Raw genomic sequence first — 282339 nt, 5'->3', positions numbered from 1 at the left:
GGAAATTGTACTTTTTACTCTGACAGCTGTACAAATTACAAATCTGCAAACAAATTGCTATATATTAAACTACCCAATAGAATAAAAAGTAGAAAAAATTGGCAGCACTTTGTCAAAATACACAACTAAAATGCTGCTTACATGCATCAATAACAATAACACAAAAATATAAAATAATGTAATATTCTGGTATGGTGCATTTCTGCATTATGAGCACCTTCACCTTTGATATTTTACAATTTTCCAATAATATTGCTGTATTACCCCCTGCTGTACCCCTTTGTTAACTCCATATTACAGTGTCCCATCAAAGTTTCCAAACTAATACATCATATGAGTGAAACTGAAACAAATAATTATCAGGATAGCAGCACTGCTCACTGTTTATGAAAGAGTTATTTTCAATTTTTTCCCCAAACATACTCAAATATTCCTGAGCATTAAAATTATTTAAACATAGCATAGGTACTGAACTCATTTCTCTTGATATGCTGTGTGGGTGCCAGTGTCTAGCACTGGTTTAAGAAGTATTCTGATCCTTTGCTAGAATAAAAGTAGCAATCACTGTAAAAGAAAAATAAACAAAAGTACTGCATTTAAATAAAAATGTATAAAACAAATAAAGCATGTACTTACAAATCCACCACTGATAAATACAGAACTGGATGTAGTGTACAGGCTAGAAATTCAACCGGACAACATTTCCCAGCAACTGATTTTATTCAATTTTAACCTTCACTTGCATACCTATTAGCGTGCTATATACAAAAACACCTTCAAAGAAAGCAACAGTGCATGAAAACTTGCTGTAGCAGAGTACTGACATACTGCCTTCCTGCAGACATCTAGCAGTGTCTGCAGGTAATTGGCCAGTTTAAATTATAAAAAGGGAATCTGTATTGATTGAAGCCTTACTTTCCTAGCATGTCATACTTTTTGAGATGATGAAGGTGACTAAAATGTCCTGGTCTTATTCCTGCTAAGATTAGAGCATCCCGACAACACACACGACCGCACAGTTTTACAAACACTCGTACATTTTTTACGCACATGCAGGCAAACGAACACACAAGTATTATTCCAACACTGTTAAAATTACCCAGTTCTTTAGACTATTAAATACTCCGGTGCATGCGCTTATATAAATAATAGAAAATGCTCAGATACTATACAATATAAAGGCATACTTTACATAAAAAGCGAGTTATTTGTGCAAATGTGTTTTAACAGTGAGTATATAAATGACCTTTCTTGAACGTGCACGACACAACCTGCAAATTAAGGAGGAGATATAACACACAAAGATGGCAATGACATTCTTTGGCATCAAAAGTTTTCTCTGTGTGCCATTCTGCTGGTTCATAATGTCACTTACATCTCGATAAATCAAACCAAATCATCCTTTAAGCACATGGGGAGGAAAAAACAAGGTGAGCTGACGCCTCTGTCTCACTGCTCCTGCTTGTCCCACATATAAGACCAATCCAGAAAAAAAATGTTTAGAGTTCATAAAAAAACACATTATTCAAATAAGCTTATCAGAATTACAGAGAGAAAAAAAAGGAATGTAGTTTATATGTTATACCTGACACTCAAGTACCATGACCTCTATCAAGCACTTAACCTCGGATAATAACAACAACAACTATAAGCATCCCTTTATTGTAGTGTAACAAACATACATTTAGGGCTGGTACAAGGGTTGTGTGCTCATAAGCGTAAAGAAGATCATTTCCCCTTCCAAACCAATGATGTTAAACTCTTTATTATTGCATTTAAAACAACCCAACTCCATCCGAGCAATAAATACAGCATACAATGGACGGCCAAACGAACAGGACTTCAACAACTGCAATAAGGCCAATTAAATGTTGAATGTGTTTGGTATGCTTGCATTTAATTGTATAGATTAAGAAAAGGCACTGCTCAAAAAGTCAAGACCTCAGAAAACTTCAATCAAAATTAAACAGGATTTAAGCACAAACGCAAACATTGTCCTGCTAGTGCACGTTGCATACCATCAGCTTTGGAGAAATAGTCTTTATTATTTAGAGAGTGGGGGGAAAAAAATCAAGTTCAGAGTAAAAAGGCACAAGCTACCCTACTTCCACACACAGAAAAAAAACAAACACTATATTACTATTATGGTAATGTTAGATGCAGTTAAATGGATGGCAAAAGAAGGCAGATTGGTTCTTCATTTTTTCTGCAATATTTGCCTTGTTTGCTTTATCACTAAAAAAATATGAAGTTAATGTGTTGTATTTAAAATGTCAGAAATAAGACACTGAAGTGGATTTCATGGTAAAACTCTTTTTTTTTGCCTCTGAGCACACAATCCTTTTTGCTAAGAAACAGTGACATAAAGAAAACGTAACAGCAAGAGATTTACAGTTTTATCAGTTTCTTCAATCTGACACAATAGTATGAAATCAATGAAGTAAAAAAACACCTAAAGGGATTAATACTAAATACATTTGTTGCACTGCCTTTGCATTTTCAGTGCTATTACATCAAGTTCCATGCCGTTGAAAGTATGAAGCAGCTTTTGTGTCCAGCTGTTTCCTTCCAGTAACATCTTTCAAATAATAGAAACTAGAGAAGGGAGCTTCATGTGAATGGTTCAAGTTTTGTGTGACTATAAATACAATAAAACACATTGAGTTTTGATTTGTGACATTCCACTTTGATTATCCGTTTCTTAAAAGCACTAACGAACACACAGTGTAACCCATGGCAAACCTAGGCAGCTGTTTTCTCTAATCGATCTACGGTCACAGCTAAAGACACTCTACAGTTACAGCAGTGCCTTGAAGGATCCACTGAAATACTTATCAACACTAATCACAGCTTGAGTTCCCAGAAGAGACTGGGCACAAACACCAGTAACAATTAGCCTCATCTACACTGCCGTTGTTGTAAGCATGCACGATTAAGTGTAGCCGAGACCATCGTGCCTCAGCACTGAGGCAATACAAAGATCTTAACCAAGGCCAGAGAGAAGCTGCCACATCAGCAACCGAGATTGTTTTTCCAACTGCGTTCCCAAAATGTTTGTCATCCTGCTGTTTCAGAAAGTCAGCCGAATAACTCATCGGCACCTCTCCTCATTAAACCCTGCATGTCCTTGTTACGGCACAGACACATACAAACACACGCTCGCGAGCACGCACACACGCACTGTATGCATGCAAATACACTCAAACAGCACGCAGCTCGGCGTCCTCTGCCCTCGGCCTGTGCTGATTAGTCTCCGCTGTGACTTCCATGAAGAGTTTTCTGGTTTTCATGAAGAACATGGCAACAGGCTCTGCCGCGTTCTAGTGCAGATAATGTCGTATTTACCCTTCGCTTGACATACATTGTGATTCTCCTCATGTTGTCGCATTTTCCATATGTAAGGTCAGCTTGCTGAGCTCTTCTTTGATAAAAGGCAAAATATTGTAGCAAAACATAGTCTACAAAGTAAAATTGTAACAAAAGCAAAGCGTTTTTCCAAAAAGTTTGCTTATTTACAGTTTTCCCTTTAAGTTATTCTTCCCTTACTCAAAAAAGGCTTGGTCTACACATTATTCTATTCTAAAGGCACTTAAAAGACATATGAAAGAAATAATTAAGATTAAAGGTGTACAGATAATCAAGTAAGTTAACGGGAGACGATGGGATCTGTAGCAGGTGAGAGCAGGTTCAGAGTCAGCCATCACGTTTTCCCATTTCCTGTGTGCTCCTGTCTGATGCTCACTTTGTGGTCCGGCCAGCACCCTCTACTGACAATATCGGCCAATCAGATTTAAACTACAAACACCCTGCTGCCTGGCTGATGCAGAGAAGAGGCCTGTGGGTCTTCCTCCTGGATTCTACCTGGGGTGGGACCAAATGTACAGCGATGCCACCACTGCCAACCAGCAGGAACAAGAGCTTAAAGGGTCGAGGATTCTTGTAAAAGTGCCACTTTAACAAATTCTTAAAGCCTGGTCAACTCTCCGACATTAGAGTCACAATCAGCCCCGCATTTGTCCTTCGTGATGTCTTTCTGGGACACTGCTGTGGAATTTTGGGGGGTATTTTGATGGACCGAGGATGAGATGATGAGCTGTTTGTTATTTGTAGCAGGAGGAGGTCCTTCTCGGTTGGTAACAGATGTACATGTCATGCCACTGTGAGACGCAGATCGCCTGGCATGAGAGGTCTCCGTAGAGGGGCGTCTTTCTGCCTCTTTCTCATGGCTAAGCCCTGTGGTGGTAGAGGAACCAGCGCTGGCACTGGGTACCGTAGTAGTGGTAGTGCTTGCATTTATACTGGTTGTGGGCACCATGCTGGTGATTTCATCAGTGGGCGAGCGCCCAATGCTACCATCCACCTGTGCCCGGATCTCTGGTGAGACTGAGAGTTGGTACTGAGGCACAGGGCCACTGTCGCTGCTCTTAGGGTAAAGGAAGGTCTTCATCTGACCTTTGCCTTTGACATTAACTGTGCCACGGTAATCAAACTCATAATCCATGCCGCTGAGCACACAGTAGCTTTCCTCGCTGACCTGAACACGACACTCCACGCCTGTAGTATCCATGCGACTGGCGATGTTGACTGTGTCGCCCCAGATGTCGTAGAGGAGCTTCGTGGTGCCAATCACCCCCGCTGTGAGAGGCCCGTGATTGAATCCAATGCGTAGCTTGAAGCCAAAGCCCAGCATGTTCTTGTTAAAGTCGTCCACCACACGCATCATTTCCAGGGCGAATTCGAAAAGAGCGCGGAGGTGGGCATGAGGATGTGCCGCATCTGCACACTGCTGCGCATTGAGTCCTGCTGCTGCCATGTACGTGGCACCGATGGTCTTGATCTTTTCTATGTTTGAGAAGGCAGGCTTCCGTAACAGCTCATCAAAGTCTCCAATTAGCTCGTTGAGGACCCGATAGCACTCCTTACCTCCCTCATAGCTTTCTTCATAAAACTCACTGAAGTTAACAATACTGGCAAATATTACACCCACATTGTCGTGGTTCTTGGAATAGCTCTGGGTGACCTTCAGCTGCTCGGCCACATGGATGGGGATTATATTGCGAAGCAGCCAGTCGGCCTGGTCCCTCATGTTCTGGATCTTGATGCGGTGTTGATCAGCCTCTACGTTGCCATGGTAATGCAGACGGTGACTGACCTCAAATTCGCGGTTAAGGAACCAGACCAGGAGGAGGAGCAGGAAAAAGGCCACACAGGCCTCAGGGCCCAGCAGGTCCTGTGGGTGGGGCTGTGGGTTTGGGTCTGCTGGGTTGTCAAACATGATGATGGAGCTGTTGCTGCTGCTGCTGTTATTGTCCTGGCCATCCGACCTTGAGGAGAAAGAAATGCCAGAAAATAGTAAAACAGACAGTTAAAATAAATATTTTACTCCTCAGAATAAATTTCTAGAGCTGCAAGTAATCAGCAAAACTACAGAACCTGACCAAAATCCAAATGTGCATCATGCAGGTAACACCCGCACCAGCTGATTACCAGCAACTGTCTACCAAAGAGAAGTAAGCATTTTGGTTGATGACACTCACAATAATCATTGTACTTACCAGTAAAACAGACTCTTAGCGACACTGGAAGAGATGAAACACAAGCAGCACTAATCAAAGAGCATATAGAAATCCAACACAATCCAACGTATATCACATTACCTCCATGCTATTATTGAACACACATTTTTCTAATCTTTGGACAAGCTGCGATTTCCTTTTATTGTCTATTCAGTATGCCATACCTGCAGGGGGAGCTGAAGAGCAAGGCGAGCAGTGCCAGTCCCACCAGAGTCGCGAGAGTTGAGCGCATCCAGTAGCTGAGCTGGCAGAAGTTACAGTACTGAATGATAGCTATGATGACAGCACAGCAGATGAACATGGTGAACTGGGGGAAAATATGGGGCACAGAGCCATTAGTCAAAAGAGCCCATAAGATTATCACATAAAATTACACTGACTATAAGATATATTAACATAGTGCACAACTAAAGGACATCTGCTGAATATAATTTACACAGAGAAGGAATCTTTACGAGCATGGTGGCTCTACAGAGGGGGTGCTTTACAATTTGAATGAGAGAGAATAAATCTGTTATGAAGCCAGCAACCAAATAACAACAGTAGCTTTCAGCACGCTTGCAATCTATTTCTGAGCATAGAAGAAATATGAAACTTTAAAGTCCACCTGGATGGAGAGATGCATGTCACAGGTGACATGGGAGAAGACGGCCACAGTGGGCAGGGACACCAGGACGGCTCCGATGAAGTGACGTGCGATCCAGCCTGAAATCGCTCTCATCAGCACCCGAGTGCAGTTCAGCACACTGTCCAGGTAGAAAGCCATACTGGAGAGAAAAAGCAGGAAGCTGTTATTCATATAGAGTATATTAAAATATATATAATATATGAGAGATAATATTAATGAAGTGGTTATCTGATACTTGAGTGTCCTGTTTGATCCCAGCCCAATCCCAACCTGAATAATAAATTCCAGACACCTTGGCTTGTATTCACAAAGCCTCTCAGTGCATGATCACAAACCAAGGGCCAGTAAAACAAGAGTTACTCATTTTATAGATGAATGTGGATTGAATATCAGGGCACCCAATTTACATAAGATGTGCACAGTTCGGTGCATCTTGCTAAATGTGAAGCAAAGGGACAATTCTTATGTTGTGATTTTGCCTTTAAATTAATGGAATACTCTGAAGTAAAATACCAAAAAAAGAAAACAATTAATTCTAGACACGTGTGGAGTTTTCTGACATGGTATTGCAGGCTGGATCTGTCCACTCGGCCAACCCCTACTCTGTATTCAGCATCTCACCGTATAGCAAACAGCAGAGCCAGACACTCCAAAAGAGTGGCTACAGATGCCAGAATGAGTGCCGGTGTGGACAGACTCTGCTGCGTGACAAGCGGTCGAAGGAAACAGGCCAGTGAGAGAGCCAGAAACACTAAACAGCACAGCAGCATGTCCAGGAAAGAACTGAATGTCGGACTCGCAAAAGTCTGCACGACCGCTTGGGTTTCCACCTGTGGGGGGAAAGAGAGAGGGAGGGACAAACAGACAAGAGCTTAGCAGAAATAAAAAATCAGAAACACATACAAGAACATAAATAAGCCTACCATTAAAGTGTGATTCAGAAGAATGAGGGGTTAAGCAGCAAAAGAGAGTAAAGCATTAATGAAAATTAGTCTGAGAAAATATTGTTTTCAGGAGTAGCTGCACAACTGCATAATCATAAAAGGGTCTCACCCTTTAGAATGAATCAGAAATTAATTATCCAGCAAACAATAATAATCAATAAGTGAATGGCTTAAATAAGACTCTACTGAAATCCATCCCAATTATGGAGTCAATGACTCCGACTCCAGACTTATCGATGCAGCAACAGTTGCAGCCGTGAGAGTGAAAATGCACTTCTGACGTTACACCAGCAGAGGACATCACAGCCTCACACAAAACTACTTTTGAGGTCCTGCAGTGATTTCTCTTTGCCGCAGTCTTGACCGGTCTGGTCAAAACGCAGTGCAAACGGGCTTCCCAGACAAGACGCAGACGCGTGGGGACACACAAAACAGGCAGAAAGACGCGCACAAGAAAACAGATCGATTTCACGCTCACAGGCAGCAGAGTTTGGCCGAGCGCACTGATTTTCTCTGACAGCGGAAAAACTCTGATGTCAGATCACAGACAGACTCCAGACGGCTACGTTAAGCTCATTGCATTCACGGATAAAGTTAGAAACAAAACAGACACGCACATATGCATGTGCACTCATTAAACACAAAGGCATAGAGGCACCATTATGTCATGCACAAAAACAGCTCTCTCTCTCTCACACTCACACACACACACACACACACCTCCTCCTGGTAGCTTATCCGGTAGGCAGACTCCAGGCTCTTCTCCAGGAAGGTGAGGCTCAGCTTGTTTATGGGGGGTTTGTAGAAGTAGTCTTTCATAAGGCTGTCACAGGCACAGAGGACAGAGGAAATATGTTCAGTTATGATTTTACACTAACTTAAAATTAGCAGCTGCACATTACGTTCAAACAGATATTACAGATTTGTTCACTGTGTTTATCCTCAGGCCATTCCAACCTGTCCTCCTTGATAACATCCACAAAGTGAGCGTCGCTCCTCTCCCTGAAGTTCTTGGAGCGAAGAGGGATGAGCGCCGAGTGGTCCATGCCCATGGCTCCTCCGCTCCACGTCTTCTTCTCCTTCTCCTGCAGCATCTCACACAGCGACGTCTGGCTGTTGTTCAAGGCCTCCAGCTGAGGGCTGAGCAGGCCGTTCAGAGCCTTGGTGCCGCGCCCTGCAGAAACCGCCGGGGAACACTTCAGATTTGAGGAGTCCTAAGGTGAAGAGAAGGGAGAGAGAAGACGAGAATTTACAAAGAAATAATGGAAACATGCTTTGGAAACAGGTTGGCAATAATAAATAAATATAGAGCTACAGTGTCTGCATGTGTCTGTGGCACACTTTATCTGGGACTCATGGAGTTCTATTTCTTTGAACTACTTTTGAGTCCTTCTTTTTGCTGCTGCGCCTGAGTAAATGTAACCAGAATTGGTTCATGCCCCAAAACTTAATATATACTATACAAACATGTATCATCTTAGGTAAATAAAGTTTAATCTGTTTGGTTCAGGTAACAACAGCAGGCTAACCTTTGTGCTAGTGGTCTTGTGGTCATCGTGGCAGCCATTGCGCACCGTTCCTTCCTCCAGAACCTGATCCTCCCCTGGTATCAGGACCACACTGCAGGAGAGACAGGGAGACTGCAGGGAGGTAGAGGTTGGAGGGGGTCGATACGGAGGGAGATGCAGCATATGGAGGCAGGAAAGAAGAAAGAGAATTAATAAACTGCGAGACACAGATCAAGGAAAGCAGCAGAGAGAAACATGAAAAGATGGCAGAGATCGAGATCAAGAGTCTTGGGGGATGACAAAATGAGAAAGGCGAGATGCAAAAACACATGCATCAGTGACATCACAAACTGTGGACGCTGTGACAAGTCTTACAAGTCTGTTATTGGCTTTATATCATTAATGTCAATGAGATCAACAGTATCAAGAGCAGCAGCAGTCATGGAGAAACGGAAAGGGAGATGGAGAGTAAACAAGAGGTATAGAGGAGGTCTACACAGGCTCAAGGTCTATGTTTCCATCACACTGTGTGATAGTTACATTGTGCTATGAATGGCACTGACATGTGCAGATAGTGTGTACTGAGATGCCAGAGCACACACCCTATATACAGCAATGGAAGCATGGAGAGATAGTTCACACTGCGTATTAAACATGCAAACATTTATTAGCACGCGTGCCCTACAAATCCTGTCACACATCCGAATGTCATTAAGCCTGTTTGATGATCCCTGAGTGTGATCCTTCAGCGTGAGCCATATCTGGATCTGTGTGAGAGCCACGCAGAAGATGAAAAGCTCTAAATGGAGGAATCATCAGTCGAAGGCAGAGAGACCTGAGAAGGGCTTCCCATCTCCCTGCTTGAGTTAGCTCATTACTATACCGAGGACCCCCGCTGATTCTCCTGCCTCCCACCACCCTCTCCTTACAGTTTTTTTTTCCTCCAAGTACCCCTCCCCCCTCCGACAAGCCTGGCAGAGAGCTGAAAGGTCTTCGCGGGGATCACAGGGTGCACACGTGTACAGAGAAAGAAGGATTAATTGGGGTGAACATAAAGCAGCGTGGTGCAGGATTTTGAGGGTAATTATAATAGAATAATGTGTTTGGTGAGTCCATGACCTACTGGTACAATTTGAAAGCAAATGAGAAACGTCCCTTGAAGGGAAAAGCTAAGGAGGAAATAGTGGATGGACATGGTCGAGGTTGCTGAGCAGAACATGATGACGGGTCAGTTGTTATGTAGACGGCCTGCTGGGGAGAACATGGCTTCTCACAGCCCAGTAAGACGTCACTGATTTGCTTAGATTCTTATTATTAAGGATTGAAGGAGGACTGTGGTGCTATACAAATGTAGTTATGTACAGGAGAGCATGCATGCAGGTGCACCAAAAGTCAAGAGGGAAATCAACAAACACGCTCTGTCCACATGGAAAAATTCAAATGCATGGTATTGGACAAAAGCAGTTGTTTTCTTTGCATTCCTCCACTTAAGACAAGAGGAAGCTCCTTGCATGCAAAAAAATATTTATTAAGGCTTCTAATACACCCACATGAACAAAAGCGCACCAAGAGCAAAAAAGATGAACATCAAAGAGGCCGTAGCAGAACATGCAGCTCAGTGTTCTTCCTGCGGCAATATACATGTGCAATGAAAAATGATGCCAGAAATATACTTACTTCCTCCGCAACATGGCTGATGTTTCATATAATTATCTCAGAGATAGTGGGCGCTCACCTTAGCACTGTCTGGAGGCAGGGTGCAGGCTGAAGGAGCTCCATCAGGTGTGTGCACCCTGGAGGCGGGGCCCCGGGGATCTGCATGCTCATGCCCAGCCAATCCCAACTGAGGGCAGCTGCAGTGAGAGTGAGGCTCCACCTTCCTGCCTGAGATCAGGTAGGTCTTCAGGCCTGGAGAGACAGAAACAGAGAGAGAAAGAGTGAGACAGAGAGAGGGAGAGAGAGGAGGACGTCACTGTCAGAATCAGATGAAACTAGAACAGAGTTTGGTGTAGTCGTCTCTCCGTGGATGAAGGTTTTGGTGGCTGTTTTCAGATTCAGCAGAGGCTCAGGATGCGTTCTCATCTGAATTGCATTATCAGGTTCTGGCACAAAACTAGCATCAAGAGAGTGGGAAGCAGTGAATATCAATATCTCCCAGTTGAGGAAGCCAAGGTCATACGCTTGAGTCATTCTTGTTTCCATAAACATATTCACAAATATGATGTGTGGTGCCCTTGTGCATTTTGTATGTTTTTCCTCTTTTCTAAGATCAGACAGATGAGCCAGAGTGAAAGGGGGCAGCGCTAAAGAGAAAAAACAGCATGACATGAAGGGCTGAAATCCTCCTCTTTATCGCTCTTAGACTATTTTTTCTGTATTGAGTGTGTGTGCATCTCTGTGTGGTGTTAATGCAAGTGAGGGCCCCGTGACCATGAGACCAAATATTTCAACACCTGCGTCCTCCCACTTTTAACATGTTACCATTTCCATCACTCCTGCAAGATATGTGTGTGTGTGTGTGTGTGTGTTTGTGTGTGTGTGTGTGTTTGTGCAACCTTTAGCCCAGAATTCAGCCTTCTGAACAGAAAACAATGACAAAACATGGCAATGTGGAGAAAAGTCCTGTTAATTGTTTCAGTTCCTTTATGTGCAAGCCTGCATATTTGACACTCATATTTCTTTCTTCTCTTCTGCAGCCTTAGACCAGTGGGTCACCAGGATGCTCCCACAGAGCAAACTGTATTCACCACTGCAGACATATGGCACACTTCCTGTTTGGGTTTTGGTTGCCAACTATCTCACCAAGAAAGCAAGACAGACAAAAAGTCTACACAGGTTTTTAGAGCTTGGCAGCCTAAAACACGACTACCCGGAGACCATGGAGCCCAGATGTTTATGACTGAACTCCTCCTGTCTGCCAGCGCTGTGTTGTGATAAGCCACAGTAACAGGTATTCGTGTGTGTATGTGTATGTCAGCAGCATAGGTAAGTACCTGTGACCGTGTGCTTAGCCACATAATTCAACTGTCAGGGAAGCCGCAACCTTGACTCTGAGCATTGTCTGCCCTAAGTACTTCAGACAGGCCTGCCACTGCCTCGCCTGCACTGAACCGCCCTGGGGCTGCACTCTCTGACACGCACACACACACTCACGCAGAGACCACACATACAACACAAGGACACACAGTCTCATTTGCAGTGATACGCTTCCACACAAAATTTATGGGACAGATACCGAGACAAGCAGCTCAAGACGCAGACAAAAAATAAGAAAACATGCGCACAAAGAAATAAACGCAATTTTGAGACGCTCACAAAAAACAAACAAACCACCCCCTCCAACCACCTACACACCCAGTCAAACACATATACACACAGCGAGCGGAGGTGTGGATGGACGGCTCCGCTGTAGCTGGGTCGATAGCCAGGTGGACAAGGATTCAGGGATGGGAAACGAGGGCGGTAAACAGCGGTAACAAAGCACTGATTCCCCGCACCAGTGATGCAGAATGGCACAGCGGCAAGAAGAGGCGGCAGGAAACTGAGGGGAGGTTTTGACTGCCTCTGAGAAGGCGTGAGTGTGTGTCCGAGACAGATCCAGAGACACGGGAGCACACAGTGCACAGACACTGCGTTGACTGATTTCATTAGGTTGCTAATCAAATCTTTCCCTGCCTCCCACCATGACATATAATGACTTCTGCTTTTGCTCATGGGTCAACAGGGCTACTTTTCTCCCTGCTGGCTTCACTTCTTCTGTCTCTGCATCACTGTCACTACAGAAAAAAATGGCAGAGAGTGTGTTTTCAACCTGCGGAAGTACCACAGGTACAGATATCCTGAGGTGATGAATGTGAGGCAGCAAAGAAATGTCAAACGATGTCTCATATCCGCCATGACTGTGGGAAGACATTTGTATCGGTGTGACTTGTTCTTGTCTGTTCACTGAGATTTCTACAAGTCAGATGGGGAGCATTTGAGTCAAAGAGACAGTCATGTCCGTTTTGAGCTGAAGTCACACTGTGTTATTTATTAATTTATTTAGATTCACGGCGAATGCAAATTCTGCATCTGCTATAAAAGCAATGGTGCCTGCTGAGTAATAATCAAACTGCATAAGACGGGGACTAAGCTAAATCCACCAAAACAGAAATCACTGGACCATTCAGCCTCTATTCCCCAGTGCTGCAACAGCTTATTAAAGATAATGAAGTCTTTCAAGCTAGATAATATGCGCACCAACACATTACGAGAGAGAGAGAGGGTGAAAGGCGGAGAGAGCAGTGAAAATTTGATAGTGGATGAAAGAATAATAGAGCAATATTTAAAAAAAACGCATTTATAAAAAGACAATTAAAAGCAAGATGCCAGGCATGAATGCAAAACTGGATGGAAGGTGAACACAACAGGGAAAGAAAGTGGGTCAAAACTCAAACAATGGAAAGCTGACAGTGAACGGAAGCGACAGGAGATCAGCTGTGGCCTGCCCTCTCCATCACTTCATGTTTGACTTATATCAAATTAAATGAGCTGCTGGCTTCATTTCAGACATTTCAGTGCTGTCCTTTTGTCAGACTAAAGAAGAGAAACGTGGGTCGCGCTCGGAAACGGGAATCCGTGGCCATCAATCTCACAGGTTAATGCGATTGATAGCGTCTTGTTCTCAGACAGCTTGTTTCGGGGAATCGCTTCACATGCCGGAGTCCTGACAGCCGAGAGAAGAGCAACATAAATTGACTGCAGGGACTTGCAATGGCGCACAGTATGTTATCTGTGTGTGTTTGTATGAGGGGTTACATGAGTTCAAGTGCCTGCAGATGTTCGCGCGCCTCTTCCTCGCTATTCTAGGACGATCTCTCGTCTTTTACGACCCAACCTTTTGGCAGTTGAAATTGCAGTGTTGTCAGGCAGTAAATTGCAGCTCTAATAAACTGGCCTGACCAACAGCTGGCTCCGCTCTCCACTTCAGTTGGGTCCAACATCAACAGAATACAGCTGTGCTCTGAAGACCTCGCAGCGAGGAAAAAGGTCAAGAAACTTCATGCTGTGTATTCCAGTTGATATCTCTTGTTTCTTTCCAGCTGTGCGTGTCTGACTATCCATCTGTCGGCCTGTGCACATCTGTTTGATGATCTGTGATGCAGGTACATGCATGTGTTGGCCTCTCTCCATCTCTGGTGACCCTGGGCTAATTGAAAAGCATCATCAGTGGAAGCATCTGGGCAGTACGGGACCTGAAGTGTCCTGTCCTGTGCTATCAGCTGACAGGGAGCAGTAGATAACCTTTTCCCACGAGAGCCCAGTCACATTATCTCCCTCTCCAAGCCCCTTTGTTCAGGACAGAGGAGAGCGACATGAGAAAAGCACTTTGCAAACAAATGACACCATCACCTCTACTCCTCGCCTCCTCTCGCCTTCTCATAGCACGTCCGAGCTCTTCTGGGACAATGGCCGCCCATGAACTCCTCTTTGCATGATGCTAAGAGGGGCTCGGTGCAGAGGTTGGGTGCACCAAACAAACACACACAAAAAAAGGTGGCTGCGGCACACAAGTGGTTGTTTCAGACCCTGCCAACATAAGCCTCCATCAACCCTGAGCAAAGAGAATTAATTAGCTGGATTGCAAACGACCAGGCACAAAAAGGCTGGCTGCCACACACCTTAAACCGTCCTGTATACAACAAAGCACACAAAAAGAGGGACTAAAGGATGGAAGGCCAAACTATCACTCAAAGAAAATAAAATATGATATTAATCCTGATATGCAACAGTAGAAGAGAGAGATCGATAAATTCTGAAAATAAGCACATGAATGTTACAGGTACAGTAGCCACAAATATGAAAGTTTTTAGTGTTTTATCTCAAAGCAACACCTTTCCTCTCAAATTCCATTTGCAACCCAAGTGGGACCGAGCAGCAAATGCTGCCATCCCGGGGAGGTTTACTAAAAGCTGCGGAACAAAGAAGGCAACGGGGAGGCAGGGCGAGTTGGCAGATACGCTTGGATCAGCATGCACACACAAACAAACATCTTCCGGTAATGACAGGTTTGCCTTCCTGGGCCAGGTATCGGAGCAGGAGGGCAATGGAGCAGGTGGCACAGAGAAGCTAGCACTGCTGGAGCGGGCAGCGCTCCATGCCAGTTGGCACTGCCAGCCAGCAGCCCCCTCCTTCACCCTCCAATGCGTCCCGGGATAGACTGTACATCCTGTCCCTGTCGGGGGGGCAGGAGGAACAGGAGGAGACCTGTCCAGTATGACAGGCTGTTTAGGAGGACTTCATTACTGCGGCATGCCTCACAGAGGCGAGGAGGGAGAGGTAAGAGGTAGAGATTGCAGAGATTTTGATTCAAGTAGACAAAGAGTCGACTAAGGAAGAAGAGAGGAGATTGAGTCTGTGAGCTGGCTGTCTGTGAGTGAACCCATTCAGTCAGAAAACATGAAAGACACATATGTATGCATTTTTCATAAGGAATCACAAGGGACTCACACTGTCATTTCTGACAGCGAAGGAGAGGCAGGGAGTTTGCGTGCGTCTCCCGAGCGAAGGGCGGGTGAAGGTGGGGGGGAAGCACGGACCTTCCTTTTTCTACAGATTAACACTTCTGCTGAGGCCAGGGTATTTCTGAGGCATTCAAGGGTGTGTAAGAAGGTGAGCAGAACTATTCACAACGTCAAATTAGAGCAGACTGTCTCCTCTGTCACAGAAAGTCAAGCGGAGATGCTTCGTCTTCTGAATAATATAGAGGAGAGGATGCTTCACACTTTCCTCCATTTACTACATGCATAAACAAGATGACTGCGCGATGAGCAAAATTGCTGATCAGTGTTTACATGTGCACTGGGCGAGCATCCAACAACACACTTTATCAATGTTTCATTGAAGTAAGCCTCTGATGTTTTAAAGCAGATGAGGCCTGGGAGATAAAATGATACCATAAAACAGCAGAGATTTGCCAAACTGAACAGATTTTGACATACTGTTTCTACTAAGGTTGCTACTCCTTGAATATCCTCCAGTTGCATCACGCTATAGGTGGTCTGGATAATGGTTTCACAATTGAATTTCCAGAAAAAGTACTACATCATAACCAACATTGATGGTGCAATATAAAACTACTACAATTCAGATTCAGACAGTCATTAATAGGACTCAGAATTCATATTATTTTATTTCCTTGGTGACTTGGTGACCTTATTAATTTTTGTTTAAGAAAGAAAAATCTTAACAAACGGGGGAAAAGCAGTAGACAACCTCCTAATAATGCTAATAAAGGGACACAACTGTACTACTCCCTTATGAGAGGCCCTAATCTACTGTATCAAAGAAATTGCAACCTTTCCTTGCATTAGATGGATGAAAGTATAATGACATAGGAGCACTTCTGCTCTACACTGATGGATATGTAGCCTGTTTATTCCCCGAGTCTTCTCAAGAGCTTCTCCTGCTCTTTGAAGTAGACACACTGTTGCAGGTTTTCATATCATTAAGTGTTCCTGCTTCTTTTTCCAAGTTGCTTGTTCATTAGTTCCATTAGTGCAGCAGTTCCCCAGCCCCAGTTCCCAAGACTTATTTCGTAAGGATTAAAAAAAAAAAAGTCTTTGGCTGAACTGGTCAGAACTGGTGGACACGTAACTGATGGGAAATGGGACGCCAACCTGCACGCTGAGACACAAATGTCATGCTTCACAATTTTGAAACACTTGTTGATCTGTTATATGCTGTTGAAGTGGGTGAGGCTACAACCCAGGTGCTCACTTTCGAAATAATTCTAGTAGCGCAAGCCTGGATCCAATAAAGTCGTGCCTTCTATGTACACGTCAAGCCCACTGAGGCGCAGCTAAACTAATACAGTTTTTCACAAACACTCAGAGACTCCAGATAACCCGCAGTGACCTCTTGGTTCGAGTTATACAAGCCTGAGCACATAAAAAGAAACAGCAAGTCTTGCAGACCACCTGGGCTTTCTCACATTAGCCCTCCAGGTTTGGGACATACACACGTCTCTAAACTGTGAACTACGTCAGAGCACTTCTCAGCTTGCAAACAAACACTCTGTCCCAGGACAACAAGCCACACCAAGGGCTCTCTCTCTCTCTCTCTCTCTCTCTCTTCCCGTCGCAATCAACAAAATCTATCAATATCCTTCCTCTCCTTCTGTCCCACAACGCTGTAAACAGGGGTGGCAGGAAAACAAAAGTTCCATATTTGGCTGGTGTTTTTTGTTTCCCCTCTGGCTTCAATCCGGCCCCATCGCTCAGAACGACAATAGAAACACTTGACATCGCTCCAAAGTCTTTAACTCTCGCTTGGCTGAGTCTGTCTTGTATGTACTCGGCGCTCATTCTGTATTCTGTGTCTCCATCCTTGACAGTCTCAGGCTGCCGTGGTCTGCTGGCAGAACAAGAGATACTGTTGACATCCCTCCAAAATCTTTAACCCACCCACTCACCAACCCTTTGCTCAGTGGCCTGTATTTTCTCCCTGTTTTGTCAATCACTGTAACTCACTGTCTGTCTGTGCCCAGGCTGATATCCGTTTGCCTCATCACCGCAGGGGCTTTAAGGGCTCTTCTCTGCGAAGGATTGCCATGGCTGACATCATCCCAAAAGCGCAGATACACTTTTCATTTCATCTCTTTTTACACCATCTTCCTCTCCCCTGTCAAACCTTTCACCCATGCATGCTCGTCTGAATGCTAATGCCCCTAACCTCTTTTCATCTCTCTCTTACGGGTGACCATATGGCTCCTTATTCAAATCAGCACATCTGCCCAGTTCACTTGTTTTAATAAAAGGCAGACAGGACTCACCAAACTCCAGGAAAAGAAGTACTGCCACTGTAATCTACCTCCGAAACATCAGCTTTTTATTAGCTATGCAAAATCAGCATGTTTTAGCTTTGCGACAATGTATTTTTCAGACTATACAGTGAGTTTGCAAATGGCTTATTTAGCGTTAAAAATAGGAGAACAGGAACACTTCCAGCCCAGGGCATTAAAACTATGATTAAAATCTTCTCCTAAAAATTTACTTTTACACGCAGGTCTTTGTATGATGTTCTGTTCAATTCCTTTATACATCCTCCTACTATTATTCTATACAACTTGCAATGCACTCACATTATATCCTGTCAATAGTTCTGGAATAGTAATGGTGTTCCTCTTCTCTGTGATGATATAAACCATACGTTGGTTCAGCCCTTAACCTTTTCCAGACTGCTGTCTTCATCTTAAAAAAAAAAAAAAAAAAAAATTTATACACAAAAAGGCCCGATTTCTAACTCATTTCTGGTCAGCACTTGAAACAAAAAGATTTTCCGTCACATTCTAGCCTCTAACCAAAATTCGATTTCATCAAATGCTGAATTATCTCGACCTGACACGCTATTGACCTGCCGCTATGAGCAGCGCTCCCCATATCGATTTAACAGTGACTGAGTTTGTGGCTCTGGGTAAATGATCAAAGCAAACAGCCAACACAAACATCTCCCTCCCTCTTCACACTCTTCTGCTTCAGTACCACGGGCTATGCTTACTCAACATTTTGACTAATAGCATCTTCACTGGGGGTTGATGATGAAAATGTGCCACTCCCTGAGGACTCTTTATCTAAAGCAGGCCAATGATACAGCAGGAGTAAATTAGGTTGCTAAGTATACGCTCATCTTCCACCACAGAAAGCCCTGAATCATATTCCCCCTAAGACAGAGACACAAGCTGCATGTATGCTGCTGGTTGTTTGCGCTGTTGACCCTCATCTGCTTAAAAAGCGGAATTGACAGGTTCATTAACGGTCAAGCACGGAAAGCGTGGCCGGAAACAATTAGACATGCAGCCTGGTAAGATAAGCAGTGCTGTAATGTTTGTTGATGGAGGTGTCATTTTCATAAACAGCGGAGGCAGCACTCCCACTCAACAGTTTCAGAATGAGACAGCAGCATGATGGAGGGTAGAAAAAGTGAAAAAAAAAGCAGGCAGGGAGGCAGAAAGGAGAAGTGACACAAAGGGAGACAGATTGAAAGTGATAAAAGGATGGGGAATAACCTCTGTTGGGAATATATCAGGTACTTAGCGCACACACACACACATATGTGCAGTAAGTCAGCAATGGCCTTTAGGATTGACAGCACGGGGGATTCCTGGGGCTTTAAAGCCTGTGGATGGAGGCTGAGTTGACAGCTGGAGGGGACACAGGGGGGACATTCCACACTGAAGCCAACGGAGGGAACCGAGTTGAGGAGCTCATTTCACACGAGAGAAGAACCAGCCACGCCAGTTATACACTAAAACTGATATTACCTCGCAGCAGAAATACCAGCACTGATGTCAACCGATAAGTTGCAAGAAATTCCAGTAGAGAAATGCCAGATATTGCATGATGATGATATTTTGGAGGTCAAACCAGCACTGGGATTAAAGATTAGTAGCTATAGATGCGTACACATGCAACAGAAATATGTGTACTGAGCATATAATAGCAAGGCAAATAGGAGAAGAGGATGACAGGGTGCAGAGGAAGAATAGAGGAGTCAGAAATGAGCCAAAGAAAATTATTTAATAGAAAAAGGGTCTTGCTTTACTCTATAAAGACCACAGACACTCAGCAAGAGGGTAAGAGACAAGCATTTTTAAAAGGCTTTCTCATTCTTAAAGCAGGAGAGAGCTAAAACTGGCCCCAGACACTCTAAAATTAATTTCACAGCCTGCACTTGCAAATAATAAAATACTTCCACAAGCATTTATAATAGTTACGAATATATACAAAAGAATACATGGAGGAAAACACCCTTTACATGTCCATTATACACACACACACAAGCATGCACCGTCAATCCGTGCAGGCTGAGCGCAGCAGCGGGCTTCAGGGTGGACTGGCTCCCCGTCATCTCCCCTCATTCATAATTCACACAGCCATTTATCACACACATGCACACTCCCGCTGTGCACAATAACGAGCCACTACAGCCCACAAACAGACAGGGTGCGGCTGCGTGCGCGGTGTTTGCATTTAGTGTGCTCGGAGTGCAAAAAGTGACTGCGAGTGTGTGCACGCAGGAAAGTGGGTGGGGGTTAATGTGCGTCTCACTTCAAGAGTGAGCTCCATCTGTCGCTGCCGTTAAAGGCTGGTGCGGGTCTGCTGGAAGGAGTGCTGGAATTTTCTGTACCCTTGATAACACAGGAGGAAAGCTTAGGATGCACCAGTCAGTAGTGCATCAGGATACTGATAGCAACGTATCACCCGAGCATCTGCACGGCCACGAGGAGAACAGGCCAAGCTCCATGTGCAGATCAACTCACACTGCACCTAGAGAGCCAAGTACAAAAAAACAAAAAAACACAGCGAGATAGGAACAGACACAAAGAGATGCTTTCACATTTCCTTCACTTTTTTTTTTCGAAGGTTTACAAATCTTTGAGAGTCAGAATGTGTGCAATTTGTATCTGCGTGGGCGTCCTTTAGAGCAAAGCATCTCCACATGTGTTCGATTTATCCTTGCTGGGCTCTCTCAGAAATAGGCCTTCGCTCGGCTTTTTCCACAATGCGACAGACACAACCTCAGCTGAATAAAGTCAATTTGACCCCTTTCTCGCGCTCAGAGCGCCAGTCCTTCCCTCCAAAAAAGAGCCTCCAGTTTCAAGCTGACCCTCAGCCCTTTCAATAGCCCGTTGCCATGGCAATTAGCCTTGGCGGGTTCAGGGTGCAGAGCTGGAGTAAGTGTGTAAGTGTGCGCATTGCAGACGGGAAACATCCTCTCCCATGTGTTGTGCTGAGGCTGGTGTTGTGAATGGGAAACAGGTGGAGCCCTGAACAGGGGTAACTCTCTCCATCTTTCTATCTCAATCTGTATTTGTCTCTTCTGTCTTTGTAATCCCTTTCTTGCAAATCCTTTTCTCTTCTCTGCAGTGTCTATTCAGTTCTCATTTTTTTCTGATGGGTGTTATGTTTGCAGGAAGACATACAAGCAGATCTTCTTCGCACATGTGAAACCTCCTTCAGAGTTTGACAACAGATTGGCCTGCTGCATGCAATGACATAGAGCGTAGCACCCATAACTAAGACATTACGTATACTATCCTGCAGATCAGTGCTCCCTCCCACCCGCCATCGCTCATAACCTTGGTGAGTTATGCGCTGATTATGCATATCTGTCACGTGACCGCCTGCGCACAACAGAGCCATGCATGGTTGCACTACATTAGCTCACCTGCACTGGTTTAATGGGAGCTAATGGAGCAGCTGAAATGTGAAACGTCAAAGCACATTTCTCTTCCATTTCAGCACGCCAGATGCACTGGGGACAATAAATGGACAGGTCATTTGCATGAAAATAATCGTAAATGCTGCCACAGGTCTTGAGTCAGTCTCTTTTGTAACACTTAGACCGAGGTCTACCAAATTAAATACACTCATATAATGACATAACAGCATACTGATAACTCAAACAAGGGTTTATTTTCATTCTCAAAGATATTAAACTTAACATGCTATAAAACAGAGAAAAAACATTTCTCAGTAATGCGATGATGACTGTAGGCGCTTTCAAACAATCTGGTCACAATATCATGTTATCAACTGAAGCCAGCTCTACTGCAGTGCTGGTGGCTTTGTAAAACACTGTTTTGCAAGCGGCATCAAAACGCATCGAGAATACCTCCATCCCACAACTGCTAAGAGGTCACCTGAACACTATCCTTTGTCTGCACAGTCATTGATATTGATTTGCGGTGCTTGCTTAACTTACTGAATTAAAAAGGTAAGAGGCTTCTGGGCAAAGTGAAACAGTGCTTACAAGACGGCCCGTCGTGAAGCTTGTCCCACTCCACACGCCACGTGTGCTGCGTTTGTCTTACAGGCTCGGCCGTGTCTGCCGCTCGCATGTGTGGCTCCTTATCAGACAGACGTGGTGGTGGCGCTGATATCAGGCTCTCTCATCCACCTCGCCCTGGGTCATCGCTGTCAGACTAGATAAAGGCAGGACACTCCACCGCTGAGCCAATAGGACACCTGTCCCCTATAGGGGGACCGGGAGGTCTTCCGGGTCTGCTGACACTTGTCAGGATTAAGTGGAGCACAACACGATACATCGATGTTCACGGGAAAATCTCCAACAGTATCAGTTCAATAGAAAGCTCACTGGGCCGTGCAGATAGCAGCGCTTTCGAATAATTCTGCTTTTCTGCTCTTGATCGAGAAACTCATTACACCTTTGGAGCACAAATATTTTATCGCTTGCTGGGTCGAAGCCGCAAGCAATACCCTTGCTGTACAGTCCTCCTGAACAGGTACAGCTGAGTAACAGCGTGACACAGCAGATACCCTAAATGACTGCAGCTATGAAATCCGGCTAATCGCCACATCGTAGACCTTCAATAACCTTGCCACAATGGCCCCACGTTTGCAGAGCATGACAAGGGAACTCTGCAGACTTACTCTGTGCAATAAGGCCAAAGATGATTAATGACGAGATTGCATAGCTGCAGGCTACAATGCCCTGCTGTGCTGAACCACAATACAAATACAGTGCCATACTGTACAATGCAGTGTGATGTATTATGCCATCAGTCTCTTGGCAGAGCTGTTTTCTAGCATTCAGCGCTAAGGTGTTCTCGGCAGTCACTGCAATACAGTATGGCAGCTTAGAGTCCCCCTGGCTGTGCCGTTCCCCCCACAGCCTTTGAGGAGTCATGTTAACCTCCCAGACTTATGATGAGCTGGCCGCCACACAGCGCAGCATGCTGTATGATAGTAATCCACGGGTCTGTTTACCACTTGTTTTATAAACCATCCCAACAGCCTAACCATAGTCTACCTCCATGTCTACCCTTCCTTAACCCCTCCTGGCAGTAAGCCACTCTACTCAAAGCACTACACTATCGAGCCCCCTGCCCCTCGTCTTTCCACAGTAGGACTGAATGCTGTGTGTGCATACTGATTTGGACTCAAGAGTCTAGACAAGAGTTTTGCCAGGTATTTTGATTGCTGGCAGGGAGAGAAGACAGCTGTGTATATATTAGGGTGAAGAAGCCAATCCGTTTAACTTTTCGTCAAGTGTGTAGACTGACAGCACACAAGCACACACACACACACACGCACACAGCACTTTAGGTGTGAAATCCAGACGCTTAAATGTGCACAGCTTTCCTTTCTCTGCAGGAGATTCACACCAGAGCTCAATGCTGAGGTCCAGTTACATGGTGGCTTAATGTGGTGGTGGTGGTTAGGCAACGCTGCAGCAGTTCTGTGCCCGGTTGCATAAAACCATTCAGGCTAAGGATGCCTTCGAAAAAAATGAGTTGCATAAAATCACTGTAAGGATTTCCTTAGGATGATGTAAGGGAAAAACCTTTGATCACTAAGTGTTTGCCACTAGCTTCTTAAGTATTCCCTCATGTGTTGCTAGAAGGTGATTGAAGAGGAGGAGCTGAAACAAAGAGCCATTTTTTTCAGGACAGGGAAAACCCACTGGACTCTACGTGCGCTGCCCCATTCCTATTTTATATTTTTGCTCTAACTTATCGTTTAATCTTTTGTATGTCTTTTTTCCAATGCAAGTGCATTGAGTGTAATGTTCCAGCCAGAGTCAAATTCCTTGTTTGTGCACACATACTCATTTTCTTCATCACTTCATCTACAGTTCATTAAATAGAGAGATTTCATGCATTGATTTTGTCAGTTAATGTTAGCTCTTGCCACATCAGCTTATGCGTATTTAATGCTTAAGTTTAGTTCTGTAGCTTTTATCAAAACCAGTGTTGCAAAATGCTGTACCACAAACACATAAACACAATAAAATACACAGTAATATGAGAACAAACAGGCCATATAAAGGATAAAGCTGGAAATAAATTTAAAACAATAAATAAATAAAACGTGTGAAAAAAAACTGGTGCATTAAAATAGAACAGCGCAAGAGTGAAGTGCAACATCAGAATAAAGGACAGTGTAACTGCAATTAAAAGGAATTCAAAGCAAACATTATCAAAAAGAAAAAAAGAATGAAAATAAACCTAAAAAATAAAAGGAAAAGTTATACGAAAGCCTTTCCATAAAAACACATCAAGGGGAAAAACAATCTCATCCTCTGTCGAGTCTGGTTTTCTTTTTCTTTTTGTATTTTCTTTGTTGTCCATTTTGGAGAAGCTACCGCTGCCGAGAAACTTTAAAGAGTGAGACAACCTGAGAGGCTTTATGCAACGATCCTAAATGAACCCCTTAACTTACATTTGAAACTTAAGGTAGTTTATGCTGCCGAGTCCCAGCAGTTCATCTGCTCTCCCTGTCTCATTCTCTCTCACCTTCATTTCTCCATCCCTGCTACTTTAAGTGCAACTGCAAAACGAGCCTCATCTATCACGGTCAAGGTCACAGGTAGCAGCTATTATAAATTCTCCATTGAGCCTCAGGCAAATGCTGTACACTTCGCTGACTGGCAGTACATCCCAGTGGAATAGCATTCAGTGGGGTAAGGGACGCAGTGTGTAAGTATGAATGCGTGTATCTAGCAAAGCATGAATGTCTAACTAATACCTGCATGAAGACAAGAAGCCACAATGAGGGGACACGGAACATTCATCCCAGCCAAGTTCTGCTCTGTGCTCTAATCAATTCCAATGTAGCTAATCAATTATTATGCTGAAGGCTTAAAGGTGGACAAGGAATTGGGACAAATTATTATTGAGGAGCAGAAAATGTATTATCTTCTGTTTTATAGCCAGCATGAGCCTTGGTTGATTCTCTTTGATGTCCATATGACATGAAAACCTCACATGTTGCCTCATCATAACTAACCACAGCCCTGACAGCCTCATTACAGGCAATCAATGCCATTCGCTGTGATAAAAACGGCTGGCTGGTGTGTCCAGGGTCGGGATAACACCAGGCCAGCGTGGGAAGATATGATGATGGAGAATTACGAACATTAATCACTTTAGCCAAGGAGATTACCCAGTCTTGCTTTATTAGAAATCTCCAGCAGGGCAAAGTGAGGCGAGAGCAGGTCTGGAAGGGATGTACTGAGAGCAGCTGCCCGGCACAGCTTTGCTCAGCAGTTAAGTTAGAAAAGGTCAAAGTGAATTCGAGAACCCTGTATATAATGAGCACCAGTGGGGTTGTACGGTTATATGAAAGAGCTGTCAGGTGCTCATATTAGTGAAAGTCAAAGTGGGCCCACTACTGTTCATTTGGTTAATTTCTCTTATTTCCTCATGCATTCAAACTGAGTTGCAGCAACAACCTAGAAGACTCACAGCAGGAGCGAGGAGGGATGATGCATAATAACTGATTTTTTGTCCTCTTAGGGGCAGAGGAAGCAAGTTTTGAACACCAAAGGACATATCATCACTCCTTAGGTTGACATGGTTACCCATTTACACATCCCACAGTTAGAAACATGAGCATTCATTTCGGAGTCATGTGTCTGGCCATTTGGAGAATGTCCAATATTCACTCTCTTTTAGCTTCATTTTGCTCCTGAGGGCAATAAATGGCCATTTAGCTGCTAACTGCTAAACAATGAGCAGTTGTTAATCTATAATACTATTGCTGCAATACAAATTTTAACTGGTAATGAGTCTAATAACTCCATCCTTAATGCAAAAAAAATCATTTCCCCCACAAACAAATGCTGCTTGAAAGAGAGAAGAACCATCGCATCAGTGCGGCTCTCTGCGGCCATCAGCAGAGAGATAATAGGGCCACACTGACAGTCTGGAAGGTGCCATCATTGTGCATTAAGTACAAAGGCAGGGCACAGACAGGTATTTTCCAGGGAAACGGAGCCTAATATAGCTCCCATTTCCAGTAAGGAAAACACAACGAGGTCTGGCCTCAAGTGCAGCCCCTCATAGAGACAAACAACACACAAAGAAGAAGAGAGCCTTGCGGACTGCACTGTTCAGATCATCTCAGTACATCCTGCATTGCGGATATTTTTTCCCATTATTCTGCTGGTTATCTTCTGAATGAATGAATTAATTAATCTAGAACTGAGAGAGAAACTAGAGCGGAATTAATTAATTAATCAATTAGTCAACTGACACGGCAACTATTTGGATAATTGATCAATCACTTCAGTCATTTTTTTTTAAATAGAAAAACAATATCTGGCTCCAGCATCTCCAATTGTCTTGAATATCTTATGGATAAAATATCTTGGGATTTTGGACTTTCGGATACTTGACAACATAACTTGGGACTCGCAAATTGTAATTGGCATGTTTCAGAGTTTTTTTTTGACATTTCATTGATTAATCAGTTAATCAGGAAGTCAATCAGCAGATCAATGGATTATTCCTTAGGCTGACTTGTGCTGACATATTCAATTAACTAATCTTCAGACAATTTATTAACACATTTGATATTGATTATATCTTTAAAATTACCTATGAAGCAAACATGACAAACATTCACTGTTCATAGCTTCTCCAAAAAGAGGTTTTGCTGCTTTTCCCTGTTTTTCTCTCTCCTCTTCTAGTAAATAAAATATCTCAGGGTCTTGGACTGCTGGTCAGACAAAAAATCTGAAGACGTCATCTTTGACTCTGGGAAACTGCAGTGGGCCTTTCTCACTATTTTCTGACATTAAATGGACTAAAAAAATGAATAATCATTAGTTAGAGCCTCATAGTCAACTGCAATGTGGTCAAACGGTCTTACTTAACCTCAAACACCAGCTATCACCCACTGGGATGCAAACCGAGCCACATTGCAATTTATTGCTAAAACCACAGGCCTCAGGTCGGTGCTGAGGAGCCAACAGGATGCGGCTGTAACACTAAACTGACCACACGTGGCTGCACCCCATGTGAACCTCAGTAACAATGAGCCAGAAATAGTTTATAATTGCACTGGGAAGCTCTAAGTAAGAAAGTACAAATTGCAAGCATGTGCACCTACACGATGAGACAACAAAAGTTGACTCGGCCCATAGTTGCAGTGGAATTGTAAAAACACCCATTAACCAAAAGCCATTTGTGACAAAGTGAAACATCACTTTTCACTCTGACTCAAAAATGACATCAAATTTACATAGAAGACAGCAGCACAGTGCCAAGTTCAGAGCAATTTACTTCTGAGTAAGGCAACAGAGACCAGTCCCAGCCAGGATCCATGCCTGGCTGAAATGTTACCCAAGTGGTTAACACAGACTGAGCCAGACAGTGGAGGGAATTTTACAGCACTGGAGAACGACTCTCTCCTGACAGCCAGCTCTCTCACTTGCACAGCGGATCTAGAAGGGGAGGATAAATCTCAGAAGGAGAGCTGAATGCATGATGGAGGCAAGACAGGGGTGGAGGAGAAAGAGGAGAGGGTGGAAGAGGGGGAGGTAACAATGTAGGTAACACATTTATCCTCACAGTGAAAAAAAGAGGAGAAAGAGCAAGAGGGGTAGTCACTCATTAATGTGACAGATGAGGGGAAAATGTAGGCCCATAAATCACTCCTGCAGGCTGGTAAACAAGAGGCACTTCCACTCAATCTTGTTTCTTGACTAGTCACTGCACTGATTTCCAGGCCGAAATAATGGAGACCCACAAACCATTCGATAGTTTATGTGCACAAATTATTAATGTGCAGACTTGAGTTGTGAATTTGTGCAAAACACCAGTCCACGTTTCCAACGCACTGAACAAAATCAGACGTGCAGCCACCAAGGAAGCACATTCAGCATCTCCTGAAACAAAAATAAACCTGAAATGCTAATTCAAAAGGGCAGATGAACGCCAGCTGCAATACCTTCGTCAGACGCTGTCACTTCACTTACACTGGATGATAATGGATCAGCATGCTTTAAATGATAAAAAGGCCCATTAAGCCAACCTTTATTTCCACTGAGGCATTTGCATAAATGTATCAAATAAAAGCTGCAGTCAAGCAGGAAAAGAGAGGACAAGATAGAGAGGTGAAGATAAAGCTGCAGGCAAATCGCTATTAGAGGAGGCGACAGTTGTATTAAGTTGTAAAGTAATCCGTGGGGTTCAGAGGGAGGTTAAGCGAACAGGACACATTGAGGACGTCTGGAAGGCAATGTAATTGAACAAGAGAACAAAGAGTGGGCAGGGACAGGGTGGAGGGGAGTATGGGAAAGAAGATGGCGTCTGTCTGTGATACAGTCACATAATACCAACACCACAGAGGACATGGACTCAAACCCTTGCCGCCCCATCTGTGCCAGGTAAAATAGATGATGCTAAAACCAAGCGTTGACCTTGACACGTGCAAATGCTCCCCTGCCAATTTTTGAGGCACCTGGGGGGTGAACTGACATCCTGGCATAAGTAAGTAATCCTACAGGGATGGCAGAGAGGCATTACAGGACATAAACTTATAAAACTGCCTTAAAAAGTTTGTGGGTAATTGCAGCAATATGTTGCACTGCTGCGGCCAATTTGCAAACTGCTGCTGACCTTCAAGTTAAATTATTCTTCTTAGGAGCACACAAACCTTTTTCATACTCATGAAAAAAGAAGCAATAGACAGGAAATAACTGTGGAAAAGGCAGCAATACACTTTCACAGAACACCTACCTTTAAGCTGGTCAGCCACCACACTCTGTCCTATTCTCTCAATGACTTGTCCGCCTTCATGCTGGTAGCGGTCATCCAGGAAGTTGGCAGTGGCCTGTGACAGGTGGACCTTCCCAGCCACTCCCAGCTGCTCCATTAGGTTGGCCAGGTTGACGTCATTCGACCAAACATCAAACTTGAAGCGTTTCATGCCCAGGATACCGCACAGCACAGTGCCAGTGTGGACACCCACCCTCATGTTGACCATCTCCCTCTTCTCCTGGCAGAACTGTTCAATAGCCTGAATCATGCCCAGGCCCATCTCCACGCAGCAGTAGGCATGATCTGGTCTGGGTTCAGGACAACCAGCCACACAGTAGTAACAGTCTCCCAGGGTACTGATCTTTTCGCAGCCAGTGAGCTCACAAAGTTGATCAAAACGCCCAAATAAGTCATTTAGAAGGCCGACGAGGGCATGAGCAGATTTGTTGGCAGACATTTTCGTGAAGCCCACAATGTCTGCAAAGAGGATGCTGACCGGCTCCATCCGCTTCATGTTGAAGGGTCTGAAGATGATCTGGCCTCGAGGGATGGAGGTTTTTTTGCGCTTATTGTTTTTGGGGCTGGAGATGGCGGCTGCCGCACCACTGGTGGAGTATCGTTTGACAGAATTATCACCTATCTCCTCATCGCCCTGCTTCATCAGCTCATCAGCCACGATTCTGGGCATGACGGAGTGGATCATTCGCTCCTTCAGGGCTTTCTCCACCTCCAGATCTTTGCCATGCATGATGGCTTGTCCCACCTTTAGGAAGGTGCTGCGTGACCGCACCTCGGACATGATGAATAGGTGGATGCCGATGGCGTGGGCACAGAGGTGGAGAAGAGCTTTGGCAGGACCTAGCCAACTTAATGTGTCCCAGTCTGATTGAGAGGCTAAGGTCCAACTATCACCTGCCTGTGTCAGGTGCAGCCAGCCCAGACTCTCAAAAAAGACAGAGTAGAGAAACCCGAGCAGGACCGAAGCATAAAGGCGAACATGGAGAACGCTGTACAGCAACAGAAGAACTTCAATGCACAGGGAGAAGGTGCCTACAGGAGAAAGACAGGGGGACCAGGTGGTACCTCCCACAAGCTTGTCGTAGGACAGGTTGTATGTGGGTCCCATGCCACTGAACTCTTCCACATCGAGTGCAGGTGCTGGAGGCTCCTGGTCTCTGAAGCCTGATGTCTGGATCTGCGGGGCCAGGGTCAGGGTGAAGGTTACAAGGATGAGCAGCAGGGATGCTTGGTTGTAGCAGCGAGAGTAGAGCTTAGTAAAAGTTAAGAGAAAGAGAAGGAGGCAGAAAAGGAGGAAGGACGCGGTGGGAAGGAGAAAGGCAGTCCTGTCACAGCGGGAAGGGTTGGCAGCGAAGTACAATCCCCAGAGGAAGCCAACTGCAACCAGGTAAAAGAGGACATAGCGGAAGCGCCGCTGGGTCTGGGGGAAACACCGCTCCCTACAGGCCTCCTCCAGGATCGACGAGTCAAACTTTGGGTCCCAGAAATGACCAGCGGATCTCTCAAAAAGCTGAGGCATCTTCTTCTGCGTGCGAAAGCCCTTGACCACCGGCCTCCTGACTCCGGACTCTCCGGAGCTGCAGCTGGAGGAGATGCTGTACTTGCAGTGCTTGGATCCCCCAATGAAGCCTCCTCCGATTGAACCCAGCGGCCCGCCTCCGTGCTTGTGCTTGACACTACTGCCAATCCTCACTGAGACGCCTCCATCTCCACTTGAGTCACAGCTCACTTCTGTGGTGTGTGGCAGCAGTTGTTGATGCTGGGGCGACGCCATGTTGCTTTACAATCTATTCAGAATCAAAGACTACGCAGAAGGGAAAGTTACTTAAAAGACAAAGTCAGTGAAGAAGTAAGGCAAAGTACGGAGCCCCAGGATAACAACTTGGGCGATGACTTCTTACTCTTAAAAGTGGAAAAGGGAGAGGACGAACAAAAACCTTTTCAGAGAAAACTCCACTCAGTTAGCAGTGTAGTGGCTGGAGAAACACTGGCAGACCTTCCAAAGATTTTGAATAGTTCATTATTGCCCCTCTTGACGTCAGTCCCTGCATTCCTCTACATTCCCGTCTGTTTTGACGCACTTCAGACTGCAAGGTACACTTGCTGCCTCCTCTGTTCCAGTTCAAGTCAACCCAGCTGCTTACACACTGGTTCACTCATTGGAAAGAATTACAAAACGCGTGTGCGTAATGGGACAAGTTGAAAAAGAAACACCCAAGAAGGGAAGGAGTACTTTTAAAGGTGTTCTTGAGAAGTTGTGATCACATATGCGTGAGTCAGCTTGAGAGAACAGATCCAGTTAAAATGTGTCCCTGCGTGTTTAGAGGCCGCTGCAGCCTTGCGTTAATGATGCATGTCCATTTCCGCTTATCCGCTCACGTCTCGGTTCCACTGCCATCCTACAGCAACGCCTCCTGAACTTCACCACCTTTGTTTGCAGGTCTGAGCAAAACTTCATTCACAACACATCCTCCGCCGTGTCTGCTTTGACTGGAGATCTGCTGTTCGCCTTCTGGATCGAAAAGGGCAGCTTTTAATTTGAAGGCGCTGATCAACTCCGGTTAAAGGGAGCATGAGCGCAAAAAATGCCATCAGTGCTTTTATTTACCCCAAGCCCCTCGCTGCAGGGCCTAATCTTAACTGTTTCCGTGGACAGAGCACCGTCCTTTCCTGACTTTCTCCTCCGGATTTTCCACCACGGCCGCGTCTCCAAACGCAAATGGGACCGTGTGCGCGGAGGTCTGCAGGAGACGAATGCATGAGCGCGCGGTGCGCAGAAATTACGCTTTAAAATGTTTGGGTTTTATTGTAAGAGCTTAGCTTTCAGTGACTGGCGTGTAAACACACTCCTCCAAGGCTACGCACCAGCCGGTCTTGCTTCAGTGTTGGTTTTGGTATCCGCAACACAACAAATATAGCCAATTCATCGTCACAGTGCGTCCAAGAAAGCATCCAGATTGTCCAGATATTCTGGCCATGCCGGCTCCTGGCTGCATATTCTGCTGAGAAAATGAAAACGCAGCCTTGAGCAGAGAACAAGTACTGTCGTCCAGTCCCTCCTTTTCTCTGAAGTAAAGTTTGCCCACGGCAGCTCTGTCCCCCTCCTAAATGGTAGACGACGAAAGCCCGGAGAGAGTCGGGCTAATTAAAAGGTCCCCACCTCCGCTCCACGCCCCCCACACCAACAGTCCCACAGGTCGAAGCAGAGTGCTGCCTTGATCCAGCCACTTTAATTGAATTGCGCGGGACACACGGGAGAATATCTTCACGCCGCCAAATAACTCCCTTTCAATCCAAGACAAACGTGATGGATTAAGGCTGCTGCATCGTCCAGCCTTTCCATTCCCCGCACCGTCCACGGAGAGATGAGATTGTCTTATCTCCGCTATCTGACCATTATCCGTGCGCCACAGCAGCGTCGACACCTGCGAAAAATGTTGTTTGCGCTATCCAGGCGCGGTGAGCAACGCAGTGGCCGCAGCCGCCACCATCTTCTGCGTGCTGTCAGCCGTCCAGCCGCGAGAAATGCGTGTTTTATGTGTGTCTGTGTGTGTGTGTGAGTGTGAAGCGTGCCAGACATATTAAAGGTGATTTCCGCCGTTCTCTTTCAAAATAAAAACCCGTGCGCATTTAAAGGCCAAATAAAACTGCACTTCAGTGCCACAACGTTTACTGAGAAACGTAACGCACCCTTAAAATGAAACTGAAGAAGACACGACCATCTATGTATTATTCGTCCTCTAAATTACAGGAAGTGAGTTATTCAAATCTGCAGTCTACTGTGCCAAACATGCCAAACTTAGGAAGACTACAGCACAACCATTGCCCCTATTTGCTTTTGGCGTTGTTTTGATGATTGCACACCTGAGCTTCAGGGTCTGTTTACCTTATCGTAAACCCTGTGAGTCGTTGGCCAAAACTTGCCATTTGTTTTGAAGTAATCTGCAGATTCTTTATACAAATGAAAATAAAATCTACTCCGCAGGAAGAAAAAATATCACCTGCTGCACATGAGCAGTGCTGCTAAACATCATTGTAAAAGTTAGAAAAGAAAAACAGTCCCTATTTGAGAGGCCACATTCAATTAACACCCAGCCTGTATGATGTTATATCTGTATCAGATGTGTGTGTGTGTGTGTGTGTGTGTGTGTGTGTGCGTGTGTATAATCAAGTCTTTATGAATGTGTGGCACATATGTTTCTGAAGGCTGCTGAACTGTAAGCCTCAAGTCAGCACAAAGCGTGATTTAAGACATATAAAGGTCGTTTATTTTGAAAAGACGCCCTTGTGCTTCCGTTTTGGTGGTTAGCGTAGACTTGACGCTGCTGTCTGTGTTTGGCGAGCGGAGGGGAGGGGGAGCAGGGGTGGCTGCTGTTAGGAGGGGTGCAGTCGAGGTACGTGCACGCGCTCGGTAAGGGAAATTACTGAAAGGTAACGAGCGCGTGTTTTGGGGTAGGGTGGGGACGTCTTGTTTTTTTGGACCGCATTGAGCGCATTCCATCCTTCAGTTCACCGATGAAGCCGATCCACCTTCTTGTCCTGCCCACCACTGTACCCTTTCCATTCAAAATAAACTCTACTCTTTTACATAAGGGGGGTAAAATCTGCCTTGGGATGATAGCAGAAGAAAAATAAAGAGTGCCCCTTATATTTTAGTGAAGACTACCCTGAAATGCCAGGTCACTGTTCTAACTGCTCTAATGGGCCACTCTAAATGTAATGGGTATTTTTATTGAGGCTAAAATGAGCCATGAAAATAGACAATTAATAAAGTCAGCACAAGCAGGCCAAATATTGCACGCTGCAATACTTCAACACCCTCCAGGTGATAAAAACAGCGACTTTTCAGGGATGACACATCATAAGCCTGCTGTGCTCACAGCACAGTCTCACAGAACCCGGAGAAACCTTTTATTCTCTATTCAGTAACCTGAGAGAGAAATAATAAACAGCAGCCCTCTGAAGTCAGTGGCTTCACAGTTGAACGGTATCCTATATTAAGAGGGTCCCCAGAGGCAGACCCTCCTGCAGTCCACCTTGTAGGGCAACAACAGAAGCATGTCAGTTTATGAAAGAAATGAAAAGATGTCTGCCACATTTAGATCAGCCTGTGATCTGCAGTGCTGTGTTTTTGGGGTCAGTCTCAGTCAGAACTAGAGGGCATGGAATGTTAAAAAAGGCTGAAAACACATTTGCATGGAACAAGACACACCACATGTGTTTAATGCGTGTGCATTGTACATGCATGTGTTGATGCAAACATGTCAAAAACAAATGGTTTGTGGCAAATATCTGAATCTCACAAACCCCCCAAGTTTAATAGTCTTTCAGTGACTGTTGGCTTTGTCTTTGAGTGTCTTATGAGCTTATTTCCAGTGGAAGAGAAACACATGTGTTGAAGTCAGTGTTCATAGGGGAGTATTGGTACACATATGAAAACTACAGCAGATTTCCAACGCATTCACTCACACCCAAAAATATACACAATCCATCCACCACACACACTCTCACACACACACACACACACACACACACAACACACACACACCCCTCCCCAATTCCAGTCACGACAAATTGCTGGTGCATTGCAGCTGTAGGATAAAACCATCCTGTCAAACCCAAAAGTGGGAGATTGGACCATCAGAGTGTTCAGACTTTTGCCAACAAGGTGTAACAGAGAGAAAAGACACCGGGACATGAGAGCAGGCAGAGCTGTGGTGAGTAGGTGTATATGTAAGGAGCAGAGAGAGGGACTAAGAGAAAAAAGGAAAAATTGGCTTTGTGCAAGTTTAATCTCTTTGCTTTCTTGTTCGAGTCTCCCTGATTCAGGTTGGATAATTTCATCCAAATAACCACAAAGTTTCACTACCTAGTCAATCAGAAATCTTTATTCTTGATGATCAAGCTTCCAAAACTGGGTCAAGATTAATTTAAATTTTATACCAAAACAAACAAACAAACAAAAAAGTGAGTCAAAAACTATATCGGGGCACACATCCATTCCAGATCTAACTGATAAATAAATTAAGATAACTAATGCAGAAATATACCAAAAGCACAACCACACAACATCATTAGCCCAAGCCAGAACCCCACTATAAGCTGCTGCCATGATGAGTGTTCGTTAGTGGTCTGTAGAACTTTTTTTACACTTTTACACAGCACTCTCTAGTGGGCATGTTCTGGATCTGCAGTGTACCCATACTGAACACATCCAGTGGAGCACACACTCAAAGCCAAAAACAGAAAATGAAGCAGATGTGAGATTAATTGTGTTAGCGTTCTTTTCTTTGTCGTCATGCTTCAGGTTTCAGCAGGGAAAACACTCTTTACGACGGGGTTAGTGGGGGAGGACAGACAGGGAACTGGAAGTACATTTGTCCATGAGTTTAATTGGTGCTTTCTGGAGCTGTAGTTACCACTTACCATGTGATTCAGGACTCTTTTTTCAAAGCAATAGTTTGACATTTTGGTAGATTGATTCCACTTTTATGGCTGTAAATATGTAGCTTGAGGCTGCAGCTGGTCAGCATAGCTTAGCCAAGACTGCAAACAGGGGGGAACACTCAGCCTAAGTGTCTCCAAAGGTGACAATGTCTTCTTTACTGCACTTCTAAGCTCCCTAATTATTGGCCAGGTGGAGTACTGGGCCCTTCAAGAATTTTTCCAGTGTGGAATAAGTCTATTTCTCAAAATGTCAAACTATTTGTAGCAATTTTACCATGCCATACGCCTGAGAAGTTCACTGAGGTAGGCTAACGTAAGAACTCACACCTATGACATGTATTACTGCAAAACCATTGTGGGTGTAAAGGTTAGCAGCCTATCCGGGGCTTCCTTCTTTCCACAGAGGTCAGGGATCAACTCACGAGTCCTCCACTTCATCTTTACCTGCAGCCCACTTTTTGCAAGCTAATCATAATCTTGCAGTGACAGTTTGTAAAATTGTGTTGCAGGATGATTCAGTACACATACACAGCCTATTGCAATGCCCATTTGGAAAGTGTACACAGAAAAAATCAATAAATAGCTTTCTAACCTGCAGAAGAAATGGCTGAAGACAGCTATTGTCCAAACACATCCGTCATGTGTCATTTTTTTATGGTCATTCAGCTTAGAAAAGCTGGCAAGCTTATCATTCAAGGACAAAAAAAAAATCATAACACAGTATTGAATTTCTGCCAAAGACAAATTTATAGACGCAAACAGAAACAGTAAGATCAGTTAAGAAGTGAAGCAGAATGAACAAACCCTCCCTGCTCTGAAGACTCTGACCCTTGAACCCTGACCTCTGCTTCCATCACAGTGCTCATTTCACAGGTTGTCAACAACCAGGACCGACGAGCGTATAAAACTAAGAAAAAAAGGCCTCATATGTTGCATGGCAGGGTTGGTTCAGGTTTCAGTTACTTGAGGAAATATTACTTGAACTTTATGTTTGACGGAAATCCATGCACCTGTTAATGTCTAGCATGCAATGTTAATGTTAATCTATTGCAAAAGCCAAAGGTTTGGGTGAGTACCCAAACACAATGGCTTTGTATAGCACCCACAAAAAGGCTACTGCAAAAAGCTTCTGAAGCTTATGGAATTGACTTTCTGCAATGCAATGCTCAAGGTTTTACAACACAAATTTGCAACTCCTGTTTCCACTTTTCCCATTTTATTCACATACAAGGGAGCTGGTATTTGACTGTTTTCAGTCTCAGGATTTTCAATTTTTATTATTTTTATTTCCATTCTGTGTTTCTTCACATCATTACTTCCCCAACCCCCGAATCCCAGACAGTCCACTGTGATTGTGCGAGGGAGAGAGGAGGGCGTGTGTGTCAACAAAACTCAGTGATCAGTGGCATGTTCTCGTTTCTTCAGCACTTGTGTCCTTAAGCTGCCTTATCAAACAATGACCCTTCCCTCCCTCTATCTGCCTCATTCCCACAATCCCTAAATGTACCTCCCTATACTCTCCTGAGGAAAAAAACAAACACTAATCTCTGCTCCTCTGTCTCCTCAACAATACAGGCGTTCTGACAAAAGCAGGGTTGGCCTTACACCAGACCCCTTCTCCTCTTACTTCCCCCTCTCAAGTTATTTTGTTTGCCTCAGTTCTTCCGGTAGCGATTCTTTGGCTTCTCACCACAGCCAGTAGCCTCGCAGGAGGACAGGCCAGGCTGCTTGCCAGAGTTAATGCTGCTCAGAAGGGCAGGCAGCTCATTGGTGATTGCCCTCTCAATCTTATCCAGCAGACAGCCTCCCATATAGGAGCACTGAGCCGTCAGCGGCTTGAAATTGGTGACCGGGTTGATGCCAAAGAAGTCACGGTAAGCATCGCGGTTGGGCAGGTCAAACTTGCTGACGTTGGTCTTGGCTAGGATGGATTTGAAAATGTAGAACTTGTCTGGGTCATCCACAATCTCCTTGAAAACTAGTTCGGGGTCGCTGAAGAAGCTCATCTTCTCTTTAAAGGTCTGGACGTAGCGGTCAACCAGCAGGCCATGGATGCGAACGCGGATGCCATGCTGGCGGATGAAGGCAATTTTGTTCTCCATGCGGTTTTCAATCACCTGGTTCAGATCTTCCAGGAGGGAGATCTCCTCTCGCTTGAAGAGCTCACGGCTGGTGTCGGGTGCGTAGTCATATGGCCAGAAGGAGCTGACGTAGACGCGAGGGGGCTCAGTTACATTGATGAGGGGAGCCAAGCTCCAAAAGAGCGCTCCGTAGACTCTCATTAAGTCCTGGGTGGCCAGGTTGTCAGCCTTGTTTAGGATGATGCGGATCTGGGATTCGCGACCCTTCAACTGCCGGAAGAGCATCTCCAGCTCCAGGCCAACGTCCAGCTTGGTGGGGTCGAAGACCACGAAGATCAGGTCAGCGCGGTCAATGAACCACTGGCAAACATCATTGAAAGGATAGCCTGGATGGAAGGAGAGACGCCAGTAAACACAGAGCTGCAACCAACTGCTTTGCATTTGAGCTGTGGCTTTAATCTGCAAACTAAAGGTGAAACTCGCTGTTTTACCTCTCTCCTGCTGCTTCCGGTTCTCAATGATTCCCGGCGTGTCCACAAAAGTCACACGTTCCAGCAGCTTGTGGGGCATCTCAATACCGATCAGTTTTTCCAGGAAGTTTTGGCCAAACTTCTCCAGGGGAGAGAAGGACCGAGAGCTGTCTGCAGCCATAACGATACCTTCAACAGAGCGGATCTTCTCCCCATGCATAATGACAGTGAACTCAGAGGTAGTTGGCTCAGCCCCTGAGGACAAATTGATGGAAAACAAGAGAGATTAGCAGGAATAATTTCAAGAACAGATGACAGAGATGTGTATGCACCACACATCAATAGTTAAATCTGCAAAAGGGAATGGGAATGTGGCGTCATCAGCAGCAAATCAGCCATTTTTGGAGAATACCAATCGTCACCTGTGCACCGTTACCACCCACACTGCACATCAAATAAGCTTCAAAACACTAAGTGTCGCAGTATACAACCAGACACAGAGGTGGGCTAATGTTATGAGTTTCATTTCGCTAAATATCGATAGATTAGTTATGCATGATTCATTGTTTTGTTAGCGTACCATTAGCATTACATTAGCTAACCCTAACCCTGACACTGATTAACTTAAATCTTGTTACATACTATTCCTTTGTCTCTGTTGGGACATTGTCTTTATGTGAGCATTTGTCTCTCGTGGACAGATGACAAATAATTGATGACCGTGACAGATAATGGTACAGTCCTCCAAAAATGGCGGTGCTGCTAAGCTAAGCTAACCCAGTGTAATAATAGTTTTGGGCCACTTGGGGGCAGCCATGAACAAAATATTGACAACATCACCTTTTTTGTTGAAACTTTTTAGCAAAAAGTTTCTTATGTACACATCCAGCTGTTACGGAGCAACATCTCTAATTTGGAGTCATGCTTCTTGTCACCTGATTACTGTAGGTCCAATACTGACTCTGTTTTAGCCCTGTTTTTGGTCTCCCTGTCCTCCTGAGGGAAATATCTGTCTCTTTAGCTGCTAAATGATCCACTATGTTCGCCAGCTTGTCACTGTTCTGTCTCTGTCTGCTGTGCAATGAGTTTTTAGAGCTTTTTTACCGAAAACAGCTGCATGCTGTGGCTAAAGATGACACCATGACAGCGGTGAGAGTCAATCAAAACAGTTAATTTGTGGGCTGGAAAGCTAAACAATGAACTGAAAGTCACAGTGGATCTCTGTAAAGCTGAGGGGAGCTTCAGATTCAGGAAGTAACTCTCTGTAGGTTCATCACTACAACCAGTCCTTTTCAAATCATCACATTATTCTCACGTTGCCATTTAATACATGTTCATTATAAAAATATATAGATTACAGCTGCCTCAAATAAAATGACCAGTGGTATTAAATTGCCAGAAATTACTGTTAAGCCTTCTTAAGATGTCATTGATCTAATTCAACAAAATCTCTGCGGTGCTAGCTGCCCACTTGATACCTATAATGAAATGATTGCTCTTGCACACTCAGCCGTGTAACATTTAGATAAGGCAGCCGCCTCTGTAATGGGCCCACAGATTAATGATGGTATTTTAGTGTTCCTTCATCCTTACTGGATTATAGCACAAATGATTACAACTTTAAACACGGTTTATTGCTAATTTAGAAAGGAATAACTGTGTAACATACCTGTGTAGAGCTGATAGGGGCTGTCGTGCATGCCTAGGAGGTAATTGATCATGGAGGACTTTCCTACACTCCAGGGCCCCAGGAACAGCACCATGGGCTTGGAGGTGATCTCTCCATCTGTTGGGCAAGTAAAGACAGCAGTGGTTAAAACCTCAGCTGGATTATTCAATGATGAAGCAGAACCACTCAAGTTCATCCCAAATTTTGTATGAGAAATTATGAAATAGTTTGTGCACAGTTGTGCTGAGCTTTGAACTTAACTCAATAATGGGATGAACTACTTAGAGTCTGAGAGACACCAAGAAGCACATCAGTCACTGTCACTCTCAATACAGAGCACAGAGGAATACTTTGTAAGACTGAGAAAGGAAATAAAAAGAAAGCTCTGCCAAGAAATGTGTTGAAGCTGTTAGGTTTGTTTAATAGCGTAATTGCAGATAGCTATTACAGCAGAAAAAATTCAGCCATATCTCAGTCAGTGACAAACGACAAAGCAGTACCATTACTCTGACACAGGACTGAACAGGGGGACGCTTTCAGAGCAAGCTGTGTGCAATGTGTGTTGTGAGTGGACATGGTGGTAGGGTGCAGGGAAGTTCTGTCACAGCCTACTGGACCAAACCTGAATGAATGAATAACCACCCCTGATGCTCGAAAAGTTACTTCACTCCCAGCCAAACACTGACCACCCTGTCCCACCAGTGTCCCCTCCTCAAATATGTGTGTTCTTTGCTAAAGCCAGAACTGCACATGCAACCCCCTCCATATCTTACATTTAACACCCTAACGAATCAACTTAATGGCCAGTCTCTCTGTGGATGCTGGGCACAATGTGCTGCCTAAACATTAACAAGCTAACACACCTGAGTTCAAAAAAAGTTGGTAGGCTGTGAATAACATGAATTAAACAGAACGTGATAATTTGCTAATCCTTTTGACATATACCCAGTCGAAAACAGTACAAAGACAATTTATTTCATGTTTTACCTCATCAGCTGTTTGATTTTTGGAAATACATGCTTATTGTGAATTTGATGCCACCAACACGTTTCAAACAAGTTGGGACAGGAGCAACAAAAGACTGGGAAAGTTGTGGAACGCTCCAAAAAACACCTGTTTGGAACATTCCACAGGTAAACAGGCTCATTGGTAACAGGTGATAGGTGATTGGGTGATCCAGGAAAGGCTCAGTCATTCACAGCAAGGATGGAGCGAGGTTCACCACTTTGTGAACACATTATTGTGCGAAGGATGCTACCAGTTTGTTCGCATATGATTGCGTTTTGGTATTATTCATATTTTACACAGCATCCCAACTTTTTTGGAATCAGGGTTGTATGACTTTTTTTTAAATTCACATTTCTTCCCTTTTAATTCTTTAATATTGAGTTTTGGTTGAAATTTTAAATGAGTAGAAAGAGTAAGTCCATTTTGATTCACATAGTTTATAAATTTGCTGCTGCCCTGCTCTCACTTTGACCGGGCCCCAATCCGTGATGTCACATCGGGTGTCACCCAAAGTGAAACATGCAGGACCAACAGAGAGCAGTGCGGTGTTTAAACTGATATCAGTGACTCGGACAAATGAAGGGGGGAAGGAAGGGGCTGAGCACTTCAGGCAGTGCCATGCACAGGTAAGCCCCGCCCACACCCACCTGTGGCTGAGTCCCCCAGGGTTCGTCCGGGGTAGGCTGTTAGATGAGGGGGGTGGAGGGGATGGGGATGGACAGGAGAGGGTGGAGTACAGAGACGTGAAGGGAACAGGAGGTGGAGGAGAGTGAGGAGTGAGGGTGTGAGGTTTCTAGAAGAAACAGGGAGGGGTAGAGTAACAATGTGCAGGAATGGGTGGGAGATCTAGTCCCATATTTGACCTATAATGTGTCAAACATGGCCATCCACAAATGCAGTGAATCCTTTTGTCTGTTAAGTTTTTTTGTCTTTTCTACAAAAAAAAAAAAAAAAAAAAAAAAAATCGGGAATGTTCATTTAGTGGCATGATACAAGAGGTTTTTGACAAGTTTGCATGCATGCCAAGCCTAAAAGGCCACAAGAGGGCGAGGTGTATTTCAATGTGGGAAAGTAGAGCTTGTTCTTGGCAGTTCAGTGTGCAGCTTAGAGCGTCACGCTTACTGTGAAGAATCAGTGCACAGTGCAAAAAAAACAAACATTGCAAAAAATACTGGGGGAAAAAAAGAGTAGAAGAAAAGGGGAAGAAATATTTTAAAGTAGCATGAATGAAGTCATTTGCACAAAATGATTTTATACCTTTTTCCTGGACCAACAGTGTTTAAGAAAATATGTGGGCTTAAAACTAAATATGATTGCATATATTGTCACTATTTCTGTGCCTTTGGGGCCAGAAATGGCCTTTTAAAGGTATTTATACAATTAGAAATATTACACAGCCCATACCTTCATATAACAGTGAGTCTGGGACCCCTAAAAATAACATATAATAAAATCTCCAAGGTCTGAAGAAACAAATAAAACCGTTCTGTTATGTGTTGGTTGATGGTGTGAGGATGATGTGTGTGTGTGTGTGTGTGTACAAACAAGTCAACAAATCAGTCACCAAAGCAACCCAAACAGAAAAACCCACACATCAGAACAAAGTGCAGATGTAGCTGAAGGCTGTGTGATACCTGAGATCTCGTGCTGCCTCAGCTCATTGTACTTGTAGGCCTGCTCCATCGGCTTGATGGACGTGTGGTAGATCTTCCGCAACCTCTCAAGAGCCGCTGGAGGACAACATCGAAGAGGGGAAAGGATGATAAAATGAATACTTTGTGACATGTCTGACATATTAATGAGTTGCAAGAGGTTCCAGCCTGAATTTATCTATTACTTCGCAGGAAAAAGCAACTAATTATTATATATTAAGTCAGGAGAAAAATATGTTGCAAACTGTTTTGTTATTGTTAATCATCTTAGAGGCCCCATGTTCAGCATCACTGGCCAATCACATGCAGGGACAATGATGTATGTATTGAATCATTTTTGATCCTTACCTGCATAGTCTCCCGCCTTTTCCTCAGCTGCAAGTCGCAGCGTCTCATCAATGTGAGATCTGTCTCTGAGGACGGAGGTGAAATCTTCTCCTTCTTCTGTTAAAAACAACACAAACAAACTTTAACTTTATTCAGGTCCTCAGCACGCTGTATATCTTTAACGGCCTGGTAATGGAGTGAGGGAAGTGCATTCGGGTGGCAAACAAATGCAGTGACAGTTTCATTATGAAGCTCACACTGAGGCTGATGACAGCCAGTCATACATGTTCAATGAAGCTAAGCTGCAGGGGCAGACGGTGCTGCTATTTCTGGATGCACATCAATCAATACATCCAGCACCTCAATATGTGTCACCAGTGGTGGGAATTTAAGTGTGACAGAGATGATTGATAATAAACGCCGTGGGGGCAGTTTTGCTTCAGACGCCACTATTAATTCAGACATAGCAGATATCTGAGCTGTCTCATGACCGAATGTTCCCAGCCTGAGCCTCGATTTTATCTGCAACCCCTCGTACTCCAAATGCCTCTTCTGCAGCTTTTCTGCTGTCTTCACCTCCATCGTTCTCTCTGTCTCACTGTTATCTTTGTAAACACAAAGACTGAAGAGTGCAAAGAGTCTGGCAAGAATGACATTTAGTAATGCATGAATGCCTGATACTTGTTGGTGATTACAGTGCGGCAAGCCTGCTTTAACATGTTTGATACTGTGCAGAACATGCACGTGCCCCAGGGAAATCCAGCCATCCCCTCAATTATTTTCACTCTGTTCTGAGGTCTTTATTTTTTCAAGGTGTAACTTCAATCCCCCCCAAAGTGTAGGGTTATCTATGTGAAAAATAGCTGCCTTTCCTTCAGTGTACATTCATTGTGTTTGGTGCTTTTGTATGTGACTTACATTTTTGCACCCCACAACGTACGTGTGTGGTATTTCAATGACTCACCCCCCATTGTGTGTGTGTGTGTGTGTGTGTGTGAGATTGTGTGTGTGTGCGAGAGAGAGAGAATCCGGTACAACATATCCGCTCACCAGTGTGTTATGTCCACTTTTGAACATATCGGATTGCTTAGATCACAGCTGTCCGTACAATCAGTTCCTAATTTAGAAAGCAAACACTGAAAATAAACAGACACAGACTCTTGTTTGGCATCACCATGGGCTTCATGACAATAGCAAAGAGCGACAGAGAGAACGGGACTCCCCCAGTAATGGAACCGGGATGAGACTGAGTGTTCCCATCAGTGACGTACATGATGAGACAAGGATGTACAATCCTCTGTCTTTTCTTTTCTATATTTGCCCACCTATCACAGACTTATCATGCTGTCAGGCCTGTCCTTGTGTGTCCAGACCCCCCTGTAATGCCCCCCATGCAGTCCTGCTACAGACAAACCTGCTACGGCTATGAGCTATAAATAGGAGCAGTTGGGAAGTCTTCCTGGTTCACACTTCCATGCCCTGAGGGGTTATGGGACCTCCCCTAACAGAGTAGTTTTAAAAGTATTTACAGCATGATCGTAGCTGTAGGGATGATTACATAGCAGTCAGTCAATTGTAAATCAGACTCTATAAAACACAAGGCAAAATCTGAATATTGATCTTGTTATATAAACACATCATATGCATACTTCCTGTAAATTCCAGTCACTTTACTAGTACAAAAAACATATTAACATAGTTCAAAATCAATCCTTGGCTTAATCTTAATACAAGATATAACCTCCTCAGCTTGCAAATCTCTGCACCTTCTTGCCCTCCTCCTTTGCAACATTACAGTCTTCTAACACTAATGTTCAGGTCGGATGAAGAGAGCCGCAATGGAGGATCAGAAAGCGTGAAAAGTCGGCGCAGATGCCCAGGGCACGACCCTCTGATCTCAGCTGGTGACTGGCAAGGAAGCACATCACAGTGCAACGCTCATCACAAATCAAGACCAGACTGGTGCAAAGCACTTGGTAGGAGAAGGTAAAAGATTTCTTTTTTAAAATGAGGTTACCATCGCAGATGTCACAGGATGGAAGGACATCATCATCATTATGCACACTGCTGTCAGACACTGGTTCTTACAGCATATTGATCTGGAACTTGTCCAGATGTGAGAGTTTGTAAACACATCTCTGCTGCGGTGGACAGCAGTATTCGGCACATATCACCATTAGGCTGTTGTTGCAGCGCTGGCTACCACAGGTGTGTATTTCTGTCTGGATCAGCAGCTGGTTAGAAACACTGAAGTCATATAAACACACAACCTTACTCTCCATAACCCCACTCTCAGCATCTTCACCAAATTCCTTTCAAATCATCCTTAATTTGAATTTAAAAAATCAGCAGTTTTTAGCCACTTATGATCTTTCATAGCTGTCACTGATTGTTGTCTCTAATTGTGTACTAACCATGTTTCAGGCCATTTTTTGGTGTCAGAATCCAACACTGTACATGGAAAGTAATGCAGGTTTTCCACTTTGATTGATCCTTTATTAATTCTCAGAAAGAATTTATAATTACAATTTTACAAAGGGCAATATCAAAGTGACCATTTTACCAATATTATCTTATCATATGCCACCTGTTACAGTGTGTGTATGAGACTTATAAAAGGGCTGTGCAATGACAGGGTAGCCTCATCTTTGACATTCTGCACATTTCACAGTATTCTGTGATGTTCTTGCTCCTGAGACTAGTTTTATGGCTGTTTGTCTACACAAAAATATTTATCATGAATCAAAGAGAGAAAACTCCACCTCTTGGAGGGGAAGCACAGTTAAGGCATCCTACACCCTCACCTGGAGCACAGCCACTGGCCATGTGGCCAATGACTTCTAGTGTTTCTGGCCAAGAGTCAGAATGGCACGTTGCTCTAAGCCAAAACCGATGGTGCATCAAATGACGAGTAAAATCATCTGTGGCCTGTTTGTTTACAAGCCTGAGGCAAACTTGTTTGCATTTGTACAATATGAACCAAGGGTCTCAAGTATAAATAAAGTCACATTCGATAAATTAACTGGGGGTCAATAAGGTGCCAAATAAGACAGATATAGAAAGTGTCCTTTTTCCATTCATGAAAAGTGCAGGGAGCACTTTCAAACAATCGTATGATTCTATAGCACATCTCACCACAGAAAGACGAAAGGAGCATTTCAGTGTGTGCACAGCTAAATAAGAATGTAATGGCCATAAAAGAGATATCACATGGCTCACGCTTTAATTGAGACCCCAACGTTTGCTCCTATGCAGTGTGGCAGCAGTGACCAACCCGTTGCTGGTTAAGGAACAACGCAGCACCGCTGATTCTCCCCGAGTCAACCTGCTAAAAATAAGCCTGTGTAATGTTGCTCCCAGCACGGTGCAAGAACAAGAGAAGCCAAAAGGTTAGCAGCCAGAATAAAAGAAGGGTATGAGTAATACTGCAATCCCGAAAAATACTCAGTAACTTATCTATATATGTCGCTGAGTAATTACATGTGTGAGCGGCCTAGTACAGCAGCTACTGCCAAAACAATGCAACAGAAAATGGGTTCATCCTTTAATGAACTCCACTCAACGCAGGAATGATGGAAGCAGTCGAATGAAGCAGAAGCACAACTTAAAATTTGGCAATAATCTTCAATGAAAGGCATTTAAAATCAGCAGATATTGGTCAGATGGTCCCTACATGCCCATGCAAAATTGCTTTTGCGTACATGACCTTTAGAAACAACAATAAGTGACGTCATCTTGTCGCACCATCTGTGATACATGGCAGCCATTTTTGCAACCCCCGCACAGGTTGGCCGCTTGTCAAACTGAGTCAAATGGTGGAAGGAATTTGAGTCATCTGAGCAAACACTGGGTAAAGATTTGCCACAAGTTGTGATGAATTAAAACATTTGTGTTGCCAGTGTGGCAGAAGTTTTCAGACAACACTGAGGATGGTTCAATTTGGCTTTTGTGGTACAGATCTCTTCAATGCACCAGGCCTGTCCCTGCAGCACACAAAGCTTACTCAAGCTTCTGTAACTTGACTCATCACTCAGAAGAGTCCTGTCTTTTAACACAAGCCTCTTGAGTGGGCCTTAACTGCTGTGAGCGTGTTAACACCCGCCCCAGTCTGGTCAATCCCTGATGGAAGCCCTGGGACAGAGGTCTGCAAAGATCAGAGAGGTAGTGTTGCCCGTGGAAGGCGGGCCTTGCATCAGCTCTCAAAATTAACCCTGCAGGCGCCAGGGGAGTTGAACCCTGGACATCTGCGCCCAGGACCATGTGTCCTCAGCAAGCCCGTTGCCACACAACCCTTCCTCAGTTTGGAGAAACATTCTAGCGGCATCAGCACACCCAGCAGGAATGTTGGTGATTTAAGCCTACCACAGCCTCAGGGGCTGGGTAACTCATGCCTCAACTATAGATCCTTGTGTGGAGGCTATTCAAGCATCAGAACGAAAGGCAAGAAACTACAGTAAGTGTGAGACTTCAGCGCTGTTGCTCAGGTTCAAAGATCACCATCACTTTATGCAGATATTTAAATTTCATTGTAAAGATGAATATATTTATAAACACATTTTCAGATCACTCTGCTGAGGGGAGGAGGCTTCGTCCTGCCCTGAAATTTGAGCTGTTCATGTGCATGTAACAGCATGGATGGTGACATCACAAATTGGGGAGCCAATCACTGTCCAGTGTGCAAATACATAGCTAGAAAGAGTTCAAATTAAATGGAGACAAATTAAAAGAGAATACAGATCGAGAGCTGTCAGCTAATTCAGATTTTGATAAGCAGATAGTGAACTAAACAAAATATGCTATTTAATGCTATCAAAGCATAAGGCCAGGGATTAGCCTAATGTTTATTATGTTCTTAGGTGGACATGAATGCATGTGCAAGGATATATCTGGAGTCATGTGAATTTACACTGTGTATATTAGGTATTTGTGTATATGTGTAAAAGCCCAGGATCATGTTCTGCTTGCGGCACAGTGGAGGTAAATTGAATTAAAGTGAACATGATGAGGCCGCAGGCCTGGAACCCCCCAGTCAGAGGATTTATCCTGAGCATGGGGGGATTCAGGCAACCTTAACTGAAGGCCAGGGGGTTCCACTGGAAAGATCCACGAAGAGGCATCGATTTCATTCAAATTTAAACAGAGTGGGTCATTTTTTAAATGACCACTGCTAAATAAACCTCTGATCATAAAAATTCACATGACTCCGTCTCTAGCAAGGGTTAGAGGTGTGATAGCAGTCAGCAGAGCTTGTGCAGAGCATGGTGAGAAGAGGCCACGGATGGCAACAGGTGGCACAGCTTGTGGAGCTAGTACTCCCCCATAGTCAAAAATAGACCCACAATGGGTCAGAAGACGGACAGAGGAGGGGGCAGAATGGCTGCCTCCTATTTTAAGGCTTTGACTATTAGTCAGTGTGGAGACTCAGAGACATCTGCATCCCTTGGAGCTGGTTGTATAATATACGACGTAACCAAGTGACAGCTACTGTACCAGGATGCTCATGTAAGTTTCAGATACAATCCTGATATTTGGTAAATAAAACATTGGCGTTTTTCTTGTATTCCAGACATTTTACATAAGAAATAAAGTTCCATCACATGCATATATATCTTCTAGTCTTACTCCTAAATTTCTTTTGCGCTATGTCCTGTAAATGTATGGATGTCCAACGTGAAAAGGCGGACTACTTTCTAGAGCCAAATGTTGGTGTAAAAAAAAAAAAATCATCAGTGACTTTAGGGCTGCTTGCAGGCCATCTTACATGAGCCACATCCAGATTGCAAGGCCTTTGAGGGGTCACTGATAACTTGACATGAAGTTGAGTGACAGTTTCAAAGGCAGGCCCAGCGGCAAAGGCACCTTACGCTGAGGTGTTTATCTGGTGCCTCTATCCCCGCTCTCCTGTTCCAAAGCCAGGAGATGACGTCAGGTGCCCTTGGGCCGTGGAGGCTTGTCTCAAGGAGGAGTGTGTAGTCAGGCAGTTGAGTGTGACTTGTGTCGCTTCCACTACTACCAGTGCAGGGAGTCCCAGACACGCCACATGCCATCTGATGTAATCAGACAGTTAGCCTTTAAATGTCCAAGTCTCGCCTCCAGCAAAGTGTGGAGGCCAAAGATGCTTTTACTGTATCGAGGATGGATAATATTACCACTCAAGTGTAAACAAACTGGTGTGAAAGACCTAATCAAGGTCCCAAAGAGGCTGTGTATGATAAAAGTCAGCTCTCAGGTTCTGAGTGTTGCACTAATGGCATCCTTACGTATGACATGATCCACGTCTGTTCTGTCAGCAACGTTCTCACAAGACCTGGTTAGTGTGGGGTTTCTTGTGACCTTGTGATAACGCAGCAGTTACTATGGCAACCTATGTTTACTCCTGCATGATAAGGGCAGCATCAGACCAGCCTAAAACATAATAATAAAATAACACAGGTTTTATCTGCTCCTTGCTTTGGCAGGAATGATGGAAGCTATTTTACAGCTGCAGGTAAATGACTATAAAGTAACCACAATGGCAGATTTAGATATCTGAAAAGGCCTGACGGTGCACCTCAGCCTAATGATGCCATGCACATGCATCCTTCTGTCATGTCTACAGTTTCTACAAGTTGAGACATCTATTGATGCAATCAAATGGCTTCATTCTTCAAAATTAGTTGGAAACAGAGACACGTGACAGAAATGAGGGTAAGATTTCACAACATTAAGATCACCATGTGAACTGCTGCTGCTTTCAGCTGCAAAACATACACAAAATCTGCTAAATTACAGTGGCAGGATATAATATTAATGTCTGTGCTTTTGGAGTAGAGAATCAGCAGGGTTGTTAAGCAACGGATGATGAGATGATAGCAAATCGATTTTACATTCCCCTGGAAGGAGATTACCCTTTGTGCTCCTCTCTGCAGAGTTAACAACTTCAATGGAGTACCTGACAGCGATCGAACCAATCAATAACGCGAATAATTACACACTGATCTCACACATGATTCTCATAATTGTCCATAACCTGCAGGTATTGGAATCAAAACTCCTTTGTGCTCTGCAGCAAAAGAAATATCAATATGCTAATATGCACATTCAGTAGATTTATAGACAGAGGCCACAAAAAGACACCTGCATGGGCCTGCAGAAGGGGTCTATGAAGGCATGAGCTGCAGCCAAAGCCCGGCCCCTCCTGCCTGGAGAATGCATGTCCCTATAAGGCCAACTGCTGGGAATAAATTGTGATTGTGACAGTGCAGAGTGACAGCAGCTGTGCAGCGCAGCTAAAGGGAAGCATGGGGCTGGGAGGGGTGAAGAGTCAGGAGGGAAGGGGAGTGAGGGAGGGAGGGAGGAACTGTAGTGAACAGTGTTGGGTTTCAGGAGGCCTTCCAATCTTAGACACCTGACTGCAGCCTGGAATATGGAGGCCTGGGCCCGGGCTGTGGAGCTGAACGCCACCCCAAGGACGGACAAGGGTGACAGACAAGGGTAATGCCAAGTGCTCCTGTCCAGACCCAGAGACCACTCCGCATTTTTAGCATGGGTAATCTGGGAGAAGTTGTTGTCACTATGACATTGAACTCCATGGGTGCCACGTGATCACATTTATTATGGGATTTTCCTGATCCCTGTACTTTATGATGCTGTGGATTGTCATCAAAGGAAATGCTGCCCCCCGTGGGCATTTCAAGTCCGCAGTCACTCTTCCGAACCAAGTTGTTGAAAATAAAATTCAAGAATGAAGCAAAGACGAAAGAATGCAGAAGTGTGAGTGACAAAAAGCTCAGTGTCCATTCAAGCTCCCGCGTGGCTGTTCTCTCCTTGGTTAGACTAAGACTTTCCATCAGCTGGTGCCATGCATTAGGACAGCTGACATGCTGTCAGTCCACAGGAGAGGCTGAACTCTAGTTTGAATAATCCTCAACTGCTTGCCTTCGGAAGAGCACCAAAACGCATGATAAGTCATGGGTTCATGCATCAAAAGTGTTAGGCATTAGACTGGGGTGTTTGTTTTGGATTTTAATAATTAAAAAGACAAGAAAGAGCTACTTAAATCTGTCATTCTTTACTTGGCGCCAGCGGTTTAATTATAAACAGATTTTAAATAGTCCTGCTTGGTGGCAGAGAAGTCCGGGGTAGCATTTCGGTCTCTGTCTATCCTCGGCTGGTGTTCCCATGACTGTCACTGTTCCAATGTTCAGCTAATGCCATTCCTGACCAAACTGCCCCCACAATGGACACAAAACCCTACCTATACTACCTACCTTTGACCGTATGGCAACCCATTCCTGATCATCATAACAATCTGAATCACAGCCTCTGAATCTCTGAAGAGTCACTGTACAATCAGGCTGACAGAGCCATTAACCATTCATTAAACATCCATTAAACTAGCCTCTAAACTTCACCAAGTCACGATTTTATTCACCAGCAGCACTTGTACGCAAACATATCTCGCGCCCACCATGCACCACCCGACGCAAAGCGTGACACAAACCAAAATGCTTACCAATAGCCTTACCTGCTGTGGCCTGCAAAAGCAGCAGGGAGAGGAAACAGCAGATCAAGACTGTACCCTTCATGATGGCTGCCAGGAGAACTCTGATAGTCACACAGACTCTATATATACCAAGGCAGGAAGGTTAAAGGGCATGCAGAGAGAAGAGGCGGGGCACGGAGAGGGCCAGCTGGCGGACGGGCTGAGGTCTCCGCATTGGAGGTGTTGCAGGAGTCATAGCATGCCACAGGGACTCTACGTGTACAAGCAGCTGACTCTCCTTTTTAGAGAGGTCGCAGCTTGGGCCTCTGCATCAGTGCACCGAGATCTGGCTCTGCGTTTCGGTGCTGAATCACTCAACTTCTCACCGGTGCTACTTTTACAAAATGCGTGTTTCAGAGACTGGAAATAGGTTGGAATAACACTTCTAAGCATAGGGCATTTTACTGCACTGCAAAAGAGATATCTAAGTAAGATGAATTATCTTAAATCAAGGCAATATATGCTTGTTTTTTGTCTGACAAGATGTATTTTCTTACCAGGCAGTTTTTTATGTCAGGCCATTTGACTTGTTTCAAGCTTTTCTGTCCTTAATTATACCATACATGCATAGGATGTTACAGCTTCTTACTGAGATTTTATTACTGGTTCTGAATAATGTTTGAAACTAGAAGTTCCAGAATCATATGAGCTGTTTGAAGTACAAAAATGCTTTGTTGAAGTTAGAATTTCTTTATATCTAGACTAATGCAGCTGTTTTTTTGTCTGGCTCCAATGCTTTTAAGAAAGCTGTGGGTTCTTTGAGGTTAGATATTTTTACTCATCGTAAAAATCTGGATTTGTGAACTCTTCTTGTTCTGTTGGCAGATCATTTTTATTATTTTAGATAATACTTCCCCCATTTTACAGCTGCTTTCCCCTTGTTTCACTGATTTTTTGCAGTGTGTGACGTCAAAGCCAATCTGGTTTAAGATCAGGAGTCGGCTTTGATGTGACTTTATTAAAGGCAAATTTCAACATTTTGGAAAGTAATCTTTTTTGTTTTGTTTCCAAGAGGTAGAGAGGACTGATGTCACTCAGGTGATGTGAAGTAGAAAAGCTTTAAAGAACCAATAACCCTGAGAGCACATCTTCAGCATCTGTATTATATTGTTTTTTTGTCACTTCGCAGCATTTCTTTTTCTAAACGCTGCTCGTATGCTGTCAGATTGAAGATGTTTTCTTGTCTTTTCGCTGTTTGCACCTCTTCTCTCAGGGCGCCGTGTGTGGAACAGTCGGACATTTCAGTAAATACACTTATTTGCTTTCTTGTCATAAAAGAAGATACCGCTCTGATGTCTGCCCATTAGCGTAGCTTAGCACAAAGACTGAAAACAGGGGGGAAAGCTAGCCTGGTTCTGTCCAAAAACAACAAAAATGTGTTTTCCCAGCTGATTCCCTATTTTTTAACAAGATTAAAAGAGAGAAGAGATATATAGGGCTAATTATTGAGCTTTATAGGTGCTGCTCTACCTTTGGACACAGCTAGACTAGCTGTTTCCCCCTCTTTTTCAGTCTTTGTGCTAAGCTAACCAGCTGTTAGCAGCCAATACAAAAACATGCAAATATTAAAGTATCAATCTTATCATCTAGCTCTGTGCAGTAAGGCAAGTAATAAGACTGAAAAGGAGCATTCCCCCACATTTATGATGAAATACTAAATCAATAATTGGGTCTTTCACTATGAGGTGCCACCGTTGCTTTGCCTAACAAAGAATGACGATCAAATGACTGTAAAGCTGCCGCCTTTCACTCGCCGGGGAAATGAGAGTCTGGCATTGGAGGTACTGTCAGCCTTTTATTCTAGGAAGGAAGACACAATGCTCACTTGGCAGCCATGTTGGGAGGTAATCATGAGATGGAGTGTGTGAGAGAGAGAGGGATGAGAACTGAGGAGAGGGTATGTCTGGAACATAAAGACCCCAGAGTCAACCTAAAAACCCTAACACAGCTAAACGCTAGGCGGATTACTGCTTTATCACAGTCAAGCAGACACACTGCGCCGAACGTAATCTCACAATTCCTTGGGAATCAACGTCTCCACTGTAAATTAATCCCCAAATGTGGCGGGAGTATCTTATGCGAGCACGTCCAACCCAAATGACTCGGGAAGTGTGTCCAAACAATGCGGCGTGTTCACCTCCCAGGCGTAACGCTGCCTTAATCCTGAGGAACTTCACTGACGGCGGCTGAGAGGTATGATGATTTGTTTACGAGGAAATCTGTGCTTTTGATGAGCTTTTATGAATTCCAGTGAACATGAATTTTTTGTTAATTTCAGATGACAAGCACCGGCATTAGTTGCCTCATAAAAGATTTGATGCTGCTATCACTCTGGATAGGGAGGTTTCAGCCTGGAGGCAGAATTATGGAGGCACATTTTAATAAATTTAGCAAATGTAGACCACTATGTTATCATGCAAGACGCTGCAAATGCTGACTTCAAAGCTGAGTTAAAGCTAAACTATATAATTTGTGCATTAATTGACAGGCCAGTGGTTTCCAGCCAGGATATTAGAAATACTGAGGTCATTAGTTATCTCCCCAACAGCCACATATTTCAATATTTCATATATGTTTCGTCAGTTGCCTGTTCAGTTATATTTTCTGTACATTTTATGTCTAAAGGCCAGGAAAAAAAACTTCGCTTGTTATCGATCTACTTTCTTGGCCTAAATGTAGTAACACTGCCCAGTAAATTTAACTATATTGAGTCTAAAAATACTGAAATCAGCCAGAGTTTGTAATGGTAGAATGCAAACTATCCTGTCATTAAATGCACTAATTAGCAGAAAAGAGTAGTTGTGGAGGAAAGCTGCTACGTCATTTTCATACTGTAATTAACATTCGAACTACATTAACTACGTCCCAGTGCAGCTTACTAATACGGTCAACAGTTGTGATTCAGATGCTCTTGGTCTACACTTCGTAATGATCGTTAACACTGCAGCAATATATAAAAAATTAGGAATGACTGAGCCACTGTGGACACAAAAACTCGAGGTATTTCTGAATGGGCGTGTGATGGTGTGAACAAGAGGCTTAGAATGACTGAATGCTGGCAAGAGATGCCACCCACTGTCCCGAGTGCACATTTTAACTGTCACAGAGAAGGTGGTTGGTCTTAATTTAGCAATGAGTGGCTGAGCGGGAGGAGGAACGAGGGGGGGGGGGGCTTCAAAATCCAAGCCACCAATCAGGAATAGACACTTGTGCATCAACTGTACTGCTTGAGGGACGGCCAACCAAAGCCGGAGGGGAGGCAAATTCAGCTGGTGTTATTATTAGAGTTAGAATAACTGTTAATACTACAGAACAGTTCATATTTACAGTGAAATACTTGTTTTGAAGTAACAAGCGGAGAAAAAAAGACACACGCACGAGACCCGGTGCGTAAAAAACAAAGTACAAACTTTATTATTCTGTCTTTACAAAGGCACAAGCCTCTTTATTCCCAAAACATTTCTCTTAAAAAACAAAAAACAAAAAAAAAATAGCTTCTTGACGACCATATGCACTGACAGGTCTAACAAAAAAAAAAAGATATACAGAGAACAGACAAAAGGAGAGAGAGAAGACAGCTGCGAAATGTGAAGGGAGATGAGAGATACTGACATTAGATAAACAAAGACAGCAAAAAAAGATGAAAAAAGGGGCAAACAGGACAAGATGTAGGACCGGACACGGGGGGAAAAGGGGGATACACAGCTGTGCGGTTTTTACTCATAACCTCTACAGCTTCAGCTGAGGAGATGCCCCTTCATACAAAAGAAGAGAGGCGGACTCCGGTATATTACAGTAAGTGCTTGGTAATCTTGACCCCATTTGATGATCCCCAGGCCCAACCCACTCGTCCGACAATCTGATATGTTCACGTAACGTTTCCTAACACACAGAACAGAGCGTCAAACACAGGCGGAAACAAAACAGCCCTGGGCTTCAGCAGAAAACTATCAAATGCAGATACTCGAGAGGAAAAAGCAAATCAAGCTTTTGATATCCAGGAGTCCCCGTCCTATAGTGATACATACTGGGAATGATTTGATTTGACAGACGCGTCACTCTTTTCAGTGCAGCAGACATCAATAGTTTTTTTTTTCTTTAAAGGGCAGTTCCATGACATGAATCATGATAGATGAGGTGTGTTCGATTGAACACTTTATCTGTCCAGCAGTTCAAAGCTCCATCTATGCATCGATGCAGGGGGATTCTAGCGATGAGTCTGTCACTAAAAGGTGTCGAGAGCCCTAAATGCGACTGCGATCTCTAAATATTCCAGGCTCAAATTTGGAAAAGCAACCTGATGAAAGAAAAAAAGTACAATTTTTATGGAATGTCAACATTTCATTGGGGATTTTTTCCCCCACACACATCTGGCTTTAATAGTGCACGCGAAGGGGCCAAAACGGTTAAAAAATCTACATGTAAATCTTATGGGGGGTGGGGAAAGCAGGAGTGCTTGACTGTAACAGTGCTGCATACTAGCAACCTGTTAATTTTAGAGGCCAAACATAAGAAAACATACATAAGAAACAAAATAACTGGGAATATAGATTCTAACACACCCCGGGTGTTAACAAGTCTGTAAAGGATTCCAGCGGCCAACAAACGGCCCAGATCAAGTGTTCAGGTACGTCTCTCAGACCCCAGGGCTGCGTTAAGGCTGGCTTCACAGTGCCTCCCTGCACCCACGGGTTATAGTAAGGCGAGCTGCTGCCTCTCTCAACGACATGTCTTAATGTCTGTCTGCCAACCAACGGTTCCAGGCGTAAAAAAGCAACCAAAGTAAAGAAACATGTAACTGCCGCGGCGCGCCGGACAAAAAGCGCACGAAAAGACAAATGATGCGTGTAAGGAAAATGCATAGAGCATGTGTCGACCCAGTCACCTCCATGGCACATTCGAACAATTCCACTGGGCATTTTCCTTGCAGTTAAAGTAGAATACGCTGCTTTGATAGGTGTCCCAATATTTGGACAGGAAACTACACCGTTAAGGGCTAAATAAAACCAGTCCTTAAGATTGAGCGAACAAGCGATTGTATTTCAGTCGTGTTTGTATGTGTGAGCGCTGTGTGCACATACACGTGTGCCTCAGCTGCAAGGCAAGAGTGGTGCTGCTGTGGACTGCCAGAGTCCGGGACACCACCGAGCCCTGCTGATTCAGAACGTTAAAAAGGGACACACACACACACACATATACACAGAGTGGAAACCACTCAAGAGTGCCCACAGATTAGCTTATTTAACAAGCCAGGTGCTTTTATATTCAAGAGGGGAGGGTGTCAAGAAAGCACTTATTTTCCTTTTGTTTTTTTTCTTTTGTCAGGCCGTGAGTAAAAGTAGAACATGCCAAATACATATGTGGGATTACTGGGAACCCAGCCCAGTAAAACTGGCAACAAACAAACAAACAAAAATAAAGAGAACAGGGTTGTGAACCGGTTAGCGCACTCTCTCCCCTTGAGCTTTGCTTCATTTCCTGTGAGCATCAGTCAGCCATGAAAACAGCTTTTTTTTTTTCCAGTACAATCACTTTAACTTGCTGGCTGAGAGGAGTCAAAGAAACAAAAACATGAAAAAGTCGGCCTCACAGGACTAAGACGACATATCCTTTCATACCAGATGCCCAACAGATGGAACTTGGAGGCAGTCTCACAGTGTCTATCCAAACAGCTCAGAGGAGGTTTAAAGGATGTTTGTCTTAAACGGCAAATGCTCCGGCGCTGCGATGACGCCGTGCCGCTGGGCTCTTCGCCGACTTTGCCTCCTGTTTTGTGGATCAGTCACATGGCTTCAGGGGCAAACAAAGAGAACAGTCCCGGTGATCAATGGTGACGTTTAGCAGACATTCGCAACTCTAGTATCCAGTATGACTGAGCGTTTATACATCAGTGAGGTGGCCGCTCTGATGGCCTTTTCTATCGATTTAAAGAACAGACGTGGGTTCGCATGTGCGAGCGGGGGAGAGCGCAGGGGGCTAGAGATAAGCGAAGAAAAGACGCAGAAGAGACTGCATGTACGAGTGTCTAAGTGTAAACCTATTCGGGCTGCCTACGGTACAACATGTAAGAGTGTGTACTGAAAAGAAGAGAAAACAAACCAAAAAAAAACCAAAAAAAAAACGAGTGCTTCAATCTGTCTACCAGCCCTGTTAATGTCCACTGAACATGAGTGCTGTAGGTTTGTCGCCTCCTGTCGCCCTCGTCTGCTTGGGCCTTTTGTGAGTGTGTAAGTGTGTGTGTGTGTGTGCGTGTGTGTGTGTGTGTGCGTGTGTGAGGGTGTGGCATGTGAGGCGTCACGGGGTGAACTCAGGGCAGCGAGCAGTCGTCGGGCCCGTCGCTGTTTGAGGCCGTGTCTGAGCCCGCCGCGTCGGAGAGCACGCGGCCTGAAGTGACTATGACCGCCCTCCGCTGCTCTTCCTCGCCAGCGCAGCCCTTCCCCTGGGTGCCCTCGATGTGCTGGATTGCCTGGAGAAAGAGGAGGTGGGGGGGGGAGGTGAGTGATATCAGCGGCGACAGCACCCTCTAGTGTTCAGACCTGAAATCTTTTCCAAACAGAAATGCTTCACAAGCCTGCTTCTGACTTCTGGCTCTTACTTGAACTATGGTGTCCAGGTTCTGTCGAGATGTGGACACTGTATTGATTACGGATGCCGGGCCCATGGTTACCACGGTGACATGATGGGGCAGGGGAGGCTGGACAGGTGCAGGGACGATGACTGTGGCGTGGTGTGTCGGGGCAGGGGGGGTAGCTGGGGCCAAAACCTGGTAAAAAGGAGCAATTATTATATATTATTCACATGTTACCACTGCACCGAAGAAGAATTGTGAAGTAAATTTAAAAGTACACTCAGGCAAACATGCTAAAAACAGTGCATATACACATTGACTAATACAAATATAATTGGGAATACAGCTGGGCAGCATATTGAATATTAACCAGGCCAGATGTCAGGAATATTTCATTAACCTAAATTTTCTCATGTCCTTATGTTTGGGGAAAACTTTGCTCACTGCATGTTTTGAGCTCCCTCCAAAAACCAAGCTTACAGAGGAGCTGGTTCGTCTTTTTTCCTGAAATGGCGAACACAAGGGGTGCTCACGCTGCTTGACAGTGGGCTGTCGGGCCAGCCCACTGTCCGACTCACAATTTAAACGTTCTGTAAAAGCTGCTTATTTCTATTAATTATTTACAGTTAGTAAAGGAGAAAGATTATTCTTAACGTTGAAAAAAAAAAGTAGATCCAATTATTAGCTTTTTCCAGCGATTTCAACCACAAGCCTGAGGTTAGCGATGCTCAAACTTATGACATCCCGCAACTGACTGAAAGATTTGGAAAAAGTTAGGAAGCTGACCTTTTGCAGACATTTTTTGTCAAATTTCCCTATTTTGTTTTTGATGAAGATATGATGCATATCATTTATTTAAACATATCTGCTTCCATAATTCTGCAAAGCTGAAATGTGATTAAAGCAGATCAAGCCTTTAGCTGTCATGGAGCCATGATCATTATCAGTAATTTACTGCAACCAAGTTAATTTTGTCAGTTCACAGTGATATTGATTTGAGGTCATGTTGCTCGGCTCTGCTTGGAGTCACGATGTGTCACATGACTGATCCACAGCGTGTCAGTCATCTTTCACTGTGAGCAGCGGCCGGGCGGACAGCACACGGCGATTGATTTGGCAGCATGTTCGGTTAGGGCTGGCCGGCAGAAACAGGATACTGCGGCTGTCAGGACGGGAGACGGGCAGAGCTCATTTAACACACTGTAAATGTGTCTCAGCTGTTGACAGCTCTAACTCCGGACACGGAGGGGGCCGTCATGTGCGACTGTCGGCGTGACATCTACAGCAGGACGTGAGATCAGTTCAGATGCACGTTTCATAATGCAGCAAGCTTTGACTTGATTGACTCGAAGTCCACAGCCACACACAGGAGGGAGGAGGGCGGTTTGGTGCCAGCTGGATGACGAATTTGGGCTAATGAGCCCAAAATAAACAGCGGTTTTCAAACTATTCTGAGCTGAAAATGGTTTGTCAAAAAACGGATGTTTAAAAAAAAAAAAACCTTTCGAAATGTTGGAAGGCAGATCTGCTCAGTGGCACCGGGACAGACACAGTGTTATCAGTTTCATCAGAGACCGAGTGATGTGAAGTTAACCAAAGAAAAGTCTCCATTTGTGTTTAAGCCTGATATGTGTATGCTGGATTCTGTACATCAGACTTACGGATGTGAACCAGTTAGAAAAAAGTACGAGCACGAGCGCGATCCTCAAAGGGACTCCACTGTTTATGTGTGAGTCAGACTCATATGCAAATGCTTCCAACCTGTGGGCTGTGGGCTGGAGTGAGGTCCCTCTCCAGCTGCTTGTGCTGCTGCAGATGAACAAGGCTCTGTGTTTGGGCCTGCTGATCCTGGACCTGCTGGGCGATCGCCTTCAGTTTCTCTGGGTACATCTGGGCGTCCAGCGAACGCATCTGCCGCACAGGGCACGGGATAAAGCGCGAGTTAGCGACGCAGGAGCTGCTGCTCGAAGTGGTCTGACGTTGCGCCGCGTGTCGGGGCCGATGCTTACCTGATCTTCCAGCATCATCCTGACCGAGCGCTCTTTCTCCAGCTGCTGCCTCAGCTCAATCATCTCCCTCCTCAAGTCCTCGGTCTTCTCCTCTTCCAGGATGTCTGGCGAGCCAATCCCTTCGTCTTTCTCCTCCGCACGCCTCCTCTTTGGGGAGGAGCCACTTAACTCCTGGGGAGAGCAAACAGAAATGGGTAATGTGTAGAGGAAGACTAGAAGTGACGATGCTGAAGGGCAGAAAAGCCTGTTAGCCGCGTTGTTCACGGTTTCGGGTGAGGTGGCAGTTTACTTGTATGATTCGTTTGAGCTGACTGTTCTGCTGCAATAGCCGCGTCTTCTCCTGCTCCAAAGTGAAAATGTACTCCGCTGTCTGTTGCAGGATGGCAGCCTGGAAGGGGGGGGGGAGAGAGTAACGTTACAGGTTTGCCACGGAGGCGAGTTCAGACCCTCACAGCTACATCTAACTCATCACCTTATTCAACTCTCTCTTTGTGACCCACCTTACTGAGCTTCTCTCCATCGCTGTGTGGGATGAGTGTTTTAAGTGACTGGAATCCAGCATTGATGCTCTGCATACGCCGACGCTCGTTGCTGTTGGCAATCTCTCTGCGAATTCGCCTCTCTTGGTCCCGGGCTGTTTCTGGGGTCAGAGGAATGTTGGCCAGACTACAGGGGAGGCAGAGGGGGAAAACACACTTCAGGAAAAGAAAAAACATACATCTTCAGCAACGTCTTCTTTACCACTAGAGCTAGAACCATAGAACATGTTATAAAACCGAGGTACAGGTAAATTGCAAATGATGACAAGCTACATAAATTTAGGTATCACTGCACGGGTGGAAATTGTCTTCATCTGCCTTTTCTACCACCACTTCTGCAAGTGGCAGGGCATAAAATTGTTGTTTTCCTCCAAAGCTGAGTATTTGGACGTAAATAAAGTATTCCTGCGTTCACTCTTTCAATCTGAAGGATTTTACTTGTACCTGAAGAAGAAAAGAGCAGTCAGGTCGGTGGATTATCCCTTTAAAACAACATTGCTGTTGGGTTTTCATTCACCTCCATTTTAATGAGGCTTCAGCAGAATGAAACGATCTGCATGAACGGAACAAATGCAAACACTGTTCCTGTCTTTATGCAGGTTGTGCAGAAGCGCATTTGCCTTTGAAGTCCACCAATAACCACTTTCCTGTGCGGACATAAATGAAATGTTTAAGAATCTAAAGAATCAGCGTATAGGAGAGCTTATTAGCGTACAGCAGAGGTTTCCATCAACAGCCGAGAGAAAATCGGGGTTGCAGCATTTATCAATTGTGCCACAAAGCTCTGCAACACACTACCTATAGATATCATGGAAGCTAAAGAAAGTTTTTGGAAAGAAAGCTAAAAATCTCTTCACTTCAGTTTGAACTGACTTTAACTTTCCTGATACAGGCCTGAGACTTGTCTCACACTTATGCACAGCTGCATTATGTTATTCTCTTTATTCTATTTACATTCTTGTCTCTCTCATCATTATCAAGTGGGTTTTATTCACCATTTTATTTGACATTTATTTTCTATCCTTGTTTTATGTTCATTCTATGTCTTTTTTATCCAAAGCACTTGCTGCATGTGATTTATTTGTTTATTTCTTGTATGAAGGGTGCTGTACGAATAAAGTTTATCATTATAATCATGATAAGTGCTGCGATCCAGGGTTACGTACAGCTTTAAACCCCATATTGCCCTGTAGCACCTTGCAGAAGCATCGTTGTGCAGACACAAAGTAGGGCTACGAGACTGCTCCTCTAACCCTCTGTCATTTCTTACTAGGTGTTAAGGTGTCACATTAATATGCACGCTATGTAATCCAAGTTGTGTTTTTGAAAGGTCTTACAGAGTGAGAATGTTTCCTGCCATGGAAGCAGTGCTGATACTTCACAAGACTCCTTATGAGCACCACATATGGCAAAAAGGTATCTTTTCCAATAGCTGGTAACTCAGGCTAGGCTTCTCTGAGATGTAATTAGACACTAAAGACTGAGGCTGTTGCCATTTCCACCCGAAAACTGAAGTGAAAAGACACAATATTCTGTTTGCTGTCATTCAGTTGAGGGGAAATTCTAAGCGAACTTCCTCTAACATACTCTGTATCGAGCTCAGTATCTCTGGGACCCTCTCTAGCCAAGCTCTTATCTGTACTGACTCAGCTGCCTCAGTGCAAACACTGGGAACAATTGTGCAGACACAGATGAGAAAAGGAGTGTGTGCGCGGACTCACTCGCACACACGCACCAACATTGCAGTGGCACATCCAGCAAACACACACGCTGCCAAAGCATGAGCAACTGGGCCTGGTCTTCACCATATCACACAAACACAAACCACTACTGAGGGACAGACTGGGTCCCAATTAGAGCAGATTAAAGCTTAAAACAGGAGTTTAAGTATCAGGCAACTATATAGAGCTGAACCAACTGGTCAATTAATTGATTAATGGCTAAAATAAGAAGATTATTCTGCATGTATGTTGACAACAAATACATTTTAAGCTAGTTTTTAAGCAAAGTGCAAAAAAATGCACTTGCTTGCAGCATCTGAAATGTGACAATTTGCTGCTTTCTTGGTGTTAATGATAGTAAATAGATAGATAATAAATATTTTCTGTTTTTTCAGTGTTGGTCCAAAAAAAACAGTAAATTTAAAGAAATCACCTTGGACTTTCCCACTATTTTCAAACCAAACAATAAAGCAATGTATTCATCAATAATGAAAATTAATTACTAGTTGTGGGGCAAAATACAAGCAATTAGATTCTATTTTTATTAGCCATTTCAATAGAAACTCGACTGAAAACAGTTATTTGTGTTTTAAATTGACACACATTCAAATATACTTTTAGAGTGATATAATAGTTATATGGGCTGTGTTACATTTGGGTCGATTTTCTTCGTTGTGTAGCAATTCTCTGCAGACTCACAATGAGGAATTTAAAAACAGATAAATAACAAAAGGACTACATTTCCCAGACTACCCGCGTCCCGACCAGCAGGCAGCAGCGACAGCAGCGGATCCCTCCGCCTCCCTCTTCACACAGCGCTGCGGACGTATCGAAGGGCCTTCCGCGACATACACACCCCCTTATTAATAACACCACTTTTAATTTTCCTGCCTCCCCGCGAACGTCAAATGTCCCTTTACCGGACACACTGGAGGAAATGTAGCTACACCAGTCCAAATAAACCACCTCCGTCGCAACAGAGCCCGACACCACCTCCGTGCTCCAAGCAGACTTTTCGCGTCCTCCGCCATTATAACAATGCGGCAGGCAGCATGGCAGAGGTGCGGGATGGAAAGACGCAGTGGAGGCGACTCGACAGCGCGAACGAGACGCACAGAAACAACGCTAAAACTGTCGACACGTCGAGTGGGGATGATTTTGACAGCGGCTGTACATTTTCACGTTAGAAGTAATAGAAAACAGTGCGCTATAAACAGGAAACAAACGCCAGACCCCCTCAACACTTGAAGCAGAAGCCACAAGCATGGCCGCACTACCCACAATAACTTCGAAACGCTCTGAGCGAAATCGGCAGCTCCAGCGGCAAAAATAGACCCTTTCACGCTGTGTGACACTCTCTCGTGTAACCATTCCCCTTCTTATGCAAAACGCAGCACCTATAGGCGACGCTGGGGTGGTAATTTGAGGATAAATAGGGCAGGGATGCGCTCCGGAGCGAGGTAGCAGCGTGGTGTGCACGAACCACGTGGTTTGTGTTTGCTAGCCACAAAATACATCGATTTCGCCGTGAAATGTGCGAAATAACATGACGGGGAGGATGCTAGGGTCCAAGCCGGAACCCCGACGTGCTCAGACGCAATGTAATTCCTCTGTTTGGTGGCAATTACAGCCCGCAGCTGGCCGTGAGCGGGTCGTGTACACAATAACAGATCAGATCAAGCATGTTGCCTCAGCGCCGTCGCTAAGTGCGTGTGCCCCGCACAGATGTCTGACAATAACACGCGCAGCGCGGTGGATGAGGCGCACACTTTGAGGACATACATACCTGCAAAGACCTCCGATTACTTCTTTCTCCGTTTTCCTGAAATGTTGCAAGGAGGGCACCTTCTGAGCTGGTACCATGAAATACTCCATGCTCGCCTGTCGCCAGTTTGGTCCCCCCCCCCCTTAAAACACACACACACACAAAAACAGCAAACAGTCCCCGTAGAATAAAAGAGAAATGATGACGTTGGAGAGCAGAAATCCCGTTATCCAACGCGGGTTAAACCCCCAGAGAAGATATCAACCCCTCGTCTGTGTAATGTAGTTTCAGGCTGCCGAGAGTTGTAATGTTACTCGACTTCCAGCTGATGGGGTTCCCTCGTTGTGTGTGGCGCTCTACCTCTCTCTCTCTTTCTCTCTCCCTCCCCTTTGCTTTCTCTCTGCATGACCGTGTGTGTGTGTGTGTGTGTGTGTGTGTGTGTGTGTGTGTGCAGCTGATCGGATGGCTTTCAAGGCGGGAAACAGCTGGTAGGAGTCACACTGCACTACCAAAAGCCTCCTTCCGCAGAGACGGGGGACTGCATGTAAACAAAGGACTATTTAGCGCAGGAAAAGGCTACAGCGAGCAGAGCAGGGGAAGGGGGTTATCTGCCTTTAGTAGGAAATACAACAACAACAACAAAAAAAGACAACTAATTAATGATTAAATGCTCTTCCAGTCGGTGATTATCATTATACATCAAACTAAAATCTTTTCCCCCTCACATGACTTCCTTCAGTATAATTGATGCTCCTTTTTTATAAAGCGCGCCTGTAATTTTCACATAAGCATTTAAAGGAGCCCCAAAATGAAGGTGAACATGTAATTATAGGCCATGATCATGGCGCCTGGGGGTCATCTCTTATGGCAAGAACCCAAATGTTATTCTTTTAATTATGTTCAGATTGCAGCCCGGCAGATAAGTCGCCTAAATAAAGAGCGGGACTACTACAGGGGCGGATACTCTCAGCAGCTGCGATAAGCGAACAAGAGGGATCAGCTGACGGGTTGGCAGAGCTGCACAGCAACAGCGCACCGGGGAGGGCTTTTAGGGACAGGCTGCTGGCCGACACACGACGCGGCTGGACGTGCGTGCTGTGCACCATTTTGGGTGTAACAGCGTTTGCACGGGAGGATGCATTATAGTAACCTAATTTAATGGGTTTAACAGAGGATGCGACGCGCCTGCGGCGGATCCACGCCGCAAAATGGGAGCGGTGGACTTTTTGTTTTTGCACCCGGAAATGTGGCAACCTGCAGCGGTGTCTTTGTGGAGGCGCATGCTGACATGTTAGCTCTTATTCATTAGTCTGCCTCAGTGGTGCAGCTGCAAGTTGTCCTGCATTTGCATAATAACATCCTCAACGGTGGTTTTCGGGATATATGATAAGATATATTCACTTGGAATAAACCGCGGCAGTGATTTACAGCAGGACACATGTAAAACTTTGTATTTAAATGTAATAAGCCTCTAGAATTAAATAGGAGAATAAGATAGAAGATCGAATCATTTCCATGCGGTTACCTATTTGCTAATATAATAATCATATGATGTATGTGCACAGTTTACAGTACTGTGAAATATATAGAAACCTGTAAAAACTATGGATTATACTTCATGCACATGATCGTTTGTTTTATTTATTACAAGTTGCCAAATGTCTCACTATAGCTCAGACAGTGGTACAAATTATGGCCTGTAGCCTATAAAAAAGCAGCTCAGGTAACAGTTGCAAAAAGTAATAATGGTGAATTAAAATATTTAAAACCCTTAAAGAACTTGGAGCTTACAAAAGAAAGGCATCTTTTTAGTGTTTAGGTCATATTGGGGAAACTTAATCGGCCCTGTCACTGCCTCTAAAACAAATAGGCTAAGGTCTAAGATGTGACTTTCAAACGAATCAAATGAAAATGCATTTATGGACTCGATCTTTATTTTATAAATATTGAATGCTTAGAGAATTATTGCTTAACCTCAGAATTTAAATATAAATCTGGGCAAATCAGTTCTTAATAATGAATAAATTCTCTGAGGGCTCCTGGGTTAATTAAATCCTCTCACAGTCCACCTTACGCCCTCTAGTGGTGGCATGGTGAAAACGCAAAGAGGCTCGTGGTGCACAGTTTTACACCCCAGCATCAAGGACTGGGAGTCACAGGGTGGACACAACAGAAACATGCCACAATGAAATGCAGCAGCCTTGTCACCCATGCAACATCTTTGCTAGTTTTCTTGAAAACCCGTGTTTAAAAGCAGTGGTGATGGTGGCCTTTTCAGAGCCGTGTTAAAGCTTGCACCACACTGCTAACTGAAATTCACCATCAATACACCTCTCCACGTGTGGATAGCTTTGTCACAGTGAGCTACAAAGGTGTTGCGTCAATCGCTGGTGTTACAACACTGAAAGGATGATGACATTTGCAAACAGGAACTGTCAACAGGAAAGCTCAGCAGGACTGCAGCATGTTTCACTGCACATCATGTTTCTAACTGTTCTTTATTTCTACTGTACATTAGATGAGAGAGGGCTTTTCTGTTTAGAGATGACAGAAATTTGAACAATAAACACATCCTAAACTCTCAAACTGAATCAACATCCCTGAACAGCTCGACAAAATCTTAACATTAGCTCCACCATAAGATGCAGTATTGAAGTGTAAAGTACATTTTGGTGTGAAATGTCTGTCATATGTTGCTATTAAAGTCTAGAGATAAAATACATAGTTACATTTTGTATAACACCAGATGTAAAATGTTCTAAATTGAAATAATCTGCTTCTGAAAATGCTCATCCACCCTTCCCCCCGAATGCAATCTTGTAATTGTGAGATTGTGATGTTGTAATTGTGGGAAATAAATGGGAAAAGGAGAAAATAAAATCAGAGTCAATACTGTACTTCTGTGATTTGACACATGGGCAGCTGTAAATGGCCAGAAAGAGAATCACTCTGTCACTTAAATCTTATCAGATATCTTCAGAGAGGCATAAATATTAATGAAGTCATGGTATTTGTGGTTTGTGGGTTGTTGTGTTTTTCCCTCACCTGCTACATGTATTCATTCTCTGTCCAAGTGATGCACTAATTGATAGCAGCATGTAGCCACATATACACAACAGAGGCGAGCAAATACATTCACTCAAGTCCTGTATTTAAATACAATGTTGAGATATTTGTATCCATTGATATTCTGTTTAGTCCAACCAACAGTCCTGCTCAGCTTCATCGACATATACATCTTTTGCTTGACAAATGGATTCATTGATTGGTCAGCTAATTAAAGAATTGTTTCATCTTTACTTATCTGAATATTTTATAGCATTTTTACTATTTAGATTAGTCTTTTATACACATACTATGCAATCTGTTTATAAAATATGATTCCATTTTTCTATCTTAAAATACCTCTAGTATATAAAATTGTTAAAATTTCTTAAATCTGGACCAGCAACATTAATTCATCTGTAGTAATAATAATAATAATAATAATAATAATAATAATAATAATAATAATAACAACAACAACAATAATAATAATAATAATAATAATAATACATCGGTAATACTGTTGTAACAGAGTATTTCAAAGTGTCTTTTGCTGTTTTTATTTAAGTAAATAGACTGAATGGTTGGACCATCACTCAGCCGACCCTCCCACTTGAAAGCGTGCGCATCGCCACAGGTGTTGTAGAAACACTGCAGCAGGTGTTGCTTTGATTGCATCGTTTCATTGTTTTAAACATCAGGATTACAGTAAAAATCACTGGCTGTCAGAAGTCAGAACTTCTCAGTTATCCAACACTGGTTTCGCTGTTTGTTTGATTTTTATGCCAGCCTGCTGAGGCAGAGGTGAGAGCAGAGACTCTGCAGGAGAACAGACGGTGAAACACAGGGCTGATATCCTTCATGATGGAGGGGAGCTGAGGCGGAGAGATGGCCATGAGGACAGACAGGGAGAGAGAGAGAGAGGAAGGGGAGAGTTTGGAGAGGAGCCGGGGACTGCCCATGGTGGATGGGCGGAGCAGTAAGCATGCGCTGAGCTGGCAGACTCTGAGCTGGTCCTGACGGGCTGGCTGGGCTCCGGGCGGCTGTCTGTGCGCTTCAGACGGTCGTGGGGGAGACTACCATCAACACTCAGCGTGTCCTCGAGTGTTCAGAGGGAAAAAAAGAGGAAAAAAAGAAAAGAAAAAGCAGGAGAGTCACGGGGTTAACTGCGAGAAAAGAAAGCAAATAGCCCCACCTCGGCATCTGGAAAAGCACCGAAGAAGAAGGAGACGATCCTCCCCCTCTACCCCACACCCCGTCGCCAACCCGCCCTATCTACCCTACCCACCACTTCGTGCCATCCCTCTGGTCTGAACTGCCCTCCCACCCCGCCAGGAGAACCGCGACCACCCAGAGGAAACCCCCGGCTTGACCAGCGTTGCCATTAAGCGATGCGCTTTGAATTTCGGAAGAATTTACCTTTGCGTTTTTTGACGCACAGCACAACCAGTGGTCTTCGTCTTTTCTCAGAGGGAACAGTTCAGGCTACGGATTTGGGTGTTTACACTTTTTGACGGGTTTCCAGTGGCGTGATGACATGCAGAATATATCACCCCACGGCAACGCACCAGACTGTCATTCCATAGAATAGCCCTTATTGAAACAAGCAGCTGTCACACACGCTGCGTTTGAGCTTATGTTTGATTTTTTTCCATGCTTAGAAATAATCCTGACAATGGTCTGGGAGCGGACCGCCTCTCCAGACACCTAGTACTGTTTTTTCAAGACGCACCAGCTCTATATTTCGTTTTTGTCGGAGGCAGAGCGACAAATTGACGAGGAGTCTTTTGACACCGACACCGACGCCGCCTGAGCCGCAGGACTTTGCGTGCGAAGTTTGCACCGGGAAGAGGGGGGCCAAGTCGGAGATATCTCGGCCATATCCACGGCATTTTCCCCTGTAAGGTAAGCCAGCGGCGGCAGCCCCGTCTTGCATGTCAGTCCTGTGTGATGTGTCCGCTGGTCATGTGTATCCACGTTGGCCTGAGCGCGCTGCGACAGTGTGAGAAATTGCACGGGTTCAAACAGGGTAGTGACCTATTTACAGAGACTGTCCAGCGGTGCGTCCACATCCTGCAGCCTGCGCTCCCCCATACTGTCACATTCAAGGCCGGTCGTGGCGGACGTGCTTTTACCGGCGTTTGTGCCATTTACGCGGACGCCGCGTCAAGCAGGCTACCCACTTTCAACACGAGAGCGACCCTCTCCGCGTGCATGCATCCCCCTATTAAACTAACATACCACCCCCTCCTCCTCCTCAACCCTGAGAGACATTTTTAGAGCAGTATCACAAATCCTGCCCTATATAGGGTGAGTACATCACAGCCCAGCCAGCTGTTGTGCAAGCTGCAGGCTTGCACTGAGCTCTCTGATGCTCTGTCACAACATCTGATAAAGAGTTCAACGTCTACAGCCTGCTGACAGTCACTTAGACAAGTGATGCCTGTTGGTAAATAAAACGGTGGCTTCACTGTGAGCAGCGCATGAGGTGAACACCCACCAAGAAACCCTGTTCAATTTCAGATTTGCGACACTCTTTCCACAGACTAAATATTCTGTTATCTCACGTCAGGTTTGTTCACCCTCGACTGTGTTCCTGATCACAGCAGCGTACGCATTTCTGCACATGTGATGATTCGAGCTGGTAACATCTTTGTCTTGCCTTTTTATAATTTTTCTTTCGCCCAGTTCTAAGTTAGTTGAGGCCAAGCATGTAATGCAGGGGGCAAGGATGAGCACAGGCAGAGAGGCCTAGATAAAGAGCTATTTTCCTCCAATTAAGCAATTCCACTGTCCCTAAGCCTAATTGTGTGCACACTGGGACTCGGTTTGGGATGGACCTTCTCCCCATTGGCTGCCTCCCATGGGCCCATTGTTCCAGAAGATGCCAGGGGAAAGAGCAGAGCCCTGCCAAGGCGGACCTAACAAGCCCTGTGCTGGAGTGGAATAAGGCCTGATCATTAAAAAGCATTAGGCCACAATGCAGATCGAGGCTCACTCAGGGGGCTGCAGTTGTATTTTGGATCAGAGGATGGCTGTGTATTTCCAAGGTGACTGTGTGGTACTGTATGAACACTATAGCGCGTGGGCGGATGAGAGAAACTGTCACTCAGATATCATATGAGGCTGGAGGAGGTCTGGCTGTGGGCCCACTGGACCTCTCTCAAAGTATGTGGGGAAGAGGAGCAGTGAAAGAGGCTGCACAGGCTTTGTGCAGAGGGAGGACTTTGACTCCCTCTCCTCCCTCCCTCCCTCTTCCAGGCCCCCACTATTTAATCCACAACCCCTCTCTGAACTGTGAGCACAGGTGCTCCTCACATCGACAGCCCGTTCCACGCATTGTTTGTCCAATCAGCTGATGAGCAGTTCAGCCGCAGGTCAACCACAACATCCATCTGACGAAAAGTCCGGGGCCAGACGGAGAGGCATCCATCAGCATCAGCGCACCGGCCATCCAGGCGATGCCTCTCTCACAGAGCACTTAGTGGCTGCAGAGAAAAGGCTCTCAGCTCCACTGTACAGCCAGATGTCTGCTGGGGTCCAGCTGTGCATCCCCGTGGTGGCATTCCACACTTACAGGATGTGTGTGCGTGTTTGTGTAGGAAGCCTTTTTTTTCTCTCTCTCTCTCTCTCGTCCTGACTGCACGCTTGGCCAGATGTAGACACTGGAACAGCTGCTGGGAGCAACAGCTTGCACAAAGTTTTGGTCCGAGTTTGATACCAACTCCACTGCAATAACAGGATGTACCATGAAGGCTTTCCTTCATGCCAGTCTCTGGAATCAAGTCACGGGTGTGGTTGTCACCTCCCATCCACAATTTTCCTGTGCCTTGAGATTTTGCCCCACGCCACAACCGTGTGACATCATGCCCCTGAGGTCCCAAACTGTGGAAGGGGAAAGGCAGCTGCTTTATGATGGAAAAGGTGGACCCTAATGGCATATTCCTGCGTCAGAGAACAACCACCAGGCATGTGGTAAAGGGATGGTGGGAACCCACAGTGCACTTGTACTTAATGCCTTAAACCAGGCTAATAAAAGTGTACCGCATCTCATATATAAAGAGAAGCATGTTCAGTTGATTCTTGCATTTTGAGCATGGCACCACAAAGAAACTCATCTCTAATCCAAGGTGAGAGGATTAAGTTTTGGTTGGCACGCAGTTATATTGGCCTGTTATGGGGAGGAGGGCCGGGACCGTTAAGTGAGGGATGTAAGTGGCACAAACTGCACTCGCAGCGTGGTCTTTGAATTGATATCGCAGCAGGGTTCCATAGCTGCTGGGGATTACGGTCAAGCTGAAAGGCAACTCAGCAGCAGGGGAGGGAGGATTATAGTGGTCAGTGAATGAGGCAGCACGCAGTGAAAACAAGACACCTGACACACACTTTCATTTATCTTCAGAGGGATAAGAGCCACTTTATTTTTGATTCCTGTGAGAGATATGTCCTCTCTGAGGTTACGCTTGTGCACAAGAACTGTAGCAATTAATGCTAATCAGTCTTCCACCCAGGCAGTGTTGTGATTCATCTGTTCGGGTACTCAACAGATGCAATATGACTGCCGTTAGGTTGTGTCACGTCGAATGGAGCTGCACGTCCCGGCTCTTGAACTTTGATTGGGTTTAAGATGCCAGAGAGGATGCATGGCATGGGCAGATGAAGCCGTGTGACCCTTCAGTGAAATGAGCTGCAGGGAGGATTTGGTGTATAGTACAGCATCTGTGGTCAGATTTCACTTTTAAGATCCCATAGAAATTAGATTTACTTGTGTGTCAGGCCCATGAACTCTGTGACGTTTCGCAGTGTTCATGTTGTGAATGATTTGCCTTTCATTTGCAATTCTTCTGCCACAATACCAACCGATTGCTATCGTTCAGGTTAATCTGTTATTGTTGTTGCTGTTATTTCTAACTTTGCCTCATTACTTTGTAATTTGTTCGCAGAGTTTTTGGCAAATTCTTTGATGCTTTGCAGCCGATATTAGTCGATCTGTACACCAGAGGAAGTCATAGGAGCCTCGAGGCCGAGGACGTTGGTGTGACTCATTAAAATCTGAGTAGAAACCGGGTTGATTCAACAGCTGAACTTAAGTTCAACTTGAAAATGACAGCAAATGACTATCTCAGCTCTCATAGCATTGCAGTCCAGCTCTGTGCATCTTTTTCCACTAAATATCTGATCACTAATCGTTGCCATGTGCGCAGCAGTGGAGGTGACACACTCATGCTTTGGAGTGCTGCAGTGTGATGTGTCTGCCTGGACTGATGGCCAGGCTCCTGGACCCATACATCAGGAACAGACAAAGCGGATATATAGAGCTTGACTCACACCAGCTCGCAAACTGAAGGAGACCAGCGCATACCGCTTTGCTCCCCGGCTGGCTGGGCTCACGGACCGTGCATTTTTCTCCAGTTAAACTGTAACCACTAATCACCTCACGGCCTCACCGTTTCCTCCTGGAGCAGACCATTCCTGGGTCCCCAGGGTGGGTTAAAACGCCTCCTCGGGACAGTATATGGTCTGCCCTTTTTAAAATCACCTGCGTGGGACATATCAAACGAGCACGGGACTCTTGCGCTCTCTGCAAGGATCTGCCATGGTGAAGTTTTAGGGGTCAGTTCCTCTGCTGCAAGTCTGCAGGCCTGCATTTCCAAAATAAACACAGACAACTCAGTGCCTCACTCCAGCTACCCCACCCTACCTCCTCTCATTCTCTTCAATGCTCTCTGCTCTCTGCTCAGTGTTTCTATCGTGAGAGAAGTTCGGCTCGCAGAGCCCTTCAGACAATACGCAGACCATGTCTGGGGCAGGGCACGGTTGATGAGGAAAAGTTAAAGAATACAGGAATAAAGCCAAGACTTGAAAGAATAAGAGCAATGTGAAGGAGCTGTCAGAGGAGGGGCGGAGGGAACAGAGGAAACCCTGTTTTTACAAAGGCCATTTTGGGTTAGTTTCCACCATCATACTTTAATGTTTGATTTATGGATGAGTGTAAACTTGGATCTAGCTGGGACCTTTAGATATCTGGGGGCTCAGCTCAAGGAGCTGTACAGTAATATGCTCACAGCAACGAGGAGACACAGCTGGTTTGTGTTATTATTTACTTGCTTGGCCAACACCCTGGATTCTCTAGTATAACCTCCATAGCACGCCAGCAGTTCAGCAACACTGAGGTATGTTATGTGTGTGTTTGCCCGTTTGAAGAGAAAAGAAAGGGAGGAGTCGGACAAGACGGGGTCTGCGTGTAAGTACGGGTGAGGAGAAGCATGCTGGGAAGGGAGAGACGGGGGAGAGGGACTGATGGTGTTTTTTTTTTTTCTAAGAAGGGAATGAGGGAGAGATGGGTGAGGCATTTCTGAGACTCAAATAAGGCTCTCAAGTCTGGGCCTGGGCCTGGCTCCCTGTCTGGGCATATCCAGTCCTGTCAGCTAGCTTCCAGACTTTGCCCCCTTCACCCCCTCCTCCATCCCCGACTCCCTGGGACTCCATCCCGTCCTCGCTTTTAACTCCGCTTCTGTTCCCTCTCTGCCTTCGCCCCTCCCTCGTGCCTTCGTCTCCCACTTTCCACAAGCCCCCAGCTTCATAAGTGACGCTTACATTATATAAGACGCTCTCCGTCTTATACATGCAGTGAAAGAGAGAGAGAGAGAAAAAAAGTTTGGCCTGTAAGTGTTTACCTTCTCTGTGGTGTTGTCAAGATGTTGCCAGCACTAATTCAATTCATATGTCGTGTGGCTGTTTTTTTTCTTATGAGGGAGCCTCATAATTTAGAAATGTTTTAAGTTTAAGATTACATTTGGTAAAATAAAGACTTATTCTGAGCTTAGATACTTCTGTGAAGTAGACTCACTGCTTTTATGATGGCTGTGGCCATCTTGAATAATGACCAGTCACTATCTCAACACAGCCTGCCTCTCTTACTGTATCCGATGGATTACAGTGTCCTTGCTCCTCGTCTGCTCCGGTCTCAATAAACGGCAGTGAGCTCTTTATTTCTTAATTGATTCTGAATGTCAGGATCGGTTCAGGACAGAAGAGTGTTTGAGAGCGTGAGCATCCCTCTGACCTTCAACACTAATTGAGATCCTCTCTTAGGCTCATTCTTTCCAGCCTACCGATACACTGCATGATTGTGCTTGTCCACAGTGCATTTATTAGCCACGCCGTTCAGCGCGTTTCGCCAAATGAAAAGAGGAATCGGCTCCAGATCTCTCTGAAGCTCGTCTCCAATGTCGGACGTGCCAACAAATTCAAATCAAGAGTTTTAGTGCCACTCCATTTTACAGCATTATGCTCAACTCTGTCTCTCGCCATCTCGGTGGCCCTCCATCTGTCCCCTTGCATCTGTCTCCCTGCTCCCTTTTTGCTGTTTCTCTCTCTTGGATGGAGCCGCAAAAGATAAAAGCTGCAGGGTGGAGCCTGTCACTTAGTTGAGCGAGAACACAGGAATACAGAGAGAAAAGGAGAAGGGAGGGAGATAAAGGGAGGAAAAGGGACGAGAGAAAAGACTGTCATATTGACCTTGTCTTATTGCCAGCCATGGTGGGAGGGGGCACAGGGCGGGGGGTTACTCAGAGAAAACAGGCGGTCCATATGAGGAGGGGGAACACAGAGCTGCCGCTAAGTTGGCACAGCCTCACAAGGAAAAGACAACATGAGCTTTGTGTGTACATATATGTGAGATCCCTGGCGAGGGAGGCAGAAGGGCTCAAATGGAGGTATAGCAGACAGTATGGGGGGCACGCCCAAATTTAAAGAAGCAGGATCTCCTTGATCGTCCTGCAGTGTGTGTTTGCCCGTGCAACACACACACACACACGCGCACACACATCACTTTGTCTGCTAATTGCTCACTGCTGTTTTGTATTTCTCCCTCTTCCTGTTTTCTTCCCCTTTCAATATGTTTTGGTTTTGGAAGCCGAGCCCCCGCTCTGTTGCTCCTCTCTGTGCATAAACACACTTATGCACACATATAGACACACATGCTGACAAACACCCAATTAACGGGGACGCTCGCCGTCCAGAGCACATCTGGCTCTGCGTGCCCCCTCCCCTCTTGGCTCTGTCCCGTGCTGCATGGCTGGTGCACAGGTGTCACCCAGCCCTCTCCAGGGACAGGGAGTGGCCTTTCAGGAATTCTGTGGTGCAGAAGCAGAGGAGTTACGACACCGTAGACGTGTCCGATAGGCCTCTGCAACCTCACACAGCGATACAGAGAGCGCCCGCCACCCCACCCGGCGCCTTGCCCCCAGCCTCCCGGAGGCCGCGTTGCATAAAGCTGTTGTTGGGATCATATTACCTTGGCTATTGAATAAGGAGACTTGCTTCCCAGGGAGTTCACTCTGTGCCGTTGGCTTATTGGGTTGCAAGCGAATGAGAAAGCGGCTGGGGTCAGTGTGTAAAGGCGAAAGGGGTTTGTTTCTCATGCGTGTGGTGCCATAATATTCCCGTCCAGGAAATGACTGTGAGACAGGCGCACCCCTCCCAAAGCTGGAGCGGCACCACAGCACTCTGAACTGGTCTGAACTCCACAACACACGGCCAGCATGCTGTGCACTCGTGTGTGTACACGTATGCAAGTCTGCATGGCTTTATATAGGGTGCTGTACAGTCAGTGTGTTTATGCGTGCGTCTGCTGTGCATCCCCATACATCTTTCCCTGATCCTTGAGGTTGTCACTGGCAGGATAGACCACATTGGCCCCAGCAACTGGTGCTGAATTATAGCCAGGGTTTGCTGCTTATCGTACCACAGTTTCCATACGCATGTCACCCCTATTAATCTGCCCTCAGCTTGCTATTAACTGTGTGGGAGAGAGTGGGGAGGAAAAAAAGGGAGATTTCTGGACCTCCTCCCATTCCCTCCTACCCGGTGGCTTAGAACTGGTGCTGCGTTTTCACCAGTGAGGGAACATAACAGACGTCTCCTGCTGAGTTCAACCGCAGCTGCTTTGTGCATTCGCTTATGTTGTGAAAGGGGCTTGAAGCTGTGGTTGTAGGGGGTTGATGTACTTTGATACATCCTCAAGTTGTTGGGCACCCACCTGTGTGCATCGTTTCGGGCTGAAGTCATATCTCCGAAGGCTTAAACCCTGCCATGAGTTGTAGGGAGTGGCTGCCAGTGGCCTTTTGTTTGTGTGCATGTGTGCTGAGACAACCTGGTATTTTAAAGATTTAGGCAGGTGCCAGCGCTTTGCATTCCTAACCTGACCTTGTGCTCATTCCTGCTGCCTTTAGGGGAGGTCTGCCTTTACAGAGCCAGCAAACCAGGGAGCATATGTGTGTGTGTGTGTGCGTGTGTATACATGCATGCACATTGCACATTTGACAAGGATTCAGCTTTAAACATGGCCCTTTAATGTGCTATAGCCTCTCTTTCCACCCATGCCTTAGTGCACGTTGATAAGATCACTCTTTGCTTGCATGCCTCTCTACTGTGAAAAGCGCTTAGCGTAGCCCTGCACATCCATTATACTGTATACTCACCGTGCTAACATGTCATCTTCACTGCCCCAGCAAGGGAAGATGGGGAAAAGAATTTCTGTGTTTGGAAACGTGTGGACCTCGGAGAGAGCGTTAAAATGCCAGATACCTCCACAGACACCACTTGGATTTCATACTGTCCGTCTAGCTGTTAGAATAATGCTAATGTTGGTGTGAGTCAGCTGGAATGACAGCATTTAGTGTGGGTGTAGCAAAGAACCATCGCTTCCGAAACACAGCCCCTATCCAGCAACCCGAGCAAAACGGACACAGCTGGTTGGTGGGCTGATGAGAGGACAAGGGGCCGGGATGGTGTGCCGTTTCATCCTCCAGAATGTAATTGAAAAGTTCCTCCAGTGCCTCTAAGCAAACTCAGCATAGAGTCAAAATAACCCCCGCACTCCTCACCGCATGAACATAAAACAAAAACATGTTTACCCCAAGCTTTGCTGCACAAACTGTAAAAAAGAGCTGTTAACTTTTATCGCTGTACTTTTTCCTCCATCACCCACCACCAGCTCCGACAGCCTCAGACTGTTTTTCCTCCCTCCCTCTCTCATTGGCTTCGTTTCTCCTTTTCTTTCTTCCCCCCACCTCTCTTCTTTCCTCTCCTGTTGCTTTCCTACCGAGCGTGGTGCGGTGACGCCCCTGCTTGGCTGGCGAGCCGACTCCAGACCCTGTGATTGCGCGCAGGAGTCGGAGGATTGCATCACTGCCTGTGGGGAGAGGCCACAGGAATGGACTGAAAAAATGGGGGGGTGGGGGGAGAACAGTAAAAAAGAGAGCGAGATGTGAGACGGGTCGATGAAGGCTAGGAAGAGGAGATAGTGAGGGCAAACGATGGGGATGCGGCCTGAGGAAGTCAAGAGGGAATAGATCTGAGGGGGAGGTTGTGCACGTTTTTTTTGTTTATGTGGAAGTATGGCATAAGATGAGAGGGGAGTTTGGAGGGGATGCATTCAGGGGACTGCAGGAGGCAGAGAGCCCCAGCAGAGCGAGTGGGAGGTCGGGGTGGGGATGTCGATCGAACCTCCTGAGTGCAAAGACAAACACATGCTTCTTCTCTCCTCTTCTCACGGATGGAGGCCGGCCTCCCGCCGTGTTCGCTGGCTCCTGCCGCCCCTTTGCTGTGCTCTGAAACTGCTATGTTGTGAAATGCCCCACGTTATTGTAAGATTACTCACAACTCTTCAAAGCCCACAGTACCGTTGTGCGAAGTGCCTCAAGCGTTACTGTTGGGAAGGTTTACTGCTCAAACCCTCTGAGTCACCGTCCTCGGGGAGATTATCTGTTTACCGCTGATTGCTGTGCTGATACTACAGTATAGATTGAAACTAGTTTAGAAATGTACGCAGCCTGTCTGATCTTGAATTAGAGTAGGTGGGAGAAAAAAAAGAAACAGCTACTCAAAACACATGTTGCTGCACGTGGGCCCTCAGTCACGTACTGTTCATGTCATATAGCAGCTACTGGGAAGTCTAAAAAATTGGCTGCGGTTGGGGAGAAGTTTCCTATCCTCATGCCAAGGTGCAGCCACTCTCTCCCCCTATACCTGCCTCTTCTCTTTTCACGTGTTCTGTCAAAATAGTTTGGACGATCGCTTTTGTTGCTGAGCAGTTTGCACCCTGAGACTCACTCTTCAAATTGAATTGCAGGATGAGAAATCTGGTGTGATAATGCACGCTTCCTGTGAAACTCACCCGTCGTCCTTCCGCACATCCATCCTCATCCCCCAAAGAGTCGAGTCAGGTCACTGTGCCGTGCGATAATCCCGGGTTCAGCAGGCCATAAGGCTTTCTGACACGATGCAAAATCTCAGTCAGATGGCTGTTTATAGATCATCCGTGGCCTAATCTCACTATACGGCAGACTAAGTGGAATTGCTGTTGTGTCAGGTCTGTCTGGTTGCTATTAAGATGCGCAGTCTGGTGTTTTCTCTCAAATTAAGATTACGTACCACTCACAATCTCCCTCTAATGTTCAGTTCAGCCCGGTCTGCCACAAATCTCCACTGTGCTGTCATTATTTGGTGCAGTGTTTGCACAAAGGTCCACATCCTGTAGCTTTCAAAGGCCTGCTTTTATTGGCCGGCATGCAAGTAGGTCTGATAGTATAACACTTCAAGTAATTCCTGATATGTTGCATGTAGGGCTGCAGCTAACAGTATTTTCATGAACAATCGATCCGACAGTCTTGGTTTGTAAAAGACAATGAAGAGATTCAAACAGAGCAGCAACTCTTCACGTCAGGGAAGCTAGAACCATCAGATGTTTGGCATTTTTGCTGGAAGCATGACTAAAGCAATTATCTGTACAGTTGTTGATGACTTTTCTGTTGATCGGCTAATTGAGGAATGGGCGAGTTGTTTCAGGCGTACTTGCATGGCAGCACGTGTCTTTATTCGGATGCTGAATCGCGCCGTCTCCGCGTGCTCCAACAATAACAACAACAATACAACAGCGACAGAACAAGTCGTGGCTCTTGGAAAGGCGGGGGAGCTAATGTCAGAATGTTCTTAGCAAAGTTTGAATGTTAGATATGGCTTTAAGCGCGTGCTGTGCCTTTCTCATGTAGCAGTCCCCTTTGACAACAAACCGCAAGTGCGCCCCGCCCTCCTCGCTCTGTGCCTCCCTCCCTCCCTCATGGCACCTTCCCTCCCTGCCTGCCCTCTGCCTGGAATTCTTCAGTGTCTGAGCGCTCTGGCTGGAGGCCATCGGTAGCTCCCTGAGAAGCTTCCTGTTGCGCTCTCTCCCTCCTTCGATTCGTCTATCCCTCCCTTTTTTTTCTTCCCTTCCTTCCTTCCTTCCTTCCTCCGCTCACTCCTTTCTCCCCTGCCTCACGAGCCTTCTTCCTCTCCTCGTTTCGCATCTTCATCGCGTCATGTTGCATGCTCGCGCTCTCTTTGATTTGTGGGCGATATACTTCTCTTCTCTCTGTAAAACCCTGAAAGAACAAGTAGCACTCTTGTGCTTATGTCTCCCTGTGTTGAAGCATGTGAACGCACGTGTCGGCACGACTCCGAGAGCTCCAACAACTGTCTTTTTCCTCAGCAGCCCTTCCCCAGTGGCTCCAAGCATGCTGCTATTACGTAATACTGTGTACAATCCTCTGTGCTTTTTTTGCAACAGGGGGAAGGCGAAGGAGCGAAGTTAAGACTGAGAGTGAAAGAAAACTTATTGTATTCATTTTATTTTGAAGAAATGGCGTGAACAGAGGAAATTTATTTGACAATTAATACACCGTTAAACACAGGGAGAGGTACAGAGAGAAGAACGGGAAGAGAGGTGGGAGAGAAAAACAAACACAAAGCAGGGCGGTGAACGTGAGAGAAAAACAAAAGCGAAGAATGGAGGGATAAAGAGAGAGAAAGAGGGAATGAGAGGCCCGGAGGAGGAGGAGGAGGAGGAGGAGGAGTGGAAACTGAGGTTTCCTGTCTGAGGAGGCGGCTGGCTGAGGAGGACAGAGGCAAGGGGGAAAAAAAATCTCTCAGCTGTGTGTGTTTGTGTGTTGAGTGATCCATCAGGGCTGAGGGGGGGGTGCGGGGGCTGTGTCAGCGGAGGTGGGGTCACTCCCAGCTATTACCTCAAGAAACGTCAGCAGCGACAGAAGTGGGAGTGAAGGAGTAGTGACCATTTTTGGGCCTGTTTGCTTGTCTGTCCAAATCAGGATCAAACATGCTGATAATTCTAATTGTCTTCTTTCACTGAAACTCGCTGCATCGCATCCTTCTGCCACTAATCTCACCTGACTTTGATATGACTCCATGTAAATCCGGCTCTTAAGGAAATCGCCGTTGCCCGTGGGGGATCAGTAAAGGGCATCTTGACTTAAAACCCAAATGTCAGTCAGGGGTCAGAGTTCACACCACACCCACCCCACAATCAGTCACCTTTGACCCTGTCCGTCCCACCTGGTGGATGGAAAAACCAGCAGGTCTGGACACGACGCAGCTGCGACTGCAGGTCTTCACGCATCGCTGCTAAAAGCCACAGAATTAAGAAACCCAATGGAAACATATTTACCAAACAGAGCTGCACATCGATCGTGGCCACTGGAGATTTAACACAGCAGAAGGTGGTTTCTTCTGTTTATTTGATGACCTTTTTGAAGGTCGATGCCAAAACCTTTTTTTTCCAAGTTCCATCTTTGTAAATTAGGAGAGCTAATGATTGAACATCCACACCAGGATCTACTATAAGGCTTTAACACTCCTATAATAAGACATTTTACAGTGGAAAAATGCATATTTAGTGCATATTTTGGGATGACCCACTGAGACCACTTATCCGCTGCGTTGGTCTGAAAGCTGCTGGCTCAGTTTTGTCTTAAAGCTGTGTTAGTTTGGCAATGGCTGGGCATCGGTGCTTAATTTTAAGCTACCCACTGCCTCAAAAGCATCCCGGGTTGCTGCCTCCTGGAAGTACATTTTATCGCAGCACGATTGTTTTAAAACAGCACGTTAAAGGCCTTCAGTATCGGATCAATACCATCGGTGGTAAGATGTTCCCACAGCGTTCTTTCTGTCTCTGTCTGTGCTCTGTGTGTTTGTGTGTGAGAGTGAAAAAGAGGGAGAGCAAAGAGCCCCGGGGAGAGATGGCTTGCCTCCTGCAGACCACCTCCCAGGGTCACAGCAGGAGGCAGATTAAGTTACAGCCAACCTCAGAGGGGGTCACACAAAACGTGTACACACACACACACACACACACACACACACACACACACACACACACATTCTTTCGCTCTCCAAAACCCTCTCTGAAAACAAAATATTACACAACCCCGTTTTACACCCGTAGACATAGTCGTCTTGTGCTGCACAGTTTTGGATATTTTCTGATGCTTTTCGTTGGCTCTCGTTTCTGCACCGTCAGGTCGAGCGCTGAGGCGATCCTCTGCGCCGGATCAGGCTGAAGATCAGTCGGTCGCGGCAGAGTTAAAGGTCAGCGCTGATCCGCGTGAGCCGAGTCTCGGAGCATGGAGGCGTTGAAACTCGTAGCCCTCCTTTGACCCGGTGCCCCCCTGTGCCCCAACCTCAACCTGTGTTCGCCCCCGAACACACACTCATGCCTCATCAAAGAGACTTGGGTGGTGTCCTAATGCAGTGGGGTGGATGTGGGATTTGGGTGGGAAAGGGTTATGCAGAGGAATAGGTGATGGGGGGGGGGGGTGCTTGGATTGTGTGTGTCCTTGCTAAAGAGGACACACACAATCCTCTCTTTCAGGACTCCTCTTCCTCGTCCACTTCCTCCTCCCTTCATCCTCAGCCTCACATATCCTCGCCGTGGCCCCCTCGGTCATCCCTCCTCTCCTCTCTCTCGCCCTCGTTCAGCTGCTGTAGCCTGTGTTTACTCTGCTAGAGCGAGAGGGCCCAGCGAAGGGACAATGGCGTCTTTCAGAGAGACTGTCGACCCCACGGCGGAGCAAGGAAGTCTGCATGGGGGCCAGCCAACACCCGTTCCACAAACTTCACAGCCACCCGCCACTGAGCTTCACACACACACTCACATATCACCCAGGCACGCACACACAAACAACACGGCGCTCCTTCTGTATCACTACTTCTCCCTGGCGCCTTTTCCCTTTGTCTCACATTTCCCACAAACCCCCTCTCGGTGACCGTGGCTGTTTGGAGGATGTAGTCGAGATCCCGTAACTCCGGTCCAAGATCCACACGCTGTGAGTCACTTCCCGGCCAGGCTCTGCTATTTCTCCACCGAGAAATAATCGTGAGGGGGGGCAGAGGTGAAGTCCAGCAGTGGGGACTGATTCACCCGGAGCTCTGCTGGGATCGCATTAGTGCGGTACGGAGCGCTGCGGTGAAGCGGGTATTGTAGATATCTTATGACCTGCTGTGTTTCTCAGAAGTGCAAGAGAGTCTGAAGTGGATTCTGCTGCAAGACGCTCTTAGAGAGAGAGTGAATCTATGAAAACACACCCCTCCAGTACACCACGCATTACCCACCGGACGTTTTCGGCTAACTCGCCTTCGTCGGGGTAGTGTCCAAGGCTGTGCCTGGTGCTCCTCGAATACGACTAATGGGTCATGTGACACACTATTTACAAAATGTCATTACTCTCAGTTGATGCAAAATACTGCAGTTGTTCTCAGACTATTCCTCAGCAGATGCATCCTTTCATCTTAAACCATTAATGGGTAAAAAGGTTGAATATTCGTTTTCAATGTGAGGCAAAACATTCTGTATTCTTTCAGTTGCATTTTCAAAACTGCTTTTTCACACAATGCTCACATCCCCTGCTGCACTTGACATTTATGAATAATTTGCTAATTGCACAGTCAGACTGTATTTGGCGTTAACACATCCATCCATGAACGACAGTAAATTTCCAACTTCTCTTTAATGGCTTCAAGTTTCGATTTAAACCCTCTCAAGCTTAAGTTGCTCAATTTAGAAACATTGGTATATTAAGGGATTAAATATATATATAATTTTATTTCACTCTTCAGTCCAATAATAAAAAAATGTTTTAAAGTGCTATTATTATAGGGCTGAAATTAACTTTTTTTTTCCCTTTGTCAATTAACCAGGTGATTATTTTGTCGATTAATTGTTTGGCCTGTTAAACGTCAGGATATAGCGACAAACTGGCCATCATAACTTCCCGGTCTCCATGGTGACATTTGAGAAATTGCTTGTCAGCCTAGCAACATATAAGGTTAAGAAAAGGTGGGAAATCCTCACATTTCAGAAGCTGGAAGGATGTTTGGGAATTTTTGCTTCAAAGTTAAATGATGAATTGATTTTCAAAATGTTTGCCGGTTACTCATCATTAAAATATTCACTGGATTGCAAATAACTGAAATACTTACACTCAGTGCATGGCATACTCACTTGGAATGAACTGAATTACTTGCTAAGATAGATATATGTGCATGTTGACCTCCTACAACATGCAACAAGTTGAATGATGTCAACAATGTTCTTTATTACAGGGGGGAAAGATTTTCATGAGACTGGCGGTTGTTTGAGCCGGAGTGGGATAACTATGGAGGCCTGCTTAATAAATTGGAAAAAATGAGCTATACATTGCATTATGGAGGTATAGTAATGGGTTGCACGTGGAGTAGCTGCCTGAGAAGAGCTTTTGTGTGTGGAGAGCTCTTTAGTGTCTCTCTGCTGGCCTCATGTAGGATCACATGATTGGAGGTGCCAAACTGATTTATATTCCAGAGTTATACAGATCCAAAAGTTCCATATCTGTTTCTCATGGGGTTTTATCGTGTGGATTATAGCACTGATGGCAGGCCGGTTTTCTGTTTGTCCCCGCAGTGGATGAGAGTAGGATTTGTAGAAAGGTTAAGCTGATTCCTGGTCTGTGCCTCAGGGTGAGGGCTTTTACTCCGTTAAAGTGGATGACAGACGATTTTCTGCTATTTTAGCCAAACAATGAAGCAAAAAATCCTCTTGGCAGCCGTTGTGGTAGGAGTTACAGTAAGTTAGTCATACCCACCCAGTCCAGAGGAAAGACGAGCAGAGATGCGGTATTAACCGCAGCTCTTTCTAAATGAGGATCATATCCGCTGTTACAGATCTAAACATGTTTATTTTCACAGCTAATGACAGTGTTTGCCCACATAACAAACTCTCTGTGGTTAAAATGATCATCAGAGCAACTGCCGGTAATACTCCTCCTTTGTTATTGCACTGTTGACCCGGGTTTAACTGATGGAAACAATCCACAGGTTTGTGTCAAGGTCTAACCAGAATAATGATGCGGTTAAATCTCTTTGTTCAGCAGTTTGCACGCATGTAAGTGGATACATTTAGCAAAATCTACAATGATGGATGGTTATTAGACAGTGCTCTACTGTAACTCATGTACATTGAGAGAGTCACTGGTTCCGTGAAAGTCTGGAAAATGAAAAGCTGATGTATTTGATTTTGCAAGCGACCGACTGCAGCTTGTTGGAAATGCCTTTCTTAATTCTGATAAACACCCCGTCTCCTAGCATGAAGCCTCTGTGGGGGTTTCCTGCTCTTTGTGTTTTAAATTATCTCTGACATTTTGGTGTTAAGTCATTCTAACTTGCCAAACAAGATGGGTCAGTGGGTCATGTGCTTGTCAGTGTGGTCTATAATCAGATGAAGACCAAAGGTTATTTGTGCAAAAAATGTGCCTGTGAAGAACATGACTGTATATAAAAGGCAAGATTTCCCTGATAATGCCATAATGCTGCCCTGTGTGCATGTTCATACAGTATGTTCCTATGTTTGCATCAGTACATGTGTATATCATCATCCTCTTATCTATGGCTGATTGAGTGTGTGCATCCCCCTTCCACCCCCTTTGGCTCTGTGTGTGTGTGTGTGTGTGTGTGTGAGCTGGTGGCCATCCCTTGTTGCTGAGCTGGTGAACCTGGTGACCTCTCTGCTCCGTGCCTTCCAGACACAAGGGCTTCTCATGTGGCCCCTGGCCAGTCGCTCTCAAAGCCCACCATTCACTCCCCACCGTGGCTTCGACGAGTGTGTGTCGGCATGTGTGTGAGGGAGAGGGAGGAAGGGTGAATTTGTTGAAATTACAGCTTGATTAATTACTTGTGGGTGTGTGTGTGTGTGTGTGTGTGTGTGTGTGTGTGTGTGTGTTTCTGTAAGTATGTGCATCTATGGTGCACGCTCGACATGCACACTGGGAGCTGTTCTACATGAACTCGAGCAGGAATATAGGACACCCAGCAAATTTGTGCGTGTGTGTGCATGTGTAGATGGAAAATGGTTAGAGGAGATGTGTGTGTGTGTGTGTGTGTGAGAGAGAGAGAGAGAGAGAGAGAGCCTGGTGAGAAGGAGCAGTGAACCTTAACACATTGTGTTGAATGGCGAGCTTGGCTGTTAACCAGCAGTACTGTACTAGCACCGCCTGTGTGTGTGAAGCTGTACATGCTGGATGAAGAATAGACTCGACATTTATTTACATTGGAGTTGAGAGCTCCAAAAACTATTATTTCTTTCAGCATTATTAACATTTTTCGATTGTTTCTGGTGCCTCAAACTTGACTAACAGGGTTCATCGAGGTAATTGGTTGTGTAGGTATTTGCTGAGTTCTTTGCACAGTACAGCACGGTGATGGCGGGTCAGTCTGGTGGCAGAGGAAGACGACAACTGGAACTCAAAATGACAGCCAGATGAGTTGCCCTGCCCACAGCCCTCAGGCTGGGTCCAGAGGTCAGTGTGTTTAGAGGAGGGAGGAGGTGGACAGAGTGGGTGCAGCTGGATTTGAAGGCCTAGGGGGTTGCCGGTGGGTCTCAAGGGTCCGTGGGGGTCTGAAGGTGCACACTGTGGGGGCGGGGATGGGCAGGAGTCGGGGTTGATGTGACAGGGTGCAAGGGCCAGCGAGTGGCCGAGGGCAGGGTGGGGTGAAGCAGGGCCGGCGGTGAGGGTGACCATCTGGATTGGATTGTAGACATTCCTCAGGAAGAGTGTGTGAGTAAAGGTCAGTGTGGAAAAAGAGGAGGGGGGTCACTCAGATCTCTACGTGTGTGTGTATGTGTGTGTGTGTTTATTTTTCTTTGGCTTACTCAGTGTTTCAGTTTACGATTGTGGCCAGTTTGCCATTGTTACAGAGTATGTCTCACCCGTTGAGATTGTGGAATGTGAGATACTTTCAACAACGTTCATGTGGGAACTTTTGCAGGTGTGAGAATCCGTCTTCTGCAGTCTGTCACTGTTTCACACTGGAATGCTGCTTTTCATGGTGTGCGTGGTTGTATGAAAGCCAAGCTATCCTTCATTGACCCCACTCGGCTTAACTCTGCCCGCCTGTGACTGTTTGTGCAGGTGGGAGGTCAGCGGGTCGTGGCCATGCTGTCCCTGGACGAGCCCCTAGACCTGAAGCTCCCTCGGCGGGCCAGTGGGAGGGACAGAGGGGCGCGCTCGCCCCCCCTCTCCCCGCTGCACCCCAAGCGAGCTCGCCAGCTCCGGATGGCAGATGATGGCACCGCAGTCATAGAGCCGGCCTCCCCAGCATCTCCGCACACAGGTGGGTAACAACAAAACAAGACGAAGAGTCTGCAGCCACGTTAGCAGCTCCGTTAGGCTGTAATGCACAGTGGCGGTTTGGTCAAAATGCTAACACTAGCATGCTAACATGCTCACAGTGATCATGCTAAGCATTATGTTTATCTTGTGCACTATCTTAGTTTAGCATGTTAGCATGCTAACAATTGCTAATTACCACATAAACACAAGTACAAGCTGAGGCTGATGTGAATGACATCAGTTTTGCCGGTATTTGGTCATAAATCATTAAAAAAGTATTGGACAACTTGAAATCTTGAGCTGATGATGGCGCTAGATAAAAAGTGAAGGGATCACCACAGGTATCACATCATGAGGAGGACATGAATGTGTGTGTGTCAACCTCATGGTGGCGCTAGAGGACCTATCAGGGGATCACTAAAGCCAAAGCGTTCATCCTCTGGGGACCATGAGCATCTGTACAAAATTCCAGGGCAATCCATCCAATAGTTGATATTTAAGTCTGGACCAAAGTGATGGACCACTGTCAGTCAGACCAGTATCCCCGTATCAGATCCACCAGGTGAGAGGTCACCTTAACAGGTGTGTGTTTGTTTTCTCAGGTGTGCAGGTGGTCCCTCATGACCGAACAGACACCCCCACCCCCCCTGCGGTGGACCTGAGCATGTCTCCCTCCTCCCGCCACACCCCCAGCTCTCCAGAAATGACCAACGGCAACTACGTCCCCTCAGGGGTGAGTATGGCTGAGCTAAACACGCACACGCCTACTCAGCAGTGCAGGTGTTCCGCTTTCACCAGCTTTTATTTTCCCACCAGTGCCTCTGTTACCTCCCCATGTTCCCCTCACACTTTCTCTTTGTTCGGCTCTGAGTTGCTGAAAGAATAAGCACCGTCTTTCGGCGCAGCAGCGAGTGGCCGACACTTTTCTGTCCACAGCGGAGAGTGACTCAGTCTGCCCGCGGTCAGCAAATCGGGAACAACATCGGCTTGTGCCACACTCTCCATAAGGGAATGAGGCTATACAAGGGGTGGGAGGCCTGTGTGAGAGACGGGGGGGTGGGGGGTAGCGCTTATCAAACACCTCTTGTGTCCCCAACAAGCGCCTCTGTCTGCGCAAGTTGCACTCAGTGGCCCCGCTGGCATGACGTGTGTGTGTGTGTTTGAGTGTGTATAATCGGATTTAAGACAAGGTACAGCCATGCAGACCTCACGCCGCCTAATTCAATTCCCTCCCAATTGAATTGAGACATGCTGACCATTCAGCCACCTCACGTCCCACTGCGGTCTAGATAGCCCCCGACCCCGTCACCACACATACTTTACCCCCCCCCCGGATGCAGATAGGATGGATGCTCTCCCTCCCGCCTCCTCGCTTGCTCTTGCACACAAAAAGCAAGCGCTTCTTATAGAAGAAGACGCTCACGTGTTCTCTCCCCTACAGCTTCTCACAGAGCAGGAGATTGGTCTCGTTTCACGAAATTTGTCACATACACATTTCTGGCGTAGCTGAAGACGACGGGACGGCCGCAGGACTGTGATCCATTCACACCCTCATTCTGTCTCTCTGCGCTTCCCCGCTCGCAAGACGGCTCGGACTCTCTCTCTTATTCTAGATCCCACTTTTCGTCAAGACTTCTCTCTGGTTGCTGCTCGAGCTGTGTGTGTGTATGTGTGTGTGTGCGCGTGTGGCGGTGCATTAGCTCTTTGAGCCCCAGCTGAGGTTCAGTGAATCTTACAGCTCTCATGCAGAGCTCAGGGATGTAGGGAGGTTTTGTAGCACACAGCGGGTGGCTGCGAGAGAACAAGTGTAGTGGATTTTTGAAGGGAAAGATGAAGATCGGCAGCTCTGCACTCCATTGGCAAAAGTGAAGACTTTCGTCTCTGTCAGGTGTTTTGTCAGCAAGGCCGTCAGTTCCTGTTTGTGCCACCCACCTTTAGAAACTCATGAGCGTGAACAGTGTTTTAATTGTACTTTGGATTTTTCATGCATTTTTACAGTATTTTTCCAGGCACAGCATTTTTAAACACATCATAGCAAACATGAACTGAAGCTGAACTTGTGCATGCCTCCGTCTGTGAAGTGGGTCAACAACCCCATTCATCTTACTTATCTCACTCTGTTTCGGCAGAATTCTCACATCTCGCAGGCCTTTCAGTTTTTTGTGCCAATCGGAGCTGGGGCGGGACTTCACCTGCCATCCTCCATGTTCATTGGCCAGACAAGCGACAAGAGAGCCTCTCCTGACCTCTCTGCGGATGAACAACTGGCCTGCCGCTGGAAGAAGGTAAAGCCCGGAGAGCAGAGGAAACCCGTTTTGTGATCCAGCCAAATTAGGATCGGATCAAAATAGCTTAGTCGTCTCTAGAAGTGATGAAATGCTGAATGTTTTCCCTCCCTTAGTGCCATCTGCTCTTTGACTCCCTGCAAGACCTGGTGGATCACGTCAACGACTTCCATGTCAAACCTGAAAAGGACTCTGGGTACTGCTGCCACTGGGAGGGCTGTGCTCGCAAAGGGAGGGGTTTCAACGCTCGGTGAGAAAAACCACACACTTCATTTCATTTATTGAGAGCACAGTGCACGTGAGGGGAGAATTCAAGAGGAAGCTGCTATAATGAACTTCTTTTTGCGCGGCTGCAAGGTACAAGATGCTCATCCACATCCGCACTCACACGAACGAGAAGCCCCACCGCTGTCCCACCTGCAACAAGAGCTTCTCGCGCCTGGAGAACCTCAAGATCCACAACCGCTCACACACAGGTCAGTGGAGGAGCCTTACAGAGATTCATGTTTGAACAAAATGCTTATCTGTGTCGAAGTGAAACTGAATTCTCAACATCTGGCTCATTTCTTCCCGTGCAGGTGAAAAGCCCTACATTTGTCCCTATGAGGGTTGCAACAAACGCTACTCCAACTCCAGCGACCGCTTCAAGCACACACGCACCCACTATGTGGACAAGCCCTACTACTGCAAGATGGTGGGCTGCCTGAAGCGCTACACAGACCCCAGCTCCCTCCGCAAGCACATCAAGGCCCATGGCCACTTCGTGGCCCAGGAGCACGGCTCCCCGGGCGGGGTGGGCTCCCTGCTGAAGGGGAGCCAAAGTGGAGGGCTGGCTAGCGACGTGGGGAAGGATTCAGAGCTGTCCTATGTGAGCGCAGCCCAAATTATCATCCCAGGGGCGGCGGCTGCTCTCCTGGGAGGCCATGCCCTACAGGGTCTTGGTGGTGCCGTGCCCCTGTCCCCTCTCAGTCCTCGGCCCCTGGACCTCAGCACACTGGGCTGCCCCAGCTCACCTCCGGGCGGCATGGGGCCCATCCTGTCCTTCAGCGGCTCCCCGCTGGGCCTGGCCAAGTCCCCTCTGCTCTCCTCAGCGTTCCCCTCCTCGGCGCTGGGCCTGCCGATGATGCCCATGCTGGGGGCCGCGTCTGAGCGCAGGGTTCAGATGCAGCAGGCCAAGAAGGGCCGGGGGGAGGAGGTCAAGAACGAGGTGACTGGGGGGGTTCTGAATCTCTCCACAGGAGGGTCTCATGATCCCCTGTCCTGGGTGGTCATCCCCCCAGGCACCGTGGTGCTCAAGCCAGCTGTGGTCAACTGATACGCACACACGCGCACACATACACACACACACACACACACACACACACACACACACACACACACACACTCCAAAAGAGCTCAGGGGGTCAGGATGGGACGGTGAACACCATAGTGAGGGTACGGGTGGTCAAAGGTGATTGGGATTGGCTCGCACAATCAAATCCAGGCATATCTGAGAAAGGAGAAAACTATAGAGAAACTGATCAGACCCGCAATCAGCAGAACAACAGATAACACTACACCTCACGAGAATTTAATATACAACGCAAGCCTCTTGTCTTGATGGGAAACTAAACCGGGGGCCCAAGAACTCTGTTCAGGACCACGTATGGCTCTGTATTTCTATCACAAGGCTCCTCTTCGCTCTCTTATTTTATACTTTATTCATTCCCGGTCGCTGGTTCTGCGGACAGGGACCATGAACGTGACAGTCTTAGCGCTCTGTGTTCTCACAAAAGTCCTGATTCATTGATAAGTATTTATATGACTGTACTTCATCGACAGCGTGCCTCCAGCTTAGCGGTGAGATAGATGCACCACGAAACGGACCGACGCGCTCACAGTTAGGCCAGCGCGCACGTAATAGGACGATTCTCCACAGCTGATTTTCAAGTTATGACCTATTTTTCACAGGCTGCTGTGATGAATATGATTCAGACAGGCTTGCCATACCAAAGCAAGTGAACTCAAACTGTCTTGGATTTGTCCAGGAGAAAGGCTGAAGCTTCAGCTCTGAGACAGTTCAATTAAACACAGCACTTACTAGTGTCAACTGGTTATAGTATCAAAACCTCAAAACTGCTGCTAACCTCTCAGCTCCCGCCCAGTGTAACACAGACTGGGAGAGAGCACTTTTGACAATCTATCCCCACTTCGGGGAAGGTGACCAACAAGAATGTGTGCCAGGCGTGCAGACTAGGGGCTTTTAGGTCACAGAGCGAACTGAGGACTTGACACAGACAAACGGTGTTACATCACCTGGCAATGACCAATCATCCTTTCCTCTTTTACACAAGTGAAATTTAAGGCACTTGGTGTGTCTGGCGCCCCCCTCTGGCAGGACACGATACTCAGCATCCTGCCTGCCATTTCACAGAACTGGCACTGTTTTCCTCCTGGATTGTCCAGCTGCTTTCCCGTAATTGAATCAACACGGCCAGTTTGTGTATGAAAGGGCCACTGTGGTGATAAACACTAGTGTCTTGTACTTTAAAAAGTGACCCGACCCAAAACCAGCTGTGAAAAACAGGTGGTCGTCCAATCCTGACTTACCCATGCCGCTTTTTGTCCCCAGTTCAACAAGTCCCGTGCTGTGCCAAAAATACCTGGAGAGGGGGCAGAGGGATGCATGTATTGTGCCACAGAGGAGGGTGTGATGCACTCAATGCCACATACAGCTGGACTGACTAGGAAGCCACACTATTGCAAACTGCCTCATTTTACTCTGTCCAAAGGGGCAAAAAAAAACAAACAAAAAAAAAAAACAAGAGAGACAAAAAAAAAGACTCGTTTGACTTCTGGGAAAACTTTTCTCATGGTTCGATTAAGCAGTCAACATGCACTTACCACACACTATATTCCTTACATGACTTTTCAAATGTTACTGCCAAGTCATGGTTCTTTAAACACTAGTTTGCTCTTGTTCCACGTTTCCCGCGAGGGGCAGTTTAGCCGTGCTAATGCATGTACGATGTCGTCTCCGCGGAGGAGAGGTCGGGGGAGCGGGAGAGGATCGTCACAACACATGGAGCGTTCCCTCGAGAGGCTCCTCCATTTCTCCTCTTCCCGTCTGCTTCTGTTGGTGGTCTTCCTTTTCCATCGCCCAGTCTTAGAAATAATCAGTTATTGCTGTTTTTTTTAAATTGTTGTCTTTGGTTTTGTTTTTGCTGTTCAGACGAGACATTTTTTCTGATGTTGAAGTTGCTTCTTGTGTTCTGCGACGGCTGCTCTGCACTCAGCTTTCTGCTGTCGGGGGTGAGTCCTTTGCAGGGTCGAGGAGAAGACGGGAGGCGGAGGTTTGGGTGGTCCTCTAGGGCAGTGGTTCCCAAACTGGGGGTTTGGCAGAAATCTGAAGGGTCACAAGATGATCACATTGATGGAAAGAATAAGAAAAGTTTTCTTTTTCACAAAATTATGTGTATGTTTCCGGACTTTTCTCCAATAATTTTGCTTTTTAGCTTCTCTAGCAGTGTAGCTCAGTGGATGGTCGATTCATCCTCTAACAGTTAGTAGAAGGATTTCCCTGAAATTTTACATTGTGTCACTGGGAGGTTTTTTTTAGTGAAATGCTCGTTAACTATTGGATCGATTTTAGCAAAGTTTTGTGCAGAGTCTTGTTCCCCTCAGGCGTAATCTTAACGAATTTAGTGATCCCTTAACATTTAATCTAGCACTCACATCAGGTCAAACTTTATTTTTAACACTTTGGTTTATGGCTAAATGACTGCAGAACTAATGACAGTCCCATCAGCCTCACCTGCACTTTGTGCTAAGTCCTAATCTGAGTGAGTGTGTTAGCCTGCCGGTGTTAGCATTTAGCTCAAAACACTGCTTTATCCTGGTGCAGCCTCACAGAGTTTCCAGCATGTCTGTAGACCCTTTAATGACTCTGAAATACCTGTTCAGGGCTGCAAAACCCTCCAGATGACAACGCAGGAAGAAAAAATCACTCTTTGGTTGAACTCAGCTCAACAAACTGTTCTTTGGGGGGTCATAAGTACAGATGATTTTGGTTTATTTTAAGGGGTCACAAGCCACAAAGGTTGGAGACCACTGCTCTAGGTGGAACACATGGATTATGGGGGCATCCAATGGACCAAATGATATCACATTCCTTCATGACAATCACATTGGTGTAATGAGAATCATTTATAGAGGGTGTGTGCATAAAATACGTGTGTCGGAACACAAAACGATCTCCGAGCTAAATTAGATTCCCAAACTCGGCTTCTTTTCACTTCCACAGTCAGTTGAAGGGAAATCAGAGGGAAACAAATAACATACGGCTGTGAAATGGCGGGCAGCGCTGGCAAAGTGAGAGCAGGGAGAGAAAGGATTGGCTGCATCATTAAATGAATGGACAGGGGATAGGGAGATGCTGTGTGCCAGCAGAGGATGGCTGTGCTGTGTAGCCGCTCTCCGTCTGGCCACCCACCCAGCTGACGGCCCTCTCAGCTCTGAAGTCACTGGCTGTGCTGCGTCCAATGTGGCAGCCACTCACAGGCATACCAGCCTGCAGAAAACTAGGCCACTGAACTCTGTCTGCCCTCTGGGTTTTTTCTTTCTATTTTTTTTTTTAATAGATTAAACCCAAAAGGCTCAACTCCCCCACCTCCCGGCTGCAAAGCTTTTCTACCAGAGATGGGGAAAACTCAGTAGTAAACAAAAACAAATATAACCCCCCTGTTTGAGGATGAGCTCGGGCCGCCCGCAGGCCTTCACTGCAGAGATGAACTGCATACCTGTGTTTCTGCCTCAGTAATTCTTAGTCATCCTCATCTCAGATACCCCATCCCCCTGTCTCTGGGTTCAGGCTCGGCGTTGAGGAGTATCTCTTGATGTGAGTGGACGATTCTGGCGCGTGATGTCATCAGAAACAGGTGTTAAGTAGGCTAGACACGGTTGCCGTGGCAACAGCGAGACCCACAGATGCGGCGGCTCTCCTCCTCCTCCTCCTCCCTGTCGGTCTGTCTCTCCCCTGCAGGTCGAAGCCGCTGACAGAGACTCAGCACGGCGGCAGAAAGCTGACTAACACGACACGGATCCTCACAGGGTCCACAACCTTTCAATATAAAATAAGCTGTATGATCCATTAACCCTTTGAGCTCAAGTCTGTAATAAACTGCACTTTTGTTCCCCTCATAGCGTGTGTAGATGCAGGGATGCTGCCACATCCTCTCTCAGTGTAGAGCGTTATTCATCAGTTGTTTTGGGAACCAAGAATAATTGTAAAAAAATCATCCTCAGTTGCTACAATGTCTGAATTGAATTTTTTTCTTTTAAATATTATAAAAGCGGTACTTGCTCCTGGAGATTTTAAAGTAACCCTCACTTAATGCTATGAAAGTGGAAATCCAGGGCACAAAATTTGTGTTAGCTAGCTAGGTCAGTGTCATTGTAAAGGGGTGCCATTGACTGAAGTGCCACAGTGTTGCACAAAGGGTTAATGATAAGACTAAGGCCATGCAAGGCCTGTTCCAAGTTATGTTTTTTTGCACATTTGTGAGATATTATGTCAGTATTTTAATTTTTCCAAGTGCCTTTTTATTATAGGTAAAATACAGAAGTTATACACTATAAGAAAAAAAATGATTATATGAAAATATATTTTTTCCTGGCATCATGTTCTGTGGTTGAACATGCAGAATTTTAGAGTTGTAAAAGTCTCCAATTGGTACAACATAGCGGTGTTCTCCTGTTTTAGAGGAATTTTATTACGATATTGATAATAATGTCAATGAAAAGAAAAATGTTTAATAAAGTTGTATTTGATACAACTTGTGTGTTCATTTCTGTTCAATAAAATGATGTTACGGAAATGTATGCGATCACGACATCATCCAGAATACTCGACGCTGCCGTTGCACTTCACCTGAATAAAAACAATCATATTACTCCGATTAATATTCAACAAGCTGCATTTTCACTCATTGCATTCAGCGTTTCGGGGACTTAAAACCACAGCAGCTGAAAACTGTCAAATATAAGCATTTGTGTGGTTTCAGATCATTGCAAACCCTACAACATTCCACATATAAAGGCTATATAAAGATAATAAGATCATAGTCTTATGACTTTTGTTAGAGCTGCCGTTATGAAATGAAATCCATTGCCAAAAATACCACAAAGTCAAGGCTAAAGAAAAAGAGAAGGCTTTTATTGGGTTATAATTTACAGAGGATGGGGAGAGGAAAGACAGGGCGAGCATCACTTAGCACTTCATGTTTCCCTATTCTGCGACTTTTCTTCTGTCTGTATATTTAGCTCCTCGTCTAGACGCTCTTTAGCCCGCACCACCTGGACACAAACAAAAATAATAATGACTCAGAGAACAGGGAAGACACTTTTGAAATAACCAAATTACACAGGGATGGGTGAGAGATAAAAGCAGCAGCAGCCATCGGGCTGGTTCATAGCACAGATTCCTCCCACACGCACTGGGAGTCACATGAGTCATGATTTGATATTTAACACAGACACAAAAACAGAAAGAGAACTGATCTTTGTTTGTTTGGATGTTATGAGCAAAACAACTAAACAGAGTGGCTGAGAGCACGGCTGAGTATCGTTGTTCCCGGCTGCATGACCTCCAATACCAGGCTGTATCCTGTGCCACAAAAAACATCTAATTCACGAGGGTGAAAACCCCTGTGAGGATAAGGAAAACTGAAAAATGCTCCTTGAAATCTGCAGAAATGTTTTAATGATCTTGGTACACTGACGTTTCAGCTTCCCTGAAAATACTAAAGCCATATTTTAAAGAAATGCACACAACGGCTTCATCTTCTCAGGAGACTCAGCAGCATCAGTGAGTCAGTCTTAGAAATGGTTTACAGAACCGTGACTTCAGCTTCACCTGGACTGCAGACTTAGAGGTGAACTCAGAACAGCTCACAGGGTCAGCAGTGACAAGGAGCACATGTTACTAGACTAACTCTATGTTGTTTTTAGTTTTTATATTTTCCCACTCTACACTTACTCCAATCTCAACCCACATGAAAATCTCTGTGTGAACGATGCAGTAACATGAAGCTTAAACAACAGCAAAGTGAAATGTCTCACATCAGAACACTTACTTTTGACTGTAGGTAAAAGGAGCCGCCCACTGATTTGTCATTCACTTTAAAAAGGTGCTCGTAGTTCTGGAAGAGATAAATGCTTTAGTGTTTGTGTTCAAGTAACAGCATTTGATCTTGATTAAAAACATCACACAGAACCACAGCGAACACACATATCGACACGATATCTCACCCCGTTACAGCAGGAGGTAAAGACAAAACTAAATAAATCATCATTTCACATGAAGGTGAAATTGTGACTTCCTCATGTTAACTCACAGAGCTGCTTCTTGGATATTCTGTTACACAGAAGCAGTGAGTTTAGCCATCATTTTGTAAAGTTATGACTAATCCAAACAATATTTTATGCCCACACCACCTTTTAAATCCAAAGGCTGAGTGTCTCATCTCAAAAGATTTTGAATTGGAAAAATCCTTTTGAAGCGATCTGTTAAAACCAACATCTCCACTCATGTAGGCAGAGCAGCGTCTCTGGAATGATCTGGCAAACATGACATTATAAAACAGGCTTAACGGCTCTGCAGGCCGGCACCAGCAGAGTCTGAGTTTGTACCTTCTGAATCTCCTCGGGGCTGAGAGTGGACACATTGAGGATTTGCTGCGCCTCTTGCAGGCTCATCCCAGTGATGCTGGAGGCTGCAGCAGACTGCTGACCCGAGCGGTTCCTGGCCTGCGCTGCTGCTTGACTGGCTGCGAGAGAAAACACAACACACACAAGTGATTCATTTCATTAGAAGACCTAAAAGAACATGAAAGCAAAAATAATTTTACATCGAGCTGCATCAGATTGAGTTTTTTTTTTTTGTCCAAATGAATAATCCTGAGCAGGTTGTATATTATTAAGGGTATATTAAGGTTTTGTTGTAATATATTACATAACATTGGAGCACTGATTTCACTGATCATCAGTCTAATCATGTAACATGATTTTGCATATCTTTAACTGTACATTGAAAAAGGACAATATATTAATAGCACAATGTAGATTCACCCAGCCCTTACTGCAATGAACATTTATTTTACTACTGTTTAAGCTGTTGATCATTTAGTTAATTTAGTTAAATCTTTTATCCTGAATCAGGAGTTTTTCGTCAATCAGTTTAATTAATCAGCGTTTAAAATTAGTAACATTACAGCCAAGTCATGGATCATACCTGCATATTCTTGCCGTAAAGCACGAGCAAACGCACGCCCCACCACCTGCGCTCCCATCACAACGATCTGTGCAAGATACTTCGCCTGCAGAGGAGAGGAAACACAGCTGGATGGACAACTGAATCACAAAAAGCGATCATGAGACGAGTAATCTGACAGAGACATTCATGGGAACCAGAAGACAGAGTGAGGGCCAGTCGGTGCTCATCATTGGTACGTGACATTACAGAATAAGACAGAATCAGCCCAAAGCTGATGTCAGACTGAGGTGTCCGCAGGTGCGAATGTAAGAAGCGCCTTCGTGACAGCTGTTAACACCGCGACAGACGCACCTCCACACTGTTTAGACTTTAATTAATTTACATTCGGTTCATTAATTTCTACCAAAAACACATAAATTATGTCCCAGTGGAGAGTAGACAGCTACTTTATGTAACGTTACTGGTGTTGGAAAAGCTACTCATGCTAATGCTACCTAGCGTTACATCTATCTGACTCGCTAACGTCCGCTATGAGTTTGGAGACATAAAAGCGACCATTATAAAGTGCATTCTTACCATTTTATAATATTATACAGGTCCTTCGGACAGTGTGTACCTTCTATATTCACGCATGGACACTAATGAAGGTTACTGAAGGGTCAAAGTTCAAGGAAGCATCGCGAGCACAAAATTCAAGATAAACCAAGTGGGTGGCGACATTTGTTATAGTGACACCTACTGGTCGGGAAGTCAAACTGCAGCTTCTCTTCCGGGACCGACTCCTGACTTAATACAAGTTGTGAAATTGTTTAAAAAGTGCTGCTACTACTATACAAAAACAAACAATACATTCATTTTAATTAAAAGTAGTGGGATAAGCAAATATATCAGGGTAGCTATTCTGCAATAGATAATACCTTATGTGCTAGAAAGGTTGTCAAAGATAATGCTAATTGATTTGTTTAAATCTGTTAGGTACCCTAAAATTGTAAAAAACAATATATTTCATTGAAATAATATATACAAGCCTGTATTGTTTGCACAATATAGTAAAGGACACATTCAGTTTGTTTGTCAATTTCATCTTCTTTTTGTCAATAAAAATGTATTTATTAAATTCATTGAGTAATCTATTTTATGCACTTATTTTCTGTGCCCCTTATGTGTCCCATTGTATCCAACACAGATACTTCAATGCGTGAAAACTCATAAATCAATTTATGAGTAATGTGTTAACATAATCACAAAAGGACAAGTAGTACTGGGTTCAAAAGGTGTTTATTGCAAGACTGTATTGAAAAAAATCCACAAACCATTACTCAAATAAGACAGAAAAACCAACAATGCTTTACTCACTGTATAAAAAGGAAGTTTTTTTTTTTTTTAACACAATGGAAGGCAAGTTAGTCCAACCCAAACTTTACAAAGTATGGCGGTTGAGAATCACAAGCACATACAAAATACATCGCACAAACACTGACGACACCTGCAGTTCATTTGTACAACGTGACGTGCACGACCATGCACGGCTGAATTGATGGTTTATTTCAGTCCATCAGAGGTTGTAAACAAACTTGGTGGGTTCAAGCCTGAATTATTGTTATGGATATTGCTGTAGCCCTGATTGGTAAATTACTGATGGCTGTTATGGCTGTGTTGTAAGTTAGTAATACTGTACTGTTATTGTGTAATTAACACCATGATTACTTATTACTAGTAAACATTAGATAAGAAAATTAGCTCATTTATGTGAGGAATATCCCCAAAACAGTCTGAAAACCAACAAAGATCATGATTAAAAACTGCCCAGCAAACAAGAAAAGAAAGGAAACAATCATCTCAGAGTACACAAAGGCCCCTCTGGTTTGGCTTAACTGACCTTTAACCCCTACTTGTAAGACTATTATATGTCCACTGGATGGCAAAATCAAATCAGATGTGTACACATACATTAACACATAATCAAGTTAAAATGGCGTCTCATTCTATCATTGGCTAACAAAGAAAAGCGAACTTAATATTGTTGTCATTAGAAATTCCAGTTCATGGCCAAACATGAGCACTGGCGACCCTGTTGCATCCTCGGTGTGGTTTTTGCTGCTGAAGGCTTGAACGTGTTACAGTAATCGTGTGTGTGTGTGTGTGCGTGTGTGTGCGCGTGTTTTACCTGACCAAACAGGAAGACCAAGGTTTCTGTTATCAGATGCATGATGTTCACTTATTCAATGTGATCATTAACCTCTTCTTTTCTTTTTTTCTTTTTTCTTTTTGCAGCAAAGACAAAGACACATTGTGACTGAGTGTGCTCACATGACTGGCCAGTAGAAAAGCAAGCAGTGGTCCACTGTGGAGGTAAATGTGCACACAGATATTCACTTTGTATGCAATGGTACACAACCTGGTGCCTGGAGAGTGGAATATAACAGACTGGGCACAAGAGGAGACCATTATCATTATCATGCTTAAACCATGGACACATACCACAGACAGCAGCTACAACAGTTATTTGCCATAAGTGTAACTGGTAAATAAGTTTGGGAAATAGGATGAATATAAAAGTTTATCAGCGATTAGCTGGGCCCCTTGCTAGTTGGTTTGTTGGGTGATTTTTTCCGGGGCAATATTTGTCATTTTATTGTGCTAATTTCATGGTCTGCCTCTGAATAACAAGTGAGAGCCGCTGCCCAGCGACAGACTCTATTCAGCGTGCTAACCCAGTGGAACAAAGAGGCATTAATGACTAATTGATACCAAAGGCTGACCAAGACGGCTTTGGTGAGTTTCATTTTGTTTGTCATTTTTGAATTAAGTGTCTTTTTCAGGTCAGTTAAGAAGGCAATTAAGCTTATCTTAGTTCAGTGAACGAGAGACACTTGACATTCTGTTTATTTTGTTTATCTATTAGACAAATAAATATACGTAACACGTACTGACTTAGACTTACCAGAAACATGTTTGATATATATGTGGCAGCTACTGTCGTATCATCTTGTATAGTGGGATTTTTTTCATATCACGAATAGTGTGACATCCTTTTGCAGTTTACATTAATATAAAAAAGCAACGACCACGTCAGATTTATCCCAGAATGATTTCTGAAACACCTAATAATTACACCATTTTCATATCAAATTTCATGCAGTCTGACATGATGAACACCAACTCGACAACATGACATTTGATTTTCCCCAGATCATTCATACGTTCACATTGTGCAGAATTCGTTGTGTGCGCAGAAGGTGAGATGTTAGCTGATGAAGCTTGGAGGTCGTGGTGGCCGCCATCGAAGTGGCAGCTTGACATTTGATCTGCTCTCTCCTCCCTGCTGTTGGCACCGTGATTGAACCAAAGGCAAGATGATGTCCCCTCTAGTCATCCTGGACGACACAACAGCCACAGTTAGCAAAGACATAACCCATCGGCATTACATTAATACCCTCGATGTTAAGGTATCTTAATGCAGGTACATCAGCTTTCAGTGGAACAGTATTGTGATGAAATGATTATATTAATATATCAATTAAAAAACATGACTGCTGAACATAATCAAATTATTTAGTTTATATGTGATTTTGACAACATTTCTCATATTATTATATGTATTGACATGATGTATAATATGTGTGGTATCAGCCCAAAACTGAATTGTTTTATCTCTGACAAAGTCTAATTCATTCTAATATATTATAATGTAAAATAAGAGTGTTTAATCATTGGTTATAATTGTGGGATATCAATTGTAGTCACCATGAAAAAAGCTACTCAATAATTTCAAAATGTCGGTGTGTTTATCGGTTTTTAAGGTTTTTGAGTACCTGAAGAACCAACTTCAACTAGTCCTTGAAGTTATGACCTGGTGCTAGAAATAAAACAGTCCTAACAGAGTCGGGGTTCCTCCTCACAGCTGTTTCCGTCACGTTCACTCACCCACTCGTCCTCGTCGACCCCCTCAAAGGACTCCTGCGGCAGGGGGTCGTCCATGTTCCCCAACTTAGCCACCATGGCGCTGAGCAGCTGGGCCACGGATACACACAGGCAGCGTCAAAACATATCAGAAAATCACAGCTACTTCTATTCAGCAACTACTGCGTGTGCAAGCAGTGGTGGGCGAAGTATAAAGTTGCATAAAATGGAAAAACTCAAGTAAAGTACAAGTACCTCTAATTTGTAATATGTTTTACTGACATCCTAAACGCAGGACTATGGAAAGACCTCACAAAACATGAACATGTTCAGCTCATCCTCACCTCCTCTTTCTTCTGCTCATCAGTCTTCTCCTCCAGGTAAACAGACGAGGGCAGGTATTTCCTCACTGGAGCCTCTTTGGGGGCCTCACTCACTAAAAACATAAAAAAAAAAAACGCACACAGCGTCAAACCAGGATCCAATACTGACACACAGACTGTAGTGGTATGCACTTTCATCTCGGTCGACAGCTATGTTAAACAAGGTTGCATCATGTGACTGACTGGTCTTTGTCCACACCTGGCGTCATGTCTTTAGGCTTCAGGCTGATCTTTTTGTGTTGGCCGTTGGAGCCAGACAGCCAGGCGGAGGCGGTCAGCGCCGGTTCCCAACACACTGCTGTGTCTGTGTACACGTCGTCCTGGAAAAACTCTTTCTGCAGAACCCAGAGTCACACACACAGTTACACCTCCTATTGTTAAAGCCAGAGCCGTTTATAAGAAGCAACCATCAGGAAGAAGCACTTGTCCACTAGGTGGTGTAGTTGGCTCACCTTCACCCGTGGCACTCTGAAGGCCACTGGCTCGATGGTCGTCTTGCTGAGCATCAGTCCCACAGCTATCTCCACTTCGCGCACATTGCACTCTGTCTTGGGCAGGAAGGCCAAGCCCTGCAGACAGGAAAAGTCACGTATTGACTGTGTGTCCCTGTGTGCAGATGCATGGTGACTGACAAAATATAAAAAACTGACAGAAAGTAAGAGGGCTTTCAGCTCAATACCTTATGTGGCTCAGGAGAGTTAAAACTGCTGCACTCAATAAAGTGCGGAGCATCAGGAATGATCTCATAAATGTGCACCCTGGTATCACCCTGGAAAACACATGACACGCAGCTTACATCGAATCCTTATTTTGATCTCAGTTTGGTTTCAAATGTTACTTACATTCAACTATATATGTATGTATTTTTTTTATTTGCTTACTTTTCCAGTGAGGATGATCACACTGGTGTCGGGGTCGTAAAAAGGGATGAGGGTAGAGGGGGAGATGTCCACGAGGGCGCTGGCTATGGCTCCAGAGGACAGGGAGTCAGCAGAGTACAGGTAGAGTCCTCTCTCACTGCGACTGAAGAAGGACGACAAGAAGGAGCCAGCGGTGAGCTGATGTATTTTTGCATATTGCGTATTTGTCTTTGTCATGTTCAGTACCTGTCAAATCCTGACACCAACAGGAACTTTCCCTCACACACCCACACTGCACGAGCTCCCCTGTGGCCCTCAGGACCTGGGCCCTCCTGAAAAAACAAGACAAACAGTATTTAAAAATATGCTTTAATTAAAGATTTAATATTGAAGGGACCTGTGCTTTTTTCATTTGCTTCCTGTCTGACCATGCCTCTTTTATATTCTAACTCACTGTTTCGGCAGCTTAGTACTTTCACAAAGCAGTGACACACTATTGTGTAAAAAAACAAATAAATAAAATATTTGTTTTAAAAATTATGAAGATATTTTGTTTTGGTTGTTTTTCTTCACCAAATTAGGCTCTATTATGATTAATTAATGTCTTGTTAAATTAAATGAAATATGAATATAAGAGGAGACATCGTACACACAATACTGGTCTGGCTACTGTTTGTGTGCTGCCATTTTTTAATTTAATGTACTCATAATGATTCGTCATTTAGTGTCTTTATCTATCTGTACTTGTTTCTGTCATTGTGCTGCTGAATTTCTTCTCTGTGGGATCAAGAAAGGATGATCTTAACTGAGCTGTTACACGGGCATATAATAAACACCTAAAGACAAATCCCACCTTCTTTTTCTTGCATCCTCCCATATTCTCCAATGTGCTGCACATACCTGCACTGGTTCAGTGGACTTGCGGGGGTCATAGATGCGAACTTTCCCATCTTTGCACACAGTGGCCAGGAGCTTGCCATCTGGGCTCCACGCCATGCCGAAGACCTGAATATAACCCACAAGAGAAAACGAGGAAGAGGAAGAAGAAAGCTAAAAGGAAGAGCTGATGTATTCACCTCAGTATGTGTCGGCAAACCAATATATACCCAAATCCTTATGTTTTCTATTCCACAATTTTCATCAAGGCATGAATCTTGGTCACCCACCTGGTCCTCGTGTCCAGTGAGCACTTTGACCTGATCTTGGCTGTCCAGGTTCCACAGTCTGACTGTGAAATCGTAGGATGAAGACACCAGCAGGCCGCTGGCCAGAGGGTGGAACTTGATGGAGTAAATCTTCTCCGTGTGGCCTATGAGGGGTCACAGCAGCTGTCAATCAACTTGACTTTGATTGTAACAATCATTAGTTTCTTCTGTCTTTTACATGAAACAATTCACACTGATGCACTGTCGGTTTTTATACCTGCAAGACTTTGTGCTGCATGAATAGTTGTGTGTCCTGATACGGCCGATTTCACTAAGTGGGCCCTGTCTTACCTTGCAAGATGAACTCAGGCTCAGTCAGGGTCTCTTTCAGGCCTCCCTCTGGTACCTGCCACACCCGGATCTTTGCATCGTCACCAGCTGGCACAGAGACAGACACATCAAATCACACTCACACACTTATCAGGACAGACAATAAGCAGTCAGTACAACATCCATCCGCAAATGCTCACATCTCTACAGCACATGTGTTCACTTACCCACAGCAAGCCGGTGTGTGTCAAAGGGGTCCCAAGAGAAGTCGACCACATTTACAGAGTTCTGGATGGTGGGCAGGGCTGTGTCCGGTAGTCTGCCAGGCTGAGAGCGCTGAGGACAGGAGAAGAAAACACACAGCAGTCTCATTTTCCAAAGTCTTTGAAGTTTGAAGGAAAAAAAGTCACGCTCAACATGGAGCCCAACCGCAGTTTGTCTACATCAACATGACGACAACAATTTTTAGCTACATTTCAAGCCTTGGTCGTACCTCAAAGACGCCGATCTGGCCCCCGGAGATGGCGAGCGGCACTGCCACACGCTGGGGGTTGACACAGAAGCCGTCACACTCGCCTGGTGTAGTCAGGTTGAGGCCACGCAGGTTGGTGATGTGTGTGTCCCGGTGCATCACTGCACCCTGGATGTGGCGGAACTTGGAGGTTTGCCCTGGATCAGAGATAATTATGAATTAACACATTTAAATGATTCCCTGATGAAGAGAGAGAGATTTCAGGTGTGTGTGTGCGTGTGTGTGTTCATACCCAGCAGGCTGTGGATGGCCTTGGCGCTTTGGCTGGGACTTGGGCTGGGGAGGAAGCCCGAGGAGAGGCCGGAGGTGGAGGAGGGAGAGCGGGACGGGGCAGCGCTGCTGCTGGGGGTGCTCAGAGGACTGCTGGAGGTAGAGCAGCCATGAGCCGGATCCTGTAGAACAGCAGGGTGGCTGTTAACTTGTCAAAGTAACATAAACTCAAGATTTTACAGCCGCACATTTTGGATTGAGTACCATTATTCCTGATGGACAGTCAGCGTGTGTGTCTCTCACCTCCTTGCTCCCCCCACTCGCCAGCTCCTTCTTTGCAGGCGTCTGCTTTGCGGGTGGAGCCTTCAGTTTGGGCTGCTTGTCTGGGTGGAGGCTGACCCTCTCCACCTGAGGACAAACAGAGGTGATTGTTTGAGGCACCCGTACAGTGTGAAGACCAGATAGGCCAGTAGACCGGGTGGAGATTTTGTACCTGCTTGTTCCCTCCCTGCCACCACTCCTCAGCAGACATGGCTGGAGTTGTGCCCACCGTATCCGGGTAAAGGTCTTCATGAAACTCGTGGCCTGAATGCTGGAAGACGTCGCAGCACACGCAGATATGCATGCATGAAAACACCGATGCAAACATGTACATTTCATGCATGTGTTTCATGCTGGCATTTCAGTAGTGCTGTGCACAAACACACCTTACGAGGGACCTGATAGCTGATTGGCACAATGCAGCTGTCTGTCAGCTGTAGCACGCACATCACTTCGCAGGACATGACATCCATCGCCAGCTTGGGCACCATGGCAGCTCCTCGTGTCGAGGTGTCTGTCAGACAGTGGCTCACTGCAGAGAGCAAATGTAGAGAGCAAAATAAGAGAGGGCGATCAGATGCTAGGAGGGGTAGCTATAAAAATCTGACAGACAACAGATGACCAGGCTTCACCTTGCGAGAGAAAAGGCTCAGAGGTAGACACTTCAAAGCAATCAACCACGGTGTCTCCCTGTGTGAGAGAGAACAGTAAATCAAACATGATGCACTGGAGAAACGGCCTTTAAAGTACAAAACTGCCAAATCTGCCGAATTCCTGACTGTGGCGCAACTACACCAAACCTTTCAGGCATAAACATTTAATATTCAACTCATTCCTTTAAGTTTTTACCTGACAGAATGCACAACAAAGGGACATTCAGCTACATCTTACCATGCCAGCCAGTACGAGCAGACCAGTGTCATCGTCAAACAGAGGGATCAGCGATCTGAGAGCAAAAAGACAAGAGATGGAAAGAAATGAGAAATGAGCACACACGTTATTACATAATCATTTAACTGGGTTAATCATTTAACCCATCAGGGTCTATGGGTTTTACAAAGTGCTGCAAAGGCACCACTAGATGGAGCAGTATGCTCAATGTTTGAGCTGAAGCGGTCAGAACGGCCAAGCTGTGATGTGATTTTTTTCCACTGATCTTTATCTGCAGGTTAGAGAAACAGTCTGAAAAACAGCTGTGTGAAGTAAAACAAATGCAGTCAGTCACATTCAATGATTCCTATTCCTTCGCGCTTATACTTGCACAACAAAAGGCCAAAAAGGTTATTATCAAAGAAGAAAATAGCATAAAACCCATGAGTTTCAAAATGGATACGTTGTCAAACAGACCAAGAAAAACAGACCCAGGGCGAAAACTGCAGTTGATGATTATTTTCATTATTGCTTCATCTGCTCTGAATATTTTCAATTACTTGATCAGTTTAAGTCAACAAAAGGAGAGGAAGTTGTGAAAAACAGCCATCATAGTTTCCTAAAGTCAAAGGTGACCTCTTCGACTCAAAGATATTCAGTAAACTATCGCATTTAAAGAGAAAAACAGCAAATCCTCACAAAATCTGCAACAAGAGCATGTGTAAAATACTTGCTTATGGAATAATTTCTAGGAATACTACAAAGGATTTTCCAACAAAAAACAATGCACAGACACATACAAGAGTAACCCCTCTCAATCATCACTTATGACCCACTAGAAGTGTGTGGCAGTGTATTTGTCTGCAGGGACCTTGCCCTCTGCCCTTATTTTCTTATCATTGTGTTGTGGTCGGGATGCTTCTGGACTGCAGTGGGTTTGTAGCCCCCAGCCAATAACAGCGTGCAGGTGAGGTCGGGACATGCGCCCAAAAGGAGGCTACAAAAATGGCAAAAAACACAAACATAGTGAGGCAAAACACCCAGTGGACAAAGCTTGTTCAAAAACGAGAGTGAATCTAGGTTCACCTTTCACCCGCTGGGAAGCACTAAAGGAGAGGATGGGGATGAAGAGCGACGCAGAGTTGGCCTGTTTTCTGCTGGAGAGGCTAGCGAGCTTGCTGAAGTATCAGCTTTTCCATTTAAAAAAAAATGGCATGTTTACACTATAGTAGCTTGCAGTGTGCACACAAGCAATGCGCTTCAGCCGGGGAGGAGCTGCCGAGCTTCAATGTTGTGTTTAGAAACACTAACCGCCAATTCCTGCATAGCCTCCTGCACCTTTAAATGATTCATCAATCAGCAAAACAGTGGCTTCCACCCACGCAGGCCTAAACAAGGCCTCAGTCACCTGCCTCACTGCATGATTTGAGGTAAGAAGATTGAGGGATGAGGGAACTGAATGAGCTCTTATTTAATAAGGAAAGTAGAACTGGCTGTAGTAAACAAACCAAACAGGAAATCACGGCTTAGACAGGAGGCACGCTTGCACAAACACAGGCTCGGCCTCTTACTCTACTTCATACAGGAAATATGTCAGTCTCTCTTCATCAATGACAGCAGCAGTCGGCACGCCGTGTTGCTTTCCAGACCGGAAAAGAGGGCAGAGAGTGGCGGCTGATCGAACCACCTCACATCACAGGCCGCAGATAGGCTGATTAAAGTGGAGAGGCAGTCGCAATGATTGGCCTATGATGACGACCTTGTGTAATGGTACTATTCTAGAGGAACGCCACTCGGCCGCCTCCACATCAACCGGGAATGACAGACTGGTGATGTAATACTCCAACTATGACAATATAATGACAGACTTAGTTTGGGCATCTTAAGCAACGGCGCATAGTGACACGCGATGGTCTGTGCTGTGTGCATGTGCAAGAGTGTGACTGTGTATCAGCTGCACATTCGTATATGTTTTAAACAGAGAGAAGATTTTCACGTCCTGACAAACTAACCCACGCGAGAGCAGGATCGCTCGTCTGTGGCTGTGATAGCCGACATCCTTTGGTTGTGTTTCCCAAACTACGGTGATGAGATCATTTTCATTTAGCCTTTTGTTATATACAAATAGAAATACAGCACTCATACAGTAGTAAGCTCCTGAGTAAACGAAAGGATCAAATCATTATGTAGTGTTGCCACAGACGTCAGTGTTCTGTCTTTTGGGGACGTGCTGAGGGACAAAAGTCAACTCTACCTTCCGGGTCGTCATTTTTATTCCATTCTTACCATCTGTCTCTGATGCATCAATAAAACAGACCTGCACCTCCTCTTCTCTAACATCCCGCTCTCGCTCCGTCTATCCCAGGCCTGTGAAGTCAGCGAGGGGTGGCCACGCTTCGTTAGGGGCGACTGTGTGTTCCCATGTCGGAGTCAGTCCACAGGGAGTCCCTAAACACCTCCATTCCCACACCCCTCTGGCTGCCTGTCTTCCTCTCCCTCCCTCACTCTTTCCTATTCAACAACACCACCACGTTGCGCCCCGCGATCTCTTTGTGCCTCGAAATTCTTACTGTTTCACCAAATTGCCTTCACTTTCTTGATGGCCTTATCTCTGGTTTTCTCACAGTAAAACAGCCACATAACAGGAGTGGAGCTTTATCACTGATAATGGCCTCTGTTTACTGTCGCTTTCATGCTCCACCTCACCAACAGCCCATTTTCCCACACATGCGCGCATGCATGTGCATATTTAAGCACACAGAGCACACATACATCCATATGCTAATAACACACCTTAATGATGTATGTGCACATGCGTTTATAAGAGCGTGCAGTTACAGTCATGCAGGGTTAATTGTGGGAGCAAGCAGGCGTGTTGCACAGATCCTGATCACATGCGCTGATTATGAATGAGAAGAAAAACTATTACAGGCCTCATTCATGCTCTTAGAGGAGAGGCTGTAAATAGAAGTGTGTGTGTGTGTAGAACCGAATCCAGGTTGACACACTAATCCAAACATAAGCCCTTTTCAGAGTTGGGTGCGTGAGTAGAACAGGTTTAACCACACACACATGCTTATTAGTCATCAAATAGTATATTATACTGTGATGTTATATTATTTTTGTGAGTGGTGACATAATAGAAAGAAAGAGAAAAATAAAATAGGGGCGGACATCCATAATATCAGATGTGCAACAGCAACAACAGCTAAGATTGCTCTCAGGGAAATCTGCACCCACTAACGTCTCAACACCTTCCCTGCTCTTTCAAACACTCTGCCTGATCCTGCGAAAATCCCCCTGGCTTCAGTCTGTCAGGCACTCCGGTCCTATCAGAGTTTACACAAAGCAAAGAGAGGACAGAACCCGCCTCCCGCCTCGTCTGCCATCGCTCTCTCACACAGACCCAAACGCACATCATAAAATGACCTTCTGCCCGTGACAGCAGCCTTCAGCACCAGCAGATATGATAGCCATATTACTGTACTCTAATGTGCATCTGTGTGTGTGAAAGGGTCTGAGTCAGGCTAGGCATATTATGATTATGAGAACGTGTTGTCGTTTGATAATGTAAGAGATAGCGTAAATCAGTGCAATAGCTGACTAATGGAGGGCCAGGACAAATGGATATGTGGATGACAGACAAATGAATAAATGGTGTGTGTCTATGTGTGTGTGTGTTTGAAGTGTGGAGTGCATGCGATTGGGCATCTGCAGCTGAGGTTGTCCAATGGTCAGACAGCAGGAGTATGCAGTGCAATCAAATTATTGATATACACATAAAAATCCTTCCAGGTGCAGCTAACAACTGCATTAAGAAAAAAATGCTGTGCATATGCATGTATGTGCTTGCAATCATGATGAAATATGAAAAAGAATGAAAAACAAGCAAGTCCAGATGCTCTGATAGCATCAGACACACACAGTAGTGTATTATATACAGTATATAGGTGGAGCTAATGAAAGCAGCCTGCAGAGGTATAAAGTTCTGGGTTTGAGCTATGGCAGCTATGACCAGATCAGTATCAGTCAAAGGGACCTTTCTCTGTCCTATGAGATCATGGTCTACAGCTAGGCTGGCCTTACTGCTAAAAACACACACCAGACAGCACAATAAGCTCCAGTCGACAGGTAGGAGCTGGCCAGAAAGTAGAGAAGAAAGAGCGAGGAGGCCTTTGGGGAATATGAGACCAAAACAAAGCAGCTGGTTGTCTGCTTCTCAATTTTAGAGTTTTTTTTTAGGCTTACACAGGATCACTCTATTGCTCTTCTAAGATGGGCAAGCACTAAAAGTTTTGACATCCCATCAGCTATGTAAAGATCTAGGAAAATGACTTTTGGAGATGTGCTGTCTGCAATTAATAGTTTCATACAGCTATTTTTGTCTACTATAGACTGACAACTGCTGCATGTTTTTCCTGGACAACAGATCATCGTGTTTGTAGCAGCTTCTGAGGTTTTTTCCTCCTTTTCCCCGTCGAGGGCCTAATTATAGAGGATGTCATATGCTGTACATCTTGTAAAGTCCTCTCAGGCAAATTTGTGATGTTTAACGAGATCAAATTACTGGATGACGTTCAGATTTGATCAGATTCCAGCAGAAAAAAAAAAAAATCACAACCATTCTGACTCATCTTAACCTCAAGCTGAAGGTGAGAGGCATAAATCTCAGCAGCGGAGACTCTCCACGGTATTGGAAACCAGTCCTCATGGTCAAATTGAGGTCATAATCAGACTTTGAATAAAACTGCGGTCAAACCACATAATTCTATTTTCATTTCATCCTTTTCCTCTCCCTCATCCACTCCTCCCTTCTTCATCTATCAGTCCCCTGGTTATATCATCCCAGTCAGTGGGAGTGAGTGAGTGCTGAAGCAGTATCTTTGTGGGTGAAGGGTCCGCTGAACTGTGAACTCGACCGCTCCACTTTATCAGCCCTCCTGCCTCTGAGGACCGCGGGTCTGCAGCTTGTCCAGCGGTCCCCATCGGCCTGTGCCGTCCCACAGGCCGGTGGTGACTCAAGTGTTTCAGGCTGCAACTAGAGCCAGGCTGGAAACAAAATAATGTTGACAGTCACACAGGGTCACGAGGACACTTGGGATGGGTCACAGCAAAAACAGTGGACGTGTTGTTGGGAGCAACCAGTCACTGATTTTAGAGCTTAAGTGTGAGAGTGCACATTGGTCATCCCAGTCGCCCCAATAAAATACCAGGTCAATCACTTTCCCACACTCACTTGGACATGAAATTCAATGAAAGGTATGGTACTTTTTCAACATCTTAGAGTAGGAACATAGGCCATAGTCCAGAATCCTGGTTAAACAACTGATTAAAAACTGTGGTGGACACAAATATTTATCACAGGATTTTTCTTGGAATCACTCAGGAATGTGAGTAAATCTTGGTGATATATTTATTGCCTGAGTTTTTAAATCTATCTACCTCTTCTTGGCTATATATGTGTTTTCATCTTAGCGAAAAACAGGACTAAGAGTCTGCAGCGATGCTGGCAGCTCTCTGAGGCTGCACTGAGCTAAAAGGTGCTTTCAACATGCTTACACCCTCACAATGTTCACATGCTTATGTTTACCCGGATCACCGCAACACAAAGTACAGCCGAGGATGATGGGAATGTTGTTAGTTTTGCAGGTATTTGCAAATATTGATGATGATTGAATGATTCATCCTCTGGGGGCCATGAATATCTGGGCAAATTTTGCACAAATGCACATCCAGTAGTTGTTGAGACATTTCACTAAAAAGCAAAACCTCATGATGACACTAGACAAAAATCCAAGGATCACTAACACCGTTATGATTCATCCTCTAAGGACCTTGCATGTCTGCATTAAAACTGATGACAGCCCATCCAAAAGTTGATGAGATATTTTAGTCTAGACCAAAGTGGTGGAATGGCCGACAGAGAGATGTTGCTATCTACGGCACCACACCACTAGCATGGCTAAAAAGGGAATGACCAATATAAGAGCATGAGGTAAACTGTTTAAACCTGCTGTTTCAATAAACTGTAACTGTAACTCAACTTTAAAACCATTCACTCATTTTCAATAACATTTTAGGCCTTACTTCATCTCCCCCACACATGCACACAATCAGCCGCAGATTAATCACGCGGCACATGTGTTGCAGTGTAAAATTAATCAGTAAAAATATGTGGTATGATGAACAGTTGGCTGTAACTAAACAGCTGTATTTCCCATTTGAAACCATACCTTGACCGTACGAGAGCACGCTTTCATTGTCTAAGTTATTTCTATAATCACCGTCTGATGAGGACAGTTCTTGTGACCAGCAGATTAAGTATTTATTGTCATGGTAACCCTGACCTCTTCCTGTCTTTATTGACAGAACACACTCTTTCTGTTTCACTGTTATTGCTCTTGTATAAGGGACTTAGCTACAGCTAATGGTTTTATGCACACTTACGCTGCAGGCCCATGGGTGTTCACATTACCCCGACAATGGAAGGACTGGTGCGGAATAATCCACTGGTGATTAAATGGGATTCATAACGGAACGACACCGGACCTGCAAAACTGTCTCCAGGATGCTAAATCCTTGGCTGGTTTCTAGTGTTGTGCAAATATGTGAAATAAAGGAAGAAAAATCCTTTCCATTGGAGATATGTGAGTGAATATTTCAGATGATTATGGAAAAGGTCATCTACACAGCAAACAAATGGTTTGGCACCGATAAGCCCGATCAAAAAAATGACCAAAGTGTGCCAAAAGCAAGTAAATAAACAATATATCACAGCTAATGAACTTTGTCACCTTTGTAAACTCACATGATTACAGATCAATCAAACCTCTGCACTCGCTCTGTCTGAATGTGTACTAATGTTTCCATTAGCAGCACCAGCGCTCCAAAGCCTGCACCACAGAAGCTGAACCACAGGGTCACGGTGAGGGTAACTTCAAGCCGAGGCTTCGGCTCACAATGGCTGAACGCTGCATCGCAAATTCATTTGACTGTCCTCATTTAACACTGTCCCAACTCATTTTATTCACATGAGAGGACCAAAGTTTCCGAATTGGTTCTATGGCAACGGATATGAATATGTCTCTCTCTCTCTCTCTCTTGTTTCTTGGCATGAGGAAGCAAAAAGAAAGACATTTTGGTCCTTATTTAGCTCCAGTCTGTACCTCTCAAGTAATATGGTTATATTTGAATGAAGAGCTAAGAATCATTTAATCCGAAGGCACATTTCTGAGGATCATTGAAAAACCCACAACTCCTACCACTATTTTTATGGTATTTCCAGACACTTCGAAGGCTCTTCAGGACTAAATTAAGCATTTTTTAATTTTTGTCATTTCTGGCTGCCATTTTTGTTTTGATTAGGAAATAGAATTGCTACTTGGAAACTCAAAAATCTTTTTTCCTGTAAATCGGGCAGAATATTTTGTTATTCAGGTGGTCATAATAGGCTAGAGTAAATGTTCTTTTTCAACTCTTTCAACTGATCCTTCGAACTGATTGAAATGATAATATAAAAGAGGCACACACTGGGGATATTGTAGATTCTTATATGGTCTTAAAGACTAAAACACAGCTCTGCTTCAGGTGGTCCTGGATGCAGCTTCTAAGCAATGATAAGTTCAAGGATCCGCTGCAGGTGTTTCAGTCAGCCTGCTGAACAGTGAAAAGTCCTTAAGTGGAACACACTTTCTCCACTGTGCTTGAGTCTGTGTGTTTTGTTGCCAGTGAGTGTGTATTTAATAAATGTGCTGGGTCCGCCTGCCTAGCTACCTTCAGTAGCCAGTTCATTAGAAGGGAATTAAGGTTGACGCGCTGCGTTCCTGAGAGGGGAAGAAAAGCCAGGATTGTTGGTGGAGAGGCCAGCTGTGGCCGCGTCTGAGCCCCAGTGACGAGGCTCTCAGATAGGCTGCCAAGCTCGCTGCTCTCCCCTCTCTCCTCGCTTCACCGGGCCCCGTCCACTGGCCCCTGACAACCGGCACACACGCACACACATGCAGGTGCACGCACACACACACACACACACACTCACACACACACACACACACACACACACACACACACACACACACACACACACACACACACACACCATGGCACACATGCATGTGCATAAACGCCTGCACAGGATTTAATTAAACTCACTGCGTCCCGTGTCAACAGGTCTGCAGTGACCCCTCTGACACCACCAACACACTCCCAATTCCACATACGACCACATGCAAAGTTGCCAAACGGAAAAAATGCAACAGCTTCAGCACTAATTTCCCTCCTGTCCTCAAGAAACAGACCAACGCTTCATTACCATTCCAACTTGTCATCAGCGCAGCTCCACTCACACTGACACAAGCAGCCACAATCAGTGCTGTACTATTCTCACATAATCCGTCTCTGAAGGGGGAAAACAACGAGGCCGCAACAAGACAGTCCTACGGCGTCAGCCACATATCAGATCCTTGCAAAACATCAAGTTTGTGTAGAAAAACAACCCCACAATATAAAAGACACTTAAAGACATCTCAAGACAACTTAACACATTGCTGTCTGACCGCATGATGGCCAATTGCGTCTGTCCTGCATAATGTTGACATGAAAAATAAAAGCCTTTATTTTAAAAGAGGAGGCACAGAGAGAGAAAACCAGAGCTCCAACTGCTCGAACAGACGATAACACAGACTATTAAACACACACAGTTATGTTTATCCAAGATATGAGAGATACATGAGAGACACTGCGAGCTTGTCTTCAAAGTGGCGCACCCTCATGTCTACTCACACACTCGCAAACACCCAGGAAGACCTGTAAATGCGTGGTAAACTGGTCCAGACTGGACTGAGCTATAAAGCAGCCAGGTCACTGGTCATAAAGCCCCTCAACATGCAGCTCTGTGGACTGGGAGGGGTGAAGGATGGGTGGGGTGGGGGGCGAGGTTGCTGTAGGACGTGGGTGGGCAGGAGGGTGTCAGATTGAAGGGGGAGGCAGGGGTTGTGAAAGTACTACTGTGGGACTTAATTGTTTAAGATACAAATGAAAAAAGGAAGACAGCTTTGAGGACAGAAATAAGCAGAATGTGGATTTTCATTATTGGCACATATTTAGGCTGGTGTTTGCATCTGGAATGTGAGAGGTGCGTCTCTGAAGTGCTGCTGGCTGCTTGTTGACGACCGCGGAGCCCCGGAAGAGATGCGTTCCGCGTTAACCCTGTGGTTCAGCATCAAGGGCCCGGGCTAGATGACCATTAAATGACCTGTCGGCGGGGGCCTGGGAACTGATCGGCAGCCCTGACTGCCTCAGACGGGAGAGGAGCGAGCAAGAGACAGAAAGAGGAGAGGTGAGGGTCACGACCGCAACGACCCCGTCTGCTGTTAGGCCACCGGAGGAAAGTCCGGTTCTCGTCACGGTTGCCTTTTAAACGCTAAACGCAGACAGAGGTACATATGTTTCAGAGGAAGTGAGAAAAGAGGGACCTGGTTTGCCCTCTCAACTAGCAGTTGATGGATTACCCTCCAATATTAGTACGTTACAGACATACTTTGAGAATCTCTGCCAGCCCAGATAAATTCTGCAAAAATGACAATGAAACAAGCCCTGAAAGTCTGGAGGCCTCTGTAGTTTGACAGCACACAAATTGTTGGAAGAAATATGCTTTTGGCAACACAGATCAGCCAAAAACATCCTTCTCTTTGCGTGGCTTTTTGCATGAGCTCAAGTGCTGCTTAGTTTGCTGCTTAGTAGAGAACCATGCGTAACTTTTCCATTCGGCCATCGCCTTTATTAACAAATACCTGTCTCTTCAGATTAAGTGTTTCTTTTTAGCAGTCCCCTTTAAGTCTTTCTCCGCAAGCCAATTCTGATGGCAGGAAAAGACAGAATACATGTATTTATTTTTACAAAATCACATCAAGCCAAGGTGGGAAATCCCGACAGTAAATCTGAACTCAAGATTAAACCAATGATGAATGAATGAAACCATAAGAAGAGTAATGGAAATGGCTATTTATGATACATATCAGCAGATGTAGTTGGAAATTTGAATTGTGCATATTCTGTATCAACATCTGACCTAAATGGACTTAAAGAATAAACCACAAAATAGATATTTCATGCTCTAAATCAGCTGCAGATATCATGTATTGCACAGTAATCATTCTGCATGCCGGAGGCGTAACTTAACAGTTATGATCATAAGTTCAGCTTTGGCTGCACTGAGTCATCGCTCCACGCTGTGCATTGATTTGTCCTAGGGACCAAATTGGAGATGATGTCAGCCTTAGGTGCAGTCCATCCTATTTTTCCCACTGTGGAAAATTCCAAACTATTGCTGATCTACCATACACACACCAAGGGACCCAATAAAGTCGACTTTAAAAACACAATGCACCAATAGCGGCCCTGATGAATGACTTACTGCCCTGTTAAAATCCTGCCCAGCTAAACAGGCCGTGGTCACTCTCGGGCGGACACGGGGCCGCTGAAGAGCAACAACACGGCCGACGGTTTGGACAGCGCCACAGCTGAACTGTGATATCACATGATCTGGACGATCTGGACGTTTCTTGATGAATATTTTTGGCTAACGCGGCGCAAATCTTGAACCAAAGCTCCCTTGAATGATGGCAGTGCTTGACCTCGTACCAAAGCTCACACTGGATGAGCCAAACTTTTTTGAGACCATACTTGCCCTTATGTGTATGACCGCCTGAGTGTGTGTGTGTGTGTGTGACTTTCCTTCATGGACAGCCAAGGCAGAATTATTGGAAATGGTAGAACCATAAAACCCAGTAATTTACGGACACAAAACATTACTGTTTAATATTTGTTTTTCCTTCAAGCCTGAGTAGTACGTGTGTGCAAATGAGTGAGAGGGTCGACCCGAGAGGGGGAGCGAGGAAAATAAAGAGAGAAATATAAACCCTGAAACAACTTCTTCTGACCGTCCTTTTTTTCCATTCCTGCTCGACTAGAGCTACAAAAACATTCTTGAGGTGTTCAACAGAGCGCCTTTCATCGATCGTCATTCGCGCCTGTTTTGACTCCGTGGTGTCTTCCAGTTCTGCTTTATCAGAGTTTATCGGTCCCTCTGTCTACCAGCCTGTGTGGAACCAGGCGATGTGCCTCATCTCTCCGTGACACACACACACACACTTTGCCGGCTGCAACTATGTGTCCATACTTGCTCTTTCTGGTCCATCTAAAAGGCCATTTTATCACTCTTATCCCCTCTGCTGATCTCTCTCATATCTCAAAAGCAGGAATTCCACTCACACCAAGAAAATCTTGTATCTCCAACATTTGGAAAGCGAAAAAAAGCTTGTTTGTTATGACTTTCTGGGCTGATAAAGCCAGCAACATGAAAAGATTTACATGATATCAACTGACTTATACTTAAGGAAATCCTGCATCATGGCGTAGGTGTAACAAACTCTACATCATTTCAGCCTGAGGGGCCCCATCCCTTGGCCTCAACTCTCCCCCTTTGTCCTGAGTGGACCGTCTACGCACCGAAGTCTGTGTTTTACGGTTAGCGGGCCGAACACACCCACGCTAAATCATCTGCTTTAATGACCGAAGCCGGGACATGTACAGTGAACACCAATAAAAACCTCACAGAGTAGAGAAGTTTTACTGAAAGAGACACTGAGGGAGGGAGAAAAAAATGAGAAACTGAGCAAGACAGAGAGAAGTAAGAGATAAGATTATTATCACATTTGTGTAGTAAATCACAACAGATGTGCATGTGTGCCCTCATAAGAATGCTTTGAGCTCTATCGTGCAACATCTGGGAGGGTAACTGGACAGAAAAGAGAGAAATAGAAAGTAAGAGATTGTTAGAGAGGACACCGTAGCCTTGACTTGATAGCCTTGATGAGCTCCTTCTTTCCAGCCCCACGTCACACGCATTTTTGTGTTGAGGGAAAACCATGTTCTGTGACCACCCATACAGAGGAACCAAGGGGCTAATGCACAGTTTAGTATTCCAGTCACACAATGTCAACAATCCTCAAACATTTCAAGTGTATAAACTTCACATAGTAAATAGAGGGGCTTATGGTCAAAAGGAAAGCAGAAAACTATGCATCAGACAAAGGGAGATGTGGAGACACTTCTGGTGTCGTCCATGTAGCCGCCACCTCTGAACAATAAGCATTGCTGACCAGACGTTTACAAGCCCACATCCTAGCCTTGGCCCGGGCCCTTCCACCGCTGCATGATGAGGCAGCTTTGAGCAATTTGTTAACACAGCAGATGCGCACTCCTCTGGAGGATAAAGCTAAGTGCTGCTCACGTTGCATTGAATTACACTCAGATGGGCTTTAACCTCACAAACACTGAGGCGGCTTGATGGCCACAAGATGAAAAGAAAAAAAAAATTCAACATAGACAATCATCTGTAGTTTATACAGTTGTAAAACCAATAACAATAGACACAAGACACTCTCCGTAGCTCTTTCTTTAACTTCTATTTGACCTCTCCTCGACGCCGAGGCCTCCGCATCCATCTTTTCAAGCTGTCAGAGCTGCATGTCTACAGCTGAAGGAAGGCTGGTTATCTGCGTGCACGTGTGCCTGTCTGTTTGTTTTTACTTAACCTCCTTTATTTAACCAGGCAGGTCATTTTAGAGCCAAATTACTCGACGATTGTTTGACAAAAGCTGAAAGGGCTTTAAACAGAGGCAACACAGAGAGACAGAATACAGCAAAAAGTTACAAAGTGATGCAGTGATGCACAGAATATATATACAATGAACAAAAACGTGAGCTACAAATGTGCAAAAGATGCTTGTACATGATACATATTGCACACAGCCGCCACAAACGCACGCCTTGAACTATTTGATAACAATATGTAAATTACCCATCTGCAAGCACCGACCTGATGTGACCTGAGCAGCATAGTTGCTCTCATCCCTCTGATAGAGTTTCTGTCATAGTACTAATAGAGAAGTGCAGTCATAGTGAACATACTGTAGCTAAGCTGCAGTCACTTTGCTTCCCGCACTAAACCACAGGCATCCTGCTGTTGCTCAATACCTGACATACCAGACGGCAGGGTGAGAGTGAGACTGGGAGGTACAGGAGGAAGAGGGCACAACATGGAAGACGTGAGGGAAGAGAGGGTTGGTCTAAATGAGCAAACGCAAAAAGGACGTTCAGAGACAGATTTACATACACTACTTTTTTTTGTTTCAATCGTGTCGTTCAACACGCAAGTCTGCATGACGCATAGTTGAGGTATGGGAGGTGTGTGCGTTGACTCCTCTAGCAGCCTCTGCGACCAACCACAACACTGCACTGCACTGAGGCATTTATGTGTGTCTGTGCAGGAGCATCACTCCAAGCCAGACTGGAATAATTAGATTTCTGCAAGCTGACAACTTCATGCACGCAGCTTTTTTTCTTAAATGATCCCCTGCAGATAATGATGAGTCTGATATATCATTCCTTAAACTTACATCTACACCTACACCTTCTCCCTCACTGAAAAATCCTGAAATCCTGAAGAATCTAGGCAAGATGTCTCCTACTTCACTGGAAAGTCCATTCTCAGTGTTTGTGCATCAGGATAGTCAAGTTTCCAATCACGCTTGTGCAATTCGAGCCATGATTGGCTTCGCAAAATCACTTGTGCAAATCTTAAACTGAGATTTAAATGCACAGGATGTAATTTCCACTGTTAGGGGTCTCTTAATCAAAACAATAACCAAAGACAGAGTTGGGGAGATGTCATGAACAGCATGGGATCATGGGAGTTGTTATCTTCATTGTTAAGACCCGACTTCCTTCATTGCTCTCTGACGTATCATCTGGCCGCTGACAAGCAAATATAATTAAATTATCTTGAATAAAAAGGCAGATTTCTCTGTGTTTGAATACTGTTCTGTATAATGTACATACACAACTCAAACTTTTTAACATCGACCTCGTCGCCTTTAGACATTGAATGTAGAAGTGTTACGAATTGTACCTTTAAGGTAAACACAGAGAAAGCAGATGAATGTGAAAACAGCCGTCTAGCTCAAACTCTGCACATACGTCATTCCTCACAGTGAAGGTGAAACATCCAAGTGAAGCGACAGCAAGCGAGCAAACACATTTCTTTAACAAATAACGTAAAAAGAGGCGGAAAGAGACGAAACTACGGACAGAAACAAACAAACTTTTTCAAAAAAACGAAATAACTCATAATGTGCTTCACCTCGGTCAATAACGATCATGGGAAAATGCCACGTCTGAATGACCCCCTGCGTAACCGGGGGATGGGGAGGTCCACACACACACTGCCCCCGCCTCAACCCAACCTCTTCCCCTTGGATCTCACCCCTTCTCCTTCAGGCCTCTCTCCCCTCCCTCCTCTCCTCTATCACTCTTATCAGAGCCCCAGCGTTAAGCACAAATCCCTCACTTTTACCTCAAGGGAGAACTGATAAACCAGCCTGCTCTATCCCGAAGCACAGGATACCACAGCTGACACAGCACCCACATGCGTCTACTTTAAAAGGACCTTAAAGGCTAAATGGCTATGAAAAATACAGATCGCACAGTTGCTAAGGGAAACATGTTCTCAATCAGCTCGATAATAGAAGTTGGCAAACCCGGGATTGTTTTCATGAAGGATTCGTCATCCTTTCAACAATAAAATGCGCACTAATGGCTCGTCCAGCTCTGAGGCATGCACGGCTCAGCTGTGCTGTCTGTCTCCGTCTCTCTCCTTAATGAGATGTGCCAGCGTGTGCAGAGTCAACAGACTAGTAAACCTCAAAGTGAACTATGGTCTGACCTCTCGAGGCCTCTGTGCGTTCGCCGTCTCGCCCTCCTCTGCGTGAAACAAACCTCCACAATCATTAAGAGTCGAGCGTACAGATTCTTGAGGTCTTTGTGATGAGGGCCTTTTCATGTCATAACCAGCTCGCGTCAGCTTGCTCCAATGAGGTCCAAATGCCACGACATAGTCCGCAGGGACGTGACAAAAAAGCTCATAATGATAGTAAAAAGGCACAAAAACAAAACAATAAACAAAGCAACAAGCAGCAGCCAGAAATGTTTCAAATTATGACATCCTGTCTGTGTTTCCCGAAGCAAGGTTCATTACCACAGCCCGTCTAACGCTCCTTCTGACTGACAAATGGTGAGAAAGGGCAAAATGATTCTTTGGGTGAGCACCCCTAAGCCCTCCTCACCATAAAGCTGAAGTTCAATTAGGGACACATACTCCCTCATGAGCCACTTTGGCTCCTATGAGCCAAAGAAGAACTACAGTAGGTAAACACGGTCATAAAATGTGCGCTTGGTTTTAATAGTGTTAAATACAAAAGGTTCCTCTGCAGAAGACAGCTTTATGAGGAACAGATTGACTTATAATGGGTGAAGCTGGCAAGAGAGGACAGGTGGGAAGAGTCAACACTGCACTTTTATCCTATTTGATTATTGCATTATGTGTTTGTTCTCACACAAACAGTGACAACTTCTGCTTTGAGTACACTCATTATTCACCTCTCTATCAGCCATATTTCTCTGTCACGTCCAGGTTCCCATAGCAGCCCCAGTAATTAACCACGGATGTGCCTAGCTTCTCCCTCATCCTTCCCAGGTTTAGTCTCTTCCTCACAACACTCCTTCCCACGGAAGGTTTTGAAGAAAGGCAGCCCGGGGCCTCGTGAGGAGGGCCCCGGTCGTGTCTCACGGCGGCCCACACATACTGCCGTCAGAGCGCATTTATGTGTGACGGGAGGACATGTAGTCGGTGGACAGAGGGGGATGGCATGCATCTGCACAAAACACACATGAGCACACATGCTAATACATATGCAGATACACAAAACACTAACAAAGAACACACTCTAAACTTTAAAAGGACGCGGAGAGGCTGGGAGAATAATGAGCTGGGGCTGAGTCGGGACTCCCATCAGAAAATAACCCAGGACGATCATTCCCAGGCTGTCCGAATGGGAAAGCAGCGCATGATTCCCAAAGCCACCCCCACCCGTCTCCCTCTGTGTTTGTGCTCGCTAATTGTGCTGAATATTGCAAAATATGAACAAAGCTGTACATTCCTATACCGCGTTTTATTAAATAAGGGTAAAGGAAAAGCCCACTACAAAATGTTATCACACAGCATCAAAGGTAAAGCTGTTCAGCCCCCAAACTACCAACTCAGTCTTTTCAAATCTGGATATGATGTTTAGAGCTCCAGAAAAAGCAGAAAATGTCAATCATCTTTCTCAGTTGAGCCAATTTTGCATCCCACAGTAGCAACTGGTCTTCTTCCAGTTCACCACAGCGCTGTCACAGAGGAAAAACATTATAACAAATATTTTGGGTAGAAATTTGCTTTGTTTGGCTACAAAATGTGCTGCGCAAGCAGTTTTCACGGACTTGATGGACACTTTTGTTTTTGGAGTTGTGAATATAAAAAGATCATCCCGTCAACTTCAATTTCTCAAAAGAAGCCATGTTTGTTGTTTCAACTGACAATGTGGGGAGTAAGTGAATAAGTGAAATGTCATTTTGCGGTGAGCTGTTCTTCTGAACTCGTTCTCATTCCCTCTGAATCTCCTCATATCTCTCCTGCAGGGACTCTGTCCTGGTTTGTTGTCTGCTCAGTTCACAAGCTCCAACAGTTCAGAAAGTAAAAACCCACAGGCATGTCGTGAACAACAAAACACATACACCTCAAACCAACACACATGTTCCTGTTTCTGCATGAACCTACAGACATGATCAAGAAGGGTATGACTCTGTAGTATGTGTATAGCTGTGTCTTCATGGTGGTCTGCGTTTGCTCCATGACTGGGCGCCTCGTTGGCGAGAAGGTAATGTGGTGACAGGGTCAAGGACAACCCTAAAGCACATGCTGTATCCACTGTATAACAAGGTTAACATGTTAACCATAACCTGCACAATATAGATTACAAAGACTCAACACATAATTGAGTTTAATTGAGTTAACCACCAAGGGAAAAAGTAGAAAAGTAGAATTTATCACCAAGAAAAGAACTAGTGTCATACATCCAAAACATATCTGTCCTGAAATCAAAGCAAAAATAAATCTTTTAACTGTTAAGTGAAAACCTGCTTAGTGTAATGTGATACAAAAATATCACTGGTGATGTAAAAAAGGGTAACTTTGTCTGGACAAAGCGCACTTAATGGAAACAAGGTTCAAACAGTTTAAAGTCTCTGACAAAGCTGACCAGACAGGTCTGTTTTTATGCACATTTCACATTTGCGCATTAAAAATAATAAAATTTCGCAAAAAATACCAAAATATCACAAAAATAGTTCTTATGCTTGGGAGAGGCGGAAACGGTGGTGAATCGATACAAGCAAAATGTGACCAAATGGACGATACATGCACATGAAGCATGTGCCTTCAACGTCAACAAGAACATCAGATCTGTGTGGAGCGATGAGGAGTCTGTGACCTTCCTCAAATCAAAACATGAAGCAAACATGAATGCAGTTCAGTTAAAATTTGTGTTGCATTTGGATGGAAACATGTGCATCTGCATCTTTAACTTAATAATTCCAAAACATCAACTCAAATGTCATATAAGGGCTACAGTCATGCAGACAAGATCGATAAAGGTCAGGCACAGCTGAACTTGTAATAAAGCTGAGCCGCGGTATAAAAGTTACCATATATCATGGAGGCAAGAAAATGACTCATGAAGTCAGAAATGATGAAGCAAATGTAAGAGACAGTGAAGCAGCCAGAAGCAATGGGGATTAGGGCCTAACTAGGGTGGGGAAAGAGAATGTGATGAAAGTCCACTGGTTGGCGAAACACTTAAGCATGAGTTTGCACACACACATAATAAATTTGCACATGAGTGAATGAAATAAAATCTGAGCAAAGGTGAGAGCTCAAGTTCAGTGTGAGTGTGGAAAAAGTGTTTCGAGGAAAACTGATAAAAAGTGACAAGAGGGAGAAATCACTGTCAAAAAACACACACACAAAAAAAACAAAACAAAACAGCATCTGCAGTGTGGCTATGTGCCCCAAGCTTTAAACTGTTAGCAGGCTGCGGTTGGCTCAGCAGCAAACCAGTGTTTTACTGGTTCCCCTGGGCAGTGTTATGGAGCGGCTGTGTGCCGCCTCGCCATCTTTTACAGAGCCAGAGCGATTAGGAGCCCAACGTGCTGACGGCACATGCAGTAATGCTGTTAGACTGTGATTTACACCACTGACCGAGCGCCTGCGACCGTCCTGTAATGTACAAATATGTGGAACAGACGACAATGAGGCTTTTCCTGTTCTGGTCATTTCACTGCGGAGCACATCGGCCTGTACATTGTGTTATATCGGCGAGCTGAACAAATACAGTGCACATGATGAGTGGAACAATTCTCTGCTTTTTTCCTTTTTTTTTTTGTCCAAAGTTTGCTTCACAATAGACTGTTGTGTTTGTTCATCTGCCTTCACCACATCTTTTTGCTTTTCTTATATTTTAAAGAACTTGATTTGCTTTGTGTTTCATACGCTGCTCAGAATCTATTCTAAAGGGGTCAGGAAAAAAAAGCAATTCTCTCATTTCAAAGTCAAATATCCTAAATTGAACATTACGATATATTGCAAGCAGAAATGCGGACACATTCTTGGGAACCACTTCCTAATGGTGGATTAAAATGCACTAAATAATGACACAACCGGGCTTGACATCATGGAGGACCACCCGGGTCATGTCCTCTGTATTGTCTGTGAATTCAGGAGTTTTAACAGCTTGGAGGGGAGTTTATGTTCTATGATTACACAAAAAAGTATGCATTGCCAACTTTGAAGGTGATTCTGAGAAATATTTTTAAATTTCAGGCAAAATCATTGGATTGAAGTTAAATATTACATTTTTTCAAGCTTTTGCTCTTATTATTATAAAAGATGTTCCACCCAAACCAACGAAGTCAAGATTAAATTCCGTAAAACTCATTTGAATTTCCAAAATATGAGTGACCTGATTATTCACTGTTTATCCTTTTATACTTTTATAATTTGATGCCTTATGTCTATGGATTAGTGCTTATAATGCATAAATGCTTAAAATACTTACTCTGAGTTAACGCTGTCATTGCTTCATTATGCGTGTTTGCATTGCAACGCTGAATTTTACACTGGATTTACTTATCTAATTATCCATTTCACTGTCACAACCGGTTGAGGCAACATTCAGCTTTGCTGACATGCTGAATTTGAGACGGTTTACTCTGCAGTTGGCCGCAAAAACTCAAGCAACAAATGAGCTTCTGCAGAAAGAATAACAGACAGTCGTCAGTCTGGAGGTGAGTCCTTGACTACCTGAGCTCTGGAGACGCTGGTGCTCCTCACCATCCAACATACACAAGCTGAGCGAGTAAGACAAATAACTCATTGTCAGTGTTACCTGGACAGCCTCAGCCCTGGCTGTGTAGTTTGGACACAGAGGCTTGTGTTTATTTAGCTAGAGAGCGAGCAAATGAGGGCAAGAAACAGACAGATGGAGCACCAGCACTGATTTTGTGAGCCTCACACGTCTGTGATAAAGTGCAACAGGCTAAGATTTACTCCTTACCCCCTTCTTTATTTCTCTTGAACACATAAAAAAAGCTGAGCAGCCACATCTGGAGCCTACGGGACATGCGTGAAATCATTTCTCTATTCCTGCAATTTACTGTAATGCCTTGCAGATGGCAACGTGCACGTGCGTGGGTGTGTTGTCCCTCTACTCCTACAGTAGGAGTAGAGGGAGAAGGAGCCAGAGACAAGCGGACTGCCTGGAGACTGCTATCAGGAAGTTAACTGCACAAAATACATAAGCATGGGTCAACAGGGACTTAAGTGTCCCTTTTCCAGAGGATACTGAAGGCGGGGGCTGCTTCAGGAGACATGTGCCACAGCCTCAGTGCCTGTTTGCTGATCTGTTTCTTGTTGGGAGTCTCTACACCTTAAGCGTAAGGAGAAATCTGGCCTGGTTTCAGTAACATATACATATATTTTTTTTTACAATTTCTTGTCAATGTGTGGAGAGAACAGGAGCTTCTGCGCAGGTCAAACTGAAACATTTGAGCAGCATACACAGGCTTCGAGGTTCTGGGTAATTCAGTGACATGTGGCTAAAAGTGCACATCGGAGGTGACACAGTTCCTGAGAGCTATCACTTTACTGCACCTTGTTGGGACCGGCTGACATCGAAATAGGCTGCCAGCTGCCGACGGGTAGTTTGTCACTGGTGTTGGGAAGTATTCAATAGCTTTCTCAGCTTTACGGTAGCTCTGTGAATGAAGCGACCATATGTGCTAATGCACACTGCACGTACACTGTGAAGGCAAACTGGCCACATGTCAGCTGAGAGATAAGGTGTGTGAACAGATAAGACTGAGTCACAAACTGATAGACAAACAGAGGAAACTGTTTTCTTGGCATCTCTCTTTTTTCATTTATCATAACTGTTACCTCATGACAAATGTTTTCTAGATCATGGATTTCAGTTCAAAGGGATGTAGTGTGGCTGGCTTTGTTTGATTTTCCACCTTTAGCCCTGTCAAAGCAAGTATGCTGAAGCCTACAGCAGCTGTGTGAGACGCATACTTCAAAAAGCAAAACTTGATCAACAGTCATTCAAACATCTCAGCAGATAATAAACCCAGTGATGCCTCTTGCGGAAAACAGGTCGTGCAGGTGAGCATTAAGATGCAGAGCTGAGAGGAAGCCGGAATTTCAGCCGGGCTGCAAGGTGAGCTGCTGCGCTGCTCTCGGCTCTGTGCAGCAGTGCGCTCTGCTGCGGCGCGCCTGGCCTCGCCCCTCCCATCCCTCCGCTTTAACTCTCCTCTGTGCTCAGCAATAAAGCGCTTTTTGTCCAGGGAGTGAGCACTTGAGCGCATTCCTTGACGTGGAGGTCCGTGTACCTCTCCAAGGATTTAATGAAGACCGTTTGTTAATAAGCTTAATACGTTCACAGAAACTTTTTTTAAAGAGAGAGAGAGAGAGTGAGAGCGCACGTTCGGAAAACTACAAGGTCTGGAGTTATATCGGCGAACTGCTGCGTTTGGATAAAGACAGAAGCGCAATTTCACAGCTTGGAAGTTCGGGGTAAGAGTTTCCTGCTTTGAATCATAAAACAACTATAAATATTTCCTACTTTTCGGGCTCTATCGCTTGGAACAGGATCAAGAAGCGCGTAAAGACGCGTGAGCGGGGTTTTGTTGACAAACGCCGTCGGGAGGAATATGATTAACTTTTGGAACATCTTAACAGACAAACTGCGCCAGTAAGCTGAATCCTTTTCCAGAGCAAAACCCAAACTCTTCATTAAGTTTATGTCTTCTTCAAAAGAAGCATCCAACCCTCAGTTCTGCTAATTAAAGCTGTTCGTTTTTCCTGTATGTGACAACTCGCTCCACGAAAACTCACTATAGAATAATCCAAAGACTCGCCGAGCTTCTGTTCTGCTCAGCACTAAGTTGATAATATTGTAAAAACCCTTTCAGGCTTTTAAAGTACCGCGTGCTGCTTTAATAATCTTTAGTTTTTCTGTAAATGTGCACTGCATTACAAAATGCACAAAAATATACTTCCAACAGGAGCTCCAAATCAACACGAACGCTCCAGTGATTTATTGGATGCAACAGGTTTCACCGGCGATGTGGGCGCCACTAATGCGTCAAATACTGACAATAAAACAGTTGTTCTGTGTTTGGGAAAACGTGTGAAACGCGAGCGTGTGCGCCGCGCACAAGGAGCCGTCGGGGCGGTAATGAGGCGGGCTGGTGTCGGACCGCAGGACGCCGTGCAGCACGCAGGGGCCGAGCCGAGTGTCTAGACCGCACCGAGCCGTGCTCACCGCAGAGGACAGCTGTTTTTGGACCCACACGAGGGGACGTCCCACAACAGAAAGGTTCAATTGGACACACGCGTTGAAATGCGGGTCAGATAACGCGCAGTCACCGGATTTAGCCTTCCAGCGTGCATGTGGCCAAAAGCAGATGATCTTTGTGACATTATGACTGAGTCAGGTCCGGAGATCAGTGGGGAGTGATGTTGCGCAGGGGTGGCCCATCATCAAAACATAACTGCAGCATGCTGCTGATCACGGCTTTCGTGCATTATTTTATATTTTTCAGTGTGAATGCTAAAAACCATTACGGAAGAAAAGTGCCAATGCCAATTCTGTCTGTCAGTGATTGATTGTGCTGCTTAGAACAAACACAAATCTCGAGGAATTCATGAAGCCACTAAATATCTGCTGCTCCACATGATGGATGGAAGATAAGGGCATATCATAGCTGTGTGATTCAGTCTGGGCATTATTGGTGCCACACTACAATATTAAAGACATCTATCAACAGCTGCTACTGTTATGAAGCAATAAGCAATTTCTGCAGTATTATTACATTAAATTAAATACGATACTTTGATTGCAGTGTGGACACGTTCCAAAGCCAGATTTAAAAGTTGAACAGCTCAATCATTTGATTTTCAGCTGAAGGCGGTGTGGCGGGGAGACGGATGAATGAAACACTGGCTCAGATGTGAAGAAAGTTACAGAGGAGAATTAGAAAGACACCAGCTTCCCTCAGCATGTGTGCAGCAGAGCAGCGAGCGTTGAGGTCAAATTCCTGAAAGATTAAATCTCTGAGTGACCTCCTCCTCCAATAAAACTAGGATCCAATAAAGTGGCACGACTCAACACGTTTAGACGCATCTCTGCTCCATAAAGTGAAGTTCCAAAGAACTGTCACTGCATTTGTTTTCTCCAGATAATATCATCTTGTGTTTCCAAATATTATGCCAATATAAACTTTTCGCTGAGATAGAGCCTCATCTTGTCCCGAAGAAGCTCTGCAAAATAACTAATTTAAACCTACTTTTAACCTTAAGTGCTTGTCCTCTGCTCCTGGGGTCATAACCACACGAACGTGATCAAACCAGACCTCATTAAAGACACAATTCCTCTGCAGTCTTCTGGCTCTAACCTCCCTCCATCTTTCAGTCAGATTAACATCCTTTACACTGCTCCCACAAACAGGCACAGAAAATCGCCTAATCTTTCCTGAGGGCAAAACAGGCAATGTAAACTACTCCAATGGCCCTGCTATTAACCCCTGCACTGGTGTACCGCTTGTTTGCTCGCCATGTGTTTCCTCACAGGCTGTCATTACGCTATAGGAGAAGCTACTGTGTCATTGACAGTATATAATGGTGGTAATTGGTTTATATTAGGCTACCAGACACAGAGCAGCCACAGGGGTCCAATTATCTGTCACTAATGTGGAGAACTTTCAGGCTAGTATGCTGCACAGACTGTAACACTTACGGTACAAGAGAGTGGCTGCGCCAGAGGAGTTATTTTCTGTTTATGGAGCTGTACAATACTGCTTTCTGCTGCAGCGTTTCACCCTTTAAACAGCAGACGGTTGTGAGTTTGTGCAGCCACTTGTTGAAAATGACTGAAAAGAAGTGAGTGGATAGACGATGCGAACAGGGAGGAGGAGAAGGCCCTTACTGCACTGACAGTATCACGGCTCGTCAAAATATTAGTTGCACAACATGTGGCGACACTTTGACGATCAAATGTGAAATTGTGCGTGCTGGTGTGAGCACTAAGTGAGACACACATGCACACTGGGTGGATTATGGCCGCCCCACGGGACATTTCTTCCCCTTAAATGTTGGTCTGCGGACAGGAAGCATGACTAAGTCGAATGAGCCCTCTGTCATAAAACCCAATTTAAACAATTAAGCGCAGGCCTGCTGTCACACCACTGAGACAGTGATGTCGAAACCGCGATACCCATCCAGGATCTGGTTACCAACATTGTGTCAGATTTTCTTTTTTTAAACAAAATCAAGGCTGGCATTTCATTATCTGTGCCAAAGAGCTCGGGTGGAAAAGAGCACTGATTTCTAAATGTGGATTATTGACAGCTGCTTGTATTGAGACATGACACAGGACACCTCACAGGGGCCTAAATTTACTTATTAATTAACACTTTACGCCGAATGCTGTCTCTCTTCTACAAACTAGCTGATATCTGAGGATTTCACATCGTGCCTCGCATCAGCCGGAGCTCTGTTTTACACCAATTAGCGGCAGTGCCTGAAGCATCTTACCCTCTGCATCAGAGGGATTAGAGGGTTAAAAGTCAGGTGCTGAGGCGAGGAGGCCTGGGGAAGGGAGAAGTGGAGGGATACAGGGAGGTGGAGGTAGGAGATGAGGACAAGAGTGGGGCACTCACACAGCAGGCAGAGAGAGGGAAATCGACAGGGCAGAAAGTGTGTGAAAATGTGTGTGTTTGTTTTTCCTCAAGGACATATGAAAGTGAGGGTGCAACTCAATTGGCAAGGGGTCTGTGTGAGTGTGTGAGTGTGAGTGAGAGAACTCAAGGGGCGTGTGGGGGGTGTTTCCTGGTTGATAACCAAAGGTTGGAGCAGCTCTCTCGAAGAGGCGTCTTAAATAAAACCCCTGGCTTCAAAGGCCTCAGTCTCACACATCAATGCTGACCCAGCGGTATGCGGAGGCAAACCCCAGCCCTTACGCCTGCCAAGCTAAATTGAAGAAGAGCTTACCGATGCAGCCAAATGATGCGTTCAGAAGAACCACTTCAAAACCTTGCATAAATATACACACACACATGCAAAGGGATCTGAGGGCTCTGGAGTGCCCCAGCTTGAGCTCAAACCCCAAATGACTGCTGTCCTCCGCGTCCACAGACGCACACATGCTCGTCGTCGTCACATTCTTACCAGCTCGTCTATCTGCTAAAGCAGACGACCCTCTGATTCAAAGATGGCATGAAAGAAATTACTCTCTCAAGCTTTGCATTAAATTATTTTTTTTTTAACCTTCTCAGTCTGGTTGGAAAATCTGCTGAAAGCCAAAAATCCCCCAAATTCCAAAACCAACTCCAGTGGAGTATTCAAAGAGAGGAGCAGAGTGAGAGACAGCTGGAGAGAGGGGGAGAGAGAGAGAGAGAGAGAGAGAGAGGATGAGAGGGAGGATGTTCATCCCAGAAAGCCACCACAAATTGCTGCATTTCAGTGGGCCCGTAAAAAAAGAAAAACGGCTCTTAATCTAAGGTTATAATTACCTCTGGCCAGCACTATAATTAAGAAATGAGCCTTGAACCAGAACTTACTGGGCAAGAGCAAAGCAAGGGTGCGCACACACACACATACACACACGTACCTATCCTGTTTGACCAAAACCAGAAGGGGAAGACAGATCTCACTTTGAGAGGAAGGTTAAATATTAAACCACTGAGATGAACATTAACTCTTAACGTATTACAGAATATGGATTGAATGATAAGACGGCTGAGTAAATTTGAAGGTGTGTGTGTGTGTACCTGTGGGTTAGTGTGTGTCGGCTTGCGATCGGGTCAACAAGTGTCTGAGATGTTGTTCATCACAGAAAACGGTGACGTCCACGCGCACTCTCGGTCAGGCACGTCGTACATACCGGGCGACACGTACGCTCAGAGCCTCTCTCTTGCGTTGCATCAGTCCGCGTTGGAGCTCTATGGTCCCCTTTTACTTAATGTCTATTTCCGTCATAGCCAGGGACACAAATAGTGTTTTTATCTGCTGCTCTCTGCACCGTAAGAGAGCGAGCGGCAGCCAGAGAGAGAAAATCTGTGCATGCATACGTGCAAATGCCTGCATGTGTATATCCGAGTGCCACCGGGTATCAGCTCATATTTAAATCACTCAACGCTGCGATCAACAGCCGAGCGGTTTTGACAGTGCCACAAGTCACAGCTTGTCACTGGTGTCCATATTCAACATAGAGGAGGCAGAGTCAAGGCAGCACACCTACAGCGAGACATGAAGCTTTTCTCTGTTTATCCCACCCGTCCTCTGCAGGTTCAGGAGGTTTTGAGCTATAATTTGGACAAATTGTTGGCAGTCCTACATGATGCCACTAGAATGTGGTTTGAACATTAACATCAGACTGCTCCGCTTTGTTCTGCTTTGGGAGGGATTAAACCAGATGGGGAAAGAGAAAGGGAGTGACACAGGGAGAGAAAAGGAGAAACAGAGGAGGCGATGGGTGAGGCGATATTTATGTTTAACAGATGAACACAGAGGAAGAAAGAAAATTATAGTGGACAGAGAGGCTGAAAAGTATCAGTCCTCTGAAAAAGGGAATGACAGAAATAGCTCCTTCAAAAGAGAATAAATATGAAAGTAAACCAATAAGAGTGAAAAGAGAGAAAATAAGAGGTACTGGCAGGTTAAAGGATACTACCAATGATTTGGTAGCGTGCAGTCTGCACTAATTAAAGACCGAATGTCTCTTGGAACGACGTGGAAGAGGCAGCCTGAGCTATTAAGGCACACAAGGCAGGAATATTGTTGTTGACAGTTTTGTCTGTTTTAAAAGTGCCACAGTCATTCACGGAGCCGTGCGGTAAAGATGATTTGCGTCTATTTTGGGTGTCGAGTTCCACATTGAAAGCTAAATATTTACAGTGCAGTCCAGGGATTGTCTGAGAGGGAGACACAGTGACCTTAGGAAACTGACCACGGCGGGGTAGCTGCACTCACAGGATGGTCAGCATCCGTCAGGTGTATACCTGTACAGAGCAGTGAAATGCATGCAAATAACCTAAAAACATGCACTGAGCTCACACAAAAAAAACAAGTGCGAAAGTGTCTGTGCAGCAGCGCAAAGCACAACTACAGACAGATAAACACACAGATGCAGAGTGCAGCAAAGGCCTCATAGCAGGTCAGCGGGGCAAACCGAGTCCTGGACTGTGACGGGTTATTTTCAGGTGTAAACAATGCATTATATGTGGAAGTGAGCGTGTCCTGCAGGGCGACTCCGGGATTTTAAATGCAAAGCAAAGTGACGCTTCAGGTGTTACACAATCAGTTACAGCATGTGATTTGGCCCTCGCTCTGTGTTCCACCTTGACTCAGAGCTATGTGAAATGTGGCTTAAAAACACTGCTTAGTGGAAATACACTGGAAGAGTGTGTCTGACGCATTCAACATGAATAGGTGTATGGTTAACAGTATGTCTGTGCTGTATAAATGGGAGAGAAAAAGAAAGAAATGCTGTGTGCATCTCAGCTAATTATCTCCAAAACTGTTTTATGACCATGCCTTAAATCAATTAAATGAAAACAAAAAAAAGTCGGCCATTACAAAGAAATGTGGGAGCAGCTCTTGGCCCAGCGTCCCCCTCTAATAAAACATCTATCAAGTGGTCACTTTGTACGTGGGTTTTCCCAAATTCAGCTCATATTTATGATCCCATAAGCACGCTCAAAAATAACATTCAATGCTAGTTAATACTGAATTTACACAAAGCAACAAACACACGAAGGCACGCACAAGTCGTTCCGTGGTCGTGGATAATGAGACGCTAATCATTAGAAACACAAAACGTGTGGTCAATTTGGGCCCCGCCAGCTGCTATCACATAAAACTAAAGCTGTTCTTGGCTTCAAAAAACTGAGGGCCATTGCCACAGCGTCAGCTCCTCTCAAACCGGTGGTTCTCAGGCTTTTTCTGGCATGCCCCCTTCAGACGCCTTCAAAAAGTTCATGACCCCCCCACCCCACAATTATTATCTATCATTAACAATAATTGGGGAAACAGCGAATAAAAAAGGATCCCAGTTGAAATTTAGCATCAGTCAACTCTTGTTTATTTTCCCTGCATAAATCATGTTCATTCAACTTTGTTTCACTTCATATTTTTCAACCTGGCCGACCCCCAGTTTGACAACCACTGTATAAAACACACAAAAACAACTGATCATAACACTAACTGAGGAAAAGCACTGGAAATCAGTGATGTATATACTCCATACCTGCTTTGATATATTAAAACAATCATCTGCTGTGGTCACATTTGATTCTTTGTAGGAAATGTCACATGAGTGACCTTTGACACCTCATTCAACAGCTTGGGAGGGTGAAACCTAATTAATCTCGCAGATCATACCAGAAACCGTGCTATAAACACAGTGCAACAGATACGGGTTGAAAGAAGCACGGGAGAGCTTAAATCAACACTACACACATACGCGCACACATGCACCCACACACACACGCACGCACACACTAACACACTCTCGGGCCATGGCTGATGGGCTGATACCACAGGACAAGGAGCTGACAGAGTGGAGAGTGGTCGGCCTGCATTCTTCCTCCATCATTCTCTTGTGCTGCCACACGGCCTGCCAGCGCTCAGCACGCTCCCGCACACAGCTGGAATCCAACCAATTAACAGGGAAAAAAAAAAAAAAAAAAAACTTCCTGTTTTGATTGCGGGTCATTAACAATGCATGACTGGGGGGTTGGATTCCAAATAAGTGGAGAGAAGAGCAAAAACGTTGCGACATATTTGGCTAATAGGTGCAACTGTTGTTTTCCTTCCAGGAAAAGACGACCTGAAAGCAAGAAAAGTGGAGTGAGACCGGAGGAGGAAGCTTCTTCACTGGGTGAGCGAAGCATGAAATTAAACCTGACAGATTTATTAGTAATCTGTGTCATTATGAATAAGATGTGGTCAGCTACTATGATGCAAACATACTGTTCACATCAGGAAGAGTTTCTCAGAGCGTTGTTTAGTTTAAGATATATTACACCAGCAGTGTTGTATTTTTGACACGCGTCATAATAATACGCGCCTTTGAATATTTGCATCCAGAAAACCCAGACCACACGCTGTTGGCGGTCCTTATTGTGTTAACCGTAACACCCTGCTTCCTCAATGGGGTCCTTTCACACAACTCTGAGCCTCTTAACAAGACTGGCAGGAGAACAAGAGCGGCTCTCTTAACACACACACACACACACACACTGCATTTCAAATATACAATGAGGCTGTGTAGGCTTACAGACATACAGACAGAGGGAAAAGGAAACAAGAGAATGCAGGAAGTTATGGAATTTTGACTTCTCGGTACATTTCACCTTGTGAACATGTGCAGTGTGTGAAACGCTCATACGCAATATATAGATCTTTTAGAAAGAAGCAAATCAGTTGAACACAAAATGATACGTCTGGTGATGTCCCATATTTTTCTTATTGTCAGCAATGACTTGGTCCAACGTCCTGCTGCCATAGACGCTCACACACACTACACCCCAGCAAACTAAACTATGTACTTTTTTTTTTTACCGTAACGTTTGCTAAAAACGACAGTGCCCAGCTGCTATAATATAATTGGTTTTATTTTTTCATGCAATTTTTTGGTAATAACAAAACTTTTGAATATATCGTCAGCTTTATCCTTTAAAAGCCACTGCAAGTACAGTCAGCAAAGCCCTCTGTTAATGTTCTGTTGCAAATGTTGTTTTTAAAGTTCAGTTTTTGCGTGGTTTTTAAGTCCTTTGAAAACCAAAACTAATAATCCACCCAAGCAAACGTGCTGTGGTCCGGTTATCGTCTACCATGGCGTCACTGGTGAAAACTGTCGCTCTGGCTCTCTGTTCTACTTTACACACCCCTCCTGACCCCCGACTCTCTGCCTTGCCTCATTCCTGTGTTGTGCTAGTTGTCAATGAGCTGTGACAGGCACTGTGTGGGCTTGTAAAGACGCACACATGTGCAGGACAAGACCGTGGCCTCAGGCCTCTGGACGCACACCGCAGCTCTCGCTAATTGCCTTACCGCTCTGCCCGCCTCTCTCCGAGCAGCCCAGCCCTCTTCAGGGAAAACAAGGGACGAGGAGAGAGCCGGGCGGTGCAGAGCGCTTCTCCTGGGGTTGACTTTAGTTGACCTTAGGCTGTAAATTATTTGAAGTGCAGGCCATCCTTCACTGTCTGCATGCACACCGGCTCTGTTTCTGCCTTAATCCTGTAGTTACAACATCAAAGCTTGGACACGCTGTGATGGATTACGGCGCACTCTGATATGATATATGTGTGTGTGTTTTACCTGTCATTCTCCTGAGTGCTGAATACACATCTCTGCTGCCACACCTAATGTATATATTTAAATGTGAAGTAAAATATGAGTGTGTGCATGTGATGGAGCTGTTTCCCATTAATGTGACCTGCAGCTGTGTGCATTAAACATCTAGACAGCGTCAAACGTCAACACCACGTATAATTGTCAGTTAATAATGTTAATATTTCGACCTAAAAGCAAACATGGAAGAGCAAACAAGGGTGCTCCTTGATATATATATATATATATATATATATATATATATGTATATATATACTCTAACTCTACCAGACACACACAAACTCATTGACATCAGAACACACACACGCACAGGTATGCTTTGTTCTGTGTGTTACAAGTCAACTCAGGAATCTAGTGTACTCACTCAATGACGCGTATGAACGGATGTGAGAGCAAACAAAGTGTTCCTTTTTTTTAAGACACATTACGATGCAGTGCCATCATAACAAAGCATCATTCATTCCTTCTATCTCTCTGTGGCAGCTGTTCGTCTCGGTACAGTGTGTCTAACCAATAGATTCAAGATTCAAGATTCAAGATCTTATAGGGCGCAGACATACAGACACAGACCCTGTATACTGAAGGCACTGATCTGTGCTCCTTCATATCCACACCAAGGGGCTCTCATTCTTTAGAGGTCAGGGTAAAAGCCTCCTTAAGTTTCAACCCATTAAGTTCATTCCGTGTATATTTCACATCACAGTTAATTATTCGATGAACCATGCTGCTTTGTTTTTATACATTTGAATATGTATTTTCCGACTTCCATTCATTTCCTGACAGTATGAAGATCTGCTAACAGACTACTGAGACTTGCTTGAGTCTGCTTTGCTTTGAGCTAAACTATTAATAATTAGTAATTCAGTGCAGCATTTTTAAATCAAACTTATTATCATGACAGTAACAATGTCGCAAATGCCAAAGCTTGTTCTGTGTGATGAGCTACACAGCTGGAGCAAGTTTAACAAGTCTGCTAATACATTTTCAAACTGTTTAAAAATGAACAGACAGCACAGGTTGTGTGCAATAGTAAAAATGTAAATTGAACGTAATCTGCTGCTAAAACTTGCAAAAACAGTGGTGTTGGTCCTTTAAAAAGCAGCACCCTGTGGAATAAATGGAAACAATAAGTCTGGGGTGAAGTTTGTGTTCGCGTATGTTTTTAATAGAACGGCTTCACCAGGCAGATCCTGACTTACATCCTAAGCAGATCATGTTGCTAAATGCTTTGGAAATGAGCAGGAGTTCATATTGTATTGATTTTGACGGTCTTCTAAGAAATGCACCATGGATTCCTTCAGGCACTTCATTGGATCGTTGCATTCAGGAGATTTACGCAATCCATTGTGTGCCCTAACAACCCAAAGGGAAAAGGAGGTTACGGAACGCTCACTTGTTTATTCCTCCGCTTCTGTCACTACCCCCCTCCCCTCTTTCTTCAAGTTTGCACTGGATATGAGGAATCGTCTGCCAGTGCACACCTGCTGCAGACAAATTGCAGACTTCGGGGTCAGTGTTGATGTCTTAATAGACTGCTGCTGATTGATGTCTTTACACTCGCTAAGATAAGATGCTAGATCTCACCTGTTTATTTACTAGAGTATGCAGGTCAGTGTGCTAATCAAATGAGGGGTTTAAGACTGACGCTGGCCCATGGGATCATGTCATTTCTCTGAGAGTTGAATTGAGTTTATTAGAATGAAGGAAATAATTGTTCTCCAGCAACGAAATAGATAAAAGTGGATTAACAATGAATCAGATCAGATGTGCATGTAAGAAGCCACTAAAAAGCCACAAAAAGCTGTGCTGTGGTATTAATACTGCGCTAAACAAGTAAACATTTTGGTTGAGGAGGTAAACATGTGGCATCTGAGGCCGTGCATGTCAGTGTTAGTCCCGGGGGAGCTGTGCTGCTTGACTGCTGGTTTACCGGCAAGCCTCCCCTGCCCTGGCAGCAGTTTTACAATAAATTCCTTTGTGACATCCTAATCAGCACGAGTCATCTGCATTTCACATTTATCTTGTGTGTGTGGCACATATCTGAGGTGTTTTTTTTGTTGTTGTTTTTTATCGGAGGAAAAACCCCACAGGGCAGAATGACTAGAAAAATCACAAACGGTAACTCTTAGAAAAGGAGGGGGTGTGGGGTTTGGGGGCCTGACAAACAGGTAGTACAGCGTGATGCCTGCCTTTAAATGCAGGTTGTGGTACAGAAGCAAATGAGGAAAGTTCCACTTGTGCCAGATTTCCTGTAAATCCTGTATACAACACTAGTTACATAATGTCACCGACAACTGAAAATGGACATGACTCCATCTTAAAGTTCCTCTCCTGGCACTGATTAACCCCCTAAAAACTCATCTCTGCTCGTCAAAATTATTTAAATTCATTTTCCATGAAAAAAAGCCTTTCTTAAAAGGCTGTAACACTACATCTTTGCCTTTATTTAATATGTGCAGATCTGTGAATATGTAAAAAATAATCCCTGCCTCTGTCTCGAACCACCCCTCAGCCCCCTCGCCAGCAGCAGGGTTTCTCAGCTCCTGTGCGCAGTGGTGGATAGGAGTAATTCAGTCATCCATGTTCAAACCAAAAAACCTATTCCAAAGAATGCAGTTCCAAGGTGGAAATGCTCAGCCACGGCGCTGACTGCTTATTTTGTTCGTGAAAACCATCCCATGGCCATGTTAACAAGGCTAAAACCTTAATTTTCATTGTAGGGGGTCTTTCATTTCAAATTATACTCAATCCACAACAACATGGACAGCCAAACTCAACATGAGTCGTCATGAACAACCTATAAATGACTCACTTGTCAGTCAATACATCAACAAATAACTCGCTTCCTTCCCGACATAGCAACTAAACCTAAAGACGAGGTGCTAAGTAAGATACAAATAGGAGCTTTTTTCTTTCTCAGCTCAGTGACAGTTGGCTGATTGAAGAAAGAACAGCTTGTTTTACATCCTGATCTTCAAATTCGCACATAGTAGGTGAAAGACTGTTCCGTCCTTTGTAAGTCGACAAGTTCCTGTGCTGAACTGCATTTTAACAAGGTAAACAAGTTCATGTTTATCTGTCAGCACTAGCATTGTTCCAGGTTTCTGTTTGCCATTAATTCAGCCTCGAGCTCTCAAAAGGCCTCCAGCCTAATGAGCACTTTGACAGCTACGTAGTTGCTACGCATTTACACAGGCCCTGCAGGGTTGTTTCGACAGGTGGAGGAGATGTGCCCCCATCAGATTCCAGTCATACTCTTGCCAGCTACATGAACAAACCTGAGAGAGAGAGGAAAGAGGTGAGCGAGGGGAACGGCGAGGCGAGAGGGTGAAGATGTTCGGAATATTTGTGCGATGTGTCAAAGGCGAGTGTCGCCTGTAAGTTGGCCGGCACGCAGCTCTACAGTGTGTTTGTAGGTATGGCTGCATGTGTGTGTGTGCACATTTACTGTCAGAGTATTGACAGAAATGCAGTCAGACTATGGTTAGCAGGCAGGAAGATGGATAATTTGCAAGTGTTTCCTTCTGAGTACGTGTGACATTGTTTGTGTAACAAGGATAGTCAGCCTGCCAGTCAGTGCGCCTGCCTGCTGCCTGACTCACACACCCTCTGAATAAGCCGAGCTCCAGTTTGAACTCTTACACAGTGCTGTCGCAACAAAGCACAAAGGTAAAAACACTGTCAACATCCAGTGTGGTCCGTTTCTTGATCTTTTATACAAATAAGAGCGACAGCATGCGTCAGGCAGTAATTGCGGCTCTCTTTCCACAGTTCAGTAAAATGTTGCTGATTGTACCAGGGCTGGTACATAAGTCCTGAAAATGAGACACAGAGTCCAGGCCAGGTGAGAAACCAGCATTGTAGTCATGTTGGACCTGGAATGAATGTCAGAGGGGTAGGCAGGCTGTCGGAGCGTGCTCATTACATCAAGCTTGTGGCTGACTGATAAAACTGGTCCATCCAGCCAGTTCTAACCGCAAGCACACATGCAGTGCAAACATTTCCCTGTCCCCGCTCCGGCTCCAGTTCTTTCAGGTGCTTTCGAAGACTGTCGAAAAGGAGACTTTTTGAAACGCTGCCTGAGACCAGTTCGCTTTGTCGCAATCTGGAGAACAAAGCTCTGGACAAGACCGCTCCCAGGGTCAGTGAGCCAGACAGTACAATAAAGTTTTGATTCTGGAAGGAGGCGTGAATGGTCGTGCACAGGATATGAAGGCACAAGCCAAGACCTGGAGAGAGCCCAGTTTTGTGACACTAGGATGTTGTGTTCAGCGTTCCCTGGTGATGTAGTGCTTTTGGACTCATCCCACTGTGACTACCGCAGTGGTGCAGTTTGCTGCCATGTTTAAGAGTAAATAAAATATGAACAAAAAAAGCGAGCGAGATAGGGAGTAAGAGATAGCAAGTAGGGCAAGAAGGAGTGTGTTTCTGCACCACTCGGCTGTGACTGATTCAAGCCAGGTCAAAGACGGACACAGCAGAGTGGTGCGGTCATACTGTTCAGGCCACTGATAGGACGGGCGGCTGCTTGGGCACCTGACTGTTTTTTACATGAGGCACAACACCACAGAGAAGAGTCTGTGGTACTCTCAAATCCTTCACGTCTGTGTAACACGAGAGTCCTGTGGTGAAGGTCTCAGACAGACGAAAGAAATGTGACTGTGACCTCAGTGACTATCTGTCCCCAGAGGTCGCAGGGCGGGGTGCTCTGGTGAAAGATGAGTGTCAGTGTTGAGACATCGCTCGCCAGGCAAAACAAGAGGACGCTGTGTGTAAACCGAGAGAGAGAAGAGAGTCCACCTCAGCCAGAGCGTCCTGTGTCTCCCCTCATGTGTGCCTTTATGAAAACAAAATCAAGTCTAACATCTACAGCACCATCTGTCATATCCTTCAGCAATAAAACAAAAGGAAATGGTCCACATTTCCTTTTGGAACACGTAGTGCCTGACCTCTACGCTCGAAAGCTCAGAGGAGGCCGAGCCAGACTGCAGACACGCTGCTGCAGAGTCCCAGTTCTGGTCTGCCCGGCCGCCCACCTCTCCCTGCTTCCGTTCCCCTCCCGCCTTCTCTCTCCTCTGAGGCAGGAGTGTGCAGCCGGCTAACGCTGGAGCCCTGGCGCAGGTCGCATCATTTACTCAGACACGCTCCAGAGGTTTTGGGTTTCACGTTGCCCTGGAGGAGCGGAGAAAGCACCTGTTGTGGAGACGAGGACCAGCAAGCTTCAGGTGTGTGTGTGTAACCGGAGCGGGGTGTGTGCCCGTGTCAAACAGGGCCTGTTATCTGTGTTGTCGGGGCCACAGCTACAACAGAGGACACAGAATACTGAGCAGCAGTAAACACTAATCTAGAGCCTGGCCTCTGACCTCAAGGAGTCGCTCTCTGCCTCACTGCTTCATGGGCTTTGTTGTCCTTTGGACTGATGCTATCTGAAATGACTGTCCAGCGCTTAAGTTTCTTCTTTTTTCTCTTTTGTGTTGACACTTTACAATCAAACATATCTCTTCAGCACATGAAAAAAACTGAGTTGCCAAGTAGCCCTCCTACAGTGCAGCAAATAGTCACTGTTTTTGTGAGTTTTAGTGTTCCACTGCCCTCCCACTCACCCCTGGACTGTATATTATGCTCTCTTTCAAGTCCTCCAGCTGCAGATACTAATGGTACTGCTTCACACTGTCCTCATAAGCAGACCTGGTCAAAACCATAAATCCTGAGATGAATAGGCTGCCCTTCACACAAATAATAGGTTGCTTTGCAGCTCATTTAGTTGTGCACGTTGCACGGAGCATAGAAAGAGAGAAGCATAAAAAAATTTGAACTAAAGTCTGTAACTCAGAGGCAGGCCGACAGGAACCTGCCTGTTGGTTAAGTGGTTGGTTGTGTTAATTAAAACAACAACTTTGACATCAGTCAGCGCAGGCTGAGCAGATGCACGATGGATGTGCCTATTACGGGGTTTTTTCTTGTGGTAAGGCTGAAATCAGCAGGAAAGCTTTGTTTGTGCAGCGTACTGTAAAATTACTACAGCCCGTAACCCCCCTTTATACCACTACAAAGCATTACAATGATATTGTGGCTTCAAGATGAGTATTGCCAGTGACAGATATAGACGAACTATCATCTTTCTTTCATTCCACATGTCCTCCTCTCCCCTGTCTGTGTTTGTAGTCTGCCTGCTTGATGGACCTTGATGGAAATGCAGTGTGACTGTAGTAGAGCGTATTCTGGAATATTGTCCCTCTTTTAGCCACTGCTGGCATTACACATGTTTTTTGCAGCTGAGCCTTCATCTTCTGACACTTTATCTGTTGCTTGTCAAATCTGAGCATTTTAGCTTTACCTAAGCTACTTAAGATAGACAGATGGAGCTTACCTTGACAAACTGCAAAAGAAAACAGCTATTAGCTGTCACATGATCACACTTATTTTCACTAAAAATAAATAGGTGTTAGGTATTACTTATGAATTTGCAAAAATATGTTATAGAACTTTAAGAAAATTAATCTACTTTCCAAATATCATGCCAAAACCCCTGAGCACCCCCTAAATGGAACGCTCTTCCTTTTTCAATCCTTATGTCTCCATCTCCAAACATGGCTTCCTCTTTGATCCACGCATGCTTCCTTTGCTTATCTACGCTGTGATATAGTTTGTTTAACAGGTAGAACAAGCAATAGAGGACTGCATTAGAGATTCAGTAGCTCATGCTATAAACAATAAAAATACCTGGCTGCATTACATGCGTACCAACTGACTGACATTAGCATAGCTGACATTTTTAAAATCATAGTTGTGCTGCGTCTTTCTGCCTGCACAAACATGCTATTTTCTCTCCTGTGCTACTCATTACGTTATCTTTTGAACCGTGGATATTTTGTGTAACTCTTGTTCCCCCTTAGCAATTCTCTCTTGACCCCTTTGTCATGTTGACGGATAACCCCACTGGATTATATATATAACAGGGTCCAGCTGTGTCAAGGATGGGCTCTAGTACGGGGTGGGAATAGGGAGTGTGTGACTTGAGGAGTGTTTTTTTGTGTGTCCACTCATAGGGTTGAGGATAGAAAAGGGGCAAAAATAGAGGGGAAATGGGGACATGGGAAGGGGTGGAGGGGGTGGGGTGGGTCAGAGGGCTCACATCAGCCTTCATCACCAGCATGTCTCTGGGTGCCTAAGTTATCATTTACAACCTATGTGAATTCATGTCCCTGTGCTACTGCAGTAAATCTACTCAGGGAGCTACTATTGTAATATATTTTAGCAGTGCATGCCAGTGAAGTGACCTACACCTCTATAGATCATACATCAATACACATACCACAAGTGTTGTTCCTTTAATATGATAAAGCCAGGCAGAAGGGGCCTCTTTAAAGGGAGTGTGCAGCCTTATCCCCTTACTGTGACTTGGCATGGTGCCCCCCCCCCGTAGTCCCCGGCCCAGCCCTGTATTATGCAAGTGCACAGTGACCTGCGACTCCTCCACACACATACCGCAATTTTCTACCCCCCTCTTGTACCCTTCATTGCCCCTCAGTGTTGGCCTTCAGCTCTGAAGATAAGGGCTCTTGATGCTTGGCCTGCCGGGATTTAATTGCCGAAGCCCACTTCACCCTCCCAAAGCCAGGTCTTATCCACCTCTCCACCCCGGTGCCCCTGCTGACAGAAACCTGCTTTTGTCTCCGCCGTTCCCCTGCTTGTGTTTTCCTTTCCTCCTCATCATGAAAAGAAAGAAAAAGCGGGATAAGAAGTGAGCTGAGGGAGCTGGAAAAAATGCTTCTCTTCCTTTCGCCTCTTCTTATTCTCTCTTTCATTTTTCTTTTCAAGGGGCTGGCCATGTATTTCACTTAGTGTCGTGCAAAGGTGTTCACATGTTTTTTGCTTTGTGCTTGCTCCATATTGTTTCTGGCCCTAGGCTGATTCTACATATTCATCAGCCAACACATTTTATTCTAATACAACCCACAAACCTAGACTCAAGCTTAAAGAAAACACAGATGTAAGAACAATCGTTACGTAACAAATCTGGTCACAAGGATGTTTGAACTCCCATTCACATAAGCAGCACCATCATTCATCCAGCCAATCGTCGGTTTATAAACCCAGAAAGACTCCTTGTTAATCTCTAAATGCCAAGCCAATGACACAGACAAGCTTGCTTTTTCAAACTCAGCTGCTGCCTGTCTCAGGAATGTCTCAACAAGCGCGCAGGGGAGAGAAAAGGAAATTACAACTCAAGAGAGGAGGAGGAGGAGGGCAGGAGAGGAGGGGGCATTCCGTCTTGCTCGGGATGACAAGGCTGTCTTTCTGCTATCTCCGGACCCTCCACCTGCATTCACTTCAAAACACTTCAGTTAAAGCCACACAGCCAGGAGCCAATCAGCCCCACCGCATGCTGTGCATCCATACTGTAGTGACGCCACAACTGCGCCTTATCTCATCCCGCCGATAAGACCTGCACAAGTCGCTCGTATCCAGAAAGAAAGAAAACAGGAGAATCTAACCTATCAAGCTACGGTTTATCTGTGATCCTCGCCTCCCACTCCACCACAGTTTCTCCTCCACTGGGTTATCAGATGTGCCTGGCCCAGTTTGGAATGAGGCACACTCAAATAAACATTCTGCCCCAGGGAGCTACAGTAGAGTCACCATGTTGAGTTTCTAAGAAAAATATTCTCAGTTTTATCTGCATAGCTCCCTCTCCTCTCATGGCTGCCTTGATGTTGTTGTATGTTCTGGCACTGGACCCTCATACCCATCTCAGGCCCTGATACAATGCACCAAAGTCAGGTTTCCGTCTCCGCAAGGAACGAGATTGGATTTTTGGACAACTTCAGGCACATATGATACTTCTCTCACACAAACGGTGAAGTGCATGCAGTGTTTGTTCTGAGCAGACGGCCCTCTTTGGCGCACACACACACCTCTTGTCCTGCACCGAAACTGAAACGCAGCACCACACACACACAGTGATGATATGAAAACCTGAGACCATCTGCATTCGCTCCAGCTGTTGCTCGATGCTCCCTATCCTCTTCATCTCCTGTTTATCTTCCCAAATCCTTTTGTTTTCCCTCAATCTGTACACATACGCAGCATGGCAGAAACACTTCCCTTCTTTTCCCTCTTCCATCGGCACCTCCATCATTTCTGACCCCTTTAAAGAAGGCAGCCTTTTTCTCCGTGACTATTTTAATACGTTCTGGCAATTGTATGAACTCCAGTTATTATTGATTACGACAATTAAAACTTTTATTTCCAACAGAAGCAAATAAAAAGTTGCTTACTTTGGACTTCTCCCCAGCCACTGAGGCACGATAAAAAAAATTCTTTACAACTGTGAACATGTAATTAGTCACCTGTTAAACTGAACCCCCCCAGGCACTGTGCGAATTATGGGATAACTGCAACCCCTCACCTGCACAGTCCGTTTAGTTGCAGCCAACAGCAAACTGTCACCATCAGATGTTATCTGTTACTTTCTGGACAAGATTTTCCATAAACAATTCTTGTATTAAGTGGGTCCAACTTTTCTGCATGGCAGCCAAACATTAAGTAATTTTTCTGCTTCTGCTGTTAGCAGGTGTTGACTCTGAAAACTAGCTGGCTGCTTTGTTCAACCAAGCCTTGAGGTTTGAGCACGGTCCTTTTATTGGCATCTGGAGGCAGAGAGTAACATTTCTGCCATGTCTGAAAGAGTTATCCGGATAATAAGAGGAGCATGTTGGCAGTGGGGTTCAAGCGAATGCCATGATGGCTTTTAGTTTATATAATGGAGGAGGAAATATAAGAGATCAGGGAATCTTTCCAAGGAGGTTGTAATTTCAAGGAGGAGTGGAAAGAAAAGTATGCTGAAAGAGAAGGAAAATAAATGCCATAGCTGTGGTCTGATGAGATGATACTGGACCTTCCTCCGCCTCACTAATGGGCCCCCCTAAAACCCTTGATCTCCCCTTCTCTTTTTTTTTAGAAAGAGGATGCTTCTGTAAACAGAAGGCAGAGTGAAAGGAGGACAGATATGCAAATAATTTAAAAATTGAGAAATCATTTAAGTGGTCAGCAGCTTTGATGCTCCTGTAACATGTACTTGACTTCAGGAAATGTGGGTGGCATTGTCACCTACAAGGAAATGAAACAAAACTACAGCAACACTTAATTATTTCGTGTTTCCTTTAGCAAAAATAGACTATGAGAGCGTTCTGTGTGTTTGGAAAAGTTGACCAAACACTAATTAGTGTCTCTTTTTCAATTTTGAAATACATTTGAAAAATAAAATTTGAGACAGCTGAAGATATTCCCTTTTATTTCCCAACGTTTATTAGCATGGGCCACATCACACTGATTCTGGTAACAAGAAGAAAAAAACTTTAAGAGCAACTTTGCTTCTACAGGCTGTTCTAATGTCTGTATATCTAACAGATGACATTGTTCATACTTTACAAGATATATTAATGCTGTAAACTTCAGAGCAAAAGAATATTGTTCCAAGATAGAAAAGGAAATGAGTAAAATAAAACGTCCAAAGCTATTTTTTTTCGATGTTACTGGTGTAACGGCCACAACCTTAGGTAAGCAGTGTGAGAACAGAATGTTCTCTGTCTGTGTTAAACTGTAAGTCACACATCTTGGCTTCTCATTCAGGTATTTGTGCAACAAGTGCTCCATTTAAGGCCTACAATAATCTCCCTCAGGCATTTAAGTCTACAAACATACAGTATTTGCAGGTGTCATAAATTAGAAAGCAACCTATCACTATCATGATACCAAATCAATAAATGTAAATTATAACAAAAGTAACCGCAGGACACAGGGGAATTTTGAGTGTATTTGAGCAAATCAGGCAAGAGTGCCACAGTTTAAGAACAAAAGAAGCGTTTTCTGTTGACACCCCCAGGAGTAAAAAGAGAAAGGACAGAAATATTGCTTCGTCCCCCAAGGCCATCTCACACAGTAGCAGAGGAAGATGAACTGCCACACAGACTCTTGTCAACTACTAGTTTCTTCATTTCCATTCATTCTTCACGCCCCTCTTTTTCCTTTTGAGTACAATGTCGACGCTCCACCAGGGTGTTTCTTTTAGAAGACTTTGGTTTCAGCAAAATGAGCTTAAATCACAGTTTTTGTTATCGTACTGATGATGTGCTCTCTTCTGTGTCTCTATATTTCAGCATTTTTTACAGTTTTACAGACACTTATCTGGCAAGTAGCCCTGGCTTTCAGTCTGCATACTGACAACATAGAAAGTGTGTGTTATTTATATCGCATCTATAGTCAGGGAAGCAGCTCCACGCAATCAGTGAAGCCCCTCTCCAAGTTTGGAAACGGCACAAAGTAAATCATCCACAGATGGGTGGCCACGTGCAGCAACATACAGCCACACAAAGTTGACACGGTATGGTCATCTGAAACTGGAGAGCCCAGAGCAGTGTTTATGGGGAATCATTCAGAGGGCGTATGTAAAGCTTTTCACTGTTTCAGAAAACCATTCAAAGTAAAAGTGTTTTCACTTTGATGCATGATCTCAGAAACAAAACAAATTGGACTTGTTCATTGCTGCTGTGTGTCTGTGTGTTTCATAGGCTGTGGAGTCTGTCATAAACATAGGGAGAACAGTTAACTGTGACCCTACTATAACCGCAGAGTGTGTGCAGTACAGTAAATAGCAGTGGGTGGCAGCTTACAAATACAAACCCTTTTGTTTGCAAACACACATATTATCATATATATACTATATACATGTGGCTGGGTATGTGCACACACATACAGAGCCGTCTGTAGGATCATTAGAGAAGGAAACAATGTTTTTTTCATCCCACAGTGCTATCGATTACACAGGTCGTTGCAGGCAGACTGTGGCACTCCTTTAGCCAGAAAAGTGTGGCAAGGTGCCACTATGTCAACTTTTCCTCGAGCATAGCAGAAAAGGCTAAAGCCTGAGGTCACAGCTACAGCGCTATTGTTTGAGAGACCTTGTGACAAAAGACTGCCTTTGATCACTGGCTGTGCGTAGTTAAACCTTTGATAGTAATCTCACTCTACGAAGGACATTAAAGACGCACACAGCGAATCAATAGCTGACCTTGCTTGGCATTGAAACAAGACTGTACGGGGAGAAAATATTCTTTGCAAAAGAAATACAACACATTTCTTGGTGCAACAACTGGATGCTCCTTATTCAAACATGTCAGTGACAGAGACCAGCCATGTTACATGAGCTTCTGTTGCAGATTTCATCAGTATTACTGTATATTTCTCTGAATGATTATGCAGGTTATTGACAGTCATATGTTCTCTTTTTCAGGCTGAGCATGGAGAGAGAAAGAGTCTACACCATGAAGGTCTTTCTCACTCCACTGATGCCCTTTCTGCTCATCCTCATCCTTCCTGATGGCACCTTATCCAACGATTGCCCAAAGGACTGCTCGTGTTCCACGCCAGAATCCATTTTATGTTTTCTGAGACGCTCCTCTACCATTCCCAAGGGATTGCCCCCATCTACAAAAAGCCTCTACCTCTTTTCCAATGGCATTGAGGGCTTGACATCTGAGGACTTTGATGGTCTGAAGAACCTGGAAATGCTGGACCTCAGTCAAAACAAACTGACTGAACTTCCTGAAAAAGTCTTTGAACATTTGACCTCTTTGAGAAACCTGGACTTGTCATCCAACCAGATCACTCACATTACAGAGGAATGTTTCCAGGGTATGGCACTGCTTGAGCGCCTTTATTTGTATAGTAATAAAATCGAGACCATCCACCCTGCAGCCTTTGCCGGCTTGGAACACCTGCTGGAACTCAAACTGCAGAGGAACCATTTGACATCCCTGCCTGCTCTCTCAATGCCCCAACTCCTGCTGCTAGACCTTCGCTTTAATGTCTTACCCACCTTGGGTCCTTCAGACCTCCAGACCCCAAACCTGGAGTCGCTCAAATTGGGTGGTGTGGGGCTGACCAGCCTGAATAAGGAGCTCATAGGCAGTCTAAAGAACCTCCACGAGCTTGACATCTCAGGAAACCGTCTTGAGTCTTTCCCAGCAGTGCTAAAGGAGACCCAGGGGCTGATTCACCTCAGCCTGGCTGGGAACCCAATGGGTCCTCTTAAGGTTGAGGACCTTCAGAGCCTTGGAGAGCTGCAGGAGTTGGACATTAGCAGCCTCAGTCTGCAGGGCCTTCCTGAAGAGTTCTCCCAACTTTTACCCCACCTCAGAAAGCTCACAATAGCGGAGAACCCCTTCAACTGCCTCTGCACCTTATCATGGTTCCCAAGATGGCTGAGAGCTCAAAGCATCACCCTGGAGAGAACAGAGGAGACCCGTTGCCATTTCCCACCTATCAATGCAGGAAAAGTATTGGAAAGACTGGACCACAAGGATTTTGGCTGTCCTACCACAACAACAGTCACCACTAGTACTGTCAAAACTACTACTGCCCTGCCTGTTCCTGTCACTACCCTCCCAAGTACTACTAAAGCTATTCCAGTCCCCAGGGCCAGTGACAACCCCACAGACGAAAATGATGACTCTCCCCTGCCCCCTGTCCCTGCATCCCCCAGTAGCAGTAGCATGGATCCAGTTGAGGAGAACCATTTCTGTCCCTCTCACACCTGTCTTAATGGGGGTACTTGTCGCTTAGACCAGCATGGCCAGGTAGAGTGTACCTGTCCACATGGCACCTCTGGAATGTATTGTGAAGTCCAAAACCATCGTCCACCATCACCACCTGAAGATGAAATCCCCATGGTAACTGTTACTGTAGATGCACCAGACATCAGCTCACATCAGGCAACCGCAACCTCAATCTTGCTGGACCTCCACCGCTACATTGAAATGCGGCCTTACATCCGTGGAATACGCCTGACTTACCGCAATCTCTCTGGGCCGGACCGCAGGCCCATTCAACTGAGCCTACCATCATCATTCCCAGAGTACAGACTCAGAGGCCTGAGGCCCAACTCCACCTACACCGTATGTGCCAGTCCACTAGGTGCCCCTATTGGCACAGACAGTGTCTGCACTGAGGCCCAAACTGTAGCTGAAACTGTCAGGGGCCACGATGCACAGTTTGACGACCAGAGGTTGACCACTATGCTGGTGCCTGCAATGGCCATCTTGCTATTGGTGGTACTGATAGCAATAGCAGTGGGAGTGGTTTGCTATCTTCGCAAGAAGAGGGCCAAGGGCCATCTGGACCTAGACTGTGAGCCTTCTCAGCTAGAGTTGGATGGAGTTAAGACTAGCTTGGACAATGGGGCACTGCCTCAAAAACAGCCCCAACTTATGATCCCTGAACCTGCTGTTCAGAATGGCAATCTGGAGTATGAGGTGTTGCTACTACAGGATCACTGTACATCAAATAACAATATGTCTTCACACAAGCCTTCCTACTTTTGACACCTGGCTTTGAGTACTCAGACCTAAAGGAGGATTTTAATTCTTCAGCTCTGTTTTCCTCACTGGTGAAATACAGAGAGCAGCATATGATATTGTGAAAGAGGAGGGCACAGTATCAGCCAGCTAACCAGCAATGGAGAACCTGGACACGTATTTAACTCAATGTCTCCGGCTGTCTAAGCAGACGTTAAACAAGTTCAGAAACATTTGTTTGACTTAAAAAAACAACGAGAGTGCCTCTTCTCAATTTACATGCTTCATCCTGCTTAAATAATATTTCCTCATTCACATTGCTGGACTGGCGACCTATCAGCGCCCATGCTGTGATGCTCGGACTGATGGTGATTGTCATTGGCTGAAACCTAGGGTTAAGGGACACTGTGACCGCGTGCCCTCCTTTATCTGTTCATAAAAGGAGAGTGCACTGAAATGAGGTTTAGCTGCCTTTTCCCAATCACAACAGCCCACCTTGACACTACCAGCAAATATTTTTGCTGCATGTTGCAACTCCTCAGTGCTACCCCAAAGGGATCAGTGCTTGCTGTGAATGATCTTTAAGATACCAAATGAAGTTGTGCAGAGAAAATAGCTGATGCTTGTATTGCTTTATTTGGCTCTAAATGCTAGTGATTTTTTTTGTATGTATGTTTTTTTATACCTGAGTCTTTGTTAATTTTTATTGTGCAACATTGTGACTGTTAACAGCCCTCTACACCCTCCACCCCCCACCTCTTGTGACTAACAGACAAAACAGCAGATTAAAATCTTTGAAGATTAAAACTCGTTTGGTACCAGCAAAGTCAATCAAAGGGCTTTGCCCCCACAATGTCAGACAGTCTAAGTAGATGTGAGTCTGGACAGACTCAAGACTAAATCCCCCTTCTCAATTCTGAAGTCCCCAGCCTGCTTTACCATCACAAAGGGAGAAGGTAAGCAGGATTACAAAAGGTACAGAGGGAAGCAGTTGACTGAACTCCTTCTGTTTCAGTGCTGCACTGAGGTTCAACCAGTTTAGATCTTGCATTAATTGCAGAAAGAACTCACATGACCATACCACAGCAAAAGAGAACTAAAGAGATTTTATTTATTATTTATATACCCTGCAAGGTAAACTCTGTCTTATCTCTCAACCACAGCTCACACATAACATGCAACTTGGCGTGGCCGATAACTAGCAAAGCAAATTCTGGTTGTGTATTGTGTTTCCCTTGAGTAAAAATAGTCCGCTCAGCGTAATGCTGCGCACCATCCAAGTCCCAGTTTTGCTCACTTGCACCTAACCAGACTATGGAAAGGCCAGTCGCACATTACAGCAAACTTAATAGTGTTGCTATTGCTGTGTAGGGGACAATGAGACACAGAGAGGTGAGCTCCAGATCTGTGAATATAGGGTGAAGAAGGACTCAAAGGATTGAGAGAGAGGAGGAAGACTGTGTGTGTGTGTGTGTGTGTGTGTGTGTGTGTGTGTGTGTGTGTGTGTGTGTGTGTGTGTGTGTGTGCATCTGTAGCTCTGTCAACTTCAGCGATAATGCAGGTACAGGTTCTGTCTTGTGCAAAGACCTGCAGACATCAAGTCACTATCAGTTACCCCCTCTCTGTGCCCGCATGTCTAGGAGTACATTAAGCCCCAAACAACTCGACCCATGGGCAAACACACCAAAGACACACCTGCGAATGTCTGTAAAGTTACCTGCCTACAGTATTCCCAGCGCACAATTAACAATTCCATGCTAACAAAAAGCCTTGGCAACACACACAAAAAACAATCAAGCAATGCAACTGGAATGTTTGTCTGTAAAATAGAATACATTGAAGATAACCAAAAGTATTTTCAATGTGATTGTTAATTTTTCCCTGTTTATTTTGGGAAGCTCCTTGTTGTCATTTGTTGCTTTTTTTAATAAAAAAATTCTGTGAACTTATTTGTACAAGCGGAAAAGTGATATTATCATTAAATGAATATCCAAAAATAAAAGGACCAAGCTGTCTTTGTTTTTTTTTTTTTTTTGTATTTTCCATCTTTTGCTTGTATGAGGAAGGATTAGATTGACAAGCAAAAGAGGGATTGTTTAACTTCCCTCTCTTTTAAGCCATCACTCAACAAGGTGAGGGGAGAGATCACAGGAGGGGGAGTCCAGGAAAGAAGAAGAGAAGAGAACAAAGGTGTAAGTGCTGGTATAATTATGTTGGATATTACAATCACCAACACAGTAGTCTGTGTGTGTTTTATGTATTTGTGCAAAATAATTTCAATAGTTGTGCAGTTTCAAGTGTCTACAAAGGCAATAATGTGAGTGTATTACCCTTTAATGTCATTTCAGCGTAATTTGAACTTAATGCTAACGGCATGCTAACATGCTCACAAAGACAATGTTAGCATGCTGATAATAATCAGATAATGTTTACACCATGTTAACCATCTCAATTTAGCATATCAGCGTGTTAAATAGCAGCTGAGGCTGATGGGAGGGTCATTTGTTTTTGAGTATATTGGAATATGACCAGATGGTGGCGCTAGTAGAAAAGTCAAGGATCATCAAACTAATCTGGATTCATCATCTCGGAATCGCCAAAGTGTACAAACTTTGATGGCAATCCATCGAATAGTTGTTGAGTTATTTCAGTCTGGACCGAAGCGGTGGACCGACCGACAGACCGATTCCACTTGCATGGCTGAAAGGTGTTAAATGAGTTAAAATCGATAATGTGGTTAATAGCAAAACGTGTTCAGTATTCTACAAAAGTATGAGATTCTCTTTGCGGCTTTCAACAGTGCACCACCGCCCAATTTTTATTTACAAGAACGTTCAATGCGTGCTTTCAGTGGGCAAGAGGTCTATGAATTCTTCCTCACCAGCAGCGAGCTGCAGGCAAAATGGAAATAAAGATTATGATTGAAAACACTCAGGTTAAGGTCGTAAGTAGATTTAACCACTGTGAATGACTCACTGGTCTAAGCCTAATGAGAGAGCATTGTTTTCAAACCCACACAATAAACAGGCTGACCACCCATGTGTTTTATAGGTAAGATGCTGGTAGGGGATTGATACAGCATGCACGCTCACACGCCCACACCTACAAACAAATGCACAAACATACTGGCCCATAGCTGGGAGCTGTTGTGCAATATCCCACGCTAACAACACAAACATATAAAACAGCACCACTCCTGTCATGCAGGCCCGATTACATCCATTTACTCACAGAGAGCAAACTTCCTGGTAAATAACAGGAGCAACAACGCACCCCCTGGAAGTCAACAGGCTTTAACTTCTTTGTCCTTCCTCCACTGTTTTAACTTCAACGTGTGCGGAAGGAATTGTGTTCATTAACCTAATATATGCACATCTATTAAGTTCAAAAACAGTTTAGCCTGTTTTAGCCTATAGATGAGGCTTAATTGCGAACATATGTGTGTATAATGGCGGGACTCCAGGTAAAAGGACAGATGAGATACGTAGATGATGTCAGATAAGAATAATGCCTGCAGCTGAAAGAATGCATGCATGTTTCTGTCCTCTCTCGCCAGGCATCTGCCAGCGTTCATGTATGTGGATAAGAAAAGGAGAGAGAGAACAGAGGGAGTGTGTGTGTGTGTGTGTTTCTCTCCTTTCCATCCATAAAACAGTCCTTCTTTTCTTCCCCTGGCTTTAAGAGAAACCTGGCCCCTGGATGGGAGCCAACTTTGACGCTCACACTCGGCCTGCACTTCTCAATGGCCCCTATTGTAGTTCCAGGGGAGCTTTTTCACAATTATCACAAAAAAAAAGAAAGAAAGAAAATCCACATGGAATTACTTCTGAGTAAATATTTTTTTACTCCCTTCCTTCTCTCCTCCTTTCTGTTCCTCTCTCACTCTATTTTTTGTTTCTAATTTGTTTCCAAACTCAGGGCCACGAGAAGTCAGCCAAGGACAATGCGTTGAAGCAACAGGTCATGCGGCTGCAAGTAGCGTTTGTATTTCCTCTGCGCTTCTCGATCGCACACTCGAATGACTTTTTCTGTCCCCTCTCTTTCTGCCTCTCCTCCTTCCATCTCCCAAATAGCCGTAGTGCCCACACAGCACAGCTGACCTCCCGCTAACCTCAAACCATCTCTTCAACCTCGGCCAAGAGCATTTACAGTCAGCAGTCAACTCCACAAAAATCATAAAACCTTCAACTCATCATAAACTACAAAAAAAGATGCCATACGAATAACCGAATGACATCTTCTGTGATACAAAAAAAAAGAAAAAATACTACGCAAACTGCTTTTTTAAAGCTGTTTCTCTCAACACATATCATTATTTTCAGTCTTTATTCTTGGGCTGTGTTTCTGTTATGTTGCTACATGCTAATCAATGTTAGGATATTAAAAAAAGAACAGCAGCAACAAAGAGAAAAGGAGTAGAGAAGGAAAGGAAGAGTCGACCCACACAAGCACTATGTTTTTGGAACCTGGTTCTCTGGCCCCGGTTTTTGGCCCTCCGCTTGTTTCCCTACAGCGCTCACTCCAACTCTCCTGCCCCGCATCCCACCTTCCCTCCCTCTAAACCTCTGAAGTCCTAATAACAGATGAAGGGTGGTGTGCCACCGGTTCCTCTCGTGCCATACAGCTGCCAGTCTGTGCCGGCAGATGGCCCAGACGCCGCCGAGGCAAACAGCGAGTGAGGGGAGAGACGAGAAGCGTGAGAGAAAAACAGGAAAAATTGGACTTGGGTTAGCTCTTGGCAACACACATTAGCAGGCACACATGCGATTCATTTCACGTGCCGTTTGGTAGATTATTAGATATAAATACAAAAAGCATGGTGATTTCTCCTGTGCAGATATTTTCTTTCATCCTATGCTTTTAACTTGTGTCTTTTTCAGTCATTGTCTCTGCTCTCAGGAGATTTTACTGTAGACTGACCCTCATTATCTTTTCATACTGGAAATGGAAAACACAAGCTGGCAGGTAAGCAATAATAGGAGTATATCAGGGTTATAAATTTGTGTCAATATGGGTCTATTCTGGGCCGTCCATCCAAGCCAAACGAGCAACTGCACCCTTACATATGTGTTAGGTTGAGTGTCTGGGGCTGCTCTGGAGGCTCCTGTTGCAGATCAGTTCAGTCTTAACACTATGCTGCTCCACACGCTCTAAATGTCAAAAAACACAGTGAAAACATATCCATCACAACTTCTCAGAGCCCTTGCTGTGTTGTTCATATAAAAGTCCAAAACTCAAAGCTATATTTAACAAAGAAAAACAGCAAATCCCCACATTTAAGAAGCTGGAACCAGAGAATATTTGGCATTTTTTCACTATTTCTGCTTGAAAAATGACTGAAACAATCAATCAGTTATCAAAGTAGTTTGACTAATCCTTTAAGAGGGGGAAGTGTTCATTTTTAAAGTTAACAAACATTTCTTTTTGTCCCCATGTGACACGTTCATCCTTCAGCACTATTTTCCAAATATTATAACATTTGGAAAGTTACAAATTCCTCAACCCCACTGCAGCTAAGTTCAGGACATTTGAATCAGATATTAACCTCACATATGTGGAAAAATGTTTTCATAGTAACTTCAAGACAAAAGTAGATGTAGATGAGGACTGTGCAGAGTCTCAAATGTAAAATTCTGTTTGTGTTTGCGTCTGTGTCTGATGTCTTTATCTGGTTTTTACTGAATCTTCACTGTGGCGCTTATTGTAGCTCTAAGTCATTGGTTGACAAACCATGTGGTCACACTTCAAAGTGGACTAAGATTTGAGGGAGGACCCCCAAAGCAAAAAATGACTTACTGCCACAAAGAGGCTAAAGCTTTCAGAAGAAAGTTGAGTTTCTTCGCAAACACAAGGTGCTGAAAGACCCAAAGCAAAATTTAAACAGAAATGAGGAAACTGATGATCCAACCAATGCTGCAAGATAAGGAGGAGAGGATGGAAGGAATTAGGTGACATTAACGGGGTGGAGCGATGACGAAATGTGAGGGGGCGAGGGAGGTGGAGGGACGCTGTTACTGGCTGAGTCCAAGCAGGGCCACATGCAACGAAAAGCTTATCCGTCTTTGGAAATGTACTGACGAGAGGGACTGAGGGAGGCAGTTGTGGAGGTGTTGAGTGTGTGTGTGTATGTGGGTGTGTGTGTGAGACAGCAGTAGAATTAAAGAGCACCTAAACAGAAATGCCTGTCACCCCTGGAAAGCAACCCAAGTGTGCTTTTCATTGCAAAGGAATCAAGGGACAGTGGGTGGGGGAATTTTTATCTACTCAGAAAAACATTAGTCAATGAGTGATACAGTACTAAAGAAGAGGAGAGGAGGTGGTAGTGGACATAGAGGAGGCCGCTGAGGGTGAAAGGGGTGAAAACTGCTCTATAATCAAGCATGACAGAAGAGGCTGTCAAATTCAAAGAGCTCCCTATGACAGGCAGATGAAGCTAATAGCTTAAGCGTGCAACGATCGTTTAAGATAATCAGATCCAGTTATCCTAGAGTAAGCACATGTAAGAGTAGCTTGTAGCTCTCTCTAATTTTACTGGCAGGAGGACAAAAACTAAAAAAATGTATTAAACTAAAAATGTACAATTCAGTAATGGGACAAATTAAACTCCTAAATTAAACTCCCTAGAGGTCAACACTTAAGACGCTGAATTCAAAGCAAAATAGAGAGCCATAGTGCTAAAGTCACCATTAGTTCTCTATGGGATAAGTGCACAGAGGTCTGGATGTCAGCTAGCCCCGAGCAAGGCCGCTTACCTTACTTGGCCTTTGGAAGAAAACAGCTGTGATGAGAGATGATGAAGGTCTGAGCAGCTGTTCATGGGGCTATAAGTTAGGATCATCAGAGGCAAGTGAGGGGCTCAATTTGAAAACTCTGTGGTGAATTCCAGTGACTGTCGCCAACAATTGTCACACGAGCATCTGGCAAGCCGCACTATTCATACGATGCTTTCTTGTTCATTGGGGTCCCAAAACCTCAACGCTTCTGACCAAAACTGTCCCCAGACACCAGGAAATCTTGACAAGTGACAGTAACATGGAGCTGTCATCATTTCTGGGTCGCCGGCTACAGTTCTTTTTGATATTTCAATAAATCTTAAAAAAAAAAAAGGCTCAGAAATATTAGAACTGCATGCAACATGGCAGTGTTTATGCAGTGCATTGTTTACAGTGCGCACCGGCCCAGTCGACAGAATAAAATGTCGGTGTTGTGTTTGGTTGTTGTATGTTTCTGCAAAGCCTGGATAGGTTGAGTTAGTATGTTTCACCAGTACATGTAAATGAGCTTCTCATCAAAGCCAGGCGAGACGGCTGCCAAGCAGCAGGCCACTGCTCGAGCCATCTTTGTGGTGACAAAATCGGATATTTTTAACGAGAGGTCAGGACATTTTCCAGCTGTGTTTGCAGCGACAACACTGGGTATTTTAAGCCAAAATAAGATCTTTCCTAACACTCACAAAGTGGTTTTTGTGCCTAAACCTAACCAGACCTTAACAGTGCTGTCACAACATCAAATGGAAAATTGAAATGTAAAGAAACTTGAACATAAAGAAATGTAAAGTTTCAACATTTCAGTGGTTTGCAGAAATATTAAATGCCGACATTTATTCTGGCGACTGGGTTGACTTAAAGTAAATGCAAACAGGGTGAAATGATATTAAATTCTCATCTCGCATACAACTCAATCTCTGATGCAATGTGTGTTTGCAAACCATCATTAACCTCCCCTGACTGGACACAGCGACACATCCAACTGACCATGGGGTTTGTAATCTAATAAAGTCGCTGCCAGACATGCATCCACATGAAGGTGGGGTGGGGGATGGGTGATCTTGACACAGCCTCCTCTGCAGAGTCCCCGGTGCTGATTAAAACAATATTACTCAGCGCTTTATTTTATCTCACCAGATCAGCAGAGCTTCTGCTGATCCAGCAGAAGAAACATACGGCATCCACACACACACACACATTTGCACTTCAGATCAGGTTAAACAGAGGGATCTCTGCTTGCTTGTGATGTGCTGTAAAAAATAATGTGGTATTAATTTCAGGTCAGGTAAGCAGTTGCTGCGTCTGGCATGCTGTCATGGCATTGGTTCCTGTCTATTAAGTTAACTGCAGCGGCTCCCTGCTGATGCAAAATTGCAACTATGGCTAAATATTGAAAAAAATGGCTATAAAAACTACATCTGCAGTTGCTTTTAAATCTTGATCTAAATATTTAAATAAGAGCCACATGAGGCATGTGCAGCATGCATTGGAAGTGATCCTGAATTGAGTTTGGGAGCTATTTGATGTAAACAGAACCAAAATTACAGCCCAAATCCCCCAAACTCAGCAACTAATAAGACAGAAAACAATCTCTCATGTGCTTATTCATTTCTTCTTTCAACAGGAGGCAAAAAGATCTGGCCAACATAGTGGCTGGTTTAACTTGGAAACCAGCATCAACCCATTCCTCCCTCTCCCTCCAGCCCCCTTTTCATGCTCCCATTTCTCATTTTCCTGCAGTTGTACCAACATTTAGGAGTCAAATACCTGCGGCACAAACAAAACAGCAGAAGTAATGTACAGGACTTAAGAGCAGCACGCTGACGGGGAGCAAGCCAGCCAAGGACTTCGGGTCAAGCATTCAGGTCTTTGATACACCCCCCTTTAAGACACCAGCAGACATTCATCAAACGCTGCTGTGTACACATCCTGTGCTAACTTTCAAACTCCACTTGCATCATGGCTATGCTGTGTATACACATCTGCAGATTCCACGTTGTTTGTGGCTGGAGCTCCTGTGTAATCTCAAACTGAGCCGAGGTACGCTGTAACGTGGGTGGGAATATTACGGGTACAGGCAAGTGAGGAGTCAAGAAGTATTTCACTCAAATCATTAGCTCTGCCAGCAGCCAATGCAAACAGGCATACCTCACATTTTGGAAACAAAGTAATACTACCTTGAGAGAAATACTGCATAGGCTGGCATTTGGTGTGGAATACTTTATATTATTCAGAATGGAATTTAAATTATTTCTACACCATTGTGTGTTTGTGTGTGTGTGCGATGAGTGGAGGGTGGCGACAGGCACGGATTATGTGCCTGTAATACTCTTCATCACAGTAGGTGCTCATGGTGTCTCTGTGGCAGACTGTATGATTTACTTACATATCTTAGAGGGTAATCTTAAAGATTTCACACCCTGTTTTTCACAGACAAAAGTTGGACAAATATCACAAAGAGCCTTGAAAGGATGATCTCATGGAGAAACCAGTTCATAAGACATGCTAAAGAATTACTATAAACTATGTGTGTGCACGTGTGCGAACGTGCCGTCCTAATATGTTCTGGCACTGAGTTTGACTTTGGTAATCCACATCAGTCACACTAATTCCGTTTCCCCCAAACACACGTCAACATCCAGCCCAAACACAAGTGTTCACTGGCAGGAACGTAATGGCCGTCTCAAACATCCTGCTGCCACAGGGCTGAGGCCACCTGACCTCTGACCCCTGCATGTGCACTCTGACTCGACAGGAATGGGCCAACAACTTCCGTCCAACAAACACCTGTTTGTTTCCAACTGCTAATAACACTCGGAGGGGGGGGGGGGGGGGGGGGTGTTTTGGAGTGAGTCATTACACTCGAACACACAAAATGTTGATCTGTTAATCCTGTCCGCAGGGAGGGTCTGGGCAGTCACAAGAGTCTGGGTGCTGATTAGTAGTGAGCTGGTGAATGAGTAGCAGACCAGGATAAGGCTGATTTTTACAGGCTGTTGTCTGGTAATTAAGGTGCTGGTTTACATATCCAGACCAGTTGTGGCTAAACAGGGGTAAAGACACACAGGCGCCCCTTCATAGATCAGAAATCAACAGTGTTACAAGCCTATTTATAAGTACATTTGTCTGTGAGGTAAACTTTGACAGGTCAGACCAGCCTATACCTAATATCGCATTTAATGTGATGCTCTATGTGAACCACATCAACAATGATTCCCAACGCAGTCCAAACTTCCCAGTACAGCAAAAAAAAAAAAAAAAACCCAATTCCTAAGAATCCTCACAAGAGTAAATTCAATCAGAGCTCATCCCTCCTTGGATGGATGAGGGTGCAACTGGAGCAGGAAATGGGTAAAAAAAACAAATTGTATGCAGAGCTGCCTTTGTCCTTCTCATTATGTTAAGTAAACTAAACAAATTAAGCATGTTTGTTTTTTGTTTATCTCCCCTTAAAACGCAGCTCGTGAATCTGGTTCTTGTCGGCGACCGGCTCTCAAATCTCAGATGCTTCAGCTTCTTTAAATGCACAACCAAGAAAGTTTTAAGGAGTGTATCCGTTTGCAGATGCGCTGCCAAGCAACAATAACATCTCTTTAGATAAAAAGCAAGTCGACTAAATGGTCACTGCATAAGATTAGCTATATGACGCAGTTTTCAAGTCCATACAGGCTGATTTTAATGTTGGACTGATCGAGTCAACCAAAAGGATTTACGGTATGTTTTGGTAAATGATAGGTAGTAATTTAAAGTATACACAATTTGTATTTCATGAGCTAAAACACGCAAAACCACCAGTAGAGTGCTTAAAGTACGGCCAAAGCTCTTCACTGTCTCAGTATGTGGACCCGCAGCCACAGCCAACCTCTGTCCGGTCCAGTTGCAGTGACAGATGCCAAAGGCCACTTACAGCCCGCAACTGTCCAGGGCTTGGCCAGGGTCGGAGAGGGCATTTCTACGAGAGAGAGGGTGGCGTGTCGGGCTGGGAGGTGCTATGGCGAGTGAGAAACTAGCCACCACACAAGACAAACATAAACAGGGACACCCGCTGGGCAGGCTGACGCCGCGTGCCTGTGTGGGTGCCTGCCAGCCCGGGCTGTGGCCTGGGGGTTTGGGCATGGCAGCCGAGCACCCCGGTAGGCACCCCAAGTCAACGTGTTTACCCCAGTGGAAAGTCTGCATCAGCCCGCACGGAGCCCACTGTGGCTGAGAGAAGGTAACGATTCACCAGACCCCCTCCCCGCTCCAATGTAGCCATCACTTCCCAAGTGACCACAAGCTAAATGCATCCTCCATGCAAAGCAGAAAATAGCATAACTGTGGGGAGGGAGAGAGGGGAGGGAGAGGAGTGGTGGGAGGCTGATATAAAGACATAAAAGTGGAGCGCTGAGATGGAGGGAGAGGTGTTGGATGGACAAAAAAGGACTGGAGTTATTACAGCATGACCAAAAAGGGAAACATCTTAATAAAACAGAGGAATGAATATCAAGAGCAAGATGAGGAGGAGGACATGCAGAGCGAGACACAAAAACAATGAAGGGGGGTCCGAAAGATGGATGGAGTGCTCCTGAAAAAGAGTAAACGACAGCAGACAGAGATGAAGAGAAGGGGGTGGGGGGGTGGTCCTCTCCAGTTAAACCACCACATATTTTCCCTCGTAAGGGATATAATTTACACAAACCCACTAAAAGGTCAGGAGCACAGCATGTGATGCCAACTCCAGCAGCCAATACATTTTTTGTTTCTCTTTCTCTTTCTGTCTGTCTCTCTTTCATTTTGTCGCCGTCTTTGTCGGTCTGCCTCCCGGAGCATCCCATCCTTTCCATCTATTTTTATAGGACACACTCCAGTCACTGTGGATTTTAGATTGGGAGATGCTTGTGCGTGTCCGTGTGTGTTATTCAAAGACTGTATGTCTTTAAGCAATCTTGGTTTTCATAGCATGTGGTTGGCAGGCAGTGGTGTTCCACTCATGTTTCAATGTCTCGCATCCCCATCTTCATTATGGTCACAACACAAGGAGAGGAGGGGAAGAAAGGGCTAGTATTACAGCAAAGGTGGAATGGGCATGCATCTGCATGTACGCTGGGGAAAGAAAGGTTTACAGACATAAAGGCTTTGTGTTAAAGAGAAAACAGAAGCATGCTGGTGAATTACACAGCCTTAATGGAGCAAGCTGTCAGTATATATATCTAATGCATATGAATGCAGAATCTTTAGGCATGAGATGAAGATTTTGGTATCAGAAGCGTTCTGGTTTCCGTTTGTAGTATAGAGAAGCATTTACCACTGAGCGGTGCAGGGTAAAAGTGGGGCACATGGTGGTTTTGTAAAAGGCCAGATCACAGCAAAATTGCTCAAATACCACTCGCGCAAAAGCGTAACATTTCACATCAGGCAGCATTTGCCACATTATGGAACATCCTGATAATGTTAGCTCCAGTCATACTCTGGAAGCAACATGGAAGCTGTCACATCTCGTGAGACAGAGGACGACAGCAGTCGAAAATTTAAATGCTTTGCAAAAATAACTGAAAACATTTGAGTTTTCCTGTAACAAAAGGGAAAAATAAAAACCTGGAGACACCGTCTGAGAGAAAACACCGTGGAGACACAAGCTCGTCCTTTAACCAACACTCAACAGAGCAGCAGAGTGTCATTTCTCAAGGCCAGGAGGTTGGACTAGGTCAGATGTTCACCGCTCACTTCAAAGCGTGAAGACGTCTGATGACAAAAGACGAGCAGAAAAGTCTAAAAGACACGAATGACTGAATTCGCCGTGTGTGCGTGTGTTAGCTTGCACAGTAGAAAGCTTGTAGCTGACGATGGAAACTGTGCACAGCCTGCCAGCTCCCAGCTGTGAGTCCCCACAGTTTCACAGCAGCACTGGACCGTGGACAGACCATGATGGCCAGGATGTGCAGAGGACAGTGAAGAATAATACAGACCACCTCACCAGTGCACGTGTGTCTGAATTTCTATCGCCACTCGTCCATCAAGCCTGTGTTTTTTCCGTCCAGTGATAATGAAAGGTTCGCTCCACTAGAACACCACCCAGGCAGGTCATGGTGAAAGACCCAGCAGCTCCCCGGCTTTGTCCCTTTGGCCTCTACAGAACAAGTGGTCCTTTAAATATTTTCCTGCCACTGGGCCTCTCTTTCCCTCCAGGCTGATCTTTTGGTCAAATGTGTTTGTCTAAGGTGCTTTGTGAAGGAGTTACTTTTCCACCCTCGCTCCGAGACCCAATCCACACAACTGGCATATAAAGAAACCCACTGGAGAGGAAAAACAGTGGGACACAGTAAACATGTAAGTGCAAAGTTGAGTGGGCACATCAGCTTTACAATGTCTGTTTTGACAAAATCTAGCTCCTGGTTTGAAAGGAAAGAAGAAACTAAAAGAGGAGAGCTGATAGAGAGGGATATATTTTCTAATAGGATGCTAATTAAGATATTATGCCGGCCTGATAAAACAAAGAGAGAGATAAGACACTGTGATCACTTGGGTTATAGTGACTAATCTAGACTGAATTGAACTAAGAGCAAGTGGATACAAAAGAAAGAAAAAAAGTGGAATTCATTCCTATAAACTGTTTGTTTTAAGGTGTACCATCTTGTTAAAATGTCACCTATATGGCGCCTGTACGCATGGCTGAAGAAAGACATGGATGATTAAGTGCGTGTCACTCCACCTGTCAAATCGTGCTGAGTGATGATGAATACTGTTTGGCGATGGTCTGCATGTGCTGAAAAAGATCCGTCCAGGCACGTATGTGTGTACAGCATGTATGACAGCATGGCATGTAGTGCGAAAAAGCATGTGTGTGTGTGTTTGACTGACCTATCCAGCTTGCCGGTAGGAATGCAGCCCCTCTAGCTCATGGTTGGCCAGCTGTGTTAGAGACACCTGTGTCCCACATGCCCTCAACAAACGTGCACGCGCACACACACATATGTAAGCACGCATGCATGCACACACATACACGTGTGTATGCACACACGCAGGCACGCACGCCCCTATGTCGGGGTTATGTTTTGGCTAAATCTCTCATGCCCCCTGTCCCCACACACATTCAACACATAATGGACCAGGACAGGAACCACTTTCAGGGGTCTTTCGCAGTGGGAGCTATGGTTGAGAAAATCCATAGACTTTATGGGAGACAGCACACCACAGAAAACACCCCCCCAAAGTCCCCCGTGTGGGTCTGTTTGCCTGCACCAATGACGGCAGCAACAACACCGACAGGTCCATTTTCACCCTTAACACCAAAATTTACCAGCTGCTGAAAAATTTGCAGTGTACAAATGATGCCTTAAACTTACTGTAAAACAGTTTCTCTCAATCAACAATCATGACAAAATCTGTGTTCCTCATCAGTTTTTGTGGCCAGGGGAAAAAAAGTATGACACAAAAGATGGCAAAGACACAATGGAGGGCTTACATTCCCAACTCTTACAAGACTTTACCTCCCGCTTGTCCCAAACTCTCCAGTCCCCCCGAGGCCTCGCACAAAGCTGTCATACAATAGCTGACTGACTAATTGACCTTGCTGAAATAATGTTAGCTGGCTTCAAACAGAGGACATTCAGCTGATGCTAGAGCAGGAAAGTCCACAGAGGTTTCTTCAAGAGCACACAGACTAAAGACCAACTGGTGTTCCCCCTGAGGGTCCTCCACCTATTCTTCTCTTCTCCCACTCTGACTTGCTTTGCACAATGGGGAAATTATTTCCTGGCCCCCATCACCTCCTCAACTCTCCCACCAATTACATTTTGATGAAATTTTTTAATCTGCTTACACTGAGTGCACTTGCACGGACACACACACATCCTTGCGCAGGAAAACAGGGAGGCAATGCAGGTGCAGAGTGGCTTTTGTTGTCATAACATTTCCATAGAGACGAGACAAATCTGACAGGTCGTGACTCTGTTCAGTCCTTTGCCTGCTATTTTCCTCTCTATTGTCCACGTACCATTAAGCAACATGTGAGCACACACACATATCTACTGCATATAAATACAGTGAAGCCCCCTGTGCGTCTCAACCTCTGGTGATGCATTAGAGCATCCAGTCACATGACCAGTTGTGCAGTGAAAAAAACTCACACACACACACAGACGGTGAGTAGCGGCATGCCTCAGCACTTTTCCCATTAAACTAAGCGTGGCATATTACTCCTGCCTCACTGACACTGACATGTTTCCACAATGTGGGCGGACAAATAGGGCCCACATGGGAAGTGACATCAGCCAGGAGCACATGTGGCCCACCTGCCACCGACCAATCAGGGAGCCTCTTTGATAAAGTATTTCCTCTGTTTTCTTTTCAGACAGCAGGCCTGCCAATGACAGGCCCGGGATCACTGGTTTCTATCATGGAAACATGATCATAAAAGAGAATACAATGAGCAGACAATCCACCTAGCCTGCTCTCTCTATTAAACGATAGGAAAAGTCTGCTCACTCAAACTCACTTTAAAAAAGAGGGAAAGCTGGGCTGGATTTGCTATCGTGCCAGATGTCAATGACTGCTGTGCTGATGTTACACAGACCATTTACCCATGAGAAAAGCCAGTGGCTGAGTATTTAGAGATTAGCTTTGGCATCACTATTGGCAACCATGTTTGGTTCTAAGTTTCTAGACTGTTTTTTGGGCTGAATTTGAAATGAAACGATGACTAAGGTGTTCAACTGCCAAGTACTAAATGAAGCATAATGAGAGAGCTGACTGCTCAAATGTCTCTTGACCAGGTGTGTTTTACTCCATCATTGGTTCATGCACAGAATTAAGGCTAGAGTTGACTCTAGTTGTGGCACTTTCATTGAAGTATACAGTTTTTCTTTGTCATGCGGAACAAGGAAGCCATCATGGGACTGGAAAATCACAATTAGGTGGCTGAAACCAACTGTTTGGTGCATTTTTGGAATAAAGATTGAACTGTTCGGTAGTTATAAACAAGCTGGTGGACCATGGAAGACCAGCGCAGTGAAAAGTGAAAAGACCCTTTACAACTGTCCAAGTAATCAGCATTCACCAGGATGAAGGCGTAGACGAGTCAAAAACTATACTCAAGCATAACCTGAGGGATAAAAAGGGCAGGTTACAGTTTGCACAAGTGCAGTAAGAAATTTACAGAGTTCCAGAGGAAAGGGTTATGGACAGATGAGACAAAGATCAACATGTACAGTACCAGAGTGATGGGCAGATAAAAGTGCAGGAAAAAAAGGAACATCTCATGAGCCGAGAAATACCATCTCATCTGCCAAACATTTTGCCCTGCTCACTTCTGACAGCAGTAGCAAGATGAATGCACATCTGGCCTGCTGAGACATAAGGAAATGCATCTAAATGCGTTGAACAATAAATTATCATGCAGCAGGACAATGATCCTCAAGCCAACATAAAAAAGGCCAAATTTGTTTGAATTATGTATGCCTCACTAAAACACATCCTCTGACTTGGATGTAAACCATTTCAAATTCAAGCTGAATGTCAGCACTTTATTCACTTTTTTGAACCAGAGTACAGAGCCAACACAGCATAAAACTTGTCAAATATTTATAGATTACACTGGGGTCTTCAACCACTTTTGATCAAATGAACTTCCATGTTGACAAATCATTGCAGGTTAGAACCACCACAAGTTTTATCTTGGTTTTAGCTTGGACTGGATAATCTAAGAGGCTCTATCCATCTCTGTCCCTTCCACATACAGACGTACATATTGCATGAATTATGTGTGCATCAGTATCACAATCTCTCTATCACTCACTTTGTAGCTTCATTATTCTTTGTAAGGCTATGAGGTGTGCAGTGACGTGCTGCCAATCTGCAGCAGTCCCAAAGGCAGCAGCGGAGGCCAGGCTGCAGGGCGGGGGTGGGTGGGGTGCAGGGCAGAGGAAACCTTCTACTAATGGGAAACACACTTCTCTCCATCGTTCAAATTGCTCTTTCTACCACAGCAGAGAGAGCTGGCAGGCATCCAGGAGGTGACTGGCTTCCAGAAGTGAGGCATGATTCAAAAACGGGAGCTCTGCCGCGCCACGGTTCCTGATTCTCGTGAAAGGGACAATCATGAGCCTTGTAAAACAAATGCATGTGTTGAAAGAGAGCTAGGGGAGAAGAAGAGGGGAGTATATAAGAAGGCATGAAATAGAAAGACAGATAGATAGAGGACGTGGTCGACAAATTGAATAAAAAAATAGACAGTAAAGGATTTTTAAAAGCAAAAAGAAATACAAGCAGGCTTGGAAAACAGTAGAGATATTAAGTATAATTACATAACAAATGGGGCACGAAGACAACCTTGTGGATTTTCTTCGTTTGGAGGATCTCCTTGAACCTGCCTTTGCGGCTCCTGCAGAAACAGTATCCCATTGCACTGATACTTAATAACAGTGTGTTTATTTTTCTCCTGGCATTACATCCATGTATTGTGAATAATGGCCTGTGCTGTTTCCACTTTGCATCCTCTGCCAACCCAGCCTTCTTCACATCTCTATCAGACGCTCAGTTACTGGATATCTACCCCATTAAGCAAGGAGAAAAGTGCTGAAATGGACTTGGGATGGCCCAAAGTAGTGTGAAGGCTTTTGGTGGGGCAAAGATCCCAAATGTTATTGCCAATGCATTTTTAATAAAAGGGAAAAAGGACATTTTTCCAGATGTTGGAGAAAAGCAATATCTGCAGCTGCAAGTGCAACGCGGCTGCTGTTTTTGTTAAGGATGGAAAGTGAAGTCTGACACTGTCTCAAACTCCAAAAACGGAGACAGACTCGAGTGAGGTTCCAGAAACATCCATCCATCCAAGCCATCCAGTTTTGAGCCATTTGTGCAATTACCTTAACAGCATTAAGACGTTCTCAACTGCCACGTAATGCAAAACAGCTTCTCTTGACAAATCATCTCCAGTTTAGTCTTAGAAAGTATAATCCAAACCAAAAAGAAAATAAAGGTGAATGGAAGGAGAGAAGGGGAGGTAGGAAAGAAGGAGGTAGCTGAAGGTGGGAGGGAGAGATTTTTTCTATTTTCCTTCTGTGGCGAGTTCACACAAAAGGGTCCTTCTGATCCCTGGAGTGCTGAGCACATACCTGCGGGATGAAATCAAAACCCTCTGTGAATTATATTAAATATCCCCTGCCAAACGCTCCACATACTTCCATGTGTTTTTACCAGTTCTGGAAGGCTCCATAAGGCTCTGCTCTAAAAGAACCCCACTTAATTAGAATCCCAGACACCAGCACCTTCAAAAACTCAGCTCCCTCCTTCCATTTTGTCTGTAAAGGATAAGAGAGAAAGAGGAGTGAGAAACAGAGGAGTGGGGGGACAAATGGTAACAGACAGAAAGTCTAATAGGTGGCCAGATAAGGATAAAGAAAGGATTCACTGAAGGACAATGGCTGTATTTTTGATGGGTTAGTAGGGCCTAGGAATTATGGGACATTTGCTTTGTTAGTTGATCACGGGGATTGAAAGAGAAACAGAGGACTTCTTCAACGAGGTGTTATGGAGTAAAAGAAGGTTGGTATTGCCACATGAGCCTCCAAGAAAAGCCCATAAAAGCTCACAGAGAGGCGATATAAGAGGGGATTTCAGAGCTCCCTGCTTCATCCTCTTTTCCTGATCAAACTCCCCCTCCACTGAATCACAAACTGAAACCCCAAATGACTAACAGATTCCAGACACCATGTTTCAACTGTCAGAACGCACAGTTCAGGTTTTTGACAGAGCGTGTGCGGTCACATCTTTACCCTATTCCCTCCCCCAAGGCCACGCTGGAGAGGGGGCGCAGCAGCTGAACTGTCGACTTAACACTAAGGATCAACTGAGTATTGTAGTCTTGTCTTTCCCTCCACCTTAAACATGAGTTTCTGAGCTGGACCCGAACAACAAAGCTCCATTTGGTATTGGAAAGTGAACTCTGAAAAAGGAGCAAGGTCAAACTATCGTTCAAACGTTCTGTGGCATTTTTTTGGTCTGGTTTGGTTAGTGGTGCTGCAGCTGCACCTAATCCCCACAGGAAAGCCTTCATCTGGGACTGATTTTAGAGCGCCTAGGACCGGGTGGGAGAAAGGGGGGACTGTTCTGTAAAAGGCTGGTTCCCTTCTGGGGCACAGGCCTCCTCTCAAGCCATCTGATTAAAGGGAGTTTGGCTCAATTACGCCCAATGACTGGGCCCTGCTCCCAGGCACGACCCTGGTAAGAAAACACACAGGAATAGACTGTGGACAGGCAGGAGGAGGGTGTGAGTACGTGCATCACACCTGGGGCACTCCCATGCATCCACCGCAAAACCTCTCTGTCAGCTAACAGGGCAGTCTGTCAGCAGTGCTCGCCTCGGAGGGCGAGCTCTTTGTGTAACCCGTGACTGGGTTGAGAAAACAGTGGGGTCGGCTCTCCAGGGACAGGCTCATGTCCTCTCCAATCGGGCAGGGTGGATAGCGGTGGTCACTGGGTCACAGCAATCTGTTTTAATCAGGCTCATGGCTGAAAAAAACAGAGCAGCAGAGGTGCACCATGATGAGGAGTAACAGAAGATGCATGTGCGTATGGGCCTACATGTGTCCCTTCATGTGTTCGTGTGCTTGAGGAGAGGAGCAGAACATTGGTAGCGACAGAGGACAATTACAGGGGGTTAAGGCCAGAGCTTTCTCTGAGGTTACAGTTTCATCATGCTGAATTCTAACCAACTGGACCCTCGGAGAACTCATTGTCAGCTTTATGACACCATTACGAGCCGCTTCACAAGCACGCTTCATCAAGACTTTGCTGTGTTAACACTGAGTGTGGTGAATGTGTGTGTAGCTGCTTAAGTGGGGGAGTATGGATAATTACCGTGACGTCTCAAGCATTTACACGGCAAGCTGGTTGCAATCGTGCCCAGTTGTAAAGTTCACTGATTGCAGCTGGCTTAGAGGCCCAATTAAAGTCATTATTATAATTCAGGTTTATAGCGGGAAGACTATGAGGGAGAGAGCGGTACACAGAGATCCACGCTGTTCTCCAATGTCCAGATCTGCAGCTTGTATGGAAAACGGGCATGCAGTAATAGCTACCTCTGCACAGTTAAAAACACCCCACTCAGACTCATCACCCTCCATGCCTCAATTTTTCAGTCTACATTTCAAACCCAACCAAAAAATAAACATTTCCCCTCTATTATTCTCCATCCAAATTATATTCCGCCCACAACCCCATTTTACTGGCTCATGCTCCCGGGCCTCTTTATGTTGTGACACTCCAAAGAAAACAGTCCTACTGAATGTTGTGGACGAGCACAGCTAACCTGACACAAGCCAGCTCGCTGCTCCGATTACACACCATGTTTACCACGGCCCTTTTAATTAAAAACAGACAAGAAAGAAGAACAAATACATCTTTATATGTACCTCAGGCCTAAAATGACAGGGAGGAAATGCCCCACTATGGATGCTCGAAGTTGAGCTTCCTCTGCTGCTCATGCACAGCGGTACAGTTCAATCTCTCAAGTGCAGAAAAAAATGGAGACAAGGTCTCCTTTTGATTCTTGCATTTAGTCTTTTTCATCGCTTCTTTGTCATACGCAAGAGACATTCAATGAGGCAATGCTGAACTAAAACAATATTATCCACAGAAAACTCACCATAACAAAGCAGAAACAAAGATTTCAAACCCTGAAGGATAGAGGGAACTTGAGGACAGCCTAATGCTGAAGGAAACAAGATGAATGATGGCAAAGAGCGGTGCCTTTGCCTAAGAAACGACGCTGCACAGTGAGATCCTGAATAAACAGAGGCTAGCATGAGTGGAACGAGGCCCAGACACGAGCCTCGATCCCGCAGCTGCATTATAAAACATTGATAAAAAAAAGATACAGCAAGACTGAGTAAACGAACATTTTGACCTTGCTGATTACCTAGAAACAGGCCAGCCATTTCTGTTATCAGCGTCTGCTGATTGCAGACTACATCTAGGAGCTATTTCGCTTCATAAAGTGTTTAGCCAACGCTTAGGTGATATGACTGAATGAGAAGTAACGATTACATTTTGCCCCCAAAATTAACTCCTGGAGCCTGGTTGTTGAACAAGGCAAGCATGTTGGTGAAAGTGTTCTGGATGCTTCCCACCACGGAGATTGACAGACAAGAACGGAGCCTCGGTCTGTAACTGCAGCCTGGGTCAAAAGCCCAGACGTGACCTTGGTCAAAGCTGCAGCTACATGTAACAGGGCAAGAAGCAAGCAGGAGGCGGGTGAACGATAAAGCGGGTAATGTGGGGCAAGGGGTGAGAGGGTATATAAAAAGCCTAAACCTAAAGGGTCCCTTATACTCCCTTTAGCACAAGCCATAATTAAAAAAAAATCCTGACTGACATGTGAAAAGTTTGCTGCACCAAAGTCTGATAGAACTGTTTTAACAGATATCTTTCAGGCTCAACAGAGAGAATCTGGGAGTGAAAAAAGAGTGGTTTGGAGGGAGAAGGAAATATTGTGGCACAGTAAATGTGAGAAATGAGAAGGAAGGAGAAAAGCCAGAGTGGCAGTAAAGGCCAAGGTCTCATCTGTCATTTGATTGCTTACCTGCTTTCTATCTGTGCTGGCCCGCAGGCAGGAGAGGATGCGGCTTTGGGAGTGATAGTTGGAGGGATGACACACCATCCCAGCATGATCGAAGTGATTTAATACAGGACATACGGCTGATGGGTCAGCACACACCCAAGCAATTATGTTCAATGAAAAATCACATTTCAAATTAACTAGTACCAAAATGCAGGAAACCAAAGGGCTTTTCTCTAATTCAAAGGAAATTAAACTTGTTAAATAGATCCAATATGGTGTGCTCATCTGCTGACTGAAGAAAGTACGGACAGACACCTAGAAAACCAGACAGTGGCTGAGTAACGAGACATCAGGAAGACTTAACAGCTTGTCACCAGATGAGCAGGACAATTTGATGGAAATCCTCCCATTGCATCTACATTCTCTTCAAGTTGCGCCATCATCGCACTCATCACACCCACCACAACACAGTGGCGACAGACTCGAAATATAAAATTCGACATTCCTCCGTCTGTGAGCAGAGACACCACGAAGACGAACCGGCCAATAAAATTAGCTAATTAACGCTGTCTTCTGTGGTTTTAGCAGACACCCAAATCCTGATGTGCTGTATATGGAAGTGCTAGGTGGGGATTTTTTCCAGACATATAGTTTGAATATCACAAAAAGGCTTTGGTAATGGGAAGTGAGTGAAGGAATCAGATATCCTCCACGAAAAGTATGCTGGCACCGAACAATGCGATGGATTCCAAAGAGGCCCTCAGACAGGCAGCTATCTGTCTCACTCAAATGAAGGAGGAAGTGGAGGAAATGGAGATGAGTGGCGAGCACAAGGGCAGAGGGAGGAGGGAGAGTGGAGGTTGTTATTTAGTACCCCGCTGTGTCAACTCCTAAATGTCTCTCTCTCTCTCACACACACACACACACACACACACACACACACACACACACACACACACACAGAGAGATTCCATAGGGAAGGAAAAAACAATGACATTCCTCAGACGCCGCTTCCCTACATTAGTCTTGGGCTGCTAAAAATGGTTACTATTTACATAAATTTACATTGTACTGTAATTCTTCATACGTGGGCATGCAGAGACTCTCAAATAACCTGTGCCGAGGAACATATGCAGCCTTATCACAGAAAGGCAACACAAAAGGACCACTCTGAGCGCTCTGTGCCGCTACCTCTCTGCCTTTTTACAGTAATAATAAAGGTAACAAATTTGTTCAATCCACCGCAGCACGCTGAATCGCTTGGCAGGGTCTGCTCTGCTCTGGTTTGGAATGACTTGGCCAACCAAACTGTTTATAATAGTACTAAAATGCATGAGCTGGATCTGACAAAGGAATCCGCACTCCAACCCCTCTGCTCCCTTTCGTCCTCCATCCTTTCATTCCTGTCCTCTCTGGAGCCTGGCCACGCTCCCCCTCTGCTTCGGTCCTCGGCAGCCGTGTTTGGAAAAATAAACGGAGCGACTGCACGAGGTCGGGAGCAGAAAGCGACAAGCAGCGGCGCTCAAGGGGAGAAGTGTCGACGTGTCTACCGCCGTTGCCTGACCCTTTACACTGGCTGTGAACGGAGGGACACAGAGCACACACAGAGGATATAAGTCTCTGTGTGTGTCTCTGACCCAGGAAATGGCAGGAATGTGGAGGGACAGTTTCACAGCTCTGGGAGGTCTGCGTGCCCGTCCAGTCATAAAGCTGCAAGAGAGCCTTACAATGTGTGGAGGCCCTCCATATATTGTTCCACATATTTAAATGCCACCGACCAACATTCTCACACCACATACATATACTGCATGCCAAGTATGTCAAATCACACACGCACACAGTCAAACTTTGTAGTGTAACACATGACCTCTTACTGACAGACTCTAAAGTGCAACAGGGTCAGTGTCAGTGTCAGTGGTTGTGCACTGATGGAGTACTCACCCGCTGGAAGTGCCAAGTGACACTGAGCTGAGTGAGGAGCTCAGCTTTCTCCTGTCCCAAAGCCTCACCTCCCGACTGCGCATCTACACACACACGCAACAACATGAGAGGCTAAGCACACATGTCAACACAAATATTCATACCAACAGATGAGGTGACGCAAACTAAATGAGACAGAGAGCATACACACTAATGTTAGATAAACTAATTAGTAAGTGTTGTTATTTTAGGGATGTTGGTGTGTCTATTTCGCCTCATCAGTTTTGTTAAGTGGGTTTTTAGGATTTTAAGATGTCGCTGACAGGTGCAGTAATCCATGATGATAATTTCCACTGCTGTTATCTCAGAGGCACAAGCCACGCATTGCATTGCATGGACTTTTCTGCACAAAGTATGTGCATGTTGTTGAGCATATTTCACTCCACTGTTAACATTCTTTGATGGCACTACAAAATAAGCAAATTTCATACTTTAAAACTTGAGCATTTAAGATGTCAGAAAGTCAATATTGTAAACATTTACATTCCTCCTAAAATGTTAATCAGTGTGTGCAAATAATATTTGACAGAAAAAAGGAATTACCGCATTATTGTAGTCTTGTTATCTCATAATGTTCACATTTCACAATAAATATAGGCACGGGTAAAAAATAAACTCACATAAGCAAAACTCTAGCAGATGCACACACACACACTTGTTTCATTGCATGAAATAACACACGTTAGAAACACGGGACTCCTGGTCGATGCAAGATGTGCAAGGGCATGTAACGAGCTCCTGAGACATTCTCACCATATCAAAGCCGGTGGTGACTAAAAAGTCGTCTTTGGTCCACAGGATCCTTGAATCCTTGTTGCTCTGAAGGCTCTTGGCGCTCTAGGGGACAAACAATGCAAAACTGTAAATCAGGCGACAAAATAGGACAAACTAATTACATCTTACTCGACCACTTCTTGAAGTCTGTGACTCTATTGAGGTATAGTTCAAGGTAACAAGGGGGGTGATGAGTGAATGATTTGCAGGGAAGAGAAAGAGACAGAGACAGGAAGGAAGGAAGACAGACAGGACTTTTCCCAGGTGCCTCTGACAGATCCCTGTGGTTGGACAGAACAGGACTTGTCCCATGAAAGGAGCACTTGTTATTGTTGATGTAGAAGACAAGGTGACTTCTGCCCCGAGTGCAGCTTAGATTACCAAACTGTGACACTGCGTCTGTGTGCGTGCGCTCATGGTACTAAGGCTTTGTTACGCTGTTTCCATGGGTAATACGTGTCAAAACAGCACTGACATGGGTTTGATGGGTGGTCTTCAGGTGCAAATGACACATGTTGTCAGCCCAAAAACAAGAGGCAAGAGGAAGAGGACCGTGTACGTGAGCTAATGTGCTGGATTTTGTACACGTACTCAACATGGTGCTGCTATTGAGTCAAGCCTACTGTAATTATGAGCGTGAGGACAAAAGAACAGACAAGATGCACAAGGCTGGCTCAAACACTGTCAATCTGCTACTTAAAAGTGTGCTTCTTAAGTAACCAGAGCTTTAAAATGCCTTAAAACCATGCTGTTTAGAGCTTCTCTGTCAGGCCTGAACTCTTGTCATGTCTCACAGCCGCAGTCAGCCAGTGAGCCCCTTGGTATCTGTGTACTAATGCTAGAGTTACACTGAGCTTTCCCATAAGGCACGGAGGTCAGCGATGAAGTTTCCATGGAACAGGAGCCGTCAGCTCCTCTGTCCACTGTGTCTCCCCAAATTACTGTTGTCATTTTTATGGCCGCACTAACCTTGAGGAGCGTGGCTGGATGTCAGTGTGTGGCAAGAGGACAGAAGCTTATTTTCTAAGGCTCAATTTTCGCAACCTCTACAGGAGCGCGCCGCCTCCTTCTCGCGTCACTGTTAAATGGCCGCAGATGACAAATTGCAAAAACAAATGGGGAGAATTTGAGCTGCCATGTTGCACCCCTAAACACGACTAGGCTACAGGGTAACAGGACTCTGGACAACCTCCATTAACGTATGGTAAGACTGTGACTGGGTCCAGTGGGAAGAACTCAAGGACACGGCTGGACAAACAGGGATGAGCAGAGAAATATTAAATCTGTGTGACACACACATGTGGACCCAATTAATTCAAAGTCAAACCCCACTTCCTTTTCTCTCCTTTCTGACGTCACTCTTGCCACATGGCCGGCCTGGTGGTTTGAGCATGGACTGCTAAGAAGGAAAAATTTGAATTGCTTTAAACTGTCTAAATGAAACGTTTCATTGGCGCTTGCTCGTCCCAAATCCTCTCCAGGGTGTTTCTTACTCCGGTGCATGCAGACAATTAAATGACACACATGTGTTAGCTCACTCCGTGTGAGCAGGAGCCCTAGAAACAGAAGAAAACGGAGGATACGGGTTGTCATTTTTAAGTCTGTGGAATTGCTGCTTGTTTTATTGATTTCAATGAAAAGGAATTTTAACAGTTCACTCCCTTCCCCATAGGAGCACTGTAACTGCATCTTATATTGTTTAGTAGATAGAGATATGTAGAAATGTGGCACCAATTTGAGGATGAATCATTTTAGTGACTAAGCACAGGCAGCATCTCAAAAATCACATTGCTCAGTTTGTGCACTGTTAAAACAACACAATACTCCAAGTGACGTCTGAACTGTTGGTGACTCTCTTGCAAATTATCAATATAGAACATGTAAAAATTAACTTTGACAAAGCTAGACTGGCTGTTTCGCCTGCTTCCAGTCTTTAAAGGAATTACAAACAGCAGGTTGCCCTTCACCCAGGACGTCTGTGCAGCATCTTCCCTGAGACAATAAGACTCCCAGAAGTTACTGAGCCCAGCTGACGTTTGTCAAGTAATAGAAACAACACGCAACTTTCCCAAAACTAGTCATTTTATATTCCAGTCTCTGTACAAATAAAAAAAACAAGATACAACATGTAAATTAGTCATCTTCAGAAGTAGTAGGTGGATTTTGAGCTCTTGAGTAAGCCTGGCTAGCTGTTTCCCCCTGCTTTCAGTCTTCATGCTAAGCTAAACTAAGCTAATCACCTCCTGGCTCTAGCTCTGTACAAAACGTACATATATGACAGTGGTATCAATGCTCTAACTTTGAAAAACAAAGAAAATAAGCCTATTTTTTGAAGCAATCTTGGCGGCTAAAGTACATACCACACATCTTCTTCCTGGAAACACAGAGATTAAATGGACATAAATCTTCTCTAAATTTGGAGTTGAAAGGGTTTGAAGATTATTTCCTCAGAATATAAAGCTTATTCCAAGACTCCTGTGCTGGAACCGTCCCTGTCAGTGAAGCAGAACGAACTATAAATCATCAGCAGTCAACTGAATGTGTGCTTGTAGGCCAAACTGGTGGTTGAAATCAAATTTATTGTTCTCAGCTATGAGGGGACTTGACATCGTTACATATGTTGAGCGCACACACTGACATCAAATCGCTGCTTTGTAAAGGAAATCCTCAGATGTGCACTTCTGCACCTCTCTCAGGGATGATGTGTCTTTGTCCATACCAGCGTTTTATCTGACACCATCTGTATGCAATACAGATGTTTTCTGGCTCCTGGTGTGCTCCCAAATAGCTTTATCCACTCAGAGGGATTAGAAAACACTCTACTGACCTGGCTCTCAAACACGTTTCAGAAGTTACACTACCAAAGCAGTGACAGAGTTGATAATAAGTCCTGGATTGAATAAACACTTAAGTCGTGACTCATGATCATTTTTCAGGCCGCAGTCAGCCGGTATGCCTCGTGCAGGTAACTGAACCCATATTTGCCTTGATAAGTCCCTGCTAGTGAGTCGGTTGAAAAATAGCCCAGATGCACAAGAAAGGTCCAGAGTAAACCAAGACCTCCGAAAAAGCAATAGATCAGAAAAGAGCGAGGGAAGGAGAAAGGCTCAAGCCAGTGCAGTATAAACAGACACAGAGAGAATTCATTGCCATTGGGCTGTTCATCACCGGCACCACTGGCTGATTTCCTTCCAGGGGAAAGACAATGCAGAGGTGGCACGCTGACCAAACTAGGAACAGGCTGAGCACTGACTATTTTAGTCTGTTTAACATGTGGTGTCTGATTCATATTTATGGCTGACAGCAGGAGATTCAAATGCAAGAGTAAACAGCACAACTTCTGCATCATCACTTTGTTTGCCATATTCAGTCATGCTGATCCATCGCTGAGCATCAGATGAGTCAGAGCACCAGAGTGATGTCTGTGTGTTTTCCCACTGCATTATTGTAATTAGTCTCCAATGAGTTGAAAAGTAGCCTCACAGGTGAAGAAAACTAAGGCCATGTTCAGGCCGACAAGAGCCATGTTCAAAAAAACATTCTATGCATATCCTTCAGCCCTATTCAGACATCAAGTCATTAAAATTAATCTGCACATGGATATCAGCACCAAATTTCGCTGCAGTCCATCCAACAGATGCCAAGACATTTCAGTAGTTCCCCAAATTATCAACCTGCTGGCAGCACAAAGTCAGGGGATCATCAAAGTCGGTGGGATTCTGGGGACCATAAATGTACAAAATTTCATAGCAGTCCTTTGAATAGTTGGTTCTTCAGTCGATACCAAAGTGGTAGACGGCCAGTAGATGCCACTAACACGGCTAAAAAGGCAACTGGGACTCTGCAGAAGCTTTAAAAGGTTAGAACCGTCTATGGAGTGAGGAGAACAAAAAGACAAATTTCTCCTTGAGGGGATCAATAGAAAAAAAAAAGAAAAATCACCTTTCTATGAACCGGCTCTGCAGCAGACAGGCTTAGTTTTACCATTACAGCATCCCTCAGGCCTTCACTACGCTGCCTGAGCCAACCAGCTACAAGGCTGAAGGCAAATAAACCGGCCTGACGTCTCTCATGGGAGACGGCTCTGATGTCATCCTTCACCCGGATATGAAGGCACGTGCAGCTTTGAGCCTTTTGATGAAGATGTCATCAGGGCTTGGCGGCTGGAGCAATACAAGTCCAATTGAGGATTAGGGGTTCGCGCCGGCCTCCGCCCACCTTCTCCCAATACACAGCGCTTCAGCTTAAGGAAGCGTGATGCAGCCGTCAGAGAGCTACAATACTACGAAAGCTCCGGGGCAGCCAGAGGACATAACATCTGGACCTGTGTGTGTGTGTGTGTGTGTGTGTATAAATGTTGCCAAACAGTATCTCTCCTCTGCAGTCATAAATTTAACTCAAATTCCGTTCACCTGGAACCCCCCTGCTCACGGCTCAACTTTACCGACACGCTACAAATCGATCATGACACACTTGAAAATGGGGAGAGGGGGAGGGCGACGAAGGAAAAAAAGAAAAACAAGACAAATGTTTTCCTTAGCAGCGGAACAAAGGGTCCCAGTTGATGGAATTTGCACAGAAGGACGGAGAGAAGAGAGAAATGGTTCATGACTTGACAAAATACGTGCAGGAGGTGAAAAGAATCAGTTACACCTGTTTGAGTGACTGGCTCACACACACAAAATGGAGGAAGTCGAGGAAATGACATCACATCTGGGGAAAGAATATTACCAACACAGGTGTCTGCATGGAGATGTGGGAAAATATTTTTCAGACTGCTAATGAATGACGCCTAACAACTACAAAGAGGGAAGAGAATATAAACAAAGGGATGAACGCGTTGCTGGCCGTGATATTGCAAATCAAACTCAAATGACACCGGGAGGGTTTTACACTACAGTTAAACACTTCTCAGACTGAGACACAGGAAAGTGCCAGTCAGCAGTCTGGCCAATTATGGTTTAAAAGGTCTATTAAATATCCTCTCCCAATATAAACAAATGAGGATCACTCCATCTCCTTCTGTCCTTCTCCCCCAGATATTTAACTTCTGAACTTCGACAGACGGAGCGCACATCTGTGTCACTCCCGGAGAATGTTGATTCACCCACCGGGATGAATATCAGGTGTCTGTATGCACATATGGGAACTATCAAAAACTCTGCATCTCTCTCCGTCTCTCCCTCTGACTCTATTTCTGTCTGTATTTGCACCTCTTTGTGTATCAGCTACATTGGGGTGCAAATATTCAACGGAGAGTGCCAGTGGTGCAGAAAATAATGTAGTGTACTGGAAGATGGAGTGCATCCCAGCTTCACCCAGTCTTATTATGCAGTATGATGGCATCTTCCAGTCAGGTAATGTTTGTTTAGAGTAGACAACTGTCAGTCCTGCTCATTTCACATCAAGTCTTACAGTCCTTTTTCTCCATAAAAATAAGCAACATGTAAGACACTGAGGTTAAGCAGTTTTTCTTTTGAAGTAGGTGCAGTTTGACTTCCACTTTTTGCTTTCTTGCCAAGAATTAGACGAGCAGATCGATAACCCTCTCATATCAATCCGTTAAATATGAAGCTACAGCCAGCAGCTGGTTAGCTTAGCTTAGCATAAAAACTGGAACTAAGGGAAACAGCTACCCTTGCTCTGTCTAAAGATAACAAAAACCACACACCTGCGCCTTTAAACCTCCCTAATCAACATATTATTCAGTTAATTTGTGCAATAAACAACATGTAAAATTGACAAGTTGTGGTTTTTATGCTAAGCTAAGCTAACTGGCTGCTAGCTATAGCTTCATATTTATCACACAGACACGAGAATTGCATCGATATTCTCATTTACCAGTGGGCAAAAAAAGTGAAGACGCACATTTCCCAACCTTCAAGCTTCAAGCTGACACCACATATAGCCCCAGCTGCAGCCACTCATCTCTTCAACCTGCTCCTCATTTTCCCTTCTCTCCGTCTTTCCACTGTTCTTGCAGAGCCATCATTCTTTTCCTTTAATTTCCCCTCCTCTAATCAATAACCGTTGCCTTGTAGCTTTCACCACCCTTAAAACAGGCTCCCTCTCAGACTTTTCATCCATGGCTAATTAGTGTTTGCAGCAATTACTGGGGTTTTCTTCATCCTGTTCTGTCTTCATGGGCCATTTAAGCCGTGTTTCTGAGTCAGGATTCACTATCTTGAATGCAACTCTGACTTTATAGAAGCAGGCAGGCTTCTAGAAAAAGGACAGAACGGTTAAAAGACGAAGGAAACTAGAGGGGGTAGAAGATGGAAATCAAACCAGCCGTTTCATTCTTTCATTTCCTCTGCCGCCTACCGCTACTTTTTCTCCATTAATTGGAACCATCTTACATTTCTCCAAAAAGTCCAGAAGCCACAAGCCGTTCTCCTATTTTTCCATACTTCTCCTTCCTCTGTTCTCTCCCTTCCTGAAGATGAAAATCAATGTGCAAGGTCAGAATGTGGGCAGGGGATGTAATCTAAGGAAATGACAACACCAAGTAAATCCGTTAGGTGCAGCTGTAATAGCATTAATCTGAGAAGTGACCCACTGACACTTGCGGGTCATATACTTTGAACTCACGGTGAACAAGACTGTCAGCTTTTACGGTCCATGCAATCTCCAAACAATTCTGTGTTAGAAACATTAAAACTCAGAATACATAACAACCAATTTGTTGCTCAAACTTTCAGCGAAGTCCGACTTCTACTGACTCCCAGACTGTTACTGCCATCATCCTTTTTTCATATTTGCCTTGCCTGCAGTCATTCTTTCCCCCGTCTCATTTCCTTTGTGTCAGCAAGTGAAAAGCACTGTGCAGTAAAAACTAGCTGATATGTGAGCCAACAGGACAATGAGCACAGCTACGGGGCCAAATCTACTTTTCAGAGATCAGGCGAGACCTGCAGCCCCTGGGGAGGGACTAGTGATACGAACTGGAGTGATCCCCAGTTAAATATAGTATCCAGCTAGAATGGGATATCCAGTCTTTAACCTGGGCCAGTAGTTTTTTGATTTTTTTCTTTTCTGTCCCTACACTCGGTCTCTTAGCATTAAAGGTCCAGTGTATAGGATTCAGTGGCATCTAACTGCACCCGTCCCTTTACAAGCGAGCAGGAGAACCTATGGGGGCTTTGAAACTGAGAAAGGTGCTTGCCAGAGTTTGGCTTGCCCATTCTGGGCTGCTGTTGAAACATGGCTGTGCACCATGACGTTCCCCATGGAAGAAGACCTGTTTCCTTTGTAAATGTATAAAGAGCTGCTTCTAAGGTAACAAAAACATCCTTATTTTCAGCTGACTGTACACAAACATACTGTACTTATGTATGCTATATTCCATCTCTGCCATATAATGCCAATAAATCCCCCTAAATCCTACACACCAGTCCTTTAAAACAAGGGTGGAGGAATAAAGATAGGGCGCAGAGACAGGTAGAGAGATGAATAGTGAAAGAAGGGGGAATACTGCACCCTTGGTTTTATGCACTAGGCACATCAATCTTATGGGGATCAAGAGGGGATTTCCTCAATTTCATCCTACACACTTGCCAAATACTACAAGTCCTATGTATCATAAATCCTATATTTCCCACATTATAAGGTGACAGGTGCAATGCTGTCATGAATGTTGTTACAGTTTCACTTTTGGTTTCAGAAATAAATTAAATCATGACACACCCGAAAGACCCATTTTACCCATAAATAAAGTTCTTATTTTCACATTTACCTATAGTAAATAGGGCTGCGACTAACAATTTGCAATAGGACAGATTATTTTCTAAATCAATCATTTGGTTTATAAAACGGGTTCTCCTCTTCAAATGTCTTGTTTTGTTGGACTAACAGCCCAAAACCTAAAGGCATTCTATAGGATCCAGATACTATCATATATAAGTAAGAAAAGAGTCAATTCTCACATTTGAGAAGCTGCAATCAGAGAAATTTTGCCATTAACAAAACAGTTACCTATTAATTTTCTGGCAATAAACAACTCAATTAATCACAACTACTAACAATATCTGTATCAGTAATTCCATATTTCTGGCTGACAGAACAGAGAGCTGGCTCAGCTTCTGTGCATCATGGAGACTTTCTGAGAGAGCGATTGCCACCGAATGCCCGCCACAAGGACGTCACACTGTGTTTTAAGAGGGCAGGAAAAAATACTGGCCCTAGGAATCATTCTACCCGATTGGAAAAATAAATCAAGAGGGAGAAGGAGGTAGATGGAAAAAAGGGGATTTAACAAGCGATTGGTTCCATTTTGGATGGTGGATGACTGAAGTAAAAAGAAAGAGCATGTCGGGGTGTTAGGCAGAAAAAGGGAACGATACAGTGAATGAGATAAAAAGAGAGCTACAGCATAGGTAAGAATGATGACTAGGGGCTGCAATGAGTATAAGATGTGTGGTTTGTCCATGAGTGGCTAAAAATACAGGCAGGAAATATGGACGTTGTGTGTACAAGCACTCTGTAGCCTCAGTGCAGGAGGCCCCGCTTTCTCACCAGTGTAGGCTTTCAGGAGCTGGCACTACGCTACCATACCTCCACCGCTGCTGCTGCACTCGTTTGTTTGCTGCAGTCTCTGTTCAATCAGCCGCATTTAAATTCAATCACTTTTCAGATCGCCTAAATAACAAGGGCTACACTTATGAAAAACAGGAGACTCCCATTTCCATTTCAGACGATGCATGGCGGTGACTGGACGCACGTACTGTATGTCCTGCCCATGGCTATTTGGTGGTGAGGAAGTAATCGTATCCAGCATGTGCATTTGTTAAGGAATCTGAGGGGGCAGGTGTAAAAACCATTACCCAGCCTGAGCCAGTGCAGGTTGTTTTCTAGCCGCTCAACAATAATTCGCTCAACAGGTCTAGCCAAGGAGCACTTGTTTTTTATTTTGGTTATTTTGGATGACTACAGACAAGAAGAGGTCATCTGTCTAAGCAAAATAAATTGATGGGAGATTTATTTTCAGACTCTCAAAGCATCCAGAAAAAAGGCCAGCTAAACTAGTGGTGTAAAAACTGAATTACAGGAGGTAAATTATCCCATGGTGTTGTCTCATATTATCAGTAGAGTCATGAATCATGCATCAGGATGTCATAAAATGTTTTCCAATCTCAACTCTGAGTCCTCCTAAATGTTTTTCAAAACTAGGTTTTGGGTGCAGTTCTGCAGACTTGCATTGTGATTTTTGGTGCAGGCTAGGCAAACGGATCAGTTTAACTGCCCTGCTAAGTGAAATGAAACACTTAAGTGGTAGAAAGGCTGTGATTATTGAGCCACGGTGCTAATTGGGATCCAGGCAGCCAACTGTGCCCGCTTGGGATGTGGTCACCCCTCTCTGGGGCCAGGGGGACAACAGATTGAGCCCAATCGCACCACACTGTGGGGGGACTGGCACCAACTGCACTGTGCCTACTGGCAGGGGCCTCCCTCTGGGAAAACCATCCGAGGTCACGGAGGCTGGTCTTGGATCAGAGCACCATACAGAGCTAATCGGTTCCTGGAACTAACATGATTAACGGGACCACTGAATTGCCCGAATCTGCATTTCAGTCCAAAAGAAGCACTAGAGAGCCAGAGGAGATTTCAAGTGCATGTTTGGTGATCTCTGGGGGTTTTGATGGTTATTGCGGTTGAGGTTCAAGCAATGAATATTGTAGAGATGCACTTAGTGGCTTGGTCCTTTAAATCCAAACAGAGATCAATGGGGCAGGACAGGGCACTAATGACAGAGGAAGGAATGATGCTGCTGAAGACAGCAAGAACTCCGACACCCGAGGCTGATGAGAATCTGCAGGCCAGATCTGCTCCGTGAAGACAAAGAGATGATTCTTATGAAGAGAGGGTGTGTTAGACAGAGCAGGAGTACACAACACAGAGCTAAACATGCCCACACTGTTGCAGACACCACAAAGCCCGTCAATCCCCGTAGCCTGACCTGGGCCTGTTGTCGTTTACGGCTCTTTCATCGCTGCCATGGATACAGTTGGCAAGCATTTCTCCCTCCCTGAAACCACATCATAGAGGCTTCACATCTTCAAAGCACCCCCACGCATTTGTACAGAAGTATGAATTGTGCTCACTGAGATTTGCTCAGGAAGCACATGTGTGCAAGGCATGTCATGTTCATGTCATTTGTGCATGATCACGGAATCCTTTGACCTGTGTAAAGGGTAAGTGCGTTCTTGATCTACTATTTGTTTACTGTAATCAAAGTATGATGTTGAAACTTTCCTGCATCAACTTCAAGGACTTGAGAAATAATGCCTGTCACAGCAAAAGTCTTCAATGAATGGTAGAAAAACAAGGTTCATGTGATTATAATTACACCAGCAGGTGTTCGCCTAAAGGGACGTGAATGTGCAGTGAGATCAAATGTGTAGCATGCTAGCCAATGCCGAGGCTTACAGTATGACTTTTAAACACAGGGTATCGTTTCAATGCCCGCCGCCAAATGTGTTGACCCCTGGCGTACTGTATGTGCAGCAGCAGAGCACGGGGCAGCCGACTGACAACTTGATTAAGTACCTCATCGTCACTGTGCTAACAAACAGCTCAATCCCCCCCCCCCCCCCCCCCCCCCCCCCCCCCCCATGTAGCTAGCATTACTCCAACATTCACTCATCGAGAACTTCGATTCAGCTCTTGCATGAAACCACAAATTGAAGCAGAACCTGTTGTCTTAAGAAGCTCAATTAGTAAAAGATGATCTAAGTTGGCTTTTGGTGGAAAAGGAAGTGTGGCGTTTATAAGACATGTGTGAACCAGATTTCAGGACCCTCTATGCTCACAGGAACAGTAAGCACAGGGGGCCTGTTTCCCCTGAGCTCATTATGAAGACCGCTCATTTTCCTTGGCCTCCTAAAAGAACAACATTCAGCACCAATACAGGTATGCGCACCTGTGTCCCATTCTCATAACCTGTGGTAAACAGCGGCTGCACTGGGGCACAGTGCATTCTTCTACAAGGACCCCTGGGAGACACTACAGGGGGGATTATTTTCATGGGTCTGTGTGAATAGGATCTTTGAGTGTTTGTATCCTGTTTGTACAGAATACAAGGCTGAGTCACAGATATGTACGTTAGCACTGATCATGACAGACTGCTGAGCCAATTTACTTACATTTGGTCAGTTCAGGTTATGTAATATGGAAAAATAGTGAAGGCAGTTAAAAAAAAGATTAATCTCATATTAAACTTGCATGCGTTTCATATGATTATCATATCAGCAATGCTGACACTTACTTATTTGTTTGACTTCAGTAAAATACCTCTTTGCTGTTATTTAGCTTTATCTGTCCTGTTATTTAGCCAAGTATCTGTAATTATATAATCACCAATTTATTTTTCCACTATATAATGAGTTTGATAGAAAACTGCAAAGTTCTGTGACTATTCTTAATAATTACATAAGACATCTTAAATAATGGAAAATCTTACGAATACAAGCATTTGGCAAATACCAGGTGATATAGCCAATAAATTATTTACAATAATCAAAGTCAGACAACGTTTTTCAATTCGGGCATGCCTGCAAAATATGTGTAAGAGATTGGCTTTGCATCTTAGAAAACAAAAACATCAGACTCGGTAGCAGGCAACAAGTCGGAGGCACGTACTTTTACTTTCCTCAGTTAGCTGTCTGCTTGAGAAAAGCACAGGGTGACTTCACCAGGCTGTCTGTCTTAAAGCTCTCAACTCACGTATGCAGCACCACTGTCTGACCTTTACCTAACCACCAGTGTGATTAAGCTAGCATATGGAGAAAACGCCAGCCTTTGGTCAAACTAAGGTCAGCTAGCTGAGCCACGGACGGAGCCCACACTGCACTTTATTCCCCTCAGGGTCTTTCGGAGGTTGGTCTCAGCTGAGTCCCGCTCCTTGTTGCTTGTTGCTCTGTCCTTTAAAGGCGTCCTGTATATGGATGTAGAGCTCATGAGACAGTTTGACAGGACAACTTCTGCTATGCTGCTCTGTCTGATTCAAAGCAAAGATCTGGGTGTGACTTTATGGTTGTCTTACACACACATGTTTATGATGTGTATGTCATTGTAAGCACACAGTATGTATTTAACTCACCACGATGACCAACAGAGGTCTGATGCACAGTCCCGCTCAACCTGTACCCTTTGTGCAAACATCACTTCACACACAAACAGCGCCTGCTACTTTGCATGCCTCAAAACCACACACACTTAACAAATAAACCACAGTAATTGATCATTTGCAAAACAACACAGGGTAGAGAAGATCAACAACAAGCCAATTCGCACCCCGTTCTGCAGTTCTGGCTGTATGGTCCAAAAAAAAAAAAAAGAACCCAGCTCTTGTAATACCTCCAGGAGACTTTGGCCAAGTTTAAAGCAAAGACAGAGGGGCAATTTGCTGTTTTAAATAAAATGGATAGCATAAGCAAAGCAGTGCAAAAGGGCAATTAAAGCCGCATTGTAGTAGATAGTAGAGATAAAGAAGGCAAACTGAGGTGGAGGCACGTAGGAGAGGCTGAAACCGTGCTGATGTCAGTGTTGTTATTAATTACTTTTACATTAAATCAATCAAGAACCTTAAAAATGACAGAAACTTCCCGAAACAAGTGATTCCCCTGTGAACTGATCTCATTTACCATGCAACAATGATTATTTCATTACTGAACATTTAATCCTAGCTTAATCTTTAAACCTCTTGTCTCTAAAATCTGAGAAAATGCCGTGAGATTAAGACAGAGCATGACTGAGAGCTGAAGAAGACACTATTTCCCATGATAGTGAATCTTCTCTCTCAGGATGCATCAGGAGAAAGCGCTAATCGTCATCCATTTTTTGGCTCCAGGTGTCACCCACATGTGCACGCAGGGCCTTAAAGAGTTGGAAACCAAGAGTCTCAGAGCAGCCAGCGCACTAATGAGGCCTCCGCTCACAAACAACACACACATGTTAGCAAAGAGCCCCGTCGCTGCCAGCTGGCACCTATTCTTACCCCTTTCCTCCGAAAAAATACTTCACGTTACCCCCAGAGCACACATCCACAAACAGTCGTGCACACACACAAAGACAAACTCTGTTAATTTGCTAAAGCAGCTAAAACCCCTTGAAACTTCAAATCTCTTCCTCTAAATCGCCATCTCTTTCAACCTTGCACTTCTTGACTCCCTCACCTCCTTTTCCGGCAACCAGACTGACCAACATTCATTAACTCATCCTTCTGCTTATACCCCGACACACAAAACGCAATTCAAACATGGCATCAAACCGAAACCAAGGCAAGATTATCTCTTGGTTTACAATGAAAATGGGTACATAGCGAAGTTTGGTCATAAAAACTAAGAGTATCAATCAGAACTGAGACAGACTCCATATAGTCAGCGATGGAATATCCAGATTTTATGCCACTGTTTTGCCAAGTTGTCCAGGACAGCACAAATCCTGTTCCCTCATTAGGGCAGACTCCTTTCGGCTCAGCCAGATACCCTCAAACTGTAACTAACACTGGCGGTGGGGCGGCCGGTAACACAGGGAGCTGAGGGATGGAGAGAGAGGAGAGGAAAAATCTGAAAAAAGGAGTGTGTGCATCTGTGGGGGGGTGATAGGGGCATAACATCTGGGCTGATTTAACCACTGGCTATTACCGGGTCCTGAAGTAAGCAGAGCCCAATGGAGAAAGGTTCAGACACAAGACACCGTGCATGGGGGCGACTGGGAACGAGGTTGAACATATAAAAAGAGCCAAAACCACATGAGTGAGACAATGGAGGGAGAGACAGAAAAAGACATGCGTGCACTTATGTTCAAGAAGAAACAGACCTGCAGAGACGAACTGATCTGAGGTATGAATAAATGCATTTTCATTCAAGCCAAACTCTGAACAACAAGAGTTGACACAAAGGTTACGTTATTTTCAGCCATGAGGAGGTCACAGGTCACAGGGATTATCGGTTAGATGGGGATCGACCCACTAATAGGCAACTTGACCTCTGCACAACTGAAGACACATTTCTTGCCAGGTGTCTCTTTCTTTTGCATCTCATTGGTTGTTTATGTGGTATCTTGCAGTGCTGTGTTAGTGTGCTTTAAACCGTCACACATTCACTGGGGAGGTGAGAATGCTATGAGGGGAATGTCAATGTGTGCACAGAGGAAAATTTCTGCTATGTCATGTTTACGTCTGGAAAGAAAAATCGATGTTGATTTTTACTGTTAATTATGTCTTCAGCAGCAATGTTACACATGCACAAACAGTCTGAGAGGCTGGTCATTAAATCACATGTTATCACGAGTGGTCACATTCCATCCAACAAGCGTGACCGGGTATATTGGCCATATAGATGAATAGCTTTTAAAACACAGAAGCATTTCTGGCTCGGTTTTCGCTCAAATTATGCAGCTTGTGTAGCTGGAATTTGGAGCTCAGCGTTGAGTAAGGCCGTGACATATTCTTGGAATGAGCTCCCGTTCTTTATAGACATTATGTTTCACATTTCACAATGTTGACTCCCTGTGGTGTTAGTATTAGACACTCTCCAAGCTCTAAACAAGCTTCATTCTGCGGGAAGTATCAGAATCTCATTCCCTGGCAAGCGCTGACATTCTGTGAGAGGACATAATTTGTTGGTACAACAGAATACTGAGCATTTTTGGGACTGAGAGAGGAATTTCCACGTGTGTATGAAGATTTTATGCGATGCTCTTTTGAACCTGGAAGGATAAACGTCTCTTTGAGCTCGCCCTCCTCAACCTGTGGCTCAAACCTAAGAGACTGCTTCATTATTTCTATGAAAAGATTAATCAATAAGTCAGAAAATCTATAAAGTCAAAAAAAATTGCAGAAAAAAAAATCCCAATCAATGTTTTCCACAAGCCCAAAGATAATGTGTTTATAAAGATTGAAAAAACTGGAAAAAAGCAACAAATCTTCACAAACCTGAAGCAGTAACACACAATTGTTTGATACTTCAGCTAAATTAATAACTTAAAGAACAATTAATTCATTATCATCTATTAACTTATCAATTAATGAACTATAATCGTTTCAACATTACATGTTTGTTTACATGGAGAACTAATTTATACAGATTCCTTCAGCGTTTGGAGGCGTACAACAATATAAACATTCAAAACTAATAAAAATCAGATAATGATATACACCAACGTTTTTACAAAGGATCCCTCAAGTTGGTTAAGCTTAACTTTAAACCTGAACTTAAATCAAGAAATTTTACATAAAACATACATAAAATACATCCTAAGAACATATGGCTGCATGCTTTTCGTGTATGAGACCCCAATATCAGTTAATAAAATCGCTCCTCCCAATAAATCAGCCTGGCTCTAACAGAATAAAATTTACTACAAGCAGTTCAATTCAGTTCATGCCTCACTTCATGTACGCTGAGAATATAGAGACAGACACCAAAATGAAGTTCTTCCATTTCACTGTGTGTCTGTGAATGTTTCTCCTTCATGGCTCTCCCTCTGGGTCTACATCTGTGATACAAGCCCTCTGCAACAGTCAAAGAGCTTCATTGTGCTGCCTGCCAGAGTCCACACACACACACACACATACACACACACAAAGTTGACCATGCCCACCGGTAGTTTATTCTGCCTGTAATGAGAAATCTGAGCGTGGATACACACATACGCTTGCCCCCCACTTCCTAAACACACACACACTTTTCTAATTATAAGAATTCAAAGAAACATAGACAATGCAGACGTATAAATGCAGTTTATTGTGCCTGGAATGAGGAATCCAAGTACGGAGACACACGCACACCTACCAGGGAGTTCAGTCTGTGTAATTTATGGCGGGATATAAAAGATGGTATGAGTGGCTGCTCTCAGCCACCTATAGCAGTCAAACCGCTATGCTTTTCCTTGGCCCTGCCCAGCGTTCCCTCCTCAAGTCCAAACCTATTCCAGCTCGTGGTCCTCTCTAATTTCACCCAAAGCAGCAGAAGCTAGAGCTGAAAAAGAGGAATCTGGCCCCCAAGTCCAGCAAACTATTCCCTTTTCCTGTCTCCCTCCTCTTCCAGCGACCACAGATCGACAGCTCTATGGCCAGCACTGGCCCAAAACTATGAGGGGTATTTTCAGCACTGTAATTTGAAGAACACATGGCACACACACAGACACACACTCACATGCAGAGAAACGCACTCAGCAAGCACACAGACACTGGGGATAGATCAAAAGACACAATAAGGCAGGAGAGGTGGCGCGAGTGCCCGCTAAGGCACGTGTCCTGACATCCACGAAACACCTCGTCTCACCAGGATCAGGTCAGCAAACGTGCCTGCTGAGGTCGGTGCAGTCGTGTAGCCCAGTGCAGGAAAGCAGGGCGGAGGTCTAACTGCACAGAGATGCAAAAGGAACTCATCCGAAAACAAGAGGCCAGTATAGGGATGTTATGGCAAGGAGGGCAGAGCCCCGAATAGCCAAGAGAGTAAAAGAAAAAAAAAAACAGCTTTATTGCTACAGATGTTTATCTTTGGTACTTGATGATTCACCACTTCGCTATTCTCACACTGTGTGATTTATATCGAAGGTTTTAAATGATTTGGGTCACTTTGAATTATTTCAAAAGCTCTGCCACACTGAAAAAACAACTTAACACCACAGTTTCACTCACTGGACCTTTTAACAGATGCTGTTTTAATTCCACACATTTGCCCTTTTCATTAAGCTTAAAGCCAAAACATATGCTGGAAGATACAACATATTAGCTCAAACGCTCGTTGAAAGGCTCTTTTAATGGACAGACTGGGGGGAAAAAAAGAAGTGAAGCAAAACAGGAGAACAGACAACAAAACAAAATTCAAATCTGTAATTCAATCTGCTTCTCAGTGGTGGGACAGTGAGAGACAGGATGCCACATGAACGGACACGCACACTCCCAAAGTGTGCCAACTACCTAAATACAACCGCTTGTATGCTCGTGCAGATACATACACACTTGCACTGATTACAGATGCAGTATATACTACTCCTCCTGTCCAAGACCTTAATTACCCTGTGCAGTCTTATTTCCCATAAATACAGCGAGGGCAGGGCTGTAATTTGGGCCTATATTTACCCCACCTGGCTAGGGGAGAACCCAGTTCAGTGCTGCCCACAGGGATGAGCCAGCCCCACTCGACTGCACTGCCATGGGTGGAACCAGGACAACAGTGGACACACATGAGCTGCGACCCAGAAATTCAGCCCCTTGAATGGATCCAAGGATCCAGAGCGATTGGTGGGGGGAGTTCATCAGCTTTTCTAACAGCCAACAAACTGTAAATACCAGTAGGAGAATTGGAAAAATTCCATGACACTGGAATTTAAAGTGAATTTACAGTCTGTGTACCAGTACTCATTTATCTGGCTTTGATTAATTAAACTGCCAACTGTTCTAGTTCAAGTAGTATAGCAGAAAGCAATTAATAACCACTTCAATGCAAATTCCTACAACACTGATTCAAAAAAAGTTGGGGTGCTGTATAAAACATAAATAAAACATAATGTGATAATTGGCTAATCCTTTTTGACAAATACGCAATTGAAAACAGTACAAAGACGATATATTTAATGTTTCACCTCATCAACTTCACTGATTTTTGTAAACATCTGCTTATTGTGAATTTGTTACAGCAACATGTTTAAAACAAGTTGGGACAGGAGCAACTAAAGACTGGGAAAGTTGAGGGGTGCTCGAAAAACACCTGTTTGGATCAATCCACAGGTGAACAGGTTCAGTGGTAACAGGTGATAATTCACAAGGATGGAGCGAGGTTCACCACTCTGTGAACACATGATTGTATAAAGAAGATTTACTACATGTGAATCAAACAGCCGATTGGCATACAGAGAATTTGGCGGCACAATGGATGAGGGGTGCAACTAATACACTGGTTGTGTCCTCCATATTTGGACAAAAGAGGGCTGCTGACTTTAGAGTACCAGCCTCTGGACTGGGACAGACCAATACTATGATTAATAGTTGACACCTATATAAGGTGTGCACACTTTGGAGTGCAGGATAGACACTAATGGCCACACAGGAAGAGTGGATAAAAACAACATTTGATGGAAATAAACAAGCTGCACACACAGCATGTTAAAGTGCAGGTGATACTCAATCTGTGCCTTTTGTCTCTGATGTAGCTGTTTTAGATGCTAAAGCACCATTTTTGTGTGTTTGTGCTTAACATGGAAATAGACACCTCACAAAAATGGAAAAAGAAAAAGAAAAAAAAAGAGGCTTCACTCTAATGCTCTGCAGCTATATATTATATCATATCCTTCCCCAGCAATCTTTTTCGGAGAAGAGCTGTGGCTTCGCTTGATGAGGACGACTGACTGGCTCTGTAAGGAGCCGCACGGACCTCCCGGTTACAGCTTTCAAATAGCTTGGACACTTCTCTGCCCCTCACTGTTTATTTTGCGGCCAGACCGGCCTGTCCCTGCCATCGCATCACGGCTGCAACCACAAACTGATCAAAACACCAACTGGAGAAACGTGGCAGAGCTTCACTGTGCCCTCGCATCACACACAAACAACTATTTTGCGGAATCTCCTTCTAACCACTGGCACAATGTGAAATGCTGTGCTACGTTATGTTTTATGGTGTTGAACATTGCCTTGCGGGTCCGTGCAGAAATCAGGGCTTCACACTCTGCGATGCATCCAAATTACTGGCCTCATCATGTTTCAGTGTGTTTAGGATTCAGTGCCCACACCCGTTAAACCCTCCTTCAGCAGATGAGGTGTTAATAGGAGTGGCAGTGGCTCTGCCATTCTCTAGAGAGGCAGCGAGAGAGAGAGTTGCACATCTGTATGCTGTCAGGGTGAGGCTCGGCCCACTGTGCTCTTTCCAAAGCCTCTCAGAGCAGGACCTCTGGAGAGAGAGGCGCAGAGAACAAGAAAGCAAGAGATCGTGAAACCAAAAAGGGAAGAGCAGCCCTCTAATAACTTTGATCTGGGTCCTAACTCTTCTCTGGTTTGAGGTGGTGAAGCCATATGCGTAGGAGGACGGCATGCTGACTCAGGCTTCTTCACTCCTTGGTCCTCTTCTCCATGGCAGTGAGACCAGGAGGATTAATGAGAGAGTGGGAAAGAGAAAGAGAAGGAGTGCACACAGACAGAGCAGAGAGACTTTGTTCAATGCTCCCTCTGTGTCCTGGTGGCCTAGCGGTCTACATCAACCTCTTTTTAACGCAGCAGATCATTTTTTAATTTATAATTTTGTTGCGGACATGCTGGGGGGGTCTCCCCCACCTTAGTCTCAACGTGGGCCGAGTTTGAAAATGACAAAGAGAAGGAGGGAGAGAGAAAGACATTGTACAAAAGAGCATAAAAGCTAAACAGAACGAAAAACTTTATTTGGCCTGTCTTTCATTGTGGTTACTTTATAAATTAAAAACAATACACATGGATCTCTGTGCAACACTAGCTGAAAAGTGGTGGTGACAGGATATATATATATATATATATATATATATATATATATATATACACACACATATGTTTTACATCAAATCACATTAGTTAATCATGGCTGGTCGCAAACGTTTCATAGCCTGGTGCCAGTTTAAGGGCGCAGCGGTGGAAAGAAGCACTCGTTTACTTAAGTAAATGCAGCAATACAACAATGTAAAAATAGTCTGATAGTCTGTTACAGGTACAAATCTTGCTTAAGTAAAAGCACTCAAAGCAAAATGTACAAAAAGTATCAAAAGCAGCAGGATGGCCCTTCTCATTGTTAGATGATCAAATATTTGGATAAATATTACTGATGAATCACTGTGTAAACTGCATTTTAATTGTGTAGCTGGTAGAGGCTAAGCTAATATTAACCACTTTGTGTAATGTTGGGTAGTTTAATCTATCACAACTCATCATAAATTAATAAACTAATCACATGTACAATATCAGCCTCTGAATTGTAATGAAGTATAAAGTGTGATTGTCCTGAAACAGTCAGGTAAAGTACAAATATGTTTATACTGCGGTAATGAGTTATGAATCTGCCTTAAGACCTTTGTCACATGTTTTTCCTCTCACTCTCTTTCTCCCCCGTACGTTCACTGCTGTCGGCTATCTCATGAAGTCAAAAAAGCCATAGACTTGGCTGGAATGTCCCAGCAGCACATCACCGCCACCAGTAACCACTGGGCTTTTACTGGAGACGCTGTTACAGACACACAGACTCTATCCAACATTGATTCCATCTAAACTAATGAGAACCTTTAGCTGCGCAAAGTGATTTACATGCAACATCAGTGTAATTTTATTGCAATTACTTCTGGTGATTTGTCAAACAGAGTATGCCGAGTGGTCGAGGACCTGGAATATCGTTTATTCAGGCGACGCGGGCCGCTGCTGAAAAGCTTGACGTCCACATCACATGTCTGGTGAGGGAGAGCCAGACAGAGCCCTCGCAATGCAGAAAATCCAAACAGGCTGCTGAAAAAGCTGTTTGCAAAAAGGGACTTCAACACTGACGCACCTGACGTAAACATCCAGGTTCAAACACTGGAGAGGAGCCAGCCGACTCAGCTCAGGTTACTTAAGCAAACACGGGCACAAATCAACCGTACTCGCACTCCGCATTGTGAAGGCAGACAGTTCTAAGCGTGCCAGAAGGAAAATAATCCACATGTACCTTTTTCACTGCTGCACCCCCCCCCCCCCCCCCCCCCCCCCCCTTCCTGTCAGAGTCAATGACATCACATACCTCTGAAACAGTACACCTTTCACGAAGTTGTCAAAGTTTCAAAACAACATATGAGCACACAAGTACGCAGGCATCCAGCTCCTGACTTCCATACAGGGCGATGAGCCTTTCAGGTATGTCTGTGGTCTAATATTTAATTTGCAGCAGCATGTAGTGTTTTTGCAGGATTCCGCATATTTACGAATGAGAGAGCCGGCGGCCTGAGGCAGGCGGAGCATCTCGTAATTAAAACACTCTGGGAGGTCCGCCGCCGAAAAGTGTGAGAATATTTGCTCTATGCTAAAAGCTCCCTCTTTCCCCCTACAGCACATCTTCATTTTCCCTCAACACACAAATGCTCTACCGCTCCACTTCCTCATTGCTGCTGGTTGTGACGGAGCCCTGTTGGCGCAGGCCTGGTTGTCACTGGTGAAACATTTCCATGGTGTGAGTGGAGAAGTTCACGGTCGCACTAGTTTAGCGTGGGATGGGTACCCGTGGGAAGAGGGCTGCAGTTTGTGTAGCACATCCATAAATCAATAGTAGATGAATCACTGAGAGTGGCCAGTGGTGAGCTAACTGGCTTACTGTCAACATGTTTATCACAAGATGTAGTGTAGCAAAAAAAAAAAAAAAACGCTTACAGTAACAGGCAGGGGAGTGACAGGGGCCAGAGCTATTTGCCTCGACGTGTACCTTACCGCTGATCAGAGCTACATGAAGTTGGGTCTCTATCAAATAAAGGGTTTCTAAGCTGTTAGCTGCATTTGATTTCCCTGTTTTCTAAGAGCAGTTGCCAGGTGTTTTGGCAACGTGGTGAGGGCTTTATTAGGAGACTTACCTGAACAGGTGTCAGCTGGGCCCTGGGGTCGAACACTCGCAGCATCTTGTCCTACACAGATGGAGAAATAAAAAAAAGGAGAAGCTTTACTGCAGGACTAAAGAAAGCTGGAAACAATTCATATTATAAATAATGATATAATAGTGTTGGAAATTAGCTTAATGCCATCCAAACTCAAAAACATTGGGTCCATGTGGTGATTGGTTGGTACGTTGGTTTCAATCTCAGTGCAAAACTCCATTCAGCTGGCTGTTTATCAGGGGCCTAAAACTAATGTAGTCTATTGCAACAATCAACCACAATAAAAAGTCAGTATAATGCAACCCAGTTCAACAGCACCACAAACTACATCCTCCAAAATGCAGTCATGCAGTTGAATCAACACAACAGTTTCAGCTACACATTATAACCTTCTTGCAGGACTGTTGCATTAGCTTTAGCTCTCTGTAACAAATAAACTGAGTGTACATGTACTGCATCTGAAGTTCAGTGAGTAAAACCTGTGGCGGCTGTGAGGCAAGTCTTTGTTGAACTGTGAATTTTGCTTTATGATGTGCAAGAGAGGTCAAAGGGCGTCTGCAAGGTCAAGATTTAAAGTTCTCACAAGTAAAGGCTCATCGGCCAGCTGTTTCAAAGAGACTGACATGGACAACTGAAATATGAAAGCTACATATGAAAAACATTAACAAAGAGTCACTCCACCTCAGCATGAATCAGATAAAGAATAAGACAAACTCTTAAGTTTCCTTAACATATCAGTGCCATCTGACTGAGTCATCATCAGCAATCCAGTGACCCCTCGATGGCCTCATGTGCTCGACACCGGCCAGCCCAAACACGCGTTCAACATCAATCACAGCAGCCAATCAGAGAAGCTCCTGTGTGACTGAGAGGAAATGGGGCCTAATAGGATCAGTCTGTGACCGGGACATGCGTGTCTGCAGTTGTGTCACTCAATACTGCTGTGTGACTGTGATCACAGCAGACACACGGGGCTGATAGCAGGTAATAAGTATGAGGGCTTAGACTAAACCATGCACACACTTAACACACATATAAATGTCAAAGGGGATCAGGAGGCTGACAGAGACACAGTCAAGCGCGCACACACACAAAATGCAGAATTCAGCCATTCACAAATACAGCTTTTTATTCTGTCAGTCCTATCTCTATCTGTGCGTGTACATATGCACATATGTGTGTGTGTGTGTGTGTGTGTGTTTGTGTGGACCACCCACGAATGTGATGCCCCAAAGCTACATCTTCAGGCCTCTGTGACCTGGGCCTAAGCCAAAGGCTCAAGGAGCAGTGCCAGAACAACACACGCACGCACGCACACACACACACACACACACACACACACACACACACACAATTTCAAACCACATGAGCTGTGGATAAGAGCCCACCTGTTCCTCGAGGTATTCAGTTTACTATGATGTACGACAAAGAAATGCTCCCATTACAGAAGTTGGAACCAACTAATTCTAAAACTGCCAGTTAATTTTCTGTCAATCAAATAATCAATTACGGCAGCTCTATCGCCAATATCAACAGTACATATCTCCAAACATACATTGGACAAATGGAGGTCACTAGCATACCAACCGGTATAGGCAAACAACAACATGAGGGAGGAAACTATATAGCAGTGCAAACACACACGAGGGGCTTCTCACGTAGAGATGTGTCCACCAAGCAACCGCACACACAAACGCACACACACTCTCAGACAAGCGAACACACTCTCTTAAGTCTACAACAATAACCCATATAAACACACAGACACAAACACCACCTCAACTCATAAATGCACAGATGGAGGGCCAGGACAGCCGTGTGTGCGTTCGAGTGTTTGTGTTTGTTTGCTGAGACGGCAGCTGTTTAATCAAAGTGGCGGAGCCTTACTCTCAAGCTGCTGTTAATGAGTTTTCTCTGCGAGTCTGCTGCACACAACTTTCACATGTGCGCAAACACACACGGACGCTGGGAATCTTCACCCAGGGCTGCTCTCTCTCTCTTTCTCTTCGCTCATCAACAAACACACTGCGCTGCCAGCCTCAGATTCCCAGTCTCCCACGGTTACCAGTGTCACAGCCTGTCGTGATTGGCAGCTTGAGAGTGTGTGATCCCCTCATCGATCTCACTCCTGTTACCATGAGAAATGTGGTACAAAGCTCAGTTATAATGTTAAAATTCAAGGTGGACCTTGGACTATAAATCCAGTAGTACCTCATTACTAAAAAGCATACCACCCTGACCCGCCCATCATTTGGATAAACATACACTTCCCGCCCTCTCTGCTCCGACTACCTGTAGATTAGCCTTCCCTAAAATGAATGGCGCCTTTCTCCTTCCAAGTGTGTCATAAATATACATCTCTCCAGGTCCAAACGAGGCCTGTCATGATTCCTGCTCTTTGGGGTAGTGCTCTCCCCTTCATCTTCCCCCCAGCCCTGTGCCCCAATGTTTACCCTATGGGAGGGCCGGGAGGATTGGACCCACATGTTGGCGGGCCCTATTTGCTTTAATAACTTGGATTGGAGAGATTGAAAGGGGCCTTTCGGGGTTAAATGACACCAGAGCCCAACAGGGCAAGAACTTCAGAGGCCCCCCGGCTCTGATCTTGGCTCACATCCCCCCACCCCGACCCCCGACATTTCTTTTCAGGTGCCTTGTTCTTTCAGGCTACATTGGCAGGGGTGGTAGCTCTGGTGAGGATGATTATGTTGTCAAGGTAAATGTCATGATTTGGACGTAGCCTGTGATGGGTGGAGTAATTTGTTACTTGTCAGAGCAAAGACAAACAACAGGGATTGGACTGACAATCATACCTGCTAAGTACGCACATGTGGTCGATTTTTGTGTCAGAGTTTATTCTGTCTCAAGCACAAGTAGGCTCATCACGCATTGTCTAAAGTATACACCGGGGGCAACTGCCTCATTTTGACATCAATCAGTCCATGTCCTGTTCCAAAAAGGCTGCAAACCCATAGAGGAATTCCCTGTGGTTCACACTCAAGTATAAAAATGACCTCTAGCTCTTTATATACAGCCCAGATGCCAGATGGGATTGTGTGTAAAAAATAAATAAAACAGAATGTGATAACTTGCTAATCCTTTCTGACATACACTCAATTGAAAACAGTACAAAGACAATATATTTAATGTCTAATGTCATCAACTTCATTGATTTTTGTAATTACATGCTTAACACATTTCAAACAAGTTGGAACAGGAGCAAGAAAAGACTGGGAAAGTTGTGGAATGCTCCAAAAACACCTGTTTGGATCATTCCACAGGTAAACTGGTTGATTGGTAACAGGTGAGAGTATCATGATTGGGTATGAAAGGAGCATCCTGGAGAGGTTCAGTCATTCACAAGCATGGATGAGTGAGGTTCACCACTTTGTGAACACATGATTGCATAAAGTATGTTACTACATGGGCTCAGGAACACTTCGTAAACACAGTTCTTTGGAAATGATTGCATTCTGTTTTTATTTAAGATTTACACAGCGACCCAAACTTTTTGGAATCAGGGTTATAAATCAAATAAATTCATGAAACAATTCCACCTCAGCTCGTAAATTCCCTCTTTCTACGCCCCCTTCTCATAAACCCATACCACCTCTGTCCCCTCCTTCCTCCTCCTACACACAATATTAACAACCTAATTGAAACCTCTCCAAGCTGTGTGATTATTTCCTGATGACAGCGATGAGGCCATATGAATGTTTAAAAAACTCAAGGAGACTTTCCGTGTATGCTTCATAACTACTGTGCATGTCAAAAGAGTGACGGTCATCAGTTCCTGATTAGACTTGAACTTGCACCAGACAGGTGGGGTTCAAAGGGGCATACAGGGGTGTGTACTGGGAATACGAAGGTTCAGGGGTCAGGTGGGGTCGAGACAAAACAAAAGCTCTGACATATTTATCCTTCACACACAGGCTTGTGCCCTTGTTAGTGCCCTAATTAACAAGTTAATACAGTTTCCAGTCTAAGAAGGAAAATTTCTACCTCCTCCTTCAACAACTGTGGCCAGGGTTTTTCTCTTTATCGTCACTATTACCGTATTTAAACAAAGCGGCTATTAGCTTTTGCGTCATAGGGCTTTCCAAGTTTATTCTTTTTTCCTCTCATGAACTAATTCCTAATCCAACATGTGATGTCATCCTCACCCTTTTAATGAGCATTACCCCTGTTGACATTGAACAGATTCATTAAACTCCATGTAAATAAATAAGGAGCAGCAGGCTCCTGCTGCGAGGCTTGCTGCACTGAAAATGAGCCACTGGCTGCATCTAGTGGTCACACACTGTAACTACAGCACTCAGACCTCAGTCTGCACTGGAAAAAGTTGTCAAGGGAATAGGGTGAAACTGTGCAGGTCGTTGCAATGTATATCTGATGTAGTGCAAGGTGTCATTACCTTGCAGGAGGAAGCCAGCAGGGAGCCGTCCTGTTTCCAGCTCAGACTCTGCAGCTGGTCACTGTGCTGCTCCAGAACTGCAGACACACACATCATTTAGAGGAGGTGAGAGAGGGAAAAGACAAGAGACACAATGTTCACGTTACACAGGGACAAGATGAAAGGGTTTAGAAAAAGAGGAAACATGATGCTAAACAGTATGATCACAGAATGAGGGCACGTGTACAGACAAGACAAAGAACACAGCAGAGAAAACATCTGCAAGGTCACTGCAGGAATATGCAGGGGAGAGATGAAGCCATGAATCAAGCACACGAAATTCAGAAAACACAATAATACAAAGTACAGATGATTTACACCAAAGAATGGATCAGATGTCCTTCCGGTTTAGGCATGAGAGAAATTAGGAGCATGACACATATTAGGCTGTAGTGCCATAAGTGAGCACAGCACCAAACAGATGAAAAAGATGAGAGGTGCATTTGTTAAGACGTTTACACACAAAGTGATCTGACATGAGCGTAAAACCCAAGCACACACTCATTCAAATATAGACTTTTTTTTATCATTCAGACCTTGTTCCTCAACCACATATGAATGAGGAATGAGGGTGATGAAAGCCAGTGTGTGGGGGTACAGCGCATGAAAAAAGTTGGATCAGCAGTGAGCAGCAGCAGCCAGGCCAGCTGTCATGGGATCTGGGGAGGAGGGGGCGTGGTGTTTGTGGGGGGTGAGGCCAGAGGATAGTGACTACATCCTGAGGCCAGTCTGTGGAGACTGGGACCAGGACTGCAAACCAAAACATTACCTCTGCTGCTCCGGCACATAGACAGAGCCACAGGGCTGTAAAACGTAGGCAGTGTCAGTCAGACATTCCCCAACGAAAAAAAGGAAACCAGCCACTTCCCTCAACTCCAATTATATAAATCCATATTGCACATAGAAACAAAACAGGCCACACAAAAACCGAAGACTAACTGACAGAGACTGAAATGTTAAATGTAATAGACAGTGCATGGTGTATGACAAAATTAATTTGGTGTGCGTAATATAAACTGCACGCACAAACAAAAGTGTGTACATGTGCCGCACATGTCGCCAGCTGTAGCTACCTGCTAATGGTGCATCCTGGCGGCCGGTGTCCCAAATCATGGGGGAATTGGTGGCACCGACGGCCAGCAAGCCAGAGGAAGTGGGGTGGAAAAGCACCAGCTCCAGCCTGCCCTGACCAGGATACAGCGTCAGCTCCGGACTGCTGTGCTGCTGCACCTCTGGATCACACAAACGCCACAGCTTCACCTGTACACACATGGCAAGAGAGAGAGAGGAGCGGGGGGTATCAAAACAGTGGGTGGTGGGGTCACTTGCACTTACCACACCTTACAACCAGCAGAAACTTCTCCATGCTCCCCTCCTTCCATTTTGGTGGAAAGAGTCCTCAAACCTCATTGAATTTCCGCTCTTTTGAAGATGTTGTAGCTAATTGGTGATGAAATTAAACTGTAACAAGTTCATTTTAAGTCAGTAAAACACTCTCCCTTATTCACTGAGTTTCTTGCTCAGCACAACCCAGTTTATGAAACAAAATGTCATGTTGGCAGAAGATGAGAGGAATGAAAGCGGGCTGCAAAACCTGGGCACTGCAGACCACTCCGGTGTGTGTGTGGCCATAGTTGAGCATGTTTACACAGGTCTCTGAGGTAAACCGAGCTGCTGAGTCTGAAGATGCAGACCCACAATCAGCAGATTCCAGTAAGCCAAGGCACCTGTGGCTGAGGATAATGTGCTGAGAGGACGGAGTCTTCAAAAGGTTTCAATAACAAAAACCGAGCAGGTTCATATTGTATTCAAAGCCCCGCCAGGAACAACAGAGCCAGACAGGATAGAAAGTGGACTTATGAGTAAGTATACACCGACAAGATAAAACAAGATCGATAAAAAAAGACAGAAGGAACAAATGAAGGACGGAAAGGAGGGCATTAAAGAGCTCACCGTTTCATCTCCAGAGCATGTTGCCAGGAGACTTTCATCAAAAGGAGAAAAGTCCATATCAGTCACCAGATCTGACAGAGAGGAGGGAAAACAAATGGAAAATAAAACTTTGATCAAGGTCACAGCTTAATTTCTGGGCATTTGCATTTCTGATGTGATAAGTTTTTAAAGAGACCAGAGTGTTGAAGTGGTGGCAGCTATGCAGAGGGAAGGGGACGAGGGAAGGAAGGAAGAGGACTGAGATAAAGAAAAACTACCAGAATGGCAGGAAATCTGGGTGACTGTCCATTGACCATCTGAACCAGGTTTGACTGAGGACAGGCCCAGCATACCTCCACCTGCAGACACGTACAAAGAAAAATGTCATTGCTCATAGTTTAGTTTTTATCATACCTCAAAAACCTAAATGTGCGCCCAGCTCACAGTGTGTTTTTAGGGTCTGAATCAGGCAATGTAAATGAATGTAGCTCCTAAGGGAAAAAAACAATAAAAAGGGGGAAATATCCGCCGACAGGGAAATTTCACTTATCAAGATGTTAAAAACAGATTAAATGTCTAGCCTCAAAGAATTCATATTTATCTGAAAAGTAGTACGGCCATAATAAAAGCAAATGTATTTGTCTGGATACAAAGAAATCCTGACTTTGACAAAGCAGTTCTGTACATGTCAGTTTTGATTAAACAGCTTCATCATTCTGGAAGTTCTAGTTAAAATAGATAAAACATCTCAGTAAGAAGCCTTCACTTCAGACATTTCATCTTAGATTTTACTTTTTGCAGTGAGAGACGGTGAAAAACAAGCACAAAGAGAGCTGAAACTGAACACAGTGGATCCTTCGTTCACACTTTTACAGCCTTACCAGCCTGCTCGGTGTTGAAGGCCACCAGCTTGGAGCTGGCTTTGATGTGGTTCCCCTGGCAGGAGAAGGAACCGGCTCGGACGTTGTTGATCCATCCCTGGATTTATAGACACAGAGAGCACGGGTAAGGGATAAAAATGGATGAAACAAGAGTGTGCACATAGATAATTGGGGTTAGACAGTATTACAGAGAAGAAAATTAAATGTAATTCAAGTCAGAGTGTTTCATCAGACCACAGAGCTGTGGAACTTGACAAATGACTAGAATCCTAAGTGTTCACTTGACGTGTCCACACAAGAGCACAGCCAGCTAGCTACACTGAAGAATCCCGACATGGAAACAAACAAGGAGCACACATGACCAAGTTGCTGCCACAGCTAGAATAAAACACTGAAATAAACAGGAAGGATGTAGCTGAGAACATGCGCACATTAAGTGCCTCTCAATGAGCAAAGGGTGGAGGAAGTGGAACGGCTCCCTGCGTTGCACAGCAGAGAACTCTTAAAAACGTCTTTCACAACATTAACGAGGCAAGAGGACACAGCGTCTGCACAACAGGCTCAAACAGCTACTGCTGCGCTGCTCCTCCGAGCGAGAGGAGACGAGCCACGGCAGACATCTGGCCCACAGCCCTGAAGAGAAGTGATAGAATACTGCTGTGTTTGCGCCCGTGCATTTCAAAGCACCCTTCATAAGCATGCATCTCTTGCAACAGGATTACAAATTCTGCATGTGCGTCTGGCAGAAAGCAGGAGGACAACAAATGCAACTGTCGCCGGTGTGACAGAAGCTCACACCCACTGTGTGTTTAATTTGGAAGCAAGATCCCAAAAAACATCGATCCAAAACTTGACTTCTTCTGATTTAGCCACATATTCTCGAGATTATTAGCCATTACTTCTACCTGCATAGGAGATAGAGGTAATCCACTTATCCACTTAGTAGTTTTCTCCTGAGCTAAATCTCGCTGAGACTTCAAATATGTGCAACTACTCCACTCCACAGCTGTATCTGGAGCATCCTTTCCTGCATGGATAATATTAAGGACACGTTTCACACTATAAAAGGCTCGTCTTTCCTTAATAAACCTACTTAGGTGAACATGTGCAAGATGTGGTGTGTGTTTTTCTGCATTTTACTCAGGGTTAGAGTATGACTGAGCACTGTCAGCTTTGAATCCATCCACAGGGCCATGATTAGAAAGATCCTTGGCACCAAAAACTGAGGGGGATATGGGACACCTCAGCGCAAGCCAAATATGAGACGATTCAATTAATTCCCAGACTACTTGAACCATATGAAAAACTCAAGATGTTCTGGATAATCTGGGGAGAAAATGTCCCATTCATCTTTGCTTTCTTGTCTCTTTTCACCCCTGAGCCTGCCTCTCCTCTCACTTTCTGCTCCTAGCCCCATTTTCCCTCTTGTACAGTGTTTGGCATGACAGCTCCCTTCACATGACCTCAGCAACTGGAATAGCCACAGTCCCACATATCCATCGGTCTGTCGTGTGAAGGGCTACTTCAGCATTCACAGCAGCAAAGCACCACCTGCTGTCTCAGATCCTGTGCAGAGATTTGAGAGATACAAAGACCATCCACTGTCTCTGTGTGCATGCCAGGCATTTTCCTGCCCCAGTAAAAACAAGGTAGGGGGGTTACATAATCCACCTCAGCAAGGAGAGCTACAGGCGTTGCAACTCGAAACAAATGGGTCCAGAGGACGAGAAAATGGCAGATTTGTAGGCAAGAAACTCCAGTCTCGTCTAGACATGTCGCCTATCAGCCTAACGTTAGACGACAGTTATCCCTGACACAGAGGCATCATAATATCACAGTAAAATCACTTATTGCATTTGCCATTCAAATGAAGAACTTCTCTTTTGACATACGTAGCAAATCTGTGCAGAAAGTGCGTAATATCACATGATAAATGAAAAGCAATGAGAAAAGTCAGTTAGCTATAATTACAGCATGATGATGGGCGTCACTACAATGCCCGATGTAAGCTAGCAGCCCTATGCAACCACATGGGACTCAGGTGACACTAGTAGCCTATAGTTCGCATGAAAACTACTATGTTGACTCAGATTTCCGTGTAGTTCTCTCAATGCTATGCAGCCTTCAAGATGCAGGAAGTCCAACATCCCTTGCAGGCAGGCGTTCCCCAAAACACCACTTAAGTAGCACAGCTAATAACCAATGCTAATGTTAGCTAGAAAAACCGGCTCAACCCAGACGCTCGCGAGCTACTCACATCTTTCTTGGCAATTTTCGGAGTGGTGTTTTTGAATTTGGAGGTCTTAAAGCGGTTCATGCTGCTCTCTCAAATTGACTTTCGTGCCTTCCGGGTGTCTCTGTCGAGCTGGTTGGTACTCAGCAGAGGAGTCCTGCTACAGCTGACAGTTCAGGTTGGCCGCGCGGTGTCCGTTCGCTTTGCTCTAAGGAGCTGGCCGATTGAGCGGAGTCTTCCTTTTCAAGCACCACAGAACACCCAGCTCTACTCACGTGCTACCCCGGGTATTAAAACATGCGCATCCTTTTTTGACTTGACACTTGTGACGCTCGTTTGCACAACGAAACTTATAATGTTTGAAAACTTTAAAGCAGTCCTAATTGTTTTCTGCTGTAGCCACTTGCGGCAAGTTTACAAAAAGGGACCCTAAGATTTAAGGTAAACTTTTGCAACTTGTTTTCCTTGAGAGCGCATCATCTTGACTGAAACAGAATATCTTTGCGACCTCGGTGACGCCCACTCCGTCCCGGACATGCGCAGTGTGTTCGAAGCGGCGACTATAGACGGAATGATGGCGTCCTCGGCTGCTCGCTGCTCCTCACGCTGGATTACCGTCATCGTGTCCTCTGGGCCTCGCCGGGCCGCCGGTGCTGTTGTCTGCGGCAGCCATGGAGGGGTCCGCAGTGTTTCTACGCTGGGAGCAGAAAACCTGTGGCGGGGAGGGAACCTATTGTGTGGCGGAGCAGGGAAAGCGTTGACATTGAGAGGGCTGTCAGGTGAGTGCCGTGTTAGCTATATGGTATTGGCCTAGGCTAGGCTAACATCGGCTAAAGTTGTGGTTAACTCAAGTGACGCAGGGTAAGACAGTCAAATTAACTGAATGTGATATGGACTCGAGCGAGCATTAAAGATATGATGAGCTCGTGTTGCTTTTATTCACGCACTGGTTGTCAATGGTATGATGCAATCAGTTTTGCTAACTTTGGTTAGCCCCTTATCAAGTTGAATTTGCACGCCGGTGATACTGGTCATCATATTCTGCGACCCATCAGATCCTGTGACATTGTGGTTGTTAACTCGATCCTAACCTGAACCCGACCATATCCCAAATGTCAGCCAGACATCTCTGTAACGCCGAACCACAGACGCTTGTTTCTAGAATCGTCTTACAGACCCGGTTAAATTAACCAAATGTTTGCTGCGTTGTCAAGCAGTGTTATTTGACCTCGGGAAAGTTAGTTTTACGTTGGATATTCAACAGATGTTCACTCCAGAACCAGCTTGCGTGTTCTAGTGTTGATATTTAGAGGAGGGTTAGCTCCCCTTCGAGCCTGCTCCCCTAAACACACGGGGTTTTCTTAGGGACCGTCAACAAATTAACGTCACCGTTTGACTGAGGTAAAATCAGTGCTATTCTCAATACCCTCGTGTTGATGTGCCCTCATTACGGAAAGTTATGAAAGTCGTTGGTCTCATGTCGCTCATCTATTTTGATTGCTCATGTGTAAGACATTTATTGTACACACAGTACCATTGCAGCATGGAGGAGGCGGTGTGACTGTGTGGGGCTTTTCAGGTGACACTGTTGACATGATTGAAGGAGCACCACACCCCACAGCATTCTGCAGCAACCAAGCATCCTTCAACAGGACCAAGACCCATAACACACACCTCCACACACTTTTGTTGTTTACCACATAAGTCCACATGTAATATTTCATAGCTTTGATGTCTTCAGTGCTAGCGTACAATGTAGAAAATAAGAAAAGTAAAGAAAAACCATTGTATGTGAAGGTGCGTCCAAACTCATGACAGGTGTTGTTTTTATTTGAATAGAAAACAGCTAGTTACTCCAAATAAATTCAGTGCTTTTTCTATTTTTTGTATTTGTGTTTGTGGAACAGTAGCTTCCATGTCATGTGACACACCTGTTGGTGTCTGTTCACTGGTCACATTGGAAAGCTCTTTTCCTCCGTCATATTTGTCTTCACTTTTCCCATCGTTTCATTTTCTGTCCCTTTTTATTTGTCTGTCCTCATGCTGGTGAGCAAGACCTGAAATCAAGTTTTTTTAACCACATAGCACTCCTAAGGTGCAAGCACAAACTGTGTACGCCACACACGTTCTCCGGCATTTGTCACCTTTGTCTCACAAACATACAGGGAAAACACTGTTAATGGTATTTACTGTTTTGACACTTTTCAGGTATCAAGTCGCCCCATGCTGTCTACACACTGTCCTTTCATACAAGTGCCCCTGCTTGCAGCAAGCAGGACTTCTACCAGATCCTCGGCGTACCTCGCACGGCGACCCAGAAAGAGATCAAGAAAGCCTACTACCAGGTCTGCCCATGCCTGACATACATTCACAGCTTGTATCGTTGCAGTCGTTGACAGTGTGTTTGTCGTCCCTCAGATGGCCAAAAAGTATCATCCTGACACCAACAAAGAAGACCCACAAGCCAAGGAAAAGTTTGCTCAGCTGGCTGAAGCTTATGAGGTTTAGTGTCAGTCTACTCCGTGTTTTCCCTCATGTGTTCATCATCTCTTCCAGTTTAAACGATCTCATTAGAATTACAAACCTCTTAGAAGTTGCTCCATGTTTCTTGCAGGTCCTGAGTGATGAAGGTAAGAGGAAGCAGTACGATACGTATGGCTCAGCTGGCTTTGACGCTGGTCGGGCCAGTGGAGGCCAGCATTACTGGACTGGACAGACCAGCAACGTGGACCCAGAGGAGCTCTTCCGCAAGATCTTTGGGGAATTCTCAGGAGGCCGTGGCTTTGGAGACTTCAATGCCATATTTGATCAGCCACAGGAGGTTAGTGGGAAAGTAAAGTAAAGCCAGGGAGTGCCTTTGATTTGGCTTTTGAGAGCTCATCAAGTTCTCATTTGGTCATTTTTATTGGTTCATATTCAGAGCAATGAATTTGTGTCACCCTTTTTTTGCTCTACACAGCACATCATGGAGCTGACGTTCACTCAGGCAGCGAAGGGAGTCAACAAAGAGATATCCGTCAATATCGAAGCAGCCTGTCAGCGCTGTGATGGCAAGGGCCACGAGCCAGGCACCAAAGTCCAGCACTGCCACTTCTGTAACGGCTCCGGCATGGTAAGAGCTCTGACATGCCGCCATTCTAAAGTTGCAAACAAGCTCCCGCACTCTGTCTTCACTCGCAAAAACTCAACATTTCGATGCTGACCTTCATCAGGCAAATGGTTTGTGACAATGAGAAGCCATCTTAAATAGGCATAAGGCATAAATACCCAACAGATGTATGCATGTCGTTAATGTACGATATGAAATGAATGCTTAAAGCCCCAAAGGCTAAGCTGCGTTCTCAAAACGATACATGCCAATACTACAGGTTACCTCTCAAATTTCCAATGGAAAACTCTACATCAGTGTGTACAGAAATGAAGTAACAATTGTCAAATGTACTTCTACCCTATCAAGACTGCATACAGTAGAATTACAGTTAAGTACGTGCCTAAAAATAGTGCAGACCGCAAGATGAGAAAACACTGAAGTCATTAAACTCTTTTACTATATGAACGTGCAGAGTTGATGACCAACAAAGGCAAGACTAAAATGGAGGTGAAATAATACAAACTTTTCAATTTTTACTGTCTCTTCGGTGCAGATGCCTCGTGAAATAGATGTGTAAGGTGTTCTTTTGCTCTGTTGTATTACTAAGCACGTGTATTGTCCCTCCTGCAGGAGACCGTGAACACAGGCCCGTTTGTGATGCGCTCCACATGTCGTCACTGTGGGGGCAAAGGCACAGTCATATCAAACCCCTGTCACTCCTGCCGTGGGAGGGGACAGACCAAGCAGAAGAAGGTTGTCATGGTTCCTGTGCCTGCAGGTCAGTCTCACTAGTCTAAATACCTAAAGGACATTTTTTCTTACTGCTATTAATGAGCATGAAAAGTCGCAGCATGCATCTGCGCACTGTTTAAGCCTTGAAGGGAGCGAGGGATTCATGCTCAAAAGATTTCTACACTTAACTCTAACGTAGATCTTGTTTGTTTTTGCTTCCAGGTGTGGAGGACGGTCAGACAGTCAGAATGCCCGTTGGTAAGAAGGAGATCTTCATCACATTTAGAGTGAGTATCTACATCAGGTCTGTAGTGTCAACACTAATCACACAAGAAACCCAGGCCAGAAATAAATTAGCTCTCCATGAAGTGCAAGTTCACCTCAGAGCTGCTATAATAGGATTGTCTTGCATAATGTAGGTGTGTGGACTAGTAAGAGGCATCAAAGTGTCTGAGCTGTTTGACTTCTAATTAACACAGTTCAGATAACCTGTGGTGTGCCGCCGTTTGACATTTTGATACCAGGTGTGATTGACTGTGATGTGTTCTGGTTTGCTGTCCAGGTCCAAAAAAGTCCTGTGTTCAGGAGGGACGGTGCAGACATCCACTCTGACCTTTTGGTCTCCGTGGCACAAGCCGTCCTGGGAGGCACGGCCAGGGCTCAGGGCCTTTATGAAACACTAAACTTAACAGTAAGTACACCGACACCTTCTTAGGCTTCTCATTTCAGCTAAAGTGTGAGAAATGACTGGCTTGTCCTGGTCTTCAGATCCCTGCAGGCATCCAGACAGACCAGAGGATTCGTCTGGCAGGGAAGGGAATTGCTCGTATCAGTGGCTACGGCTTTGGAGACCATTATGTCCACGTCAAAATAAAAGTACCCAAGTAAGACTCCGCCGACAAACACACACCTTGTTCACTGCTGCATTTGTACCAGACGGGGACATGGGAGGGCCTTGTGACTGAATACAATGACTGGTTGTAGCGTAGAAGAAATGCTTTCCTAATCACAAGGCTCATAAGATGTTTTTTCATGTGTAGGACACTAACCGACAGACAAAGAGCTCTGCTCATGAGCTATGCTGAGGACGAGACGGAAGTGGAGGGGACTGTGAATGGTGTCACTGCCACCACCACAGGTAAGAGGACAATCTCGCTGACAGTCGTCCCTGTAGTCCTGTTTTTTTGATTGATACACACCTCTGACCTTCTGAAATGGGGTTTCAGGAAAGGAAGCTGCCTTTAGTTGCAAGCATGTATAAATGGTGGATGGAGTTGCCCTAAATCTGCATTCTTTATAATGGCCAGCAGGGGGCGACTCCACTCATTTAAAAAAATGAGTCTGATTGTATCTACTTGATTTATTACCTCAGTAAACAGTTTTCTAATGAGTTTCTGGTCTCAGCCGCTAGTTTCAAGTCTTCCTAAAAACAGCATGATGATCATTTTGTAAATCACGGTGCCATTTAGAGCAAAATAAATGATGAAGCAGGGTATGATCAATTTGTCAAACACCTGTTGAACAAGCAGAACACAAACTGCAGAAATGTGGCCACTCTGCCTGCAGTATCTTGAAATTGGTAAAACAATACACAATACATATTCTAAACCAAACCATGTTTGCAGAGTTGTGTGTTCACATTATGTCCTATTTTTTACTAAACTAGTAGTGCACATAGTTCAAGTAGTGCACCCTCTGGTTTCTTTAAGGCTTCAGTCATTATCAGGATTCACTTCAAACTTCTGTCATATCACCCAGCCCTGCTTCAAAACAGCAGTCCACAAATCAGTGCACGACATCATGGCTGCTTTGCCCACTATTCATCATACAGTCTGTGGCCACAAGCCTGGCTGATGCAGTGTTAATCTCTGTCCAGGTGGGGGCAGCAGTGGTAAGACATGACAAGAAGGAAGGAGAGTTTAAACGGGGGGGGGGGCTTCTTCTCCGTATTAAAGAGACTGTTAAGTTCCTCCTGACAGCCACAAACCAGGTAGGACTAGTATGTCTGCCCCAACACTCCTATTTGTTCTTCTCCTCACAAAATGGATGTGATGCATGATGCACACATTTTATTTTTTATTTTTTTGGATAATGTTTTCATTATCTGATTTGTGGCTGTCACATAAAATCACTGATGCATGGACCCCTGAATTCAGCTGGATGTTTGGCCAGGCTGGAATATCCCAAATGATCTTTTATATGCTGTTGTTTTGGGGCTGCTTTGGCATTTGACAGCCTTTTTCTTTTTCCTTCTCAAAGGGAAAAGGTCATCCTGGAACTGAGAAGCTTCATCGATAGATCAGAGGGCAGATGGGAGGGACAGCGTGAAGCAAGAACGGCTACATTATAAAGGGACAGGTGTGTTGGGTGTTGGACGAGGCCCACAAAGGTTCTGGACGGATCAGTGCAGACCCACCTACCCAGCCCTGCAGTGAATAAGGCAGAGGATTACCTGCTCTGTTCCTCTGCCAAAGTGAATCCACACACAAGAGGATGTTCCAGTGCACCAATCACCTCTCTGTCAAATGTCCATCGAGGCCATTTGGGCAGAAAAGACTTATTATTTACCATAGCAGCCGGTGCATGTTGGTTTTCTGTTGATCGCAATAAGAAAAACATGATGGTGATAATGGAATCCATGTGCACAGAAATAAATTATTGTATTGACAAAGGCAGATAACAGCAAAAAGTCTTATTTAGGATTAAATTGACCTGTTGTTAATCCTTTTATTCTATATGCTTCAGTTGTGTTTTCATGAACGCTCAGATTTCCCCGACAGTTCTCGGCGCCTAACATCACCAGACTAACTACGTGTTTACCTTCAAGCGTTGGACAATGTAAATATGTGTCTGCAATGGATTGTCAGTCTCCTGTCTCTGACTGAGGACTGGCTCGGGCTCTCCTGACCTGTGAACACTGATGATCGGACTCTGTCCCTGTTTTAACCCTTTGCATTACGAAGTCACTCGGAGATCTGCACCTTCATTACATTTGTACATAGTTGTGGATCGTAGTTCAATCAATGTGTCGCATAGACGAGATATACTGTACATCTATAACAAAGCATAAGTGTTGGGAAAAGTCTGTTTTATCATTAAAGAAATACCACTCAATGTTTTGACTCTATCTAGACATTAATGTGTTCAAAATACTGATGCATATTTTGTTCACCCTAATTTAGATGCGATAAATGCAATCCAAACACCACCTAACACCTCGATTACATCCAAGATAGCATTGAATATTCCAGATGTACCTCATCAACTAGCCTCCATTTTAACTTTTAAATACATCTATTAGTGTTGTTTTCAATGTCATGCTTTGTAGACATTATTTCTACAGTGTTTCAGCCCTGTGAGACCACTACTGGACCCTTTGTACATAGATGTGCTTTGTGGTAAATGCTAACTGTATCGTGCTAATATTTAGCTAGCAGGTATGATCATTATAGTTTAGCATGTAAACAAGCTTACATTTGCTAATTAGGACAGAACTTTAGTTATTTGGTCATTTAAGTATCAAACAAATTGAAATTCAATCAGCAAGCCATCCCATATTTATTGAGATGGTGGTGTTGGAGGAAGGACAAGGCTCACCAAAGACATTAGGATTCATCCTCTGGAGAGCAGGAACGACTGTGCAAAATTTCATGCCATTGTGATTAAAACACCAGTCCAAATCAATCACCTTTATTTCATCACGGGCAGGGTAACAGAACTCATGTCGTTATAGGCAGCACAACATACTCCTGGGTTTTCACTCTCATACAATGCCAGCATTCTAGTCAGTCAATAATAAAGCTTTGTTCAGTTAAATACACACAGGTATTAAGATCAGAGTTAATGAAAACGCAAGAGAATTCAAAGTCAACATGCATCCCACTCACTGTACTACAACGTTAAATGGATGAGCAAAACTACCTGAACTCCTGAGATTCACGTATACATCCCTTCAGTATGTCTGAAAATACTGTAGCATTCTGACCCCTCAAACTAGCATCAAAAACATGAAATAACACATGGACATTGAACTGCAGGAGTATATTAGGGCAGTCTCTGTATTAGTCCTCCTTGTGCAGTGCGTTATATTGCCATCTGACCGCAACATCAACCTGAGACTCTCAGACACAAAAACAAATCATCACTTCAGTTATCATGTCATGTGATCAAACAGCTGCGCTACAGAGCTGTTATCCTGAATGAGTTTTGCGTGTGACGGAATACTGCACATCCATTTATGTGTGAATGTGTTGTGCAAATATAAACAGCACAGGAACCTGGTTGCTGTTATCAGCAGGTTTCCTTTGGTAATTTGTGTCCAACAAATCCAAGCGAAGGACGAAAACACAACTACTTGCAGAGATCAAGCAAAGTTAATGAAACATAATTACCATGTCAGGATAAATATTAAACTTCAATCGCAGAACAGTGCAATTACACTGCATACAGTACACGATGGCACAAAATATTCCTCCTCAGGTATGTTGAAAAACAATATGTTACACACCAATAGGAAAGTTTTTCCCATAGTACAGCATGGACAACATGTGAATGGTAATAACAAAGTTCAGTGATGATGCACGCTCGTATATCCATAATAAATGGATACATGAACAAGAGCTGAGCTGCTGAAGGACCTACCAGTAAGTACCGAACCTGAAGTAGTTCATCATGAACCACAACACTCAGACTCATTCAGCCTTCGTGTAGACAAACCATTATTATTATAAAAAGACGATTTCCTTTTAAAACAGCTGCAATCACCTCTGATAACACCTTTGTCCTAATATAGGCTCCTGTGGCAGGTAAAACTGAATCAACAATGAGTCATTCATCTCGGACTGTATAGCTATGCATTTAAATCGACAACAGGCAGTTTTTTTGTTTTGTTTTTTCAGAAATACAAGATGCCCTATCATCATTCAGAAACAGAGAAATATTACGTCTGAACATGCATCAGTAGAGATTCAAATATTCAGTATATTTACTATATTCACTAGTATCTGAAAGATGTTTATTAGTCAAACACTTGTCAAAGTGTAGGTGTGCAATATTTTGAAGGAAAAATAAGCTTTGACGGCTATCACCTGTCTCAAAGCACACAAGTACTATCTTTTTAGAAGCATTTGAGGCCATGTTTGAATCATGAAATATGATAATGGATTTAAAAACACTGACACTGCAGTCAATGTGTAAAAGAAAAAATACAGTATATGGAGACATTTACAAGTTTACAAATAAACCGCTGTTTCACTGTTGGTCTCTTAACACATATATTACTTCCTGTCTCTGATCAAATTAAGATCTTTTAATGCAAAGCTGCAAAGGTCTCATTAAAAAGCAACACAGCTGTCTGCCCGGCAAAAGCCTACTGTGCTCGTATACTCATGCATAACATGTGCATAGTATGTTTCAGCTAACCGTGAATTCGTTTTGATAATCCATTCATCAATATTAATTATCGCTGGATAACCAATTGGAGTTTATACATGGGCAACATCTAAAAGTCACCAAGCTCTGTCAATCTGGCAGTTTCATTCAGAACAATCAGCTAACAATTAGTTATTCTCGATGTGTCCTTCCATGACAAAATCAGCAAACAGCTACAGAAAGTTTTGAAATACTACCAAACACAATGGAACATGGACACAGGATGGAGGGATGGTGTAAAGAAAGGTAGCAAAATAAAAAGGCAGGAGGAGAAAAACTATCGAGGTGCAGCTTGACGGATGGATGATGTTGATGTCTTAATGGTCCTGTAGATCACTTCACTGGAATTCCATTGATAAGAAACAGATCCAAGCTTATTTCCTGTCAGCTAACCTTATTAGCAAGCGCGAAACATTAAACAAACTTGGAGCCGTTTAGAATGTTTGCATCAAACTAGGAAATGGTCCGCAGTTTGAGGGAATTCTTTCCTTACTGTCCTTCCTCCTATGCTTCTCCGCCCTCTCTCTCACAGCAGCAGAGCGGCAGGGTGACGGCAGGATCACATCAGATACCACGCAGCCAATCCAGCCAGAGCAGCAAACCAAGTAGCAAACAGGACCTGCCCTGTTGGGTGTCGCAGTACGGCCATGGCAAGCTGACAGGCGTATGCCGTTCCACCCGACGTTGCTGTGACACGCAGAGCACAGAAAGCAGAAAACAAACTTAGACCTCACCATAGCTTTTTTAAAAAGGTTTCATGCTATTAATATATTATATACAGTGGCACAATGCTTACAGAGAGAAGTGTAAAAGCATACCCATTTTGGCGGCATAGTAGGGACACTTGCTGATGTCTCCACCCATTGCTCCGTGGACGGGCATGCCAGCATCCAAAACGTCCTCCTGGATGGTTTTACCGATCTCTTCTAACTCCTCAAACACCTGCCAGCACAAACACGGAGTATGTAAGGTTATCAAGCTTGTTGTATACTCTGTATTCTAGAGATTGTTCATGAATGAAATCAACCTGTCTGTTTTTGATTTGAAGGGCCTAACACACCCAGACTCTGTCGAAGAAGACCTACTCTCTCTGGAGATATACAGAGCTCATTTTAAGGAAATGAAAACACAACTGATATTCTTTTGAGGTGATTATACACTAATGAAAACACAACTGTGACTGTTACATTTCTGCCAATAGATCCCACTAAATCCTACACATTGGAGTTTTAATGGAAGTCTCAATTAAAATGCACTTCAAATGTCACTTGACTGGGATAACATCAGAAGATGATGGTGCCTTCAGTGATAAACATAATACATTCCATTCATTCCATCTCTGAAATTCAGTAAATGTTCAAAACGGGACAAGAAGCAGTTCTCTACTGTCAGAAAAAAGCTTCACCATCACCACCAGGGAACAGATCCACCACTAGTGTTTCCAAACATAGGTTGCTGTTTCATCTCCAACTCTCCAACCTCGGGTACTTCTCCCTGGCCTCTTACCTCCATGTTGAACTGGAAGGCCTTGACAGCCTCGTCAACCAGCCTTTTCTTTATTTCCATGTCCAGTTCCAGTTCGTTCATTCGACTGCGGTACAGCTGCTTGAATGATTTGGCACTATGGATGGCATCGAACTGATAGAATTCAAGGCCCTCCCCTGTGGGCGGCAGCTTCATGGCTCTCTGCGCCACCTTCTTCAGCACCTGGCCCCCGGACAGGTCCCCCATGTAGCGGGTGTAGGCATGGGCCACCAGCAGCACTGGGTCCTCCTGCCCTACTTGATGAATACGGTCCACATAGCGTTGTGTGGCCTGGGAGCAGCTGACTTTGCTCTGCCAGTCGGGGCCATAAAAGTACTCAAGGTCATGGGCCAGGGCTTCGTGGCGGTGCAGCTCTGCAGGAAAATATAGAGGGGCAAAGTGGGGGTGGTCTTTGTTCCTTTCAATCTCCTCCTCCATGGCTGTGTAAGTATAGTACAGTGCCACAGCACCAAGCTGAGGAAGCAAGAAAGAAAAGTCATCAAGTAATTCTGCTTGGCTCCTATTTCCAGTTTTCTTTGCTTCTTTTTTTATCCACATGTTTATTACATACATTTACTCATCTAAATGTCAAAGTTTCTCCCTGAATTTCTTCAGGCTGACCTTAAAGAGCTCCTTGCGGATGCGTCCCCTGAGGAAATCTTTCACAAACTGCGTGTTCTCAGCCTTTTCATGAACCTCCTTGGTGCCAGCTGCCAGCATCTCGGACAGATCCTCTGGACTGGGAAAAGAAAAGAGAAAAATCGGAGGTACAGGACAACATGATTACTTTGTAATCTCACTTCACTGTTTTACAGATAATGATGTTACAATACTGGTGGGAGATTTACCTGAGGGCATCTTCTTTTTCCTCATACACAGCACTCGCTCCATTGGACACACTTGCTGATGTCTCCATTTTCTCTGCTGACATTAGTGGTCTGTTCCTGTCTGCCACTTAGCTCACTCTAGAATCAGTGAAAGACTGCAAAGTAGTATTATATTTACATTCAAATGATCTAGCATCAGGCATTTATAGGTTTCATCATACTGCACATGGTAGTGAATCTTCAAAAAAGTTCAGTTTGATGATGAAATATGTTTACAGTTTTGATCAAGGCATATACTATAATAAGTTGTGCAAGACCGCATGTTGTGTCCTAAATGTGACCTACACGAGTCGCTGCTGTCTAAAAGTGTCACTCAAAGATTGCACAACTGCTTTTTCAGTCAAAACAACAGACAACGCCATCAGGCTGCAGTGTTCCCTGTGGTTCTAGAGGTCTGTACAGCTGCACTGGTGTTGTACACCTAAACAATAACAACAGGACAACAACAACAGTAACAACACAGGGGCAACATACACTATTCTTTCCATTATTAAGCACATCTTATCCAGAGTCAGAGAGAAGGGACACTGACATTATGATGACATTACTGTCATCAGGTCCATATTTAGCAAATAGAGGGAGTTACCAGTATTACACTTACTTTATTGGGATAATTAACCTTTAAAAATCCCTTTGGATGTTAAGGTCATTCAGCGCTCATAGCCTCGAATAACATTTAGACAAGAGGTACACATTCAATTACAGCATGCATTAACCCTTACCCAAGAGGCAGCAGAGGTCTGTTGTCCCTGAGATGATGGTCAAAGGACAGACACCTTCTGTAGGTTAATTCGGCTGCTTAAAGACTTCGACCTTATTTACTCTGAGAGGGAGACAAGGCAATGTCAGTGAGAGCTGATACGGTCTGGCAGAGGCTGGATTGATTTACTTAGAAAAAGGCTGCTTTTCACAACATCCAGGCTTGACCTACACAAACAAAACCAGACAAACAGCACCTCACATAACACAAAGCAGGCCTTCTGGCGTGTACCACAAGTCTCAAAGAATAACTAGTGGATATGGCTAGCTAGTGTTCTGTGAGGCGAGTTATTTAAGTGGTTTAATTCAGTTCAGTTCCTCACTGTAATCAGAAATCCACCTTTCATCGAGATACAAAGGAACGTATTGCTTGCTACACCTGCATGTACGTCGTATTACTCGCTAGGAGCATCACTTTGACAGCAACAGCTAACTTTACCGGATGGTGCTAGCTAACTTGGCTAACAGCTAGCTAGCATTTCAACAAGCTAACAAACTTAAGATCTGACGAGCAGCGTTACATCACATTACAGGGTCAACGCGCTAATACACTCGTTCGACTAATATTGTCGGGTTAGAAGGATTTGGTGTCACAGCGACATTACAAACCTTCACCCCACCACCGGGCAGAAGAGTCCGGTTGACTACAACTCAGCCTGGAGACTGAATTGTCCGTCAAACCCCGCCCCCACCCGGCTGCTCGCAGTCACGTGCTTCCCTACAGGAAGTGCTGAGGACGCAGATTGATAAGTGTATAGTTTTCACTGCCACTACTACTAGTACTACTGCCACTACTTCTAACAATAATAATTGTATCAATTGCTAATATTGACAAAAAGTCGTGGAGTTTAAATTAATTTACTCAAATACTATAGCCTACTGTAGAGCAACTTGCATTTTACTTGGGTATCTCCAATTTATATAACTCTACATCTCCAATTCACTACATTTCAAAGGGGAATTTTATTCTTTTTACTCTGCTAAATGTGAATGACACCTTTAACTACTAGTAATTTTTCATATTACAATGTTTCATACCTTTCCTGTCTAGTGAGAAGCATGTATTTGCAAAGTTGGTGATTGTTAATTCTTAATTTTCCTGATAAAGGATTAAGATTTCCTTTATGGGTTGAGAAAATGACACAAAAATTAAGCTATTTGAAAAGTCATACAAAAGAGCCACAATGTCTCTTGAGGTAATAGGCCATGCTGTATACATGGCAGATTCAGTGTCTGATGTTTTAGCAATATGCTATGCCAGTTCATCTGCTTGAAAATCGCATATTGATCCAGCTGAGGACAACCTGAAGCTGTTTTTGTGCATACCTTTTTCTTGTGCAAATTTCAAATGGTAGTGACTACCATGTGTGCTAGTTTGCAGGTAATACTATATTAGTGTGCTGTCATATTTTACTGGTAATATTGGTACGGTATGTCACACATCACAAAGACCACACTAGAAGAGAATAACCACAAGATGGCATTCCAACCAAGCAAGTACCGTGATTTGGCAGTTTGAATACACGGATCAAAATCTTTTTGTTTTTTTTCTAATCTTGTATCTTAAGTGATATTTTATAATGAACGTACACCTGTTGTGTAATATTACTTGATTGTGTTTGCTTTTATTATGCAGAAGATGTTTCTGTTTATTCCCAGTGAAGCTGATCAATCATTCTTGAAAGCGAAAATATATCCTATTGCCTTTTTAATTGATAATACCACACATCTGTCAAATCTGGAAATCGGAAATTAACTATCCCTTATTTCCCCCCAATGATATGTCTTGATCTGTGTTATAAAACAAATTATCCTTTGGCAACACACTCTGTTGCTCTCTAAACACACACTGAACTACTAACAAAGTCATAGTTCTTACGTAATCATACCAGTTTGATCATGCAATTATCTGTTATGACAGTGTCTGTTGCAGCATCGTTAAATCAGCTCATCACTTCTTATTTGGTGGAGGATGAGTATAAAGTGACTCTGTGTCACAATGTTTAAACCAACACCTTGTATTTCCTACATAATTAATTTTCTGTTGCTTTTGAAATGAAAATAGAAAATTTGGCAGAACCAAAGACGAATGAAAAGATAAGATAAAGCCTTAAGATGGATATATTTAAGTCCTAGGAACTGAGGAGTTTAGCATCTGGATCCACAACAAATCTCATTAGCAAATGTTTGCTGTTGAGTCAAATACATTTTAAAAGCAAAAATAAATAAATAAATTGAATGCATGAAATTTGGAGATGGGAAACGAGGCAGAGCTGAGCCAGGGCACGTAATTGTAATGGATAGTCCACTATCTTCACAGAGTGTACTGTGAACACAGTGCACAGAGCGTGCTGTGTAATTACAATGAGTGCTTCCAGATTAACAGGTGTTTGTCCTGAGCAGGTCCCAAACACGGTCAACCAGAATCTTCCCAGTCTTTCCACAGTTAAACCGTGACATGTTGGTCTGTTCCTCTGGGGCAAACAAAACAAGTTCTCTTCATTTCATGTTGTTTATGACCTACTGGTGGATGTTCTGCCAAGAACAGATCATAGTGTAGTAATGTTTTTGCAGGTCTTTTGTGTACATATGATTCATGCATGCTGTTCATGAATTATGTACAAGGTGTTTGTTTGTGTCCCTGTGCCGATTTGTCCGTCAGTTAATTGTATGCCTGCATGTAGGTTGTGTGTGTGTGTGTGTGTGTGTGTGTGTGTATAAGCATGCCCTTGTGTACGTGCACATGGGGAAGAGAAGGTGCATGTGTGTGAATGTCAGAGCCTGATATTAGTCTGGCAACCGGCTGCAGTGTCAGATGCTTGGTTGACAGGGCAGCTGAGTGCCCCCCACATCCCACCCACCCCACCCCACCCCGCTCCCTCTCCTGCTGCTGAACCACAGGAGGCGGGTTGGGGGATGAGTTAACAAGATGATTCACTTCCCTCCAACAGTGCCAGCAAGCTGTTGCCATTACATTAAACTGCTTTGGGAAGCGCCTCTATGCCACTGATGCAGTTCAAAAGGAGAGGAGGGAGACTTGGTCTGTAAACTCAAATGGGGGGAGGAATGGCATTATATCCAATTGGATGCTAATTTGTAAATGAGAACCTGACAAAAGAAAATGTATGTTCAACAAGCATGTTTCTTTGGCTCTGTTTTGCTGCCATATTGTTTGGTTTATCACTCAGATCTGCTGAGGACCCCATATGTGACTGCTTGGACGGATTTCAAACACTGCATCAAGAAGAACTCTCGCACAAACAATTCTCATAGGAGATGCAGCACGAGGTCCAATTAACCAGTTCATCTGGTGCTTTAGATCACATCACGACAAAAGAGAAATGTGATGATGAGGACGGAACCATGAAAACAGCACATAAGCCGAGATATTCAAAAAAGATAAGAATACAGAAAAACACAACAAACATGGAGACAAATGAAGCATCAGAATATCTGTTTTGCAACACATGACCATGGGTTAAAATGTGGAGTAAAGACACAGTAAAATAGAGCTTTTCAACAGCAAATGCTTCGACATGTCAAACAGGTGTAACTAATATCACCATCAATTGCTGCATTGATTGCAATAACTGCTGTACTGCAACACGGTTTAGGTAATTAGTTCCACCTGTGCTTTTCTTGATAGTCAGCATGTTTGCTGTGAAAAAGGTCTATGGGTCTGATTCATTTGGGATCAATGAATACATATACAATATACAACAATACAACTGCCATCCCTGGATGTTTCATTTGCTATATATATTCAAGTCAACACTGTAATATTCTATGAGACATTTTCTTTATGCTTATTTACCTCCTATCTGATAGGTGGTGCCAGGCCAGAGCATACATCAAACAAACTATACATTAGATCTTTGCAGCTAATGCACAGGTGGAGCCAATTAAATCATTTATGGCTTTGTTCCATTTTGACTTACCAGTAAGCCAGCATGCACATTACCAGGGATCTGGCACAGAGACTACATGATGCTGTGCCCTCCAGGTTTCCCTTCAGAGTGGAGAAAATGTGATGCTGCACTAATGGGTGCCTTTCCTGTGGAGAAAAGAAAAAAGTATATGTATGTATATATATGGCTGCACTACATGCTTGGAAGTAGTTGAACTCTTTGTGTCTATAAATAAGTTGTTAATAGTTATACTAGTAATCTTATTACACAATAAACAAGTTTAATCTTAACTATCTTAACTTAACTACTATGACTTAACTTTACTATGAAAGCATAAATGCATCAGGACTGGTGCCATTTTTATTTTTTCCATCCCTGCCCTTCAGGCAGCTTGAGTCTGCCAATGTACTGTATAGCAGAAAAAACTAATGTGCAAAACATTCTGGCTGTTGGGCTTACTTGTGAGTATGAATTGTTTTGCCTCAGTGTTGAAGCTTGGTTCATTAATTAGCAATGTTGCACAAAGCAGAAAATCAACAAATTATCCAGTCAGTCATATCCTTTCTCTGTTTATGCTCCTTCACAAAAATTGTAACAACTGTCACTCACAGGGACAACAATAGTACAAAACTTTAGTGCAAGGAGGCTACTTGGGAACATATTAAGCTTGCACAATTTAATGAATGTTGCTGTCAAATTGATAAATGGGGCTCCTTAGTGTTATAATTTGAAACTGGTAATTCACAAAGTGTATCAGCAGGACCTGATTATTAAAAAGTGAAAGCAGAGTCTTCAGAGTGATTTCTTTTTTTTTATTCATTCCAAAGTACCACTGGATTTGAAAAGTGGTTGCGTAGTTTATACAGCTTAAAATGTGCATACCGCGCACAGAAATCGTGGTAAAAAAAAAAAAGAGCTTTTGTCTGTAGCCATGTTGCGGAAACATGTAGGAGCAGCGTCCCTGATAGCTATGGCACTTCTCGCGAGATGCGAGAACTGTTGTGGATAAGAAGTTAGCTCTGAAGTTCTTCGTGGTGTTTAGCCAGTTCACTTTAACAAGCACGGTGCTTATTTGCTGACAAATGTTGAACGAGTGGCACGCTGATACCCTCCTGAGCACGTGCACATTGCTTCGCGGTGACTTTTTGTTAGCAAGAAAGGAGAAACGTGACTTCCGCATCCGTTAAGTTCGATTTCGCGGGTCAGCCCGAAACAGCTAACGTTAAATCGTTGTTTCTATGGAAATATCTCAAACAACGAGGTATTCGTCATAATCGTGACATATTGCCATTTTCTCCAAATTTCTGTTAAACCAACAGTTTAACAATTGTCTCATCTTTTCTTGCGTGTTGTAACGGTGGAGGATTTAAGTCACTACAGTGCGACATCCACACATAGGTTAAGCATGTCCCTGCTGTCCACGGTTGAGCAAGCTATCAAGTCATACAAAGCGGAACAAGCCAAGATTAATGGCAGTATTCAATACTACAGAGAAATATTACAGACCTTGTAAGTATTGTACATTCATTAAGTATACTGTACAGATTTAAACAATTTCACTTGTGTCGACTTTTCGTTGGAAAATAAACTAATTGTGACTGTTAAGAACTGCAAAACGGTTATATAAAAGATGATTGATTTATATGCTGTTAGTTTGTAAGTTTAGGTATATGTGCATGCAAATTAAATAATAGATGCAGATGTTTGATCTTATGTTCCCTTAGTTCCAGTTCGTGTCTCTCATGTATTATACCTCTCGCGTAAACCAGGATTAATGTTCGGTGAAATGTTCAATTTGGTCATCTATTTATCTGCATTCCTCGACCAATTATGTTTTTCGTGGATATTACGGTCTAGTTTGAGATTCAAAGATCATATAAGTTGAACACATGTGGTCTCTTGCATTCATCTGGCGCTGTGGCTTAGTTGGTTAAAGCGCCTGTCTAGTAAACAGGAGATCCTGGGTTCGAATCCCAGCAGTGCCTTTTGTAGCACACCGAACGGTCAGACGCTTGCACATGTGCGAGGTTTACTGCGTAGACATAGGAACCATTCACGGTGGAATATAACTGTACACATAATTTGGCAAGGCATGAAATTTTTTTCAAGCATGACAATGTACAGCTCAGTAAGTATTTACCTTTATTTGAAGAGATACACACATAAGATTTTAAGATTCTCACAAATCCACTCTCATTTGGTATGAGGTAAACTGTATGCATTTAAATGGTAATATTTATATTTTATTAGCATACAATTCTAACAAAACTGCAAGTTTCATACATAAGTCTTGTAATAATATTTTTTTTCACTTAATGCAGCCATTAGGTTGTGCAAATATGATCTATTATTATATTTTATTGTTGCCTAAATTTTCTTAATTGTGCCCCTCGTGTGTAATTTGAGTGTGTAGTCACACAAGTTTTTTCTCACAGAACACCACAACCAAAGATTGACTTTGAGGAGTCGGACTCTACTGATGCTGCTGCTACAGGTAGTATTATAATACTAATGATAATGATAGTAAGAATAATAACAGTAAACAGTATAAAATAAATTAGTTTATTTGTCTAGGACAATGCTTATTGATCAACAGTAAAAAAAAACTGTAAATGAGTGAGCTTTGAAGGCATTTTTTCATCTGTTGTCACTCACTATGTGTAAAAAGACATCATACACACTGTGAATAAAAATTAATTTTAGCACTTCTGGTGAATGCAGCTCAGCATAGAGAGATGAGAGCAGTCGTGTGCAATGTTATGACTGTTCTTGTCTGATGTTATGCTGTTTCTCTTTTAGTCACACTTCTCTCTTTCATGCCTCTTGGGTCCTCTTTTATTATAGTATTGAATGTTGTAAATTAAGTGGAAGTGTTCTTAACTACTCTGCTGCCATTCTGATGTCACTTGTAAAGGAGATCATGTATCTGAAGAGACTGTCAGGTTAAATAAAGGTTAAATAGCAAAATAAACTGTAACCACATGTTTGCATGCTGCTATATTCAGACACAGATACCTCACCAGCGGAGAAAGAAGATATAGACTTGCTTGAGCGAGCCCTGGAAAAAGCCCTCCAGGTCCGCACCGGTGCAGCGCCTTCTAGAAAAGACTCAAACAAACAATCTGCACCTCAGAAGGAACCAGGAACTACAGTTGTCACATCCAAACAGGGAGCGAAGGCATCTGCAGCTTCTAAAGGAATTCAGACCACCACCAGATCAATGTCTAAATCGGCCATTCTTGACAGAAAAGAGCATAAAGGGCCTGGTGCCTCAGTATCCTCCGCACTGGCCTCAAAATCTTCAGCTAGCTACAATCCTGGACAGTGTAAAACCACAATTAGCGGAAACATAATCCGAAACTGTCCTGGGATTTTGCATCACCAGACAGCGAGGAAATCACAGCAGGCTGTCTCAGCGTCTGGCTCTCTTGATGCAGGTCAGTTACACACTGCAGCCTTCCACTCGAAAAACAAGACCATTAGAAGCAGCGTGTTGAGTGGCAATGACCTTGGCAAAGCTGCAGCGATCTCCATGCCTTCTTCAAATAACACAGTGCCTGCTTCACATACAGAGGAGTCTGGAGCTCACGGTTTACCGCAGCAGAAAGGGTATGTTTTTGCACCACTGCACTATGAAGAGTGAACATTTGTTTTCTTTGCTGTTATAATCCCTTCTTTGCTTCATGGCAGGGTGGCTTCTGATCAAGCAGCAGAATGGAAATCGCTGAGGAGAAAGCAAAACAGGTGGCCAAAATCGGTTAAAATCAGATTTTACAGCACATTCCGCGGTTTCTTTTTGACACTTAGGTTTTTGGGCACTTTTCTGTGTTATGTTTAGGTTGTGGGACAAAGTTGCTGCTCTGGAGAGGAAACCTGTGCCTGGGAGGAGTCACTTCATGGAGAGAATGAGAGCCACGGTATCCTTCCTTTTTCTAATGAAGCTTGTCACAGTGGGCTTGGAAGCCTCAGAAGTTTTCCATGCTGTGTAACATTGAGTTTGGAAATATAATCTAGAACAAATTCGATTAATACACTCTAATTCCTCGAAGCAGTCTGATACCCAGCGTGTCATGCTCGACCTCATCTTTCTGACCTCTCTAGTTCCCCAATGATTGGCCGAGTGGCAGCCCAGACCAGACCAGGGCTCTGGTCGACAGACTGACTCACCAAGGGCACGACCTCATCCAGCAGTGCCGTACAAAAGAGCTTCTGGCCAAACAGGCCCCAGAAGCAGCCGCAGAGCTGGGTAAAAGAACGAACTACACGTGCAGACACACAACATTAGCAAGTAGCGGAATTGGAGAAATTGAGAGAGATTGATGACACAATTGTGTGGGTGAGAAAATGATAATTTGGGAAGAAACTGCACAGGGAGTTGGCAGGAAGTGATATTCTCAGAGCTATTTAGACTGATATATCAGTGTTGAGCCTTTCCTCTGCCAACTCCACTGTCTCCTGTAATAATGTTGCAGTGAAATTCTGTTTTTTATGTATTTCTGAACAGGAGGTGAGACGCTTGAAAGGTTGCAAATGACAGCAGCAGAGCTCCAGAAGTTTGCAGGCCAAGTGAAACAAGGTAGGAAAATAATCCTGTTTCACCATATACCACCACATAACCACCTCTTTTAGCCACACCTTCCCGCGGCAGAGAAGAGATAATATGATGGTGGTCAGGAGCAGAAAAAAATGTTTCCATTCCACAGCACAGACCTTAATATAAAGAGGATATTGGGGGAGAAATCATGACACTATGGTTGACCCTGATTACCCACCTGTGTTAAAATGATTATGTCTGGGTGTCAGGGAATCACTCACCTACAGTGTGTAACATGGCATATTTTTTAATACCTTCAATGATTGGACCACTAAAACGACCGTGTCACCTTCAGGGAGGGAGTTTTCTTTATGTTCACCAGTTGCAGAACCAGTGCAGCACAAGTATGTTGCTAAAGCCAGTGTGAGAGACAAGTTTCCAGTCGTTTCTAACTCCCTGTTTAGCCCACACACCTCCAGCTGGTGTTGTGACCAATCTAGTATCTCACATCCACGGTTCAGCAAGTGTTTTATTTAGGGGCGTTTTATTTTCCAGAGAGGGCTTTATCGTTTATTGCATTTTAACAGCATTTGAAAAATGATGGCGATGAATGTAGCGTGCTAACGAGCTAATGCAGCCGCTCCATCTTGGCATATGGAAAATGAAAACAGAGCCGCAGTGAAACCTCAGTGCCAGATCAGTACTTTCCTTGGCCTCGACAGATCCCCCTCCCTGTGACGGCGAGGTTTTAAAGCTGTCTATCCTGACGTGGCTAGGCAAAGGCCTAGCTATTTAAAGCTGAGGCAGCAGAGCAGAAAAACGTTTTAGGGTACGGTTGCTCACGCTCACGCTCTAAAAATAACCATATTTTCCGTCAGAGTGGGAAGTATGGGATCGATGGAGGCCAGAGGGAGGTTGTCTTTGCCCCACTGGGGCAAATGGTGTGTGGGGAGATGGGATGATTGCACCCCTGCCCCCGACTATAACCTACACCACAGAGGCAGAGCTCCGAGAGCTGGAGAAGCTAAGGATGAGGGTGGCACTGCTGGAGCAGGAGAATTACCTTGAGCAGGTAAAGGCGGCACGCTTTAAGCACCAGATAACAGTTCAGCAGATACCAGATATTTGTCCCAATTGACTGTGCATTCAGTTGAGTTGTAGTCAATAACTACATATAAAAAATGTGCTGACAGTCAGTCCTTCTATGTTTCAGGCTCTGTTCGAAGCTCTGTCCCCTCAGCTTTCCTCTATAGTAGCTGGGCCTGGACGTCCCAACGTCAGTGTGCTGAGAGATGTGTACTCTCTACTGGGTGAAGGGGGCCAGCGTTTCCCTGCCATAGTCCTGGACTCTGAGCCAGACTGACTATCGAGCATGTTACACTGATATACCAGTTTATAAAGCACTCTGTTCACTCCATTTACACACCTCAATGTAGTTAAGTACAACACTAGTTGAATCATACCGCTCTGATACTGTCAATAAAACTCAAACATTATTAAATTTGCAGGACTGCTTTGGAGTGAGCAGGTGAACCTAATAAAGTGGTAACTCAGAATATTATTATCCTCAAAATCGAGAATCAAAGTCATTCTTGTGTTTGTTTTTTGTGCTGTGACTGCATTCAGTGTCTTTTATGAGTGAAAAAAATCAAGGTTGTGATCATTTTTCTTCATTTTGTGTTTCTGACTGTGAAGTGCTGTAGTTACAATTGATCATTGTCCTATGAAAAATATGTATCTCCAAAATCAACTTTTTATGTGCTAATAAAAACCTATTTTCAGCATTTCTCAGATGGTCCAGTGGATTTTTAAACTTTTTTTTTTCTGGTTTTGGAAGTAGAAAAATTTTCTAAACCCGTAAAGGAACACTTTATGAAAGCAGCAGGGATGTCTTGACTTCAACCCTTCAGTTTTTTTACAAATATTGAAAATCGTCATGACCCATGGATTTCACTGCATGGCAACGATTTACCAATGTTGACATAAATCTGTAAAAAAATCACTTTTCTTACATGATATCAGCATGTGGCAAATAGACTTCATAGGATATTCGTAAATCTGTTTCAACTTGAATAGGTTTTAATTTTCTAGTGGTTCAGTTCTATTTTCTTATTGAAATTAAATTTTAATTAAAATTTGTGTTTTTATAATTGTACGCAACTTGGAGTCAGTGAAAGAGCTCTTGCAACTCTGACTGCACCAGCAGGTGGCACTCAGCTCACAGAAGTGACCACAGAACACACCAGCAGGTGACTCATTGCTTGTTTAATTACTACTGTTGCATCAAAAGCTGTCAGTCATCAGTTGCGTTCAATGACCTTGGCTTACGTGGGGAAATAAGACTAGTTTTGATGACGTACAAACAAGTAATGGTTTGTAAGCAGTGTGCTGCCTGACTGTCGGCCTGCTGGTCTGTGGATTTATGTGGTGTGAAGGAACAATGGAGGTGTTTCATCCTATTTTAATCCTGTCTTTCACTGAAAGCATCAGGGACGCCATGACTCCAAGCTCATCCTCCATGTGCTCCAGTTTCTTCCCACTGTCTGGCATGTCGGAGTTTGTGATGAGCTCACAGTGTGTATGATTGTGCTTGTAAGATGAACCTGCAACAAGCGATGAAACAAGGGAACCCCCCATTCTCTACCATAGTGTTTCTCCATATGATGTGTTTGATTCCCATGCTTGACTTCAGGAATCTAGCATGCATTGAATGATAGATTGCACATATGGGGCACATACTATGTCTCTGCGATCTGAGAAAACTGGTAATCGTGGTTTTGCCCGCCACAAATGTGATGTGAGGGCGTATGTGACATGCAGGAGGGCTTGGAGAGGCTCGTGCCCACAGATGACGTGTGGATGGCAGGGGCTGTGCCAGACTGGGCGACAGGTGGCGCTGGGTTCACACAGCAGGGTGTGGGTGTTTGATCCCTGCTGCACCAACCCTCGTGCACACACAAACGCAGGGACATGCACACCCAAAGCTGGCTGAGTCACAAAGACGATGCACTTGGGGGTCTGGCTCTCTGCATGGTAGAGAGCTGGAAATGGCATGTTTCCCTGAGGAGAGGAATAAAAAGATTAGAAAAGGGAGCGGGGTGTTCCAGCTTCACATTGACTGCTCCCTGTGTCTGACTAAAGCAACTCCTGGCTTAAATCAGATATCCACTCACAAATGTTCGCAACATCTCTGTTCCAGCACCAGAAGCGTCTCACCACTCGTGGATTGCAGCCAAGTCAGTAGGGGACTGTAGCAATGTGCTGCAGGCTTCTGGTCCGCCCATACAGTCTTGGCTCAGTGTGTGTGTGAGGGGAGTAAAGGAGGAGGCAGGGAAGCATCCTCGAGATCACGTCAACACTACACACAGGTCCCAGAGGGAGTGGCGCCTACGCAGCTCAGCCTTCCTGTGACCTGCATACATCAGCTGCTGCCTTGCTCTGGCTGTCACCAGCAGAGCTTCTCCACTCCCACCACCGTGGCCTGGCCCTGCCCAGGTTACCCATGTCTCACGCCTTTGTCCCATTTTTCTCACGCCTCTTTTTGTCACAAAGTGGATCGGAGGCAATTTTACTTTCCATGGAAGAAGCTTCATTTTCTTTCCCATGTCACACACACTCTCACACAGAGAGGGACAGAGTTGAATGGGCTTTTCTTTGTCCTACACATTCCTTCCTACTTGTTCACTGTTTTTTAGCCTTTTCATTTTTTTTTTTTAGCCTTTGTCCACTGCAATGCCGGAGTCCAAGTACAAATCCACAGAAACCGAGCAGTGCTACCAAGAATCCACTTCTCTCCTTCAAATGCCTTCAAATTGAACATCTCTTTTCTCCTGCACCCCTCCCCTCACAAACACATTCCTCACTTCCCCTCTTGTACTCTTCTTTTGCTCCTCCACAGCTCTATTGCCGATTGGGCTACGGGGAGATCATTAAGTCAGCGTGGTCATCGTTTAGATTGCATCAGGGTTTATTATTTGATTTCCCCCACAATTCAGCTGCTGAGCCAGCTTCCTCCATCGAGTTGGATTTTTTCCACCCAAAATCTAATAATTTGTGCCTTATGGGCACTAAACAGCATGGATCCATTGATCTTATTACAAGGAGAAACCCAAGCCATGCTGGTGGTTTACAAATGCATGGAGTTGCTTTTAAAACCCGCAATTAAATCTTAATGGTTGCTGCTCACCCACAACTCTGCTCTGCAGATACTCAAGATTTCATGGACTATGGTTTTTATGCAGGCAGAGTGTCAAGAGATTATTATTTTTAGATCTATTGCAAAGTATAATAATATTTTGGGACGCTGCTTTCATGCATATTGAAGATGACATCACACATGTACATCTCTAACTGCACTTGAAAACACTGTTTGTTTGCATCATAATTGTCGGTAATGGTACATTCCGAAGCCATTCTGCAACAAATGGCCATAATCAATATTAAAGCCACAGTTAGATGATAATATTTTGGCATAGTAAAACCAGTAATGCCTTAAGATAAAAACATTCAGCTGTGTCCACACATTTATCCTTCCTTGATGTAGCTTTTCAAATGTGGAGGAGTGAAATTAGCAAATTTAGGGCAAGAGATCTGTCTGGATTGATTTTCCTTTCATGGCAGGCAAGCGTACAGAGGGATTAACTACTTGGAGGTTGCCTTTCATTCAGAAAGGACTGGCACCAGCAGTGTGTGTGTGTGGGTAGGATAAAGGAGTGGGGGCTGTCTGTGTTTTTAACGACTGTGTCTTCTGTCACGTGTGGGCATGCTCATTACAGTATTAACACTTTGATTATAGAAGCAGTGTATATTTCCCGTCCTCCTACAAAGCAGTGTCATCAGGTGTGTGCATGCACATGAAAGGAGGAGTGTGTGGGTGGTTGTAGGATTTCTGTGTGTTGTTGGATGTCCACGCAAGAATTGGTGGGGCGCAATGGGAGCGCCATTACTGTATAATTGCCATATGGAGGTGACACATCTGTGCTGTTGCAGCGCAGGGTGAGATGCCCCCTCCGCTGTCGAGTATATGGAAAAAGTAGCTTTCCAATCTGAAATGATGAGGGATTCCCCTTTCTCATCTGATTTCCAGTCAGCACCAAGCTTCTGTATTCCCAAGGTATGGTTCTGTGCTGCAGGAAAACAAAGAAAGCAAAGAAAAAAGACTGCAATTGCGAGGCAGTGATGGGGAGATGAAGAAAAGAGGGAGCAGTTAACTCTTTTACCCTCCCCCTTCCTGTGCTTCGTCAACCCCTATTCTCCCTGCTTCAGTGTTTGACGTCACACCAGAGGAGACCAATCAGAGCTCTTGGACATCCCCGTTTATCTTCCCTAGCCCCTCCCCTTCCCAGAGTCCCTTATATATCCCTTGCCACTACATTCAGCAGAGTGTACAATGTGCTGCCACAGAGCCAGCAGACAGTGTACTGAGAAACAGCCAGAGAGGGAGGGAGAGGAGGGGAAAGTGTGAGTGGATTTCAGCGCTGACTTAGAAGCCTTCATCTGACACGCTCCAGCCATTCCTGCTCCAGTCATTTCTCCGGTCTCATATAGACCTCCTTCTCCTTCCACTGTTTTTCTGCCCCTCTCTATTTCTTTCTGTTTCTTCAGGCGAGCGCTGACTACGAACGGGATCCAAGAGGCCAACGCTGCAGCCCGGTTTCAGGATCCACCAGCCCTCACCATCAGGATGGGCTGTACAACAGGCCACCTGGCTTGCCAAACCCAGCCCCAGACCACCTCGGGGGAGGAGGGTCAGTCCCTGGAGGCTGGTGGTGCCAAGGTGCCTGAGGTGCTCTCCTCTCTGGAGCGTCTGTCGCAGGCCACCGGAGGCATGGAGAAGTCCTGGTACCGCTGCATCTTCCCCTTTGGAATCATCTCTTTGGTGATCGGTGTAGCAGGAACAGGTGTGACCTACACCTATAACGACCTGCCACAGACTAAAGTGGTGTCAGTGGTGCTACTTGTCATGGGTCTTTTGCTGTTGCTGATGGCCACTGCCTGTTGGACTGTCCACAAGAAGAAGAGAAGGAAAAAGAAAGAGGGAGGTTCGTTCACCTCTGAGCAGTGTCCCCTGTGAAGCACATGGGGAAAACAGTGATAGGACCTCGATAGCAGAGACATACCCAGGGCTGGGAGCTCAGAGGTTGGCTACGAAGCTGCCACTTCACCTCCTCTCAGCGCCAAATCCCCTCTATTCTTTTTCACAGAGTTTGGCTCAGTTCACACTAGAGAGAACTTGGGCTGAGAAATCATAGAGAGTGGAAGGACAGATAGACGAGACACTGAGGATCTGTTTAGTCTGTAAGGTTTGGACCATTTCGGATTGGCAAGGAAGGATCGCCAGTGCCTCACACGTTCTTTTATCATCAGACAGCAGGTGTCCAGTGTCAAAACAAGTTCAGAGGAGACACACAAATATGCATTGCATACTGCGTGCATATTTACATGGCCCTCGCAGTCCTCACTTACATATGCACTAGGAGTAACAGAGGGAGCTCGCGCAGACACCTAACACGCTATGCAGAGCTGCTGCTGGAGTCAATGCTGGCGTCACTAGACACGTCAGTCACAGCATTCTTCCTGCCAGGACAGGTGACTCTCCAAGAGGCCAGAAGTGGGCCAAAGACAGCAACCTGATACCCGGCCGAAAGAGCAGTTCACCCGCGTCAGCGGCCAGCGTCATTCACTCGTCCTGTGACACCGCAGCAATGTGTTGGGGGCTTTTTTTACGCAACGGGAGAGTGGAACTTGAGTCCAGCAGGATCTTACTGGCATCTGTGTGGACGATGAACTGGAGAGGGCAGAGGACCTGCAGGGGAAGTGGAAGGTGTTTGTGTGCGCTCAAATAAAAATTCTGGTGAACTGAGAGACTGTTGGACCTTGGACCTCACTCCTAAGGAATAAAATATTTGCACATATGACCATGTCCATGCCAAGCAAGAGAAACTTTAAGTAAAGCAGCATACTCCGAAGGGCCTTTTGTAGCTTCGGCTTCACATTACAAAGGAGTGGGGCACTGACTTTCTGACTGACTGATTGCCCTCCTGTCAATATGCGAGCATTTACGCCCAGCCTAGCGTCTTTGTAGGGCACCTCAACTCCACAGGCCAGGATTATTGAAGGACACTGCCTGAGGGGACATGCCACTGCAGGGACACTTTGACTGATCCTGCTCCCCTACAGCCCCTCCCGCTTGGTGCCTTGAGCAAGCACTCATGGAAAAAGGCTCTGTTGCATTCCCCCGTTTCCATTTGAACCCCTGAGAATTTCCACCCTTGTTCTCTCTCTCCTTTTACCCCAACAGTACCGTCCTCATCCATCCCATATCCATCCTGCATCCCCAGTTTCTGACTTGGTCCCACTCCCATTCCCCATTGTCATATAGCCCAGGGGGGAGGGTGTACCGCCTTTTGACACAAGTTAAGACACACAGATACACTTAAATGTCCCATAGTACACAGATGGTTGACTGTATCTCTCTGTGCCAAAGAAAGAAGATTAAAGAATGTTGACTGGGAGTCCCTTTGTCAGTCTGAAAATAGGGCACAAGGCTGTTCTCTAGTGAAGACGGCTTGTTTGTTCTGTAAACGGCTCTAGGGTTTCCCTTCGCTTTCCTGCACTTTTTCTTTCAGAGAGAATGAGTGAATGTAGCTGCACTCAGCTCCACATCTGTGAATAGGTGCTTTGTGTTGGTGTGTAGTCTCACAGGATGAGACTAACAATGGCATTTTATTCTTTGTCTTAAATACTCTTGTTTCCGCCAGTGAATGTAACTTGGAAAACGCAAATCACAGAAGGAGCAAGTGCAATGTTCAGAATGTATAGAAATTGAAACGAGTGTAGACCTTGTGTCTCCATGTGAAGGACTGTCTAATGGCACTCCTTTACCCTTGAAAACCATCATTGATCACTTTTGCATCGATTCTGGATACCAGATTAGTGACGCTTGATGCTCAGTAAAATGTGTCTATGCATCCAGAGGTAGCAGTTAACACACAACGCCAAAGACTGTCCTGAAAGCCAGCTCGTCAATTACAAGGCTGTATCTGCCTGCCTGCTCCAATAGACATGCAATAGATCAGTTCTTTCTCTACATTATTTGCAGCTGGGTGTGCATTTAGATGTTCTGCTGCATATGGGTCGACAGCCAAACTCACAGCGAAGGCAGGGGAGAAGGGGGGAAATGAGGTAATGGCGGTGGACAACAGAACCTGGGAAGTCATTCCTTTCACTATCATGTGGGAGTGCAGTTAGATCAGGATCAGCCATCCAGGATAGAGCAGTTTTATTGTTAGGGGATATAATGCATTACTGGCAGTAGCAGTGAATGTACCACCTTAACAGGAGTATAGTAAGTCTTCTTTAACCCGTTAAAAAAGGACTAACAAAGACCAGTCTTTGCAAGCACCTACTGTACAGCCACGTCCGCCCTCGATTTTTTTAAGGTAAACATCAAAGGAAATGCTCCGAACAGTGAGACAAGAGAGAAGAGAAGCCCCAGTCTCACAATACATTGATTTGTGACTATGTCAATGTCCACACGCTTTGACTCTGCCCTGAATTTTGGCTTGTGTATCAATGCAATTTCCACATGTATAGTACACATTGACTATGCAGTACATTGTGATTGCATAGTTGCATACTTGCTAAATTTCAAGCTGTATTGTGCCAGTTTGTTGACACTAAAAATTGATGGCCGGTGACCAGAATTTGTTTGTTAGAGATGTGAAGCGATTTCCCTTCTGCCTTCAGAAAAACTAAAGGGAAAACCTACCTCTCTCTGCTGCCGGGGAAAGACTGTATGTCCCTCACCCAGTAGACAGCCATGCTGTCTGCCTATGCTGTTAGTCACTCCAGTGAGTGACACGGAATATGTTCATTCGTGTGCCCTTCAATATTTGGTGCTGTATATATGACTATTTTATATTTCTACTGTATATATTTCTACTTGTATGTACATTTTAATTGTTGTATTAAATAAAATGTTATGTGAACACCTGGGTCTGTGGCGTAAAGAGAAACTGTGCAAGCATTTATTAATATAACTTCATATTAAAGGTATTCTATGCAGGATTTCCCTAAAAAGCAACGTATGAACTAATCCCACTCAATCATCACATATGTCCCACTAGCAGTGTGTGGTGATGTATTTTTCTGCAGGGACCCTGTCCTCTGCCTGTATTTGCTTATTTTCTTCTCGTTTTGTTGTGGTCGGGATGTTTCTGGACTGCAACCTTTGGGCAGTGGGTGTGCAGCCCTCCAGCCAATAACAACACGTAGGTGAGGTCGGGACTTTAAAAAGACAGACCATAACCCCCTCGGGGGTTGTATCCAAAATGTACAAGAGTCTACAGAAACAGAATGGCTGCAACTCATTCTATGTCAAAGCCAAATGGGAACTTGAACTCGGTATAACTATATCGAGTGATTGGTATTCAATGTGTAAAACACAACAAACATCTACATGCTCCAGAAGGTGGAGAGAATTTGGGTGGAAAAACTTGATGCGTTTTTTTGTTACACCCCAGATTAAAAACAAACTATTAAATTCACAGCAGACCTGTTGGAGGCAATGTGGTACTCTGAACGCCAACCATTCACATATCTTTGTGCTCTGTACAAGGATACGACCTTTTTGGGACATAGTTATGCAGACTATTGATAAGATCTTTGGTTGTAAGATTCCTAAAGACCCACGGATAGTGTATTTAGACTTGATCCCGGAAGGTGTTATTCATACGAAGGATGTCTACTTGTTTAAAATTCTGATACTGGCGAGCAAGAAGACCATCACCAGGAACTGGCTAAAAAGCGACCCCCCTACACTGACTGACATTCTGTCTATGGAAAAGCTGACTCACTACTTAAGAAACAAAGCAAAGTCTTATCATCAGCGCTGGAAAAATGGACTGACTTCCAAAAAAGGATTATTCATCATAAGACACGTAATAATTTGGATTTTTTTCAAAATGAGAGTGCCCCCCCCCATTCTTTTTGTCGTTTGACCATGTTTTGTTGTGTTTTGTTGTGTTTGTATTCTGAAAATACAAATAAAAAGTAGAAAAAAAAGACAGACCATGAGCAGAATGCATCCAATAGGTAGCTGCGACAATGACAGCCACAGCCACAAAAACTGTTTACAAACACCAGCCAATGGTTCCTCTATAGTATACCTTTAAACTGCTTTGCTTTGGGAGACTGTTCAGAATCATCCAGAGGGTAGAAGCAATAAGCTCTATCCCGACAGGCCTGGAAGATCCTCTGGACAGAGCTAAAAATAAAGAGGGCCGATGGATAGTGAGGAGACAGTAGACTAATTTGACTCTATTTTGAACATTAGATTATAATTGTCACTGTACTGAACCGTTTATATAAATCATAAAAACAACTGTGGTTGACGAGACCACCTGAGCTTCTTCTGTGCTTGAAATTTCAATGCTGTATATAGACAGATTGCAATGTGCTAGGGACATGTGGGGTCCACTGGTTGTTATGAAAACAGACTGGCTAGAATAAATGACACCCCCTACTGGCAAAATAATAAAATAGGCAAACTACCCCCATTATGGCAAAGGATTTCTGCATGCTATTAGCAGACAGGTCTGTACATGCGAGACTAGAAGAGCCACTCAGTTCACCAGGAGTTAGTGTGAACACATTACATCATTCACCATTCAGTGTTAACTGTGCTGGGAAACTGGGTGGGGAGGGAACAGTGTTTTGGTCTGGATAATGGGTGGGGAGGCCAGCAGGGGCAAAGTGCAGATGGGGTGGAAGTAGTCAGTTGAATTGCTAGGGTCAGCACAGATTACAGGAAACCAGATGGGAGCAACTCATCCGCCTCTCAATCTCCAGGACTTGGCTTCAAACCCAAGCACTCAGCGCTATTTGGCTTTTATCATACTTTGAATTGTACAAAACTGACAGTGGTTTAAAGTGCAAAGCCAGAATGATGAAACAAGCTGCACAACGTGACATGATGAAGTGTGGACTTGAGCCGTGCTTGTTCAGTTCCTGATCAACAGCATCTGTGCAAAAGGCAATTATGGCTGTGTATTTAATCAGTCACTGCCTGCTGTTGGTTCCAACTGATAGCTCTGTAGTGAGATGAAGTTGCATCAGCCTCAGATATTACGACAGCTGTTTTGGAGACAGGTGTAGACAGAAATCACACATGCCAGGTCAGACAGCCAAATTAAATCACAGGCGAAATGAAATTAAAATGCAATGTATTGTAATAGAAACAAATGTGACGAGAAGCTATTAGATTTAATCTGATAGACTTGAGAGCACTGGGATAACGCTGAGTTTTTTCTATCCTCCTGACTACAGACTCCAATCTCCTCTTTAATTTTCACATCCTGTCCCTCTGTCTCTTTCTGTGTCTGGTGTCAGTCAACATGTTTTGGTCCACAGGAGCTTTCTGCTTATCATTTCTTATCACTTTCCCATCTACTTTTCAGATCAAACTCAGTTACTTTATGTGGGAGGCAGCATCTTTGTAACAACACATCTCCTCAGTGATAGGCCTTCTAAGAAATAACAGATACTTAGAGAACAAAAAAATCACAGACTTGGACCTCACAGCTTTATAAGCGCATTCTGTGTGCTTTAATCACTATAATTATTCTTAATTTAGATTAAGCGCACCAGCCGATTGCTTTTCCCTGGTCGTCACTGGTCACTTTGTGTTTTACTGAGAAAATGGTTGAGATTGGCTGTGGTTTCTATAGAAACGGGGACCGCATCCAATTAGGGATGTCACAGCCCCTGCCCTGTCAGAGGTCAGCCAGCTTCAAGATAATTAGATCACACAACACCTCCACTATGAAATGCAGCAAGAATTTCATGCCTCGATGAACACGCAGAAAAACAGCAGAAAACGTGTTTATTTTTTAGTCACCATCGTGCATGCAGAGTGTAATTTGTAGAAGAGTAACAGATACAGATAATGCAGAGAATTTCTGCATTATTGACTTGTCCGATGCTTTTTGGATGTCTACATATTATATGAAATATAATATAAATCTCTTCTTCTTAAAGGCAACTATTGAGTGGCAGAGGTAACGCTGAACACCAGCTCTTGCAGGTGATGATGAGATTGCACCAGTAATTGATGTGTGCATCAATTGCTGTGCGCATCAATTACTGGTAGTAGGCCTAGTGTACTCTGCTCCTTGATGACCCTCTTTAAAAGACAGCAATCAAGAGGACACTATTCAGCCAAGAGACTATCACAATGGGGATCCAGCACAGTGGTCTTAATTATCGTGTCAGCTCAAAGGCAGCTACGTCAGAGGCCAAACCACTCTGTTGCTTCATTGGTTTACATCTCTGCTCAGTCACACAAATATTGATGGGTTAATAAGTTTTAAGTGTGTCTGTGTGTGTGTGATGTGCAAAAGGACAAGGCAACTGATATAATGATTTCTTATTGTTCTCCATCACAAGGAGCACATTGATATTCCTGTTTGCTCCCCCAGCTTTTTTCATTCTTTGTGCTTAACTGTTTCTCACACATACTAAGAACTACTTCTCCTGATTAGCCTATAACACTACCACCATAATTGAATATGCACATCCCTGCTTCTTTATCCTTTGGGCTCAAATGCAAATGTTAACATGCATTTAGCATGATATGACAATTTCTTTCCTACTGCTTACTTTTTTAATTATGCTGAGTGATTATATAGACATTGACACATTTCTCTACTTGAAAGGCTGATGTGTTAAAGATGAAATCCATTTAGCCTACGTTTGTTATGTAAAGATTCCGGAGATCAAACACAATAATGTGGGCCAGTTGAGGGTTTGATGGGCAAGATTTTTCACTTGGATTTACATAAAGATTGTTGATGGCAGTTTCAGTCACACATCTAATGAATGAAGATTAAAGATGATTAAGACACACTGAGCTATTAAAGATTAAACAAAATTAATCTACGCTATTCATTTCAAAAGTGGAGTTTGTCTAGTTCTGTCTGGCAAGACAAATTTGACCGGAGTCATTAATTTCATCCTCAGTTCCTTCAAAATAGACTATGACTGAGGACAAAGAGGTCAAGTCCTCTGTAATATTTTTGAGAATTTGGGGTGTTTAATGGCATGAATAGATGTTTGTACAATTACACACAAAAGCTCACTCAGATTTTTAAAGGCCAAATAGCTTAAAAAGCTGTAAATTAATCAGAAGGAATTTATGATTTTCCACAAGCATTACAATGGAGCTTTTAAAAAGAACATTAGTGAACATAATATGGAGATACAGTTTGCAGAAATTATGTTTGAACAGTTAAAGGAATAAATAAAATGCTATATTTTGTGATTTTATACAATTTTAGACAAAATTAGGTAATACATGACCAAAGACCAAAAGATATACCTTACTATGCGCTGTCCCTTTAAACGCGGTACCTTTAAACGGCATTTTCTGCCGTTCAACTACATTTCCCACAATCTACGGTAAATAGGTGGGTCTGTGCAGTTTCTTCATAATCAGGTCAACCAATCACATAGATTCGCTAGCGAGCGCGTACTTCGAAATGGCGTTACGTTACCCAATGATCTTCTAACATTTTACAGTTTATAAAATCTGACCAATCGGTGCTTATGTTATTCACGAAGACCAATCAAAAGACTACTATGTAGTAGATGGGCGTCATTATGCTTGACCAATCAAACCGAATGTGGAGTTTAAACGGTGAGCGCGGGCGGTCCTTGAGTAGCTTTGGGGCGGGTCCAACAAGTGAGGACGCGTGCTTCAATTTGAATTCTAGAGCTAACAACTTATTACGCTACTAGTTAACTACTACAGCACAACAGATGCTGTGAGCATTATTTTAGCACTGTATATCTTATTTTCTGGTGAAATAGTCTCGATCTTTCTATGCGTGTAACATTAGCTAGTATCACCGTAACGTTTAAATCGCTGCTCACCGCTGTAGCCACAGGCATCGCTGTTTGAGGAGAGATCTCTGCATTTGCAATGAAAGCCGGCGGTAAGTAACTTAAATAAACTTTAACTAGCTTATTAACAGAAATATGGGTATGTATTAATATACGGCGAGTGTTCATGAGCGTGCGTTAAATTCTTACAATTTGACAGTTAGCTAGCACTAACAATTAACTAAGTAGCTCCTAGCCAACACAAACGTTAACCGGATAGCCGTGGATTCCTCTTGTAAGCTACTGTAGCTCAAACGGGTTAATACTGCCAATATTTGTTTAAAACATGGCTCATGGCACTGTACGCCTTTGTCGTACAGTTTATTAAAAACTATAATATATCGTCATACTTCATGGAGCCAAGGTCATAACATAAGGTTACTTGAATTTGAACCTCAGGAGGGAAATTTGGGCGCTCACTTGGTTTGACTTCTCCCAGTCTGGTGCTCAGTTCTCCGTCCTTACATATCGCTGGTAACGCTTACAACACTTGATTAATAGATGTTTTATGCGTGTTTTAATACTTTTTAAGTTATCGTCTTTCCATGCATTTAAATGACCTAGCATTTAAACAAGATCTGAGTAGACCTCCCGGGGGTGCTTTACGTTAGGCGTTTTCAATGTGGAGCCATAACCTTCACCTTAGTGTGCCTCCTTACCAGCTAACATCTTAACCGGCCACCAGCTTGAAATGATGTGCAAATATTTGTTTGACATTAATGTGAGAATGAGTTTTTGAGCCCTGCACTAAGATGTGAGATACTTTGTGTGTGTGTGTGTGTGTGTGTGTGTGTGTGTACACTTCAGATGTGTTTACCCCTATGCTGAATATGAGGACCATGCAACAGAATGTTTGAACTGCCTAACTTTTAACCACTTTTTCTTTCAGTGGTCCACTGCCATTGTTCAAAATGCTACTCTGTTCCTGCACGGAAGCGGGTCCGTAAGCGAACCCCAGCCCTTACCTTGCTGTCTCTGCCTGAGGAGGTCCTCCTCTGTGTGCTCCAGTGCCTCTCCGCAGAGGACCTGCTATCTGTCAGAGCAGTGAGTAAATATGCTGTACACACTGTAACACTGCTACACTACCTCTAGCATGTATGTGTTGTGCCACCCCAGATTAGTTCTGCCTCTGGCATCTTGTGACCACCTGATTTGATAGGTCAGATGTCTCTTTTGTTGAGGGACTAACTGACATGACTTGTGTTACAGGTTCATTCCCAGCTGCGGGACATTGTTGATAACCACTCTAGTGTATGGGCCAGGGTCAGCTTCAGAGACACATGGCCATCCCCCAGCACCTTATGGCTATTTGAAAGGTACAGCCGCTTCTGTCCAAAAACCCCACTAATGTATTGTTTTTTTGTCTGTATGGGTTTTAATCTGAAACATCTCTTCTTTCAGAGCTGCCGAGAAAGGGAACTTTGAAGCTGCTGTGAAACTAGGGATTGCTTATTTGTACAATGAAGGACGTAAGTTAAACTCCACAACTCCCATTCATTGAGAATACGCCTGGCATTTATGTTTTTCCTCCTTTCCTTGTGTTGGTTGGTTCCATGTTCGTACATATGGAACATCTATCTTACTAGAATGCTAGTTAAATAAAGGTCAAATGGACGTGGGGGACATAAATCCATCTTGATGATTTCTACAAATGATTGCAGATCTTCACGTGTGCCTTGTTTCTCTCCGCCAGCATTGTTGAGTGATGAGGGGCGAGCGGATGTATGTGGTCGCAAGGCCTCCCACTTTTTCAGCCAGGCAGAGAGCCTGCGCTCTCCGTTGGCCGATCCCTTCATCTGGGTGTTCATCCGTCCACCATGGTCGCCCTCCGGCAGCTGCTGCAAGGCTGTGGTGTTCGACCACCTCAAGGCTGAGTGTGAAAACAACATGGTAGGTTTTGCTGCTGCAGTTTTAGAGGGCAGACAAATGTGCTTCCTTTTTAACCAGCCTTGATGGAAAATTAAATCATTTTTATCTTGTGTCAGCAATTGATAAGCACTGATAATGTTCTTATATTTCTCTGTTTTCAGCTTAAGTGCTTTAGTCGTCACAACACCAAATAAAGCTCTAAACAAGGCAGATCTTCTTTATTGCTTAGTTGACAGACACAGACATGAAAACTGGCGTGGCTTGAATTAACCGAAATGCTTCCATTGCATTTACAACTATATGAAGAATTTCATAGAACTGGAAAAAGTTTTTATCAAAATGTTTATGAGTAAGGTGATATTAGATTATTTCCTGTGTTCATTTATTCATTTTTCTTTCTTTTCCAGGAGAAGAGAGGGCCCTTGCTGCACTGTTTGGCCAGAGTTTTGCAGCTGTTTGAAGTAAGTGTAAGAGTGAGACCGAATCTGTCTGTCTGGGTGTGGTTTGCCCAGTTTCTATCTGCCTCTAATCAAAGTGTAAAGCTGTGTGCTGCTCTCACAGGGGGCTTGTCTGACTAGTCACAGATGGGGTAACTGTTGTTTTGTCCTCTCTTCATATAACACAGCTGTTGCCTTGTAGTCCCTGTTGAGTCTCCTTGACTTAATGGTGTGACAAATTACTTCATGCTGCTTACGCAGAGCTCTGGTTCGTTCTTCAGGATCACAGCACACGAGCATTTATGTGTAGACGTTTCAGCACTTTGTTAGTCCAGGAACAGAACTTTCCTTTGTACGTTGTGTCATTAACATCTGACACATGTTACCTTTTCCAGGACCATGAAAGACGCTCTGATGCCATATCTATGTTGGAGCAGTCATCGCAGGCTGGCTGTCTACAGAGTTCCTACCTGTTGTGGGAGCACAACAGGAAAGCAGCTGTGAGTCTGAATTTCTTTATTACATTTACCCCATTTATTTAGGCTGTGCAGTGTCTGTGTCGAGCTCCAACACTGGCACATTTGTTCATGGTATAGTGCATACTTGTTTGGAAAAAAAAAGACTAACTAAATTAACAGCTTACATTTTTTTATTGGATGTAGTAATGTTTTTATCAAATTGTTTTGTTTTTTTTAACATTTGAATTTCAGATGGCAGATCCAGGCAGGTACCTCCAGTGTGTTCGAACCCTGAGGGACTATGCTGGCAAAGGATGCTGGGAGGCACAGGTGTGTGATAGAGGACAGCAAATTCTACTTTATCGCCATTGTACTGATGCAGCAGTTGATTTAATGTGTGTTCCTTGTGCATTTTCAATCTCATCACGGCTATGTTTGTCAGTCCGCATCCTCATTCTGCCTCGGCCGTTCACTGTAATAATACAATGCAAGTGAACTGTTTGTCACTTTGACAGCTTTTCATCCGTCCAATTTTTAGTTTCATTTCTCCTTTTCATTTCCCACCCCTCCATTTGTCCAGATTTGGAACTTATTGAAGCACTTTCAGGCAATGTCAAGAGGCCTTGACAGTTGTTGACTTACTGTGTCTTTTTTTTCCATCGCCTTTTAAAGCTTTACCCAAGTAGCACCACTGAATCACAGAAATATGACTCATCTGCAATCACACGCTCTGTAATTACAGCAAACTATTGCAATACTCAATCTTATTATTGTGTTTTTAGTGTGACCCAATTCAACAAGCTGTCAAGCCATTTTAAGCCATTCTGGCACGTTTATTTAACGCGCTGTCTTTTCTTCTCCCCAGCTGTCTCTGGCCAAAGTGTGCAGCCGTGGGAATCCACTGGGTTTGGAGTCAAAAGCTTGCTCTGATTTAGTGGCTCAGCTGTTCAGTTCCTCCAACCCGGCCACACGACCCTGCACTCAGGGCATCCTCAGACGAGGCATCAAGGACACCATGAGGTAGACCGGAACAGAAAGTCATCCATGATGTTACTGGCACAATTACAGTCTGTTGGTGAATAATATCTTTGTAGACAATTGAATATTCCTGCGAGTTATTGTGATGACTCACTGTCTTTTGATTCCTGTAGCTTTCTTTAATGACATTACTAAAGAGATTAAACTGAACAATCAAAGGTTTTCCAGACAATTAAGTTAAACCTTATTCCTGTGAACATACCACACCACAGATTTCAAGTTATAATGTAGTGATTTTGACTAATTTTTAAATTCTGATGATGTCTGATTGGTTATGGTTCTTAGGCATGAGCGTTAAAAACTTAAATCTTTTGAGTCTTATAACTTTGTAATGCGTTACATTTGGACTAGTGTCTTTTCTGTTCAATTGTCCCTTTTTCAATGCGCCCAATGACCTTCGGTTTCTACTCGTCTCCTTCACTTTCTGCCTCTCCAGGTACATCCTGGTGGACTGGCTTGTGGAGGTGACCACCATGAAGGACTTCTCCAGCCTGACGCTGCATGTGACGGTGGGTTGTGTGGACCGCTACCTGGCTCTGCGCTCTGTCCCCAAGGCCCGCCTGCAGTTATTGGGCATCGCTTGCATGGTTGTTTGTACACGGTAAGAATGTGCACATACATATTCTCTGAAATGTTTGTGTGCTTTGATTGTTACTGGTAATATTATAATGCATTTCTGATTAAGGGGTTATGTAGGTAAACCAGTTTGAGGTTAAAGGATTTTGAGAACGTTTTGGGAAGTTGACTTTATTTTAGTAATAGAGTATAGGGCTGTGCTATATACTGTATGTCGTGTGACAATAGAAAAACATCTATCAGTATTTTATATAATGGTTATATGTTTCGTCATGTGGACGACATTTTGTGCAACTATACAGGAAATTTCCACAGCAGACTCAAACACCACAAGCATCTTTTCCATCTATGCAAGATTTGTACAGAGACAGTCTATGGATGAGAGCCACAAGAATAATTAATACTTATTATGGGAATTTTTTTTATTTTGTTTCATGCTTAAATGAAAATTTGCACAAAGGTTCTACATAGGAGGCCTGGTCATTGTGGAGATTTTATGCTAACTACTTATTGACTGAATTTACAGAAAATGTGCTTTATCCTGATATGTATCGTTATCTGGATATGTAAGGACCTACATCAAGATATTGATTTTGTTCATAATGCAGAGCTACTAGAATATTCATGGTTGGCTTTGAAGGGAGAACCAATGATCCATTGTTCTGAACACAAAATCATTTCAAATGCTTTCTTTTTACACTTTCAGGACAATGAATGTTCTTTTCTTTTCAGGTATATCAGTAAAGAAATCCTGACCATACGTGAAGCTGTCTGGCTCACAGACAACACCTACAAATATGAAGACCTGGTGCGAATGATGGGAGAGGTTGTATCTGTGCTGGAGGGAAAGATCAGGGTGAGTACAACAGCTGTCCTTCTTGTACAAGTGCCAATGAATGATTTTAATGGGGATTTTAAGTACTGAATTTGCTGAAATTCCCCTCAGAGCCCCACACTGCTAGACTATGGGGAGGTGCTGCTGTCTCTGCTTCCTCTGGAGAGGCGGACCACTCACTTATTCAGCTACATCTGTGAGCTGTTGCTGCTCTACTCTGCTCTCACCGCACCACCGCCTGCCAAACTGGCGTGCGCCGCACTACTGCTTACACGTGCACTACATCACTATGGTAATAACACTCGCTCAATCAAACACACACGCACAACATGGTCTGTTAGAAAAGGTGCATGGTATCACCCTTTCAAATGCAAATTCACATTTTCAAACAAATGCAGTTTACAGCTTTAATTGAGTGTTTAGTTTATGGTCTCCTTGACTTATGTCTGCGGTCTCCTTCTGTGCAGCTCCCCTCTGGCCCAGCCAGTTAGTTGAGTACACAGGCTTCTCCAAGCAAGACCTCGTCTCCCTTTCTGTGCTGCTCTACGTCAAGTGGTGAGTGTGTGTTTTGACTGGATTGGTTGCCAAGCAATTCATTTCATCCCTCCTGCTCCGGTACTATCAACCAGTCTGTCAGGTCATATTCAGGCATAGCGACACCCTGTGCTGCTACACAACAGAGCACATGAAGACCTAAGAGTAATGACACCAGCACTGTTTGAAAACCTACGGTATCCACTGGGGATGCAGTTTTAAAAAACAAAACAAAACATTGTTTCGTGTATTCAGCCATAAATTTACTATAGAGTGGCTTTCCAAAGCCTGTGTTCTGGAACAGGAACCACAGATGAAGACTGTGAAAATGTCCCAGTCCATTTTCTGATTTGTTACTCTACCTTGGCTCACATGTGGACCAACTACTTCACTGTCCTCCACGAAAAACAAGAGATAACAAAAATTGATTGGTCATGTGTCTGGCTGTTTTCAACATGCTCATATAGACTCAGTGATTAGATACATGATTGTTTATAATGCCTGGTGACCAAGAAAATGGATGACCATTAAGGTTCTAAAGCAAATGCTAAACCCGGAGAGAACTGCAGTCATAAAAGACTGTAGGAGGCCACTGGGCTGTAGGGGTGGTGTGGGGGGTGGGAGTAGTGAGTAACCATCAGTGAATCACCAAGTGAGTCACAGAAACGTGCCTCGGGGTGAGTCACTTTGATAGGTGAGCATCGCATCGACAAACTGTAATTCTCAAATGGACAAGTAACGAGATTTGTCTCCAAGAGTTGGTTATAGAGCTGCAGCAAGCAAAGTGGATCAAACTCATTTTTCTTGTCTCTGTTTCCCCCTCCGTCTCCCCTCAGCTTCAGTCAAGATGTTCCCAAAGATTACAGGCACGTGTCTCTTACTGGCGTCAAGCAACGGTTTGAAGATGAGGCCTACCAGCAAATCAGCAAAGAAAAGGTACTTGATATTTATTTTTGCAGGTATAGGAAAAATTGTTCTTCCTACTAAACCTTTTAAAAATAAAAGCATTTTTCAATTGTAGCACAACATGTCTCTAATTGTTCAAAGTTCTCTGTATCTGAGTCCCTGAAACTGGTCATTGATATGTTTTCATGCCCTCCACAAGGTGATGGACTTTAAAGAGCTGTGTCAGATCTTGGAGATTCCTGAAGTGGAGCCTCAGATGGAGCCTCCCAGTCCCACTGGTCAACCAGCAGACATCCACACCTTCCTGGCTTCTCCATCAAGCACCAACAAGAGGTAAGCCAGTTACCAGGTTTTCCATTACAACACATTAGGGCTGGGTGATATTAAAAACAGTAAATAGCTCTAAGAGACATTTAAATGTAACCTATTGCCACAAATCAATATCATGCAATGGTGCACAACCAAGACCACTTTTGGTGCAGTGTAGCACATAATGCAACACAACCTGCTGGCCCCTAGAACATTTTTATGGGCCATTATAAAATTCTCTATTTGTCTTTATTACATAGACCTGAGAGCACTCTGAAGCTTATTGGGCTTGTATGGCTTTCCAATAGCACTTGGCTGATACTATTCAGCCCCCTGTTTTATGGTCTTTTCCAATATGTTAATTGCAGTAACTTTATTTAGCCATTTGATTTATCGGAGTTTGTATGGGGGGACACAATGCTACAATTTATTTATTGTGGGGCTAATGTACTGGACTGCTTTTGATTGTACAAATATCCATGTTTTTATGTTCAAACCATGTATTTTTGTTATGCAAGTCAGTTTTTATTTATATAGTCCAGAATCACAAATCACAGATTTGCCTCAAGCAGGTTTACAATCTGTACAGCACAGAGTTAGTCTGGAGGTAGAGATGTTCACTGCTCATGGCACCCCTCACAAACCAGAAAAAGACATTTTAAGCTAACAGTAGAACTATGACCAAAATCCCAGACAAAAACTGTGTCACAGCAAAATATTTTTATTATATTCACATACTGTCACTCCCCACTTTGCAACAAACATACATAAAATCAGTAGAACCTTAGTATGCAGGCCGCCTGTGTGACATAACTTAAAATAGGTGCAAAAAATTCAGTTTAGAGAAACGACTCAGCACCCCCGCCTCTGTCCTTGCTCATTTTGCAGTTCTTATCAGTCTTTTGTGCTCTGTGACAAGTGGACGCATGAACCGTCTTGTCCAGAAGGTGTTTGTTTGTGCCATCTGTGAGATGCTCCACTGACTCGCCGTAACAACGCCGCTCGTCCACTTTCTCCCCAGGAGACGCGATGACGCCATGCAGGCCCACAGAGGGAGCTTCGTGGCCACGCCCACAGCAGAGCTGTCCAATCAAGAGGAGACGCTGCTGGGCGACATCCTGGACTGGAGCCTGGACACTTCCTGTTCCGGTTATGAGGGGGACCAAGAAGAGGAGAGCGAAGGAGAAAAAGACTGTGATTGTGAGTGTTGAATGAGAAGGGGAAAGGGACTGGGCAGATTTATTCCTGTGTGATTTCTACCAGAGGCTCAACAGTGTTTTTCTCCAAAGCTTATACATGACTAATCCAAATGTATATTGAGGAGAGTAATGCATGAGTCATTCTTCCATTAGGACATTTTGTGACTAGAGATGACTCAGCAGTTGCAACGTCCAGTATAATGAAACTGCACATATGTTTAGCCCTTCATATCATGCAGGCCTACTGTCAATGGACAAATGAGGATAGATGACAGAAACTGTACAAAGTGTGTTGGGATCTGTAGTTGGTGTAAACTTTCCCAAAATAATTCACTGTAATAAACTGTAACACTTCCACTTCCTCTTCCTCTCCTATAATAGCTTCTATGATATCCATCAAACTGCACTCGCTGACTGATGAAGACAAAGGACTGGAGTACTGCAGAGCCCTGTCCAGTGATGAAGACAGCTTCTGTGAAGCCGAAAAGCAAGTGAGCAAGGATTGGAAAGGTCGGGAACCTCTTTCCTTCTCTTCAGGGTACTCCTCCGTCCAGAGTGTTAGCCCCTCATCCACGTGCTCCTCCTCCTCCTCCTCCCCCCTCGTGCCTTGCACATTCAAGACCTTTACCACGTCCCTGGGCACAGCCTCCGCCAGTGCCCAGCCAGGCTTCCGACTTTTGGTGCCCATGCAGAGGCCCCGGGGCACCTCCAGCAAACAAGTGAAGAGGAAGAACTCGGCGGCACATAGCGGAGGTGAGGTGGAAAGAGATGAGGAGGAAGGGGGTGGATATGAGCGTACTGCCAATGCAGGGTTTCTGAGCTTATAGACAGTGGTTGCTTGACTTGCTGTTCAGTGACCACCCGCTCAGTTATTATCCCCCAGCACTTTGTTCTTGATGCTGTGCTTCACTCCTGTCAGTCTGCAGTGGTCCATCAGTTGCCAAAAGATCAAGAGACTTCAAGCTCCCAGACAGTAAAGGAAAATATAGAGTATAAATATGAATGACCTAGAAACTTGCCTTTCTAGCACATTACATTTCAGTTACATGTTTACAGGCATGACTCAGTTAAATACCTCCCGTAAACAAAGACTCAGCTCTGAAACCACTGGAACATGACTTGACTTTCCTCAGGACCCTGGTACAATTTCTGTCGTTTTACAGCCTTCTACAACAACCTATCTCAGATCATGTTTGATAGTTGTAAAAAAAAACAAACTCAAGGACTTATTTTGGAAGGGGATAAAAAATCTTTATTAAGATCATATTGTGGAAAAAGTTTAAAAACAGTTTTCATGTAATTGTGATTGTTTTGGTTATCGTAGTTTCTGATATGCACTGTCTGTACAAGAATCTGTCTTGTATTTGGAGAATGTCATTTAGTTCATGGAAATGTCTGCATCTGAAGCCTAAAAAAATATGGGTGTATGAATTCCTCTTGTTCATTTTTTTTTTTATACTTGTGTGTTTGCCAAAGGTACTTTGGTGGTGTCATTTGTGTTTTCAGGGGCATCTACTTAAAGAGAAACAGAGCTGTGAAATGAGTCTTTCAGTAGTCTGCATCTTTCAGAGTTTTATACATGTACACTGTTCATAATATTTTGAAAGACCTGTCGAACACTTATCCCATCAGGAACAGCAGATAGACATTAAGATGTTAACTGTTGACTAACCAAGAATCACCAGCTGGATGACTATTGTACAAACCTCAGCTCATCATCTAGATGTTTGTGCTGCACAGTCATTTAACTATTCAGCTCAAATGCAATGAGGCACTTTTACCATCACAGGAGCGCAATTCAATGAAATGTAACATTACAACGCTTGAACAATCAATGATACAGTATTTTGAAATTGATTTGCTTTGCCTTCTTAGTGCGAAAGGGAAGTTCATACACTAATAGAAAATTACTTGATGGGCTATTTGAAAGTGTGTATGCCTCATTCAGCACACTGAGTGCACAATATCTAATGATTGTGACCGACTGTAAAACATTTTTAAACTGTTACGCCAGACTGGTTATTTCCTGTGTTTTATAAATGTACATAGTACTATTATGTATAAATGGAGAAAGACAAAGAGCATGCCACTACTTGAAATTGTTTTTGCTTCATTCCAAAAAGGCAGTTTTTGTGAAACCTGTTTTTCTCCAGTACAGTGTTTTCTCAATAGACCTGTGATGTGAATATGTAATTTTGTATTACTAAGTTCAAATAAAACAAGCCATCATGCAAGTTTCCTTTCAGTCCTACTTTGCATGTCTTTGCCACTACAGACACAGTTTAATTTGTAATAGATTTACTTGCCGCAAGACAGGTTTATAATAAGAATCTGTGGACTTTTCCCAGACAAGCTGTTGTTCTCAGACTTAATAAGAATCATGACCAACTTGAAAAGAAAACATGTTTCCTAGGGAGAAAATATATGGTGGAGCTGAAAGACATCCGTAGATAGTATGTGTTTGGGTTTAGAGATGAAACAGTTCAAGCTGTGTTCAAGAGTTCACCAGACCAGATTGCAATTTTTAACGTTTTTTCTTTTTTGTTGTTAAATAGAGCCTTCCTTTTAAGATAATTCACTAACACCTCATAAACCCAAGAAAGTTCCCTTAACCCTTGACTAAAATAAATGTCTCAGAACCGTGTCTCTATTTTCCCTACAAGTAGAACCAGAATACAGTTCCAGCCTGGAAAACAAAGCATCACCCTTTTATTTTCCCACACATGAAGATCTGTGCTAATGTGCTAAACTCCTCATATTTCCAGGAAAAAAGTTCCTGGTGACTCCGCCATCGTGTGTCAGAGGGGATCGAGTTGGAGTACCGGTCGGTCATCATGGGCTTTCATCATGGACTTTGTGGACTGGTGTGAGTGCAACCACCTGTGCTTGAACACAAGTAAGACGAAGGAGGAGGACACTACCACACTCACCAGTCAACATCCAGGGGGAGGAAATTGAGACAGTGCACAGTACCTAAATGTTCACCTCAACAATATACTGGATTGGTCCAACAACACTGACGACCTGTACAAGAGGGGCCAGAGTAGCCTCCACCTTCTGCGGAGACTGAGGTCCTTCGGAGTGTGCAGACCCCCGCTCAGGACTTTTTATGACTCTGTGGTAGCCACTGCTGTCCTCTATGCTGTCGTCTGCTGGGCCCCGGGCAGCACAGAGTGGGACCAGAGATTAAACAAACTGGTCAGGATTTTTTCTCGAATTCATTGTACATAGGAAACTTTATTTTTTTACATTTCTTTAATTCTTTTTATTGTTGACTATTTGCACCCCCACCCCCACCCCAGTGTGTTCTAAAGAGCTTCTGTAACAGTAAATGTCTCCATTGTGAGATTAATAAAGTCGTATTTAATCTAATCTAAATATAAGGTACAGCACATAAACAATGATATACTTATTGTTAATTGTTTATACATCTGTGCCTGTAAATGCCAGCTGTTCAGATCACGTGACGCGCTGCTCCACTGAGATCACGTGAGGTGTTTTGTTGACGGTTGTCGCTGCATTTTGCACGATGAATTCACGGGTTTGTCAAGCCGCTGGTGCAATGTCATCGCCTCGCTAGAAGGCAGCAAACTGGAGGGGGAAGACCTGGACCGGGCCGCAGACGTCCGCCGCTTCACGAATGCTAGCCGAGCCTCGACAGTGTCGGTGAAGGAAGAAGCCCCGCGGTGATGGTATTGTTATCGTTTTAAGACGAAAAGGAGGAATTGTTTTCACCTCCACCAGGAAGAGGGACCACAGCTCGTGAAGTTCATATGCCGAAACCTGCTTTTATTTGAGGTAATTTTACATGTTAATGTCACACAACATTACTATGTTACTTCGGTAGAAGATGTAATTATTAATAATGTGCCAAATTAGATAATGTCGGTGAGTCAGCAGATTGTACTTTGGAAATACCTAGCTTTGTGTTTTAGCTCCATCATTAGCATTCATCAGGATCCTTAGGGATTGACGAGCAGGTTAACTGTCCAATCGGGAGGTCTGGGGGGCCGCGTTGGCCCAATCAGACAAGAGCAAAGCTGTTTGTATTATCTATGGAAAAAGCTCACGTCTTAAAAGGCTTGTGTTCGATAATTGTTTGCTGGAACATACAAATAGAGAAATGGTTGTTTTAAGTGTGTAGCACAAGGTTTTCTGAACTCAGTTACACGGATAATACATTCACTTACCCTCAATATATCATGAAAGGGACGTAGCTACTCAGAAATGAATGGTACTAGTGCGACAGTCCTAGCATGACCTCTTTTATTACATTTGTGAACTCGTGCTGTGAAATTAACCTTCAACAAGACACACCTGGCTCTTGTAGCTTAAGTTATGGGACTATATCAGGAAATGTGACCAGTATTAGTTAAAGTTCATACTCTACTGGCATAGGAGTTTATTAGCTGTTTCATAAGCCATAAAGATGTCTCTGTCCCTCCTGTGTTTTTCTTTTTCCAAACTGAACTCATTTCCAGGCTGATATCACGCCTTTTGTTTTATAATACCAGTTCACCTTGTTTCCCCATCATGATCTTGTGATCATTTCTCCACTTTGTGTACAGTTTTTGAACAGAACAAAACATCATGCCAAATTATGGTGCTGCTGATTGCTCAATTTCACTTCTCTCTTTTTTTTCCCCCCTCGAGTTACTGCTAAATGGAAACTGAGATCAGAAACCTTTACTAGCCATCACTGCTGGTTGAAGCTATTTCAAAAACGCCGCTAAGCTTCAAGAAACCCTCAAACACTTTCAAAGTGAATTAATTGTACACTTTGGCTCTAACCTGAAACCAAACATGTCGCTCCTTTTCCATCTCCATCCACTGCAGAAGGCTGACTGAGCTGTGTCCTGTGTGCTGTTCACGATGGCCATTATGCGACAGTTTGGACTACTGGTGTGGAAAAACTATCTTCAGCAGGTGAGTTGGAGGGAGGTGAACCTAACTACGTGCTGACATTGTTTGCAACTGTGAATTGTCAGAAGTAGCTGTATTTACAGAGCAGAGGCCTGCATGACAGTATTTGTTAAGTTATAGACATATGAGGCATTATAAATACAGTAAAATGACTAACAATTTATTTTCTACAACTTCTGATCTTATCCAGCTACTTGGAAACTGGATCACCCCAGTAATGTACAGCGTGCCTGGACTGTTGTTGTGTCACAAGCAGTTACTAGGTCAATACGCTGGTACCTGTCACATGCTTGTCCTGCCTTATATGGCTATCTTACGGGGGAATCACTATTTGTGCCTGCTAGTTATTTTGTTGCTTATTTTTTATTGTTGTGACATAGATCATGAGACCAGAATCATTAGACAGACAGACACTCACACACACATACGTATAATACTTAAAGTAAGAATATTAAAAAAGCCAAAACAAATAGTAAAATAGAGACAAAATCAATACATTTAATCTAAAAGAATAAGGAAATTGGTTGGGGATGAAGAGTTATGAGCGATTAACGTATTCTATGTATACTGAAGATACACATGCATTCATGTAAATAGATTTTCTGCTGTATTGCAGTTATGGACATAGTCACCTTCATGTTTTCATTTTTTCTTAAGCATTTGCAGCTGTTGGTGAACATGTTCGGCAGGTTACACACACCTTATCACAAATCTGAATCTTCAAGAAAGACAAAATGTCCTACGGTAGTAGTTCACTCGAGGCTTGGCTGTTGTGTAGTTCGTGGAAAACCATATCCTGAAATTCAGGGTCTTTCTTCAGTGTACAGAAGATAGGAAGGAATTTGTACTCTAAACAGTGCTAGTGAATTGTTCTGAATGGCAGCATGCATAGTTTTGTACATTAATATCAGTTGAACACAATGTTGCAACTGCTCAGGAAAGGAATTGGTTATCTGCTGCGTAGCATGCGTGCTGTGAGGTTGTTGCTCCGACCCTAATCGCTGCTGCTCCAGCTGTGGTTGTCTGGAGACGACACAGACTCCATTAGGACCAAGCAGGAAGAAAGACTGAGCATTGTGGTGCTGCTTGTCCATCTTGGCCGCAGAACACAGACACAGGCTGCATATTAATCACTTAAACTGTAATACAATGTTTTTCTTTCTGAAGCAAAGTGTGGACATTGTAATTCAGCCCTGTAAAACCCTGTTATAAAACAGCTATCATCAAAGACCTTGCATTTCTGGGCCTTCCTGTTGTTTTGTCCCCATGGACAACTGGCCATGTTTAGAAAACTTAAGGTCATGTTGACATATTTCCAGCTCAGCTACAGCAGATTTTGATAACTGATGAGATTTTGGTGCTTTGCAGATTGTTCGTTACACTCATGAATGCTATCATTGGGCTTGTTTTTCATCATAAAACAGTATCTAGCCAAACAAGAGCAAAATTAGTTATATTGTGAATCAAGGAAAATATCTGTTTTGCATATTACTAACCCATATATAAATAAAAGCCCTTTAAAAAAAAATCATACAAAATATAGGTACTTGAACTCTATTAAGCTAACCTTTATTATTTCCTCAATAAAAGTAGTCACACCTTAGTAATTGAAAAGGTTTATGATTCTAGGTGATAGCCAATGTTTTTACTAAATAAGATACTGTCTTGTAGTGCTTGAGACAATTACCCCAGTGTTATTTTGTACCTCATTCAAGTGTTTTATTGAGTTGCCAGTGCACCGCTCCTTGTATAGTCCTTGTGCCACTGACATCGGAGGCACCTTGGCTTGCCTGAATGTCCTGGATACTGAGGCTGTAACATAAAGCTGTAGCTCACACACATACATGAAAAGAGCTCATTGTAGAAGTTACAGTGGTGTAATGACTTAAATGCCAGCATGCCTTTTTTTCCAAGGTGGCAGATTCTGATACTTAGTGGTGTGGACACAATTTAGTCAATACTCAAAAAGGATCAAAGTTCAGTATTCATCCTTAAGCAAAACAATATTGTTCAAAAGCAATCATTAACATTTAGGCATTAAAACCCATTTCATAAACATGGACAAACAGGGCATGGTGTGTATTCTCTGGTTATATTTATCCCTCTAAGTGATCACTTTGATTTATTGCTGAAAAGGTCTGATATTGGCACCCCTCTGAGATTGACTATAATGTCCCAAAACTGTCCAAGTCACTTTGTAGTCCAATCACTCAACAGGAGGAGGCCGTCACACAGATTATGCTGTTTTTTTGCAACTGACTGTGAAATCTTCTTGTTTCAATTTTGAACAGTGTGAAAAACATAAATTGATGCCCAGCCCCTATCTTGACTAAAATTATTTGTAGTTATCATTTGCATACCATATTAGCAGTAATGAGGTTGATTTTGCTTTTCAGTGCTGCACTGCTGTCGGTTTGAAGTGTCTGAGGAGCTTAAAGGGAATTCATTGTATGTTGCTCACCTGTGGCTGAAATATGGAGGCTTTTATTGAGTTTTGGTTGGAATATTCACTCAAACATGGCAGTTAATCCATTTCTCTACCTTTTCTATGTGTGCTTGTCCCGTTTATTCCCTCAAACCCTAAGTTCCTCTTTCACTCTTAATTTTTATCTGCCACTGTTGTTCCCGCTCTCCAGAAACGTCAAATCCTGGTGACTCTGGTGGAGATACTCCTGCCTCTGCTCTTCTCCGGCATCCTCATCGTGCTACGTCAGAAGGTGCCTTTTAAGGACTACCCAAATGCCACGGTCTATGAGAGCTACTCTGTCGACACACTACCCACCTTGTTGTTTCAAAGATTACAGCTGGCATATGTGCCCGGTAACTCCAGCGTGGTGCGGCAGGTGGGAGAGCATGTGCGACAGAGACTGAACCTCTACCCAGGTGGGTCATCATTGGGCAGGAAATGGGCAGCTGTTTCAGTGCAATGATGTTGGCTTGTTTAAAAAGCATCTCCAAATCAAAATCTGTGAAAAGCATGCCGTCTAATGCTTGTAATAATTCGTATCTGCCATTGGCCAGTCAGTAGCTAACACTGATTGGCACCAAAGGTGAGTCAATGGCTGCTTTTTAACATATCGTACTTTACAAAAATTTGGGTTTCTTGTTCCTCTTGAATCTTATTCATCTAGCAGCCTATATGTATTGAAATATTTTAGGAAATACCCGTTTTTGCTTTCTCGCCAAGAGCTACGCAAGAACATTAATACCACTCTCACACCTGTCCTGTACATATAAAGCTACAGCCAGCAGCTGGTTAGCTTAGCTTAGCTTAGCGTAAAGACTGGAAACAGGAGGAAACAGCTAGCCTGGCTTTCTTCACAGGAAAGAAAATCTAAAGCTCACAAATTAACAAGTTAGATCTTGTTGCCTTAATCTGTTTATGAACCCAAATGTAGAAATGACAATTTATTGTTATACATGGTGTTATTTGCTGAGCAATTTTTGCCCTGTTATTCCTTTAATACTGCACTTTTCTGAATGTAAGCCTTCATAAGACATGTTAGATATTAATTGCCATTATTATGCCATAAAACTGAAGTCATTTGCTAACCAAGTTCAAAAGTAATACACATCACCACGATATTGATTCTGATTGATACATTGATTCACCAAGGCAATGGTGTGCTTCTTTTGATTCAATATACTATACATATTATACTTGTATTACAAGCACCATCAATGTTCAGATACTGTAGTTATAATACAGCAACACATGCTGGATGCTACAAAAATGCTGGATTTTTCTGAAAGGAATTGTCACCTTGTACTCTGCTAACACTAAATGTTGACTCGTTGATTTAAAACTCTGGATTCTATTGAAGCAAAGCCTGATGATTAAATCGCCATTTGAGTCGTTTATAACACCACTGTAACCAGTGAAACACATACCGCAGCCTTGACACCAATTGTATTTTGTGACAGAACTGGAAATACTGGTTCCTCTAGAAACAGCTCTCAAGAGGGCAAACAGGCCGCACCCTACTCCCATGTCAGACCGCATCAGCTGGGAGTTTAGACTCCACTTCATCTCTGTTTAATTCACACACGCAGATAGACACGCAGACAGTCCGACTGACAGATGTGCAAACAGGCTGTTTGCATACAGTATTTGTTTTCACATTGACAATCAGCAAGATGGCCAAATAGCAGCAGCGCGAGGCTGAAGGCAGAGATGTAGCAGCAGGTAGACAGATATGTGTAACTGCAGGTTGTGCTGTACACGGCCATGCGAGATCCCAGCTCAGCCATTAATGAATAATTTAGCTGGTTTCAGCATTCAAAGGGATGAGGTGGAGGGGCATGATCAAGGCAGAATTTTACGATGTCATGTACACAGATGACCACCCAAATGTGACCTCAGTGTCCTGCCTAAAATGATGAATACTATTGAGCAGATGAAGTTGACAGCAGTTGAGAAGCCCTGTGATATTTCAGATCATAGTTTTACACACTAAATAACACAAGGATTGTTGAATGGGCTAAAAACAGTCAAGACACTGGTGGTTTTATTGTTGTGAAGAAGCTTGGTGTTGAAACGGCTTTTATATGTTTACAGGGTGTATTGTGAAATAGTGAATTGTGAAATGAGTCTTCTTACATTGAGTAATCTCAAATTTTTGTTCTTAAAATGTTGGGTTGACTTCTGTTGTGTGCATCGTCAATGACAGATTATGCTTGCTCGTACTTTAACCAGAAAATTGCTAGTTTTTCAATAAATTCTGTAATTACTAAATAATTAAACTTATCAATAGTACATTTAAAAGATCAGCATTACACCAATTTGTAATTATATCTGCAGCTCAAATCGTGTGTGAACCGGTCTGTAAGGCACTCACCATTTCAGTACTAAAAAAGCAGCTGAAGTGAGGAGCAGTATGTCAAGTGTGTGAATAAACTGGTGTGTTTGCCACCCGGTTGCCCTCTGTGTATCACCATGTAAGAGTTTATTTTATCAGACTGACCCAGAATTAACCCTGAGACCACTGTGTAAAACTGTTCTTTGCCAGACTCAGACTACAAAATGTAATTGTGAAATAGAGTCTTGTAAAAAAAAGTGAAAAGAAAACCAAATCTGTTATCTATTATTGTCATTCGTTTTCATTCGGCCTGCTTGGGTTTTTTTTTTTTTCAGGCTGTCTGTGGTATCGTTGCTTTTACTGTATTTCAGCTTCGTCTGTATCTCTTCCCTTTTTGTGTGATCTAGCATCTGTGTCATGGAGGCATGTGTTGTGTGGGTGTATTCAAGTGTACTTGAATATATGACCTGTTGTATTGATAAAATTGGCCATAGAATTCAGTATGCTGACAGCATCCTGACCAACTTCCTGGCTGTCAGTGAGAGTGGCGATCACCAAGGTCAGCCAATGAGATGGGTATGAAAACAGACGTACGTGAGATGAATACCACACCACTAATGTCATGTTCTTTTGGTGCGTGTGTGTGTTTCTTTCCCAGTGTATGACTTTGAGACAGAAGAGCAGTTTGAGGACTATGTGAGAAATGACCCTACGTCAGGAAAGCTGCTGGCGGCTGTGGTGTTTGAGCACCCCTTCACCCATGATGATGAACCCCTGCCCGTAAAGGTAAAGGCTGCAAACACACACTGTCACACATAAAGCCGTGCTTAATGTCATATTTTGATTTAGATTTTTTTTACATTTGAAGCTTCTGTTGAGGTTTTTGAAAGAAGCTTTGAATGTTTGTTGTCATATTTTAAGGCATATCACCCGAAAAAAAACAAATCCTCAATTTGAATAAAGTGATTCGTCTGATTATATTAGTCTATTTTTAATTAAATCAGCTTTCATTAATGAATGTAACTGGTCAGTTTCGTAAATATTATCCAATAAAGGCATAAAATAATGACGAAATAGTGGTCCCGCTTTTAGGCTTATTGCTGCTAGACTGGCGTGTTAGTGCAGTAAAGTGCCTCCCTTTGTGTGCAGCAAGCAGGAGAGCAAACCATTTTTTGACTGCGGTGGAAATGCTGTTTTTCAAAGACTCCACGCAACAAATGTCGACTGAAGCAGAATGTTTTATCAGATAAAACACATGTTGTGAATTTAAAATGATTGTATCGTTTCCAAACAGTGGGTGCATAGTGGGTAGAACTGCAGTATTTTGTATTGTTGGCCGGTAATTGCATCAGGAGCGCTGCAGAGTCTAGCCACGAAATGAGTAAGTAATTCTGCTTATGTTGAATTAAAAAAAAGCAGACTTTATTAGAGAGAGGTGTAAAAAATGGAATTCATGTTGTTGTTTTTTCTTTACTGGTGTAGGTGTATGGATGAATGAATACAGGACATTTACAGTATGAGTTACCAGTAATACTGGCTCAGGTACTTTGTTCTGCTTTCTGTAACCACATTGTTTATTTGTGGATCAGGTTTTTTTTCTTTGTTTTTTTTTTGTTTTTTGTTTTGGCCAGCTGGTAATTTAAATATGGAAAGAAGAATCTTAGACTAATAAAAGAGGTCATGTTTTAATCATTTTTTTCCCCAAAGCACGACAGCCGCATGATATGACATGATTCTAACTACCAGATTGTAATCTGCTTTGATTAAATGTAAAGTGGAATAAAAAGTAAAGATGAAATGTATCCTCCTGTGTAGCAGGAAGAATTTGACAGAGGACAGATGAGTCCACAGGTTTGTACGGTGTGATCTCACTGTGTACGATGAAGAGGCATCAGGCCGCGCAAACACTGGGAGACAGAGAGATGTACTCTTCCTCTACGCCTCCCTCTGCCTCTTTCAAATCAATTCACTTCAACGTTATCGTCCTTGAAGAAAGTTTTTGCTGCTAGATGTATAAAACAATAAACACATAAAGACTCAAAAGGTGATAAAACAAAACATACAACGCAAAGAGCTCTCAGTTGCCAGCCAACTGTTTTTTGTCGCTTGAATTCTTACAACAACCGAGTGTCACTTGTTACTAGTGTCACAGGCTTCATAGTCAAAGCCACAGCCAAAGAAGAAGAGGTGTTTTTGAGCCTTCCATTGCATCAATGCCACATCAGTCACTCCATCCGTCCTTTACAGGACCATAAAATGGACAATAACAGTCATACAAGTCCAATAAATTGGCCGAAAGTAAGTTCATTTGGATTTGTACACTTGTAACATTCACATCAGTTATCTAAATATTGTATGAATTGTTTGATTATGTTCTGTTAGGTTACTTTGATATCAAGGATTAGTAAAGGCAAGCCAAATGCATGTAGCTTCATAAACTACTGCATCAGTTTTACAGTAGTAAACTGTAAACTGGGAGGATACGACACAAATTTAAGGTTTTGTCTGAACCAACAAAGATTAACTGTAAAACCCTTTGTGTTACATACTCTATTATATACTGCATATGGGCCAGTTGTTCAACAGCAGCAATAGGAGGCCTAAAACGGATGAAGATGTATTTATTTGCCAAAGCATACTGTAACTCTTTCACTCACTGCAGAGTCTCGGCTTATTTATTGCTTAGTTGATTTATTCACTCTACAAAAAAACTGAGAGGCAGCGGCACTGCTTGAAGCCAAGCTGATAAAGAGACCTGACAGTGCGAGATTCACACCGCTCCACTCCTCTTGGCTTTCTTCGGTTCCAGTTATTCTGTTCGCTTTTGGTACTCTCGTACAGGTGAGCTACCACCTGCGCTTCACCTTCACCCCACGCAGGGCCCCGTTGGACGAGAAGTCGCAGCTGAACCCGAACAGCGACCTGGACTGGCACACGCTCAGCCTCTATCCCCTCTTTCAGCTGCCAGGGCCGAGGGAACAGTATGACAAGGAGGGGGGAACGCCTGGTGAGTTAATATTTCAGAAAAAATCTTGGGGGAGTTCTTCAGATTAGGTTAGTCCTTTAAAAAAATAAGCAGATTATGATTGAGGAAAAGCATTTACTTTCCACAATCTCTGGAGCGAGAGCCCTCCCTCAGGGCTGTGTTTCCATGGCAACCACGGCCATACACATCTTTGGCATGATCACCGTTGTCTAGTTTTGGCAATATAAGGGAGGCATTGTGCCCTCACATCATTTGTGAGGTGTCAAGCACTTCAGGAGGAATCAAATGCTCTTAACTTCATCTTCACATTGGTCACCTCTGGTTGGCGTAGACTTAAATGATGTGATGATGACGAATTGGGGATTAGATAAGACGCCCTTCTGCCGTCCCCCAGCAGCCCCTTTTTACATAATGAAGTTCCAAAGTTGAGAGCAACTATAATGGGATGACGAGGCGTGCTCCAAAAGATGAAGTCATCCTCACAGCATAATAGAACTGACAAGCTTTTAGTGTCATGAATATGGATTTCCAACCTCCACATGCATAATAACTCATGACTGCTGCTCCACTTTGGTTCCTCAAGGCCTCTTACCCATTTTAATGTTAACTTTAGGAGTTAGAAGGACTTTGCCTCGCCAAACAGGCCGCTTTGTAAGCAGGGTTTGCTATGAGTCATTTTCAGGGCCCAGATTAATGCTGATATAATGACGGCATTAACATATTTACTTCAGTGTCACTATCTGTTTTTTCTTTTAAGGTTATTTCCGAGAGGGATTCCTGGCTGTACAGCATGCAGTGGACCTGGCCATCATGCACTCTTACAACAGAAGTGCTGCTTCAAATCTGCTGGGACAGATCAGAGTGGTGCTGTCACGGTTTCCTTACCCAGCCTTTATATATGACGTCTTCGTCCTGGCCATTCAGAACCAACTGCCCTTACTACTGGTGCTCAGCTTTACCTACACCTCTCTCAACATAGTGCGAGCTGTGGTGCAGGAGAAGGAAAGGAAGCTCAAGGTGCGCTTGTGTGTCTCTATTTGGGCTTTAATAAAGAAACGGACTAGCTGATCCTTAATCTCCTCCTTTTCTTTTGCTTTTCAGGAATACATGAGGATGATGGGTCTCAGCAACTGGCTCCACTGGAGCGCCTGGTTCCTCATGTTCTTCCTCTTCCTCTCCATTTCAGTCTTTTTCGTCACACTGCTCCTCTGTATTCAGGTGAGTTTGTGTTACTAGTCTTTGTTTCTTAAGCCACATTCTGTCACACAACACCTTCAGCCACATATTTAAGCAGTTCTTAGATAAGCAAAAGTAATACAGTGCCATTATCTACAGTGTTAGTGGTGGAATGTAACTAACATTTACAGCATTCAGTCAAGGGCTGTACTTAAGTACACATTTTAGGTAATATTTTCCTTTCACACCGCTGTCCACCTTCTACTCTAGTACTTTTCACAGAGAAATATTGTTCTCAATTACATTTATCTGACAGCTTTAGTTACTACTTTACAAATCAAGAGTTTTGCATACAAACACACAAAGAGCCTATAACATGTAATGTTTTATTACAAGTCAGCTAAAACAATCTATTTTGATAATCGCTTTTTGTGCAAAAAACATTTTATGACTCCAGCTTCTCAAATGTGAGGATTTGTTGCTATTCCTTTTAATTATTTGAACAACTTTATTTGGTTATTTTGTGCATTCCTTAACATTTTAAGAATTTTTACAAACCCCACAATCATTTGATGAATGTAGAAAATAATCAGCAGATAAAATTATAATGAAAATAATCATTCATTGTGGTCCTATAGAAAATGGTTCAATATGTGCTCCACCTGTACCAACTTAAACAGTAAAATCCTGCTAAAGTTTTATTATAATAAGGAGTTCATAATAATTACATATTTGTGTTTTGTAAAGCAGTGTAGTTGCAGAACAGTAGTTGTGATTGCAGCTTTTAAATGCAGGAATGAGTTCACTTTTCAGTTAGAGAATAAAAATGTGTGTCAGTGTGTTATAACGGATGACTGGAACTCTGTTTTATAACTGTTGATTTAGGTGAGCCCTAATGGAGCAGTGCTGACCTACAGTGACCCCACGCTGGTCTTCGTGTTCCTGCTCGTCTTCACTGTGACCACCATCAACTTCAGCTTCATGATCAGTACCTTCTTCTCACGAGGTGTGTGTTTCTGTGTCTGTCCACTCTATTCAGAATGATAATTGCATCTCTTAATGGTCAGTCTCTTGCTTTGTATTGTGCGTGGTCAGACGCCCTTTGGACGACAGTACTTGCATCGTAGTGCTTGTCTGTCAGATGTGGGTCAGAATGTCTGCTGTTTGCTTTGCTCCCTCCTCTTAGCTGGTTGAAAGCATAAAAGCAGCAATAAAAATCACATCAGCTATAAACCGACTAGATGAGAACAGATCAACACAACAGTTGGCTCGCTGTGTGGATCAAGTATGCGAGTGTAAATTTTGAAGTCACACACACACAGAAAACCTATTTTAGCTGCTGCTGTTGTTGGTGAAGCGAAACATCACTTTGAAAATCAACAAGTTTCTTTTAGGAAACAGTTTTGGAGCTCTTTCTCACTTCAGCAATGTGAAACTAAAGTACACTGTCTCCCTCCCTCTCGCCCTCTTTGCACTCGCTCTCATTCAGAGCTTTTCATTCAGTCCAGCATCTGTCTTCTTCCAGCATTCCCCAACAAAGCAGCTCAGGTTGCAAGTGCTTGTCGGTCTCAGTTTTATGCAGCCTTTTGCGAAGCGGTTGCAAATAAGCGCTTATTTAGTTCCTTGCCAGCCATGTTGTAGCTCTTGTTGTTCTTTGGCTTTTTTCAACTTCAGTCATAAGACCACAGGGCCTTTGTTCAGGAGAAAAGAGAAAAGCCTCTCTTTTGTGTCCAATTTCATTAATCATCTTGTATATGTAACACTTTGTAGTTTAATGTGCTCTGTCACCTGCCTAGACAGTTTTCCTATTTTTCTTTGACATAATGACTCTTGTGAGTGTCATTTTTTAAATCTTGTCCTGCTCTTCCTTTCTTCTTCCTGCTTTCTCTGTCTTCCCTCAGCCTGGCCTGTCTTTGGCCCATGAATAATTGTCTAATTGTCTCTGTAATATTCGACAGCCTGACTAAAGTCATTAAAACTGTGTCAACTGGTGCATCATCACGCTGGTTTCCCTGTGACACTGTACATATATATCAACTTAATAATGACATAATAATGAACCCGAACAAGGTTCACTCATTTTCCTTATCAGTAATGATTTGTAGACAGTAGAGGAAAGAGGCAGCGATGAGGGGCTTTTACAGAAACTAGGCCAAACCAATAGAGAGGATCCTTTATTGCCTTTCTCGGCTGTTTTTGAACAAAGATGGACAAGTGCTCTTTTTAGAGGTCTTGTAATGCTGTTCAGAAATGAGGGCAAAAACAGCCCTGAATGTCTTTCATTCACCTAATCCACAGTACTTCGTCCCGGCTTTCTTCCCCCTCTCTCATTTGTCCTGCTTCGTCTGAGCAGCACTTACAGACCTTCTCTGTCGATACTGGAAATGGGTTTCACAGAAAAAGTACTTCTCTTCACATAGTAATTTACCTGTTAGCTTGCTTAGGTCTAGGAATACGTGGGTGTGTGTTTGAGCTCGTCCAGCGGTACAGCAATGTTCCTCTGTAACTGTGACAGCAGGCAGAGTGACAAGAGCTGTGATTACACTTTTAATTATTTTTTTTCCAATTGTTCAACATCCCCTCAACCTCTCCTCCTTTTTTCTCTGTCTTACTTCAGCCAATGTGGCGGCGGCAGCGGGAGGCTTCATCTATTTCCTGAGTTACTTGCCTTATTTGTTCCTGTGGCCACGGTACGACTTACTGAGCCATGCCCAGAAGGTGTCAGCCTGCCTCATCTCCAACGTGGCCATGGCCATGGGGTCTCAGCTCATAGGAATGTTTGAAGGCAAAGGTAATGCTTGGGGTCACAGTTAATTTTGTCAGTTACGATCCACAAATTTTTGACTGACTATACAATCTGACTATATTAGGAAATCTGGGTCAATTTCTGTGTTCCTTTCCTTTTAAACAGCGTTACTTATGTTTGATTGGTCCCTCTATCCCACTGTAGGTACGGGAATCCAGTGGTCAAACTTGTTTGACTCTGTGACGGTGGATGATGACTTCTCCATGGCCCAGGTGTTGGGCTTGCTGGTTTTTGACTCTGTGCTCTATGGGCTGGTGGCCTGGTACATGGAGGCAGTTTTTCCTGGGGAGTATGGAGTGCCTCTACCCTCTTACTTTTTTGTACTGGTAAGCATCAAAACCACTTGCAGACACACACACACACACTCACACATTCACTTGGGATGTAACCAAATACAGATACAGTAGTGGGATGTAAGTACAAAGAGCTACTGTATTCAAACATGCTACAAATTGTTGTTGATTGTTCCTTATCACAGTGCCTTTAGTCTTTAAAACAGTGTCAGTCAGTAATGCAAACTTACAAGAAGTAAACCAAATAATGAGGAAGTTGTGTGCGAACAAAATATTGCGAATCATCAGGGTAGTTATCATCATAGTATTAGCTTCCCGGTGACAAACTGTTGAATTTTCAGGAACAAATACTGTTGAAGTTGAACTAATTCTATTTCAGTGATGCTTGTTACATTTCAAACCATATTTATTGATGACTTCACATTGTTTTAATGTACCTGTTCAACTTGTGAGGTTTGATATTTTGTATAAACAAGGACTATACGAACATTTTCTTTAACACGCCGTATGCAATTTCTTCCATTAGAACAATGAAATCAAAATCATAGTTCAATGATGTCGCGAATTAGCGATCATGGGAGTTTATTCATGTAATGTTTTGTCCCGTTCACCGACTTCCTTCCTCACTCTCTGACTTATCGTCTGTGTCGCCAATGGAGGCGAACAAATGAAATGCACCATTACCTTGAATAAAATTATGGATTTCTGTGGGTTTGAACATTATTTGAAACATTTGGGATTATACAAGTACACAACTCGACAAACCATAGTCAGAGTTTGGTTTATAAACTTGATGAACAGAGCTCTAACTGGTCTTCGTGTTTCTCTAAGACACTTTGTAATGAAATGGTGAATTTGATGCCTATTTTTTTCTCATTTTAAAATCAGGTAAAATCATTTTGAGTGTAGAGAACAAAGAAAAGAAACAACAAAGAAAGAGACCACTCACTGGATTCCCACCTGTTAACACCGCTAACTGTTTGTTGAAAGGCATGAACAAGCCTGAACTGTCACTACCACAAACTGCACCCGTGTCTGACATGGCTTTTACATTGTGGTTCACAGTTAAAGACACATTATTATGTGAACAAATGTTGTAAGTGGGTGGTGGTCAGCACTTATAGCACCATCAGGAAGTTGCAAGGTCGAGGTCTTCTGTAAGAGAAAAATTGCCTTAGATTAAAGAAATTGTTCTGATACAGTGACAGTGGACGGGATTGAGAGTGTGAGGTCACAACATGTCAGCCAGAGGAAGTCTTTGGGTTCAGCTAGTTAGAATAACAGGAAGCGTCTGAGTCTGTCCAGCCAACATAAACAAGGTTTATCTTTATAGCAACTGTAGATGATCACGGAATGGCGTGCCTTTACACACACACTAAAATAAACTCATGCTAACCCATTTCCCAGTAGTCAGGAATTCAAGAGACTGCCAGCAGGGTGTGGATTAGATGTTGACGCACTTTATGTCCATTGTGTGTGTGTGATGCTGTGTCTACAACATCGAAAGTGGAGGTTTGACTCTGGTTCATCAGAACCAGGTTTGGTCAGGAAACAGTCCCCTCTGATGTTGAGTGTACATGAACAATGCTAATGTCAGCCCACTCTCTCTTTCTTGTCTTTTTATGAATGTGTTTCTTTGCTTCCCTCGTTGCATCCTGTAATTGAAAAAGGGTGTGTGCGATATATGATAGAATTTTTTGCTTTTAATGTTGCAGAAATATGTTGGAAATAAATACTTAAATTATAAAGTACAGCTTTTTGACTGAGGCATGTTTCACTGCCCTCCACTTTCTACCTCTATCCATCCCCTCATCTGCAGCCTTCATACTGGTGCAGCAGTCCTCGCATGGCTTTGGTGAATGAGAAAGAAGAAGAGGAGGATGCAGAAAAGGCTCTGAAAGGGGAGTTTATAGAGGAGGAGCCAACTGGACTAGTCTCCGGGGTCAAGATTAAACACCTGGCTAAGGTGAGCAGCAAGACAGACGCTATGACCCAGAGAGTCAACATGTCCATGCACTGTAAAGAGGTGCAGATGGTGCAAGTTTAAAAAAAAAAAAAGTCATGAAAGATGGACAGCAGGAGAGAGATGGTAAATAAGCAACAAGGTTACTCTGCGCTCATGAGTTTTTTCCTTAATAGGAATTCAGAGTGGGCAACAAGACGCGGCAGGCTGTGCAGGATCTTACCCTGAACATGTTTGAGGGACAGATCACCGTGCTGCTAGGACACAACGGTGCTGGGAAGACCACGACACTGTCCATGCTGACAGGTGACCAGCTCAGACACACTTGCATGCAGGCACCCAATGTGCAGACACACACATGGATGCCACCTAAATAATCGTAACTGACCGATTGTTTTTGTGCTTGTGCTTGCAGGGCTGTTTCCCCCCACCAGTGGCAGGGCCTATATCAACGGCTACGACATCTGTCAGGACATGGCTCTGATCCGCCGCAGTCTGGGGCTCTGTCCCCAGCATGATGTACTGTTTGATAACCTTACTGTCAGAGAGCACCTACTCTTCTATGCACAGGTACTCACACAATCATACACTGACACACAAAAACACACACACACACACACAGTGTACATCTTTGTATTTATGTCAGGCTTGCTGTAGCTCTCCATCGACATCATTGTGGAATAGATGCTTGGGGTTTGGATGAGAGTATGGTTTACCTGGTGTGCTTCTCTGCTTGATATACCAGCTGAAAGGCTACTCCAAAGACAAGATTCCAGATGAGGTGGACCGGATCATCCGTATCCTGAACCTTGAAGATAAGCGACAGGCTCGCTCCAAGACCCTCTCTGGTGGCATGAAGAGAAAACTCTCCATTGGCATTGCCCTGATTGGAGACTCTAAGGTAAAGAATTTCACAATCATTATTCACTCTCATTCCTTTTGTCCCGTTCCTCCTCTGCATTAAGCACATTTCATCTCACAGGTGGTGATGTTAGATGAGCCCACATCAGGTATGGACCCATCAGCTCGACGTGCCACCTGGGACCTTCTGCAAGGGGAAAAGCGTGGTCGCACCATCCTGCTCACCACGCACTTTATGGACGAGGCAGACCTGCTTGGCGACCGCATCGCCATCATGGCAGGAGGGGAGCTGCAGTGCTGCGGGTCTCCACTCTTCCTTAAGAACAAATATGGTAAGTGGACAGTGAAGTGGAAATGACTGCAGCAGGCTCAAAAAATGCCAAGATGTCACACTCCAAAGTTTCCAGATATGTAATAATATTAATTATATAGAATGTACAAGCCTGGTCCTTTCCTCTGCCCACCAGGTGCTGGCTACCACATGGTGATAGTAAAGGATGCTCTTTGTAACGTGTCTGAGATCACCCGCCTTGTCCACATGTATGTACCTAATGCCACACTGGAGAGCAGTGCTGGAGCTGAGCTCTCTTACATCTTGCCCAAAGAAAGCACCAGCAGGTGAGTCATTCAGGTCTTTGTTCTTATGTAGAATACTCACAGTGGCACAGTGGCACAGTAGAAAGTGAGAAATGGCCTTAAGGAGAGAAAGACCATTGACCAGCAGTGACACCTGCTGAACTATAATAGTAACTAAATGATAACCTGTGTGAAAGGGAAATATAAATGTAGTGATGTATGTGATGTAAAGCGAGAATATCCCGAAATGAATCAGTACATTTATAAAATAACTTACATCATTGTGCCCAACATGCACTTACACTGAGTGTATGATTATAATCAAAGTATGTATCTCTTCGACTACATGCATCAAACTCTTTCTTCTTTCATTTTGTAATTCACAAAAATTGGAATCATTGTGGTAAATATACTAAAATTGTCCATCTCTTACTTTACTTTGACCTTTCAGTTTCTCACTCCCTCCAGGCTATTTTTTTCCTTTATAGCCTTTGTTCTTGTAACCTTGTTTTATGTTCTTTTTATGTTCAGAAAATTTGTATTTTTACCCCCACAAATTGGACTTTGACTCGACAGTGGCACTAACGACAGTTCTATGATTAGATTTAAGGCAGAACTAAAGGTACAACATATCATTCCATATTAAAACACAGTGATACAGAGTGAAATTTGGCAGCTTTATACTCACCGTGAGCTCATCTTGTAAGGTTGAGGGGTAGCATTTGTAATCTGTTTCTCTGATGCACTTAGTTTATGCTTTCTGTCAGGTTTGAGCTGCTGTTTGCTGAGCTGGAGATGAACAGAGAGGAGCTGGGCATCGCCAGCTATGGAGCTTCTGTAACCACTATGGAGGAGGTTTTCCTCAGGTAGGTGAAATGTGACATGGGCAAACGTGATTTCTAATTTTCCAGATCAATCCAAATTTTCCATTAAGCAACAATTTAAGGCAATAGTTTTAATGCACAAGACATTAATGCTAAAGAAAGTGGGATCCATATTCTAGAGTTAAACAAATACCTGTTAGAGTTGCTCTACAGTCATCATAGAGCTCGTACACTGAACCACACCTTAGTGTAAAAAGAAACAAATTTCAGTTTTGTTTACATGCAAACCAGTGCTATGGCTGATTTGTTCGCCATCTCTCCATTGGTCACTCATCGCAGTCCCAGTCTGCCTGCTGATTATTGAGCCGTTATTTCTGCTTCCCTGTGGACTTGATGTGTGTATCTGTGGCAACGGGCACAAGAGCGCTTCCACTGCAGACCGCTACCACCGCATGCTACTTCTGCCAGCACGAGTGTATGCCATTGTAATTGCCGCTGCCAAGAATGTTTATCTCACAGGCCTCATTATTTACAAGTCATACTGAGAGTCCATCAACGTGTTGTGGACATAAGCAACGTACACCAAACATCAAACAGACCAGACCAAGAAAAGCTGCTGTTAGAACATTTGGTCCATCTGACATTCATTTTTGCAGCCAAATAAAACAATTTGTCAGTTAGATATTAACACTGCTGCCATTATTACATCCTTGATTTCACTGTAATCATCAAATACCCAATTAAATACTATATAATGATCTTTTCCAGAGATCAGGTGACCAAATGTTTTAGCAGGTTTACTGTCGTAGAGCTCAGACATACAAATACTAATAGCTCACAAGTTCCTGCTTCTACTCCACAGATAAGCAGTATAGAAAGGATGGGCGGATGCACTTGTGGGAAGATATAACCAGGATCAAAAGGCACAATATATCTGGCGAGATGAAGGCGTCTAATATACGTAGTTGGGTCTGCTCTCCTGTGTAGGCGCCGTGATTAGATGGACTCACTGATAATTTAATTGTAATGCCCAGAAATAGCTTTATTTAGCAAGCAGCCCCTGACTTTCTTCACCTTACTGACCTGCTGAGAGGAAAGAAAAATAGACACCGCAGATGGATTTTTATAGGCTCACACAGAATTTTTGTCGATGTAGTTTTTATATGTGCATTTTAGAAAAGAAAAGAAAAAACGTTGTGCTTCCTGGAATGATATTTTATAAACTTAATTTCAGTTTTGTGCTTAACTCTAATTACAGCAAAGATTTTTGAATGCACTCATTTTGCTATTTTTATTAAAATTAACATATTTTGTGGATGGTTGATGACAATACCGAAGACTTCATATTTAAGGCAGCTTCTGTTCCTGTTTTCAGTAAGTTAGTGTATAACCACAGTTTGATTTGTATGTTCAGAGTGGGAAAGCTGGTGGATTCCAGTTTGGACATCCAGGCAATCCAGCTGCCAGCCCTGCAGTACCAACACGAGAGACGCTCCCATGACTGGACCACGGATGACGCCAGCAGCATCAGCGGCATGACCGATGTCACCGACTTCACGGACAGTGGCACGCTCATCTCAGAGGACTGCTCCAACATTAAGCTGAATACCGGGGTGAGATAAGAGGAAGCAAACTGAGGCTTGTCTTGTTGTCTGCATGTTATTAGTACCGCTCACCTTGCACTTCCCCTTTCCTCGCCTATCAGGTGAGACTACACCTGCAGCAGTTCTATGCCATGTTCCTGAAGAGGGCGCTGTACAGCTGGAGAAACTGGAAGGTGATGGTGGCTCAGTTCCTGGTACCTTTAGTCTTCACAGTTGTGGCTTTAGTTGTGGCACGCACCTTTCCCAACCACCAGGACGCTCCTATGCTGAGGCTGGCACTCAGCCGCTATGGTCCCACCAGGGTCCCTGTTGCTCTGCAGCCTGGGCTGGGTCCCCTGGCCTCTGCCTTAGCAAATACGTACAGTTCACAGCTCTCTGCCCAGCTAGGCCAGCTCATCAACATCACTGGTAAGCCGAGTGAGAAAGATTGGGACATGGCTTGACTGCTTAGCTGAGAATGTGATAACCGCATGCCCCTTTTCTCCTATTCCCATCAGACTTTACTGATTACATCCTGACCCAGGCAGAGGAAGAAGGCGGCAGCTTTAATGAGCGCTGCGTGGTGGGTGCTGCTTTCCGTGGCAGCAACAGCCAGTATGCAGAAGCAACAGCCTACTTCAACAACGAGGGCTACCATACACCCGCCACAGCCCTCATGATGGTGGACAATGCTCTGTTCAAACTTCTAGCAGGCCCGAACGCTTCCATCCAGACGGGCAATTACCCCATGCCCCGCAACCTGTCTGAGACCGCCCGGAGCCAACTTACAGAGTGAGTGGAGGGAAGGCTGGAAAGCATTTAGTTAACATCAAGAGCTTGTGTGGAGAACAGGAGTAAAGAGAGGAGAGTTTTAGCACAGCGAAAGCAACACACTTATTATAATTTAAAAGATGAAGCTTTCATAGGGACTGCTGTTTATGCTGCTTGACAGAAAAGGTTAGATTTTCCTATTTTAGTGTTAGTCAATTCTGTTGCACTTGAGGTGGTGATACATTACACCAGTAATCTGGTTCAAAATTTAAGTATCTCAGAGAGGGAGTTAAAGTAGGACTTGAACTTTTCCACAAGGGAATTTTAGATTGATTTGAAGTCATTTTGGGTCGTCATTACACTGGCAAGAAGAAGACCATTTGAATTATTGAGGTTTTGCATTAGTATTGATTTATAAATTACTCGGGTATCTTTTAAGCAAGCTGACCTATAATTGAACAACAGTGAGGATTTGAAGAGGTGCAGATCAAGGTGATGCATGAAAGTAAAAGAAAATGGGACTCTACAAGAGCATAGTAGTATATTTTATGTCTGTCTTCACCTTTTCTTTGCACCACTTCTCTCCAATTTCCTCCTGTTATCAACCCCTTTCACCTTTTTTTCTCTCCTAACCATCTCATTTTTTTCCTCCACCTGTAGGGGAAAGACGGGCTTTGCCATCGCCATCAACCTGATGTACGGTATGGCCTCCCTGTCCAGCACATTTGCCCTGCTGCTCGTAACAGAGTCCTCTATCAAGTCCAAGCATGTGCAGCAGGTCAGCGGCGTCTACCTGTCAAACTTCTGGTTTTCTGCCCTTCTGTGGGACCTGGTCAACTTCCTGCTGCCGTGTCTCCTCATGCTGGTTAGTATGACCTCAAATATTTCTTATTGGGATACAGATACTGAGACTGAGAAGTTAGTGTAAACAGTGTGGTCTGATTTGTCCAGAAAGAGAATACAATATGCTTGAAATTGTATGCATTGTACAGTCTGATGTTGTTTTATGCTCTTAGGTGGTATTTCAGGCATTCGGAGTCAAGGCCTTCATAGACGACAACCACCTGGTAGATGTGTTGTTGTTATTGCTGCTGTATGGCTGGGCTGTTGTGCCTCTTATGTATCTGCTCAGCTTCCTCTTCTCCTCTGCTGCTACTGCCTACACACGCCTCACCATCTTCAACATGATCTCTGGCACAGCCACCTTCCTGGCTGTCACCATCATGACCATCCCAGGTGAGAGGAGACACTGGCTGACATCACTGGCATACATTTAAATGTAGCAAATTACCGTATTGGCCAGAATACAAGACAATGCTGAATTTAAGATGAAGTCAACAACCTAACATTTTTCATCTATTTGAGCTCCTCATCATGTGACGCTGGTAATTCTTGACAGATGAATTGGTAGTTTTATGCAGGAAGCAAGTTTTTTACTGGTCTGGAATGTGTTAACTCTGTGGCAGCAAAACACAGTACACAAACCACCAGTAACTCCTGTAAAACTGGCTGACTAGCTAACTCTAAACAACACACTACTAAACAGACTTGAAACTCCATAATGCAACACTCAATCAGCACTGGCGCTCTGATGTTATGAATATGTAAACACCAATGTGACAAAATGTAGTATGACCCCCGCTCTTTCAAATGTATTTTCATAAAAAAAAGTATCATCTTGTACTGGGGCCATTATGTTAAGCGCTAGTTTTAAGAGTTTGAAAAGTGCTGGTGTTTGGCTGAACACATGATTGCAATGTATGGATGGCACAATGAGGAAAAAACACTTACCCACCGCATCGAACCCAAGGGAGTTCAGCTCTCAGCATCAGTGCTTCTGGCTTGGCTGAGTCCCTTATCAAGTACAGTATGCAGTATTTGTGGAAGCCAGAGAGGCATCATGATCTAGGAAGTTGTGTAGGTGGATTGGCCTGTGTGGAGAAGAGTGGGTTTTTGAAATGACAGTGAACTGTCCAAAGGTTCTACAGGTCAACTTGGGAGTTAGAGAAAACTTTAATAAAAAGAAAGTGATGTTTCCTTTTCATTCCTGTTGATGGCCGTCTCATGAATTCCTCCTGTAGACCTGCACCTGCAGGACCTGTCGCACTTACTGGATAAAGTGTTCCTGATCTTCCCAAACTATTGCCTGGGCATGTCCTTCAGCCAGTTCTACCAGAACTACCAATTCAACTCTTTTTGCCCCACCAGTCCAATCAGCCGAGCAGTGTGCCATTACTTCAGTAAGTATTGTCCAAATGCAGTCTCAGAGAATGAAAGTTTCTTTTTCTTCAGGGATGGCACAGTGTTATAATGTACCGATGTGTGGAGCTACAATGTGCAGACCTTTTCTTCATATATTCAAAGTTGTCTTCTCTGATCCAGCACCTGCCTTACAATATTTGCATAATATGTGATGGTATGTATAGAGGGAAAACACAAACCTGATGCATACTGCACTAAACTCCATTTAACTACAGACTGTTTAAGATGTAAATTGTATTTTTATAATCCAGTTTTCACCCATCTTTTTGTTTAAATGATTGTTTTTAATCAAGTTTTCCTGTGTTTTTATTTACCAAAATAAATGCACATAAAATTACCAGATTTCTTGTGTAATCCTGCACATTTATGCCCTTTATTTACGTAACTGAAGTGTTTTCCTGGTTCTAGACATCACGTACCAGACAAACTACTTCTCCATGTCGGAGCCTGGTGTGGGACGCTTCCTCGTGGCCTTCTCTGTGCAGGGTGTAGTCTTCATTATTCTGCTGTTTGTCATCGAGCTGCAGTGTGTCTGCACACTCCGCCGACTCCTCAGCTCCCTGGGCAGAAGACGCAAACAGGTAGGTGAAGTGTGGGAGCAGTGAACAGGGCAGCGCTTGTCTTTTCTGTGGTTTCCTGTGGGGGAATGGAGACTTTGCAGTTTCATCAGAAATCTGGCAACCACAGCTTGGACTGCGAAGAGGGTCTCTGGGTCCGATTTGTCATATCAAGGAATGGATCATCACTCCTTACATAACAAAACCAGAGTGCCAGCTGCACTTGATCAGACAGAAGAGGCAATGAGGTGTTGCTAATTGAGGCTCTTGAGGCTCCAAACTGTGGTTTGAAAACAGAAAGCATATAAAGCTGAAATAATTAGTAGATTATTGTGTTAATTGATCAAGAGCAGCTATTTTGATAATCATAGACTCTTTAATCATCAGTCATTTTTTTCAAGCAAAAATGTCAAAAGTGTTCTTGTTTCAGCTTCTCAGTTGTGAGAATTTGCTGATTTTCTTCATGTTATGTGATAGTAAATTGCGTATCTTTTGGTGTTAGACAGTTGGTCAGACGAAACAAGCAATCTGAAGATGTTGCCTTGGCTTGTAACATTTGACATTATATGATTTATCCAGAAAATAAATGTCAGATTAATCAATAATAAAAACTGTTGATATTTGCAGCTTTAAATGCGTTTAAGAAGAGAGTTCTAATCTTGTTCATGTTCATGTATATTACTTCTATCTACCTCCTTTAGGCTACTATGACATATTTATATGTATTGTAGTCTCTTGTTAAGTGTTAAAAGACCTGTGGACAAGTGCTGCCAGAGGATACAGTATATGACATCACCTGAAAGTCCTTTTTACCGTGACATGTGGTCAGTGCCTTTATCATGCATATGTCTGTGTGTTAGTTACCTCTAACAGAGGATGCAGCAACCCTTCCAGAAGACAGGGATGTGGCTGAAGAGAGGAAGAGGGTCCTGGAGTGCCAGCCAATAGTAGAGTCTATGGTTGGCAGCCCCCTCATACTGCAGGAGCTCAGCAAAGTATGGAGCACAGGTGTCTTTTTCCCTATATGCATGGGTCTGAATGTTTTTGAAGCACAAAGACAGAGCCCCTCAGTGTTGAAATACGTGTGTCTCTGTGAGATATGACGAGATGGCACAGACGCACTGTTATCTCTCCCTTTCAGGTGTACAGCAGCGGGGAGAATCTCCTGGCTGTGGACAGACTGTCTCTAGCAGTAGGCAAAGGAGAATGTTTCGGCCTCCTGGGCTTCAATGGAGCAGGCAAGACCACAACCTTTAAGATGCTGACAGGTGATGAGAGTGTTACCTCCGGGGACGCCTACATTGATGGATACAGCGTCTTGAGGGACATTAAGAAGGTGAGAGCAGAGGGAGATGTATGGAAAAGACATTTAATTTGAAGCAAAATTGATTTCAGCAGTTCAACATTTGAATTTAAGTTGACTAAATCTTTAGTGTAGGGCTGCACTGCTTTCAAAAGGCCAAGACTTGAAAGTGGACATTTATCTCTGGATTGCAGGTGCAGCAGCGCATCGGTTACTGCCCTCAGTTTGACGCCGTGTTGGACCACATGACAGGAAGAGAAACTCTGAGTATGTATGCCAGACTCAGAGGAATACCAGAGAAGTATGTGTCTGGCTGCGTGGAGAATGTCCTGAGGTCGCTGCTGCTGGAGCCTCATGCTGATAAACTGGTCCGCAGCTACAGGTGGGTGTCCTTTCGTGCCGTACAGTTTACATTTCAGCCTGAATAATGCTCTATTTTGTTGAGCAAGAGTGTGTTAATAATATGTTACTATCTACATACGCAGTGGCGGTAACAAGCGGAAACTGAGTGCAGGCATGGCTCTGATTGGTGGGCCTCCGGTCATCTTCCTGGATGAGCCTTCGACCGGGATGGACCCTGTAGCCAGGAGGCTGCTGTGGGATGCTGTTACACGCACACGGGAGTCTGGAAAGGCCATAATCATCACTTCTCATAGGTGAGCTTTATGTTATGTGTTGGGTATCAGCTGTGGTGCGTTTATTTTATTAATAGCAATAGCAAGTATGATAATATAACACTGTTTTATGTTTATGCTTCCAATTCTTAATATTGAGAAGTAAAATTGTAAAGGAGTATTCTTACAGTGTGGTACTACACCATACCATACCATCTTCTTCCGCTTATCCGGAGCCAGGTCACGGGGGCAGCAGACTATGCAAGGATGCACAGACTTCCCTCTCCTCAGACACTTCCTCCGGCTCTTCCGGGGGGGACCCCGATTCATTCCCCGGCAAGCTTAATGACATAGTCCCTCCAGCGTGTCCTGGGTCTTCCCCGGGACCTCTTCCTGGTGGGGTATGCCCGGAACACCCTCCCAGGAAGGCGTCCAGGAGGCATCCGATATAGATGCCCAAGCCACCTCAGCAAGCTCCTCTTGATGTGGAGGAGCAGCGGCTCTACTCTGAGCTTCTCCTGAGTGACAGAGCTCCTCACCCTCTCTAAGGGAGCACCTTGCCACCCTGGGGAAGAAACCCATTTCAGTTGCTTGTATCCAAGATCTCGTTCTTTCGGTCATGACCCAAAGTTCATGACCATAGGTGAGGGTAGGAATGTAGATTGACTGGTAAATTGAGAGCTTTGCCTTTTGGCTCAGCTCCTTCTTTACCACAACAGACTGGTACAACGACCGCATTACTGCTGCCACTGCACCGATCCGCCTGTCAATCTCACGCTCCATCCTTCCCTCACTCGTGAACAAGACCCCAAGATACTTGAACTCCTCTACTTGAGGCAGGAGCTCTCCTCCAACCCAGAGGGGACAAGCCACCTTTTTCTGGTCGAGAACCACGGCCTCAGACTTGGAGGTGCTGATTCTCATTCTAGCCGCTTTGCACTCTGCTGCAAACTGCCCCAACACATGCTGAAGGTCCTGGTTCGAATGAGCCAACAGGACAACATCATCCGCAAAAAGCAGAGATGAGATCCTGTGGTCCCCAAACCAGACTCCCTCCGGCCCTTGGCTGTGCCTAGAAATTTTGTCCATAAAAATAAACAGAAACCGTGCTAAAGGGCAGCCCTGGGAATAGGTCTGACTTACTGCCGGCAATGCGAACCAAGCTCCTGCTCCGGTCATACAGAGACCGAGTAGAGAGCCCTGGACTCCACACTCCCGAAGCACCTCCCACAGAATGCCACGAGGGACACGATTGAATGCCTTCTCCAAGTCCACAAAACACATGTGGACTGGTTGGGCAAACTCCCACGAACCCTCGAGTAGCCTGCGGAGGGTGTAAAGCTGGTCCAGTGTTCCATGACCAGGACAAAAAACGCATTGTTCCTCCTGAATCCGAGGTTCGACTATCGGCCTAATTCTCCTCTCCAGTAGCCTGGACTAGACTTTACCAGGGAGGCTGAGGAATGTGATCCCCCTATAGTTGAGCACACCCTCCGGTCCCCCTTCTTAAATAGTGGGACCACCACCCCGGTCTGCCAGTCCAGAGGCACTGTCCCCAATTGCCATGCGATGTTGCAGAGGCATGTCAGCCAAGACAGCCCTACATCATCCAAAAACTTGAGGTACTCAGGGCGGATCTCGTCCACCCCCGGTGCCTTGCCACCGAGGAGACAGCGTGGTACTTCTCATTTTAAATAAAAGATCCAAATACATCTTATTTCTACATTTTATTTAAAAGAAGTCGTATTACAACATACGTATACATGGAAAGCAGAAGAAGTGAGGCTTACACCTTCTACCTATCTCCCTCATATGTTCCCTCACCAGTATGGAGGAGTGTGAGGCACTGTGTACCAGGCTGGCAGTGATGGTCAACGGTCAGTTCAAGTGCCTCGGGAGTCCCCAGCACCTGAAGAGCAAGTTTGGCAGTGGCTACACCCTGCTGGCTAAAGTTCACATAGAGGCTGAGCTGGAAGACAGCGACCTGCAGCTATTTAAAGACTTCATCGAAAGTACCTTCCCAGGTCAGAGGCATGCCTTGTAAAATTTAAATTAAAATGATAAAATAAACCTGTCTCTCTGCGGATTTGCAGAATTTTCAGCGCTCTACATTCAAACAGTTGATTGTGTTTTGCTGTAATCTGAAAACAGGATGCTAAAGCAAATCTAACTGTTTGAAGTTTTTATCCCACCACAGGAAGTCAACTAAAGGATGAGCACCAGGGAATGGTGCACTACCATTTGACTGACAAAACACTTACATGGGCCCAGGTAACTGATTTTATCCATAAATACAGTGCAGTACAGTGTTCCATGTTAGAACCCCCTCTAGTGGACAAAATGGCACACAGCAACACTTAAATAACAACTTCAATTTTAAAACCAAGCAACACAAGTCAAGTGAAACATGGTTTCCATTGTAAGCAGCGGTGACTAGGAATTTAAAGCAATGGCAGATGTTTGACACGTGGCCAACAAACGTAGGCAATCTTTCATGAAAAACAAACAAATGTGTTAAAACGTTTTAACTGATGCATTGCGGGACATATTCATAGTAATAGAGAGAAGAAGAAATGAAGTATATTTATCTGTGTTTTCAGTCTTCAAAAGAGGCAGATTGTAGATTTAAATTGTGATCTTGTCACAAAGCCTTTGATAACAGCAGACGTGCATTCATGTGACTCCTTTCCTTGTTTTCCTTCCTTCCTATTCTCCTCTCCCACCTAGGTGTTTGGCACTTTGGAGGCAGCCAAAGAGAAATACCATATTGAAGACTACTGTGTGAGCCAGATATCTCTGGAGCAGGTGTTCCTCAGCTTTGCCCAGTTCCAGCACTGTACAGAGGTTTGGAGGAAGTAAGTCGAGCGAGGAGTCCGTCCATCCATTGTCCATTTTCGACAGTGTGTGTGTGTGTTTTGGACCTGTGCACATGGACCTTCCTTCGTCACACAACAGGTGTGTACACAGGCTGGAGCAGAATGTGCTTCATCTCCAGCTCCATTTTTACCTTAACTACCAACACAAACATACACACACAGACACACATACACACACACAGGGCCAGTTGCCGAACATCCAACTTCAGCATTTCTACTACTGTATCATGTCTGTGTGTCTTTGTTGGGTCTTCATGCCGTTGTTATTGTTGTTGTTGTGTGACAAGAAAGTAGGAGAATTGGGATTATGACATGTGGGCGACATTGATTATACCAAGTGATGAACTCTTTTTTTTTTAAGTAAGGACAAAGACAATGATACCACTCATTAGAGTCTCCCACTACTCTGAATTGTGTGTGATGGGTTTTTTTGTGTGTGTGCACTCATGTGTGTACAGCTTGACTTTTTGTTATTTATGATTTTATTTTATCACTTGATTATGTTTCTAAGAATCTGTGCTTTTTTTTGTAATCAGAGCATGAACCACTCCATTTGATACATTTATGGAATCGTTGCACACCTTCTGCGCCTTATCTAACTTATGAGGGTTCTTGTTTCTTTATATTGCCCTATACAAAATGCCTGGTTATCCTTAAGAGCCTCTTAATGTTGTTGCCAGATGTAAATAATGTGACGTGTTCATGGTACTAAAAACCACTTACTCAGTCGGACCAGAGCAGAACATTTACTCATTATAAGACTGTTTTGGGCACATTAATGAATGCATGCATAGAATACAATTTACAGAGTGCATGATACTGAGAGAGCAGAGAGCTGCTAGTGATTCCTAAAACACCGTCCTGATTGAAGATTAATCCTCAGAGAACATTTAGTCCACTCTGAGTACACTTACTACTCCGCCATCGTTTGGGTCAACAAATTCTGTTTTTGCTGCCAAACAAGTTCCAACAACAGCGTGCTACCATGTGCATATCCAGCCATTATAGTTTAAATGGAAGGTATGTTAACACGAAGCATGACATAAATGTGTGATGCAGAGGTCATGACTTCAGATCAAGTTGTTTCAGACTGCACATGATTGATTTGGACCTAGAACAGCGAGACTGCAATGACTGCTGAGGTGCTTTTGTACATTTTATTTTTTGCACTTGTTGTGAATGTGTGTTAAAAGTGTCTGGGTAAGTATGGCAACACATGATTCCTGAATTAATCCAGATTATACTAAAACAGTGCTATGATAGTCCTTAAATATTAAAACCAAGAGATTGTTATTGTGCAGTGGACAAACTTTACTGCTGTGTCATCTGTAATGTAGAGCTGCTCCTTCAGGGAATGCCAGGAAATGCAATAAAAAGGCCCAGCGATGGTGTGGATCGTCAAACATAATTTAAGTCATCTGCATACAAATAGATGCCTTGTTCTGAGGAAGAATGATCAGCGCAATGTTTGTTCCTTTTCACATTTGGATGTGCCGCTATGAACCTACTTTCATGTGTTAATCACATTACTAAAAGATTTGTTTACCCTGTAGGAATATTTTAAATAACATTTGAACGTTACAAAAAAAAAATCCCTTAACCATACTGATGAGAAGTATATTCTCAGTGTTCTGCTTTTCACGTTAAAGATGTTATAATCTGGGATGAAGTAGCGTGCAAATGACATTCCTACCCAAGAAAAATCACTCTGACTTAAAAGAAGTGAGATGAATGTATTTACTGTCTTTATGAAAGCAAAGAGCACTCACAGTAATCGACTTTATTAACGGTGTCATGTGACTTACAGAGCTTTCTTCATGTCACCAGATGTGTATGAGAAAACAAGTAGAGACTGACATTCCAGAAAGACACGCATATGTGGCTTATTGATCTTGGATTTAACCTCTTAATTATGACTTTTGTTACATTTGTTTGTGTATTTGCACAATTTACGTCCCATCACATGTATGACTTGAATCAATTGCAATGTTAGATGCATATTTTGAGGAACAGTGGAAAGGTTTGTGCTGCTGATACTGAAGGATTGAGTTATGCTGAAATACAGTGTATCATATTATAAAAGGGAATTTACATCATTGTAATTGTGTACTGTCTTGTACCATGAAACTGACCTTGTCAACTGTATATGTATCGCTATTCTTTTTAAATTAAATAATGCTCTATGCAAATGGAAGCAAATACCAGAGCCTGGTCTCATTTTTTCAAGAGGCAGCTCATACCTTTCTTGAATTCTATCTATCTATCTATCTATCTATCTATTTATCTCCAACATGACAATGAGCTAGTGTCTAGCCTTCATAGATATCATTGTTTTATTAGATTTGTTATTTCCCATTTTTCACAGAATAATACAGTTTATACAGTCAGGATGAGCTTGAAGATATTTGATAAAAACGCTGGAAAGACCGAGAGAGTTTCCTGGACGTTAAAGCTGCAACCTGTATCCCGTCAAACATACTGAAGTTGTCTGTGGATTCAACTGTTGAAAGCAGGGTTTGATAAAAGTAAGACCTGCTTTAAACGTTTAATGTTGCGTTAGGGTTGGAGCCAATGAGAACATATGGATTACAGGTAATCTTCATGTTTTCTTTTGAAATTGGTGCAATTTTAAAGGGATTGCACACTGTGCTAATTTAAGTAAGCATCTAAACCTTCAGCATTTCATAGTAGATTCGTACACACTTCTAGAGTCCAACAGAAGGTTGATCATTGCATGGCCGGCTCCAGGATTTTAAACAAGAATATTCAACAAAATACCTATTTGCCTAACCTTGGGGCCAATTTTAAAATGATAAAATTGTCACGATCTGTCAAGTTATTATTATGTGGTTCACTGTTCCTGTTTTATTTTGCTATTTTGTTCATTCCTCGAGTTCCTGTCAAGTTTCCCACCTTTCCTAATTAGCCTGATATATTGCACCTGTCCCCTATTGTTAACCTGCTCCTCCCTATATATACCCTGTGTCTTTCCCCTTTCCCTTGCCATCATTATCCTAAGTGTGTTGTTATCCAGCTCTTCTTGTGATTCTTTGTGCATGACCCTTTTTGGACTTTCTCACAGTGCCTCTGCCCTTGGATACCTGGGTTCACTGTTTTGTTTGAAGAGACATTAAAGCCTCTGAAATTTTCATCGTGTTGAGACTGCTTTGTGAGTCCACTTCCTCTGTGAGCCTGACAAAAATGATACAAGAAGGGGCTGTCAGAATAAAAATGGCTGAAAACTGCAGGTATTTGGTGATGGAAAATATTTAACTGTGGCAAATAACTGATCAATACTTTATGTGAATGCTAAATACACATGAATACATATACTGCGCATAATGAGCTTGTTCCCTTTCATTCTTCATGTAATATGAGCTTTTACACTCACATGGCCTGACATGTATGAAAGCGCTTTCTTCAATAATCTTTGTTGTTTATGTTGTTACCTCACAGCTTTACAACATGTTTCCCAGGCTGGTCAGCAGGATCAAAAACCAGAGGCGGATATTATAAAATGCTGAGATGGCTGTCAGGGACGTCAGTGATTTAATCAAGCATCTGCAGGAGAGTCTGAACCCTGACATATGCAGGGGGGCTTGTGGACTCTTTTCTGATTCGGAAGCATAAAGAAGAGATAAGACATTTGATCTTTTTTGCTTATTTTTCCTCTGAAACATGAACAGCGATGTTGCACATGTCTATTTTGTAGTGATATGTCCATATGTCTGGTGTTGGGCAAGTTACTTTATAATGTTATATATTGCATGTTACAAGTGTCATGACCCGTGCATGCGCGTCGGTTTTTTGTTAAATTTCCCATTGTGTATGTCTTTGCCTGGTTTTTGTCACATCCTGTTTTATTTTGAAGGTTCTTGTTATGTGTCTTTGGTTTACTTTACTTCCTGTGTTTGCCCTCCCGTGTGATTGTCTGATGTGTTTCACTTGTGTGTCATTAGTGTTCCTGCCTAAGTCCGTGTCTTCCCCCCAGTCTTTGTCGGGGGCCTGTTGCACAAAAGTAGGATTTAGATATCCAGGATAAGTTATTGAGCCTGGCTCAACCAATCCAAAACAACAGAGTTCAGGCTTAATTGGTTGCACAAACGCCAAGCCAGGATGAGTAGACACGGATTGGTGAAACCAATCCTGGATAAATTGCAGCGCACAGCTCCTCAAGTAGGGCCCGCAATCAATCACA

At 44.0% G+C, this 282339-nt stretch overlaps 12 protein-coding genes and 1 non-coding gene across 20 annotated transcripts; 8 read left to right on the top strand and 5 right to left on the bottom strand.

The window, feature by feature from the left end:
• Window positions 1-701: 701 nt before the first annotated feature.
• On the bottom strand, window positions 702-31708 carry LOC121620544 (adenylate cyclase type 9-like). Its single transcript, XM_041956629.1, has 10 exons — window positions 28185-31708; window positions 10392-10564; window positions 8678-8788; window positions 8106-8362; window positions 7869-7971; window positions 6826-7034; window positions 6184-6343; window positions 5741-5883; window positions 5556-5579; window positions 702-5324 (listed from the first exon to the last, which is right to left on the bottom strand). The coding sequence occupies exons 1-10, from the start codon at window positions 29995-29997 to the stop codon at window positions 3965-3967; spliced, it is 4353 nt and encodes a 1450-aa protein (XP_041812563.1). The 5' UTR covers window positions 29998-31708; the 3' UTR covers window positions 702-3964.
• Window positions 31709-34147: 2439 nt separating this feature from the next.
• On the bottom strand, window positions 34148-50446 carry srl (sarcalumenin). Of its 2 annotated transcripts, XM_041957211.1 has the most exons (7): window positions 50384-50446; window positions 41899-41994; window positions 41533-41628; window positions 40546-40581; window positions 38891-39007; window positions 37243-37476; window positions 34148-37137 (listed from the first exon to the last, which is right to left on the bottom strand). In XM_041957211.1, exons 1-7 carry the CDS (start codon window positions 50442-50444, stop codon window positions 36326-36328), a joined length of 1452 nt encoding a protein of 483 aa, XP_041813145.1. In that variant the 5' UTR covers window positions 50445-50446; the 3' UTR covers window positions 34148-36325. The 2 variants fall into 2 exon arrangements, with proteins under 2 accessions (XP_041813145.1, XP_041813146.1); XM_041957212.1 differs by lacking the exon at window positions 40546-40581.
• Window positions 50447-53825: 3379 nt separating this feature from the next.
• tfap4 (transcription factor AP-4 (activating enhancer binding protein 4)) lies at window positions 53826-63430 on the bottom strand. Of its 2 annotated transcripts, XM_041956933.1 has the most exons (7): window positions 63025-63430; window positions 59479-59644; window positions 59268-59366; window positions 58979-59149; window positions 58731-58880; window positions 56997-57164; window positions 53826-56867 (listed from the first exon to the last, which is right to left on the bottom strand). In XM_041956933.1, the coding sequence occupies exons 1-7, from the start codon at window positions 63111-63113 to the stop codon at window positions 56709-56711; spliced, it is 1002 nt and encodes a 333-aa protein (XP_041812867.1). In that variant the 5' UTR covers window positions 63114-63430; the 3' UTR covers window positions 53826-56708. The 2 variants fall into 2 exon arrangements, with proteins under 2 accessions (XP_041812867.1, XP_041812868.1); XM_041956934.1 differs by lacking the exon at window positions 58731-58880.
• A 3637-nt stretch (window positions 63431-67067) lies between these two features.
• On the top strand, window positions 67068-93604 carry glis2b (GLIS family zinc finger 2b). Of its 2 annotated transcripts, none has more exons than XM_041957801.1 (7): window positions 67068-67948; window positions 85323-85524; window positions 86126-86256; window positions 87653-87808; window positions 87925-88058; window positions 88166-88284; window positions 88387-93604. In XM_041957801.1, the coding sequence occupies exons 2-7, from the start codon at window positions 85347-85349 to the stop codon at window positions 89121-89123; spliced, it is 1455 nt and encodes a 484-aa protein (XP_041813735.1). In that variant the 5' UTR covers window positions 67068-67948; window positions 85323-85346; the 3' UTR covers window positions 89124-93604. The 2 variants fall into 2 exon arrangements, with proteins under 2 accessions (XP_041813735.1, XP_041813734.1); XM_041957800.1 differs by having other exon boundaries at window positions 67068-67953.
• Window positions 93605-94001: 397 nt separating this feature from the next.
• Window positions 94002-204265, bottom strand: LOC121620284 (mitochondrial import inner membrane translocase subunit tim16-like). Of its 3 annotated transcripts, XM_041956280.1 has the most exons (31): window positions 204026-204265; window positions 201769-201865; window positions 201166-201246; window positions 200909-200979; window positions 200029-200215; window positions 198917-198993; window positions 194482-194532; window positions 172909-172992; window positions 172117-172199; window positions 104635-104689; window positions 104376-104433; window positions 104130-104275; window positions 103916-104014; window positions 103726-103830; window positions 103445-103604; window positions 103174-103349; window positions 102908-103016; window positions 102702-102788; window positions 102372-102514; window positions 102106-102210; window positions 101452-101537; window positions 101227-101368; window positions 101025-101114; window positions 100798-100914; window positions 100545-100680; window positions 100307-100398; window positions 99987-100073; window positions 96078-96162; window positions 95477-95613; window positions 94921-94986; window positions 94002-94141 (listed from the first exon to the last, which is right to left on the bottom strand). In XM_041956280.1, exons 1-31 carry the CDS (start codon window positions 204083-204085, stop codon window positions 94064-94066), a joined length of 3150 nt encoding a protein of 1049 aa, XP_041812214.1. In that variant the 5' UTR covers window positions 204086-204265; the 3' UTR covers window positions 94002-94063. The 3 variants fall into 3 exon arrangements, with proteins under 3 accessions (XP_041812214.1, XP_041812213.1, XP_041812212.1); XM_041956278.1 differs by lacking the exons at window positions 94002-94141; window positions 94921-94986; window positions 95477-95613; window positions 96078-96162 and adding an exon at window positions 97321-99436 and having other exon boundaries at window positions 204026-204264; XM_041956279.1 differs by lacking the exons at window positions 99987-100073; window positions 100307-100398; window positions 100545-100680; ... (22 more) ...; window positions 201769-201865; window positions 204026-204265 and adding an exon at window positions 96636-96728.
• Window positions 125422-150868, top strand: vasnb (vasorin b). The gene is made up of 3 exons (XM_041956281.1): window positions 125422-125674; window positions 132979-133040; window positions 146811-150868. Exon 3 carries the CDS (start codon window positions 146818-146820, stop codon window positions 148897-148899), a length of 2082 nt encoding a protein of 693 aa, XP_041812215.1. The 5' UTR covers window positions 125422-125674; window positions 132979-133040; window positions 146811-146817; the 3' UTR covers window positions 148900-150868.
• A 256-nt stretch (window positions 204266-204521) lies between the features above and the next one.
• dnaja3a (DnaJ heat shock protein family (Hsp40) member A3a) lies at window positions 204522-210932 on the top strand. The gene is made up of 11 exons (XM_041957092.1): window positions 204522-204780; window positions 206210-206346; window positions 206420-206503; window positions 206616-206822; window positions 206961-207113; window positions 207723-207870; window positions 208047-208111; window positions 208387-208515; window positions 208593-208708; window positions 208865-208962; window positions 210084-210932. The coding sequence occupies exons 1-11, from the start codon at window positions 204537-204539 to the stop codon at window positions 210104-210106; spliced, it is 1404 nt and encodes a 467-aa protein (XP_041813026.1). The 5' UTR covers window positions 204522-204536; the 3' UTR covers window positions 210107-210932.
• A 566-nt stretch (window positions 210933-211498) lies between these two features.
• On the bottom strand, window positions 211499-217109 carry hmox2b (heme oxygenase 2b). Of its 2 annotated transcripts, none has more exons than XM_041956682.1 (7): window positions 217034-217109; window positions 216388-216488; window positions 215627-215760; window positions 215400-215517; window positions 214761-215252; window positions 214073-214196; window positions 211499-213941 (listed from the first exon to the last, which is right to left on the bottom strand). In XM_041956682.1, the coding sequence occupies exons 3-7, from the start codon at window positions 215707-215709 to the stop codon at window positions 213814-213816; spliced, it is 945 nt and encodes a 314-aa protein (XP_041812616.1). In that variant the 5' UTR covers window positions 215710-215760; window positions 216388-216488; window positions 217034-217109; the 3' UTR covers window positions 211499-213813. The 2 variants fall into 2 exon arrangements, with proteins under 2 accessions (XP_041812616.1, XP_041812617.1); XM_041956683.1 differs by having other exon boundaries at window positions 215627-215743.
• Window positions 217110-221362: 4253 nt separating this feature from the next.
• On the top strand, window positions 221363-226643 carry LOC121621234. 2 transcript variants are annotated; one of them, XM_041957625.1, is made up of 10 exons: window positions 221363-221593; window positions 221696-221841; window positions 222768-222826; window positions 223338-223941; window positions 224023-224076; window positions 224171-224249; window positions 224434-224578; window positions 224837-224908; window positions 225745-225938; window positions 226080-226643. In XM_041957625.1, exons 2-10 carry the CDS (start codon window positions 221738-221740, stop codon window positions 226227-226229), a joined length of 1461 nt encoding a protein of 486 aa, XP_041813559.1. In that variant the 5' UTR covers window positions 221363-221593; window positions 221696-221737; the 3' UTR covers window positions 226230-226643. The 2 variants fall into 2 exon arrangements, with proteins under 2 accessions (XP_041813559.1, XP_041813561.1); XM_041957627.1 differs by having other exon boundaries at window positions 221363-221841; window positions 223338-223769; window positions 223905-223941.
• Window positions 222244-222317, top strand: trnat-agu. Its single transcript has one exon. It is a non-coding gene; the product is annotated as a tRNA-Thr (tRNA).
• A 3818-nt stretch (window positions 226644-230461) lies between the features above and the next one.
• On the top strand, window positions 230462-232258 carry LOC121621398 (transmembrane protein 100). The gene has a single exon (XM_041957850.1). It carries the CDS (start codon window positions 230550-230552, stop codon window positions 230937-230939), a length of 390 nt encoding a protein of 129 aa, XP_041813784.1. The 5' UTR covers window positions 230462-230549; the 3' UTR covers window positions 230940-232258.
• Window positions 232259-238644: 6386 nt separating this feature from the next.
• ccnf (cyclin F) lies at window positions 238645-249195 on the top strand. Its single transcript, XM_041957331.1, has 17 exons — window positions 238645-238860; window positions 239697-239851; window positions 240017-240123; window positions 240209-240276; window positions 240501-240697; window positions 241084-241137; window positions 241509-241613; window positions 241824-241901; window positions 242437-242591; window positions 243046-243210; window positions 243918-244041; window positions 244132-244312; window positions 244488-244575; window positions 245391-245490; window positions 245660-245793; window positions 246791-246969; window positions 247350-249195. The coding sequence occupies exons 1-17, from the start codon at window positions 238848-238850 to the stop codon at window positions 247793-247795; spliced, it is 2349 nt and encodes a 782-aa protein (XP_041813265.1). The 5' UTR covers window positions 238645-238847; the 3' UTR covers window positions 247796-249195.
• A 1307-nt stretch (window positions 249196-250502) lies between these two features.
• Window positions 250503-280358, top strand: abca3b (ATP-binding cassette, sub-family A (ABC1), member 3b). Its single transcript, XM_041956581.1, has 31 exons — window positions 250503-250766; window positions 251805-251894; window positions 254528-254774; window positions 257349-257476; window positions 259532-259697; window positions 260434-260693; window positions 260778-260894; window positions 261738-261858; window positions 263470-263643; window positions 263803-263984; window positions 265771-265917; window positions 266091-266220; window positions 266330-266484; window positions 266660-266815; window positions 266897-267107; window positions 267243-267393; window positions 268119-268217; window positions 269590-269788; window positions 269881-270187; window positions 270277-270550; window positions 271190-271394; window positions 271546-271765; window positions 272611-272769; window positions 273200-273372; window positions 274209-274343; window positions 274490-274684; window positions 274846-275033; window positions 275137-275307; window positions 277093-277289; window positions 277463-277536; window positions 277993-280358. Exons 2-31 carry the CDS (start codon window positions 251841-251843, stop codon window positions 278122-278124), a joined length of 5127 nt encoding a protein of 1708 aa, XP_041812515.1. The 5' UTR covers window positions 250503-250766; window positions 251805-251840; the 3' UTR covers window positions 278125-280358.
• Window positions 280359-282339: the final 1981 nt, after the last annotated feature.

Source organism: Chelmon rostratus, chromosome 17 (assembly GCF_017976325.1).
Source record: "Chelmon rostratus isolate fCheRos1 chromosome 17, fCheRos1.pri, whole genome shotgun sequence".
NCBI classification, from domain to species: Eukaryota; Metazoa; Chordata; class Actinopteri; order Chaetodontiformes; family Chaetodontidae; genus Chelmon; species Chelmon rostratus.
This window is presented reverse-complemented; position numbering and strand designations above follow the sequence as displayed.

Excerpts from the sequence above, each read along its gene's own strand:
- LOC121620284 (XM_041956280.1), bottom strand. The coding sequence starts at position 204,085 with ATGAACCGCTTTAAGACCTCCAAATTCAAAAACACCACTCCGAAAATT. Across the intron at positions 103,017-103,173 it reads GCCAGATCGGCGTCTTTGAG|CGCTCTCAGCCTGGCAGACT; the intron begins GTACGACCAAGG and ends TCCTGTCCTCAG. Across the intron at positions 100,399-100,544 it reads GCCTAAAGACATGACGCCAG|TGAGTGAGGCCCCCAAAGAG; the intron begins GTGTGGACAAAG and ends TTATGTTTTTAG.
- glis2b (XM_041957801.1), top strand. The coding sequence starts at position 85,347 with ATGCTGTCCCTGGACGAGCCCCTAGACCTGAAGCTCCCTCGGCGGGCC. Across the intron at positions 87,809-87,924 it reads TGGCCTGCCGCTGGAAGAAG|TGCCATCTGCTCTTTGACTC; the intron begins GTAAAGCCCGGA and ends TCCCTCCCTTAG. Across the intron at positions 88,285-88,386 it reads CCACAACCGCTCACACACAG|GTGAAAAGCCCTACATTTGT; the intron begins GTCAGTGGAGGA and ends CTTCCCGTGCAG.
- ccnf (XM_041957331.1), top strand. Across the intron at positions 243,211-243,917 it reads TGCATGGTTGTTTGTACACG|GTATATCAGTAAAGAAATCC; the intron begins GTAAGAATGTGC and ends TTTTCTTTTCAG. Across the intron at positions 245,491-245,659 it reads AGCAAATCAGCAAAGAAAAG|GTGATGGACTTTAAAGAGCT; the intron begins GTACTTGATATT and ends GCCCTCCACAAG.
- vasnb (XM_041956281.1), top strand. The coding sequence starts at position 146,818 with ATGGAGAGAGAAAGAGTCTACACCATGAAGGTCTTTCTCACTCCACTG.
- tfap4 (XM_041956933.1), bottom strand. The coding sequence starts at position 63,113 with ATGGAGTATTTCATGGTACCAGCTCAGAAGGTGCCCTCCTTGCAACAT. Across the intron at positions 59,645-63,024 it reads GTAATCGGAGGTCTTTGCAG|TCTGGCCAACATTCCTCTGA; the intron begins GTATGTATGTCC and ends CCTCCCCTGTAG. Across the intron at positions 59,367-59,478 it reads ATGGAGAGAAGCTCAGTAAG|GCTGCCATCCTGCAACAGAC; the intron begins GTGGGTCACAAA and ends CCCCCCTTCCAG.
- dnaja3a (XM_041957092.1), top strand. The coding sequence starts at position 204,537 with ATGCGCAGTGTGTTCGAAGCGGCGACTATAGACGGAATGATGGCGTCC. Across the intron at positions 206,347-206,419 it reads TCAAGAAAGCCTACTACCAG|ATGGCCAAAAAGTATCATCC; the intron begins GTCTGCCCATGC and ends GTCGTCCCTCAG. Across the intron at positions 207,114-207,722 it reads TCTGTAACGGCTCCGGCATG|GAGACCGTGAACACAGGCCC; the intron begins GTAAGAGCTCTG and ends TCCCTCCTGCAG.
- abca3b (XM_041956581.1), top strand. The coding sequence starts at position 251,841 with ATGGCCATTATGCGACAGTTTGGACTACTGGTGTGGAAAAACTATCTT. Across the intron at positions 263,644-263,802 it reads AGGAATGTTTGAAGGCAAAG|GTACGGGAATCCAGTGGTCA; the intron begins GTAATGCTTGGG and ends ATCCCACTGTAG. Across the intron at positions 266,485-266,659 it reads ACCTACTCTTCTATGCACAG|CTGAAAGGCTACTCCAAAGA; the intron begins GTACTCACACAA and ends TTGATATACCAG.
- LOC121621398 (XM_041957850.1), top strand. The coding sequence starts at position 230,550 with ATGGGCTGTACAACAGGCCACCTGGCTTGCCAAACCCAGCCCCAGACC.
- srl (XM_041957211.1), bottom strand. The coding sequence starts at position 50,444 with ATGAAGGGTACAGTCTTGATCTGCTGTTTCCTCTCCCTGCTGCTTTTG. Across the intron at positions 41,995-50,383 it reads GCTTTTGCAGGCCACAGCAG|AAGAAGGAGAAGATTTCACC; the intron begins GTAAGGCTATTG and ends TGTTTTTAACAG. Across the intron at positions 41,629-41,898 it reads AAAGGCGGGAGACTATGCAG|CGGCTCTTGAGAGGTTGCGG; the intron begins GTAAGGATCAAA and ends GTTGTCCTCCAG.
- hmox2b (XM_041956682.1), bottom strand. The coding sequence starts at position 215,709 with ATGTCAGCAGAGAAAATGGAGACATCAGCAAGTGTGTCCAATGGAGCG. Across the intron at positions 215,253-215,399 it reads TCCGCAAGGAGCTCTTTAAG|CTTGGTGCTGTGGCACTGTA; the intron begins GTCAGCCTGAAG and ends TTGCTTCCTCAG. Across the intron at positions 213,942-214,072 it reads CTACTATGCCGCCAAAATGG|CAACGTCGGGTGGAACGGCA; the intron begins GTATGCTTTTAC and ends TGCGTGTCACAG.
- LOC121621234 (XM_041957625.1), top strand. The coding sequence starts at position 221,738 with ATGTCCCTGCTGTCCACGGTTGAGCAAGCTATCAAGTCATACAAAGCG. Across the intron at positions 223,942-224,022 it reads GGTTTACCGCAGCAGAAAGG|GGTGGCTTCTGATCAAGCAG; the intron begins GTATGTTTTTGC and ends GCTTCATGGCAG. Across the intron at positions 225,939-226,079 it reads AGGAGAATTACCTTGAGCAG|GCTCTGTTCGAAGCTCTGTC; the intron begins GTAAAGGCGGCA and ends TCTATGTTTCAG.
- LOC121620544 (XM_041956629.1), bottom strand. The coding sequence starts at position 29,997 with ATGGCGTCGCCCCAGCATCAACAACTGCTGCCACACACCACAGAAGTG. Across the intron at positions 8,363-8,677 it reads ACAAGACCACTAGCACAAAG|GACTCCTCAAATCTGAAGTG; the intron begins GTTAGCCTGCTG and ends TCTTCACCTTAG. Across the intron at positions 5,580-5,740 it reads CTCTTCAGCTCCCCCTGCAG|TGTCGCTAAGAGTCTGTTTT; the intron begins GTATGGCATACT and ends CATCTCTTCCAG.